Source organism: Moschus berezovskii, chromosome 9 (assembly GCF_049115385.1).
Source record: "Moschus berezovskii isolate FMDL1 chromosome 9, NW_MosBer_1.0, whole genome shotgun sequence".
Classification (NCBI taxonomy): Eukaryota; Metazoa; Chordata; class Mammalia; order Artiodactyla; family Moschidae; genus Moschus; species Moschus berezovskii.
Window position 1 is genome coordinate 49,487,851 of NC_142468.1, and position 263,766 is coordinate 49,751,616.

Genomic DNA, 263,766 nt, shown 5'->3' on the forward strand with positions numbered 1-263,766 from the left:
TCTGTGGAATCATAGGCCCATTTGTATATGCTTATGAAGCATAGCAAATGAGAAAACACAGTGAAAGTCTGGAGTTGTTCAATTTTTTTCCCCTGGAATTGAGCTCCTACTTTGTTGGTTAGCTGGCCAGGGCCTGGATGAGTATCACATGCTATGATCTTCCTGTGATTTAAGAACTGACTCACTGATGAGCTTAATAGTTTGCCATCAGAAACATTCTGAAATGATAATTTTAAAAGTGGTGGTAACTATTCATGGGATTGAAAAATGGTGTGACTGCTTTGGAAAATTGTGTGGAGGTTCCTCAAAAAATTGAAATAGAACTACAACATGATCCAGCAATCCCACATTTGGGTATACATAACTGAAAATAGAATAATTGAAAAAAGAATCCTGAAGAGATACTTGCACATCCATGTTCACTGTGACACTATTCATGATAGTCAAGATGTGGAAGCATCCTAAAAGTTAATCAACAGATGAATGGATAAAGAAAATATATATATATATATCACAACACATATTATGAAATATTCAGCCCTAAAAGAAGAATGAAGTCATGTTGTGTTCCAGAACATAGATAAACCTGGAGGGAGTTATACTAAGCAAAGTAAGTCAACTGCAAAAAGACAAGTAATGCATGATTCCACTAATATGAGGTATTTAAGGTAATCAGATTTATAGAAACAGAAAATACAATGGTGGTTGCCAGGGCCTGCGGGGAGGAGAAAGTGGAGAGTTGAGGTTCCATGTTTATAGTGTTTGTTACACAATGTGAAAAAGTTCTAGAAATCTGTTGTACAATGATGTACATACAGTTGATACTATATTTCACATCTAAAATTGTCAAGAGTAAATTTACATTGTGTTTTTTCTAACCACAATTTTTAAAAAGCAGGTTGTAAATGTATAGTAAAAGCAGTGATGATAACAACAAAGCAGAAGGCCATGTTTGCTAAGAATATATGAGAGTAGGTCAAGGAAAATGGAAAAGCAAAACATCTTCATTTCGACAAGATATTTGACCACCCACATCTCATGATATGAACAAAGTTGATTGGATGTTAAGGGGATTATGCAAAATAACATTCAACTGAAGCACACTCAAGAGCTCCACGTTGTCAAGTTTCTCTCTGAAGTCTTTTAAAATCTGTTCTACACTCAGTATCCTGCCCATGTTCCTGCTCTCCGTACCTCACATCACATTAGAATGGGCTATCAAGAGACTTCGTCTCAAATATTCCAATCTTTCCATGCTCCAACCCATTTCTACAGTGACTACTAGATTAATTTGTCTGTGATCAAGTTTTTCTTCTGATCAAAAACCTTTCACTTCCCTCTCATGGCCTGTAAAATGCCAAATGTTCATTAAACAATAAACTTATTCCTAATGGCCCCTGATCTGGCCCCAATCTACCGTTACAAACTTACTGTCTATTTTTTCCTAAATATAGTTGACACTCAGGCCCAAGTGAACCATCTGGTGATTGCCCAATAGCACTTGAACTGTCCTGACCCTAAGCCTTTGTAGGATCTCTCCCTAAACCTATATTACTTTCTTTACCCTTCACTCCCACGCTGTAATTGAGACTTTTCCAAATATTATTTATATTTCTAGGGGCAGCACAGATGGTATTTTGTCTGAAACCTTATAGTATTTTTGTGACACATAACTTACTATATCACTAGCATTTTGTAGGCACAAATTATATCATATTCATCTTGTGTTCCCCATAGTGAGAAGGACACTACAATGAAGAAGAAATGAATAGGTATTTCCTTTCTGAAGAAATAATGAATTAGTATACTGAAATACTGATTAAATATATGGAAAGCAATTAGGAGAAAGTTCTCTAGGAGAATATTGCAAAGACGTATATTTGGAGGTGACTTTTATTTTTTTGACTGTGTATGTGGCATCTTAGTTCCCTGACCAGGGATCGAACCCATGCTCCCTGCAACGGAAGCATGGAGTCTTAAGCAATGGACCACCAGGGAAGTCCCCAGGGTTGACCTTGTCTAGTCTATATTAAATACCATTGACTTGGATAAAAAGTACAGTGGACACATTTATCTTAATTTGCATGTAACAAGTGCACAACTAATATGATAGAATGAGAATGTTTTTCCAGTCCTGGTAGTTGTCCTGGAAGGTCGAAACTCAGAAGAGGTGTCCTGGGGCACTCTTCAAGTGAGAATTTGTTACTATTTAGTACATAATTTCCAAGGGAACAGAAGAGAGTCAGGAAATAGGAGCCAGAAGTAACCCATCAACCACCACCTGGAATGAATGGGTCATTCCAGGGCTTGAAAGGGGAGATGATCAAGGGTTTGTAGAAGAGCACAGGACATTTAGAACTGAGGACAAGAGCAGTGAGCATCCCAATGGATACAAATTAGCCATGTGAAGAGTCTTGAGAAACTGCAGAGAGCTGGTTACATTCACTCACTCAATAAAGTACTGAGCATCCAATGTGTTATAGGAGTGATAGATGTTGCAAATACAGTTATCAGAAAATGATGCAGATACTGAATATTGTGATAAAGTCTTCAATGTTCATGATAATTTGAAAATGGAATTTAAGGAGCAATTGCCGGCCTACAGAGGGATGAAATGGGAAGGAGAGAGCATGCTACCAAGCAGTCAGAAGGTCTCAGATTTTAACCTGCTTGCAAGCTAACAAATTAGCCTGCCCACTCATGGATTCTGGTAGAAGACACAAAACTGTGTCAGAGATGATGGGCAGTTTATTAAGCATAGTGATAGCAGTAGCTAGAATACCAGCAATTTTGCATCAGCCTCGATTTTTCCCCTAAGCCTAAAATTCCACAGAGCAGAACAAAGAGAACCAGATGTCACCTGCACATACAGTGGTTGTATTACAGAAGAGGAGCCCTGGCCTTTAGGAACCCAAATCTTTTATAATGGTTAGTAGGCATGCCTGCCCTTTGCTCCAGAAGGAGGCACCATTTCTGTCTTCCATGGCTACTTGCTACACAAATATTGTTGAAGAGATAGTCCAGAACAAAGTGCAGCTGGTTCCTCTCTTGCAAGATGTGCAGAAATGCAAGAGAACCATGAAGGATTGTCTCCTAATGTGTGCTTGACTGTGAAGCTGACATCTTCAGTGAATCTGGAGGGTGAGTGGAAGTTTTCTAGTTGGACTGGATTGGGGTGAGCCTTCCAGAGAACGGTATGAATATGACACTGAAGTACCAAACAAAAGAGCAAGGTATATTCAGGATGCTGACCTTTAGCTATAGGTCAGCAATCTGAAATGCAGACCACCTTGGAGAGTGGAGGGAAAAGAGGCAGGACCACGTCTAAAGAGGCCTTTAGCATGCCATGCTAAGGAGCCTGATCTTTTTCCCGGGGGCAATGATTTCCAAAACAAACTGCCCGTTGGATAGGTTACCTGTGGAGCATTCTTTTCTGTGAGCCCCATGCCAGGTGCTACAGCAATTTATCTCCCCCAATCTTTACAGGATTAGGCCAGGTATTGCTGTCTTCATTTTATAGATGAACAGAGGCTCAGAGAGGCTAAGCAGCTTAGTCGACTTCCCATAGCAGATATGTGACAAGAGCATGCTTCTCCTCCTCTAAGTCTACTTGACTCAGAGTCCCTTGTTCTTAGCTCTCTGAGTGTTTTGTGAAAAGTAGAAGGGAAGGAGAAATAAAGCTAGAAGTGGACAGTTAGAACTATAGACAGCTCTAACACGGTACTTTTTTTGAAAGTACTATTTAGTCATTCAGTATTTACATTTATTTTATTTTGGCTGCAGTGAGTCTTCACTGAAGCACTGGTGCTTCTCTTGTTGCAGTGCACAGGCTCCAAAGTGTGCCAGCTTCTCAAGTTGTGGCATGGGCTTAGTTGTTCCGTATGGGATCTTAGCTCCCCAACAGGGATTGAACCCATGTCCCCTGCTTTAGAAGGTGGATTCTTAACCACTGGACCATCAAGGTACTTTTACTAGCCAAGAGTTGTGTCTATATTTCTGAAGCTCTGAAATAATACAATTTACTGGTTCTTGCTGACACAAGAACCTTCTTCTTTCACAGTCTACCTGAGACCACCTTTTTTCTGTTTTACCTGGACCAGTAAACACATACACAGTTGGTACCATTGGGCTACGTGACAGGTGAGAAACATCTTTGTTTTTCAAATAGCATGTAATTTAACTGTGATAAACATAACATTTTACTTTTTGGTTAATTTAATTGCACTTGATGGACAGGCATCAAGGGTTGTCATGGGGAAACCTGATTTATCTGTAGATTGTGAGAAAATGACCTGAAGATACTGATCACAATTGAAGCAACAATGTGTGTAGTTGCACCTGTGCCAGTGCAAATCTGTGTTGTGTTCATGGATGCACACTGACCAGAATAAGGAAGGATTAGTCTCATTATATGTCACTTTGGTCCTACTAGGTTTAGCATATTATGGTCATCTTTGAATTCCACATTTTAAGAATCAATGCCTAGAATACAAGCAGAGAATAACCCAAGAGGATAAATGTTTGGAGGCCAAAATAATATCAGCCATAGAAATAGCTAATCTATTCCACAGAGGTTAAAGAACTTGGTTTGGAGAGGTTAAAAAATAGTACTCAAGGTCTTACAACCAGTTAAGTGGCAATGAAAATTCAAAGTTGGGCTCATTTCATCCATGCTTTATTGTTTCGTGTGTATTTATTTTTAAATTTAGTTGGCTGTGTTGGGTCTTAGTTGCAGCATGTGGGCTCTTTGTTGTGGTGCACAGGCTCCAGAGTGTATGGGCTAAATAGTTGCAGCATGGACTTTGTTGCCCCACAGCATGTGGGATCTTAGTACCTTGACCAGGGATCAAACCCTTATTTCCAACATTGGAAGGCAGATTCTTAACCACTGGACCATCAGGGAAATTCCCTGTATTTGTTTTTTTAACCACACCAAGAGTGGCTTTATTATTGGATTCATATTTGTCTTTGATTATGTTCAAGACAAATGTCTACTATTTACAGTAGACAAGATTTATTTCAAGGATTTTACTTCAATACATCTAAGAAATAACAAGCAAAATACACACACACATGAACAATGGCAGTGGGAGGCCTAAGTATAACTTCCAGCACCTGAAAGTTAATCTTTTCCCTTCTCTCTTGCAATGAGCTTTTCTTCATGTAAGAGTTCTGTGTCCAGCTCTGCTTGATACAACTCCAGGGGAAGAAAGAAAAACAATTAGAAAACAGGAAGTTTGAGGATGCTGAAGGGAAGTGTAGTGAAGAACTGTAAAGTGAGATCAGCAGAAAGAGGTGAAAAAAATGTTTTGACCAAAGAAGTAAAAGTTAGGGAATAAATTCACAACATAACTGTAGGATTTAGAAATTCTCCATCTTCCAGCCAGTCCTGTCACAGGTCTCCTAAACCACTAAAGAGGTGAATGTTCTTACTCATGCTCTGTTTGGTGGATGAGAAAAAGAGAAAAGTGGTGGTGAGAGAGAACGCTGTGGACTGATCCTGGCCCCAGCACCTTCATGCTTCATTAGAGACACACCAGGGGTCTAAAGGGACTTCAGCACTCCATTTCTAGACACACCCATGCTAAGCTTTTATTTAGTACATTCATAAATCTTTTATGACTGTCCTCAAATTGTGCACCATCCCTCAACACCTTTACATAGCACCTAGCAAAGTGCTTTGCACACAGTGGACCAAGGGATCCCCAAGTTTTCCAAGGGAGAAATAAACTGCTTTTCACTTTGTCTTCTGATGAGTGGAGTGGTGCTGATAGTCTTCAGTCAGTGGTTGGTATGTGCGTGGTGGGGCTGAAGTAGAAGTAGGGAAAGGAATGTAATTCACAATTGAAAACCTCTGATTGTGTCCCCCCACCGCCCCCCGCCACCCTCAACTCAGCTGGCCAGTGTTTCAAACCTCAAGCTTTGAGCCTCAACCTCTCTCCCCTCCCTGTTATGGAAATGTTGATGACCCACATAAATAAAGAGAGTAGCAACTTCTAGCCCATAATTTACTGAGTTACATTTTATAAACCAATAATTTTCTTGATCAGCCCTTCAAAGACGTCTGTAAATTAGAAAGGATTTAATGTCGCATTTAAAATGCATTTTGTATCAGTGGGAAATTTTATGCCTGTCACTATACACTGGTTTGCTGTTACTCCTCCTATCTACCATAAATAAGAGCACTAGTTGTATTTAGTCATTTCTGTTTACTGTCTGCTGGGTAGCTGTATCCAAATGGTTCACCAGCTCTATCTAGGAGCTCATAAACCTGTAGATCCTTGACATTAAGCACACATTCTTTCAGCTAACAAACGTGCAGATACATTCCCTAGTTTGCAGATTGTGTGGCTATCATTGGAAAGGGATAGATGATATATGAAGGTGATTAGGGGAGAATAGTTTAATTATACTGATAGACATAGAATCTTTAAAGTAGGTATTAAGATTTTAAAAGATTTCTGAATCCTTGCAAGGTGTTTTTTAGACCTTTTGTCTACAAGAGTTAGAGAAAAAAAGGTAAATGAATGCAAGGACATAGATAACTATACAAACATTATAATTTGTTTGCTTCAGCTAGCATTTTTCAGAAAATGTACATTCTGCAAGTTCAAATTTATCACTAAAATAACTAAGACTGATGACAACAAGTTAGTAGCTGCCTTCTATTTATTTTTTTAAAATAGTCTACCTATAAAGAACCATTTTGTAATGGAGAGCAACTTTCTTTTGTAGCATGTTTAGTGATTACTGAACAAACAGTGAGTAATCTGATATGTTTTTATTTTCCAGAATGAGAATCTATGACTATATATTTTGGGAGTGGTAGATACAACTTATAACGTGTGCTGACGTAAATTGATCCTCCTTAATTATGAATGTTATAGGAATTAGGAGAGACTGTCATCTTCAAGCTTCATGCTTGAAGTTTCCCTTAGGTTTGATGTCAACTAAGCAATCATACTCCCATCATACCAGTCCAATCCCATTTATCACCAAATGGCAGCAGCTAAGGTGGAATGGTACCGTGGATACTTGCTTTCAGTTCAAAGCTCTTCTACTGGTAAAGGAGTGATAATTTCTTCCAAGATTTCACAGTGGCTCCTTCACAACTTTTGAGGATGCAAGAAAGCCTTTTCCAAGTCCCTTAAAGTTGTTCTACTTTATCACCTTAAATGGGGGGAAGAAGAGAAAAGCTGCCCTCTCTTTTTCCATCTCTACTTAAAGAACTGGACTTAGCTCAGAGCAGTCTTGATTAAAACTTCCCTGTGTGTTTTCTAAGACTGCCCCATTTTCTAATAGGGTGGAGAGAAACAGAGGAAGAACAAGGACAAAAGAAGGGCTTCCCTGGCCACCCCATCTAAAAGAGTACTCCATACTCCCCCACTGTCACTCTCTGTTCCCTTACCTACCACGGCATTATCGTATATATTTATTTGTACTCTATTTATTTACTCACTCTTCCACTAGAGGATTTTACCTGACTCAGAGCAAGCTGAAGATTTTCTGGCATAAAGTGGACACAGTATCTATTCAATGAATGAATTAGTGCCTTTGGTAGATATAATCATTTCATCTGTTGATGGCTTAATAGTAGTGTCGGGAGAATGTTAAAGGTCTGAAATAGACTTTTTCCTCTGACTTAAAATCGTATCATGTCAACATAAAATGCTCTTTTTGAGGGATTTCTCTCAGGCAACTAGCTTAATCAGTATTTGGTTTAATTGGGCAAACACATACTCAGGCACTCTGTTAGAGACTGAGAAAATCAAGATGAAATGACACAGTCCCAACCTTCATAAAACTCACATCATAACTCTGGAGACAGACTTATAAACAAATGCTGATAAGGCTCCATGATACATGCTGTATAACAGCAGTGTGTAACAGTGCTAGGAGGACTGGACTGGGGAGGAATGTGTTTAAGTGGTGGAGAGGATAATCCAAGACAGGACATAATTTAAAAGTTATTAGAGTAACACATGGACATAAAGAGTCATGATGAGAATGAGCAGTTCTGTGCACCCGCCACCACATCAGAACCAACATCTCCCTCCTCCATCTGGGCTCAGAAATCTATCATATACTGCGTAGTTCTTGTTCTGGAACTTTCCTATCTAGTTCTCCAGAGTTGGAGTCATGTTTCCCAGATCCCTTATCTTCGTATTCCTTTATTTTGCTAATGTATATTCTGTAGTAGATCTTCAAGAAAGGGTGCTTGGGAGGCATTAAGTTCTTGAATATCTGAAAATGCTTTTGTTTCACTTTCATGCTTGAATGGCAATGTGGTAAGATACAGAATTCTTGAAAATCACCATTCTGCAAAATGTTAAAGGCATTCACTGTCTTCTGGCATTACTTTGTATTGAAGAGTCCTTTAAAATAATTGATTCCTGATTCTTTGACTGTGGCTTGATTTTTCTTTCCAGATGCTCTGAAAGTTGCTCTGAAATTTCATGTAACTTGGTGTGGATATTTTTTTAATTGAAGTACAGTTGATTTACAATATTGTATTAGTTTCAGATATACAACAAAGTGATTCAGTTATATGTATGTATATATAACCCCACCAGGGCTTCACTGGTGGCTCAGTGGTAAAGAATCCGCCTGCCAATGCAGAAGACATGAGTTCCATCCCTAGGTCAGGAAGATCCCCTGGAGAAGGAAATGGCAACACACTTCAGTATTCTTGCCTGGGAAATCCCATGGACAGAAGAGCATGGCAAGCTACAGTCCATGGGGTCACAGACTAGTCAGACATGACTTAGTGACTAAATAGCAATTATATACATCTATAAACACTCTTTTTTCAGATTCTCTTCCATTATAGATTATTACAAGATATTGAATATAGTTAGTTCCCTGTGCTATACAATAAATCCCTGTTTATTTTGTATGTAGTGGTATATATCTGTTAATCCCATAGTCCTAATTTATCCCTCCCTCACTCCTTTCCCCTTTGATAATCATAATTTTTTTTTTCTATGTCCGTAAGTCTGTTTCTATTTTATAAATAAGTTTATTTGTATTATTTTTCAGATTCCACAAATAAGTGATATAATATTTGTCTTTCTCTGGTTTCTCTTAATATGGTTATCTCTAGACCCATTCATGTTAACTGCAAATGACAATATTTCATTCTTTTTTATGGCTGAGTAACAGTCTATTGTTTATACATACCATATCTTCTTTATCCATTCATCTGTCAATGGACATTTAAGTTGCTTTCATGTCTTAGCTATTGTAAGTAGTACTGCTATGAACACTGGGGTGCAAGCATCATTTTGAGTTACAGTTTTTGTCTTTTTCAGATCTATACCCAGAATTGGAATTGCTAGATCATTATTCTATTTTTAGTTTTTTAAAGAAACACCAGAACGTTTTCCGTAGTGGCTACACCAATTTACATTTGGTGTGGGTTATTTTTCATTTGTTATTCCAAAAACTTGTGGGTTTTTTTCTGAGCTACAAATGTCTCAAGGGCAAAAGTAATTTTACTGGCTTTTATCAGCTTGCAAGATGCTCTGATCTTGACTTCAAAACTTTAGAAAGAAATTTGTATTATGAGTAGTTACTTTCAGTTGTTTGCCTGAAACACCTGATTTGGAACTAACTATATAAGTGAAGTTTTATTTCCTAATTTTCATTTTTATTTTCATAATCATTGTAGTCATCAAGAATGAATTCTCTAATCTTGAATCTGACCACTTGATTTCAAATTGTTTTCCTTCATGATATTGGGTAAATTATTTAATCCCCTGAACTATAGTTTCCCTACTTGTGGTACATAGATAATTAGTATCTATATCACAAAGCTGTTATAAATGCTAAATGAGATGGTACATATAAAACAGTTTGACAGAGTGCCTGGCATGCAGCAAATAAGTGCTCAATAAATGTAAACAATATTATACTTGCATACATAATGTGCATCTGAGCTCCATGTTCAGTTAAGCATTTCACACTTTTGTTCATTTGAGATTTTTGTTCTAGATGATTATAATGAGAATTCTTGTCTTACAAGGATCAAAACAATATCTGATGCAAGCTTTCCTGTGAACTATTGGAATCAATGCACAAGTATCCAATTCCATGTCTATAATGACCAAGAAGCTTCAAATCCACATGCTCTAACAACAAGGGTTATTTATTGATTGGTAGAGTATACTTAGATGAATCTCTTCTAGATATCCACGTTGTGTATGACAGTCACCTTAGGCTATAGAAATTTGACTAATTTGACTCTAAAGTAATTTATTAATACTTGCAGCAACTATTAGCAGATAGAAAGGTGCTTCATATAAGGAAGATGCTGAGCAAATTATGGTATGAATAGATCAAGTTTCATTTCTGCATGCTCTTCTGGTAGGCCCATGTTTTATGTGTAATAAAGAACAATAACTGCTGTAAAACTCCACAGTTTAACATAATAAAAGTTTATTTCATGCTATTATTCTATGTACAGTGTAAATCCTGGTTAGTGGATGAAGATCCACATGGTCATTCAGGGACCCAGGATCCGACATCAGATAGGGCTTCACAGTCCTCTACTGAGGATTCTACATCTGGCCAACAGACTGACAGACAGAGTAGAGGACCTTGCAGAAGCTATTTATGGGTCAGTTTTGGAAATAGGGTACATCATTGTAGCCCATTTTTCCAGTGGTCAGAACTCAACCCCTGACCCAAACTTTCTACATGGGGTTGGGGAGATGTAGTCTAGATGGGTTCCCATGAGTAAAAGAAATGGGTTTTAATGAACACATGTCTCTGCCAGAGGCTAGAGAGAAAGAAAGCCAACAGATACTCTGGCAAGCTATCAGAGAGTAAGAAGTCAACAACAGGGCTTCCCTGGTAGTCCAGTGGTTAAGAATCTGCCTGCTGATGCAGGGGACATCGGTTTGATCCCTGGTCCGGGAAGATTCCACATGCCTCGGAGCAACTAAGCCCATGTGCCACAACTATTGAGCCTGTGCTCTAGAACCCAGGAGCCACAACTGCTGAGCCCACATGCCACAACTACTGAACCCAGCGTGCCTGGATCCTCTGCTCTACAACAACAGAAACCACTGCAATGAGAAGCCCGAGCACCACAACTAGAATAGCCCCCGCTCACCACAACTAGAGAAAAGCCTGTGCAGCAACGAATATCAAGCACAGCTAAAAATAAATAAATAAATTAAAAAAATAAACACACATTTGCCAACATCCAAGGCCCCCTCAGTGTCTCACCCCATTGGTAAGGGACAGCACCCAAACCTTCTAAGTTTCTTAGAAGCCCAATTTTTTAAAACTGAAAGGTTCTCTGAAGCATCGTCTTGAATTTTTATGAGATTTTTAACAAAGGACTCTACAGTGAACTTCATCTTTGCATATACCATGTTTTCCTGCAAATGCCTTTGATTTTATTTTCCTCCGGAAACCCCTCTTCTTCATTTTAGTACACATTTTAGTACATGTGTCATCTGGAAAGGCGGGGCATCCTCAAACCTAATAAGTCCTGGGATCTTTCTGTTGAACAGTCCTTTTTTTATACCTAAAGTAGCAAAGGGAAACCAGTGGCGCCTGCAATACTGGGCCTGGAAATCTCTTTAGCTAGAACACTTAGTTCTTTAGATACATTTATTACTTTCCTGTTACTGCAAGCAACAGCTTTGCTAAAGTTTCTGCCATTGCATAATGAGCATCACCTTTCCTTCAGTTTCTAATAATAATTTCCTAACTTTCCTCTAAGACCTTAGTGTCAGCTTTCTCAAAGGCCACCAGGCTTCAAAGGACAGTCTCTTCAGAGCCCTTTAGGTTTTTACTAATGCTCTCCTGAAAGTCCTTCCAGTTTCTTCCCATTGTCTGGCTCCAAATTTCACATTCTACGTTTTTTATTTTGGCAGCAGCCCACTTTGAGGCATCAACATCTGTACTGGTTATCTATTGATGCATAACAAATTATCAACCCCCCCCTTTAGTGTCTGAAAATAACATCAAATGGTTTTTTTATCCTTATATTCAAGTTAATGTATTATTTTTGTGTGGTTGTTGTAACAAATTCCCACAAACACAGTGTCTTAAAACAACAGGTTTATTATCTTGCCACTCTGGAGGTCAGGAGTCTGACATAGGTTTCCCTGGGCTAACATCAGGGTGTCAGATGGGCTGTCTTCCTTTCTGGAAGCTCTAGTGAGAATCTTCCTTTCTTGCACTTTCCAGCTTCTAGAGACCACTGCATTCCTTTTCTCATGCCCATTTCTCCATCTTCAAAGCCAGCAATGGTGGCTGAGTTCTCACATTGCTCTGACCTCTTCTTTCTTCCTCTTCCACATTTAATGAAACTTGTGATGACACAGGGTCCACATGGATAACCCAGGATAAACTCTGCATTTCAAGATCAGATAATTAAAAATCTTAATTCCAACTGCTACCTTTTCTTCCTGTGCCATGTAATATTCCATATTCATAGGTTCTGGGGATTACGACATGGAAATCTTAAAAGAAGAGGTCATTATTCTGCCTACAACAATGGATTAGAAATTCAGGAGCATCTTAACTCTGGGTCACTCACAAGGTTGCAGTGAAGATATCAGCTGGGCTTGGAGGATGCTCTTCCCAGGTGACTCATCAAGTTGATGCCGGCTCTTGGTGAAAGTTCCTTCCCATTAAGGCTCTCTTCTGCTGCTTGGGAGTCCTCCAGTCATGACTACTAGTATCCCACAGAATGATCGATCCAAGAGAGCAAGGCAGAAGCAGCCATGTCTTTTATGGTCTAGCCTCAGAGTCACACACCAACACTTCTACCATATTTACAGTCATAGAGATTAATTGATATGATATGGGAGAGACCACACAGGGCAGGAATTACCTGTGTAGTGGGTGAGTACCCTGTACTAGGAGGCCATATTGGAGACAAGCTTACCATACTAACCTTTGCCCTGCCCTCACCGTACTCATGTGTGTGTGTGTGTATTCTCTGCCCTCTTTCGAAATACTGCTCTTTCACTCATTTGTTTACTAGTCACGTTCCCTGTCCCTCGTTTTGAGCTCACTGAGGTCAGGAGTTTTACTTTATTTAGTTCTAAAACCCTAACATCCAGCACACTGTGGTTGGATTAAATTTAGTTAAGGAAAAAGGGTCTAAAGACCCGAACTTGGAAGCCAACTCCACTCTAACAAGGAAGTCTTACTGAATTTGGAACATACTTTAAATGAATTGGAAGATCAGCCAGAGAGAATCCTGTGATGGAAAATCCCTTGCGTAATAAGATATCTTTACAATAAATGTATGGGATTCCCTGGTGGCTCAGTTGGTAAGGCGTTCATCCACACTGCAGGAGACCCAGATTCGATCCCTGGGTCGGGAAGATTCCCCTGGAGAAGGAAATGGCAACCCAATCCAGTATTCTTGCCTGGAAAATCCCATGGACAGAGAAACCTGGCAGGTTACAGTCCATGGGGTCACAAAGAGTTGGACATGACTCAGCGACTAAGTTGCTTATACATATAATAAATGTAAGGAATTTGAAGGCTGGGGAATAAGTATAATTTTTTGTAAGAGAGGAATTTCTTTTTTGGGGGTCACACTGTGCAGCATGTGGGATCTTAGTTCTCCAACCAGGGATTGAACCCACACCTCCTGCATTGGAAATATGGAGGCTTAACCACTGGGCCGTCAGAGAGGTCCCTTAGGTATAACTTTTGATTGTTCTCTTGCCTCAAAAAAATTGAAAATTGATTAAAACTGAAGCTGTGTTGAAGAGCTGTAGTCATTTAAATTGTCTATTTGCACATGGAAACCCCTCACTCTAAACAGGCTGTTCTTGATCTTTCAACATTTGACAATGTCATGAGAACAGTTGATGATTGTTTATTTAGGCCCTGTTCTTTTTCTCTAAGCATCTCTGTGAACCAGAGAGACTAACAATTCATCCAAAGACAAGACTTATTTGGACCCCTAAAATGCAAGTTTCCTGCCATCCTGTGCTCTCTTGTCTTGAACAGCAACATGAAAGTTTATAGGGACATACACTATGGTTGTTCTCTGAGTTTCGCTGTGAAATGTACTCACTTTACCAAAGTGTGTATTGGTATGTTGACTCTCTAGGGAATTTTGAGTTAGTGACAATTACTACAGCATCCTGTGTTAGTGAAAAAGTTTTCAAATTAGACAGCTTGAATTTCCTAATAGAAACCAAAGAGACTCTGGGATAATATGTGAATTGAAAGGAAAGAATCTGCAAGGTGACCTCTGTAAAGACATATTTGTTAGTTGTGAGTGACAGAGGTTACAGAGCCAGCCAGGACCATTTCTAAAGTGTTAAGCTGACCTTAGGTAACAAGGTCACGAGGTTGGTTGGGGTCAGGATTGGTCGAGGAGAACTCTTGGCCTTTTGTGAAGAGCTTTTAAAAGGCCTTAAGTTTTGGTTCCTCCCTGCTTGGCCATTTTCTAAAAGCCAACACTATTTGGAAACTGACTTACTGGCTGACCTCCCCAGGCTAAGGGCACATGGACCACCAGATGCTGGCATTCAAATCTCTTCCCATTTGGCAGGGTAGCCAAGACCATGGAGGGGACATGGGGAGCCTCCCAACTCTCATGCTATAAGAATCATTTAATATCTTGGCATTATTTCCCTTTGGAAAACCCTTTGGCTTCTCTGAGATTATGAGTTTAAATCAGTGTCTTTGATGATCTTGAGCAAGTCATTCAACCATTTAGGGACTCATTTTTTTTCTCATCAATAAGATAGGAAAGTGAGAATGCATGACACAGTCTTGCTTTTGTTATTCTTACTTTTATTTTGTTAGTCTGAGTAGTTAAAATGCCAGGGCTGTTTTTGTCCCTGATAAATACAGAATTAAAGACAGGCCCCATTTTGTTTTTCATAGTCTCTCTAGGAATGAAAATGGTGGATTACTCTTGTTCTTGCAAACTATTCTTTATGTATAATTGTTTATATTCTAGAAGGTAGAATGAGACATTTTGAGCACCCTTCCCAAGGGCTAACCCTCTGCCTTCATCCTCAAACTACTTAAGGACGTTAAGCTTCTAAGACTATGCACATGAGATATGCTCAAGCATATGGTTGGATTTGGTTTCTCTGGCATCTAACTTGTCCATTGCTTATGCTGTACTTCAGACAAGGACTTCTTATTAAAAGAACTTTGTCCTTCCCCCTTGTGAACATTTTAAAGCACATTTGGACAGACATCTTTTGAAGAGGAATTCAGTGATTTGCTCACATGTAACTTAACTGACACAGGGACATTTCCTCCTTGTTAACCTCTCTCCATCAATCTGAAAAGGAAATCAGCAAGACCTCACCATGAGTCCTCTCTACCTCTGCACTTCGTTTTTTCCTATCTTTTGAAAATCTGCTGGAATCTGGGTCTGACTTTTGAGTATTTTCCAGGCTTCCCATCGCAGGGATCTCAGCTCCCTGAAACCACAATTGCCCTCAGAATCAGGGTACCCCCAGAGGAGGCTACTCCAATAGCTGGAAGTCCAGAGCCTCTCTCTCACTCCACACCCCCCGCACCATGGTGTCTGCCTGTTGAGGACTCGGGCATGCCTAGGGCACTTCTGGCTGCCAGATGCTCATCTAGTTCCTTCCGCCTCCACTTTAGGACAAAATGACCAAGGGAAGAAGAGGAAATGATTGTGTTAATGATCATGACCTCACAAAAATCTAGTGTATATGCTGAAAGGACAGAATGTGGGAAGGCCCAGAACACCTGACAGAGAAATCTGTATTTGTCTCTGATTCAATTCAACAAATATTTATATGAGTAAAAATCAGTAAAATATGAAAAATCGAGGTGCAAAAAACAAACAAGAAGTAAGACGTGGGTGCACAATCTAATGGAAGAGGAAGAAAAATATACACATATAGGACCAAACCCGCGCCTCTTGCCTTGGCAGGTGGGCTTTTTACCACCAGCACCACCAGGGAAGGCCTAGAATTTAAATACAACCATGTAAAGGCAATGGTAAGCCACTCCAGTACTCTCGCCTGGAGAATCCCATGGACAGAGGAGCCTGGTAGGCTGCAGTCCCGTGGGGTTGCTAAGGGTGGGACACGACTGAGCGACTTCACTTTCACTTTCCACTTTCACACATTGGAGAAGGAAATGGCAACCCACTCCAGTGTTCTTGCCTGGAGAATCCCAGGGACAGGGGAGCCTGGTAGGCTTCCGTCTATGGGGTCACACAGAGTCGGACACGACTGAAGTGACTTAGCAGTAGCAGCAGCAGCAGCAAAGACAGACATAATGCTCACAGGGACAGAGAGGAGGAAAGGAGTTGTTCTTTTTTTTTTTAACTTAAAAAATATGTAGGTATTTATTGCAGATCTCCTGATGAGGTGGCAAAGAGGAAATTACACTGTGTCACACACAGCGAAACTTTTAACTTTTTATTTTATATTGGAGTATAGCCAAGTAACAATGTTGTGATAGCTTCAGGTATATAGCAGAGTGACTCAGCCATACATATATATGTGTCCATTCTCCCTCCAAAAAGGGAATTATTTTGATGGGAAGACTTCCTGAAGCCTGCCTGTAGGAGGCAGAATGTTAGCCTGTTTTTGAAGAAAAGGAATGATTTAATGAATGGGTTTTGTTAGGGGGACAGAGGTCAGGGAGGATATTCCAGGAAGAGGGAAAAGAAAACAGCCTGAAGGAAATCTTAGCAGAGGAAGCAAATGGTGAGGAGGCACACAGGTAGGAATGAGTGAGTAGGTTCTTAAAAAATCAAACATTAGTATGAAATTGCATTGAGGAAGAGAAATATGAAATTATAGTAGCTGGATGAACAACAGGAAGAAAAATGACAAGATCATTTTAGAGGCTTAGTTTAAAAATTATTTTTGTTAAGAAAATAATATGGACATGAGAAAAAACACCTTGGATGATACAGAACATCTTGGAAAAATCCTAGTTATTTAGACACTATTAAGATTAGGGTAGAGCTTAGAAAAGGAAAGATAATATTCCCATATGGGATAATTTTTATGTTTAGGATTATTGTAAGGATTATTGTAAGGATAAAGAAGATAATTTAGGTTAAGAGTTTAGTATTATGACAAATCCCTAAATGACAGTTGATACTGTTTTAAATTTATGTTTATTGCTATTATTATAGTTATATGAAACTCAAGTTCAAAAAACCAAGACTTGAAAGTGCTTAGCCCCAAGAAGAGAGGGAAGGAAAGTATCAAAAAACAACTCTAAGGATTTAAAGAGGGAACGTTCCTGGTGATCCAGTGGTTAAGAGTCCACCTTCCAATTCAGGGGACACAGTTCCATTCCTGGTAGGGGAACTAGGGTCCCACATGCCTCCAAGCAACTAAGCCCAGGCACCACAACTACTGAGCCTGCATGCTCTACAGCCTTGCTCTGGAACAAGAGAAGTGTTCAGCTCCCCACCCCCCCCCCCAAAAAAAATGGATTATGGATTTAGAGAATAGAAGTGCCAGTGCATGAGAAGTGAGGACAGGTTCTGGGACATTTAGTGCTCTGTGGCCCTTTCCTCCAGCCTTTTGCTCTAAACACAAATGTGGCCAACTTCTTCACAGTAGAAACCACTGCTGCTTCCATATCGATTTCCTATCCCTGACTCTAGTCCCCCAGCCAATGCCAGCCCCTTCCTCAAGGCTCTGCCCTCCTGCCAGCCAGAAAGTAGGAGTATTTCCTCTGTGCGCTCACAATGTCCTTTGAGTCTGAGCATGTTTGGGTGTCTGTCCCCTCTACTTGACTCCTTCAAGTGCCCTGCAATTAGTGGATGCCCAAGAAGCATTTATTGAAATAAAAGGAAGCATGGTGAGTTTAAAATTTACCATAGTTAATTTTTTTTAGGTGGGTGTTGGTGATGGACAGGGAGGCCTGGCGTGCTGTGGTTCATGGGGTCACAAAGAGTCGGACACGACTAAGTGACGTAACTGAACTGAACTGAACTGGGGATATTCCCCAAACCCTAGATGTACTGGGTGGGGGGAAGTAAATTTACTTTTCTCTAAGTCCTATTCCCTCAGGGTGACAGAAATTTAGGGGCACCCTCCCACTTTCCCTTAGCACTGGGTATAGGACCTGGAGGGCTCACAGCCATCTTGTCCTCACTCTCCCATCTACACAGCTCACAGCTGAGTTATCTGTCATTCCTTGACTCTTCTCGCCTCTGAGGCACTAGGGAGCTCATCCTACCACCCTGGTACCTTGGGGGCCAGCTGCTCAGATACTCACAGAGACATATCTGCTCTGTGCTGGGCTGTCTCTGGGGTCATCCAAAGGACAAGAGGATGACTGTCCTCTGCTCTCAGCCTCCCCAACCCCATCTGGGGTTTTCCTGTTTCCCAACACAACATCCCAGGCCAAGTTAGAAGAGGCCAGTGGGCACAAGTCTCCTTTTTCAGGGAACTACCTGCTATTGATTTTTATCACTGTCTTCCAACCCAGCCTGGACTTTCTCCCTCCTTCCAAAGCAGAAGATCGTCCTCTTGGCTCAAGAGTGGGGAAACTTGCTCTGATACATACATCAGAATTTTTTATGTTATCTGTTGTTTTCTGTGCTCTGAGTGTCCCTCCAAGACCTGAACGTTTTTTCTCCCTAAGCAACTTAAGAAAGTTTGTTTTCAAAGGAATAAATGAAAATTTCTCATGATTAAGATGAGCAACTCCAATGCTTCTTTTCCTGTGACTTCTAAGTTTTTTAATGCCTACATATAACTTCTTTGTTTTATTATTTCTATACCTAGCAAATCTACATCTTGGTATTTACCCCAGAGAAATACTCACACTTGTCTGAAAGAGCTGAATCCAAGGATTTACAAAATATAAAATATTGGTGACAGGTTGAATTTCTGTCGATATGAGGACTAGTTAAATAATTTATGAACAGCTACAATGGAATAACATGCAGCTGTTAAAAGATTTGTTGGAACTTTGTGTGCTGACATGGAAAAATATTCATAACATAGTTTTAAGCAAAATTTTGCTTTGTTTGATATTGTAAAAATAAAACTTTATATATGAAGATATATCGATATCACAGCAAAAGACTAATGGTAATTACCTTTTTGGTCCTAGGAGATTAAGTATATATTTAATTTTCTGATGTGGACTTTTCTATTTTTCCATATTTTTCTATAATAAACACATATTACTTTGAAATAAAAAATTTTAAGTTGATACAGGTAAATACAAATAATAAAGAGTAAATAAAGGATCTCTAAATATTATTTTAATATTTTAATAACGTTAATAGACAAAAAATTATAATTTTAATTCAAAATCAAACAGGAGTGCCTGTTACATCTTGTGAAAAATATATAACACTTGGAGAAGCCTATGTGTATGGTTTTAGAAACTGAAATCTATTATCATTAATTAAATAACAGGCCAAAAATGACTTGAACTTTGAAGTGTCAAAAGTTTTTCCTCTACTGATTGAGGCATTGAATGTCCTCTGGTCTCAGTTCAGTTGCTCAGTTATGTCCAACCCTTTGCAACCCCATGGACTGCAGCATGCCAGGCTTCCCTGTCTGTCACCAACTCCCAGATCTTGCTCAAACTGATGTCCACTGTGATGCCATTCACCCATCTCATCCTCTATCATCCCCTTCTCTTCCTGCCTTCAATCTTTTCCAGCATTAGGGTCTTTTCCAATGAGTCAGCCCTTCATATCAGGTGGCCAAAGTTTTGGAACTTCAGCATCACTCCTGCCAATGAATATTCAGGATTGATTTCCTTTAGGATTGACTGGTTGGATCTCCTTGCAGTCCAAAGGACTCTCAAGAGTCTTCTCCAACACCACAGTTCAAAAGCATCAATTCTTCGGCGCTCAGCTTTCTTTATGGTACAACTCTCACATCCATACATGACTACTGGAAAAACCATAGCTTTGACTATATAGACCTTTGTCGGCAAAGTAACATCTCTGCTTTTTAATATACTGTCTAGGTTTGTCATAGCCTTCCTTTGAAGGAGCAAGCGTCTTTTTATTTCACGGCTGCAGTCATTCTGGTGCCCAAGAAAATAAAGTCTGTCACTCTTTCCACTGTTTCCCCATCTATTTGCCATGAAATAGACATATCTATTCATCCCCTGGTCTAGCTGCCTGATTAAGGGAAGAGTTGGGGGGTGGTAATGGGAAATAGTGGGGTATAGGAATCTTAAATATTTCAACTACAAAGGTATCCTGCCATATGGTAGAGAAAAAAGAGGAAATGCAGATTGGGGAATCAAAAACAGCGTGGTGATAATGGAAGCTGAGAATGAATCCATTTTCTCCATGTGTGTCTAAGGGGAAAAAAGAAATCAATCAAGTCATTTTTTGAATTAAGCACCATGCTAATTACCCCTAAGGGACAGACAGGAAGCTTGCAATTTACTTATAAGAACCTTTCCGTATTGTGGTCTCTTTTCTTACCACTGCCTCCCTTGCTTTTCAGCTCTTAGTCTCTGCCAGGATATTCCCTGAGGCTGGAAGGCCTGTGAAGCTGTCTCCCTCCACATCCCCAGCCCGCCAACTGATCCTTTAAGAAGATCAAATGTCTTCTCTTGAAAGCTTTCCTGCAGCCAGCCGGCAGCACTGCTCTCCTGGAGCTCTCTCCTGGTCCACATTGTTCCAGCAATCAGTGACCTGTAAAATAGTTGAGGGCAGGGCCTAACTCTACCCTTAGCACCTAGCATAGTGTTTGGCACATGGTGGATACTCACTAAGTATGCATGGATTGAATGGGGAAATTACTCATACATTCAAAGCCATGATGCAACAATAATGATATCTGAGCAGTTAGTAATAGCCGACATTTGGTCTCTGCTTCAGATACTGTTCTCAGCACTCTATCTTCACAGTCTTATTTAAGCTACAGCTCTGTGAAAAAAGCATGATTTGTATTTCCATCTACAGATGAAAACGCTGAGAACCAGAGAGATCAAGTTATCTGCTTGGGTTTCTTTGTTAACATGGCAAAAATTAATGTGTTTTTTTTTAACACGGAAATATTCGCTCACTTTACTTTTTGAATTTTTTTTTTTTTTTTTTTTGTATTGGAGTATGGGACAACCGCCCCAGCGGCGCAGATGCGAGCGACGCCGGCCCCGGCGGCGCAGACGCGAGCGACGCCGGGCAACCGACCACACGTGACCCCACGCTCAAGGTCAGGGCGGTGGCCGAGAGGAGCTGTCCCACGTCCAAGAGGCGGTGGCTGCGCGGGCACAGGAGGGCCGAGAGGAGCTACTCCACGTTCAAGGTCAGGAGGGGCGGCCTTGAGGAGATACCCCTGGTCCAAGGTAAGGTACAGCGGCTGCGCTTTGCTGGAGCAGCTGTGAAGAGATATTCCACGACTAAGGTAAGAGAAACTCAAATAAGAAGGTAGGTATTGCGAGGGGGCATCAGAGGGCAGACACACTGAAATCATAATTACAGAAAACTAGTTGATCTGATCACATGGACCACAGCACTCTCAATGAAGCTAAACCATGCCATGTGGGGCCACCCAGGACGGACAGTTCATGGTGGAGAGGTCTGACAGAATGTGGTCCACTGGAGAAGGGAATGGCAAACCACTTCAGTATACTTGCCTTGAGAACCCCATGAACAGTATCAAAGGGCAAAACGATAGGATACTGAATGAGGAATTCCCCAGGTCGGTAGGTGCCCAGTATGCTACTGGAAATCAGTGGAGAAATAACTCCAGAAAGACTGAAGGGATAGAGCCAAAGCAAAACCAATACCCAGGTGTGGATGTGACTGGTGATAGCGGCAAGGTCCGATGCTGTAAAGAGCAATATTGCATAGGAACCTGGAATGTTAGGTCCATGAATCAAGGCAAATTGGAAGTGGTCAAACAGGAGATGGCAAGAGTGAATGTCAACATTCTAGGAATCAGTGAACTAAAGTGGACTGGAATGGGTGAATTTAACTCAGATGACCATTGTATCTACTACTGTGGGCAGGAATCCCTTAGAAGAAATGGAGTAGCCATCATGGTCAACAAAAGAGTCCGAAATGCAGTACTTGGATGCAATCTTAAAAACGACAGAATGATTTCTGTTCATTTCCAAGGCAAACCATTCAATATTACAGTAATCCAAGTCTATGCCCCAACCAGTAATGCTGAAGAAGCCGAAGTTGAACAGTTCTATGAAGACCGGCAAGACCTTTTAGAACCCAAAGAAGATGTCCTTTTCATTATAGGGGACTGGAATGCAAAAGTAGAAAGTCAAGAAACACCTGGAGTAACAGGCAAATTTGGCCTAGGAGTACAAAATGAAGCAGGGCAAAGGCTAATAGAGTTTTGCCAAGAGAACGCACTGGTTATAGCAAACACCCTCTTCCAACAACACAAGAGAAGACTCTACACATGGACATCACCAGATGGTCAACACCGAAATCAGATTGATTATATTCTTTGCAGCCAGAGATGGAGAAGCTCTATATAGTCAGCAAAAACAAGACCAGGAGCTGACTGTGGCTCAGATCATGAACTCCTTATTGCCAAATTCAGACTTAAATTGAAGAAAGTAGGGAAAACCACTAGACCATTCAGATATGACCTAAATCAAATCCCTTATGATTATACAGTGGAAGTAAGAAATAGATTTAAGGGACTAGATCTGATAGAATGCCTGATGAACTCTGGACGGAGGTTCATGACATTGAACAGGAGACAGGGACCAAGACCATCCCCATGGAAAAGAAATGCAAAAAAGCAAAATGGCTGTCTGAGGAGGCCTTACAAATAGCTGTGAAAAGAAGAGAGGCGAAAAGCAAAGGAGAAAAGGAAAGATATAAGCATCTGAATGCAGAGTTTCCAAGAATAGCAAGGAGAGATGAGAAAGCCTTCCTTTGCGATCAATGCAAAGAAATAGAGGAAAACAACAGAATAGGAAAAACAAGAGATCTTTTCAAGAAAATTAGAGATTCCAAGGGAACATTTCATGCAAAGATGGGCTCGATAAAGGACAGAAATGGTATGGACCTAAAAGAAGCAGAACATGTTAAGAAGCGGTAGCAAGAATACACAGAAGAACTGTACAAAAAAAATCTTCACAACCAAGATAATCATGATGGCGTGATCACTCACCTGGAGCCAAATCTTGGAATGTGAAGTCAAGTGGGCCTTAGAAAGCATTACTACGAACAAAGCTAGTGGAGGTGATGGAATTCCAGTTGAGCTATTTCAAATCCTGAAAGATGATGCTGTGAAAGTGCTGCACTCAATATGCCAGCAAATTTGGAAAACTCAGCAGTGGCCACAGGACTGGAAAAGGTCAGTTTTCATTCCAATCCCAAAGAAAGGCGATGCCAAAGAATGCTCAAACTACTGCACAACTGCACTCATCTCATACGCTAGTAAAGTCATGCTCAAAATTCTCCAAGCCAAGCTTCAGCAATACGTGAACCGTGAACTTCCAGATGTTCAAGTTGGTTTTAGAAAAGGCAGAGGCACCAGAGATCAAATTGCCAACATCCACTGGATCACGGAGAAGGCAAGAGAGTTCCAGAAGAACATCTATTTCTGCTTTATTGAGTATGCCAAAGCCTTTGACTGTGTGGATCACAATAAACTGTGGAAAATTCTGAAAGAGATGGGGATCCCAGACCACCTGACCTGCCTCTTGAGAAACCTGTATGCAGGTCAGGAAGCAACAGTTATCACTGGACATGGAACAACAGACTGGTTCCAAATAGGAAAAGGAGTACGTCAAGGCTGTATATTGTCACCCTAATTATATGCAGAGTACATCATGAGAAACACTGGGCTGGAAGAAGCACAAGCTGGAATCAAGATTGCCGGGAGAAATATCAATAACCTCAGATATGCAGATGACACAACCATTATGGCAGAAAGTGAAGAGGAAATCAAAAACTTCTTGATGAAAGTGAAAGAGGAGAGTGAAAAGGTTGGCTTGAAGCTCAACATTCAGAAAACGAAGATCATGGCATCTGGTCCCATCACTTCATGGGAAATAGATGGGGAAACAGTGGAAACAGTGTCAGGCTTTATTTTTTTTTTGGCTCCAAAATCACTGCAGATGGTGATTGCAGCCATGAAATTAAAAGACGCTTAATCCTTGGAAGAAAAGTTATGACCAGCCTAGACAGCATATTAAAAAGCAGGGACATTACTTTGCCAACAAAGGTCCGTCTAGTCAAGGCTATGGTTTTTCCCGTGGTCATGTATGGATGTGAGAGTTGGACTGTGAAGAAAGCTGAGTGCCAAAGAATTGATGCTTTTGAACTGTGGTGTTGGAGAAGACTCTTGAGAGTCCCTTGGACTGCAAGGCGATCCAACCAGTCCATCCTAAAGGAGATCAGTCCTGGGTGTTTATTGGAAGGACTGATGTTAAAGCTGAAATTCCAATAGTTTGGCCACCTCATGTGAAGAGTTGCCTCGTTGGAAAAGACTCTGATGCTGGGAGGGATTGGGGGCAGGAGAAGAAGGGGATGACAGAGAATGAGATGGCTGGATGGCATCACTGACTCGACGGACATGAGTCTGCATGAACTCCAGGAGTTGGTGATGGACAGGGAACCCTGGCATGACTGAACTGAACTGATAGCCAATTAACAATATTGTGATAGTTTCACGTGCATAGCAAAGGAACTCATCCATACATATACATGTATCCATTCTCCTCCAGGTGGCACAATGGTAAAGAATCCACCTGCCAATGCAGGAGACACAAAAAATGAGGGTTTGATTCTGGGGTTGGGAAGATCCCCTGGAGTAGGAAATGGCAACCTGTTCCAGTATTCTGAACTAGAAAATTCCATGGTCAGGGGAACCTGGCGGGCTTCAGTCCATGGGGTTGCAAAGAGTCGGACACAACTGAGTGACATGGCACACATTCTCCCCCAAACCATATCCCCTTCCATTCAGACTGCCATATAACATTAGGCAAAGTTCCTTGTGTTATACAATAGGTTAAGGCAGGCTTCTTAATTCCTCTGGATTTCAGTCTCCTCAGATGTGACTGAGGGCACTCGATGCTGTGATCTACAAGATCACCTTCAGTTTGGAAAATCTGTGACTTAATAGTCAGGAATGTGATTAAAATGCAAGGCATGTAAATGGTGGAATAGTGACAGATGGCTTAGCCTTTCTTTCCTTTTTTAAGGCTGTATGACTTGATGCAGACTTGTACCAGTGAGATTCTGCTAAGGATACACACCCTGCAATAGTCTGAGGCCCCACATCTTCCTGGACACAGGCCAGGCCAGCCCTGGTGGCTCAGAGGAGAGGTGGAGCCCTCTGGGATTACAAAGCGCAGCAGATCACCAGGGCTAGAAAGGGTGTGGGGTGAAGAAAGGGATGGGGAGAGGTAGACTCATCTCTGCCTCCTTTTGTCCCCTTGGTGTGCACGTGTCCAGTTAGTGAGTCTCACCAACTTGCGTCTGTCTCTCCTTCCCATAGTTTCCATCTAGTTTGGGTTTCAAGAACTTCTCTGATGTATTTCAGTGACCTCCCTCAGCATCTCTCTTTCTAGTTCACCTTACAGCAAGATGTCAAATTTATTACATTCATCACAGTTTGGTCCCACAACTTCAGGCCCGTATGCTGCTTTCAGTCCCTTCCCATTTTGGTTTTTAATTGGCGGATAATTGCTTTACAATATTGTTTGGTTTCTGCCATATATCAACATGCATTAGCCTGAAAGTGAAAGAGGAGAGTGAAAAGGTTGGCTTGAAGCTCAACATTCAGCAAACAAAGATCATGGCATCTGGTCCCATCACTTCATGGGAAATAGATGGAAAAACAGTGGAAACAGTGTCAGACTTTATTTCCCTGGACTCCAAAATCACTGTGGATGCTGATTGCAGCCATGAAATTAAAAGACGCTTACTCCTTGGAAGGAAGGTTATGACCAACCTAGATAGTATATTAAAAAGCAGAGACATTACTTTGCCAACCAAGGTCCGTCTAGTCAAGGCTATGGTTTTTCCCGTGGTCATGTATGGATGTGAGAGTTGGACTGTGAAGAAAGCTGAGCGCTGAAGAATTGATGCTTTTGAACTGTGGTGCTGGAGAAGACTCTTGAGAGTCCCTTGTACTGCAAGGAGATCCAACCAGTCCATTCTAAAGGAGATCAATCCTGGGTGTTCATTGGAAGGACTGATGCTAAAGCTGAAACTCCAATACTTTGGCCACCTCATGTGAAGAGTTGACTCACTGGAAAAGACTCTGATGTTGGGAGGGATTGGGGGCGGGAGAAGAAGGGGACGACAGAGAATGAGATGGCTGGATGGCATCACCGACTCGATGGACATGAGTTTGAGTGAACTCCAGGAGTTGGTGATGGACAGGGAGGCCTGGCGTATCGTGATTCATGGGGTCGCAAAGAGTCGGACACAACTGAGCAACTGAACTGAACTGATAAATATGTTTGTTCTCTCTTAAACCTCCCTCCCACTCCTCTAGGCTGTCACAGAGCTCTGAGTTGAGCTCCAGGCATCCTACAGCAAATTTCTACTGGCTATTTTACACATGGTAATGTATATGTTTCCATGCTACTCTCAATTCATCCCACCCTCTCCTTTCTCCCTTTTGTCCACAAGTCTGTTCTCTATGTCTGCATGCCCATTCTTTATCCTTCATGTTCTGGTTCTAAACTCTGCATTTTCATTTCCATTCACTTACAAGAAAACCACCACACCACTATCTGTGTCTGTTGAAACCAGACCCAGTTCAACATCATTTGCTTTTCAAAAGCTTCCCGAATATTCACAAGCTTAAATTCCCATAGCACTTTCCAGTGCCTCTGCTTTAGCAGATCACAGCGAAACTTGTACTTAACATTACTTTTGTAAATTTGCTTCTGATTGGTTGTGAGTTCCAGGAAAGAAGGAATCCCATGTTTCCACATTTCTCACCAGGGCTGGTACCAATCTTTTACCCAGTGGGCACTTGGTAGCTTTGACTGTGTGAAAGAATGTAGAAATGTCTAGGCCATGTTCATCAGAGTTGAACAATAGGAGCCAACACTGTCTGTCTTAAACTAAGGACAAGAACGTATAGGGTCTGTCTTGCTGAAAGCCAGATGTCAGTGCCAAGTAAAAGGAAACTGGCAGTGGTTGCTGCAGAGTTTTCTGCTTTTGGGCTTCTACTCTGATTACTAGTGTTTCTCTGTATCCTACTGTGTATCTCTTCAATTTTGGGGGCAGGAGTTTGCCCCGTGACCTCAGTTCTCTGATGGACTTAAGAAGACATTTATTTTCCATTCGTTCAGGAATTTTCTTTTCTGTGTGGATGGAAGAGACAACTCCTTACACACGTGATAGGAGACTGGAAGTGTCTGTAGGGTCTATTTTGGAATAAGAAAGAATCAGATGGTAGGTTCATTTGCGTCATATTTTAGATTCCACACATAAATTATATGACATAGTATTCGTCTTTCTCTTTCTGACTTTCTTCACTTAGTCTGATAATCTCTAGTTGCATTCATATTGCTGCAAATGGCATTATTTTGTTCTTTTTTATGGCAGAGTATTATCCCACTGAATATATGTACCACACAAAGGAATGCATCTGTGAAACAGAAACAGACTCACAAACATAGAACAAACTTGTGGTTGCCAAGGGGGAGACAGTTGGGGAAGGGGCGGAGTGGAAAGTTAGCAGATGTAAACTATTACATAGAGAGACAATAGAATGGATAAACAATAAGGTCTTAGTATATAACACAGGGAACTATATTCAATACCCTGTGATAAACCATAATGTGAAAGAATTAAAAAAAAGAATGTATATATACGTATATGTGTAACTGAATCACTTTTCTGTATAGCAGAAATTAACACAACATTGTAAATCAACTATACTTCAATTTTTAAAAATTAGAAAGAAAGGAAAGGACGCAGGACATCTCTGGGTGCTTGTGCCGTAGACATTGATCTTTTAGGTCTCCTTCCATTGACATGACTTAGCCTCAACACGGCCCAGGATCCCTCATTTCTCCCTTCCATACATCATGTCCCAAGGAGGAATTAGCACACCTATGGCCAAGGTCACTGGGTCACATAGTAAGGATGTGGCCTCCGGGGCTCAGGCCTGTGGGGTAGGGCCGCCTCTCAAAGGAGGAGGAGTCTGTGAACTGTGCAGAATCACAAGCAGCGTCTACCTCACAGTCAGAAGTCCCTGTTTGGAAAGTCTGGCAGAAAGATAAAGGATAAATTCACCTCTAGAAAAGGCAAATATTGGGTAAGAAAAGAGTTATTATTGACCAACCCCTATAAGTTGGAGAATGAAAACATGTCTTTATTTTAAAAATAAAAATGTTGCTCTCATTCTTAGTAGTATGTTGTATCTTGTAGACTGTAGAGGTAGAGGTTGGAGGGGAAAAGAGCATATACAGCAAAGAAGCTGATCTTAAACCCACTGCTGATTTGAATCATATAATTGAAGAGTCGGTTGCAATGGAAAGAGAAAATTTCTGTAAATTCCAGGGACTGTTCTCTTTTCATGTTGATGGAAACTTAAAGACCCTGGTGCTGGAAAATATTGAAGGCAGGAGGAGAAGGGGACGACAGAGAATGAGATGATTGGATGGCATCACCGACTCAATGGACATGAGTTTGAGTGAGCTCCGGGAGTTGGTGATGAACAGGGAAGCCTGGCAAGCTGCAGTCCATGGGGTCGCAAAGAGTCAGTCACAACTAAGCGACTGAACTGAACTGACAACGTGATTGAAGGTAAGTTGGTCAGTAGGATAAATGGGAATAGGCGGTCAAGTAAGAAGGTGTGTAGGATAGGATGGAGGGGCACATCCTTGGGGACTGGGGCATGGTTCTAGCTATCATGGCAGCTTCTGAAAGCAGACCCACTGCTGGCAGGATTTTGTGGAGTAAAGAAGGGGTCAGGACTAGAGTTGGGGTAGGTGGTTATTATGTGTTCAAGCAGAGGAAGGACATTGCCCTCCCTTTGGGACCATGGCGAAGATAACAGTTTGGCTGCAAAGGCAGACAACATGGACCCAGAATAGTGGGGCAGGGATGATCCCATACCAACAGCCTAACACTTTATTCTATGGTCTCTTCTCTGATGAGCATTGTTCCTGTATTAGTTTCCCAGTATTGCTATAATAAGGTGTCACAAACTATGAGGTTTAAACAACAGAAATTCATTGCCTCCCAGTCTGGAAGCTAAAACTCTGAAACTAGGGAGTTGGCAGGGTTGGTTCCTCCTAAGGGCTCTAAGGAAGAACCTGCCCCACACCTCTCTCCTAGCTTCTGCTGGTTTGCTGACAATCTTTGGTGTTCCTAGCTTGTAGGTTCATCACTCCAATTTCTGCCTTCACCTTCATATGGTGTTTTCCCTGTGACTTCACACAGCCCTCTTCTTATAAGGACACTAATGCAGGAGACATGGGCGCAATCCCTGGTGAAGATCCACTGGAGGAAATGATAACCCACTCCAGTATTCTTGCCTGGGAAATCCCATGGACAAAGAAGCCTGGCATGTTACAGTCCATATGGTCAAAAAAGGGACATGATTTAGTGACTAAACAATGACAACAATAGTAATGGACTGGGGTCCTTCCTACACTAGTATGACACCATCCTAATTTTTTTTTAAATCATTTTTGGTCATGCCATGTGGCATGTGGAACTTCCCTGACCAGGGATCAAACTTGTGCCCCACACATTGTAAGTACAGAGTCTTAACTACTGGACCACCAGGGAAGTCCTGACACCATCCTAATTAATTACATCTGGAACCACACTATTTCCATATAAAATCATACCCTGAGTTACTGGATTACATCCTGAGTCACATATTTGTTTTCAGTTCAGTTGCTCAGTTGTGTCTGACTCTTTGTGACCCCATGAACCAAAGCATGCCAGGCCTCCCTGTCCATTACCAACTCCCGGAGTCCACCCAAACCCATGTCCATTGATTCGGTGATGCCATCCAACCATCTCATCCTCTGTCATCCTCTTCTCCCCCTGCCCTCAATCTTTCCCAGCATTAGGGTCTTTTCCAATGAGTCAGCTCTTCGCATCAGGTGGCCAAAGTACTGGAGTTTCAGCTTCAACATCAGTCCTTCCAATGAACACCCAGGACTGATCTCCTTTAGGATGGACTGGTTGGATCTCCTTGCAGTCCAAAGGACTCTCAAGAGTCTTCTCCAACACCACAGTTCAAAAGCATCTATTCTTCGGTGCTCAGCTTTCTTTATAGTCCAACTCTCACATCCACACATGACCACTGGAAAAACCATAGCCTTGACTAGACAGACCTTTGTTGGCAAAGTAATGACTCTGCTTTTTAATATGCTGTCTAGGTTAGGGGGACACTATTCAACCATTTACAGTTTCCTTCTTATAAATCAGCAGATTGGGGTTCAGAGAAGCCAAATGCATTGCCATGGTCATCAAGCTTATGAGAGTCAGAATTTAAACCAAAGACTGAAATGCTCTCACCTTCTCTGTGAACTAAGAGTTGATGAAGAGAACGTGGAAATTTTTGGTTGAGAGAAAGTTAGCAGTAGTCAGTGTGGGCACTAAACTTATGAAGTAGTAGTAGGGTTATTGCCAAGTGGCCAACCGCTTAGTTGAGCTGGCAACATAAAATTCTCATGGCAGATTTGCACCATTAAATGTCAGTTGATGTATTTTAATAACTCATAATATTTATGCACCTTGAGATGGGAATGGCAGTTTGGGGAGTTGAAAAGTCCTGCTCCAATTTTGGGGGAAAAGCCAGTGAGTGCTATTTTTAGAGCAGAAAGTGAGAAAAGAAAGATTATGACAATAACAATAGCTGGTATCTCCACAGTGCTTTACAGTTTGTACAGGATGCTCCTGTGCAGTACCTAGGGCCATCCTTAACTTACTGATGAGGAAAAGTGAGGCACAGAAAAGCACTTATGTGACCTTCCCAAGATTTCCCAGAATCCCCTTAGATGTCTTGTTCACAGACAACAGCTGAAGCAGTGACAACTACAAGACATCACTAAAAGAGCACAGGATAGAGAAAAGAGAGAAGAGAGAGAAGCCTCGTCCACCAAGACCAGGTTTTGACCACATGGAAGAGACAAAGTGCGAGTGGATTTGCACAGGACAGAACCACAGAATCGAGGGAGAAAAAAATGATAAACAGCATCAGATCCTGGGGGAAGGCTGAGAGAATGAAGATGGAAAAAATGTCACAGGATTTGGAAATGAGCAGTCAGTTCACTGGTGACCCCTTCAAGGTTTCAAGAGAGCAGTGGGAGGAAGCCGGAGTGCAGGGGGTGGGGTTGAGGAAACGGGATGATAAGTGGCTCCATTTTTCATTCAGAAAGTTTGGCAGGGCAAGGGAAGAGAGAACAGGCTCGTAGCTGGAGGGCACAGCAGGACCCAGCAAAGGTTTTTCCAAGGAGGATGCAGGGGGACCGGTGCATGTCTGGAATACATCTGATTTCAAGGCTGGCCTCTGTTTCCAGATGTGCCACACTCCGCGATGACTACAATAATGTCTCCATCTGTCAGCCGAGCCATGGTCCTTCTGCTCCCACAAAGGCGTCCATGTTTATTGACATATGTTATTCATTTTGTTGCACTGTCGTGGACAGTGTGCTGCCTAACTCTTCTCAGAGGAGTCCCTGCACTGCATTTATATCTACATTACCATTCAGCACCATTTATTGCAGAGTGACCAAGACCTGGGGGTTTGAAGTGGGACAGAGCTGGCTGTGAACACTGGCTCCACCAGCCAGGCAGTCTTGGGTCAGTTCATGTCCCTTAACCTCAGTTTCCCCATCTGGAAATCAGGGGTTGCCTCTATCACAGAGTGTGGTCAGTAGCAATAAATGAGCTAATTTGTGGACAGTGCTGAACACATTGCCTGGAACATACTCAACACAGTGCCTGGAATATACACACTCAGTCCATGGCAGCTGTCAGGAGTCTTGGGTGAAGCAATAAAAAAGTAACACTACTACTGAATGGTCTGGGGGCATTTGTTTTTACTTTTTGCACCTCCACACTGTCCAGCAATCATACACAGTCTCCTTTTACCAGGATCTTCTTTAGCTCAGAGACTGGGGGTGCTGAGTCGGCTCCACTCCAAACCAGCACAGACCCCTCCCCCCTCATTCCTCCACTATCAGGTCAGCCTGTGTGTGTGTGGGAAAAGAGATCCGAGTCCTTTTCAAACTGATCTGAGATGAACGGGGGAGGGGAAGGAAAGAGGAGAGAAAGGACACCAAATGAAACTCTTTGATCTAGAAAAAAAAATGCCCCTGCAACACACACACACACACACACACATGCGCGCATTTGGTTTCTCTCTGACCAGTCTGTGTCCACAAGCCTTCCTTTCTGAGGCCTTGGAGACAAAGATAAGAACATTCCTGAGAGTTTCTACTTTTTTACATAATAAAAATTATAAAATCCGAGCGAACCCTCACGACTCCTGCTTCGCCTCTAAAATCATGAATGGATTAGGTACTTGGAAAAATGACAGAATTGTAAGAAATGCTGTACCTTTCAGAAAAGCTCTCTGTTTAGGGGAATAAATGGGGTGAGGGGTGGAGAGATGAAGCGAGGGCAGAGCCGCTGAATAGCTGCAGGCCAGACTGCCCCAGAAACCCAGACAAATATAAACAAATATCCATGCCCACTGTGATTTTCTTTCAAGTTTTCTCAGCTCTTCACAAATACCACTTCTCCTTTGATCAAAGTTTCTTCTGAAGACCTAGGGGGAAAGATGGAACAGGCTTCCTGCTGCTCTCACCCCATTTTATCTCATGGAGACCTACTGATGATGAGGAGAGGGCCACTTGGCCTGGGAGCCCACACGTCTCTGCTCCTGGAATGTGCTCCCTACAGTACTCCGCTGTCAGGGGAAGAGTGATTGCCTCTGCAGAGTGTGAAGATAAACAGATTTCTCTGTCTGTGAAGCTTGTTCCCAGCACCACCTACCCACCCTTGCTCTGGAAGGACCCTTCTGGCCATCCCCCTGCTTTAAAAACACCCCAAATATGACTGCTCTGCACCCAGTCACATGTTCTTGCCATCTCAGGATCCCCTGGGGCAGGTAGCACAACTTGGGCTTTTAGGAGGCAGCAATGCCAAGACAAACTGGTTCAAAAATAGGTGAGCAGGGACTTCACTGGTGGTCCAGTGATTGAGACTTTGGCTTCCAATACAAAGGTTTTGAGTTCAATCCCTGGTCAGGGAACTAAGATCCCACATGCCTGGCAGCCAAAAACCAAAGCACAAAACAGAAGCAGTACAGTAACAAATTTAATAAAGACTTTAAAAACATTCCACATCAAAAAAAAAAAAATCTTAAAATCACTGCCCCCCTCCAAATAGGTGAGCAAACAGAAAAATGGGGAAAGGTATTAACACACAGTGGTTCTCTGATGCTACATCTGCCACCTGAGAATAGCTGCTTGAATTTCTGGGAACATCTATCCATCTTGCCAGTATGTCTGCAGCAACTCCTGTTACTGTTGTCTTTAAGCTGACTGTGGACCCAGGTCTTCATGGCAGCCACCTCCCCCTCCACCAGAGGAGATTCTCTGAAGCCCCAGTGCATCTTATTTGTTTGCTGTCTGATTCAGTATTACAGGGTGGGAGTAGAGCATGGTTACTTCTGGAAGGGATGCAAGTAGTCATGCAATGGAATACTTAAAATAGTTCAGTAAAATGTATGACAGGTGAGTATTTCCACCGGTGAATAATTGTGGGAGGTGGGAGGGTAGGGAGCAGTTTGGTCACCAGAAGCCATGGAAAGGCCTACTCTCAAAATTCTTTTTCCTTTTCAGGGCAAAAGCAACAGACTTTGTTGTCAGGACACTGACAGTTACCTACTGGCATGATTTGCAAGCCTGGATTTAGCTTTTCAAAGAGCAGGCCCCACATAAATCGAAGAAGTAAACACTGTCCCCTAATGGACTCACACATGCAAATCTCACGTCTGGTGGTAGGAATGAACCACAGAAAAACACAGTCCCCGGGCCAGGTAGGAATGTTAAACCGATAACCTCTCAGAATTGACAGTTGGGTCAATAATCCCCCAGCAGCAGGTAACAAAAGGCTGCTTGATGAGTTGCAGACAGAGCTCCCCGCCAGAGGCCCCTAGTGGTCAGAAGTCCATTCTCTGGTGTCTTCCTGCTTTTGTCCCAGAGAAATCTTTCCAGGCTCTGAGTTCCCTTCTGGCGCCAGTTCTTGGGGCATGGAAGGGAGGAAGGGAGGAAAGGCTTCTCCCTCCCATGGCAGCAAGGGAAGAAATTGGATCTGACTCTGTCCCTGGAACTGCATCCCTGAGCTGTGGGTGAAGGGCTGTCCCAAGGAAGACGGAGAAGATTTAGTACCCTCACCTCGGCTCCCAATGGCAGACAGGATCATGGGCTCTGGAGGCCTGGGACCTGTTCTCCTTGGGCGCCTAAGAAAGGAGAAGCTGTCTGTCTGAACTCAGCAGAAGGGGAGAGCACCCACCCCCCAGTCAAAGTTGCAGGCATGAAAGCTCAGTGCTGGCACCCATGGGTGTGTCTCCTTTCTTTCCCACTAGTTCTTCCATATACCCCCACCCCGCCCCAGCATCCATCCTAAATTCTCGGCTTGAATTCACCTTTCTGAGGTACCTATATGATGCTGCTCCCCTCCCGCCTCCCCTTTTCTGCTTTAATCTCAATCCCTTCCTGGACTTGGTCTGATTTGTGATCTGTTTGTATACTTGTTTCCTCTAGACCTGAGGGCCCATGGGGTTGGGAGGATGTCTATCTGGCTGGCCTGGTTGCTATGTATTCAGTGAGAGTGAATGGAGAAATGAACAGATCACACCCAGTACATCTCTCCCAAGTGTCCCTTCCATTGTTCCAAAATGCTTTTCTCCTTTTCAACTAACACTGACAAAGAGTCTTCTAGGTATCTGGTGCCCTAGTGGAGGACACAGGGAATAAATGCTAACAAGTAACAATGCTCATGTGCATGCTCAGTCATATCTGACTTTCTGTGACCCCATGGACTGCAGCCGCCGGGCCCCTCTGCCCATGGGATTTCCTAGGCAAGAATAATGGAGTGGGCATCCACTTCCTTCTCCAGAGGATCTTCCCAACCCAGGGATTGAACCTGAGTCTCTGGCACCTCCTGCATTGGCAGGTGGATTCTTTATTACTGCACCACCTGGGAAGCTCGCCACAGGTTAGTCTCTCTGCTGAGCACTTTTTATTTATTCGTCTAGACCTCACAACTTTGTAAGTGAGCATAATTACTATAAGTCCCATTTGATGGATAAAGAAGTTGAGTTTTTGTGGCTTGCCTGAAATCGCACAGCTAGTAAACGGAAGTAGCAGGGCTAGGATCCTGAGAGGCCATCTGCATAGCCCACACCCAGGTTATTCTGTCAATCGTTCTATAGCAACCAACGGGGACTGCTCCATAAAGGGAGTGTTCAAAAGCTCGAAGGCCTCCAGTGGATGTACTACCAGACTAAGGAAAGAAATGTTAGGTAAAAATGTACGCATTAGCTTGGAAAGGCTGGTTCCCACTTCTGTTTAGTAAGCTGTCATAGTCTGAATGGCATATAGCTTGAGTAGCCCCCTTTAGAAATCCCCTCCCTTCAGACTTTAATAGAAAGGCAAAGTTTATGACAATTCACATTAAGATGTAAAAGGTAAGTGGCTTAATTTTCCTTCCTAACTTCTAGAAAGGAGCTTGTTAACACAGAAGAGCCCCTGAATAACTTCAGCAGGTTTTGGGATGAGGGACAGCAGCCTGGGGCTACCCAGACAAGCATCTGCAGAGTCTGGCTACAGTTACAGGAGAATTAGATGGCGTGGGTGTATGGTGGAGGGCGTGGATCGGTGGTGGAGAGCTGCTGTCCCAACCATGCTGCAATCTGTCACAAAGGGAAGCCAGTCCACAGATGTCCCCTTCCCAGTGGGGCTCCCTTCCAGGGTCTGACGTTTTATACTTTCTGCAAAACATTCACTTTTCTTATTCTGTAGGATCCCCACCAACACTCCTGTGATTGAATAAATATGAAAAAAAGATAGGAGCACCTTTTCTTTTCAGAAAATTGTGCTAACAAACAGATGGCTGGAGGAGGGATCAGGTAATAGCCTTGAAGCGAGGGTGGGAGTGGGCCCTGCAGGCTGGCAGCAGAGAAGGAAAGTCTAGATGGGTAGGTAGGCTATTTTATGGAGGATCTTAACAGTCAGGGAAGTTTAAATGCTCTGTTGAGTCTTTGAAAAACTTTGGAAGTTTTGAACTAAGGAATGTCTATTCATTCTTTTCATTCAATTGAACAAAATTGTAGTCGAGTACCGCCATGATGAATGAGCCAATTCCTGCCCTATGTGATCTCTTAGACTTGTCGAGGAGACAAGTGCATAAGCAGTAACTGCAACCCAGTTGGACAGGTGTGCTAGCAGAGGAATGTCTAGGAGCTGCACAAGCACAGGATGGAGGGCTCACTCTGGGGGAGGGGCTGGGCTGGGTCCTCCAAGGAGGCTTCCTGGAGAAAGAGACACATGAACTAGGTCTTAAGAGATGAAGAGGTGTCTACATGTAGAGACTGAGCTGTAAGTGTAGAAGTAGCTGATGGTGGAGGGCTGGGAAAGGGCAATCAAAGCAAAAGGAAAAGCATTAAAGTCCAGATGTGTGAAATAGCCAAATAACAATAAGGAAAGCCAGTCTGTTGAGGCTATGATATGGGGTATTTTGAGGAGAGAGAGTAGAGAAAGAGACGATGGACAGAAACAGAAAGAGGTTAGAAAGGCTATTGAGAGCCTGACAGTGAAGTACTTTGCATCTGCATTAGTGTTCCGGCCTGGAGAACTCCATGGACTGTATAGTCCATGGGGTCCCAAAGAGTCAGACACGAGACTGAGTGACTTTAACTTTCACTTACACTTTCAGGGTTTGAAGCTAATCCCAGAATTTCTCCCATAGCTTTCAATGGATAACAATGCCCCTTGGCTGGGAGAACATCTAACAGGTTGAAGGAGTACTATGGTCTAATATGCCTAAGGAATCCTTGGGTTAGACAAAGTTAGGGTTGTTTTTTAATTACTTCCTGAAATTTCAGAGTCTAATACATTCTGAGAGCATTTTTTTTTTAGCATGAAGCAGTGTGTATTGTACAGGTTAAAGCATTTGTGCTGCTACTGCTAAGTCACTTCAGTCGTGTCCGACTCTGTGTGACCCCATAGACGGCAGCCCACCAGGCTCCGCCATCCCTGGGATTCTCCAGGCAAGAACACTGGAGTGGGTTGCCATTTCCTTCTCCAAAAGCATTTGTAAGATATGATAAATCTTTACTGAGTAGTTTATTAGCCAAAGTGCTCCAGAGAAATAGAATCAGTAGGTTTTGTGTGTGTATATATGAATAGATAGATAATAGATGGGGACAGACTGAAAGAACTGGGGGTGCCAAGTATGAAACTTGCAGAGCTGGTCAGCAGGCTAGAAATTCCCACAGCCTTGAGGTTGAAGCCTTGAGTCTGGAGGCACTCTGGAGGCAGAATGCTTTTCTCATCAGGGGCGCTCAGTTTTTTTTCTTAAGACGTTAAACTGATGGGTCAGGTCCACCTGTATTATGAAGGATAATTTGCTTTATCCAAAGTCTACTGATTTAAACAATAATATCATCTTCAAAAAGAAAACTTCACAGCTGTATCTAGTTTAGTAAGCTGTCATAATCAGAATACATAACATAGTCATAGTAGATACCATTGTACAGGAGATGGTGATCAAAACCATCCCCAAGAAGAAGAAATGCAAAAAGGCAAAATGGTTGTCTGTCTGAGGAGACCTTACAAATAACTGAGAAAAGAAGAGAAGTGAAAGGCAAAGGAGAAAAAGAAAGATACCCATCTGAATGCAGAGTTCCAAAGAATAGCAAGGAGAGATAAGAAAGCCTTCCTCAGTAATCAATGCAAAGAAATAGAGGAAAACAACAGAATGGGAAAGTCTAGAGATCTCTTCAAGAAAATTAGAGATACCAAGGGAACATTTGATGCAAAGATGGGCACAATAAAGGACAGAAATGGGGTGGATCTAACAGAAGCAGAAGATACTAGGAAGAGGTGGCAAGAATACACAGAAGAATCATACAAAAAAGATCTTCATGACACAGATAACCACGATGGTGTGATCATTCACCTAGAGCCAGACATCCTGGAGTGTGAAGTCAACTGGTCCTAGGAATCATCTCTATGAACAAAGCTAGTGGAGGTGATGTAATTTCATTTGAGCTATTTCAAATCCTAAAAGCTGGTGCTGTGAAAGTGCTGCACTCAATATGCTCCCAAATTTGGAAAACTCAGTCCTGTGGCCAAAGGACTGGAAAAGGTCAGTTTTCATTCCAATCCCAAAGAAAGGCAATGTCAAAGAATGTTCAAACTACCACACAACTGCGCTCATCTCACTAGCAAAGTAATGCTCAAAATTCTCCAAGCAAGGCTTCAACAATATGTGAACTAAGAATTTCCAGATATTCAAGCTAGATTTAGAAAGGTAGAGGAACTAAAGGTCAAACTGCCAACATCTGCTGGATCATAGAAAAAGCAAGTGAGTTCCAGAAAAACATCTACTTCTGCTTCATTGACTACACTAGAGCCTTTGACTATGTGGATCACAACAAACTGGAAAATTCTTAAAAAGATGGGAATACTAGACCACCTTACCTGCTTCCTGAGAAATCCGTACACTGGTCAAGAAGCAACAGTTAGAGCTGAAAAGGGAACTATGGACTGGTTCCATATTGGGAAATGAGTACATCAAGGCTGTATATTGTCACCTTGCTTATTTAACTTCTATGCAGAGTACATCATGCGAAATGCCTGGCTGGGTAAAGCACAAGGTGAAATCAAGATTGCTGGGAGAAATACCCATAACCTCAGATATGCAGATGACACCACCCTTAAGGTGGTGCTAAGAGGAACTAAAGAGCCTCTTGATGAAAGTGAAAGAGGAAAGTGAAAAAGCTGTCTTAAATTCAACATTCAAAACATGAAGATCATGTTATCTGGTCCCATCACTTCATGGCAAATAGATGGAGAAACAATGGAAACAGTGAGAGACTTTATTTTCTTTGGCTCCAAAATCACTTTGGATGGTGACTGCAGCCATGAAATTAAAAGATGCTTGCTCCTTGGAAGAAAAGCTATGACCAACCTAGATAACATATTAAATAGAAACATTACCAACAAAGATCCATATAGTCAAAATCTATGGTTTTTTCCAGTAGTCATGTATGGATGTGAGAGTTGGACCATAAAGCTGAGCGCTGAAGAATTGATGCTTTTGAACTGTGGTGTTGGAGAAGACTCTTGAGAGTCCCTTGGACTGCAAGGAGATCCAAGCAGTCAATCCTAAAGGAAATCAATCCTGGATATTCATTGGCAGGACTGAGGCTTAAGCGCCAATACTTTGGCCACCTGATAGGAAGAACTGACTCATTGGAAAAGACCCTGATGCTGGGAAACATTGAAGACAGGAGAAGGGGACAAAAGAGGATGAGATAGTTGGATGGCATCACCAACCTGATGGATGTGAGTTTGAGCAAGCTCCAGGAGTTGGTGATGGATAGGGAAGCCTGACATGATGTAGTCCATGGGGTCGTAAAGAGTCAGACATGACTGAGTGACTAAACTGAACTGATAGATGTATACATAAAACTGAGGATGCCCTGCTGCTGCTGCTGCTAAGTCTCTTCAGTCGTGTCCGACTCTGTATGACCCCATAGACGGCAGCCGACCAGGCTCTGCCGTCCCTGGGATTCTCCAGGCAAGAACACTGGAGTGGGTTGCCATTTCCTTCTCCAATGTGTGAAAGTGAAAAGTGAAAGTGAAGTCGCTCAGTCGTGTCTGACTAGTAGCGACCCCATGGACTCCAGCCCACAAGGCTCCTCTGTCCATGCGATTTTCTAGGCAACAGTACTGGAGTGGCTTGCCCTACATGGGTGTAATTGAACACAACCTATTGCTGGTAAAATGATGGAGTGTAGAATAAAGAACCTTTAACTTAAAGATGGTGGGATTAAAGGTCAAGTTACCCCGTAACTGGAGAACTTTCCCTCAAACAAGTATGGAGTAGGCCCCAAACAAATCAGATAATAAGTGAGTACAGTCATCCGTTTTGTGTTTCTGATTATCCAGCACCATTGCAGGAGCAGGGGAGTAGAGACTCTGGAGAAGAGCAAGGGGGGCCAGCAGCAAAGTCTGCCTTCAATGGGCACTGAGCTTCTCATCCCAGCCAAAAACATATTTATTCTGTTTACATTTTGGGAATATTTCTGGGGGAAGACAGTACCATGACATTTAGACATTTAAAAAAATACTAGAGACTGGACTGAACTCCTCTTACTGCAGCAAGCTACCAGATCAGAGAGACCATGTGTTCCTGGGCCACCAGCCAGGCAGATGCAGAACTTGCTGACCCAGAGCTCTTGCTCTTGACCATCCTATCTCAGTGAAACCACTTGAGCTTTAAAAGGCACAGTACCCAAGACCCATAGCCTTTAGAGTGGGATTAATGCTAGGACATATCTATCTCAGTTCAGTTCAGTCACTCAGTCATGTCTGACTCTTTGCAACCCCATGAACCGCAGCACGCCAGGCCTCCCTGTCCATCATCAACTCCTGGAGTCCACCTAAGCCCACGTCCATCGAGTCGGTGATGCCATCCAACCATCTCATCCTCTGTCGTCCCCTTCTCCTCCTGCCCTCAATCTTTCCCACCATCAGGGTCTTTTAAAATGAGTCAGCTCTTCACATCAGGTGGCCAAAGTACTGGAGTTTCAGCTTCAACATCAGTCCTTCCAATGAAAACCCAGGACTGATCTCCTTTAGGATGGGACTGGTTGGATCTCCTGCAGTCCAAGGGACTCTAAAGAGTCTTCTCCAACACCACAACTCAAAAGCATCAACTCTTCTGCGCTCAGCTTTCTTCACAGTCCAATTCTCACATCCATACATGACCACTGGAAAAACCATAGCCTGACTAGACGGACCTTTGTTGGCAAACTAATGTCTCTGCTTTTTAATATGCTGTCTAGGTTGGTCATAACTTTCCTTCCAAAAAGTAAGCATCTTTTAATTTCATGGATCCAATCACCATTTGCAGTGATTTTGGAGCCCCCAAAATAAAGTCTGACACTGTTTCCACTGTTTCCCCATCTATTTGCTATGAAGTGATGGGACCAGATGTTAAGACCTTAGTTTTCTGAATGTTGAGCTTTAGGCCAACTTTTTCACTCTCCTCTTTCACTTTCATCAAGAGGTTTTTAGTTCTTCTTCACTTTCTGCCATAAGGGTGGTGTCATCTGCATATCTGAGGTTATTGATATTTCTCCCGGCAATCTTGATTCCAGCTTGTGTTTCTTCCAGCCCAGCGTTCCTCATGATGTACTCTGCATATAAGTTAAACAAGCAGGGTGACAATATACAGCCTTGACGTACTCCTTTTCCTATTTGGAACCAGTCTGTTTTTCCATGTCCAGTTCTAACTGTTGCTTCCTGACTTGCATACAGGTTTCTCAAGAGGCAGGTCAGGTGGTCTGGGATTCCCATCTCTTTGAAAATGTTCCACAGTTTATTGTGATCCACACAGTCAAAGGCTTTGGCATAGTCAATGAAGCAGAAATAGATGCTTTTCTGGAACTCTCTTGCTTTTTCCATGACCCATTGGATGCTGGCAATTTGATCTCTGGTTCCTTGGCCTTTTCTAAAACCAGCTTGAACATCTGGAAGTTCATAGTTCATGTATTACTGAAGCCTGGCTTGGAGAATTTTGAGCATGACTTTACTAGTGTGTGAGATGAGTGCAATTGTGCAGTAGTTTGAGCATTCTCTGGCATTGCCTTTCTTTGGGATTGGAATGAAAACTGACCTTTTCCAGTCCTGTGGCCACTGCTGAGTTTTCCAAATTTGCTGGCATATTGAGTGCAGCACTTTCACAGCATCATCTTTCAGGATTTGAAATAGCTCCACTGGAATTCCATCACCTCCACTAGCTTTGTTCGTAGTGATGCTCTCTAAGGCCCACTTGACTTCACATTCCAAGATGTCTGGTTCCAGGTGAGTGATCACGCCATCGTGATTATCTTGGTCATGAAGATCTTTTTTGTACAGTTCTTCTGTGTATTCTTGCCACCTCTTCTTAATATCTTTTGCTTCTGTTAGGTCCATACCATTTCTGTCCTTTATCGAGCCCATCTTTGAATGAAATGTTCCCTTGGTATCTCTGATTTTCTTGAAGAGACCTCTTGTCTTTCCCATTCTGTTGTTTTCCTCTGTTTCTTTGCATTGATCACTGAGGAAGGCTTTCTTATCTTTCCTTGCTATTCTTTGGAACTCTGCATTCAGATGCTTATATCTTTCCTTTTCTCCTTTACTTTTCGGGTCTCTTCTTTTCACAGCTATTTGTAAGGCCTCCCCAGACAGCTATTTTGCTTTTTTGCATTTCTTTTCCACGGGGATGGTCATGATCCCTGTCTCCTGTACAATGTCACGAACCTCTGTCCATAGTTTATCAGGCACTTTATCAGATCTAGTCCTTTAAATCTATTTCTCACTTCCACTGTGTAATCATAAGGGATTTGTCGCTACTTATTATTTCAATATGTTCTTTACCTTTTGTTCTCGTATTTTTTTCTTGCACTTTTTAATTGCTATTTAACATTTCTCGTGTATTGCTTGTTGTTCTTAGACTGTAAGCTAGGTCTCTGTTCTCAGTGTTATTCTCTATCTTATTCTTCCTATCGTACCCAACATAGGGCTAAGACTAAACAGGGATTTTCTCAGCTTAATATGAGTGAAAGGCTTATTATAAAACCCTCCATGGGCAGGATCTCTGTAGTCATTCAAGGTCACCTCCTCTTCTTTCCACCATTAGTTCTTTTTTTTTTTTTTAAGAAAAAAATTTTAAATTAAGTAAAGTCATTCTTTTTTTTGTCCATGCCATACAGAATGCAGGATCTCAGTTCCCAAACCAGGACTCAAACATGTGCCCCCAGCACTGAAAGTGTGGAGTTCTAACCACTGGACCACCAGAGAAGTCCCTAGTTCTTTCAAATGGCCTAGTTTCATTACCTGATTGTGTAGGCTGAGTAGGATAGGAAGATGAGGAAAAAGCCCAGTTCCTGCCATCAGACAGTGTAAATGTAACAGGTGACACAGATACGGTTATAATGAACCATAACTCAAAACTGAAAGAGTTCCATTAGAGAAGCACAGATAAAGCTTAGTTCAGCATGTCAGAGGAGAGAAGGAGATTGTTTCCAGCTGTTAAGATCAGGGAAGATGGCTTCCGGGATGTTCACTGTCTTATGCCACTCACCCCCATCAAAGAGACATGACCTCAGAAGACTTCAAAGGATACTGCTAACCAAGTAGATAAGTTAGAAACTGGAGAGCCTAGCCTTGTCTGTGTCCTCTGGAGTACTTTCAGATTTACTTCACTATACTCCAAAGTAGATTAAAGACTTGTAGTCATTAGGGAGAGCTCAGAGACAACAGGATGAAGAGACAAGCCCTGATTTTGGTAATTTAGTCAGAGGTAATTTTGGAAAGATAAGTTTTAGAAGAGTGGTGAGATAAGCAGCTACATTGCAAGGATACAAATTAGGAATGAAGAAACGGAGACAGTCAGTCATTCATTCAGCAAATATTTGAGTGCCAGCTACATTCCAGGCACTTCACTAGACCCAGGGATTCAGACATACACAACAGTCATGTCTCTACTTTTTGGAACCAGCAGCCCATGAGTCTTTTTTAAGAAGGCTGTAAAAAAGCTGTATGTCAATTATACCTCTATAATTAAAAACAAAAAAAGAGGAAGATTGGAGGAACAATCAGGAGAACTAGGAGGGTAGCACCACAAAGCAGTGGAGAGAAAATCTGTTTGGTTTGTTGTTTTGGTATTAAGATGAAGATCTGTATATGGTCTCAGACTGAGGGGAGACAGAGATGGAGAGTTTGGAAACGCCAGGGAAGCGGGACAGACAGGAAATTGAAATCCCAGAGGTGCTATGTATAATATGCAGAACTCAGGCCAGCACTGAACCAACAGCATCTTGTAAATGATATCACCGGATCCTTACCATAACCCTAAAAGGCAGCTATTATTGGAGATGAGAAACTGAGGTGCAAGGTCACATATCAAGTAGGTAAACACGGAAATGTGAAGCCAGCTCTTAACTGCGAAAGCCAGACTCTCGAGAATTTCACTGCTTCAAGGGAATGTGGCCAAGACAACATTCAACTGGGCCTAAAACTCACTTCAGTTGGCCTACACATCTATGTTTTACACTCCTCTGGGCCAATGTCTTCTTGAACCTCTTGCAAAGCTTAGAGCAGTACAGCAGGAGGAAGGAGGATCATCTTCCTCAACCTCAGGGTACTCTGAGTTCATCTGCAATAATGTTCTGGTACAGATCCAACCCTGGTACCAAAACTGTCTGCTCCCTCCTTGCCTCAGATCCCACAGTGAATCATCCTTGGGTGCTACTGATGCTTCCTTTGACCACTCCCCTGAACCCATTTCCCCAGCCCATTCCTCCAGGTTCTGGCAGTCACTCTCTCCCCAACCACCCCAATTCAGGCTCTAACTCAAAACAGTGCTTAGTATAAAATATATGCTATAGAAATGATTGATAAATAACTTTGCATTTCTATAGCAATAAACTTACATGGAGTACCAAAACAGCACCAGGGTTGGTCAGATAAACCTAGATTTCAACTCCCCTTTTGGAGCCTACATGCAAGGTGACTCAGAACAAATTACTCCTTCTCTCTGAACCTGTTTCCTTACCTAAAAAAAGAGATGGCAAAACCTTCTTTATACACTGAAGTGAGGACTAAATGAGAGAATTCATATCATGTGTTAAATGTCTTCCTTTACAGTGTGTTTCCAGCAAATGCTGGTTTCTTGTCACTTCAAATGCATTTTAATAGAGCACCACCCCTCAGAACAGCCTGTAGAATTGGCCCCCTACTCATTATTTGACACTCTGGGAAAGGCCCCTAAAAGGAAATAGGACCTAAAACATCTTCCAGTTTGTCAGAAATCTGACTGGATATGCTTCTCAAAATAGAAAAGTCTCTGCTTTTTATATGCTGTCATATAAGGTAGTTGCACACTGGAAGTGTGACTTTTAAGCAAGAGAAAGGAAATGCATTTCGCAAGGATGAAGCATGGTACTGATGATATTTTTTAAAGCTGCTGCAAAATACTCTAACAGAGTCCATTTGTCAGTGGCACCATGAGAGGCTGATCTTAGAGTAGGACTCATTCATTAGACAGGAGAAAGCCAAAACCTCAACAGGAAGGTTCTCCTCCCGTAAGCAACAACAGATGAAACCATGCTAGTGTTCTCAACCACACACCACCTGCTCCACTCTGTAGATGGTATGGGGGAAAAAGCAGGAGGGACTGTTCCAGGATGTAGCAACCCCTTCTGTCCCAGCACAGTGAAAAAAACAAGCCTCCACTGAAGTCCACATGATACTGGACACTGCAGAACCATCATTCTCACACCCCCTGTCCCATTCCACGTCTCCAACCTCAACAGACTTTCAGTCTTTCAAGACATGGGATCTTTAATGTAAATTTAAAACACACACACAAAACACTTGGTAGTAATGAAGAAAAATAATTGCTTCACAAGATTTACTCCCCCTGCCATGAGACTTGACAGTGTATGATGTGATTTCTCTAGCAACCTAATGTAATCAGTTTAGCTCTAACAGAAGAGGATTAATCTCCAAAATATACAAACAGCTTATGTAGCTCAAAAAAAAAAAAAAAAAATCAACCCAATCGAAAAAAATGGGCAGAAGACCTAAATAGATGTTTCTCCAAAGAGGACATACAGATGGCCAAAAAGCAGGTGATGAGATGTTCAACATCCCTAATTATCAGAGAAATGCAAGTCAAAAATACAACAAAGTATCACCTCACACTGGTCAGAATGGCCATCATCAAAAAATCTACAAATAATATATACTGGGAATGGTGTGGAGAACAGGAACCCTTCGACACTGTTGTTGACTGTTGTTGGGAATGTAAATTGGTGCAGCCACTGTGAAGAGCAGTACAGAGGTTCCTTAAAAAATTAAGAATAGAACTACCATATGATCCAGCAATCCCACTCCTGGGTATATACCCAGAGAAAACCATAATTGAAAAATATATATGCATCCCAATGTTCACTGCAACACTATTTACAATAGTCAGGGCATGGAAGCAATCAAAATATTCATCAACAGGTGAATGGATAAAGAAGATGTGATACATATATACGATGGAATACTGTTGTGGTTGTTGTTTAGTCACTAAGTCATGTCCAACTCTTTGTGACCCCATGGAATATATAGCCTGTTAGGCTCCCTCTGTCCATGGGATTTCCCAGACAAGAATACTGAAGTGGGTTGCCATTTCCTTCTCCAGGGGACCTTCCCAACCCAGGGTTTGAACCCATGTTTCCTGTATTAGCAGGCAGATTCTTTACCACTGAGCTATGAAGGAAGCCCACGATGGAATATTACTCAGCCATAAAAAGAATGAAATAATGCCATTTTCAGTAACATGAATGTATCTAGATACCATACTAAGTGAAGTAAGGGAAAGACAAATATCACTTATATATGAAATATAAAAAATTATACAAGTGAACTTATTTACAAAACAGACACAGACTCATTCTTTGAAAACTTATGGTTTCCAAAGGTGGTAAGTGTGGGTGAGAAGAGATAAATCAGGAGTTTGGGATTAACATATACACACTACTATATATAAAATAAATAATCAACAAGGACCTCCTGTATAGTACAGGGAACTCTACTCAATATTCTGTAATAATCTATATGGGGAAAGAATCTGATAAAGAATGGACATATGTATATGTGTAACTGACACTTGAACCTAACACAACATTGTAAATCAACTGTACCCAATATAAAATAAAAAATTTAAAAAAAAATTTAAAGAGAGAATAGAGAAACACCTGTTCTGTTTGCACCACTTCCTTTGCCATAAATGAGGAATCATCATATCTTCTTTAAATGATAGAAGAATCTTGTATGGGGTCTGAAAGTAATTTTTTCCTTTTCAAAATAATGCATCCTAAATGTTCAGTTGAGGCTAGTACCCCAGAGAATAAAATTTTGACAACCTAACACTCAAAAAGTCCAAACCAGTCCACATGATAATTTGATTTAGCCCGTTAATTTTCCAGCCTGCCAACCAAATACATGTTTAGTGCTCACACATGTACAGGAGACAGGAAGAGCTCAAAGCAAAGATCAAATAATACATTTATATATCTTCTACTTTCTAAATCTTAAAGTTATGCACTTCTTAAGAGGGAAAGGGTAGGATAATCTAATTAAACGTTAACTGTTTCACATAATTAATCTTTCTTTTCACTCCACCTCCCATGCCATCTCTTTTCTTCCTTCCTCTTTCTTCTCTTGAGAAAAGTCACAAAGTGGAAGACAGTTGGGGAATTTCCCTCTTCAATTCACTTAACAAATCCAGGACAAATTTAATACTTTAGCCCTGGGTGGACTCTATGCAAGCCTATGAACTGTAGCCCATCAGGCTCCCCTGACCAGGACCCTGGGATTCTCCAGGCAAGAATACTGGAATGGGTTGCTATTTCCTCCTCCAGGGGATCTTCCCCACTTAGGGATTCCAATCTGGCCTCTTACATCTCCTGCATTGGCAAGCAGGTTCTTTACCACTAGCCTCACCTGGGAAGTCCAGACTTCGGCCCTATTTGCCTTTAGTTCAAGTCCTCCTCAGTCTTCACAACACTGATCCTGCTCACAGGAACCCAAGAAGACCCCCTTAACCACTTTTTCAGGACCTCTCCAGCCTAGCCACTGCCAGAGTTGTGAGGTTTCAAAATCCTAACTGTGATCTTCTATGTGACAATGAGGCAACTGCCAGCATCAGTGGCCATTTGTGCTCCTGAATAGCATGCAAATGGCTTATTATAGGTGTAATTCCACTGTACATGCTCTCTGGAGTCTGTAGTTGTGCTTCTGAGCACAGGGAAAGACCACAGCGGGGAAGCTGGCCTTGCCACATTCTCTCTTTACCCCCTTTCGCAAATACTGAGGACAGTCCGCAGGAAGCTGATTTTGATCTCCTGGAAGCAAGCAGAAGAGTGGAAAATCCAGTCACACCATCAGCACCGTGATTAAAAGTCTGCGTAGAGGCAGCTATTAAATAGGCGAGTTTTCAGGCTCCTTGCAATGCTGAGGGGCGATTACCAAATGGTCGGCCACGTCGCTGCCGGAAACACGAGCTCGTGGTGCCCCCTCCCGGCCGAGGAGGGGAAGGCGCGGCGGCCATTTTGTTGGAGGACCAGCCGGTTCAGCCCTTGGGGGGTCCCGGGGCTTGTTCCAGCCCAACCTGGCCGCGATGTAAAGGACAGGATACCCACGTCTGCAAAAGTGACCGGACATGATCAGTGACGGAGCTGAGGAGCGACATGAATCACACCTGTTGAATCCTTACCAAGCACTGAGCACTATGCAAAGCCCAGAACTTCCTCACAGCAAATCTGGGAGGAAGATACTCTTCTCTCCCATGTTCCAGGTAAGAAGAGCGAGGGCAAGAAAGCCTCAAGAGATGGCAGATGAGTGATTGACCTCCCCACTACCTTTCTGATACTTCCCAGCTGTATTGCAGACACGTGGGCATCTCATTCGACACAGAGTAAACCCAGGCTCCAGCGTATCTGGAAAAAATGCTGCTACTGAACTATGCATCTGGCCCTGTTCACCCGCCCTGAGAGTCTGGATGGAAACAGCCGGTTCCCTGGAGAGGGAGGGGGTACTGGGAGCCCTGGCATCTGGAGGAACCAAGTGGTTCCGGAGAAGACAGTACGTAACACTCATCAGCACCCTGTTCTCTCCGTTAGCTTTTTTGTAAATGTCAGACCAGCTTCTTACTTGGAAAATACGGTTCCTCTGTGGAACACAGTAGAAACTCAACAGATCCTTGCTAAATGTATTGTTCCAAAAGGGAATTTGGAGACCATCTGCCCATTCAGTGCTGTTAACTCTCCTCTCCCTCCTAAGCTCTCCTTCATTCCCCCGCATCCAACATGCAGCATCCAATACCCCCAGCCCCCTCCAATTCCATGAAGGTCTCTAAGAAACTGTTTTCAGAGGCAGATAATTTTCAGTAGGTGCTTATTAAAACTATGCCTGGTACTTCACTGGTCGTCCAGTGGTTAAGAATCTGCCTTCCAATGCAGGGAAATTAGGTTCCAGCCCTGGTACAGCAACTAAGCCCCCATGCTGCAACTACTGAGCTTGAGTACCACAACTACAGAGAAGCCCATGTACCACAGTGAGGGTCCCACATACCACACCTAAGACCCAACGCAGTCAAATAAAAAATATTTTAAAAAATTATTCCCGTTGTCCAATCCTGTTGGTCATCTAACAGTTGCACTACTGGTCTTAATTCTGACCTCTTGGGCAATATAGGGCCTGTTCTCTCAAGCTTCCGTGGTTCCTCCTCTTCAAGTTAAATATCCTTGGTTACTCTCATCATTTAACAAGGCCACCCTTCTCTGGTCACACTGCAACTTAGAACTCCACCCAGCCTCTGGGCAGATCAGCTGCTGATGTGCAAGGCTCAATTTTCTTGTTTAGGACCCGGAACAGCCAGGCCATGCACTCCTACCTCTGGACTCATGTTGAGAAAAATCAACTTGTAAAGCCAATTCTCTACTCTTTGCAACTGAACACTTTCCTAATGGATATAAGTACTTGCTTTGTATCCAGCCCTGTGCTGGCTACTGTACTAATGCTATCTCCAGTCACTGGGAAAATTCACTAACCATCTCTGCCTCAGTGTTCTCATCTGTGAAATGAAGGATCTGGACTGGATTATCTCTGTGATCCTACCCTATCTGATGTCAACTCCATTGGCCTCATGACCAGTAGTCCTCAATGCTTACACTGGACTCTTAAAACAGTGCTGGCATTTTTATTCAGTAATTTACAGTCACAATTGTATTTAATTTGCATTTTAATATTTTCCTTCCTGGAAATATTTTTCATAATTGCTCTTTGGGGTCGGGGGAGAGAGGGAGAAAGATGGGGGGTAAAAAGTTTTGCAGATCTGTGCCTGCTGAGTTGGAGAATTCTTAACATTCTAAATCCTCTCTCTCCTTCTCCTGTTTGTCATCTATACCCCAGGCCAGTAGAGGAACAAGCACCCTTAACACCAGCCTCCATCACTTGGTGCAGAGAGCACTGGGAGGTGTGTAATGTGGGCTCTTGTCTACTGGCCACCAAGCCCGAGGGAGACAGACTAATACAGGATTGATTCCTAAGTATTGCTAGAACTCTTCTCTAGGTCTCTGTGGATTCAGCTGTATGGGGCAGGGGTGGTGGTAATGACACCTGTCTAGCCTGCCCTGTGTGGATGCTCTGAGGAGTTGATCATGATTTTGAACCCTGAAGAGGCTGCTTGTGTCAGGGTCATTTTTAAGATTATGACAACTACTCTTTCCACATGATGATAATTTTTATGACCAGGATAATCAGCATTATTTGCTATTCAGAGCTGTTAGATGTGGCACATTGTATTTACCTAAATATCTCCATGTGCTCTGAACGTACATTTATTTGTACAAAGACTGCTTTTATTGGGCTTCCCTGGCGGCTCAGCAGTAAAGAATCCGTCTGCAATGCAGGAGACACAGAAGACTCAGGTTCAATCCTTGGATTGGGAAAATCCTCTGGAGAAGGAAATGGCAACCCACTCCAGTATCCTTGACAGGAAAATCCCACAGACAGAGGAGCCTTGCAGGCTACAGTCCATCAGGTTGCAAAGAGTCGGACACAACTTAGCGATTGAACACACAGACACACACTACATTTATCAGACTGAAGAACAGACAGTTTTGAGCATCTAACCACTCAAGCACAAGAAGTATTTACTCTGTTCCTCAAGGATCTAATCCTGTTCCTACAGGAGAAAAACACATCTTTGAAACTAAGTGGCAGTTAGACACATCACTGTGTTTCTTTATTTTTTTTAATATGGACCATTTTTTAAAGTTTTTATTGAATTTGTTACAATATTACTTCTGTTTTATGTTTTGGCTTTTTTGGCCATGATGCATGTGGGATCTTTAACTCCTCAACCAGGGATCCAACCTACACCCCCCCTGCACTGGAAGGCAAAGTCTTAACCACTGGACCACCAGGGAAGTCCCAGAGACATCACTATTTCTGACTTTTACTTCAAAATCTCTGAAAACCAAGGGAAGGTTTCAGGCTAAGGCTCTTTAATTCTAGCCCAGCTTGTTGCTGCTGCATTGTCGAGTTCCTTGTGGGTAACAGAGGCAGGAATACTCTAGTGGCTGCCACCACATGGGGATAATCATCACAGGACAGAAGAGCCAAAAATATTTTAATTGCCTTGTAACCTCTCCTTAGCTGTGAAACAAGGTGGTCTTTATAGCTACCCCCTGGAGAGACTAAACATGGGGGCCAGGACTGTTTTGAATGGAAAGCTATAAAGTCCAAGCATTTAAAAGGAGTGTTACTCTGTAATCACCGTGGCTATTTATAGAGCTGGCCTCCAGGCTTGCCACCACACAGAGAAGCTTCTCTGCGCCTGCCCCTACCATCTGACCTTGCTGAGGTTGAAGGCAATGTCCTAGACGGACCTGTAGTAGGAAGCCTGGGCCCTGTGATGTTGCAGTCACTCACCAAGGTTGCCCAGGAAGGGGACCAGGACTTGAACCCAGGTTGGAGACTTGTGCTGCACCAAGCCCTGTGAGGAGGAAGGTGAGTCCTACCATCTCTCCCCTCTCTGCACACACAACTTTTGGAAGCTGCAATCTGTTCCCTAGAGGGAAAAAACTTTTAAAGGTTTAAATGAGAAGTTCTCTTCTAATGAAGTTGAGCAGCTCTAGATTTCGAATTTAGGGACTGCCCAGTGGACAGCTAGTTTCCTGTTCACTTACTTGCTGGTTGACAGGCCTCTCCCATTCACACAATTTCTCAAGTCTCTTTCTTAAAGAAGAACAGAAATCCAAGGATTGCCAGACAGTTGGCTCAAATTACAACATGAACAAAAGAGCCAAACAAATAGAGAAACTGGTTCCAGAGGAAACAAAAGTAATTCAGGGAACAGAAGAGAACTTGGGGGGAAAAAATCTGTAAATAATATCCTCAGAAAAATGTGAGAAGAAACCATGCCTTTAAAGCAAGGATAGTATGCTATTTTAAAAGGAATAAAACAAGAAAGAGATCTTGGAAATTAAAATATGATTGTGGAAATCGATATTCAATAGAGATTATAGAAATAAAAAGAACTCTCCCAGAAAGTAAGATGAAGCCAACAACATGAAGTCACAAAAGTAAGACACACGGACATTAAGATGCAAAAACCCCAGAAAGACACTAAAAATGAGGGGAAAAGAGAACGATTTAAGGTCCAAATTGTCTTCTGAGTCTCTGAAAGAACAAACAGAACCCGGAAGGGGAGAAATTATGAAAGAAAGAATGTAAGAAAAATGTTTAAACCTGAATGATGTTACAATGTAAATGTACATTGTAATTAAAATGGTCCACTGAGTGCCTGGTACAGTAAACTAAAAAAATAGATTCAGATCTAGATGTTACATTAAAGTGCACCATACTGAGAATGAAGAAGACGCTGAATGCTTCAGGGGCAAATAAAATAGAACGTCAACAAAAGCACAAAAATCCGAATGACAATATTAAAAAATACAAGAAGACAGTGGAACAAATATCTTAAAATCCTGAGGGCAAAAAATGATCAACTTTTATATACTCAACAAAACTATCATTTGAATACAAGGGTAAAACCAAAGTATTTTCAGACATGCAAGGACTCAAGAAATTTATTTCACACAGTCTCTTTCTAAGGAATTTACTAAGACAGGCTCTCAAAAAAGGAGGTAGTAACTGAGGTAAAAATAGGACCTAGAAGGTACTGGAGCCAATCTAGGAAAGGAGTCAAAGGATCCCAGAGATTTCTAGAGAAAGCATTTCCAACCTGAGCAGGAAGCCAGAAATCTCTGAAAAAAGGCCTCCAGGGAAAATGGAGACTTAATACTTAAGCTAGAAAGAGCTTGGAAATAATTGGGAATATGATAAAGACAACTAATAGAACAGAAAAGAAAGCTACTGAGAAATTCCAGGAAAAACAGAAAGCTGCACATAAAGAAGTTCAATTATGATGCATACACTGTGTGACTCGGCAGTGAACAGTATTTCCCTGGTCATAATAATTGTTGCTTACTGGTTTTCAGTTACTGGACTTAACAGGCAGTTCAAAGAAGACTAAATTATGGTTAACTGTTAGGAAATGACAAAATACAAAACTAAAAGTTAGGTGAACTGAGTTAGGAGAAAGGAAAAGACGAAGCCAAGCTGGAGAAAAAAGCAGGGATGTTGACAGGGAGCCAAGGTGGAAGAAATAAAGATATCGTTGTATTTAAAGTTTTAAGTATGGCTGCCCTAGTCTGTCTGGCTCCTATAACAAAATACCATAGACTGAGTGGCTTATGTACAGCAGAAATTTACTGCTCACGGTTCTGGAGGATCTCAGATCAGGGTGCCATCCTGGTCTGGTGAGAGCCCTCTTCCAGGTTTGGACTTCTCCTTGTACCCTCATGTGGTAGAAGGGCAAGGGAGATCTGTGGGATAGTTCTTAATAAGAGCAAATTCTATATGAGGTCTCCACTCTCATGACCTAATCACATCCCGAAGAACCCACCTATTAACACCATCACCTTTGGTTAGGATTTCAACATGTGAATTTGAGGGGACACAGAATTCAGGCCACAGCGATGGGTCAACAGAGAAACTGAAAATTGGAATATAACTGTTCCTAGGATTTTATAGTGGTAGGAGATAGAAAAAATGAGCTATATCGTTTATTATAGCAGGAAACAGGTAAAGTGTAAAATTGGTAAATCAAGGAATACAAGCAGAAATGTTATTTATACATATGATGGGAAATAACTAAAACTTTGGGGATAAGATTGAGGATAAACATTTCAAACTACATAATTTTCCTTAAATATTTTGAAATAATTTTAAACTTATTTGTAAAAAATAGTACAAATATTTTGCTTATACTTTTAATCTGGCCATTTTATATCACTATGGCACATGATCAAAACCAGCAAGTTAACATTGATACGATGCTATTAACTAAAAGAGAGACCTTATCTGAATTTCACCAGTTTTTCCACTTTTGTCCTTTTTCTGTCCTAGGAACCCATCCAGGATCCCATAATTCATTAGTCATGCACCCTTAGTTTCTGCCGATCTGTGACAGTTCTCAGTCTTGCCTGGTCTTTCATGACTTTGACTCTTTTAAAGGGTTATTTTGTAGTGTTTTGCAGGGGTTTGTGTGATGTTTTCTCATTATATTAGGTTGAAGCTATGCATTTGTCAAGATCATGAGTGATACTGTGCCCTTTTCACTACCTTGAATCAGACATGACTTATCAATTGGTGATGTTGACTCTGATCACCCGGTTAAGGTGGTATATGCAGGGCTTCTCCAAAAGTTACTTACTTTCCTCTCGGTAACCACTCTCTCCAAGGAAATACTTCTAAGAATATGCAAACGTCCATTTCTTTTTAAACTCCAGAATCGATTAGTGTGAGCCTTGCCTGCAACAATTATTACTATGATGTTTACCTAACCAAGTTTTTATTTTTTAAGTCTGCTCACATTAATTCATTGGAATTTTTTGTGAAAAAGAGCTATCCCCTGCTACCACTGTTTTACTTACTCAATTATTTTTATCAGTACAGACTCATGGATATTTTTTCTATAGATTGTAATACAATACTATCAGTTTCTTGCTCAATTTGTTCCACTCTTACTATTGAGAGATCCATGAGGTCGGCTCCTTGGTTCTTCTGATGTTTTGAGAACTTATTTTCTGTAACTGCAAGATGGTCCAGGCTCATTTTTTAATTTTCCCTGCCCCAACCCTGGATTCAACTTTTTTTCTAAGGAACCTTGGTTCTTTTTAGTAGAGAAGGATGGCTCTATCTATATTTATATATATTACAAACCATGATTCATTAGAATTCCTCCAAATTTAACCCATTCACTCCTTGAGCGCCTCTTCTAGCCTTGAGTAATGTGGCTTTCAATATTTACAATATATTTACTTATTTGTTCAATCCTGAATATATACCTACATAGATTCCAGAATTGCTAACTCATACCACTGTGGAAAAAAAACTTAAAAAACCAGAGTACAAAGTCTGTATGTAGATTGTCTTTAACCTTATGGTATCCAACCACAATACTGTTCTACAAAGTTATTTCAGTTATTTCTTTTCTCCCTGACTCTCCTCAGTGGAGTTGTGTTATTTTTACCTCAGTCAGGTTCAGTTTTTACTGTCTGAATGCCACATTGTGTTCCCCTACATCGTGATTGATTTTTAAATGTTTATTTTGGGGTGGTATGTGAAACATTACAATGGTTCTGAGTTAGCGCTCCAAAAAAAGATCCATTCAGGAACTTCCCTGAATGTGGCTAAGACTCTACACTCCCAATGCAGGAGACCAGGTTTGATCCCTGGTCAGGGAACTAGATCCCACATGCCACAACTAACAGTTCACATGCTGCCAACTACAACTTAAGACCCCCATACTACAATTAAGACCTGACACAGCCAAATAAATATATATATCTATATATATATATAGTCAAAAGGTCTATTCAGAGAAGTATGCTGTCTCCTTATTCTCATGACCCCAATCCAGTTCCTCCCTTCTTTCAACCCTTTTCCCACCTACAGCCTGTAGGGAACTGTAATTCCTAAGACTGCCATGCAAAGTGCCATGAACTGACTGGTTTAATGCAATAAAAAGTTATCTTTTCAGTTCTGAAGGCTCTGAGTGCAAAATGGAGATTATGGCAGGGGCAAACTCCCTCTGAATACCTTTTGTTGCTTCCTAGCCTCTGATGGTCTGCTGGTGATCTTTGGTGCTCCTTAGCTCATAGATACATTACCTTATCAATGCTTCAGATGCTTATCGTCTCCACATGCTGCTTTCCCTTTGTTTCTCTCTTCACGTGGGCATCATCTTAGAAGGACACCAGTCACACTGGATTAGGGGCCCACCTTGCTCCAGCATGACCCCATCTTAACTAATTACATCTGGGAGGACCTTATTTCCAAATATGATCACATTCTGAGGTCCTAGGAGTTAGGACTTGGACATATCTTTTCAGGAGTGGGAGTCCAGGGAACCACAACTGAACTTATAACAGTAATCGATCCCCTCAGTTTTTGGTTTCTCCTCAGATTTTGTATGAAAGAACAAATATTTATTTATTTCCCTATATCCCTTCTTTCTCACATGCAGGATAACGTACTAAAAATGCTCTTGGGCATGTTATTTTTTCACTTAACAGTATATTTTGGAAATCATATCAGTTTTATAGCGATCTTCCTCATTCTTTTCTAGAGTGCTTAGTATTTTCATTTTCTAGATGAATCATAGTTGAGTCAATTAATCTTTCAAATGAGCATTTAGATTTGTAATTACCAGCAGTGTTGCAATGAATAACCTTGTTGTGCATATATATTCTCACATTGTTAGAAGTGTATCTGCAGGATGTATTCCTAAAAGTGGTGTTGCTGGATCAAACTCTTTGTGTAGTTTTGTTAGGTTATTGCCTAATTCTCTTTGCAGTTTGGATTTCCACCAATAATGTATGAGAATGCCTGTTTCCCACAGTCCACAGAACAGATCATCATACTTTTTGATATTTTGCCAATATGATGGATGAAAACTGTATCTCTGTGTTGCCTAATTTGCATTTCTGAGTGAGTTTGAACATTTTTTCATATATTTGAAAAATATCTTCACCATTTTTTCTATTGGATTTTTGGATCACTTGTCCCTTTTAAAAGCACCATTTCTGAGATAAATTCATATTCAACAGAATTTACCCTCTAAGTGTACAATTCAATGGTTTTATATATTAAGGGACTTTTGTAACCATTAACATAGTCTAAATTTAGAATGTTTTTATCACCCCCAAAAGAAACCTTGCATCTACTCTTATTCTTCCCCATCCCCAGCCCTAGGCATCCACTAACCAACTTCAGTCTCTATGGATTTACCTATAGTAGACATTTCATATAAATGGAATCATACAATAATGGTCTTTTGTGACTTGCTTCTTTCACTTAGCATAATGTTCTCAAGGTTTATTGGCTATAGAAGATATCAATATCTCATTTTTATTAACTGATACTCCATTGTATGAATATACAACATTTTGTTTATCCATCCATTACATGAACATTTGGGGATTTTTCACTTTTTGGCTTTTGTAAATAGTGTCATTTATTCAAATGTCCATCTTTGCCCCATGATTTGAGATGCCATCTTTAATGTTGAACTTTCCATATGTTTTTGGATCTATTTCTGGGCATTCTATTTTACTGGTCAATGTATCTTTTCATGTAGTACTACTACACTTTAAATTACATAGGATTTAGAGTATACTTTAGTATCTGGTAGGATAAGTCATCTCTAGTAGTTGGGAATTTTCAAGTGTTTTCCTGGCTATTGATGCCTTTGTTTTCTCATGTGAACTTCATTATCAACTTGCCTAAAAAAGCTTGTCAGTATGCATTAGCTTTTTTAATTAACCTAGGAGAAAATGACATCTTTATAATGTTGTATCATCCAATGCAAAAACAGGGAGGTGTCTGTTTAAGAATACTTTTGTGTCTGTCAGGGGTATCAGATTCTATTTTAAAAATCACTTTTCAATTACTGTAGAGGCTGTATTGAGTTTTTAGCAATCTGATAACATCGAAAATAGAGATATGTCATATTCTCTGCAGAAAAAAAGACCAATATCTTAAATGCTAATATGATGTTATAAAAGCCAGTAGCCTGATCGACTAATGTCCTTGATGAAATTTTATCAATGTCAGCTGTAGAGGAAAGCTCTGGGCAGCCAGGAAATGCCAGAAATACAAGGTTATTTTCTTTCTTGGATCTTCCTCTCAGAGCTCTGCAGGGAGCAAGATCTTTCCCACCTAAACCATAAAATTTCTTGGGAAAGATAAACAGCGTCTATCTCTTGAAGAGAGGGAGAGGGAGGCTGGTATAACCAATGGAGTCAATGATCTGAGGCAAAAATTTGCTGAACAGAGTGGAGGAGAGAAAGAAAGTGTGTAGGGACATGCAGGCAGGACAGCAAAGCCCTCATGATAGATCAGGCACTGTATATATACTGCAGCGAAATTATGCATATCCATCTACCCTTTCTATCCTCATGCACAAACATACACACAGAGGACAGAGAATGACAGAAGAATTGATCAAGACACAGAACAAAGGTCTGGGAGGGACAGAACAGAGACCCTGACTCTGCCACCGTGACCACAGGATGATTAGCAAAGCCCCTCTGTGAGTGAAGTGTTATGTTTTAAGTCCGAAGTATCTTGACACATTAATTTCTAATTAACAGTAATGTTTTACTATTTAGAAAATTTTGTCTATCACTGACATGTTATTTGGAGAATACTGCTCACTACAAGTTCCACTTTAAGAAACTTACCTGAACAAATGCAAAACTCCTCCTTCCCTAATCCCTGGCTCCACAGCTCACCTGACTCAGGCCTAGTGAGATTCAAGTGAGCTCATGAGTCCTGGATACAAGGGTCTGAAGTTGTGTGAAGCTGGGGTCAGGAGACCACCCAATGTGGCCGACCTCACTTCTAGATCTAGGTCTGCTCCTAATTTGCTCTGGGAGGAAAGCAAACCCTTGCCCTGTGTGTTTTATCTTTCTGGTCTGTCAAGTGAGCAGAATGACACGTGCCCTGCCTACTTTACTAGCATTGAATCAAAGCAGACAATGAACATAGAAATACATTAAAGAGAAAAAGTGCTGTCTGAATGGAAAGGCCTCCCTAGACTGCTCCAGTGAACTGTTCCAGAACTTTTCAGTGTCCTAATTAGGAAGTGAGGAAACAATTAGATAATTTTCAGATGTGTTTGTCATGGATGAAAAGATATCCACTCACTTAGTGGCTTAGTCACTATTTTAACCACGTCTGTATGTACCTTGCTGCTGCTGCTAAGTCACTTCAGTTGTGTCTGACTCTGTGTGACCCCATAGACGGAAGCCCACTAGGCTCCCCCATCCCTGGGATTCTCCACCTTAGATCATTTTTAAAGGGCTAAGGAATCTGTGTCCCACTGCTAAAAAGACTTCCAAGCCCCATAACCCGGCAGACAGTTCTGGGAATGAGGCCATCCCCGCACTGCTGGCAGGGGACGCCGAGGAGATGCAGAAAGAGGTCAAGTCAAATGGGAAAGGTTATTGTCACTCTGGAAAAGATTCTCTAGACACTCGGAGAAGCAGTGTCTGTTATATTTAACTAGGAACCAGTATAATTAAAGAAAACCACACATTTATGTCTGTCCTTTTTGGAGTGAGCATATTTGTTCTCTGAGTTCATGCCCATGAATAGTAAGCATCTTTTGAGTAACTCAATACTTGGAAGCATTCTGCAGCGCAGGGATTTGTGAAATGTTTCTTACGCAGGAGTTCTGAGCTCGAGCTCATGAAGATGAAATGACTCAAACAGCAACCCTATTAGATAAGGCAATGGCACCCCACTCCAGTACTCTTGCCTGGAAAATCCCATGGACGGAGGAGCCTGGTGGGCTGCAGTTCATGGGGTCGCTAAGAGTCAGACACGACTGAGCGACTTCACTTTCACTTTTCACTTTCATGCGTTGGAGAAGGAAATGGCAACCCACTCCAGTATTCTTGCCTGGAGAATCCCAGGGATGGGGAAGCCTGGTGGGCTGCCGTCTATGGGATCACACAGAGTCAGACACAACTGAAGTGACTTAGCAGCGGATATACACTACTGATTGGGGTTTCTCTTGTGACTCAGCTGGTAAAGAATCTGCCTTCAATGTGGGAAACCTAGGTTCGATCCCTGAGTTGGGAAGATCCCCTGGAGAAGGGAAAGACTACCCACTCCAGTATTCTGGCCTAGAGAATTGCATGAACTGTATAGTCCATGGGGTCGCAAAGAGTCGGACATGACGGAGCGACTTTCACTTTCACACTAAGGATTGTATTGTGTATAATCTTCTCCCGTTCCGTTCCGTTCGTTCCGTTCCGTCGCTCAGTCGTGTCCGACTCTATGCGACCCCGTGGACTGTAGCCTACCAGGCTTCTCCGTCCATGGGATTCTCCAGGCAAGAATACTGGAGTAACGGGTTACCGTTTCCTTCTCAAGGGGATCTTCCCGACCCAGGGATCGAACCCGGGTCTCCCGCATTGGAGGCAGACGCTTTAACCTCTGAGCCACCAGGGAAGCCCACAAAGTATAATAAAAATTAACTCTTCAGAAGTGATGTTTGACAAAGAAACTTACTCTTAGGGAAAAATTATAAATCAGATATTAAACATCTGAGTGGTTAAATTTGTTTGGATGATGCCAATGGCCAGTGTTTTTCTTGGTATAACCTAAAATGTAATAAGCTGATGTTTTAAATACAACGTATATAATATTAGGTGTAGACTTTTCCTCTGCTTTGTTAGCTTATGTTAGCCCAATAAAATCTGACAATGGAATTTTTTAAAAGTAATGTTTGAGTTCCCTGAGTCATGCAGCAAATTTCCACTGGCTATCTATTTTACATATGTTAGCATATATACTTTCATGCTACTCTTGCCCTTCATCTACCCTCTCCTTCCTCTCCCCCGTTCTTGTCCACAAATCTGTTCTCCTCGAGGGGTGGGGTGGGAGAGAGGGTCAAGAGGGAGGTGACATATGTACACCGATGTCTAATTCATGTTGATGACAAAAACCCATATTGTGAAGCAATCATCAATTAAAAATGAATGTAATTTTTTTAAAATGATGTTTGATCATTTGCATCAGCTTTCTTAGTTTGCTACACATGTAATATGATCCCCTCACAGGCTCCCAACTATTTGCTGATAACCTCCAAATCTTTACCCACCTTTAGATCCACAAGTGCCTACCAGCAGCCTCCCCTCTGAGGTCACCACATGGAAAGTCAATGTGGTAGACCAATGGGGGCACCAGCACCCATTCAAGTGTAAGAGTAGGTGTCAGCGCACTGACAGGACCCTCCCTGCCCAACAACAGCACCACCTCACTCCATACACCTGAACCCTTGGCTACTATCTCTCACCTGTATCTGTGAACTGCTCTCCACATTGGCACCGGACCCCAGGCTTGATACCCTTAAAAAGGTATCTTTTTAAATTAAAAAAACTCGCTTTCTAAAGTTCATACCAAAGCATACACCTTTTACGTGTAACTTCTGAATAGCTTCCTCAATGTTCATCAACTTCTTTAGCATCAAACAAAAGTCCTTTCACAATCAAACCCCTACTTTTTCTCCAGCCCAGTATCGTCTCGTTGTTTCATCCGCTAGGAGTAACTAATTATCTCTGGCGAGTCTCTTTGTTTTACTTCACTCTTTTTCACAGGCCACACGCACTGCTGAAAACGAGGGCTGGTTCCAGTTCAAAGCCTTTCACCGACCTGAGCGCTCAGCCAGAAGTTCTGCATCTGCAGCCTATTAGCTCTCCTGATAGCATTTTGTTATTCTCCTTGCAGCAGGAAAAACAAACAGCTGTCCCTCCCACAGTCTCTGCCTTCCTCCCAAGGTCGAAGAGGCTCTCCCCCAGGTGACCCCCTGCGACCCCGTGGAGTTCCTTCCTCTGCGGTGGCCTTGTCCTCCCAGTTGTCTAGTCTGGTCACCACCCTCCCGTTTCTGGCAGTTTCTGAAAAATTACCTCACTCCCCATCCCCCTCTCCCTGTTCTGTCACGCTCTTCCCAGGTCTGAGACCCAGTGCTTCACAATGGATGCCGGTTGCCAGTGATTTCCACGTTTGCTTTCTCCCTCAGCATGAGGACGTTCATTGTGGGCCACTTTCAGCATCACTGTCAGGGGGCCAACTTCAGCTTTAGGGAAGAGGTTGCAGGTGTGATTTGGGACTTTGGCTTCACTCCCCATAATCTGCATTGGATCTCTTCCAAGCCATCCCGAGCAGACAGAATTGATGTGGAGACTGTGTTCACGGTGCAGATTCAGCTCCCCTTTCAACCAGACTGCCATCCTTAAGATCCTAAATGTAAAATTTAGAATTGGCACAGACTGGCGATCTGGAATGCTGCTTAGTTTTTGGCACTGGCCTCTCTTAAAGGAATTTCTTCCAAGACTGGAGTTGCCTGTAGGAAGTAAGTTAATTTAGCACCTCCCTGGGTGAGCCACTCTTAGCTGCTTCTTCATTCCTTTTTGTGATGTTGAAGCATGACCCAGGCCCATTGATTCCAGTGGTGTCCGATACGTAGCACCAGCCCCTTGTGGCTATGTGAAATACGGTTGTTGTTAATTGAGATGTGCTGGAAGCATAAAATACACACTGTATATTGAAGACTTAGTATCAGATGATAAAAAAATTGTTAATTACATGTTGAAATGTTAATATTTTAGATATACTTCATTAAAATATCTTCAGTCACTTACTACTGTCAAATTCACTTATCTCTTTTTACTTTTTAAAATGTGCTACTAGAAAATTTAAAATTATATATCACCTGCATTATATTTCTTAAAAAATGTTTTTTAATTGAAGTATAACTGCTTTTCCATGTTAAGTCTCTGCTGTATAATAATGTGAGCTGTATTATATTTCTATCGGACGATGCTGGACTAGACCTTGGCTCAGTCTTAAATGTCTTAATATGCCTTCCAAAGGCTCGCAGTGTACGCTGTGTGTTCCCTTTTTTCCATCCCTGGCAATGCTTAACATGAGTAATTAGATGTCTTGCTGATATACCTCAAATTTCTATCCACATTGTCCCCAGATGGCAATAGGGAAAGTATGTAAACTGACTCACAGGGGCAACCACAGATATTCAGAGTTCTAGTAGTGACTGAGTTAACAGAGCTTTCTTTTTCCCCTTCTCACACTTCTTTTGAAGAATAGAACACTGAATTCCTCATAGCTTAAAATCACACAACATCAACACTTATTCATAAGCATTACAGCATTACAACACAGAGAAATACTGAAAAAGCAAACGTACTTGGCTACTCAGTCTTCATCACTGAGACTCTGGTCATCCCACTGGAGCTATTTCATGGTCTTCAAGTCTAGAAGTTTATGCTACACTTGGCCTAATGCCCAGTGATATAGTATTAACCACATCATTGATCTGGATCCTGTTTTTAAGTCTAGCATTCATGAAAATCCTGTTTGTTTAAACAGATTATCCTTAGCTCACTGTGCTCATTACCTCTTACGAACTGAAGAGAATATACTTGAGTTTCTGATTTATAAGATATATATATTAAAGAAAAAATAATTCTCACACAGGTATGGGGTTTGCCTTGATAATCATTATTCTTCATAAGAGAACTTAAATAAGAATCTGAACAATGAATTTGGATCAGCCTACAGCTGATCCTCAACAGCCTACACTTATGGCTTTAACCACTGGTTAGCTTCCCAAGGAGAACACTCTGCTCCAGAGTTTTGTGCCTGCTTTTGGCCTTTCAGTCCCTGGGGCATCTGAAGGTTCTCCCATCCCTCTCCTCTCTGGAGACTGAGAACCAGCAAATGATCAACAGCTCTGGGCTGTGATCAGCTTTCTCTGCTTTTGGTTGGGCTTCTCTGGTGGCTTAGATGTTTAAGAATCCACCTGCAATGCGGGAGATCTGCGTTCAATCCCTGGGTTGGGAAGATTCCCTGGAGAAGGAAACAACAACCCACTCCAATATTCTGGCCTGGAGAATTTCATGGACAGAGGAGGCTGGCAGGCTACAGTCCATGGGGCCACAGAGTTGGACATGACAGAGCAACTTTCACTTTCACTTGATTTGCACCCACATGGCACTAGTTGTCAAGAACCCACCTGCAGGAGACTTAAAGAGATGCAGTTTCTATCCCTGAATCAGGAATATCCCCTGGAGGAGGGCATGGCAACCCACTCCAGTATTCTTGCCTGGAGAATTCCATGGACAGAGGAGCCTGGTGGGCTACAGTCCATGGGGTTGCAACATTTGGACACGACTGAGGAGAATTAGCATGAACACACACACTATCCTGAACATAACTTCACTGGAAGGAATACCAATCCTTCAAACAAAAATGTCAGTGATGGTCTGTTTATATAATAAGGAAGCTTCTAAGGATGCATATGTATGTGCTCAGCCTGTGTTTGTTTTTATGTATTATTTGTGTAAAAAGTACTATAAACCTATTACAATACAATATATATAGCTCATTGTGTTAGTTGGGTATGTAGGCTAACTTGTTGGACTTATAAACAAATTGTGAACTTACAAATGTGTTCTCAGAACAGAACTCGTTTGCATGTAGAGAACTACAGTCATGTTTATCAAGTATTTATGTGTTGGGAAGTGACCATATTAAAAATGTAAACAAAGTCCCTCTTCTCAAGCTGCCCAAGTGTGTAGGAGAGAATTATATAAACAAAGCAGAGCAAAACAATGCAATTCATGCTGCTATGTACCAAATGCCAAGGCCACAGCACCCTTGCACTGGTCCAAAAGGAGGAGTGATTTTGCAAGTGGACATTAATAGTTGCAGAGAAACTTTCAGTGATTAGGGACTGGAGGGTGTCCTGGTTTGGGGGGAGAGGAGGGTGCCTGAGTACGGTACGATGGAAGGTGGAACTCATGCATTAAGCCGGGGACAGACTTCATTTCATGCCAATGGGTTTGGGCTCCTTGCTCCTGCCTCTGGGGAGCTTTCAAAGGGTTTCTGGCAGAGTAACCTGATCAGATTTGTCTACTAGAAAGGAAGCACAGGTGTGGGAGGGATGAACTGCATAGGATGGATAGCAGATGAAGAGACTGGGAGAACCCAAACGGGCGGCTGATTTAGTGGTAAGTTTTAATGCTCAAGAAAAATACACAGGAATCTACCTAATCTACTGTGTGTTAGTTGCTCAGTTGTGTCCCACTCTTTGTGACCCCATCGGCTGTAGCCCACCAGGCTCTGTCCATGGGATTCTCCAGGCACAAATACTGGAGTGGGTTGCCATTTCATTCTCCAGGGAATCCTTCGGACCCAGGGATCAAACCCGGGTCTCCTGTACTGCAGGCAGATTCTTAACCACTACACCACCTGGGAAGCCCACAACACAGTTCAATATCCTTTATAAAAGGAATGTGTCTGCCATGTTGGACAGCAAAGCAAGGACTTCCTGTACAGGGAGACATGGTGAGGACTAGCTACTGACTGAGCTGGTAAGCACTGGAAGGGTGGGAGCAGGGAGGAAAGGGGTCTGCACCCCATAGATTAAAACTACAGTCTTGATTTTAACAGAAACAGGGCTAGAACAATACATTCCCAGCGCTGATAGGGTTTGGGGTGTTGGATTCCCTTCTAACTGGGAAACTTCCAGGTATCCAGAGGAAAGATGAAAAGACGCTTAGTTCTGAACTAAAACCCGGAACTCCTTTTATCATAGAAACAATGTTATAAATACATTATACGGCAGGCCTCTTGAATGAATTGTTCTTCAGTTGCTCAGTCAGGTCTGACTCATTGCAACCCCATGTACTGCAGCACAGTAGGCTTCCCTGTCCTTCACTATCTCCCAGAATTTGATCAACCTCACGTCCACTGGGTCACTGATGCCATCCAACCATCTCATCCTCTGTCGCCGCCTTCTCCTCCTGCCCTCAATTTTTCCTAGCATCATGGTCTTTTCCAATGAGTTGACTCTTCGCATCAGGTAGCCAGAGTGTTAGACCTTCAGCATCAATCCTTCCAATGAATATTCAAGGTTGTTTTCCTTTAAGATTGACTGGTTTGATCTCCGTGTTGTCCAAGGGACTCTCAAGAGTCTTCTCCAGCATCACAATCAGAAAGCATCAGTTTTTCGGTGCTCAGCTTTCTTTATAGTCCAACTCTCACATTCATACATGACTACTGGAAAAACAATAGCTTTTACTAGATGGACCTTTGTCAGCAAAATAATGTCTCTGCTTTTTAATACACTGTCTAAGTTGGTCATAACTTTTCTTCCAAGGAACAAGTGTCTTTTAATTTCATGGCTGCAGTAACCGTCCACAGTGATTTTGGAGCCCAAGAAAATAAAGTCTGTCGCTGTTTCCATTTTTTCCCCATCTATTTGCCATAAAATGATGGGACCAGATGCCATGATCTTCATTTTTTGAATGCTGAGTTTTAAGCTAGCTTTTCCACTCTACTCTTTCACCTTTATCAAAAGGCTCTTTAGTTACTCTTTGCTTTCTGGCATTAGGGTGCTGTCATCTGCATATCTGAGGTTATTGATATTTCTCCCAGCAGTCCTGATTCCAGCCTTTGCTTCATCCAGCCCAGCATTTCGCATGGTGTACTCTGCATAAAGTTAAATAAGCAGGGTGACAATATACAGCCTTGACGTACTCCTTTCTCAATTTGGAACTAGTCCATTGTTCCATGTCCAGTTCTAAGTGTTGCTTCTTGACCTGTATACAGGTTTCTCAAGAAGCAGGTAAGGTGGCCTGGTATTCCCATCTTTTTAAGAATTTTCCATAATTTGTTGTGATCCACACAGTTAAAGGCTTTAGCATAGTCAATGAAGCATATGTTTTTCTGGAATTCCCTTGCTTTTTCTATGATCCAGCAATGTTGGTAATTTGATCTGTGGTTCCTCTGCCTTCTAAATTCAGCTTGAACATCTGGAAATTCCTGGTTCACATACTGTTGAAGCCTCGCTTGAAGGATTTTGAGCATAATCTTGCTAGCATGTGAAATAAGCACAATTGTATGGTAGTTTGAACATTCTTTGGCATTGTTCTTCTTTGGAGTTGGAATGAAAACTGACCTCTTCCAGTACTGTGGCCACTGCTGAGTTCTCCAAATTTGCTGGTATATTGAGTGCAGTACTTTAACAGCCTCATCTTTTAGGATTTGAAATAGCTCCTCCCCTGGCTTTGTTCGTAGTAATGCTTCCTAAGGCCCACCTGACTTCACACACCAGGATGTCTGGCTCAAGGTGAGTGATCACACCATGATGGTTATCTGGGTCATTAAGACCTTTTTGGTACAGTTCTGTGTATTCTTGCCACTGCTTCTTAATATCTTCTACTTCTGTTAGGTCCATACCATTTTTGTCCTTTATTGTGCCCATCTTGAATGATTAGCAAGTCTGAAATCTAGTCCATTTGTATACTATTATATTGTCTTCTGGACAGTTTACTAACAACCAGATTTTGGGAACATGACTTGTCTGTAAAGTGGAGATTCTCTGCGGTTGAGTTTATAATCATGCTACATCATCTGCTATAAATTCAAGGTTATATAGAGAATTCTTTGTGTTGCTGCAAAGAACTGTATCAGGAGCTATCATGAAGGATAATGGCTTGGAAACAGTTCTATTTGAAAAATAAGTCACAGTTTTTGTTTTTGCTAGAATAGAACTTTATTTATGGTATCAAGGTTTTTAAAAATGGTTTTATATTTTAAAGTATGCAATAAATTTTGATACATTAATCTTGGTAATATTTTTCCCATATGAGAAGATTTTAGAAAACAATGTCAAGTGGCTTATAATTCAAGAGTTGTTTGACTTGATAATTCTCTGTAAATTCAGATTATAAATAAAAAACAAAAACAAATAAAACCATTTAAATTAGGATGAAATGCATTTGTAATACAATTTTATGTCCATTAAAATTTGATTACAGAGAAAATATAGGCTAAAATTATGTGCTTATAAGTTCTAAAAAAATATGACATCCTTGCTTTAAGAAAATGACCCTATTTACTTCCAGCTGTAGAATGCGTTTTGAGATACTTTGCTGTTTGGGATGAGGGGCTGTGTTGCTTGATACAGGTTCCTTTCAGACCATCACTGCATACCTGGAAAATGAAGCAGATGCTGGTCTGTGGCTGGGTGCTGGTGGGAGTGTCTGGTCTTATTAACATGCTCTTTTATCTGAGTCACAGAATCATCCAAGTGAATGAGTCAGATGAAAAGCAAGCTATATATTTTCTCAAGCTCTGATATCTGCCATATTTGACAGAAGTGATATTTAAACAATCACGTGGTAAAATCCTTTTTTAACAAAAGCAGTTTTCACGTTCAGTTCTACATAATGAGAACATTCCGAAATGCACTGGCCCATCTTAACATTACTTTGCTCATGTGGAGAAAATGAATTCTGATGGTAAGATCCATATACAGATAAAAATATGTATACATATATTTGTATATATTCAATACCAGAGATGATCATTCCTTGTCTGTTAGCAGTCAATTCATGTTTAAATGAAGAGATTTCTCTTTGGGAGTGTGGTTCGTGTTCACACCTGATTTGACAAAATCTGATGGCCGGCACAAAGTACCTTCTGATTGTATGAGACTTTACAGAGCATCTCTCTGGAACTGACAACAATCTTACATGACATTGAGAGCATGCATGCATGGTTATTTTCCTTTGACAGATGAAGAACCAGGAACCCAGAGAAGTGAAGTATGTTGCTTCACTTTAAACATCTGGTAAGTGATAAAAGCGTGGTGTTTCCCCTGAATGCTGGTTAACACAGAAGATAAGACAAAGGGTGCATGGATCTGTGAATTACTTTCTCTAAGCTGGGCTGCTGATGTGATGTTTGGAAAGTGGCTTTGCTTCTGTCACTTATGAGATCCCTACCAGGTGCTGAAAAGTACACATGGTATTCGACCCCAGCAAACTGTAACCAACAGCCGGATACACTTTTTACACCTCTTGGAGTGTGTGTGTGTGTGTATTTAAGAAGATTCATAACACATATATTTACAATTATCCCTAAATCACCAAAATACCATATTGAGAAATAGCTTTAACTTTTTTCAAGAGCATTTTTCTATACAATCATTCCAATACAGGTATAAAATATATAAATACAGCCTTGGCACACTTTACCTTTGCAGGTACACCGAAACACTTTCCCTTTTGCCTTATTCTGCTCATCCTGACTTTTGATTGTTTCAAAATTTCTTTACACATCTCTAAGTTCCTTGAGGATGGGGATGGATTTCTTTGAAGCTGACAACTCTCACCCTTTGGCCTAGACAGAGCTATGCATGTCACAGGCATTCAGTAAACCTTTGTTGAATGCACGCACAGGATTTTTATGTACTTCTATTTAGCTAAAGTAGAAATCTGTCTCTAGCATTTTGCCTAAAGAGTTTTGGATTTATAGCAAAACATTATTTTCATAGTAAACAGCTTTTTAAAAAGCATAAGAAACATGGTAATAAATTTAATACAAATGATGCACTGTAACTATTCTTTGGTAATTTTTAACAAATTATTTGGTTTTTTTTACTAAAGTGAAATACTACAAATATAAAAATGCAACTACAGAAATTAGCTTAATCTGTAAACATAATAAACCCTGTAAACATATAAGTACTACATAATTGTGCAAGTGTAAAGAATGACTAGTAAAGGCAAGTATTATACATTTAACTTAGTTCTTCAAGGCATATTTAGGAATACTGCTTTGTCGAGCTTTAGTTTGAAGAAGGAATTCTTTTAACTAAATGAAAACAGTAGAGTAATGGCTCTATCAATGAGCCATAGGATATACAGGCAAGAGGGAGGCACTGATACCTTTCAACCTTCGCAAATCTGAATTTGCTCCACATGTCCTAGGAACTACCTTGTTTAGTAAAACCGCGTACTAACAAAAGCCAAATACTTTTAAAATGAAGAAGTAAACAGCTTTTCGTAAGTCAATCAGTTGACTGAAAATATAGGTAACACACTTTGCAAGATTTTTCCAAAAACCTACTACTGCATGTGCAGCAGGCAGGTCTAAAAAACAGTAACTAGCTGCAGGCAGCACTGAATATATTGTCGTGTACTCAGTATTGAAGTTTTTTCCCCCCCAATTTCAGTTCTCCTTCTCAAAAAAATCATACTTTTCACACATGACACTTATCACAGGTATTCACAGTTATCATTTCAGTAGTTTAAGAAAGAACTGCCTGGCAAATACTGTAAAAGAGGTAAATTCAAGGACAAAACTCACGATTTCAGGCACATAGGACTTAAATCCTTCGGTGTGAACTCAAAATAGAACAAAACAACTATGTAAATGCAATACATTACTAAAATAAATGAAATAATGGAAAACCTGTCATACTATTTCTTCTAATTTGTTGGCATGATTTTTTCCAATATCTGAGAAGCATCAATGGCCAAGGATTAGTAGTTCCCTGGAAAATTTTAAGTCAAGATTTTGCTTTAAAATAAAGTGGCAGTAAAATAAAATGGTTACTTAAAATCTAATCAACGCCATCAAAACCCTGAGTGTTCTCAATGGCCATCTGAAGTTTATCCCATAATTCTTCAAATGACTCATAGGGTGGCAAGTCCAGGCGATTAAAGCTGAAAGAACAGAGAGAGGCTGGTTATGACGGACAGTGAGTAACAAAGTGACAAAGCAAGTTCCCAGGGCAAACTATTCACAGTGCAGCTATTTGTGACAGAATGTTCCAACAACAGGAAAAGACCTTTTCTTCTCAGGGAGAAGGAAGGTCTAGGATTGGACTCAAGATGTGGACTCTCTTCATGACTTCTTGATGGTGACTTCTCACCTCCACCCTAACCTCCAAATGTCTGGGTTCCTGTCATTTGAACCTTCAAGAGGGAATGTTCTAGCCCTTTGTGGAATGGCTTATCATTCATGTGATGAAGGCAACATATCATCAACAGTTCAGATGTGTTTCTCCAGTGTTCAGCTACCTGGAGTTAAAGCCCAAGCCTGCCTGGTAAAGAAACACCTGTTCCTGAGTTAGTCCCTCCACCCTCTCCCTCCCATCCACCACCTCCTTATCTGCCCCCAACACAGCACAGAGGGAACTAGACCTTCTGTGTCTAGACTGTGAGAGGACCTTCTCTCTCTGAGGACTTGGTTCTCTAGGGTCAAAGAAACTGCTTACCAGGTATGAGCTCTTGGCAGCTTCTCAGATGTGCCCCACTGCTCAACTGTAAATGACTGTGGTCCGTTTGAGCCTACAAGGAAAAGTTACTTTGGTTTCATTCAGCCTTTATAGGAGCTCCTGAACATTTCACAACTCACTTTTGCTAACGCAGAACTTAAAACATACAGATAATTCATCTAGTGTCTTTAAATTTGAAAGAAATAATGATGTCTTGGGCTGATGACTTTACTGTCCAGCCATGAAATGAGGACTCCCATCAGTTCGTCTGTGGTCACGGTATCACTCTGACCTGAGGGGGCATGTCTAATGGGACTTTTGCTGTTCCCCAGCCCTGTATTTTTATATACCACCTCTATCATAGGTACACAGAAAATAGGCATTTTTTTTGAGTCCCACTGAAAACAGCTTTAATTTTTTTCTGATTATTTTTCTCTATTGCTTTATTTTTTTGCAGTAAGATTCTATAATGAAAGATGTAAAGATCACCTGAAATTCCACTGTTAAATCTAAGTAAACATCCTATCATTAATCTTTCTCTGCATATGCATACGTGTAGAATTTTATGTGCATGGGATCATTTATACATGCTACATTTTTCTCTTATTATGAACATTCTTAGAAACTTTTTCTTCCTTTGAGTTTTACTCAATTATTCCTTTTGCAATTCTCAACGTCCTCCAACCTCCCAGGTCATCAATGCTAACAACCTGATGACTCACCTTCCATACTTTTCTCTATGTCTCAGACTCATATCCAAATATGTGTATGAGAGTATAACTGTCAGAAGCAGTACTAAAAATACTATTTTCCATACTACTGTTTTCTCAAAAAGCGCTGCTGTTCACACATCACCCATCACAATTATATCTACAGTTAAAATTTCAGTACTTTTGTGATTGTATTTTCCACAACATGGAATCATATATATTTTCCTGCCTCTTGATTCTCTCACCTAAACACTCCATTTGAAAAACTCCCTATTAAATCAACCAATATAAATGTAACATACTTCTTCTTTCTTGGGGAGCTAAGCCACACTTCATATGGGATCCCAGTTCCACAAACAGGGCTCAAACCCGAGTGGAAGGGATCAAACCCCTGCAGTGGAAGTGTGAACTGCCAGGGAAGTCCCTGTAACATACTTTTTATTGGCTAGATAATACTGTATTGTAATATTAACATTCTGAAGCAACTTCTACTTCTTTTGTAAATCCACTAAGAATTTTAATTTATAGTCTAACACTAAAAACTCTGCACCTGTGTATGAGATAGTGTGTTAGTCGCTTAGTCGTGTCTGACTCTTTGTGACCCCATGAACTGTAGCCCGGAGAAGGCAATGGCAAGCCACTCCAGTTCTCTTGCCTAGAAAATTGCATGGACAGAGGAGCCCCGTGGGCTGCAGTCCATGAGGTCGCTACTAGTCGGACACGACTGAGCGACTTCACTTTCACACATTGGAGAAGGAAATGGCAACCCACTCCAGTGTTCTTGTCTGGAGAATCCTAGGGACGGCGGAGCCTGGTCGGCTGCCGTCTATGGGGTCGCACAGAGTCGGACACGACTGAAGCGACTTAGCAGCAGCAGCAGCAGAACTGTAGCCAGCCAGGTGTAGCCATCCAGGTCCCTCTGTCCATGGAATTTCCCAGACAAGAATACTGGAGTGGATAGCCATTCCCTTCTCCGGAGGATCTTCCTGAACCACAGGTCGAAGCTGGATCTCCTACATCATAGGCAGATTCTTTACCATCTGAGCCACCAGGGAAGCCAGTATGTGAAATATCTCCTCCAAATTCCAAAAAATGCATGCCATCTGTGGGTGACTGTAGGTCTGGGCTGCATATAAGAGGGCAGTGGAGCTAGAGATGGAGGAGGTGCTTGCCCTGCTTTGATTTTCTCTATTAACTGGTTAAAGAGCAGGAGGAAAGAATGGAATGTAAGTCAGGGGAAACCACTGGAAAGACAAATCCAGTCAGGTGGGGAATGAGCATGTTGTTGAGTGGCAGCTCTATAGTCTCATCCTTCTCCTTGGGAGAGAAGAGGCAGCTGCCTGACAGGTTCTGCAAACAGATGTTCAGTTAAGTTTAACAAGGAAACCACGTAGGCAGGCCAAGGAGGGGATAGAAGGGCTCCGATCTTGGCTATACCTGCTCTGAAAGAGTTGTTTTTCTTGATGTCTTTAAAAGCAAGTACATGCCATTCCAATAAACAATATTTAACTTTGTTTATTCCATTCTTTCCCTCAAATGTATTCTACTATGATACACTCTGTATTTTGTTGTACACTTATTAACACCCTGTGGAACTTTATATGCTATCTTAAACCATCACACCATGGCAATGTTTTTCTGTAACAGAATGCAGTGTGGGAATCAAATTTCAAGATTGGAAAGTAACTTGAATCATTTCCTGTGTTCAGTTTTCTCTTTTGCTATCTTACTGAGAGTCCCTTGGACTGCAAGGGAATCAAACCAGTAAATCCTAAAGGAAATCAACCCTGCATACTCATTGGAAGGACTTCTGCTAAAGCTGAAGTACTTTGATGCTAAAGCTCCAGTACTTTGGCCATCTAATGTGAAGAGCTGATTGACTGGAAAAGATCCTGATGCTGGGAAAGATTGAAGGCAAAAAGGAGAAGAGGGCAGCAGAGGATGAGAAGGTTAGATAGCATCACTAACTCAATGGATATGAATCTGAGCAAACTCTGGGAGACAGTGAAGGACAGGCAAGCCTGGCATGCTGCAGTTCATGGGCTTGCAAAGAGTTGGACATGATTCAGCAACTGAACAACAAGCAACAACAACAAAATAGAAGGTGTACATATATTTTGATCTTCTGCAGTGTATCTAACTGTAATCATTTAAAACTATGAATTCTTTTTAATTAATATTTGTATACATGAAAGAAGACTGAAGACTAGTCAGTCATGAAAAAAGACAATTGGTATCAGCTCCATTTTTTAATGATCTATGGAAAATCCATACCATACAGTTCAGCAAATCCATTCATAGGCACACGGGATGTGCCAGTGACAAACTGAAGTAATCGTATTCTTTTTTCTGAGTCCATCATTAAAACAGCCTGCATAAAATAAAAGCAGCATTAGGAACATCGCTGGAAAAAATGTTAAAACTACCCTGAGAAATATGTTACCAGAGTTTAGTTAGAGCCTGAATCATCACTTATGAAATTTGCATGTTTCCTTTACTTCAAGGTGTGTTTATGGTGGCTTACAAAGTTCTTGAGTCTCCATTTCCAAGGCTTCATGGTAACTGTTTAGAATGGGGTTATAGCCTAACAAAGTGACAAAATTTCCTCTTGGATGTGACTATGTGACTTTTTAAAAATTTTATTTACTGGAATTATTATTTAAAAATTGTATTCACTGGCATACCCATTTCTCTATCACATTCCACGGAGCCAAGTAGGAGTCCCAGAGAATACACTGCAGGTTACAAGTTCCCTTGAAGAATCCCTTCTTTAGTAAGGAACCAAGAGCCTATCTCTCTCAGCTAACACTGCCACTTACTACATTTTACTTATCTACAAATAAGTATATATGGAGGTAAATGTATATAGTACAAAATAAAAAATAATTTTTATCGGGCTCTATACTGGGTTGGCCAAAAAGTTCATTCGGTTTAAAGTAAAATTTACAAACATATTTTTCATTTTCACCAAGAACTTAATTGAATAACATATTCCCTAACCGAGCGAACTTTTTGGCCCACCCAATATATTTTTTGTCTTATCTATATGTGATCCACTAGTATAGGTAAATATGATTGAATCTATCAAAAAGTAACGTAAGAAAATGGAAGCCTCCTATTACCTTCCAAAACCACTGGATGACTTGATGATTTATGCTGTAGCCATTTTTGTACTTTGTGTGTTCTCTCCAGTCATTCACATCCACATCTCCCAAGCCACACATCAGAAGCTACGTAAGAGGAAATGTCAAAATGTAGATAAGAAAAATCAGGGATACAAAAGTCCTGTTTTAAGATAAAAGCAATATTTCTTACCTCTAGTTCATTTTCATCAAAAATTTTGATGAGATCCTGTGGTATCAGTTCAAAAAATCCCTAGAAGAAAGAATGTATTTAAAACCCTAGTTAGTGGGGTCAGTGGACAATTCCATACTTCAGTTTCTGGGTGGGACTAGAGAAATCCCATACCCACACAGATTCCTACCACTACATGGTTCATGGGCTCTTTAACTGACATTTCAACGTCAGCAAGAAAGTACACATGTCTGTTCTCCCATTGATTCCTCAAAGTGGCTATTTTCAAACCACCCCACACCTTTCAAGCTTCCTTCTTCTCCGTGTCACACTTTCTTTACAGCAGATAATTTCTATTTGAGAGAAAAAATAAAAGCAGTTCTGCCAGATAGACCCCTGCTTAGCACCAGCATCCATGAGGGTCTTGTCCCCATTGCCACGGAGAGAGGGACCACTTCCTCTCTGTGCTTCACTTGTTTCCCCAAAGATGTCTTCACCAAACCTTTACTAGCTCACGTTTTTTAAGAGTTTTGGGGGGGATGTGGATCATTTTTCAAGTCTTTATTGAATTTGTTACAATACTGCTTCTGTTTTATGTTTTGTGTTTTTGGCCACAAGGTATGTGGGATCTTAGTTCCCCAGCCAAGGATGGAACCTGCACCCCCTGCACTGGAAGGCAAAGTCTTAACCACTAGACCATCAGGGAAGTCCCTATTAACTCACTCTTGATGAATCTAAATTTGTTCAAGCCATATCTACTTTCAAAACAAAATAAGAACACAAACCCCTCTTTCTTCTCTTCACACCCACGTTCTGGACAATGTTACTACACATTACCAAATCCACTTGCTCCCCCTCATCTCTCCCTCAGCCACTGCAATCTGACCTCTTCACCAATGCTTCTCTGAAACTGTCCTGGAGAAAGTCAAAGACAACTTTGTGGCTACATCTAATGAATACTTTCTAGTTCCCTATCTTATCTGACTTCTCTATACTATGATATTGTTGACAATACCTTTGTTCTTGAAACTCTGTCTGCTGTTGACAGTTTTCCTCTTATGTCTCTGCCTTTGCTGATTTTCTCTGATGTCTCTTTTCCTCCTGTCCATTCCTTAAATGTTGGTGTTCCCACATCCCCATGTGTGGCCACCATTCTTACCATTCTTTTGAATTTTCCATCTTGTTTAGTCCACAGCTCCACAGAAAGTAGATAGTCCCCAGATCTCCATCCTTTTAATCACCCTGAGCTATAAACCTCCCTTCCAGAGTATCATTCATGTGCATGCATAGCTCTGTCCCGCTGCCTGATCATTTCCCCTGGGGTGATTCCAGCACTTGCTCGACTAGCCTCTGTTGCTTGTCTTGCCCTCTTCTAGCTTACTATTCGGAGAAGGCAATGGCAAGCCACTTCAGTACTCTTGCCTGGAAAATCCCATGGATGGAGGAGCCTGGTAGGCTGCAGTCCATGGGGTCGCTAGGGGTCGGACAGACTGAGCGACTTCACTTTCTCTTTTCACTTTCACACATTGGAGAAGGAAATGGCAACCCACTCCAGTGTTCTTGCCTGGAGAATCCCAGGGACGGGGGAGCCTGGTGGGCTTCCGTCTATGGGGTCACACAGAGTCGGACACGACTGAAGTGACTTAGCAGCAGCAGCAGCAGCTTACTATTCATTCATACCATTTCCAGAAAGATCTGAGCAAAATATACTTGGTATTTTACTGTTAGCAGCCTTTAATGCCACCTTCCTTCATCACTGGACTTCAGATAAAACACCAAACAAATAGGCCCCTCATCATCTGGTTCCTCCCATCTCTCCAGACTTAGTTTTGCCTCTTGCATCCCTGTTGGCTCAGATGGTAAAGAATGTGCTTGCATCGTAGGTGACCTGGGTTGGAGTTCTTGGTTGGGAAGATCCCCTGGAGAAGGGAATGGCTACCCACTCCAGTATTCTTGCCTAATGAATTCCATGGTCAGAGGAACTTGGCGGGATACAGTCCATGGGGTTACAAAGAGTTGAACACGTAACACTTGCATCCTCTCATCCAGTACAACTGCTTGTATTTTCTCTAACATGTGCCCAGTTTGTCTCATTATTAGACTTTACATGTGTTACTCCCTCTGCTTGGAACTGTGTTTCCTTCTTCTCTGTGGCTGGCCAATCCCTCTACCCCTCCCATGCCCCTGCCCCCACTTCTCCCTGCTCTGGTTTCTACCTCTCTTCTCTGCTCACCTAGTGCTGTGGGCTTCCCTGGTCCATTTCACCCTTAGATTCTCTGCTCCTCGATGACAGGACCTACGTTCTTTTGCCTTGCATAGCACCAGACACATGGTCAGTGCTCAGTATCGAATAAATGAAAAAGTGTGTGATAAATATTCAACAGAAGACTTTTAATTAGTTTAGGAAATGAGTGCCCTGGCAACAGCCTAAATGTTCATCAATTTGGAACTTTAAGTGACTTATGAATTTACATTATGAATAAAATACAGCTACAAAGAAAAGTCACTATATATCTTGATATGCAAAACACCTCAAATATGTATTTGACAAGAGAAGAAAGGGAGTCACAAACCAACAAGTATAGCATGATCCCATTTAGGAAAAGACATAAACGGCATGTTCCAGGGGTTCCCAGGGGCTTCCCTAGTGGCCCAGATGGTAAAGAATCTGCCAGCAAATGCAGGAGACCTGGGTTCAATCCTTGGGTTGGGAAGATACCCTGGAGAACGGAATGGTTACTCACTCCAGTATTCTTGCAAGGAGAATTCCATAGACAGAGAAGCCTGGCAGGTTATATATAGTTCGTGGAGTTGAGAAGAGCTGGACATGATGAATGACTAACACTTTCACTTTTCAGGGATTCCTAACCCCTGGGGCATGAATAAGTGCTGGTCTGGGGAACTGGGCCACACAGCAGGAGGTGGGGGTGGGCGAGCCAGTGAAGCTTCATCTGCTATTCCCCATGACTTGCATTACTGGTGAACTATCCCTCCACCTGATCCCAAGATCCACAGAAAAATTGTGATCCATGAAATTGGTCCCTGGGGCCAAAAAGATTGGGGCCTGCTGATATATTCTACATCCCTTTAGACTCTTGTCCCTTTGTTCACCTATGTTTACTTAAGGTGAGGGGAGGGGACTATAAAAGGTGAGGGGGGATCCATGCTATGGAGGACTGTTTATTGCATTAACTTCTTAAATGATTGCTTTTCAACTCAACATCTATTCATTAATACTCTGTTAGTATGAAAACAAGGGCTTCCCTGGTAGCTCAGCTGGTAAAGAATCCACCTGCAATGCAGGAGACCCCAGTTCAATTTCTGGATCAGGAAGATCCCCTGGAGAAGGGATAGGTTACCCACTCCAGTATTCTTGGGCTTCCCTGGTGGCTCAGCTGGTAAAGAGTCCACCTGCAATGTGGGAGACCTGGATTTGATCACTGGGTTGGGAAGATCTCCTGGAGAAGGGAATGGCTACCCACTCCAGTATTCAGGCATGGAGAATTCCATGGAGTGTATAGTACATGGGGTTGCAAAGAGTCGGACATGACTGAGTGGCTTTCACTTTACTTCAGTATGAAAACATGGGCTTCCTTGGTGGCTCAGACAGTAAAGAATCTGTCTGTAATGCAGGAGACTTGGGTTCGATCCCTGGGTGGGGAAGATCCCCTGGAGAAGGAAATGGCAACCCACTCCAGTATTCTTGCCTGGAGAATTCCACGAACAGAGGAGCCTGGTGGGTTACAGTTCATGGAGTTGCAGAGTTGGACACAATTGAGCGAGTAACACTTTACTTCAGTATGAAAACATAATTTAAAATGGTTTTAAAAAGCAAATCACATACTACTTTTTTCTCTGATACAATAAGGCCCCTTTTTTCTCTGATATGATATGGACTGTGCTTTGAAACTATAGGATAGGAAACAAAAGAAAATGAATACCTCTTTAAAAGCAGCCATTTGCTTCTGGATTCGGTTTACAAATCGCCATTGTATTACAAGACTAAAAGAAATGAAACATTTTATCTTTTTCACAGGGAATAAGAAAAGATGTTAAGGTACACATATTCTCGTTAGAAACAAAATATAAAGACTAGTTAAGCCCAAGGCAAGAACGGAATGAGTGAGTAAAAGTATATAATTGTTATATATTGAGACTCTTACTCTAGAGAAAGAAAAAGAAGATACAAAGAATCTTCACAGAAAGAAGTATAAAATTATTTCCAATAAAGTATTTACTAAAAATAGTAACGTATAACAAAATACTTACTAAATATATTCCTTTTTGTTCTTATTGGTGACAACTATTTCTGATCCACCATTTTTCAACTCATGTTGATGTGTCTGAAATTAAGCATGATACCTTGTGTGTTATTTTAGTGAAAAAATAAAGTATACGTATTACAGCTATACAAGAAGCCTGGTGTTTTAAATTAAATCCACTCAAAAGCTAAGGAAACTTGAAATATTATTTTTACTAAAATATATATGGAATGAGTCAAAAGTCAAAGAAGCAGAAATTTTTTCTGAGAGGCAGCTTTTGTTACAGGAAAATAAATTTTAAAATAGAATGCAGAAATGTGTTGAGTACATGCATTAACGTCTAAATTCATAAAATTTTGCTTAAGTTATTAAACTTAAGTTCTAAAGCTTCACAATTTATGTACCATTTAAATAAATCAAAATTTACAAACCTGTCCAAAAAGTTCTTCATCTATGACAAACCTGAGGTCCAATTCTGTTGGATCATTTTCAAGAATCCATCTTAATGAATTGTAATACTCACTATCCTAGATGGGATAAATTGCACATTTAAAATTTGTGTACAGAAAAAAGATACCTGAATCTGCAAAGAAAGTAGCCGAAGATCTGAATAACTGGACAATAGATGAAAAGGTCAGATGGATCCCTTTTATACACACACACACACACACGTTACAAAAAGAGATGAATAGTAAGTACATGAGTATAAATACAGATATTGGGACTTCCCTGGCAGTCCAGTGGTTAGGATGCCATACCTCCACTGCAGGGGGGTGCGAGTTCCATACCTGGTTGGGGAACTAAGATCCAGCATGTCACAGGGTGTGGCCAAATAAAAGCATTTATCAATAGCACGGTGCTGCTTAAAAGTTTAGAAGTCTATTTCTGTTTGGAAGCCGTGGAGGTACAGATTTTTATTATCCAGTTAAAGGGTCAGTTCTGAGTCCTAACTTCCATGATACTCAGGGGCTCTCAGAACCTGTCCATATGGCCAATGAGACTGTTTGAAATGCTTAAGTAACTCTGAGGAGACTGCTATTTATACTTGGCCCTAAATTGAAGAAAAACCTCAAATTAAATACAGAACCTTAATTTTCTAACTCCAATAACTATTCAGTGTTATTATTTATAAAGAACTATACTGTTCATGGGCTTCCCACGTGGCACTAATGGTAAGGAACCCACCTGCCAATGCAGGAGACAAAAGAGATGCAGGTTCAATCCCTGGGTTGGGAAGATCCCCTGGAGGAGGGCATAGTAGCCTACTCCAGTATTCTTGCCTGGAGAACCCCATGGACAGAGGAGCCTGGAGGGCTAGAGTTCATAGGGTCGCAAAGAGGCAGACACGAAGCAACTAAGCATGCATGCACACAATGTTCATACTGATAATATGTCATAAGAAAGGGTACCATGGAAGAGCTCTTGGAATCCATGTGTTCTACACGTTGTATGATGCTATTCAGCATGGGTTATAAGGGTATAGTCAAGGATGTAATTCTTGGGTTTCTGTTTCTCTGTAATAGCCTAATTTCAAAACTTTGTTTGGACTGCCAGTTTGAAAACACGTCATTCATCACAAATGATCACAATTCAAATACTGACACAAGAGACACATAAAATTATTGTATATAGCATGCTGAATTATTTAGGGAGAAATTTACTCATACCTGAAACTTTCTTTGAAATGCAGCAAAGAAATAAGATGGATTGATGGATAGGGAGCAAATATGTGGATAGATATGTCATGAAGTAAGTATGAATAAAAAGCCAATTGTGGAATCTGGGTGGTAGATATACACATATCCACTGTAAAACTTTTTCAACTCTATTATATGTTAGTAAATTTTTTAAAATAAAATGTTGGGGGAAATGTTCATTTATATTTGGAACATCTGTTGATTTAATCATTAAAAAGTAAGTCTCTAAAATATTCAGTTGCCTGTTAAATTATACTTTATATGATAAGTGAAAAAGACATACCACTGATTCCATATCATGAAGTGTTATTGGCTTGTGCAGCATCATCTTATAAAATGGGCGGATGAAAAAACCTTGCAAAAAATCAAATATATTTAAAATGATTACCAAGTAAAAGAAATCAGATAATTACATACCAAAAAGTTTTAGGCTTAATACTAACCATCTGAGTAAAGTAAATTAGAAAGAGAAAAACAAATATTGTATATTAATACATATAAATCTATACATATAATCTATAAAAATGGTACTGATGAACTTATTTGCAAGGCAGGAATAGAGACGCAGACATAGAGAACAGACTTGCAGACACAGTGGGGGAAGGAGAGGGTGGGATGAATTGAGAGAGTAGCATTAAAACATATACACTACCAGTGGGCAATACTAAGATGGCAGAGGAATAGGACAGGGAAACCACTTTCTCCCCCACAAATTCATCAAAAGGTCATTTGAATGCTGAGCAAATACCACAAAACAACTTCTGGATGCTGGCAGAAGACACCGGGCACCCAGAAAGGCAGCTCATTGTCTTTGAAAGGAGGTAGGACAAAAGATAAAAAGAGAGACAAAAGAGTTAGGGATGCAGACGCATCCCGGGGAGGGAGTCGTAAAAGAGAAGTTTTCAAACACCAGGAAACCCTCTCACCAGCGGGTCTGTGGGGAGTTTTGGAATCTCAGAGGGCAACATAACCGGGAGGAAAAAAATAAATAAATAAAACCCACAGATTACACGCCTAACTGCAACTCCCAGGAGAGAAGTAGCCCAGACGCTGGTGTCCACCACCAGCAAGCGGGGGCTGAACAGGGAGGCGCGGGCTGCATTGCTTAGGGTAAGGACTGCGCCTGAATGCCCTAAGGGCAATCTGAGAACCCTAATGTGAGATAGCAATCCAAACTGTGGGACAGCCAGAGAGTGGAAAAAGAGTAGAGAGAGAGAGAGAACTTTCCTACAAAAAGCTCTAACCTAAGGCACTGCCAGGTCTGCTTACAGAACAGAGGTCTGAGCAAATACCAGAGGAGAGCTAGCCAACAGTGGATTGGCCCATCCTCTGCTGGAGGCAGAGAGGCAGGCAGGCGACAGCCAGAGCCAGAAGGCAAGAGGCAAACTCAGCCCCAGAGATGGCATCCTTTACCAAACTGCAAGCAGGCTCCCAGTTGCTCACCAAGTCTTCCTGGGATCCTGGTGGTTGACATCCGCCAGGAGGGTCACAGCCAGAGATCAGCTCCCCAGAGGAGACACAGGGCACACCTGAGATGGCACTCCCACTGGGCACCCAGGAAACTGAGCGGCTGGGATGGAGAAGGTGATAAGACGCACTGCCCCACCTGGGGAGTGTGCACTTGCCAAGCACCTGGTCACCTGAGCTGCTCAGACCTGGGAAGGGCACAAAACACAGGCCCAACCGAGTCGGTGCCTTTGTGGAGTACCCGGGAACCTGAACCTGAGCAGCTTAGACCTAGAAAGTGCACGCAACCTAGGGCCGCCTTAGACAGTTCCCCTGCAGAGCAACCTGGAGCCTGAGCAATGTAGACCAGGAAAGCACACATGCTGTGAGTGTGGGCAAACCCAGTGTGGCCCAGACACTGCGAGCACTCCCCACACATGCCAGTGATGTTTGTTTGCAGTGTTCCTCCCTCCCCGCAGTACAACTGAACAAGCGAGCCTAAATAAATGACCACTTTCACCCCCTTGTATTAGGGCAGAAGTTACATACTGAAGAGACTTGCAAACAGAGGAAGCCAAAATAAACAAAGAAGAGGGAACCAGTTTGGAAGTGACAGGCGCAACAGATTAAAACCCTGTAGTTAGCACTGGCTACATTGGAAGGTTCCTATGGACACGGGGGGAGAAGGCAATGGAAACCCACTCCAGTACTCTTGACTGGAAAATCCCATGGATACAGGAGCCTGGTAGGCTGCAGTCCATGGGGTCATAAAGAGTTGGACACGACTGAGTGACTTCACTTTCACTTTTCACTTTCATGCATTGAGAAGGAAATGGCAACCCACTCCAGTGTTCTTGTCTGGAGAATCCCAGGGACAGGGGAGCCTGGTGGGCTGCCATCTGTGGGGTCGCACAGAGTTGGACACGACTGAAGTGACTTAGCAGCAGCAGCATAGACCCTGGAAAGAAGTATAAGCTGAAACAAGGAACTATCTGAAACTGAACTGACCCCACACTGCCCTCAACAGCTCCAGAGAAATTCCTAGATATATTTTACTATTATCATTTAAAAATTTTTAAGTTCCTTATTATTTCTTTAATTTTCATTTTTAAAACCTACTATCATCTTGCAAATGAAACACCCTATTTTTAAAGCACATTTCATATGTATATATTTATAACTTTTGCGATTTTTTTTGTTTTTGTTTTTTGTTTTTTTCTTTAATATTGTATTTTTGAGAGTCTAACCTCTACTCTTGATTTTTAATCTTTGCTTTCTGGTATTTGTTATCAATTCTGTGCCTTTAAGAATCCAATCATCAGTACCCATTTTTACTCAGGAGTGTGATTACTGGCTTGATTGCTTGCTCCACTTTTGACAGTCCTTTTTCTCCCCCAGGTCACCTCTATCTCCTCCCTCCCCCTTCTCTTCTCAACTCTGTGAATCTCTGTGGGTGCTCCAGGCTGTGAAGAACACTTAGGGAACTGATTACTGGTTAGATCCGTCTCTCTCCTTTTGACTCCCCCACCTCCTCCTGGTCACCTCTGTCTCCTTCCTCCCTCTTCTCTTCTCTGTGTAACTCCATGAACCTCTCTGAGTGTTCCAGACTGTGGCGAGCACGTAGGGAAGTGATTACTGGCTAGCTTGCTCTCTCCCCTTTTGACTCCCCCTCTTCTCTTCCTGGTCACCTCTATCTCCCTCCTCCCTCTTCTCTTCTCCATGTAACTCTGGGAAACTTTCTGGGTGTCCCCCACTTTGGAGAATCTTTTCACCATTAACCTAGATGTTTTATCAACAGTGCTATACAGATGGAGAAGTCTTGGGGCTACTGTAAGAATAAGACTGAAAGCCAGAGGCAGGAGGCTTAAATCCAAAACTTGAGAACACCAGAAAACTCTTGACTCCAGGGAACATTAATCGACAAGAGCTCATCCAAAAGCCCCCACACCTACACTGAAACCAAGCTCCACCCTAGAGTTAACAAGTTTCAGAGCAAGACATACCAAGCTAATTCTCCAACAACACAAGGACATAACCCTGAGCACAAAAATACAGGCAGCCAAAAGTCACACCAAACCTATAGACACCTCAAAACTTACTATTGGATACTTCATTGAACTCCAGAGAGAAGAGATCCAGCTCCACCCACCAGAACACGGATGCAAGCTTCCCTAACCAGGAAACCTTGACAAGCCACTCATCCAACCCCACCCACAGGGAGGAACCTCCACAATAAAGAGGAACCACAAACTTCCAGCATACAAAAAGGCCACCCCAAACACAGCAACCTAAACAAGGTGAAAAGGCAGAGAAATATTCAGCAGGTAAAGTAACATGATAAAAGCCCACCAAACCAAACAAAAGAGGAGGAAATAGGGAGTCTACCTGAAAAAGAATTCAGAATAATGATAGTAAATAAGATCCAAAATCTTGAAAACAAAATGGAGTTACAGATAAATAGTCTGGAGACAAGGATTGAGAAGATGCAAGAAAAGTTTAACAAGGACCTAGAAGAAATAAAAAAGAGTCAATCAATAAGGAATAATGCAATAACTGAGATCAAAAGCACTCTGGAGGGAAAACCAACAGTAGAATAACTGAGGCAGAAGATAGGCTAAGTGAAGTGGAAGATACAATGGTGGAAATAAATGAAGCAGAGAGGAAAAAAGAAGTAAAAGAAATGAGGACAACCTCAGAGACCTCTGGGACAATGTCAAACACCCCAACATTCGAATCATAGAAGTCTCAGAAGAAAAAGACAAAAAGAAACGCCATTAGACAAAGTTGAGGAGATAATAGTTGAAAACTTCCCTAAAATGGGGAAGAAAATAGCCACCCAAGTCCAAGAAACCCAGAGAGTCCCAAACAGGATAAACCCAAGGCGAAACACTCTAAGACACATATCAATCAAATTAACGAAGATCAAACACAAAGAACAAATATTAAAAGCAGCAAGGGAAAAACAACAAATAACTCACAAGGGGATCCCCAAAAGGATAACAGCTGATCTTCAATAGAAATTCTTCAAGCCAGAAGGGAATGGCAGGACATACTTAAAGTGATGAAAGAGAAAAACCTACAACCCAGATTACTGTACCTTGCAAGGATCTCAGTCACATATAAAGGAGAAATCAAAAGCTTTACAGACAACCAAAAGCTCAGAGAATTCAGCATCACCAAACCAGCTCTTCAACAAATGCTAAAGGATCTTTTCTAAACAGGAAACACAGAAAAGGTTTATAAACTCAAACCCAAAACAACAAAGTAAATGGCAACACGACCATACTTAAATGTAAATGGGCTGAATGCCCCAACCAAAAGACAAAGAAGGGCAGAATGGATACAAAAACAAGACCCCTATATATGCTGTCTACAAGAGACCCACCTCAAACCTAGGGACACATATAGACTGAAAGTGAAGGGCTGGAAAAAGATATTTCATGCAAATGGAGACCAAAATAAAGCAAGAGTAGCATGCCTAGAAAATCGCATGGACAAAGGAGCCTGGTGGGCTGCAGTCCATGGGGTCGCTACTAGTCGGACACGACTGAGTGACTTCACTTTCACACACTGGAGAAGGAAATGGCAACCCACTCCAGTGTTCTTGCCTGGAGAATCCCAGGGACGGTGGAGCCTGGTTGGCTGCCATCTATGGGGTCACACAGAGTTGGACATGACTGAAGCGACTTAACAGCAGCAGCAGCAGCAACAATACTCACATCAGATAAAATAGACTTTGAAATAAAGGCCGTGAAAAGAGACAAAGACACTACATAATGATCAAAGGATCAATCCAAGACGAAGATATAACAATTATAAATATATATGCACCCAACATAGGAGCACCACAATATGTAAGGCACATGCTAACAAGTATGAAAGGGGAAATAAACAGTAATACCATAATAGTGGGAGACTTTAATAACCCACTCACACCTATGGATAGATCAGCTAAACAGAAAATTAGCAAGGAAACACAAAGTTTAAAAGATACAATGGACCAGTTAGACCTAATTGATATCTATAGGACATTTTACCCTAAAACAATGAATTTCACCTGTTTCTCAAGAGTACATATAACCTTCTCCAGGATAGATCACATCCTGGGCCATAAATCTAGCCTTAGTAAATTCAAAAAAATTGAAATCATCTCAAGCATCTTTTCTGACCACAATGTGGTAAGATTAGATGTCAACTACAGGAAAAAAACTATTAAAAATACAAACATATGGAGGCTAAACAACACACTTCTGAATAACCAACAAATCACAGAAGAAATAAAAATATGCATAGAAACAAATGAAAATGAAAACACAACAACCCAAAGCCTATGGGATTCAGTAAAAGCAGTGCTCAGGGGAAGGTTTATAGCAATACAAGCCTACCTCAAGAAACAGGAGAGAAATCAAATAAATAACCTAACTCTACACCTAAAGCAACTAGAAAAAGAAGAAATGAAGCACCCTGGGGTTAGGAGAAGGAAAGAAATCATAAAAATTAGGGCAGAAATAAATGAAAAAGAAACAAAAGAGACATAGCCAAAATCAAAAAAGCTAAAAGCTGGTTCTTTGAGAAGATAAATAAAATAGACAAACCATTAGCCAGACTCATCAAGAAAAAAAGGGAGAAGAATCAAATCAACAAAATTAGAAATGGAATTGGAGAAATCACAACAGACAACACAGAAATACAAAGGATCATAAGAGACTACTATCAGCAACTATATGCCAATAAAATGTACAACTTGGAAGAAATGGACAAATTCTTAGAAAAGTATAACTTTTCAAAACGGAATCAGGAAGAAATAGAAACTCTTAATAGACCCATCATAAGCACGGAAATAAAAACTAATCAGAAATCTTCCAACAAACAAAAGTCCAGGACCAGATGGCTTCACAGCTGAATTCTACCAAAAATTTAGAGAAGATCTAACAGCTATCCTATTCAAACTCTTCCAGAAAATTGCAGAGGAAGGTAAACTTCCAAACTCACTCGATGAGGCCACTATCACCCTAAAACCAAAACCAGACAAAGATGCCACAAAAAAGGAAAACTACAGGCCAATATCACTGATGAACAAAGATGCAAAAATCCTTAACAAAACTCTAGCAATCAGAATCCAACAACATATTAAAAAAGTGGGCTTTATCCCCGGGATACAAGGATTCTTCAATATTCAGAAATCAATCAATGTGATACACCACATTAACAAATTGAAAGATAAAAACCGTATGATTAACTCAATAGATGCAGAGAAAGCCTTTGACAAAATTCAACATCCATTTATGATAAAAACCCTCCAGAAGGCGGGAATAGAAGGGACATTCCTCAATATAATAAAAGCCATATATAATAAACCCACAGCAAACATTATCCTCAATGGTGAAAAATTGAAAGCATTTCCCCTAAAGTCAGGAACAAGACAAGGGTGCCCACTCTCACCACTACTATTCAACATAGTTTTGGAAGTTTTAGCCACAGCAATCAGGGAAGAAAAAGAAATAAAAGGAATCTAGATTGGAAAAGAAGAAGTAAAACTCTCACTGTGTGTAGATGACATGATCCTCTACATAGAAAACCCTAAAGACTCCACCGGAAAATTACTAGAGCTAATCAATGAATATAGTAAAGTGGCAGGATATAAAATTAACACACAGAAATCCCTTGCATTCCTATACACTAACAATGAGAAAACAGAGAAATTAAGGAAACAATTCCATTCGTCATTGCAATGAAAAGAATAAAATACTTAGGAATAAATCTACCTAAAGATACAAAAGAGCTATATATAGAAAACTATAAAACACTGATGAACAAAATCAAAGATGACACAAATTGATGGAGAAATATACCATGTTCATGGATCGGAAGAATCAATATAGTGAAAATGAGTGTACTATCCAAAGCTATCTATAGATTCAGTGCAATCCCTATCAAGCTGCCAACGGAATTTTCCGAGAACTAGAAAAAATAATTCCACAATTTGTATGGAAATACAAAAAACCTCAAATAGCCAAAGCAATCTTGAGAAAGAAGAATGGAACTGGAGGAATCAACCTGCCTGACTTCAGTCTCTACTACAAAGCCACAGTCATCAAGACAGTATGGTACTTGCACAAAGACAGAAACTTAGATCAATGTAACAAAATAGAAAGCCCAGAGATAAATCCACGCACCTATGGAAGTCAAGAAACACCTGGAGTAACAGGCAAATTTGGCCTTGGAGCACGAAATGAAGCAGGGCAAAGGCTAATAGAGTTTTGCCAAGAGAACGCACTGGTCATAGCAGACACCCTCTTCCAACAACACAAGAGAAGACTCTACACATGGACATCACCAGATGGTCAACACCGAAATCAGATTGATTATATTCTTTGCAGCCAAAGATGGAGAAGCTCTATACAGTTAGCAAAAACAAGACCAGGAGCTGACTGTGGCTCAGATCATGAACTCCTTATTGCCAAATTCAAACTTAAATTGAAGAAAGTAGGGAAAACCACTAGACCATTCAGATATGACCTAAATCAAATCCCTTATGATTATACAGTGGAAGTAAGAAATAGATTTAAGGGGCTAGATCAGATAGATAGAGTGCCTGATGAACTCTGGATGGAGGTTCATGACATTGTAAAGGAGACAGGGACCAAGACCATCCCCATGGAAAAGAAATGCAAAAAAGCAAAATGGCTGTCTGAGGAAGCCTTACAAATAGCTGTGAAAAGAAGAGACGCAAAAAGCAAAGGAGAAAAGGAAAGATATAAGCATCTGAATGCAGAGTTCCAAAGAATAGCAAGCAGAGATAAGAAAGCCTTCCTCAGCGATCAATGCAAAGAAATAGAGGAAAACAACAGAATAGGAAAAACAAGAGATCTTTTCAAGAAAATTAGAGATATCAAGGGAACATTTCATGCAAAGATGGGCTCCATAAAGGACAGAAATGGTATGGACCTAACAGAAGCAGAAGATATTAAGAAGAGGTGGCAAGAATACACAGAAGAATTGTACAAAAAAGATCTTCATGATGAAGATAATCATGATGGTGTGATCACTCACCTGGAACCAGACAACTTGGAATGTGAAGTCAAGTGGGCCTTAGAGAGCATCACTACAAACAAAGCTAGTGGAGGTGATGGAATTCCAGTTGAGCTATTTCAAATCCTGAAAGATGATGCTGTGAAAGTGCTGCACTCAATATGCCAGCAAATTTGGAAAACTCAGCAGTGGCCACAGGACTGGAAAAGGTCAGTCTTCATCCCAATCCCAAAGAAAGGCAATGCCAAAGAATGCTCCAACTACTGCACAATTGCACTCATCTCACACGTGAGTAAAGTCATGCTGAAAATTCTCCAAGCCAGGCTTCAGCAATATGTGAACCATGAACTTCCAGATGTTCAAGCAGGTTTTAGAAAAGGCAGAGGCACCAGAGATCAAATTGCCAACATCCGCTGGATCATGGAGAAAGCAAGAGAGTTCCAGGAAAACATCTATTTCTGCTTCATTGACTATGCCAAGGCCTTTGACTGTGTGGACCACAATAAACTGTGGAACATTCTGAAAGAGATGGGAATCCCAGACCACCTGACCTGCCTCTTGAGAAACCTGTATGCAGGTCAGGAAACAACAGTTAGAACTGGACATGGACCAACAGACTGGTTCCAAACAGGAAAAGGAGTACATCAAGGTTGTATATTGTCACCCTGCTTATTTAACTTCTCTGCAGAGTACATCATGAGGAATGCTGGGCTGGAAGAAGCACAAGCTGGAATCAAGATTGCCGGGAGAAATATCAAGAACCTAAGATATGCAGATGACACCAACCTTATGGCAGAAAGTGAAGAGGAACGCAAAGGTCTCTTGATGAAAGTGAAAGAGGAGAGTGAAAAGGTTGGCTTGAAGCTCAACATTCAGAAAACGAAGATCATGGCATCTGGTCCCATCACTTCATGGGAAATAGATGGGGAAACAGTGGAAACAGTATCAGGCTTTATTTTTTGGGGCTCCAAAATCACTGTGGATGCTGATTGCAGCCATGAAATTAAAAGACGCTTACTCCTTGGAAGGAAAGTTATGACCAACCTAGATAGCATATTAAAAAGCAGAGACATTACTTTGCCAACCAAGGTCCATCTAGTCAAGGCAATGGTTTATCCCGTGGTCATGTATGGATGTGAGAATTGGACTGTGAAGAAGGCTGATTGCCAAAGAATTGATGCTTTTGAACTGTGGTGCTTGAGAAGACTCTTGAGAGTCCCTTGGACTGCAAGGAGATCCAACCAGTCCATTCTAAAGGAGATCAATCCTGGGTGTTCACTGGAAGGACTGATGCTAAAGCTGAAACTCCAATACTTTGGCCACCTCATGCGATGAGTTGAGTCACTGGAAAAGACTCTGATGCTGGGAGGGATTGGGGGCGGGAGGAGAAGGGGACGACAGAGAATGAGCTGGCTGGATGGCATCACCGACTTGATGGACATGAGTTTGAGTGTACTCCCGGAGTTGGTGATGGACAGGGAGGCCTGGTGTGCTGTGATTCATGGGGTCGCAAAGAGTCAGACACGACTGAGCAACTGAACTGAACTGAACTGATAGACACCTTATCTTTGACAAAGGAGGCAAGAATATACAATGGGAGAAAAGACAAACTCTTTAACAAGTGGTGCTGGAAAAACCGGTCAACCACTAGTAAAAGAATGAATCTAGAACACTTTCTAACACCATACACAAAAATAAACTCAAAATGGATTAAAGATCTAAATGTAAGACCAGAAACTATAGAACTCCTAGTGGAAAACAGGCAAAACACTCTTACGTAAAAAATAGCAGGATCCTCTATGACTCACCTCCCAGAGTAATGGAAATAAAAGCAAAAATAAACAAATGGGACCTAATTAAAAGCTTTTGCACAATGAAGGAAACTATAAGCAAGATGAAAAGACAGTCTTAAGAATGGGAGAAAATAATAGCAAATGAAGCAACTGACAAAGAATTAATCTCAAAAATATACAAGCAACTCCTGCAGCTCAATTCCAGAAAAATAGGCGATCCAATCAAAAAACGGGCCAAAGAACTAAACAGACATCTCTCCAAAGAAGACATATAGATGGCTAACAAACACATGAAAAGATGCTCAACATCACTCATTATCAGAGAAATGCAAATCAAAACCACAATGGTGTACCCCAATGTTCATCGCAGCACTGTTTACAATAGCCAGAACATGAAAGCAACCTAGATGTCCATTGGCAGACGAATGAATAAGAAAGCTGTGGTACATATACACAATGGAATATTACTCAGCTATTAAAAAGAATGCATTTGAGTCAGTTCTAATGAGGTGGATGAAACTGGAGCCTATTATACAGAGTGAAGTAAGCCAGAAAGAAAAACACCAATACAGTACCAATACAGTATACTAACGCATATATATGGAATTTAGAAAGATGGTAATGATGACCCTATATGCGAGACAGCAAAAGAGACACAGATGCAAAGAACAGACTTTTGGACTCTGTGGGAGAAGGTGAGGGTGGGATGATTTGAAAGAATAGCATTGAAACATGTATATTATCATATGTGAAACAGATTGCCAGTCCAGGTTCAATGTATGAAACAGGGTGCTCAGGGCGGGTGCACTGAGATGACCTTGAGGGATGGGATGGAAAGGGAGGTGGAGGGATGGTCAGGATGGGGAACACATGTACACCCATGGTTGATTCATGTGAATGTATGGCAAAAACCACCATAACACTGTAAAGTAATTAGCCTCCAATTAAAATGAATTTTTAAAAAAAGACATATACACTACCATGTGTAAAATAAGATAGCTAGTGGGAAGATGCTGTATAACACAGGGAGCTCAGTTCAGCTCTGTGGCAACTGAGGGGGGTAGAGTGGGGGGTTGGGTGGAAGGGAGACTCATGAGGGAGGGGATATATACATATATATACACACACACACACGGCTGATTCACATTGATGTATTGTAGAAACCAACACAATATGTAAAAGCAATTATCCTCCAATTAAAAAGAAATACTAACCATCCAACAGTTTGCCATGATACACTGCCATCCCAGCTACCCGACCAATAAACTTGAAGTAAGAGAGGTGATCTTCATTACATAGTCCAGAATTGGGATTTATCTGTAGGGTATAATTATCCCTGTAAAGATAACCACATTTAAATTCTCCTTTCTATATTTCATATAAAAATGTTAATATGACAAGTAATTGGAAATTGTCTCCCTCTTTTTACAGTTGTTCAACTCTATTACAACCATATTAGACCACTGGATTTAATGGTTTTAAAATAGTCATTTTGTTCAACAGGTGGAAACAATCCAAATGTTTTTGAAAGCTAAATGGATAAATAAAGGTGGTATAGACACATAATGGGATATTACACAGGCTTCAAAAGGAAGGAAATTCTACTACATACTGCTACATGGATAAACCTTGAGAACACTATGCTAATGAAGTTAAGTCAGTTATAAAAGGTCAAATACTGTATAATTCTACTTACACAAGGTTAAACAGAAAGTGGAATGGTTAATGCCAGGGAATGGGGGAGATCACGTTTAAAGGATACAGTTTCAGTATTGGATGATGAAAAAGTTCTGGAGGTAGACGGTGGTAATGGTTGCACAACAACGAATGCACTTAACATGATACGAATGGTAAATTTTATGTTATGTATAGTTCACTATAACTTTTAAAAGTTATTTCTGAAACATTAGTTACCCTCTCCCCTTTTCTAACACATTGTGACTTACATTTCCCTCCCATCACATTACTCTGTTATTTTCAAAACAGATTTTTTTTTTTTCTGTACAGTCACTGTAAAGGTACTTACGTAGCAGAATATTCAAACAACCCATAATAAGGGTTAAACATTTCCTTTGAAATCAGAAAGAACCATTCTCTGGCAACTCCTCCATAATCTAGTCCCTTTTCACCATCAAACTCAATCCACAGTCTAGCCTTGAGGAAGTCTGCTCTCTTGACCCCCATAATCCTCCTGTAAGAGTCCTCAAGAACAGTTGCACGGCGAAGTTTCATTTCAAATTTGTTTGGAATGTCATTCTGAAAATCCAGAGAAGAGAGACTGTTTAAATCAGTTCAACACACATTTCTCTCATGAATGTTATAAAATACACTGTATTCTATTCCTGTGCCCAAGATCCTTTTTCAGGGATAATAGGCCTAGGTATATTGTCTTGCATTCCCTCCACAGTATTAAAGAACTCATGCATTTTCTCTAGTCACGTAATAACAAAGACTTCTCATTTTCACATGTGAAGAAGCAGCTACTGTCATATGACAGTAACACTCACATGAAGGCATTTCATGAGCAGTCATTTTCACCTTAAGACCCAAGAAAGACATTCTGTGACCAACAGTCAGTCAAGTCACTGCCTGCTATCAATACTTGTCTGCCTGTCAGCTTAGAGTTCTCCCCTGCCCTCCATATTTCCTCTCTGGAGCCTGTCTACTTCACTCATTAACAGGTGCAAACTTTTACAGACTGTGGCAGCACTGTTCCCAGAATTTTAATGGATTAACTCATTTACTCCTCATAACAACAATATGAAGAACCTACTATTAGTGTCTTCATTTTATGGATGAAGAAACTAAAGATACAAGTTAACAAAGTCTTAGCTTCTGAGCCTCTGTTCTTAATGAATGAGCTACATTGCCTCATTTATCTTTTGTACGTAATTTGCTTATATGACAAATGTAGATAACTATGCTTTTAGGCAGACCTTACTGTAAATTATATAGAAATATATCTGAATATTTTATTTTTGAGTACTCTGTGTGCAATGTTCCAGTGGAAACCAAGAAAAGAAAACATGTCATCAACATTCTGTAGAATCAAGAAAAGGAAAGAGGGTTAGCTCACGAATTTCACTCACAAAATACTTAGGAAAAGTGGAAGGCCCTTAGAAATATAATGATATAAGCAGTTTATATAAGCAATATAAGTATAACATAAGTTTTGTGGAGCAATTAAGCCCATGTACCACAACTACTGAGGCTGAGGGCTGCAACTCAAGTATGGTATACTTCCTCTGCTGCTTACACAGAGACAGTTTCCTGTGGAACCAGGAAACCATAAACAGTTTCCTCTGATGCTTATGCAATTTGAAAAACTGGTAAGACTGGAGAAAAGCAATTTTATAGTTTTAGACAGTGGGCAAACCACTAGTGCAGGTAAGTGACTCAACAAGCACTTACTCAAGGCCCACTGTGGGCCAGGTCCATGCTAGGTAGGTACTGCAAAGGGGCCAGAGATGGGAGGAAAAGGGAATGAAAACATTGCGTAAAATGTGGTCACTTCTTCAGGGAGTTTATAATCTGGTGTGTGTGTGAGAAACAAATGTAAATGTTACTAATTCTGAGATTGTAAAGAGTAGAAAAATTGCTAGCAATAGAAACAGAAGCAAAATTTTGTAGGCAAAAAAACCAAAAAACAAATGAGCTATCAATTACAAGTGAGACAACCAATAAGGCTTCGAGAGAAAGTCCTGTCTGGGATGGGAAGGGAGAGAAGGGCTGAGGAACAGCAAGCAGGAAGGGTCCCAGCCATCTGAGGGCTGGATGGTACAGAAAGGGGAGGGGAAGAAGAGGAGGGATTCGAGTAGGAGTTGCAGAAGCAGCCTGAGGCCGCAGTGAAGACAGTGTGAAGGCTGCCTAGGAAGAGATGCTGAGCAGGAAGTCGCAGGATCAGACTGCTTGCTATGTTCTCAGAGGCTGACACCATCAGATCTAAAAGGTATTTCAATGGAACTTTCGAAGCGGTTCAGTGGGTAAAGCAATGCAGGAGACACAGGACACTGGGGTTCGATCCCTGGGTCGGGAAGATGCCCTGGAGGAGGAAATGGCAACCAACTCCAGTATTCTTGCCTGGAAAATCCCATGGACAGAAAAGCCTGGAAGGCTACAGTCCATGGGGTCTCAAACAGTCTGAAATGACTAAGCAACTAAGCACACATGAGGGGAGACAAAAGACACACCGTCAGTGAAAGACCCCTGAAATAGCCTGAGTGACAGAAAATGAATGGGCCCTCTGAGTGAGCGACAGCAACAGAAGGGAGGCCACAGGAGCAATTTCCACATCTGAGCTGAGTGGTGGATCATGCATGGGTTCTGGAGTCAGGTGACCCCTGTGTTCAAGTCCTGGCTTCAGCTTGCACATCTTTTCTAACACTTAATTACCTCATCTATAAAATAGGGACGATAAAAGTATTTACCCTTAGGGAGCTGTTTCAGGAATAACTGGGACAACACATCGCATGTGCAGACAGTGGCTGGCACACAGTGATCTCAATAATGATTCAGTTCAGTTCAGTTGCTCAGTCGTGTCCGACTCTTTGCAACCCCATGAATCACAGCACGCCAGGCCTCCCTGTCCATCACCAACTCCTGGAGTACACTCAAACTCATGTCCATCAAGTCGGTGATGCCATCCAGCCATCTCATTCTCTGTCGTCCCCTTCTCCTCCCGCCCCCAATCCCTCCCAGCATCAGAGTCTTTTCCAGTGACTCAACTCATCGCATGAGGTGGCCAAAGTATTGGAGTTTCAGCTTCAGCATCAGTCCTTCCAATAAACACACAGGATTGATCTCCTTTAGAATGGACTGGTTGGATCTCCTTGCAGTCCAAGGGACTCTCAAGAGTCTTCTCCAGTACCACAGTTCAAAAGCATCAATTCTTCGGTGATCAGCTTTCTTTGTGGTCCAACTCTCACATCCATACATGACTACTGGAAAAACCATAGCCTTGACTAGATGGACCTTGGTTGGCAAAGTAATGTCTCTGCTTTTTAATATGCTATCTAGGTTGGTCATAACTTTCCTTCCAAGGAGTAAACGTCTTTTAATTTCATGGCTGCAATCAGCATCCACAGTGATTTTGGAGCCCCAAAAAATAAAGCCTGACACTGTTTCCACTGTTTCCCCATCTATTTCCCATGAAATGATGGGACCAGATGCCATGATCTTTGTTTTCTGAATGTTGAGCTTCAAGCCAACCTTTTCACTCTCCTCTTTCATTTTCACCAAGAGGCTTTTGAGTTCCTCTTCACTTTCTGCCATAAGGGTGGTGTTATCTGCATATCTGAGGTTCTTGATATTTCTCCCGGCAATCTTGATTCCAGCTTGTGTTTCTTCCAGCCCAGCATTCCTCATGATGTACTGGGCATATAAGTTAAATAAGCAGGGTGACAATATACAACCTTGACATACTCCTTTTCCTATTTGGAACCAGTCTGTTGTTCCATGTACAGTTCTAACTGTTGCTTCCTGACCTGCATACAGGTTTCTCAAGAGGCAGGTCAGGTGGTCTGGTATTCCCATCTCTTTCAGAATGTTCCACAGTTTATTGTGATCCACACAGTCAAAGGCTTTGGCATAGTCAATGAAGCAGAAATAGATGTTTTCCTGGAACTCTCTTGCTTTCTCCATGATCCAGCGGATGCTGGCAATTTGATCTCTGGTGCCTCTGCCTTTTCTAAAACCTGCTTGAACATCTGGGAGTTCACGGTTCACATATTGCTGAAGCCTGGCTTGGAGAATTTTGAGCATGACTTTACTCGCGTGTGAGATGAGTGCAATTGTGCGGTAGTTTGAGCATTCTTTGGCATTCCCTTTCTTTGGGATTGGAATGAAGACTGACCTTTTCCAGTCCTGTGGCCACTGCTGAGTTTTCCAAATTTTCTGGCATATTGAGTGCAGCACTTTCACAGCATCATCTTTCAGGATTTGAAATAGCTCAACTGGAATTCCATCACCTCCACTAGCTTTGTTCGTAGTGGTGCTTTCTAAGGCCCACTTGACTTCACATTCCAAGATGTCTGGTTCCAGGTGAGTGACCACGCCATCGTGATTATCTTGGTTGTGAAGATCTTTTTTGTACAGTTCTTCTGTGTATTCTTGCCACTTCTTCTTAATATCTTCTGCTTCTGTTAGGTCCATACCATTTCTGTCCTTTATGGAGCCCATCTTTGCATGAAATGTTCCCTTGGTATCTCTAATTTTCTTGGAAACATCTCTTGTTTTTCCTATTTTGTTTAATCCAAACTAATGACATGTTAAGGATGAGGTGGAGGGAAAGGATAAAGGCAGCTTAAGACTTTGGAGCACTGCTTCATACATTTTTATCTCCTTCTTGATGTTCTACTCTTTTGCTGTGACGTGATGTGTCCAGACAGGAGTCTTATTTCTTAAATCCTGCTTGGGACGTTTTGTTAAACTGAGGATTCAGATTCTCAGCCTCTTCCTCAGGCTCTTCTTATGGAACAGCTTCATGTCTCTTATCTTTTCTTTCATAATTTCATATTCTTATATACCTTTTTTGCATTCTGGGTAATTTCTTCTCTTAATCCCCAATCTGGTATGTCATGTGAGTTAGGAGGATGGACTCTGGCACTGCACCACTTGGTTTGTACCTGGCTTTGCTGCTAACAATCATGGAACTTGATCACATTGCCTAGTTTCTCCGAGCCTCAGCTTCCTCAACTCTAAGATGTGATAATAGTAGTCCCTTCATTATAGAGTTATTGCAGAGATTACACAGGGATCATGCATGTAACTTAAGAAAAATGCCTAGTATGTGGTCAGAACTCCATAAAAATTACTACTTTCATTATGGTTTTGTGTTCTGAGACCTGCTGTTTAGAGAATATCAACCATTAGACATTGTAACGTGTTTATAAGTGTTCAGACTGGCAAATGGAGAAGCTAATACTTCTATTCCACCAGTGTCTTGTCATTAAGAGTGAAAATATTTACCATATAAGTAATTCAAAACAGACTTAGAATCCCAAAGAATTTTAAGAAGTAGAAAACAAATTTCCAGAGCAATTTTAAAACAAGGTTATTATTGAAGATGAGTTTAAAACACTGAAGATATTTTTAAGATTTTATTAAGGCATATTTGCACTAAATAAGTACTGTATTTCATTTTTGTCCTGTTTTGGATGAGAAAAATTTGAGGCAGCAGAAACCATCTTGAATCTTCGGAAAACCTGGCTTCTAGCTTGGAAGGCAACGAAGTGTAACCCAACGTAGCCACCTAGTGGCAGTACTCCTAAACTGCAGGGCAAGGGGAGAAGCATGAGCAAATCAGAAAGGCGTTAAAAAACGGTCATCCCTCTCACAGATACAGAGAACAGGGCTTCCTTGGGGGCTCAGTGATAAAGATTCCACCTGCCAATGGAGGAGACATGGAATTGAGCCCTGCTCCTGGAAGATCCCACGTGCCACGGGCAACTGACCCTGCGCACGGCAACTACCGAACCTGTGCTCTAGAGCCCAGGAACCGCAACTACCGAGACCACGTGCCTTAACTACTGAAGCCCCTGTGCCCGAGAGCCCGAGTGCCACCACAAGAGAAGCCACCGTAATGGGAAGCCCGCACACTGCCACGAAGAGAAAGAAGCCCCTGCTCCCACAACTAGAGAAAAGCCCCCACAATGAAGACCCGGCACAGCCAAAAATAAACAAATAAATTATATATATATATAGAGAGAGAGAGAGAACAAACTAGTGGTTATGGGTGGGGGGAGGGGCAATACAGAGGTGGGGGAAAAAGGGGTTATTATGGAATTATATAAAACCATGTGTATGAAACCTTTGAAAACTGTAAAGCATTATGGAACTTAAAGACTTTCAATTTAAAAAAATTAATTACTTAAAAAACAGTCATAACCAATAGAAATGAAATAGATGGGCAGATTTAGTTCCAAACACACCGAATTTGTGGTGATGGAAAAGTGTGAATACATCTGTTAAGCAAAAGGAGATAAACAAGAGGACTGCTCCAATTGCAGCTGTACATTCAAATTAGACAGAGATATATTATACTTGAAGCTGTAAAGAATGAATGACTAACACTGGAAAACAATAGTCCAAGCAGAAGCAGAATCCAGAGAGTCCTCCCTCCTACACAAGCAAAGTCTAGGCCACGGGATAATCTCCTGAGTTACTCTTGTTCAGTTTCTACAAAACCCAAACCCCACAAACACAGGAAGAACTCAAGTTAGAGCTCTTCAAAAGCAAATTTTTAAAACTGTTTTCTCTATTGCAAGGTATATTGAAAAATACAGTCATAAAATAACTAGACTCTAATCATATATTCAGTTCAGTTCAGTTCAGTCGCTCAGTCGTGTCCGACTCTCTGCGACCCCACGAATCACAGCACGCCAGGCCTCCCTGTCCATCACCAACTCCCGGAGTTCATTCAAACTCATGTCCACAGAGTTGGTGATGCCATCCAGCCATCTCATTCTCTGTCGTCCCCTTCTCCTCCCGCCCCCAACCTTTCCCAGCATCAGAGTCTTTTCCAGTGAGTCAGTTCATTGCATGAGAATCATATATTACAGCTACTCAAAAAATAAGCATCCTCTCCCTAAAAGAAGCTATTCAAAATTGTTCATATATAATAAATTCTCTATTACTTTTTCAAATGTACTCCCCATGCTTTCAGTCCATATGACAAACATTCCTAAGAACTCATAATAAGTATCACTAACCTGCTTCTTCAACTTTCTTCGGAAGAACTCATACTTTCTTTTGTAATCCCTGGAGTAGGGCACTGCCTTGAGTTAAAAATTTTGGAAAAATAAAGAAGGTTTAAGTTGTTTTATTCTGGAACAATTTAAAAAACTCCCCTTTGGGTATTTAATGAACATAAGTTAAAGGCATTAAAGAGAATATTTGGAAAGAAAAGTTTAATTCAGAAAAAGAAATATAAAACTTAAAAAATTTTAATTTCTCTGTTTAAGATAAAATTGTATCCAGCAATTCTTATGGCTGTAATTTTCATCATGCAGTATTCTTGAAATGCAATAGGCCAGAAACAGGAAATGTCTTCCAAGTAAAGAAATATTAGAAATGAAAATTTCCATTTCTAAAGAGACTTTCAAAGTGATTTCTCCATTAAAGGAACAATTTGAAAAATGTACTTTTTCCTTGAACTCTGAGGAGTTGCCTTTTTTATCCATTACTTTAAGAGACTAAACATGGAGTCATAAGAGTAATCTAAAAGAACTGTATCTTCAATTTTACTTATTTTTGTGAATTAGAAAACAATTATAATCTGAAAAAGAAGCTATATAAAAGAGGAAAATTATTTTCCTATCATTAATCTGACTCAAGAGTAGTATAAACAACATACTTGGTAGTACTTGTACTTTAAATATGAATGTCTTATATACCAGTATTTACAATGATTTCAACCAAAAAGTTCAAGACACGACCCTGATTTGACAAGGCACCGTCAGCTTTCTCATCAGATACACTCTTGGTTCCTCTCTGATTTGCTGAGGATTCCAGCATTCTTTTTTCAGATTATTTCAAGTACCAGTCTGAGCACAGCAGCCTCACTGAGTTAGCTCACTGAGTTAGCTTCACTAAGTTAACTTTCTGGCTCACTGGCATCCCAAGGTCGTTGTGTAGAGTAAAGGGAACTACTTTAAATGCCCTTTTCAAATAACTGACACTGGGTGTATGGGTGGTGGGGAGAAGAGAGATTTGCAAATGTGCTTTCCTCTCAACACCTTTATTTAGTGCTATACCCTTCATCATCTGTCCTTGAAGAGACAAGAGGACAACCCCATCAGAGGATGCTGATACAAAGAGACTTACTGGTCCAGTTATTGCTACATGCTGCAAACGAGGGTCTTCCCATTGCGTTTTTTTATTATCTGAAGAAAGAGAGAAAAAAATGAGGTTCTTATTCTCATGCTAAAAATTCGATATTACAAAAGATAATGTAATGGGAAAAAAAATCACACTGCACATACTGTGATTTATGTAAAAGATTCTTCCATCAGTGTGAGTTCTTTCTTCCCATCCTGGCTATAATGAAGAACATATTTCAGTTATATTAGGAACAGGTTTTCAGTGTATGGGCAGAAAAACGGTTTTGGTTACATGGTTGATTTAATTTGTATATTCCATTCTTAGTAGACAACTTCAACACTTCAACAATAATATTAATTATAGTTGTGAAAGAACTACTGCATTCCGAAATACAAATGTTTGAGATAGTCAAGTTAGATGGATAACAGTTCTATAAACTTACAGGTAAAGGCCCCAGGTCACTGGAAGAATCAAGTGATGTCTTTCCTCTCAGATGAGCTGGAATTTTCAGTCTTGGATCTTCCTTTTTTGGAAGAGTAAATAAAGAAAACAATATATACACACAAACTTTAAAATCATGAAAATCAATCTGTTACTATGTTTTCTAATATCAATGGATTCACTTTCATTTGTTTACTCAATGAAATAATAGGTTCTCATCTAAAATCTCTCATTCATAGGATACAATATTCAGTTCTAAGGGACCCTGGCAATCCAGTGGTTAAGACTCCATGCTTCCACTGCAGGGGTCATGGGTTCGATTCCTGATTGGGAAATTAGAATTCTACATACCTTGTGACATGGCCAAAAATTTTTTAAATTTAAAAAAATTTCACTTAGATCTTGAGGAGGAGAGGATCTGTATTAACTTACTTGCTCTTTCACAAAAACCATTTAGAGTATTTTGTCCACTCTTTAAGGATTATGTCACTACACAGGGCTCTTCTCTAAATAAAAACTGGTATACGAGTGGACATAAAGCTGGACCACATGTTATTTCTGAGACCTTGAACATGGTTTTTGGTACCTAGACAGGTGTTAAGGTGCTAATTTATTAGATAGTTATTAATTTATTAATTTTAAGAGAGAATTAGGTAAGCTCAAAAAGGTTATTAAAGGCAACTCAAATTATTGAAAGAACAAAATTTAATTTATTTGGATTTATTTATACATTATCATTTCAATACTGTTTTATTAAACAATGTATTATATAATTTTAATTTAGGCATATTGGTAACTTTTAAACAATTTATTAATCAAAATCTCTGCATTTACTGATAATTTTCAGTAGTTTTTCTATTAGTGTTGAACCAACTACTCGACAACTTCAAGCCTTATCTTAAAATAAAAATACTTATTCTACCTAGCTCATAAGGCTTTCTGGATATTATGAGGTATGGATTCAAAAGTACTTTGGAACTAGAGGCCTCATATAAAGGGAAATGATTATGACTAAATATCTTCTTGGGCATTTATGGCTAGGGAGCTGAAAACTGCAAACACAAGAAACACAAGACTTCCCTGGTAGTTAGGACTCCGCACTTCCACTGAAGAGTGGAATGGGTTCAATCTCTGCCTAGGGAACTAAGATCCCACAAGCCATGTGACATGGCCAAAAACAAAACAAAAGCCCACTGCAAACAGGAAATAAATGTATCTTCTTAACAATCCCCCCGATATTAAAAATAGGTATAAATATACTGAATAGAAATAATACTATTAAGAATTCAACATATGTTTAAATAAGGACTAGGAATGGATTGGGTAGCCATTCCCTTCTCCAGGAAATCTTCTGGACCCAGGGATCAAACCCGGGTCTTGACTGCATTACAAGCAGATTCTTTACCATCCAAACCACCAGGGAAGCCCATATTAATGTTTACTTATAAAGATTATCAAGAACTACACGTAAGTGATTGTTACTGCTATTACAAATTTAAACTGTAAACCACTGAAGTTACCCAGGTGGTGGTTTTGGTGTTGTGGTCAATGAAGAAAGGCCTCCCGTTTGGTGCATGCCGGACCTCCCAGCCTTTGGGAAGGAATCCTTGCTCCATTTCTGATGGTTGGGTCACCTGTTGTGCTGCATCATTCACGGGGGCCTGTGGCTGAGGGCCTGCAGAAGTACCCTGGCTTGACGGCAGCTGACTGGTCTCCACTGTGGCCTAGCACATTAATTCAATTATGTAGTAGTGTTTACAGAGAACACACAAATAGCTGTGGTTAAAAAGGTAACTGAATCTGCAAACAGCGCACACACTTATAAACGGGCCTAAAGACTGGAGGCTCATTTCTCCAATAAAGTGCTTTGTCAAAGTTTGTTTTTAAAACAATTTAAAATTTCTCAGCTAATTCTTGAGCAGTAAGATGCGGTTAACAGTCTGTTAACCCTAGTTGCAGGGAAGCCGCATTGACAACTAGAGAAGGTTGTTTTTTGCTCACCCCAAAGACTCACATAGAGTGGGAATTTCCTACACACAAAAATGGGTTCAAATGGTGGTAGACAGAATAAATGGCAAACAGCCACTACAGAAATGGATAACTGAAATGTAATACATTCCTGTGATAAAATATAAGGCAGTTAAAAAAAAACACTAGATCTATATATAAACCAACAGGATAGGATTTTAAAACAATAGTGAGCAAAAAATATTTAGAATTACTTAATATCTTTGTTAAATCTGACACATGGACATAAATAATATTTTCCATTGTTTAGCTCTCTACTAAGTACATAAAATAGTCAGGAAGAATTACCAACAAGCTCACAGTGTTATTTCCCTTTGGGTAGGGGGCCAAGTGCTTGGTTAAAAGATAAAATATTTTCCTCTGTATTTTATTTTGAAAAACAAAAAATCTAGAACCAAATACGGTGAGCTGTTAATGGTGGTAAATTCAGGGTGTTAAGAAAATGGATACTTACTATATTATTCTCTGTACTTTTCAGTTTTAAAAAATTTCTCAAGAGAAATGGTGATATTTTCCTAAATGCTTACAAAGAAATATTATTAATACAAAAGGCAAACTGTTGCCAAGGAAAGAGTGTCATTATGACAAAGTTCTTTGATAGATGCTAATCACCAAGATTATTTTTAGCAAAATATTTAGCAAAATGATCTTAACCATTCAAATTACAAAATCACCCAGTAGACCAGATCATTTACTTTGTCCTCCTAGTCCCAAATGGACTTGTTTTACCTAATAACCAGCAATGACTCATGTATATTAGAGATCTGCAGGAAACGACAGACAGCACCAATATCAGAAAATAATTAGAAGTATCCAGCATCTACTACTAAGTGATGTATTATAATAGCTCCCATAGAAATATGATGGTTTAAATTACCTAAGAAAACACCATAATGAACAGACTGCAGGGTACCTGTACAGTGGGCTTTATCCAGGTAGTAGTTCTGCAATTGTGATCTACATAGTATGATCTTCCTCTTTCATCTTGTTTTTCTTCCCAACCTGGTGGTAATCCAGATGAAGTAGGCAAAAGCTGCAGTGAAGAATAACAATATTAATAAGAAAGAATCCTTCTTATTTATTGTATTTTATCATTACTATTTTAAAAAATATTTATTTTATTTATTTGACTGTGTTGGGTCTTAGCTGTATCACATGGGATCTTGGTTGCTACACGCAGGATCTTTTAGCTGCAGCATGTGGGATCCAATGGCCTAATCAAGGATTGAACCCAGTTCCCCTGCATTGCAAGCATGGAATCTTAGCCACTGGACCACCAGGAAAGCTCCCAGAAAGAATCCTTTTTAAAGGACCATATCTCCTTTTTCACTGATAACTCTCTTTAAAATGAATCGTGTTTTAAACCATATTTTAAAGTGCACAGCATTTCACTTAAAAAAACAGGACAGACAATAGTGATGAGTGTGATAACAACATCAGAGTAGTAACAACCACATACAGCTCTCACACAGATCGTGCCATTTAACCTCCACACAAATCTTAGTGAGATAATCAAGATTACTGGCCCATTTTACTTATGAGATAACTGAAGTTTTAGAAAATGAAAGTAGTTTCTTAAAAGATAACATTGCTATTATGGAGCTGAGATTTGAATACAGGTAGTCAAACTATAGAAATTATCACCCATATGTGCCAAGTCAAAAGTTACCCCTGCTTTCTTTCTGTGAAGGCTGGGGAAGTGCGGATTATTGTAGTTTATTGCTAATGAACAAAAGAGGTCTAGTTTTCCAGGTTTACTGTAAACAGTCCAGGTCTGGCCTTCCTTTTGTCTTTTGAGTTAGATTAGAGTCTTCAACGTTTGACCTGGTTCCCTAATGTGTCTTCCATATTAATATAAAAATTATGACTACTAGTCTGTTCACTAGATACACTGTTCTGTAGACACACAGAGGTACATGTACATTGCTGACAGCTGTAATGAGCTCTGAGTCCATAAAATAATGGAATTCAAAGTTGCCCAGCATTACAAACGTCTAACAGCTAGTGAGCAAATAAATGGGATGTAGTAGACACATCTACAATGATGGAATATCAGGAGCTCCTGAAACATGTAGCAACATGGATAAATCTCAAAAACATCGTAGTAAGTGAAAGAGGCCAGATGCATAAGATGACTGACTGTATGATTCCACTTAAATGAAATTCCTAGAAAAGGCAAAACTAGCAATAGAAAGCAGACGAGTAGTCACCTGGGGCTAAGAGCAGGTATTAGGATTAAGAACACTTTCTGTGGTGATGGAAGTGTTCTCAAACTTGACCGTGGTAGTGTCTGCACAACTGCATAAATTTACTAAAACTCATTTGTGTTCTTAAAAATGGGTGGATGTTATGGTATGTAAATTATACCTTAAAAAAGTTTTGTGAAAGCAAACAAATCTCTAATCAATGTATTAAGAAAGAAAAGGCATGGAAATAGCTTTTCCAGTACATAAAATATAAAACATCTCTAGATTCTGTAGCTCATTTGGTGCATTTAAAATCGTTTCTTGGATGACTGCCTGTCAGTGAATCAGAAATTCACCAGTTTCACTGCATAGAGGACAATGCGAAATGCAGTGGGAGAGACACCTAGGGATCTCAGTTTAAGTGGCTCCAGGTGAGTGGACAGAGGATGACATCTCATGGCATTATGGATGGCATCATCAACTCAACAGACATGAGTTTAAGCAAACTCTGGGAGATGGTGAAGGACCGGGAAGTCTGACATGCTGCAGTCCATGGGGTTGCCAAGAGTTGGACACGACTGAGCAATTGAACAAGAAGGTGAGTGGAGATGGCTAGACATGGGGCGCTAAGTGAGAGGAAGGCTAGGGCAGTCTTCCTGTGACATCCACCTTCGTGCTGAAGGTTGATACCGACTGGGCCAAACGCACAGGTGGGTGCCCCTCCTCCTTCCTCCACACAGTGCCCACGTTCCTCTCTTGGTGCAGGGCCACCTTTTTAGATGGATCAGCCAATTCAAGGCCTTTTGAGCCTGTGAATTCCTTTGCTGGAACCCCCATAAGTGAAAAAAAACCCACTTTTCAAAATTAATATATAGGCTGCCTTTCAAAATCACAAACTGTAGAAAAAAAGTGAGGTGGCTATTCCAAGTGGGGAAGTGGAACATGCACACACCCAGAAAAGGGAGAGAATTCATAGGAACACTATTTGGAAGAAAGAGCCCAGGCAGGAGTGAAGGTGGTGGTGGTGGGGTAGTCCATAGGTGGCTAAGGGATAGGGGAGGCTCAAGGGGCTGGGAGCCTGGACATTTACATTTGGTTTAAAAAAATAAGTGGGGACCATATAAGGAAGAGACAAACTCAAAGCAGTGAAAGTGAAAGTTGCTCAGTAGTATCCAACTCTTTGTGACCCCATGGACTGCAGCCCACCAGGCTCCTCTGTCCATGGGATTCTCCAGGCAAGAATACTGGAGTGGGTAGCTGTTCCCTTCTCCAGGGGATCTTCCCAACCCAGGGTTCGAACCCAGGTGAGAGTTGAGTCAGAAAGACGATGGAGGCTGGGAGACTAAAAGGCCTGAAGCTATGAAGTCTAAGCTCTAGTCAGGGTCATGGCTAGAGATGCTACTGAAGAGGCAGTGATGATGGTTTGGCAGCCTGGAAAACAAGAAGACTGAGAAGGGGGTTTACAAACTCCATCCTGGCTGCTGAGCCTGCCGACACGTGTGCACACCCGCCTGCATGACCAACTGTTGATATAGCTTCATGTCTAGGGCAGAAACAGCTGCAAGACACATAGGCTGGGCACAAAGCAGAGGCCCCTGGATACCACAGTCCTGATCAGTATGCAATACATCCAGTCTGCGGAGCACTTCACCTGCCAAGCGTGAACGCTACCCAGAGCCACCGGCATGTGGGGACTTGGCTTTCTCACTATAGGAGAGACAGTTCTCTGTGTTTTGTTTTTAAAGGGCCTACCTATCCCATTCCCCTCACCCAACCTCATCCCCCAGAGCCCAGATACTATGCTGAAGCAAACGTTCATATTCAGTGTTCCAAAAAGAAGTTGCTGAGTCTTATATTTTTATTGAGGATTGAGGGGAGGGGCTAAAACTTACCACAGGAAGTGTAGGCTGTTCCTCAAAAGTATAGGCTTGTAAGCTGCCTCTTCTGCTGGAATGATTCTTAAATATAGAAAAAGAACAATGATAACTTTAGATCTCTGCTTTGTCTCTTAATGGCAGGTAAGGTAGTGGGGTGGGTGTGATGCGGAAGAAAAATGAACACCCACTCCACCCACATGGAGATTCTCTCAGCTTCTCTCAATATCAAACAGCTTCCAAGTTCCAGCTCACAATTCTCCCCCTGAGTCCTAGACCGTCTCCTGGATACTTTTTCTTGAATGTCTAACAGAGAGCCCTTTATTGTGTTCAAAACTGGACTCAGTTTTTCCCTGTCCACACCCACTCAAATCCATTCCCTCTCAGGTATTCCTCGTCTTCAGTGGGCAGCCAAGGAGGCCAGCAGCTGCCCCCCAGGCAGACAGTAGTCAGTCCCCTGAGTTCTCCCCTCCTGTCCCTTATGGTCATGTCGGTCACCAGATCCTACTCATTCTATTTCTTTGCAAGCTCTCAAATACATTTCCCTTGCACTTTAAAAAAAAATTTCAAGTTTTCATCACTTGTCACTTTGACTATTACTGTGGCAATATCCTAACAGATTTGACTGCTGCAAGTCTTTTTTGCTTAAATCTGCTCTCCATACCACAAGTTGCAGCCAGAGAGCGTTCTGCAGCACAGATATCACCACCATTCTCTCACTTAGAACCCTTCAATGACTTCTTCCGTCACTACAGTAAAATCTAGCGATTCACAATATGAGTGAGCTTCCAGAAGAGCTCCAGTGAGCTTCCAGGGCTGACTCCAGCCCTCTTACCTCACAAGCCACCCTCCGGACATTCAAGATTGTTTCCTAGAAATCCAGTATTTTTTCTTTCCTGTCCTTTTACATGCATGCTGTTGTCACTTTCTGAAATAGTTTTGTTAGTTAATGACATTAATATTTATAATATATGCAGGAATATATATAATTCAGAGGAGCCACTGTAGGATTGCTTATAATAACAAAGAACTGTAAACAATCTGAAGTCCATCAAAGGAAACTGGAGAAAGAGCTTAAAAGTTACTTGCACAAGGGAATGATGTTTGATTATTTTGTTGGTAGTGGTTATAAAAAGAGCACCTCTCTATTGACTGAAATGGTCCAATGTCTATGATACAGTACGTAAAAAATAAGTTACCAAAAAGTGTGTGCAAGATGATCTCAGGCTAAAAAACTGATATACAAATATGCGTGCATGCATCTTTACGCACACAGAAAATGTTTAAGACTATATATGCCAAATCACTTATACCCTGAGAAAAGCATTAACTGAAAAAGATTCATGTACCCCACTGTTCACTGCAGCACCACTGACAATGGTAGGACATGGAAGCAACCTAGATGTCTGACAGATGAATGGATAAAGAAGCTGTAGTACATATATGTAATGAAGTATTACTCAGCCATAAAAGGAATGCATTTGAGTCAGTTCTAATGAGGTAGATGAACCTAGAGCCTACTATACAGAGTGAAGTGAGTCAGAAAGAGAAAAACAAACATTGAATATTAACATGTATATATGGAATCTAGAAAGATGGTACTGATGAACCTATTTGCAAGGCAGCAACAGAGATGCACACACAGAGAACAGACTTGTGGACACGAGGAGCAGTGGGAAGGAGAGGGTGGGACGAATGGAGAGAGCAGAATGTAAACATACACTATCATATATCTAACAGACAGCCAGTGGGATTTTGCTGTATGATTCAGGGAGCTCAAACTGGTGTTCTGTGACAGCTGGGGAGGGAACGAAATGGGAGGTGGGAGGGAAGTTCAAGAGGGAGGGGACATATGTATACCTACGATCGATTCATGTTGATGTATGGCAGAAATCAACACAATATTGTGAAGCACTTATCCTTCAATTAGAAATAAAGAACAAAAAAAAAAGATATGGTGCATGTGTGTGTGTATGTGTATGTACACACACACAATGAAATATTACTCAACCATAAAAAAGAACGAAATAATGCCATTTGCAGCAACATGGACAGAGATTATCAAACTAAGTAAAAGAGAAAAATACCATATGATATCACTTACACATGGAATTTAAAATACAACACAAACTTATCGACAAAACAGAAACAGAGTCATAAACATAGAGAACAGACTTGTGGTCACCAAGGGTGAGGAGAATGGGGGAGGGATGGACCAGGAGTTTGGGATTAGTAGATGCAAACTATTAAATGTTGAATGGATAAACAAGAAGGTCCTACTGTATAGTATAGGAAACTATATTCAATATCCTATGATAAACCATAATGGAAAAGAATATGAAAAAGAATGTGTATATATATATAACTGAATCACTGTGCTATACACCAGAAATTAATACAACATTGTGAATCAACTATATTTCAATAAAATAAATTTAAAAAATTATATATGCCAAACTATTAATGGCAATTGATGGAGCATATGTCAGAGGTAAGATAGAAAACTTAATTTTTATTTTATACACCTCAGTACTGTTTCAATTTTTAACCATGACCGTACAATACTTTAAAAATAATAAATTAACTTTTTTGAATTAATATGCACATAGTAAGAAATTCAAAAGGTATGAAAGATACATGCTCTGCTCACCCTGTTTTTCTCTTCAGAGTTGAGCAAGGTTACCTAGTTTACTTTTCAGGAAATATGATACACATATTTATTCTGTCACGTAAATAATTTTATAAATGGTAACACATCAAACACACTGCTCAGTACCTCAGTTTGCCACTGAGCAATATTTCTTTGTTCCATACAACATATGTATTCAAAGACACTTCATTCTTTTCAGTGACTGCATAGTATGCCATTGTATAGAAGCCACCTATTACTTTGCTGCTACTGCTACTGCTGCTGCTAAGTCACTTTAGTCGTGTCCGACTCTGTGTGACCCCATAGATGGAAGTCCACCAGGCTCCCCTGTCCCTGGGATTCTCCAGGCAAGAACACTGGAGTGGGTTGCCACTTCCTTCTCCAATGTGTGAAAGTGAAAAGTGAAAGTGAAGTTGCTCAGTCGTGTCCGACCCCTAGCGACCCCATGGACTGCAGCCCACCAGGCTCCTCCATCCATGGGATTTTCCAGGCAAGAGTACTGGAGTGGCTTGCCATTGCCTTTTCCGGTACTGTACAGCACAGGGAACTATACTCATTATTCTGTAATAACCTATAATGGAAAAGCATCTAGAAAAGAATATGGATATATATATATGCTGCTGCTGCTGCTAAGTCGCTTCGTAATTAAAAAAATAAAAATAACAGAAGGAAAGAGAATAGGGTGTCACCAGAAAATCAATATAGCTTATCCTTTAAGTCTTTGACTGATCTTTCCCACTCCTCAAACAAAAAAATGAAATGACATAAATGGAAGACAGATGGATGGAAGAGAGGAAGGGATCAGGCAGGCCTATCTGCTCTTGGATATTCACACAGGCATTTACATAGAACTGTCTACACTGAAGCATCATGAAAAAGGTGCTAAAACAGAAGTCAGCAAATTTTTCTGTTAAGGTCCAGATAGTAAGTAGTTTTTGTTGACTATCTCGTCTCTGTTAATTTACTGTGAAAGCAGCCATGGGCAATATTTAAACAGATGGGTGAACTGTATTCTAAAGATATTTTAACCAGCATATAACCAGTATGTAGTCAGCCCTCCATATTTACTAACAGAATGGAAAGTGCAGAATTCCAAAAGGAAATGACCACAATATCCTTGGACGCCTCTTTGTCTTCCATTGAAATGTCTCCCTTGATATAGATGAGAGAGTTAGCCACAAGGGTCCCATCAGGGCAGTGTATGTTGGAATACACTGGTTTCGGGACCCCAGAGATAGCAAGTTTATAGTGGCTGCTGGAGTGAGAAGGTCATCTATCTCCTTGTTTAGTCAAAGTATATCAGCTCTTTTTCACATGTGTGTTGGTGACATATGTGGTATCCCTGAAAAGGAGAAGAGTGACCCCAAGCACCCAGGACTTGGCCTGGCACTCATCAGCACAACTCAAGACAAAATCAAGACTACTTTGTAATCATGCCTAAACACAGCAAAACATGAACACTGTCCAAGCCACAAGATACCAAATATCTCCCTATCCTGGCAGATACAAGTGACTGCTGCTTTTTGCTAATCATAGCTTTAGCCTTGCTACAGATAAGATTTAAGACACCACATCACAGGATTATCCCTGCTTCCTGATAGCATCCAATGTGAGGTCCTGCTTCCTTAAACCCTCCTGAAAATCACCTAACACAAGTTGAAATCCTTTAAGTCTTTCATAACATACTATTACCGAGATGTTCATGGTATTCCCCTTGCTGAAATGAATAATAAACTCAACTTGTTCAATTACAAGTGTGTTCCTGATAGTCTGTGGCTGAGGGCATTGATTTATGTAATGGATATTTAGACTCCAATGACCATTTGGATTTTCCACGACTCTGCTCCATACTGTTAGTGGGGATATTTGAAAACGGCCATACTGTAAAGTACAAAAGTCCCTAACACATTATTATGTTCAGTTTAAGACAATATTTTGTCATCACAAGGAAAAAAAACCGCGAGGTGTTGTATATTAACTAAACTTACAATTTTGCAATATATACATCAAATCATTACGTTGTACACCTTAAACTATCATAATGTATTATGTCAATTATATCTCAACAAAAATGGAGAAAAAAGACAATATTTTATGTAAAGGTTAGATACTGAATGGAATAATATGTGTGTGTGTGTGTGTGTGTGTGTGTGCGCGCGCACGCGTACTCAATTGCTCTGTCATGTCTGATTCTTGCAACTTCATGAACTGTAGCCCACCAGGTTCCTCTGTCCATAGGATTTCCCAGGCAAGAATATTCCCAGGTTGCCATTTCCTTCTCCAGGGGATCTTCCCTGACCCAGGGATCAAACCCACATTTCCTGCATTGGCAGGAGGATTCTTGACCACTGAGCCACCAGGGAAGTCCACATATATTTATATATAAAATATATATATAATATTTATAAAAATACATATATAATATTTATATATAAAAATATAAAATCCTGAAGCTCCACCAAAATCTAAGAAGCATCTTACTGAGTTGGATACTGGCTGGCCAGTGGTTGAATTTCCACCAACAGTGAGTCTGGCATTCAATTCTTCTGCAAGATGAGTCTGGACATCCAAGTTATTTGATGGTGGAGATGAAGGGAAGGCTTGATGGCCGTACATGGTGGCTTCATCTTCTCTTATAATTTCCCAGTTCTAAAATGAACAGAAGCTTAAGCTACACACTTGAATCAATTGCTATAACATATGTCTACCAACAAGAACGAGAAAATGATTTCTACCTCAGAAGATTCTCGGTTGTCAACACTTTCTGTTTCCTCAGATATCTGCCTCCTGGTGGTAAATGCCCGCTGGGCTTGCAGTTGAATGTTACCATTCTCAGCATCTGTTAGGTTGTCCCTGTATTAGAAATGTAAAAGCCATCAACCACGCCCAAAGAGAGTTAAAATGATAGCTAAAAATTCTGTGTTCATTTAGAAAGTATCCATATTAGATCAGAATTTATAGTTTGGGCCCAAAGGCTAGTTCAACATGCTCAGGTTAAGTTGTAGGCACAACAGTACTTTCAGAGTACGTTATGGAGTTAAAAGTTTTTGTGAAAATGTGTAATGTGCACAATATTTTCATTCATCACTGTACCTAGGAAAATATCTCATGTGTATGGGCACTCAAAAATATTTGTTGAATGAATGAACACCTGAGTGCTGCATATGTAATTTTATTATATTATTATTTCACCATGTTATTACAAGAGTAAAATCTGAAGTAGCTCTAGAAAGTTCATAAAACAGAAGCTTTTTAAGAGTTGCATATACATCTTCATGAATTAGAAAGTAACATTTTCCAGAACTGATTTTTTTTTTTTCCAGAACTGTTCTTAAGCCAAGGGTCTACCCTCTAGTTTCCCATGCATGAATGCAGAAGGCAGAAGGAAAGACAGGATAAGGACACTATTATTAAAAACAATAGATTATAGATTAAATGGTATCTGTTTTTTTATCATATACAGTAATGGGCCTGTTCTGAGAAAGGACAGTAGTAAAGGAGTGTCTGAATTTAGGAAAGGCATGGTAAATCAGACTGCATATCCTTTCTGCAGTCATTCATTGGTTATGCTACTCTAGTTAGTCATGTTTAATATAGCCAGACCATAAAATCAAGAATTTTGTATAAGTAGTTAATAACAAGATTACTGTTAATTTATCTAATACCATATAAGCCCAGGATATTCAGAAGACCAATTCTTGCTGTACAGTAGATGGAGAAAACATAGCGATCCTAAGGGAATGCCTCATACATTTTTCCCCCTAAATAAATGATTTTTGCTGGCTGAAAGCAACCTCAACCACAGTGAAAGAAATGTGATTCTGCTCAAGTCAGGCTTGCCACAATACAGAGGTACACAACAAGATGTTTCAGAATTTTATCATGCATTCAGTCTTGTAATCTGTATGCCATTTACAGAGATCAATGCCTCTGTGACACAAAGCAGCTGGATTATCAACTTGCTTTGGAAGCATTTGAGAACAGAAAACATCTACAAAAGTGCCTGGGGATTTCCCTGGTTGTCCAGTGGTTAAGAATTTGCCTTCCAGTTGCAGGGGACACAGGTTCAATCCTTGGTCGGGGAACTAAGATTCCACAAGCCGTGGGCAACTAAGCTGGTGTGTCACAAATAGAGAGGCCACATGCTGCAACTAGAGAAGCCTAAGCGCCACAATTACTGAGCCCACGCGCTCTACAGCCCTCACACTGGAAAAAGAGAAGCCTGTGTGCGCAGCAATGAAGACCCAATGCAGCCAAAATTAAGAAAAAAAAGAGTGATTGAATCGTGTGTGTGTTCAGTTGCCCAGTGTGTCTGACTCCTGTGACCCCATGGACCATAGCCCACTAGGGTCCTCTGTCCATGGTATTTTCCATGGCAAAAATAATGGAGAAGGTTGCCATTTCCTAGTCCAGGGGAACTTCCCGACCCAGGGACTGAACCTACATCTCTTACATCTCCTTCACTGGCAGGCAGATTCTTTACCACTAGTGCCACATGGAAAGCCCCATTTATAAATACCAGTCTGATGATAATAAAAGAAAAATATCACTGAGGAGACATAAATCAGAATACCTGAAAGGCCATTCTGTCCTTGATTTGGATACGTCAGAAATTATATACACATTGACCAGACTGGCAAATAGGTGTTCAACAAAAGAACTTATTATTGAGTCCTTTATATTTTATAAATAATTTCTATTTTAAAAACACTGTGTTGTAGAAATCAACTTCTCATTCTATTTTAGTAACAAACTAAAAAATCTCCAAGATTTTCTAAATCAGTCTAAAAAGAAAAATGATCCTTTTGTGGCTAGATAATAATTTAAAACAGAAATAACTGACAATTCATTAAAATTAAAGAAGCAATCAGAAGGGTGATATTTGTAATTCAAATACTTTTTAATACTATCAAATCATTTTAAGAAAGAAACACCTATGATAGCACTTTTTACGCCCTGTGCCATAAAAAAAATCCTAGTATTCTTGCAGTCTTTGGATTCCCAGACTATTATGAATCCATTTGAGTCATGACTTCAAAATGAAAATCAGTGGTCAAAATGTATTCAGATTACAAACACAGAAGTCACCAGCACGTACTGAAGGGTTGGTCTTTTCCACTGTGTTCTTCTAGATTCATGGTTTACATAGTAGGTCCTTCCAAGGATATCCTGTCTCTCTTCCCATCCTGGAGGTAGAGGAGAAGGTTCCTGCTGCTGCTGCAAATGGCAAGCAGCATCTGGTTGGTCCAAAACTACCCAGCCAGGCTGAAAAACAGAATGGTGACAATTAAGTTTACACTTAATTTTTTTTAACCTTATAAATTAATGCCACTAGCACCACCTGGAAAGCCCATAAATTATGCTAGAGGAAACTTGAAGAGATTGAGCATACTCAGTTTTAGAAACTATGCAGACAGAATGAGCACACTGTCAACTTTTAACACCTAACAGGAATACCTGATGATAATGAAGGCTGTTTTTTTTCTTTCCAAAATGATAACACTTAGATTTTGCTTGAAAAAAAATTTTTTTTGAAAAAAATTTTTTGAAAAAATTTAAAACATGTCTAATAGGAAAAAAAGGACTTGGAAAACTTGAAAACAAACAGCATTGGAAGACACTAAGAAATGGAGAAGCATAGTTCAACCTCACACTATTCTCTAAATTATAAACAGGGATCATGTCTTATTGGGCATTGTCTCTCTCAGAGAGAAAGCACCTTGTTAATGGTGGAAGTAAATAACTCTCTGAAACCTGAAAAAAACTGCAGTATGAAGGTCAAACATGTAGAGGCATGATAGGGAAGGGCAAATGATTTAGAAATGGTGATTGAAAAGACGTTATGATTCTCTGTCTGACTTTTCTCTTTCTCCTCTGGACCATGGAATGGCATTTTGGTCAAGTCATAAAACAGCCAAAGAAAGAAAGTTTTGTTTTGTTTATACACTAGGAAGGCACTGGAAATTTCCTCTGAGACTAGCAAGCTGCAAACATACAAAAAACCTTAGCTAGGGTAGTTAGAGTAAGGAATTATTTTTAAAAAGTAGCAAGGGTTAATGACATGATTTTATACAAGAAACCTCAAAACAGAGAAGGCAGTCAGTAAAGGTTCTGCTAAACACTGATATGGTTAGGAAGCATAAATAAACTAGCAATGAAAACTTAAAAATTCTCCTAAAAGGTACACAAGAGAAGACCTGAGTGAATGAAAAGACAATGTGATCTTGGCGAGGGAGATTTAATCTCACAAAGACATCAATTCTCCCCAAGTTAATTTATAAAGTTGTCAAGATTTAAATAAGACTACATCATGGATTTTTTAAAATAACATGACAAAGCCATTTTCAGTTCAAATAGAAACAAAACAAGCAAAAATAATCAGCACACTTCCAAAAAAGAAAAGTGAAGATAAACTTTATCAGATAAAACATACCATAAACCACAATAAATTAATAGAATTAGGAAGCTAAGAAAGAGAATCCAATTTATAGAATTCAGTATATGATACAGGCATTTCAAATCTGTGGGAAGATAAGCAAATTACTTAGAAAAAAAAAAGGAAAAATTATTTGGACTGCTACCTCATACCTTATAACCAGAATGTTACAGATTGAGCAATATTTAAAATGTTACAAAGTAAAACCAAAATGTATTAGAACAAATCTAGGGATATTAAAAAAGTATATTCTAAGAGTAAAAAAAACATTAAGTATGACATCAAACCCAGATGGCCTAAAAGAGGCTGAGTGATTTGATTATAATCCCCCAAATTTGTACATGGCAAAAACTACTAAATAAAAGTAAGAAAAAACAAAGAGAGACAAAATGGGAAACATATTTGGTACCATAATAATAGGTAAAAAATAATTTCTTTAATACATAGTCTTCCCGCCACCCCCTCCCGCAACCAGACATTGGGGATCAACCACTGGAGGACTGCTGTGCCAGCCAGTTGATGGTTTAGAAGACAGAAGAGAATTCTCCTCTCTTGGAAGGTGGAGTCTGAATAGGAAGGGTCAGGGAGACCTCGGGAAGAAAACGATTGTTTTCTGGCAGAAGACAGAACAGGATAAGGCTGCAGCAGGGTTGATCTTTGGCTAGTTCCAAGGAGAGGGTTATAGACTGAGGTGGAATGGAAGGTGAGAGGAAGACAGACAAAATTATTCCAGGAAACGAGATAAGGATGGGAAGTAAAACAGATTCCTTCTCTTTCTCCTTCTTTATTTTTTTTCTTTCTATCTTTTCTACAGGAACTGACATCTTGCTAATTTTGTTTCTTTCTTTTTATTGCCAGGACCCCCATTCTCTCTCCCTTCCGTCTACTTTTTCTCTCCACTGATGTTTATCTTCCTTCTCTCTCATGCTTCCTTTCCTTTAAATGATTATGATAGAAGATCTATATAGCTAAAGATCAGTCTGTACATATTAAATCACATTTTATTTCTCTGGTCTCAATTTTAAAAGCGTGTGAGTTGAATTTTTATATTTCACTCTTTTGGAAAAAAAAGGACCAATTTTAAAAAATATGGTCACTGATTATTTTTCTGCATATTAATAAAATTTCTTAATAAAAAGGTCCTCACTACTGCTGTAGAGGATTATAAAAATATTCAGAGTTGGAAAATGGTGCCAAAAATATTTCTTTAGAATCTTCTTAAAAGATTTCTCTACTAAAGGTCCTTTTATTGAATTTATGTTACTCAAGTAAACTTCTGGAGGGGAAAAAAACTAATTTAATTAAGGGCCTATTTTTTAAAAACCTGTTTCAATTCAAGGAAGAAGCATAGTTACCCATTTGTTTACCCACTTCTAAATATGAACATTGTTTAGAAATAATGGGTTTTCATTTTCAGTATAGAATGCCTCCCTTTTAAACATGTATCAGCTAATATTCTTCACAAAATAATTTTCTAAGGATCAATGTATTTTACTTAATTACTAACCTCAAAGCTAATATGCAACTGCCCACAAGCTAACAGTCAAAGACGGTCAAAAAGAAAGCATTCAGAGGTACAGAAAACATAGTAGTAGTAATCACATAAAATACATAGAGCTAAACCTAAAGTTACAAGGGGTGCAAAAAAATATTACATAATTATGTACTATAGTCACACTTTACCAAACTTTATCCTGCTAGGGTATACACTGCCTAAGAGTGAGCCTCTTTTGAAAATTACAACTGTTTTCTTTAAATGGTAGGATTTTATATATTCAGTCACAAACCAGATGTCAAAGACAAGACTTCTCTGGTCATTAGCTACACAGAAGATAAATAAGCACAGATTCATGTGTTTGAATTCCTAGGGCCTTTCATAAATAAACTCCTACATGCTTACATCTACTGAAATTATAAGGTGCATTCTGAGGGAATTCAAACTTGAGACATGAGACCACAAAATGAAGCGAAGCAGCTCTACCCACAGAAACTGAACTGTGAATAAGGTACCTGTAATACATGCATGTGGGCAAAACTTGGAGCAGGTTACCAAATAATGAAATGCTGTTAAAATTTTTTTAAGTTACTAAATAAAGAATTTTCTTTCTTTATAGCAGACATCCTTCATTTCAAACAGAATTCCATTATTCAGGTTTCCCTGTGCACTAAAATGCCAGTTAGAGAGAAAATTCTACTCAATAAATTCCTAAATTAAAAAAAAAAAGATTATATGACACATCACAGAAAAACTAAAAAGAAAAAAAAAAAGGTATCAAAAACGGGCATTAGACATGAGAGAGGATATTACGTTTCTTTGGTCACCAGAGTAATAAGGCTAACTATTTAAAGAAAAAAGTTCTTTCTTTCTGTTGTTACAAATTCCTCCACAAAGTAAAATCTCATTAGTGCATATAAAAAAAATTCCCAGGAATCTTTGTCGCAAAAGCACTGCTTGTTATCAGACTTTCTCAAGATGTTTGGGTGTATGATGCAGAGACCAGCCCTGGGGAAGGGTCCCTCATCTTGACAGTCCTTCTGGAGACTTTAGCAGACCCTTAATCAAAAAAGCTTGACTACTGAGAAAGAGGCACACACTCAATCCCTCCAAAGCAAACTGATGCCACGACAGAGCGCTTTCAGTCAATGTAGTTAGAATAAGGTGATAATGTCTGATGATAATGTCTGTTAAGTGGGAACCTCAAGGGGCAAATGTTTTCGTTCCCTTTTCAGATCACAAATTTTTTGTGCTGGAAGAAACCCTAGAGGGTAGCAGTACACCCTGTCACTCTGCAAAGGAAGAACCTGAAGTTCAGAGAGGGTTGAGACTCACATGGTCACTTAGCTCACAAGTGGCAGAGCTTGCAACTAGGACTTCAGGCTCCAAGTCCCTGTCCAATTCTATTCCAAATACATGTTCTCTGACTCTTCTTCACTTACCCCAAATACAGGTGGCTCTGCCCAAATCCCTGACTGGACTTCCTCTTATCCTGTCACCCATGAAGATGGTTAACTTCTATTGGCCCCCAATAAATGTGGTTTTTTATTAGATCACTTGAATTTTTTTTCTCTCTCTCTTAGTCTCCTTTTCTATGAGCCCTCCCACAACCACCCCAACCCATGATAGGAAAAGTAACAGGAATTACATTTCATAAAGGAGTTTGTAATTAGCATCTTCAAATTTTCCGTATATTTAACTTTCAAACAATAAATTGTGTTCTTACTTTAATAGAGGGGGCACATGACATGGTTTTAGAAAACTCTGAAAAACTAGAAAGAGTTAATGACTTAATTACAACAAATGCTTTCATTTATAAACATTGTAATCTCTATTCCTTAAGCTTTAAGAATGCCATCAGTAATGGCCATTCATTTCACAGAAATATCCTTAGAGGAAAGAAATGTTTAACAAATTCTTGGGTAAAATAAACAAATGTCTAGGGAAGTAATTTTTATTGCACACATTTAACTTTATTAAGTAGTTATTCTTTCTTTCAGTTCAGTTCAGTTCAGTTCAGTCACTCAGTCGTGTCCGACTCTCCACGACCCCATGAATCACAGCACGCCAGGCCTCCCTGTCCATCACCAACTCCTGGAGTTCACTCAAACTCATGTCCATCAAGTCGGTGATGCCATCCAGCCATCTCATTCTCTGTCGTCCCCTTCTCTTCCCACCCCCAATCCCTCCTAGCATCAGACTCTTTTCCAGTGAGTCAACTCGTCGCATGAGGTGGCCAAAGTATTGGAGTTTCAGCTTTAGCATCAGTCCTTCCAATGAACATGCAGGATTGATCTCCTTTAGAATGGACTGGTTGGATCTCCTTGCAGTCCACGGGACTCTCAAGAGTCTTCTCCAACACCACAGTTCAAAAGCATCAATTCTTCGGCGATCAGCTTTCTTCACAGTCCAACTCTCACATCCATACATGACCACAGGAAAAACCATAGCCTTGACTAGACGGACCTTGGTTGGAAAAGTAATGTCTCTGCTTTTTAATATACTATCTAGGTTGGTCATAACTTTCCTTCCAAGGAGCAAGCGTCTTTTAATTTCATGGCTGCAATCAGCATCTGCAGTGATTTTGGAGCCCAAAAAAATAAAGTCTGACACTGTTTCCACTGTTTTTCCATCTATTTCCCATGAAGTGATGGGACCAGATGCCATGATCTTTGTTTTCTGAATGTTGAGCTTCAAGCCAACCTTTTCACCCTCCTCTTTCACTTTCATCAAGAGGCAAAGAGGCACGGCCGAGAGGAGCTACCCCACGCCTGAGGCCAGGGCCGGTGGCCAAGAGGAGCTACCCCACGTCCAATAGGCGGTGGCTGCGCGGGCGCAGGAGGGCCAAGAGGAGCTACTCTACGTTCAAGGTCAGGAGGCGGGGCCTTGAGGAGATACCCCTCGTCCAAGGTAAGGTGCAGTGGCTGCGCTTTCTTGGAGCAGCTATGAAGAGATATCCCACGCCCAAGGTAAGAGAAACCCAAATAAGACGGTAGGTATTGCGAGGGGCATCAGAGGGCAGACACACTGAAATCATAATCACAGGAAACTAGTCGATCTGATCACATGGACCACAGCCAAATGTGGTCCACTGGAGAAGGGAATGGCAAACCACTTCAGTATACTTGCCTTGAGAACCGAATTCCCCAGGTCGGTAGGTGCCCAGTATGCTACTGGAGCTCAGTGGAGAAATAACTATAGAGGGAATGAAGGGATGGAGCAAAAGCAAAACCAATTCTTTCTTTAGAGCACAGTAAAATAAGAAATTGGATAGCTTTCTTATTAGTTTAACCAAATATTTATAAAATCTTACCTCTAATTCCTCAGCCTGTTCTGTGTTATCGTCTTCTGAGCCACTGGTTTTAGGTAAGTAAGTCATTTTTAATCTCAGATAACCTTTAACTCTTGATTTGTGACTGTAGAAAGAAAATAATAATTCATACAACTTTAACACTAGGAAGAAAATCATTCATTCAATAAGAGTTCATTGAACATCTACTAGCTTACTAGGAGAGATTCAAGACAAGTTTCAATGCAGAAGAAAAAGGAATAGATGGTGGAGAGAAAGAAACATCCGTAAATAAATAATTGTTATGTGATAAATAAGGAACTATGGAAGTTTAAGTGAAAGATCAGAGAGATCCTGAAAGAGAAGCTGGCATCTGAGTTGGGCTAGAAGACTTGGGAGGATTTTGATCTATGGCAGTGAGGGAAAGGCATAAGAGTAGAGAAGAGGGCAAAAATAAGGAAATATATGGGAAACTGGGGGTGCAGTTAAGGAAATGGAAGTAGCTGAGATTGGCTGAATTACAGGGTATATAAAGGAGGTGGGAATGGTCCAGCTGATGAGGTCTATGTGAAGTAGAACTTTTAGATTTTATTTTGCATAGAATTTGGAGGATAGGGAAAGGCATCCTCACAGATGTGCTTTAGGGATAATAATCTAGCCATGTTGTATAAGATAACAGAAAAGTAGAGAGCAAGGTCAGATAACTATCTGAAATCTAATGTCTCTGACAGCTGTTTGAATCTGTCATATACTAATTTATCTAATCTACTTTCATACTGTATCTCATACCACCTCTTAGAAAAATGAGTTGTCTAAGTTAAGGGTTGCTGTCCAGAGTAGTAATACTTAATTTAAAAATTTTTTTAATTTATTTTTGCCACACCCACAGCATGTGGGATCTTAACCATAGAGTCTTAACAACTGGACTACCAGAGAAGTACCCTCATTCAATTTTTTTTTTTTTAAAAACATGTCTTTCTTAACATTCTAACTTAAGATCTAAGTCTGTCTATTGCCCCACCAATTCTATAATAGCTGAGATTTACTGAGGAAATCCTTGCTTGTCATAGCTTTCTATATTGGTTTTTTGGATAATTTTTATAGATTTCAGTTATGTAATAAGACATAAGGGTCCTAATCTTTCCTTCTGTCTTCAAGAGGTACTCCCCTATGCCTCCCTTAATCTTTTTAGTTGTTCTTCTCTACACAGTTCTCATGGATTTGGAAAGTGTCCTTCTCTGACTAGTCAGTAAGCCCCCAGTGCTTATTTCCAGACCACTAATGTGACTCGTGTCTCCATGGTTAAGGGGGTATGAACACTCTATGACTTCTTATAAAAGATAGATACAGAAAACTTACTCAGGTAATATTTTATAGGAGAGTTTCTCTACAATGATAGGTTTTATTATGTTTTTCCAACTAGATAATAAGCCTGTGGGTTTAAATTTATTGATGTTCAAAAAAAAAATCTAAGAATGTAGTTGGATAAAACTCTCTGCACTTGCAGCAATACCCAGTGCAGACAGAAGATGTAAACTGCTATAGTGTTTTAAAGATAAAGACACCAGAAAGCATTCAACAAATTGAAAAGCAGGTTACTAGGGCAACCAAATAAGAGAAGAACTACTTAGCTATTCCTGGTATACAGATGTCACAGTCAGTTCAAAATTAAAGCAAGAAAAGGGACTCACATTGCATGACTTCTACAGAAATTAAATGTGACTTCTCTTATAGATAGCAAATATGAACACAAAGACCACTGCTCCCTTTATTTAAATTCATATTACAATGAATATTTAAATCTTTTTAATAAAAATTTTACTAAGTTCAATTACATTTTCTAGTTTTAAAGAGAAAACAAATAGTTTTGCACAGATGTCCTTCCTTGGCTTTACTTTGACCTTTTTGTCAGTAAATTCCCATACATGCCTTAACTAAATTTTACTAGATTATGTGGTACAGAAGATCAAAAGGGGTTTTATTTAAAGCTTAAACTTAAAAATTTTTGACAAAAATCAAGTAATTCAGTTTAGGAAAATGGAATTATGAACATGCTATTTGGGTTTTAAATTACAGTCTTTGCTCATGCTATTTTCTCTAAATATTTGAGTTTTCTGAATTTTTTTTTTTTAAAGAAAGTATGCAAAATGTAGTTACATTTCCTTGAAAATGTTTTTGTATTAAGTTGGATTCTTTTTTTTGGCTGTGCCATGCAGCTTAGGGGATCTTAGTTCCCCTACATGGACTCAATCGGGGCTATGACAGTCAAAGTATGGAGTTCTAACCACTGGACCACCAGAGAATTCCCTAGGTATTTTATTTTAGATAAATTGATGTTTGCAATTTTTCAAAACACAGTATGACAAAATTACACAGTATAAGATATAAAATACATATAAAGTAATGACATATTTCATTCTTCTGGTCTGATAAATAATAGGGAGAAAAGTCTTTCCCAAAGGGGTATGATCACTTTTCTATATTTTCAGAATTTTTTTTTTACGTATATAACTGTTTTTGATTTTTTGATGTGGACCATTTTTAAAGCCCTTATTGAATTTGTTATAATATTACTTCTGTTTTATGCTTTGGTTTTTAGGCTATGAGGCATGTGACATCTTAGCTCACTGACCAGGGGTCAAACCTGCACCCCCTACATTGGTAGGCGAAGTCCTAACCACTAGATCACCAGAAATTACTTTTTAATCAGAAACAGCAATAAAGTTTTAAAAAACTAATATTTAAAAGTAGCTTATTTACAAAAGTTTAAACTGATTTTCCAAAGGGGCTACTGTAAAGTATAATGATATTTTTAAAAAACCTTTATAAGCTATTATTTTATATTTACTGACCTTCTTGGATGAAGAACAAAATCCTTAAATGTATATGGTCTCTCCATTCTTGGATTTTCTGTCTAGAATAAAACAGTGGGTTTTCAAGATATATCTATAACAACAAAAATTTATACTTTTCAAGAATATTCATAAACTATTACCTAAGGCATAATTGAAGTTAGAAGTCAGAAAAAAGTAGATTTAGCTTATTAAATGGTTACAATTGGTGATTTGACAGTACTTTCACTTTCCTGCACTGCGAGAATTGCTCCTGGCAGCACAAGTCAGTATAAAACTATCTGAGCAGGTGTTTGTGAAGCCAAAAGAAAGGTAAAAGCAGAAAAACACGAGAGAATGGTTAGTGTGTTTGTGCCCCAAAAGAACATGGAATATGTATTCAATAAAATGTTGGCATGGTTAGACCACAGAGGCAATTCTAGGAGAACAATAAAAGTAAGCAGCTTGGAAAATAAGACTGGATTAAATTCATTATTAAAAGTTTGCAATGTCTAAAGACTGTAGAGAGACAATAAACACCTGAAAAGATTGATCAAGACTTAATATTTCTCTTTCTTACCAAGTTCAACAGCCCTTAGTTTTTATTATTCTTTACTTCTCTGCTGCATTTGACATTGTTAAACTACCCATTACATCTAGAAACTCTTAACTTCTCATGACATCATTTCACTTGGTTTTTTTCTGTATTCTCTTGGTCTGTCTTCTCTTTTTCCTCTGACAAAACCACACTGATGAACTTTCAGCGTTTGGCCTTCAACGCTTTCATCCCTCTTATTTGGACAGCCCGTCCTTCTCAGAGATTCTACAGTTACCTCAGCAGTGATAACTCTCAATCCTTCCAGACCCTTTTCCCTACACAATTTATTTTTATACCTCTTCAGTTGCCTGCTTTAAGTTTCATTTTTCTTGTTTTCTACTTATATGCAATATGGCCAGTTCAGTTCAGTTCAGTCGCTCAGTCGTGTCCGACTCTCCGCGAATTACAGCACGCCAGGCCTCCCTGTCCATCACCAACTCCCGGAGTACACTCAAACTCATGTCCACAGAGTCGGTGATGCCATCCAGCCATCTCATTCTCCGTCGTCCCCTTCTCCTCCAGCCCCCAACCTTTCCCAGCATCAGAGTCTTTTCCAGTGAGTCAACTCGTCGCATGAGGTGGCCAAAGTATTGCAGTTTCAGCTTTAGCATCAGTCCCTCCAATGAACACCCAGGATTGATCTCCTTTAGAATGGACTGGTTGGATCTCCTTGCAGTATAAGGGACTCTCAAGAGTCTTCTCCAACACCACAGTTCAAAAGCATAGATTCTTCGGCGATCAGCCTTCTTCACAGTCCAACTCTCACATCCATAAATGACCACGGGAAAAACCATAGCCTTGACTAGACGGACCTTGGTTGGCAAAGTAATGTCTCTGCTTTTTAATATACTATCAAGGTTGGTCATAACTTTCCTTCCAAGGAGCAAGCGTCTTTTAATTTCATGGCTGCAATCAGCATCCGCAGTGATTTTGGAGCCCAAAAAAATAAAGTCTGACACTGTTTCCACTGTTTTTCCATCTATTTCCCATGAAGTGATGGGACCAGATGCCATGATCTTTGTTTTCTGAATGTTGAGCTTCAAGCCAACCTTTTCACTCTCCTCTTTCACTTTCATCAAGAGGCTTTTGAGTTCCTCTTCACTTTCTGCCATAAGGGTAGTGTCATCTGCATATCTGAGGTTATTGATATTTCTCCCAGCAATCTTGATTCCAGCTTGTGCTTCTTCCAGCCCAGCGTTCCTCATGATGTACTCTGCATATAAGTTAAATAAGCAAGGTGACAATATACAACCTTGACGTACACCTTTTCCTATTTGGAACCAGTCTGTTGTTCCATGTCCAGTTCTAACTGTTGCTTCCTGACCTGCATACAGGTTTCTCAAGAGGCAGGTCAGGTGGTCTGGGATTCCCATCTCTTTCAAAATAAACTTACCATATCTTAAAAAAAAAAAGGCTTTCCTACTACTCTTTTTGCTTGAGATACAACCCTCATCTCCCAAGTTCAACATATATTATCTTTACTTTGCTTTTTTTGTTTTTTTCAACTGGAGCTCTTGGTCCAATAATATCATGTAATGAAATATCTCCTGAATCTGTTTTCTTCTGTTGTTATATGCTTGGTCCAGATTCAGTTTCATGCCCATGTTGTAACTGATCAGTTTCTTTCTGTGAAACTAAGCTTTCCCCAGTCTAGTTTTTCAGTAAAATATTTTCAAACTGAACTTCCTCAAACAACGCTTTCATGATGTCAACCAACTTCAGGGGTTCTCTATTTCTTTCTTTTTTAAAAATTCAGGCTCTTGTCATACCTTCTAAGTTCACTTAGGTCTTTTTTATTTAAATTTTTATTTTATTTATTTTATATTGATATATCCAATTAACAATGTTGTGATACTTCCAGGTGCACAGTAAAGTGACCCAGCCGTACATATAGTATTTCCAAATTCCCCTCCCATTTCTATTTCTTACTCAGTTTCATATAAGGGAATCTTAAAATGGAAAACTGAGATGTTTTCAGAAAATAAGAGGCTCAAGAATTAATAGCAGTATACACTTTACAAATCAAATATTTACATTTACTGTATTGTGTATCTGTTAAGGATTTATCAAAATAAAAAGAATAAACATAAAAAGTAAAATCATGGACATCTATACCAACCGGTAATGGATAAAGAGGAACATCCACTTGACCTAGGAAATCATCTCTTGTCTACAAAAGAAAAAAATAACATTAGTAATATGCTTGATCTTTCTGGAAAACTTTGATAGCTATTGTCATCATTCATAAAAATACATATACATTTTTTTGTGTTTCTTTGTTTAACCCTATGAAATATCTATGAAAAAATCATTGGAAAATAAAAGGTGATACGGTACAACTTCTGGTAATGGCAGAATAGACTAAATTACATTGAGTCTTCTGAAGATAATAACTATATACTCTGAAAATATATTAAACAACTATTTGAAAACAACACAGAATGACCAAAAGCAAGCGGAAACTAGAAAGGGGTCAGTCCTTGAAAGAATGAACTGTACTAGGTAGGATTCCCGTTTATATGACTTTTCACCTGGCAGTACTCCACAATTCATCTGAATGACTGGAACTCAAAGAAAAATCTGAAATCTTACTCATTTGAGGAGTCTGAAAACTTAAAGTCAACAGACTAACTGGAAAGTGAGGGGGACAACTCCCAAAAGGAAGAAGCCATAAGAGTCCCTCCAGACCTATGTATAAACTCTACCCAAATTCCTAAAGGCTGAAAGGACTCAGCACAGATTTCATAGTTGATGTTTTCCTAGGGAAGCTAGCATTTAGAATTCAGTTAACAACCTGCTACAACAGAAATCAACACTTTTTGGGGAAAGACGATCAAACTCAATGTCTTCATCATGTGCCACTTATACAGTCCTATATACAATAAAAGTCACTAAGCATACTAAGAAATATAAAAATAGGACTCAGAAGCAAAAGGTAACTAACAGAAACGGACAACAAGATAAGCCAGATCTTGGAACTGACAGAAAGGAAACTATTACAGAGATGTTCAAGGACATAAAATGGAAAATAAGGTCATAATAAACAAACATATGGGGAATCTATAAAAGAAATGAAAAATATAAAATGAAATGGAAATTATAAAAGTGAGTTAAATGTATAGCTTGAAATACATATATAACTAATAAATAGAATATAGGAATTGAAGATCAGTGGATCAGCTTAACATACGATTGAAAATGACTAGAGAAAAGTTCTGTGAACCTGAAGATACATCAATAGAATTTATATAATATAAAAAAAGAGGATTTGTGGTAAAATACCAAGCAGTATAATATATATGGCAGTGAAGTTCCAGAAAGGAGAAGGGGGGAAGGAAAAGAGAAGAGAAAAAGAGAGAGACAGAGAAAGAAGATAAGGCAGAAAAATATTTTCAGAATAAAGTCGCCAGCTTCCCCAAATATTAACATCTCACATAACCCTAGCACAATGATCAAAGCTAGGCAAACCCTTTTTAGTGGAAATATTAACACTTCTGGTTATTCAATCTTTTACTCTTAAGCTTTTTTAATTGTTAAAAAAACCTATATATATAACAGACTGTAAATATCTGTCACCTATAATCTTAATCAATTTATGAGTGGCACTGGTGGTAAAGAACCAGTCTGGCAATGCAGGAGACAGAAGAAATGCAGATTCGATCCCTGGGCCAGGAAGATCTCTTGGAGGAGGGCATGGCAACCCACTCAGTACTCTTGCCTGGAGAATCCCCCTGGACAGAGGAGATGGGTCAGGCTATAGTCCATAGGGTCGTAAAGAGTCAGATGCAACTGAAGCGACTTAGCACGCATACAAGCTTATGAAAACCATGACCCTTTGATCCTAGTTCCTCCCCTTCCAAACTTAGTTCCCCAGGGGAACTAGGATTAACCGTTAAGTAACTTCTCTGAGACTTTCTTGCATGTATCCATCCACATACTTAATTTTTTTTAAAATTGAGGAATAATTGACAAGCAACATTATATGAGTTTCAGATGTACAACATAATGATTCAATATTTGTATATACTGCAAAATAATCACCATTACAAAATTAGTTAACACTGGTCACCAAGCATAATTACAGACTTTTTTTTCTTATGATGAGAACTTTGAAGATTTACTCTTAGCAACTTTAAAATATGCGATACAGTATTATTAGTTATAGATACCATGCTATACAGTAAGTCATCAAGACTTATTTATAAATTTTAAAATTGTGAGCCTGTATCTTTTGACTCCCTTCACCAATTTACTCCACTCCTCATCCCCTGCCTCTGACAACCATCAATCTGTTCTGCATAAGCTTGGTTTTTGCTTGTTTTGTTTTTAGATTCCACATATAGGTGAAAGCATACATTATTTGTCTTTCTCTGAGTTATTTCACTTTGCATAATGCCCTCGAGGTCCATCCATGGTGTTGCAAATGGCAAGATTTAATTGTTTTTATGGCTAAATAATATTCCATGGTATGTGTATGTGTGTATTTTTGAATATGAGAGTGCATGTATCTTTTCAAGTTAGTATTTTTTTCTTATTTGGATAAATACCCCAAAATGGAATGGCTAGATCATATGGCTGTTCTAGTTTCAATTTTTTCAGAAATCTCCATACTGTTTTTCATAGTGGCTGTACCAATTTACATTCCTACCAACAGTGAATAAGGGTTCCTTATCGCTGCATTGTTGGCAGCACTTGTTACTGTCTTTTTGAAAATAGGCATTATGACGTGTGTGAGATTATATATCTCATTATATTTTTGATTTGCATTTTCCTTATCAGTTATAATGAACATCTTTTCAGGTGTCTGTTGGCCATCTGTATGTCTTTGGAAAAACATCTATTTATATCCTTTGTCCATTTTTAAATTGGATTGTTTGCTTTTTGTTATTGAGTTGCATAAAAAAACCAGGAATAACATTAACTAATCTACAGATCTTACTCAAATTTCACAAACTGTCTTACTAATCTTGGTCCAGGGTTCAATCTAGGATCATACATTACATTTAATTGCCATGTCTCCTTAGTTTCTTAATCTGGAAAGTACCTCAGTCCCTTTGTTTTTCATAATCTTGACATTTTAAAAGTACTGGCTAATTATAGGATATCCCTCAATTTGGGTTTGTGTATTGTTTCTTCATGGCTGAATTTAGGTTATGCATTTTTTGGTAAGAATACTATAAAAATGCTGTTGGTGCACTTCTCAGTGCATCATATCAGCAGGCAAAAACCCTGAATCTTACACATTATGGACAGCTAAAGATGATTAAATATTTTAGGAAAGTTTATTACAAGAAAAAAAAAAAAAAGACCTAATCCAAAAAACAAAAAGAGAGAAGGGAGTCAAATGAATAAGAATTAAGTCAGACTGCAGGAGAAATACTTGAGAAAAACTAATTAATGTTCTTGGAGATAAGAGACAAAAATCTAGCAAATAGGATACAAAGCAATTAAAAAGAAAGAACTCTTGGGAATTAAACATTATCTGAAATTAAATGTTTTTAACATAGAGTTAAAGAAATTTCTCAGAAAGCAGAACTAAAACGCCAAAGACTGAAGAATTCCCCAAGTAAGGAAATTACAGGATAAATTCAAAAAGTCAACTTCTAAGTAGCAGGCATTTCAGAAAGAAAAAAAATACAGGGAAGGAATAATCAAAGAGGCATTTTAAGCAATTTTTCTTAAACTCAAGAAAATGAATTTTGACAGTGGAAGGCCTCACTATTAAGGAAAATGCTTAAAGAAAGACCCACAGCAAGGCACATCACTGTGACATTTCAAAACACCAGAGACAAAGAAATTCCAAGAGCTTTGAGAGATACAAAACAGATCATACTCCAAACTGAAAGACAAGAAATAATGCTCTCAAAATTCTGAGAGAGAAAAAAAAAGTATCCTTCATAGAATTCTATACCCAGCCAAAATATCCTTTCCAATAATGAAAGCAGAATAAAGACACTGGTGTTCTAAGGTATTGAAAGATATATTTTGCCAAAATGAGGGAAGGAAAAATGGCAACATGGCAAGGAAAGATGCAGGAGATTCAAGACAGGAGAGAAGAGAAAAGAATCTCTAACAGGGTTTTGTGAGAATTAAATTATTTAATATACACAAAGTACTTTGCATAATACATAGTATACAGTAAGAAGTCAATAAATGTTAGCCATTATATTTGAAACACTAGATATTATAATGAAACCTCTGCTCCCTTTACCATGGACCTGTCTTTGGACATTTCAAATAGATACATACCATTAAAGGAGCATGATTGGAGAAGAAAGCCTAGCAAATTAGTTTAGTTTAGGGGCATATTCCTATTCTTGAACATGAACTGATGATAATTTTTGAAATGGACAAGTTGCTTTTAATGATACCCTCAAGGCAATGCTGTGGTATATTTCTTTTTTTGTTTTTATGGCAAGCATTTGTTATATCCCATATATCTGATCTTTAAGAAGCTATGAATAACAAAGTAAAACACAACAAAATACAGTTAAATCTCAATCAGGATAACTGAGGGATAAAATATTTTGGTTAACTGAATTATCTAATTAACTTAGGTTTAGGCTTAACCAGGTAAAGAAACAAAACATTTTTGGTGGATTTAGTTTTACTGAATAGCTTTGTCCACAGTAAACTGAATTCAGTGAGCATCTATCTGTTTGATGATTCATGATCTTTTAGGGCTTCAAAAACATTGATGTCGTCACTTATCACTAGAGTCACACACATAGAGAATAGGGTTTCTTAACTTGGGCACTATTGACAATATAAGCCAGATAAACTTTTTGTTGCTGTGGGCTGTTCCATGTGCTGAAGGATGTTTAGCAGAATCCTAGATCTCTACCAATTAGATGCCAGTAGCATGGCAGCCCACTCCAGTGTTCTTGCCTGGAGAATCCCAGGGACAGGGGAGCCTGGTGGGCTGCCGTCTGTGGGATCGCACAGCGTCGGACACGACTGAAGCGACTTAGCAGCAGCAGCAGCAGCAGCAGCAGCACTCCTCCATCAGTTGTGATGACCAAAAATATCTCCTGGGATTGCCAAATGTCCGTTGGGTAGCAAAACTGTCCCTGATTGAGAACCACTGCTATAAAACAGAATGTCTCAACCAATTAGCAAAAGACACCCCACTTTAAAAAACAATGGCTTTACTGAGGTATAACTCACATCCTATACAATTCAACCACTTAAAGTTTGCAATCAATTTTAGAACATTTTCATCACCCCCAAAAGAAAATCCATATCTATCAGCAGTCACTCCCCATTTCCCTCCTCTTTCTTTAGCCCCAGGCAACCACCAATCTACTTTATGTCTCTATGGCTTTACCTATTCTGGACATTTCACATAAATGAAGTCTTATATGAAGTTCTTTATGACTGGCTTCTTTCACTTACAAGAAATGTTTTCAAGATTCATTCATGTTGTAGCAACTATCACACTTATTCCTTTTTTATTGCTAGATGTTACATTATATGGATTATATCATATTGTTTATCTGTTGATTAAATTTGGACTGTTCCCATTTTTTGGCAATTTACAAGAAATGTTTTCAAGATTCATTCATGTTGTAGCAACTATCAGCACTTATTCCTTTTTTATTGCTAAATGTTACATTATATGGATATATCATATTGTTTATCTGTTGATTAAATTTGGATTGTTCCTATTTTTTGGCAATTATAAATCAGACTGCTATGAATATTTTAGTACAAGTTTTAGTACTGACACATGATCTCATTTTTCTTGGGTATATTCTTAGGAGTAGAGTTTCTGAGTAATATGGTAACTCTTTAATCTTCTGAGGGACTGCCAGACTTTCCAAAGTGGTTGCACCTTTTACATTCCCATCAGTACTGCAGGAGGGTTTTAATTTCTCTGTATCCTTGCCAATACTTATTATTATCTATCTTTTTGATACAGCCCTCCTGGTAGGTGTGAAGTGATATCTCATTAAGGTTTGTTTGCATTTCCTTGATGATCAATGATGCTGAGCGCATTTTCATGTGTTTATTGTGCTCCTTAGTTCTTAAAACCTCTTTCTTATTATAAATCTTTCCTAGAGATTCAGTCTCCATTACAAAGGCAGTGCCTGGTCACTGTGGGACAGAAAGAAAACATCTTATACCGTATTCCTTTTTTCATTGATTGCACTGTGTGAATAAGAGCATAGAGTAAAAAATTCCACATCCTGAAACGTTCCCTGTCTCAAGTATTTCTGATATATAAAAATGCATTTTAGAAAGTTCTTGCAACGAATATTCCTTCTTTAAAAGAAGTCATCTAAAATGAGCTTCTTAACATCTACTTGAAATGATCCCAAAGAACCATATTTCTAACACTGGAAGAATGAACACATTTTCCAAACTAAAAATCAATGTGCATGGTCTGAGGCGATGGAGAATACAAAACTGGGAACTATCCTGGAAAGTCTGGGACATATGGTTACTATAAATATAGACAATTAGAGGTTCTTTTTCCATTTACAAAGAAAAAGCAATAGTTTAAAATTCATTCCTATGAAGGCAAGTCAGTCTGTGATGTTCATTAATGTTTCCCTAGCCAACCAATTGTTCCAAACTGAATATTCAAGCATTTCTTCGTAAGAATTATTTCCTATGTTGAACTGCATACAGCTCACTTCATAAAGCAAATTTGCATTTGGTAAAACAGAAGTCATTTAAGAATGCCTGAAAATCTGAGAAAGAATTTAGAACAACGGGTGATTTTAAACAACCATCTAGGGTACAGTTTAGTCAGCAAAAAACACTTTATCCAATATCTAAAGATATAAATTTTAATCACTTAAAGCAATTTTTATAATATTAAAAGATAAAAATCCAAATTGCTATTTTTGCAAAACTTCAATTAGAACTATATACATGGCTCTAAGTTTATTAAGACAAAAATTAACTTTGATAAACCTGCATAGCGGCTGAATGCTCAGCTTTACAAGAACCCAACGTTAAAAAAAAGTCAGAATTTTAAAAACAGGTATGTTAAAGTGTCATAGCTTTGAAGAATACTTGGCTTTAAAAGTGTTTCTACTAAATCTGAGTTACAGATAACTTCCCAGGGTAAATCTACTGTACAGACCAAAATATTAAAGGAAGAATCACTTCCTTATAACCAGAGCCAAGCAACAGGGCCAAAGTTTTCTGCTGTAATATCCAACTTTTCATTTCAATCATACATTTTAATCACTAAAAATGAACTTTACATCTGGTCATTAAATATAACATAGTTTCAATTTTTAGACTTAGCTAGTCTGAAAGTCTCGGAGAAGGCAATGGCAAGCCACTCCAGTACTCTTGCCTAGAAAATCCCATGGATGGAGGAGCCTGGTAGGCTGCAGTCCGTGGGGTCGCTAAGGGTCGGACATGACTGAACGACTTCACTTTCACTTTTCACTTTCACACATTGGAGAAGGAAATGGCAACCCACTCCAGTGTTCTTGCCTGGAGAATCCCAGGGACGGGGAACCCTGGTGGGCTTCTGTCTATGGGGTCATGCAGAGTCGGACACAACTGAAGTGACGCAGCAGCAGCAGTCTGAAAGTCTATTATCAGCAAGTCTATTATCAGCAATTTATAATCAAGATGGTTTTTCAAGTTCATTTTAAAACAACACACACACACAAACACAGAAAAAAATTCCTAGCCTCCATCCATCTAACTCTACACTCTGTCCACCCAGAGAAAACAGCTGTTATTTTTTGTGTTTGGTGTGTCTGAAACCATTCAGAGTGATCTCTGATACACTCTTATGTATCTTGATTTTTTGCTCTTCAATATCTCTAACACCTTGTCCAAGCTTGGTCCACAAAGAGATATTTTACCTATTTGATGGGGAATAGTATATGCCAATGTATGGAATACTGAAATTTATTTAGCTAGTTCAGATATTTAGGTTGTTTCTGTCTTTTGCCCAGGGCTTCCCAAGTGGCACAGTGGTAAAGAATCCACCTGCAAGATTACAGGAGATACCTGTACAGGAGATACCTGCAAGAGATACAAGAGATGTGGGTTTGATCCCTGGGTCAGGAAGATCCCCTGATTGGGAAGATCCCCTGGAACAGGAAATGGCAACCACTCCAGGATTCTTGGCTGGAAAATTCCATAGACAGAGGAGACTGGTGGAGTCCCAAAGAGTTGGACACAACTGAGCATACACACACAAGCAATGCTTCAACAAATGAAGCTGTATTTATAATTTTTCGTATATACCCAAGATAATTTTTATTTTGTGTAATAATAAATACTACACTAAACTAATCTGAACTGATCTGAAATGGAAGCAGATCTCAATGACTGACTGGATGTTACAGAAGGAAGTACTGTCCTGAGTAAGCTGAAAAGCACATGTAAGTTTTCAAAGATCAAGATAAAAGATTTAAGATAGTTTGCATTTAAATGAATATCTTGCTCAATAACTACTGTCTTCACACAGCAGCTTTCAAATTCTCTGTTTGAAAATGTCATGATTCTTCTGCAGAGATCACTAATAGCCTAAAAAAAATTAACAGGGGCAGGGCACTGAAAAAGAAACAAATTCCTATCTATAAAATGCTCAAGCCATGATTGATTATATTATTTAAATTAAGCCAACAGATCAAGAATTATTTCAGAGATCATAAAAGAGAAAAGTAGAATTTAAAACTCTGAACCTGAGACACTAAAAGTGAAATTATCTAAAAACCTCTTTGTATAAGGTAAAATTTAAACTCTCATTCTACTATTTATTTTAAGAGGATAAATGTTTTCTTGATTTGAACACACGAAAAGTCAATATTTTGACATAGAGGATATTAGCACATGTGAATCTCTGAGAAAAATAAGCAGAACTTTTATGAATGGACTCATTTACAGTATTTTTTTAAAAAAACTAGAAACCATATATTTCCTGCTTTCAAAATTTTATAAAACTATTATTTTTAATGAATATCCTTACTCTCAAAATTCATACTACATGAATGTATACCACATCCTAAATATTATAATTAAACAAGGATTATGAAAATTACACTAAATTCAATTTAACTATTTTCTAATACATACAAATCTTAGTAAATAAAACTGCTGTTTCCTTCACTTCTTACAGTTTCTACCTTCCCTCTTACATACTGACTCACTCTATATTATGATCTGCTTATTTTACACATCTTTCTGGAAGTTCAAGATTTATTGATTTAATCGCTTTTAGTATGCTGAGGGGAAAATGGTGTTAGCTAAACAAACAGTATAATCTGATCTATGCTATAAAATCACAGTGCTGTGGAGACTGGATGTCTTTGCTTAAAGCAAACACTCACCACACCAAACTCGTGACTTGCTCTGGCTAGCCAGCCTGTCTGGCAGATTTAACTGTAAGACACAAACTGTACTTGTTCTTTGATAATAGCTTCATACTGCTTGAAAATTTCAGTACTTGCATCCTACAGCCTTTAGCAACTCTCACATTTTAAAAGGGATTTTAACCTAATAGATGGGGGTAGGAAGGGAGTCCGGGTAAGCCACTGTCTAAATCGGTTTCACTTTGAATTTTCCTCCTCTGAATTTCAGTTTCTTTGGAGGACTCTAGAATCATCACAGACTTGTGAAAGCTGAAGATTTACCTTGACCTTTTCCTCTATCTTTACATCCTTTGAAATGTAGTTTGTAATTTACTGTGAGGCTTTTCAAACAAAAACCATTTAAAAAATATAGTATTGTATGGCTCACAGAACTCTACTCAATACTCTGTGGTGACCTAAATGGGAAGAAAATTTAAAAAAAAAAAAAGGAGGATATGTGCATATGTATAGCTGATTCATTTTTCTATGCAGCAGAAATTAATACAACATTGAAGAGCAACTATATAAAAAAATTAATTACAAAATAAAAATTAAATAAACAACATATGGTATAGAAGAGAAGGAATCTAAAGCAGGAGTAAACAGTTATCAGGTTGTACTACATATCAAGCATAAACAGGATTTTATAATAATTTTCAAAATTAAATTTTAATATATCTAACCTACTTTTATAAGCAACTTACATTGTATGTACGTCCCTAAACGAGAGAACTACAGAAGGAGGTTTTGCATTTATTACAACTTCCCCTACTTCAAAAAAGATGAAGGGCTCATCAGTTTTTCCCATTGTTTTGAATTTGCATTTCTAAACAAAGGAAAATAAGAAGACAAAATATATAAAGTTATAATTCAATGAGGAAATACCCACAGCTAGACAACTCATAAAAGGGGTAAGGATCTTCCTTTCTGAGAGAAAAATATTCATTCTTGATTAAAAATAGACACAGATTCATTCTTTTGAGCTTCAATAAATTATGATACTACTTCTTTTCTTTCTAGGAATGTCTGCCAAGCCACCAGGGAAAGAAAAAAAGGCACATTTGAGAAGATGGAAGCTAATATTCTCTAGAGAACTGTACCTGTAGTTTAAATGAGAAACTAGCAAATGAATGTCAATGTTGGGAAAGATATATTGACTATAAATCTAAGAAATTATAGAGCTGTGTAAAATCTCAGATATTTAATTTAAAAATGAGTTAAGTGCTAGAAGATGAACTAACATCATCCTTTTAAAATGGATCAATGAAGCTGTGACAGTTGAGAAAGCAGCCAAGATGGTTCTGCTTCCAACCTAACACTTTCCAAAGCTTCAGGTTGAGTTAGTCCATTCAAGACGTTTTCAAAGCTCAGTGTCAGAGTCACCTGGAGGGCTTTTTAAAGACAGATCACTGCCTCCTCCCTCTTAAGTGATACTCAGACAGCTAATTCACCTAGAGAACCACATCTCTATTCAATTCAATTTCTCGAGAAAACCAGGACAAGTGAACAGTGATTGATAACAGCTGAAAATGAATGAGCTGGGCATTTAAATTTATCTGTTTTTATCCTGCCTACATCCAAATGGACTTGGTAATTTTAAGATAACACACAATGTAAATAGCACTTAGAGATAACACAGAAAAGAAACCCTCTAAAAGCAGCACAAGGAGTCAGGGATCTATATAGCTGCATTTCTTTTCGGCTTAAAACGTACAAATAAAAACATATTTTCGAATGATGGCAATGCTCTTTTCAAAATCTTTGAAGGCTTGCTATCATAGAAACATCATTTCCCAAGGGTGTTCTGAGGAATAAAGGATCTGCTGGATACTAAAAGACTTCAGAGGTGGTCACATGATTGGGGAACATTTGGTTAAACAAAGTTCTAAAGTTTATTTCCTGTAGGACTTTAGGAACTTTACTAGTATACATTGTGACATTCCAAGAATGTGGAATAGCATGTGGCATTATACAAATGTATTAGTCAATGTGATGGGTTTTACAAAGGTATCTTACAAACTGGTGAGAAACATTTAAAAATGTTAAAATATTTAAAAATCAGAATTAAATGTTTAAAAATAAAATATTTAAATGTTAAAAAAACAAAACAAAACATTCAGCGCCATCCCTGTGCTGAGGTTGGCCACAAGCACTCATCTGGATAGGGATTCCAGACGGACTTAGGTCTTCTATTTTTGTTTTTCTAATCTACCTTAACAGTCTTATCTATTAATACAAGACTCCCAATTGAGTTTTCATCCTTGTGTTGAACAAATCCAGTATTTTGCCCTCTCAAACTCCCTTCAACTTCCTGGAAATTTTCTTTCTCCCTCTGCTTATATAAACCCAATCTCCTGAAACACAAATCACAACTACAATGAAGTATCACCTCACACCAGTCAGAATGGCTGCCATCAAGAAAATCTACAAATAAATGCCGGCAAGAGTGTGGTGAAAAGGGAACCCTCTTATACCGCTGGTAGGAATGTAAACTGATATAGTCACCATGGAGAACAGTACGGAGTTTCCTTCACAAACTAAAAATAGAACTATCATATGACCCAGGAATCTCACTACAGGTTATATTCCCTGAGAAAACCAACCATAATTCAAAAAGACACATGTACCCTAATGTTCACTGCAGCACTATTTACAATAGCTAGGTCATGGAAGCAACCTAAACGTCTATCAACAGACGAACGGAGAAAGAAGATGTGGTATATACATAGAAAGGACTATTACTTACTCATAAAAAAAGGAACAAATTTGAGTCTAATTTGAGTCTAATGAGGTGGATGAACCAAGAGCCTGTTTTACAAACTGAAGTAAGTCAGAAAGAGAAAAACAAATATCATTATTAACACATATATGTGGAATCTAGAAAAATGGTACTGATGAACCAATTGGCAGGGAAGCAAGAGAGTAGCAGACATAGAGAACAGACTTGCGGACACAGCAGGGAAAGAAGAGGGTGGATAAATACAGAGAGCAGCACTGAAATATAAATTACCATATGTAAACAGATAACCAGTAAGAATTTGCTGAATGACACAGGGAGGACAAACTGGTACTCTATGACCACCTAGAGGGGTGGGATGTGGCGGGAGATGGGAAGGAGGTTCAAGAGGGAGGGAACATATGTATACCTATGGCTGATTCATGCTGATGTACGGCAGACACCAACACAACACTGTAAAGCAATTATCCTCCAGTTAAAAATAAACTTTAAAAAATTTAAAACAGTAAAAAAAATAAAGAACTATCATTAAAAATATGGTACAGATGAACCTATTTGCAGGGCAGGAACAGAGATGTAGATGTAGAGAAGGGACATGTGGACACAGTAGGGGAAGGGGAGGGTGGGATGAATTGGGAGATTAGGATTGGTGTATATATACTACCATGTGTAAAAGAGATATAACCTGCTGTATAGTATGGGGAGCTCAGCTTGGTGCTCTGTGATGATCTAGATGGATGGGGCTGCGTGGGGAGGGAAGTACAAGAGGGAGGGGATATATGTATATGTACAGCTGATTCACTTCCCTGTACAGAAGAAACTAACACAACACTGTGAAGCAATTATACTCCAATTAAAAAAAATCCTATCTCCTTATGAGGCCCTGTTCAACGCCATTAAAAAATTTTTTTTTATTTTCTATTACAGTTGATTAACAGTGTTGTGCTAGTTTCAGGCATACAGCAGAGTGATTCAGTTATATATATACATGTGTTAGGGGAAGCACACTGATTGAAACCGCCCACCCTGCCAGGCACCATAGTAACTATTTGCATGAGTTGTTTTATCACAGGAGATCCTGATAAGGAATAGGGAACTAATAAGCCACCACCAACCAGAAGAGTTTGGGAAAGGTCGAAAGGAGACACCGGTGTCCATCCACTTCCCAGAATCCCTCTCGCTAGCATCCATCTTAGCTGAGTGATGCGTGTGCCACCAGGAGAGACTCTGAATTAGAATGATTGGCCAAAGACCACCTGAAAACTAATCCTATCACCATAAAACCCAAGATTGCAAGCCATGCAGCAGAGCTGTTCTCCTGGGTTCCCTTACCCTAATGCTCTCCACCCCTGTGCCCTTCCCAATAAAATCTCTTGCTTTGTCAGCATGTGTCTCCTAGGACAATTCTTTTCCAAGTGTTAGACAAGAGCCCAGTTTCGGGCCCTGGAAGGGGTCCCCTTTCCTGCAACACATGTATCTATTCTTTTTCAAATTCTTTTCCCATTTTAGGTTATTACAGATTTTGAGCAGAGTTCCCTGTGCTATACAGTAGGTCCTTGTTTATTATCTATTTTAATTATGATAGTGTGTACATATCAATCCTCCCATTTTTCTTTATGAGATTAAATTGCTCATTTCCTTCTCTGTAATTCTACTCTCTTGTTGTTTAGTCTAAGTCGTGAACGACTCTTTGCCTCCTCTGTTCATGGGATTTTACAGGGAAGAATACTGGAGTATGTTGCCATTTCCTTCTCCAGGGGATCTTCCCAACGCAGGGATCAAACCCACATCTCTTGCACCGGCAGGCAGATAACTAAGCCAGCAGGGAAGCCCAATTCTACTCTACTTTGTATCTTTTAACCTCTATATTAGAGTTCTCTTTGACTCTAACTAGATCATAAATTCTATGAGGTCAACAAATGTTAGTGACTGACTTCTACAGTCAGGCTCCATATACTAAGTGTGGAAAATGTTCTTGATTTCATGGAGGTACAGTCCTACATGTTGACACACATAATTAAAACATGTAAAAATTGTAAAGGAAAAGTACAGAATTCCATGGATGTATATGAGGGAGAGATGAAGGAAAACTTTTATTCTTTGTTATATCACAATGTACCTTGCTTTTATAGGTATGTAATACTTAGAGATAAATTATAAATTATTAGCATTAAAAATTGAAATGGGCCAGACTTACTAGAAAATTATGTCATTTTTATGTCAATTAATTCTTCCTTTGTAAAAAAACCAACTCTTTAGATCCGAAGAAGTACTCTCTGATGTGGAAAGAACTTACCAGGAAGAAAAGAGTAATAGTTCTAGTATTATGAATCTAAATCAGCAATGTGACAGGAAATACAACGATGTCAAAATAAGATAGTATCAGATTTCCTTTGCCTGTTCAGGAAATAGACTCAATTCCTGCTTGCCCATTTCAAGAGGGTCAGTACACTGAACAGTGTTGGAGCAGTAATCAAAAGGGTTAAATGACCCATTTCACTTTCAGCAATCTATCTTCTTCAACCTGGACTTCAATTTAACTATCAGTGTGATAACTTGGTAATGCCTGGCCTCTGGGGTTTATTGATTCCCTGCCCGTGTTTCTCATAGCTTTGACTATGGCCTATGTTCTTGGATCATTTTCTGCTCCAGGGATTGAACTATACTTTCTTCCAGTTGTGAGAGGTTGTCTTTCTCACTAAGACGTGGTGCAAACTTTTCCCTACGCTTGGCCTCAGCCTTCCCAAACTGTTCTGACCTTTTTTCCCCTCTTCCGGCTGGAAGCTATGCTCCCATCCTTGGCCTACAGAATATATCTCTTGGAATCTGCATAGCTCATTGTTAGGTTAACTGCACCAGATTCTGATTTAATCATCTTTAAAGGTAACTGAATCTGAAATTTACAAGTCCCTTAACTTTGTATTGAATACTTTTCTTCAGTGTATTAAACAACAGCTAGTACTTAGTGCAGAGAAGGCAATGGCACCCCACTCCAGTACTCTTGCCTGGAAAATCAATGGACGGAGGAGCCTGGTAGGCTGCAGTCCATGATGTCACTAAAGAGTCAGACACGACCGAGCAACTTCACTTTCACTTTTCACTTTCATGCATTGGAGAAGGAAATGGCAACCCTCTCCAGTGTTCTTGCCTGGAGAATCCCAGGGACAGGGGAACCTGGTGGGCTGCCGTCTATGGGGTCGCACAGAGTTGGACACGACTGAAGCAACTTAGCAGCAGCAGCAGCAGTACTTAGTGAGTCTGGAGAACACGGCTCAGTTTGTAGACTACTTGAATGAAGTGATCCTCCTGCAAACTCCCTTGATTCATGAGCAAACAGCCTTGAAGCCACAATCATTTCAACTCTTCTACAGTTTAAATCATTATATACATATATTTATATGTTATTTGACTGTCGTGCTAAGATAGGTCTATCAAAAGTTGGGAGAATGTCTTCTATTCTTTTGTGTTTCACAACAAAAGACATTTAAAAAGCAAAATCGGCTTTTTGATTTTGATCTGCTGTTTCAACTGCATTTTCCCTAATCATCAGCAAATAGTATTAAAATAATATTAAGCACAAAAGAGGCACAGTGGCCGGCAAATATTTTCAAAGGTTGGTTGTCAGAAAAATGAACACATTTGGACAAAACCTGAAGGGACTGGCCAAAAATAGCTCTCAAGAACAAGAAAAAAATTAATTATCAAGTGATTCCCCCAAAGATTTTTCCTCCTCTTATTTTTTTAGTAAACCTTGGTACAAAAGTATCTATACAGTGGTAGCATGAAATGTTTTCTCTAATAATATTCACTTTTTGAAATAAACAACTCTAAGTTTTCATAATTCAGAAGTAGAAACTGATTATTCTTATAATTTGATTACCTATGTATCTGATCAAGTGTACTTTAGTGGACCTATAAATAGATTTTAAAGTTTCTCCAAGAGCTAAAAGCTCATATAATGTTTACTGAAGAAAATAATGTATCAGTGAAAATGGGGTGGCGGGAAGAAGATGTGGGTTAGTTAATGTTGTTTTAGAAAATAAGAACTCAGTGGATTTCTTTAAAACCAAATTTTTCTTCTTGAACAGCAAGGCAGGTACTAGTAGAGAAAAATAAGGCCATTGGGATGTGGTTTCACTCTGTCACCCATATCAGCTACCAAGCACTGTAGCTTTAGGCGCCTTCCTCAGTACACTGGAGCACTGTCAAAGTTACAGAGGTGACAATGGCTTGTAGCTCGAAATGTAATATTCTAGAGGAACTTTGTCCATTAGAACTTTCTGCAGTAAGGGAAATATTCCGTACCTATGTTAAAAAGCAGAGACATTACTTTGCCAACAAAGGTCCGTCTAGTCAAGGCTATGGTTTTTCCAGTGGTCATGTATGGATGTGAGAGTTGGACTGTGAAGAAAGCTGATCACCGAAGAATTGATGCTTTTGAACTGTGGTGCTGGAGAAGACACTTGAGAGTCCCTTGGACTGCAAGGAGATCCAACCAGTCCATTCTAAAGGAAATCAGTTCTGGGTGTTCATTGGAAGGACTGATGCTAAAGCTGAAACTCTAATACTTTGGCCACCTCATGCAACGAGTTGACTCACTGGAAAAGACTCTGATGCTGGGAAAGGTTGGGGGCGGGAGAAGGGGACGACAGAGGATGAGGTGGCTGGATTACATCACCGACTCGTTGGACATGAGTTTCAGTGAACTCCGGGAGTTGGTGATGGACAGGGAGGCCCGGCGTGCTGTGATTCATGGGGTCACAAAGAGTCGGACACGACTGAGCGACTGAACTGAACTGAACTGATGCTATCTAATGAAGTAGCCACTACTCACATGTAGGCATTGGTGTGTCTAGTGCAAATGAGGTTAAGAATTTTAAGTTTTATTTCATCTAAACTAGTTTAAATCTCACTAGCCATATGGAGTTATGAACAGTGACGTTTTAGAAGAATTTTCAGTAAAGCAGTACTTTCTGGTTTCATGACTGATTTTAGTTCTTTAACTGGGACTCATAAGTATTCTCTGAGTTGACTGTTTCCTCCACTATACTGTATTTGGAATCAGGACTCCTTTCTTTTTATTATTATTAGGTTAGTTCATCATACCTGAGGAAAGGCTTTTTAAGTTAAGCTTTTTAAGAATTCTAAGAAGTCACCCTAAGAAAAGAAGAAGAAACTGCATCCCAGTAGAATGTAGCAGCACCCCAAAGCAACAATGCACGAAAATATAGCAGCAATGATGACAGCATACGTATTCAGGAATGCGTGGAAAAAATCTCTTGGGAAATCTAGCCATATTGAACAGTACTTCATAGCTGCCTTGCATCTTTTGTGGGCAGAAGAGAACTGATAAGTCATTTAAACTTGCGTTGCAACTGCTATTTTGTCTGCACTGTTACCCTGTGCCTGATGAAGCTTGGGAACACTCAGATTATACATTTTGAATAAAGAGAGCTGATTGGTTTCCATCAATACATTATAGCAGTTTTATCACCTGTCTGATAAAATTTATGAATGATAATTCAGATGATATCCAAATTAATTTCAGAAAGTTAACAAAAATCCTAAGAGCCAAATATCATATACTTTTTTTAAGTTAAAGGGAAGAATAGCCATAAGATGGACACTAGATGGACAAAACTGAATAGCTTATATGAATCATATAAAATTCAGTTTTTATGAATTTCCTAAAGAAATTAACCAGATAAATGTGAAATTACAATGGTGAGTTACTTTGCTTTTACCTTATTGAAAACAGCCAACCAAATATTTTAATATCAAGATAAATGGGCTTCAAGGATATGTTTCCTTCTGTAAAAGTAAACTTTTGTTAAAAACATTTAAAAAGTAGAGATAACTGTTAGGATGTTATTTAATTGCTAAAGATAAAAAATAAAATAAAAACCAAATTACAATGTGCCTTTCACTAAATATTTATTTTAATGTCTTCAAATATTATAAGCTCATTTAAATGAAAACAACACTATCAGTAAAAAATTGTGATATCTTAAAGCAACTATTAATAGATAACCTGAATAGGCCTTTATCTATAAAATAAATCAGTAATTAATAACCTAACAAAACAGAAAGCACCAAGCCCAGAGGAATTCACCGATGAATTCTACCAAACATTTAAAAAAGAAATTATACAGTTCCTTCTGAAGATAATTACACCAAACTCTTTCAGAAGACAAAATCAAGGGAATGCTTCCTCACTCGTTCTGTGAAACCAGCATTACCTTGATATCAAAACTAGATGAATACACTATATACAAAAAAAAAGCACAGACCAGTATCTCTGATGAACACAGCAGTAAAAATTCTCAAAAGAGTATCAGCAAATTAACGCCAACGATGTGTAGAAAGAATGATACACCACAACCAAGTGGTATTAGCTCAAGTTTGTTATTTCAATATTCAAAAAGTAGTTAATGTGATCCAACATATCAACAGGTTAAAGAAGAAAAATCACATGATCATATCAATAGATGCAGGAAAAACATTTAACAAAAACCAACACCAATTCATGATATAAACTAGGAACAGAGGGAAACTTTCTCAACTTGGTAAAAAACATCTAAAAAAACCTACACCTCATATCACACTGCTGCTGCTGCTGCTAAGTCACTTCAGTCGTGTCCGACTCTGTGTGACCCCATAGACGGCAGCCCACCAGGCTCCCCCGTCCCTGGGATTCTCCAGGCAAGAACACTGGAGTGGGTTGCCATTTCCTTCTCCAATATCACACTAACTAGTGAGAAACTAGATGCTTTCCCACTAAGATCGGGAACAAGTAAATGATGTCCCCCTCCACCACTCCTTTTCAACACTGAACTGAAGTCCTAGTTTATATAATAAGACAACAAAAGGAAATAAAACATATACAGATTGGAAAAGAAGAAACAAAACTGTCTTTATTTGCAGATGACATGTGCATCTTTGTAGAAAATAAGTGTAAAAAAAATGACCAAAAAACTTCTGAACTAATTAGCAATCATAGCAAGGTCACAGGCTAAAAGGTTAATAAAGAAAAATCAGTTGTTTTCCTATATATCAGCAATGAACAAGTAGAATTTGAAATTAAAAAAAAAAAACAGTACTATTTACAATAGCACTCCTCAAAATGAAATACTTAAGAAATGACTTAACAAAATACATACAAGATCTATATGAGGAAAACTACAAAACTCTGTTGAATGAATTCAAAGAAGAATTAAATAGATGGAGAGATAGTCCATGTTCATGGATAGGAAGACTTAATATTATCAAGATATCATATAAATTCAAGGCAATCCCAATAAAAATATCAGCAAGTTACTTTGTGGCTACTGAAAACTGATTCTAAAACTTACTATATCAGTTCAGGTCAGTTCAGTCACTCAGTCGTGTCCGACTCTTTGCGACCCCATGAATCACAGCACACCAGGCCTCCCTGTCCATCACCAACTCCCGGAGTTCACTCAAACTCATGTCCACAGAGTCGGTGATGCCATCCAGCCATCTCATTCTCGGTCGTCCCCTTCTCCTCCCGCCCCCAATCCCTTTCAGCATCAGATTATTTTCCAGTGAGTCAACTCGTCACATGAGGTGGCCAAAGTATTGGAGTTTCAGCTTTAGCATCAGTCCTTCCAATGAACACCCAGGATTGATCTCCTTTAGAATGGACTGGTTGGATCTCCTTGCAGTCCAAGGGACTCTCAAGAGTCTTCTCCAGCACTACAGTGCAAAAGCATCAATTCTTCGGCGATCAGCTTTCTTCACAGTCCAACTCTCACATCCATACATGACCACGGGAAAAACCATAGCCTTGACTAGACGGACCTTGGTTGGCAAAGTAATGTCTCTGCTTTTTAATATGCTATCTAGGTTGGTCATAACTTTCCTTCCAAGGAGTAAGTGTCTTTTAATTTCATGGCTGCAATCAGCATCTGCAGTGATTTTGGAGCCCAAAAAAATAAAGTCTGACACTGTTTCCACTGTTTTCCCATCTATTTCCCATGAAGTGATGGGACCAGATGCCATGATCTTTGTTTTCTGAATGTTGAGCTTTAAGCCAACCTTTTCACTCTCCTCTTTCACTTTCATCAAGAAGCTTTTGAGTTCCTCTTCACTTTCTGCCATAAGGGTGGTGTCATCTGCATATCTGAGGTTATTGATATTTCTCCCGGCAATCTTGATTCCAGCCTGTGCTTCTTCCAGCCCAGTGTTCCTCATGATGTACTGGGCATATAAGTTGAATAAGCAGGGTGACAATATACAGCCTTGACGCACTCCTTTTCCTATTTGGAACCAGTCTGTTGTTCCATGTACAGTTCTAACGGTTGCTTCCTGACCTGCATACAGGTTTCTCAAGAGGCAGGTCAGGTGGTCTGGTATTCCCATCTCTTTCAGAATGTTCCACAGTTTATTGTGATCCACACAGTCAAAGGCTTTGGCATAGTCAATGAAGCAGAAATAGATGTTTTTCTGGAACTCTCTTGCTTTCTCCATGATCCAGCGGATGTTGGCAATTTGATCGCTGGTGCCTCCGCCTTTTCTAAAACCTGCTTGAACATCTGGAAGTTCATGGGTCACATATTGCTGAAGCCTGGCTTGGAGAATTTTGAGCATGACTTTACTACCGTGTGAGATGAGTGCAATTGTGCGGTAGTTTGAGCATTCTTTGGCATTGCCTTTCTTTGGGATTGGAATGAAGACTGACCTTTTCTAATCCTGTGGCCGCTGCTGAGTTTTCCAAATTTTCTGGCATATTGAGTGCAGCACTTTCACAGCATCATCTTTCAGGATTTGAAATAGCTCAACTGGAATTCCATCACTGCCACTAGCTTTGTTCGTAGTGATGCTCTCTAAGGTCCACTTGACTTCACATTCCAAGATGTCTGGCTCCAGGTGAGTGATCACGCCATCGTGATTATCTGGGTCGTGAAGATCTTTTTTGTACAGTTCTTCTGTGTATTCTTGCCACCTCTTCTTAATATCTTCTGCTTCTGTTAGGTCCATACCATTTCTGTCCTTTATCGAGTCCATCTTTGCATGAAATGTTCCCTTGGTATCTCTAATTTTCTTGAAAAGATCTCTTGTTTTTCCTATTCTGTTGTTTTCCTCTATTTCTTTGCATTGATTGCTGAGGAAGGATTTCTTATCTCTCCTTGCTATTCTTTGGAACTCTGCATTCAGATGCTTATATCTTTCCTTTTCTCCTTTGCTTTTCGCTTCTCTTGTTTTCACAGCTGTTTGTAAGGCCTCCTTTTTGCTTTTTTGCATTTCTTTTCCATGGGGATGGTCTTGGTCCCTGTCTCCTGTACAATGTCACGCTTACTATATAGAGACACAAAAAACCAAAACAGCCAACAAAATATCAAGGGACAAGGACACAGTTGGAGGACTGATACTACCTGACTGTAAAACTACAATATTCCAGTGTGCCAAGAGTGAAAGACAAACAGATCAGTGGAATAGTATAGAGACCCCAGAAACAGACCCACATAAATATGTAGGTTTTTGAAAAGAGCAAAGAGCAATGGAGAAAGGACAGTCTCTTCAACAAATGGTGCTGAAACAATGGGACATTCACATGCAAAAAACATGAATCTAGACACAGAACTTACACCCCTCATAAAAATTAACTCAAAATGGTTCACAGACCTAAATGTAAAATTATACAACTCCTATAAGATAACATAAGAGAAAATTTAGATGGCCTTGGGTTTGATGATGACCTTTTAAATGTAATACCCAAGGCACGATTCATGAAAGAAATATAATAACTGATAAACTGGACTTCAATAAAATTAGAAATTTCTACTCTCTGAAAGACACTGTCAAAAGAATGAAAGCTAAGCCACAGACAGGGAGAAAATGCTTGCAAAGAACACATTTGTAAAGGATTATTATCCAAAATATAAAAAGAATGCTGAAAACTCAGTCACAGGAAAATAACATGACTAAGAAATGGTCCAAAGACCTTAGCAGACACCTCAGTAGAGAAGATACACAGATGGCATATAAGTGTATGCAAAGATACTCCATATCATATGTCATCAGGGAAATGCATATTAAAACAATATTGAATTACTGCATACATGTAAGAATGACCAAAATCAAGAACACTGACAACACCAAATGCTGGTAAGGATATGGAACAATACGAACTCTTACTCATTGATGGTGGGATTAAAAACTAATAGAGCCATTTGAGAAGACATCTGGGTAGTTGCTTAAAAAATTAAACTTACTCTTGCCATATGATCCACCAATCACACTCCTTGGGATATTTCCAGAGAAGCTGAAAAATTACGTCTGCACAAAAACATGCACACAGATATTTATAGCAACCTCATTCACAACTGCCAAAACTTGGCAACAACCAAGATGTTCTTCAGTAGGTAAATAAACTAAGGTATATACAGACAATGGAATACCAGCTGAACCACAAGGGAAGCCCAAGAATACTGGAGGGAGTAGCCTATCCCTTCTCCAGCGAATCTTCCCAACCCAGGAATTGAACTGGGGTCTCCTGCATTACAGGCGGATTCTTTACAAGCTGAACTATCAGGGAAGCCCAGGGTATATACAGACAATGGAATATTATTTAGCACTAAAAAAAAAAACCCAAGCAGTTATCAAACTATGTAAAAGGATGAAGGAAACTTAAATGAGTATTATTAATACTAAGTGAAAGAAGCCCAACTGAAAAGGCTACATACTGTATGATTTCAATTATGTGACATTCTGGGAAAGGCAAAACTATAGGAACAGCAGAAAGATTATGGGTTGCCAGGGACAGGGGATGGAGGGATAAAGATGCAAAACAGAGGATTTTTAGGGCAGTGAAACTACTCTGTATGACACTGTGATTGTGGGTACATGACATTATAAAATTGTCCAAACCTACATAATAGGTTAAACTATGGACTCTGGATGATAGGGATATGTCAAAATAGATTGATTGTAATGAATGTACCGTTTTGGTGGGGAATACTGATAATGGAGGAGGCTACATAGGTCAGGGTAGGGAATATAGGAAATCTCTGTACCTCCACTAATGTTATGAATCTAAAACTTTTAGCTCTAAAAAAATAAAGTCTGTTAAAAAAAACACCTTTTGAGAGGTCTGGAATTGTTTAGTCTACAAATTGAACAGAAGGAATCTATCACCTTAGGGCTAGAAGCTGACTCTGTCAATGACATAAGATGAGTAAGGTTGTCTCTTACGAGTCAGTATTTTCAATGAGGGGGGAAAAATAATAGGACCACTTTCTTTAGTACTACCAGTTACTGCATAAAAAGTGGCTTGTGGTCCACTTGGAGGGCTTTCTAGATTTTAATTCTCTTCTTCTGTTAATTTGCTGAGTTATTTCTTTCTTTTGAATATCAAGTCTTAACATAGTTTTGTCTCCAAGAATATGCACAGTCAAAACCGAGTACAAGTGAAAAGATCTGAGCTTTAATTTTTAATAGGGCTTCGGAAAAACTGTGTTCATTTGAAAAATATATCGTAATATTTGATTTAGAGTCTTAGAAAGAAATGCTTCCCCAGATTTCTAGTCTGTATTTTCACACTACTTTTTAATGTGTTCTTTTCATGTGTTTCCTATTCAGTCAGTTCAGTCATTCAGTCCTACTCTTTGTGACCCCATGGACTGCAGCACACCTGGCTTTCCTGTCCATCATCAACTTCTGGAGCTTGCTCAAACTCATGTCCATCGAGTTGGTGATGCCATCCAAACATCTCATCTCCTGTCATCCCTTCTCCTCTTGTCTCCAATCTTTCCCAGCATCAGGGTCTTTTCAAATGAATCAGTCCTTCACATCAGATGGCCAGAGTATTGGAGTTTCAGCTTCAACATCAGTCCTTCCAACAAATATTCAGGATTGATTTCCTTCAGGATGGACTGGTTGGATCTCCTTGCAGTCCAAGGGACTCTCAGAGTCTTCTCCAACACCACAGTTCAAAAGCATCAATTCTTCAGTGCTCAGCTTTCTTTATAGTCCAACTCTCATATTCATACATGATTACTGGAAAAACCATAGCTTTGACTAGACGAACCTTAGTCGGCAAAGTAATGTCTCTGCTTTTTAATATGCTGTCTAGGTTGATCATAGTTTTTCTTCCAAGGAGCAAGTGTCTTTTAATTTCCTATTACTTAACTGTTAACCTGGATTCTTAGATTTATATATGATTCAGATTGTACATATAAAAACAATTATTATGTTATGCACTGTGTCACCTTATAGTTTAAAGTACACCTTCATATACTCTCACAACAATATTATAAGGCAAACAATAATAGTCACTTTTTACTGAGCACCAACTATTTGCCAAACAGAAAAAAATTTTCCAATCTTCAAAACAACTTAACCAAGTTTCATATCCTTCTCATTCCCTAAACATGAAATTAAAATGCAGAGAAGCTTTAAGAGGAATTAATACAGCTAATTCGTTACTGAGCACATTTTCACACTACCAGGGAATTAGGAAGGTAGGCATCCCAGATGTTTGAACTCTCAAGGCAGCTTTGTGGTAATTAAGGTGGAGGTAAAAGAATCCCAGGGACAATGGAGCCTGTGGGCTGCCGTCTATGGGGTCACGCAGAGTCGGACATGACTGAAGCGACTTAGCAGCAGCAGCAGCCGCAAGGTGTAGTTAGGTGATCAGCTCTAAGTCCTAATTCTAACTTTACTTTTAGGTTCTGGAGACAGCCTCAATCATGCTGGTAACAAACATGTTATCAAAAATTATCTGATTAAAGAAATAGAAAATCCTATGCCTAATAATCGGCTCACTCAGCCCCAAAGTGAATGAACATCATAACATAGATAGACACATGTTAAAGGAGAGAGCTCTGTCAATACTAAAATGGCCAAGATGATTTAGAAAGAGATCCAGTCAAAACAGTTCAGAACTATTGTTAATTTTGTTAAAAATGATGACTGCATGGTACTTTGTATATTTAAACAGTCCTTCTCCATTACAGATCCACTCCAAGCATTTATGGGTAAAATTATAAGATGTATGGGATTTACTAAAAAAAAAAAAAAAAAAACAGAAAAAAAGGAGGGGAGGACATGGAAGCAACCTAAATGTCCATTGACAGAGAAATGGATAAAGAAGACATGGTGCCAATGGAATATTACTATATTACTCAGCCATAAAAAGGAACAAAATAATGCCACTGGCAGTGACATGAATGGACCCAGAGATTGTCATAGTGAGTGAAGTGAGTCAGACAGAGAAAGTCAAATATCGGATGATATCGCTTGTATGTGGAATCTAAAGAAATGGTACAAAGGAACCTATTTACAGCACAGAAGTTGAGTCATAGATGTAGAAGACAATCTTCTGGTTATGGGGCGTTACGAGATTGAGACTGACATATACACACTGCTATATATAAAATAGATAACTAGTAAGAACCTACTGTATAGTACAGAGAACTCTACTCAATACTCTGTAATGACCTATACGGGAATAGAATCTAAAAAAGAGCGTATATATATGTATGTATAACTGACTAACTTAGCAGAAACTAACACAACATTGTAAATCAACTACACTCCAATAAAAATTAATTTAAAAAGAAGGGGGAAAGATGGATTACCTGATTGACAAGATGTTAGTAGCTACTGAAACTGAGAGTTCACCGGGGGCATACATGGGGGATCACTGCATTATTCTTTCTACTTGTGCGTGTTTGAAATTTTCCACAATAAAAAGTTTAAAAATATTTGGGAAAAAAAAGACATATGGTTTACCATGATTTAGGTGGTTTATGATATAGTAGTTATTGAAGAGAAATAAAACTCAAAGAGTGTTGTAGGAGGTAGAAACACACAGAATGCATTATTTGATAAATAAAATTAATCAGAAAGATGAAAGTAATTATAAGTGTTGGGTCACAACTCAGAAGAAAAGAAAAAGAAAAGTTTGAAAGATAAACTGGTTCTCTAGAAATATGCTGAAATAATCCCTGAACCTCACTTTCACTCAACAATGGCAAGAAAAAAGGACTTGATCTGGACTTGAACAGGACTCGATCTGTTCTTCAGAGAGTAAAAGTTATTCATCAGGTAGTAGTCAGCCTAAGTTGAAATTTTCCTTTAGACAACTCTCTTTTTGTCCTTTCTGATGCTATTTTTACTAGAATAACCTTCCCCAAGCAGTTTTATTTATCTTGTAGATTTCCCCTATTGCAGTGTGGAATGATGTCTTCCTGGTTAGAAATGCAGAAAAGGGCTTTAGAATACATAACTGAGCTGAGTTTTGGTCCAAATATGACATTTATTTGACTTATGATCCTGACTAAATAATTTTTAACTTTTCTGATCTTTTTCTTTTATTTGTAATATGGAGATAATCACTAACTCAGAGTTTTTTGAAATGTGGTACATAATACGATATGTTTGACTGATTCAACCTTTCGCAGATATTGGGTCAAAAGTCTAAAAGAACATATCATAAGCATACATATAGTTGATTCATTTTGCCATAAAGCAGAAGCTAACACAACATTATAAAGCAACTATCTGTTGTTGTTTACTTGCTAAGTCATGTCCGACTCAGTAACCCCATGGGCTGTAGCATGCCAGGCTCATCCATCCCACTATCTACTGGAGTTTGCTCAAATTCATTTCTTTAGAGTTGGTGATGCAATTATATCCCAATAAAAATTTTTTTTAATAAAATCTATTTTTTTTTGGTAATTAATTTATTTTTTATTGGAGGCAAATTATTTTACAATATTATATTGGTTGGTTTTGCCATACATTGATATGAATTTGCCCCGGGTTTACATAAGTTCCCCCTCCTGAACCCCTCTCCCACCTCCCCCCTTTAAAAAAATCTATTTTTTAAAGGGGGAAAAAAAAGGAATATATCAGAATTTTGTCCCAGTTAAAACAATCATAGCTGAGGTTTCAGATTTTGGCATGCCAGTGAGCATCCAATGTTCTACTCCACCAGGGGGCTATTCTGGTCTCCTCTCCCTTCTGTCTGTACCAAGATACAGTTTTAACAGCTCTATCCTCTTCCTCTGAGGACAGGTACCCCCATTTACATTTAAATATATTGCCAAGAATATAAGGGGTTGGGAGATGTGTTAAGGAAATCACATATTCTATTATAAAGGATGTTTAAATCTGGTCTTTCTGGGAGCATCTTCACTTCTAGAATATATATACACAATGTATTTCAGACAATAGTTATGCAAATCAGGCACCTTATGGACTGTATATTAGTTAAATTATAATCAGTATCTTAAGAATTTGATAAGTAAATATCACTTTTAAGGCATGATTTACCTTGAATTAACTTAGTTTCAGAACTTGTGAAACAAATCACCTCCATTCCTAGTTTATCGCTCACCACAGCTATGAAACATAACTGGGCAATCATTGCAAGTTTCTTCTCTGGAGAAACTGACCTCTGAGACAAGACCTCCAGATACTGACAGTTAGAAGACTCCTGACAATGAAGCTTACCATCTGAAAAGCCTCACCCAATTACAGAGCCTCCAGATAACTTCACAGTGACTCACTCTCAAATATGAACAGACAGCCAAGGTTCACCAGACACCTGGAGGAAAATTTTCATCTAATAACAAAGAGAAACAAACAACAGCAGCAAAGTGACCCACAGGAACCAGACACAACGTAGGACTCATAACAAAACTCAAAAGAAAAAGCCTTAAGTAAAATATTCTCAGAGAAATAAGAGACTGCACTTCTAAAGCAAGAATAAAAATAAAGAATCATCAGAAAACAAGACAGAACTTTAGGAACTAAAGCAACCAAAATTTTTAAATTAAAGAGAAGGAAACACTTAGGGGAAATCTTCCAGAAAGCAGAATAAGGAGACAAAGAAACAGAAAACAGAAGAGAAAAGTAAATTATAAGATCAATCCAAGATGTACAAACTTGGGCTAATAGGAATTCTTGGGAGAGTGAACACAGAGAAAAAGGCAGAAAGGAAATCTTCAATGAGAAAACACCTGATTTTTAAAACAAGCACTTGTGTCATCTTGATAAAAATTTGAATTAATTAAAAATTATATAGACGATCACATAACTCAGAGTTTAGGTGTTCACCTGCTTGAAGTAGGCATATGAACATTATTATATATTATGTTGTTTTCTGGTTCTTTATTTAAACAGATAATGCTGTCTTCTCGTCTAAAGTACACACTCTTCAAAGCCAGGAATAATATTTGACACTCATAGGCACATATTCTATTTCTGATAAATACTTGTTAAACTCATTTGTTTAGAAGATGACTTGAGTTTCCATTAAGCTCTGAGACTCCTTAAGAGGGTTCAGTCTTTCAGTCTTGGTACAAAAGGTAAAGGTCATTCTTAGCTAAAACAGTTACTTAAAACCCCAGGAAAAATGGTGAGAAATCAGCTGTTACATCAAGTCTGAAATGAAGTCATTTTATTAAACGATGATGAACTTACAGCTATTCAAATGGCCTGTGTTTAAATATTCTTAAAACTTTTGATCCATTCCATCTTCTTTTTTAGAAAACTTGATCTGAGCCTCTACCCAGACACATAGTTCTACGGCACCAGTTAGTGGAATATGTAGGCTATGAATCAGACTCCACTGTGGAAATGAATCCTTGAGTCACGATCATAATATTCCATTGGCATCCACCCCAGGGACAAGGTATTCATTTAAGAGTGCCACTCTTTCAAGCAGAGGATGAAGCATCAAGAAGCTCCCACTCATCATTACAGTCATCCCTCAGATATCCCAGTTTGGTTATCTGTTTGTGTGAGGTTGTCTGGTCACCCTCAGATTCTGGTCACCTACCAGATTCTACAGTCATCTCTACCCCATTACAAAGGGCCCCTTAGCTTCGATCATTAACTTAATGAATACTTAATGAGTGTCTATTTTGAGCTATGCACTGTTCTAGGTACTAAGGATCTAGCAGTCTCTGATTTAGGAAATACTATTCTAGTAAATGAGAGCCCAGAAAAGATTACTCATTTGCTAACCCCTTCTCTAGATTCAATCAATTCTAGAAAATTGACATTTGCCTATCTCCCTACCTTCAACTTTTTTCTTGCAATGCTCCCTTCTTCTCATTGCTTACTTGAAATGTTTAATGTCTTTTATACTCCCTGATGGAGAAGGAAATGGAAACCCACTCCAGTATTCTTGCTTGTGAAATCCCATGGACAGAGGAGCCTGGCAGGCTACAGTCCATGGAGTCGCAAACAGTCAGACATGACTTAGTGACTGACTAAACACACAAACACAGGCTTCCTAAATTTAGGCCATGAAGACCATAAAAACTCAGCTACCAATAAGATTTCTTCACTTGCTCCAATGGAAGATCAGTTCCTAAGATTTTCATGTATCAATTTATGCTTAAAAAGGAATATATACTTTTAAGTAGCATCACAAAATTACACATAAAGGATTTTTTCACTTTCTCCTTATAGATCTATCAAAAGGATAGCTCATAGTACGCACTGATTATAGATGGCATTTCATTTCATTACATAAGCCAATGTAAGATTCAAACATTCTCAGTAGTACCCTAAACTGAGTTCTTGAATGGCTTTTGGTCCAAACAATCTCTTCTCTATTACGTGGTCTCAACCAATAACTAGTATAAATGTCCAAGTGGATTTAAAACGCCCTGCAAATTAGCTTAGCCCTGACCATGGTATACATACAGTTCTTCTTTATGCAAAAGTGGAAGACAGACTCACTGGATATTTCAACTATGAACTGTATTATTGTTCTCATTTTTTTTAATGGTCTTAAGTCTTGCTTCTCAAAGTGTGTTTAAGGAATTTTAGCAGCATTGGTATGACCTGGGAAGCATGTTAGAAATACAGAACCCTCAGGCCCCACTCAGACCTACTATACCATAATCTGCTTTTTAACAAGAATTCTAGGAGATGTACACACACATGAAAATTTGAAAATCAGTAGTCCAAACAATGACTTAATGAACTATTCTCTAATTGCAATCCTTAAAGCATTAGAAGGCAGTTTACCAACAAACATTTGAGAGAAAAGAGAGAGAAAAGGAAGCAGTCCTAGATATATTATTTTAGCTATATCATAAAATGCTATAATCAGCTTTGGTAAGGACAAAAGATAAAAATTAAGAATGTTTCTGTATTTAATGAACAACTGCATTTAAAGACACTGTCCCTTGTACCACCAATATCTTTGATATAAACTTCTTTTTGCTTGGTAATATTTTTTCTATTATAGTAAATCACAAAATGTTTTACAGTGTTACAGTTTTATCCTAGATGTAATACATCTAAATCAAGAGAAAGCATGATCTTCCCCCCACCCCCCAGATATTCCAGAACCTCACTAGAAACATCATGGGATCTCTTGGTCAAGATGTTCTTTATTATGACCCATCCATGAATTGGGTTACAAGGTACATAAACATGCTAGTTTCTTGCCCTTCCAAGTTCTCAGAGCTGCTCTAGTTATATTATACAGGTTGTTTAAGTTTCAGTGAAAGTAAAATTACTTTCCAACAACTGCTGCTATGTTGAGAGCTTTCTCCCAATATCTCACTGAACAAGCACAGATGCGTTCACCTCTTGTTTTGAAAGGCTTTCTTATATCTCTCAGTGTTGGGTCTTTACCTGAGCATAGCCTTCCAGTCTCACATTTGGCCAACAAAGAATACCCAACCACACACTTGAGCAAGATTTCAGGTATTTTGTGGATATGCTGACAAGATCATTGGATGCCCTTCTCAGAACTCATTTGTTCTGCTAACCATCTTCCTGACCTCAACACATTGGCAGGCCACACCCAGGGACTCTGCCAAGACCCTTCTGCCCACAAAGGCTCTGATCCTAGATTCTTCTCATCTCCCCTGTAAGGGGAGAGAGGATCTAGAAGGGCCAGACCTCACAACAGGTAGCTGCAGTGGGCTCCATTTCCTGGGAGAAGCAGGTGACAGCAAAACAGAGGTGCCTCTTCTCCAAGTAGTTTCTAGGAAGTAGCCTTAAACCCTGACTTGTTTTCTACCTAGAAGCTCTATTTTTGTTTTGTCTTATATTTGGTGATAGGGAGGGGCAGGAGAAAATTTGAATAATGCTGTTCACCAAGAGTTATGCCTACTCATAGGCCATCTCACATTTTCACTCCTAATTTTTTCCCTTCATTTCATATTGCAGACTCTCCACTTCAATTTTCTCTGCCTGTGCTCACTTATTCTATTGTTCTAAGGTGAAATAACAGAGAGCTACAGAACTTTTTTTTCCTCCTAGAGAACAGGCTGAAATATTCTTGTAACAGACAATTTGTCTTATGCAATTATATCCGCCTAACACCGTGTCTTCTGTATTGTAGCCATTAAATATAAACCTTGCCTACACTAACTCATGACTATTTTTGTGACACTGAGCAACAATCTATGCCTGTTTTTGCTTCCTTACCTGTTTCATTCTTTTTTTATCCAGGCTTTTACACTATTCTCCTGAGCCTACTCTTGCTAAAGTCATGAAGACCTCCTACATTCAATGGATACATAAATTCCATGGCACTGTATGCTGCCCGCCTTGAATTTTCCACTCTCTTGGCTTTCAGGCCTCTAAGCTCTTTTGGCCTCTCTGCCCCTCTGGTGACTCTTAGTCTCCTTTTTATCTCCTCCTCCACTGTTTCTCCCAAGATAGTAGTCCCCAGAACTCTGATTTATCACTCCTCCCATCTCACCTTCATGCTTTTTCCAGTCCATCCTTACCGAAGTCTGACTAGATGCTTAACTCCCAAGCTACATTTCCAGCTCTCACTCCTCTCCTGAGCCAACTACCCTACTTGACAGCAGTACTACCAGGGCAATTTCTCAGGACAAAAACTTAATGATTCATGGTTTCTTCTTTGCCCTCCCAATCTGGCGCCTTCTCCTGAATTCCCTATCTTAGTTCATGATGTCACTATTCACCTGGCTGGCCAAGTTAAGAAAAGTTTAATTCACATATAATCCATGGTGTCATAAAAAATTATCATCTAAAAACACAAAAGTAAGCATACTACACTCTCAATAACAACTTCTGTTGCCTAGCTATTGTCTATTGGCAGGAGACACTCTGCTTTCTTTCAGCATGAGGTGCTCCATGCAATGGAACTCCCACCCATTTCCAGTGTTATCATCTCCTACCACAACCCTGGACTCTGTGTACTTCAGTCACCCTGAACTACTTACAGTGTGGTTCTTTCACATCTCCAGCCTTGTATGTGTGGTTGCTTCTGCCTACAGCAATGCGTCCCAATAGCAGTTAGGTTTGCCCCTGGGGGGCATTTGGCCATGTCCGGAGACATTTTTTGATTGTGACAGCTGAGGGAGATGATGCCACTGGCATTGAGTAAATGGACACCAGGGATGCTGCTTACATCCTACAAGACACAGGACAGCCCTCCACAACAAAAAAAGTGCTGAGATTGAGAATCCCTGCCCTAAATATCCTCCTTGATTCTCTGCCTGGGGAAGTCCAAATCACCCATTAAGATTCAGCTCAAATGTCACCTCCCCTGTGAAGCCTTTGACTACCAACCCGGTCCTCTCCTTCAGACAAACATTGTTGCATCTTTCTCACTTTTTCATATACAGCTCTATTTCAGCACATCACATTTTAGTCTGAGATTTTACTTGTCTACCAGTATGTCTGTAAGGAGAATGGGAGTTCCCGCAGGAAGACATTGTGCTTTATTATCTTTTATTCCCAGAGCTTGAGTTCGTGCCTGGCAAACAGGAGGCACTCACACATGTGCTAGATGAATGAATTAAAGAAACATCTCCAGAGAAATACAAAATATTTCTGAAGAAAACAATTTAGCTCCCTGAACCACCCTGAAATTAGTATTTTAGTTCTTCAGTTCTAAGAAATGCACATACTTCTTACCAAGTTTCTAAAACTGGTCATTAACATTGTTGCATCACAGTTTTAGAGTCAATATTTATAAACTATATTGATTTTTATAGGAAAGATTAAGTGTTCAAAATAAATTTAACCAAATGTCTCTAAATATTCTGCTAAAGTTAATAAAATGAGGACAGAAAATAATGAAACACTGAAAATAGTGTATATTTAAAACAGTTATTTTGGGAAGAACAACTAAATATATTATTGAAACGTACAATCTTGAGATTAGTTTTAAAGGGTTTAAAATAACTGAGACAGTTTTTTAAAGTTCTACCACACCAGGCTTAAGCAATTTACCTATCCGAGATTAAATAACAAAAAATAAACAAAAACATTTACAATAAAGAGAAAAAGGTAAAGCCAAACTTTCTGATAAAAATATGCATATACATGAAGAATGGAAGACATTAACAAGCTAGGGCAAATGCTAAAGTATTTAAAATAATAGGGCAATGAAGTTTCTGAGCATCCTAACAACACAGGAAATTTTAAAAACATAGATAGGGGAAAGTGAAACAATACAGAGTAAACTAACTATTACACAGATTTTAGAAATCTAATGGTAATCTTGGTACCTGAATAAAAACTATCTCACCTACTTAATCTCTCTCTTGATCAAGCTGATAATACACACAATGTTAAAATGTCAAATGCCTACTTCCAGATTATAAAGCCTTTACAAAAGTAATATTGTCTCTCAAAAAGTACATACAATAAATATATGCCAGTTATTGGTATATTCTTTGAAGGCAAATAAGTGAAATAAACATGATCATGCAGATTACAAAGTCTCTTCTTCATTCTAAATTGTAAACAACACACAGAACCCAGTTGCAGATACATACAAAAGTTCTCACTAGATTTAAATAATTAGCCATTAATGAGCTGTTGATTATAGAGTTAGAAACTGGATACTATTCTGCTAGAGACTGGATGCTAAACACAGAAGAAAAGAATCTGTAGACCTCTTCATGTTTTAGAAACCAGGGTCCCTGACCAAAGCAGTGATTTAATTTCACGGCTGCTGGGTACAGATAGCTGACATTACTAAATGCTACTCTAATATCAACTTGTTAAATGTGAATCCAGACTCAGCATATCAGAATACTAACCCAGACAAACTGGAGTCATGGGAAATATTTTGGGAGCTGTTTATTTATAAGTGAGTTACAATATACCACTATAATTAGATTAATATATAATTATTGATAAACACAGGATTACTTCTAAAACCCCATTATTGTTGTCACTGCTATGTTTAGAAAACACAACATTACTATTTTCCTCTTAAAACAAGCCCTTAATTTACCACTAATCAATTAGATCAATTTAGATCTAGCATGTATTGTTTAATGGTTCTATGTAGTTTACAATTCTTATATAAAAAGTTCTTTAATAACAAACATTAAGAGGAGGAACAACTTAGTTCCAGCAAACGACACACTTCAACTATTTTATAACTGAATAATCTAGAAAAAAATAGAATCTGCAGAAAGCTAGGCATTCGGCTGTTACAAAATATGTTTAAGTTAGCTTACTCAATTTTAAAGAAAAACCAGTGAAAGTATATCTTTTAGCCACACAAAAGGCAGTCAAATTTAATTTAAAAACATTAAAAAGACCATTTTTTCAAAAGTATCAACAACAGCAAACTATAACATGACCACAAAATCAGTTCTTTAAAGACTATTTCTATAAATATTTCTAGGTCAATTATTTGTTTCAGGTTAATTATTTCATTAAATGTAAACTACATTTACAAGGTACATGTAATTCAGTTAGCAAACTACTAATGTGTTTTTTCACAGTATCACTTAATTGCTTTTTTTAGGAGACAGAATAATTGAATGGATTATAATCCACTAACAGTGTTTTAAAAGTTTTGCAAACGGAATTAATAATTCTAAAACATAATCAGAATATGAAATGTGATTTTTATTCATTTTCATTACATTAGTTGCTTATATTAACATCTGGGCATTGGTAATAAGAATTATATTCATCACATTTCAAAAGAGAGAAAACAAACTAGCAAATATTTAAGATTTTATTTGCCCAGAAATTTAAAAAAAAACTTTAATTTTGATAGTGTTATATAAACACAGATAAGCAGATAAGTTTCTTTGCCTCAAACTATTATGTACTGTCATCTAGAATTGGTTTAGTCAAAAATACTTTTTTAAAAATTTCCTAAAATCTGGCAAGATCTTCCAAATACAGAAATTTTAAAAATCTATTCAAGTTACAGTTAAAATACTTTGGAAAGGCCAAATTACACTAAAAAACTGTTTTGGTTACGATTCACTGGAGTTAAATTACTACTATAATAAAGCAAAATTACCCAAATAACAAATTAATACGATAACTAGGAAATGCCTAGCCATTGAAACCAAATTTAAAAATATAAAACTTAGAGTTCAATATTATTGAAAGAATGAGTTACATTTTAGAAGGCACTCTTAACTGGTAGCTAAAGAAAAACAGGGTGGAACAAAATTCCTGTGGTCAAGGGCATATACAAATGCAAATAGCAGTTATTTTTCCTCTGCTTTAAACATTCAGTATACTAGTTTTTATCAATGATCAAATAAATATATGTATTTCAAAGAAATATTTTCTCTATGTTCACTTATAAGAAAAGTTTCACATTTAAGTAGACTTTTTACTGTTTAATACCTTAAGGGGCTTTCTATATTTTACTTTTCTTCATAATGATTAAAGAGGGCTTAAAAGGGCTTTTTTTCAAAATGCTTAATGCTTAAAGAATTTATAATGAGCATTTTTGAAAATAAGAATGAAATACGGAGTTAGACTTTAAAACACCATGCCACTCAAGGGGAAAATATACTAAGGCAAAATATTATAAAATAAATTATTATTTAAAGCCTGTTCTTATGCTACAGAATGTTTTATGGCTTATATCACTTTGGAAAGTTTTTTTTTAATGAATATTTTGTATGCTGATAAAATAACCAGAGTGAAAAACTATTAGGCACGTTTCAGATTCACAAATATTAAGTTCGTGACTACAAAGTACTTGCTAGCTAAGGACCAAGAAAATATACAAAGCACCAAGTTATAATAAATTTTACCAAATATTTCACAGAGCTATCCTAGTATAAATTAACATTTTCCAAAACCAAAGGAAACTTACCTTACAAGAATGCTTTAAAGAATTAGGTAGTTCATTTGTGAAATCTCTGTTGCTGTCTCTTGTTAAATTATTAACTTTACCTTCATTTCCAGATGCAAATTTTATGAGTAATTGAGATGGTCCCCCCTTAGAACAATTGTGCTTAAGGCTAGATAAACAGGAAACATTTGGATAAGTTCCCCCCAATGAAACACTTCTCTGTAAAAGAGCATGGTTTTTGTTTATCTGTAAATTTGGTCTTTCCAACTGTCCATTGATATTTATTTGATAATCTGCATTTTGGGAGGATGGTAAACATGCAGATGTCCTATGCATAAGCTTAATAAACTCTGGATCAGAATTAAGCTCGGTTTCTGACATCTCTGGTTTACAATCACCATTTGTTGCTTCACAATCTAATGCAGTTGCTTTCTGTTGGGTAAAATGCAGTGAAACACAAGAATATCCTTCAGATGGCTTTTCACAGACAGTCTGATTTGGACTATTATTTGCAATAATGATTTTCTTTTGTAATGAGCCCTTCCTGTGAAGAGGTCGTATGTCTCTTACTTCTCCAGGAGTACAGACTGTCTTGGATAACCGAAGTCCATTGACAGCTGTTGAAAGAAATCCCTTAGCACTAGTGCCATCTTCATTGTGGGCAATTTCACTAGGAGAAATAATAAACTGGTGTGAGGTCTGATAGGATCCTTTGCTTGGAAGAGTACCTGTACTTGTTGGAGAAATTGGTGGGGTATTTGAAGGACTCCTAGGAAAAATGACTAAGGATGAACAACGTTTTAGTGGAATTTTCGAGTTCCTGCTCACTGGCAATTTCATAATCTCTAGTCCATGATCCAAGTCATCCTGGACAAAGGGAACTGTACTTGTACTTCTTGAAAAAATTTCACATGGAGTAGTATTCCTGTTTGGCACACTTCTATTGGAAGCGTTGTCAGAAGATAAATTTCCACCAAAAAAGGTATCATCAGTTGGTGGAAAAGTATAACCACTGCTGTCACTGATGATACTGTTGGTATATGAACCTCCACTGGTGATACTTGTGCAGGACCCATAATCACTACCATTGCTGCTGTAAGACCCATTCTCACTGGCTGAAAAGTTACTAAGACTACCACTGCAAATGGCAGGACTGCTTAAGAGGTTACCATCATCCATGGCATTCAGTTCATTACCAACCACAGCACTGCCATCCTTTAAGACACAAGTAAACGAAGCATCATCATCATCAGCTAAGACATTGCCAGACTGAAGACATCCACTGTACCTTGTTGGTTGTAATGATATCTGCAGACAGCTGCTCTTTTTATGAACATTTTCAGGTGAAGGAAAAGATGATCTTTCCCGAGACTTAAGGTTTTCCTTTATTAACGGAGCTACTGCAGTCTGTTTGGGAGTCAGCTTCATTTGAACCACGTTCGCCGTTGAAATCCGTGTTGGTGTCGTGAAGCACATGTGAATGCTGCTATCCAAATCATCTCCGGAGGTTTCTGACAAAGGATAAGTATTGCTTCTTCTGGCTGCAAAGTGCAATCGTAAGCTTTGTGCCATTTGTTCTCATTTCCAAACATGTTAAGGGCTGAGAGTCATAACAAAGATCTCTGTCGGTAGACAGACTAGAAGCAGCTGCACTGCAGCAAAAGAAAAAATCATTTGTGGTGCCTGAAAGAGCTCAGAAGTAGTAGTCTTTATCCTAAGTAAAACCTTAAAGACCAGATAGCATAGAAAGAAAAAGACGGCCCATTCCTGAGACTGACGTTTCCAAAATGTCTTGAATCGCTTGTAGTCAAAATGCCTTCACTTACAAAGCACTTGATTTCCAGCGACCTTTAAGCTGAGCTCAGCTGCAGCACACTGCCTCAAACACTGCCAACCTTGTTTCAATTATACCTTCTCCAATTTGCATGAATGAGTAACACAAGAACAACAATCTTCTAGCATTTCAAGTTGAAACAGTATTTTTTTTACTCCAGCTCTACTAAATGAACATTTAACTCTGTGAATCACGGTGCCTATACTGTCTCCAGCAGAGTTTGACCACTAATATTTTTACCCATAGGGATAGAATTACAGGAAGTTGGTAGGAATGAAACTCCATGTAATTGAGTATCAAGTCAAGGATTGCATTTCCAAATAGTGGCTATACTAGGAATTCAGTCAACTTAGTAAATGTAGAAAGGAATATAGACTGTTAATATTTTTAAAAGGAGAAAGTTCAAATGTTTGTATATATTTGGAAATACCAAAACTTTCGGGGTGAATTAAAAGTTTAGCATTAAACCAAACAGATAAATATTTTAGTTTCCAAAACACTTCGTACTTATAAAAAGTGAAAGCTGAAGGATCAAAATACAAAACTAGCCTAGTAATACTATTGCAAAAATTGAGCATACGTCTGAGAAAAAAACGCTTGTGAGAAGCTGTCACCAAGCATTTTCTCCTGTAATTTTAAGGCCTTTCCAGCCAAGCAGTACAGTCTTTAAATGATTCCATTTATATTTTGACTATTAAAACTCTGCCAAGAAATAGCCTAAGCAAACATTCCATTAAAAATATATGCAGATTAGACAGAAAAACTATACCCCAATATAGTTTGAGCACACAAGATATTTTATTCCACTGTCTATGCAATTCATTCACTTAAGAGAGTGTTGTGGTAAGTAAAGAAGTCTAAAAAGGATTTAACACATCAAATAAACATATCTCAATGCCAACTCTATTCTGAAAAACTCTAAGAGCTCTTTGCTGGCCCCTACTGGTGCACTGAAACAATTCATTTAGTTGTTTGATATCTATGAAGAAGTATAAAGCGTATGGCATATTTCTTTATATAGACAACGTACATACTTGTTTACATTTGTGAGTACTAGCACTGACCTAAAGATGGAATTACTTACTACTGCTGATAAAGCTCCAGCAGGAGAGAACAGTAAACTGTTTGTCCTTTTGGACGTTGTGATTTTGTATATATATATATTTTTTTTCTGCTTTGTATTTATTTAACCTTTACTTTATTTTCAGTTTACTAGGTAATAAAAGTTTAATATTTTAATTTCTCCCCTAAATGTCATAGACCAAGGTTGGTATTCTATTTGAAAGAAACACATTTATTTTTAAATAATACTCTAGGGTATATTTAAACTTCTTACCTGAATTTTACAGCTGGAACTCCAGTAATAAATATATACTGGCTCATTCATAGGAAAGTAAAAAAGTAAAACAGTTCAGTTGTTTACACCACATAGTACTACACCCAAGTTGTACTTTTCTAAGTAAGTTTTTTTTTTCCTAAGTAAAAGCAAATATGTAAAACATATACTTGCACTTTGTTTAAAAAAGAAAACTTAGGATAGATCTGTTCTCAATCATAATTTTCTAAACAGTGTTCTTAATCAATTAAGACAGGACAAACAGAAATATGGAATTTACTAGATTCTATTTCTGACTAGATGAGATACTACTATGTTTTAGAATGTGTACAGTTGTAAACTTAGTAATAAAATTGTTATGCTGTTTTGGTTTGATATAATCTACATTATGATTTTATAGACTTCAGTACATATTCCCTTATAATCCTTTTTTCTTTATAGAAGGAAGAGTCCTAATCTTTTCACTATGCCTTCAAAAACCTTCAGCTTACCTTCTAGAATTAAGTTAGGGTTGACTCGATAAATAGATTATTTCTAATAAGCTAATCAATGAGATCAACCACTCATGCCTATAGTCTAAAAATTCCAGTTAATAAGCAAACCTCTTTTGGGTGTCAATATAAGATAATTAATCAAATAAGCATTTCCTCTTTCTCTTATAGTAAAGCTACAGTAAGCTTCACTATAAATATCAGCTTCATGTCCCCTAACTACATTTCGAGCTTCCAGGATCGCAACTAAGCATATCTTCTGATCCTCCTGAGACCGTGCTGGAACAATGTAAGCACCAAGTAACACCAGAGATGAGGCTGGATGGATGGTGGATGGATCTAGCTACTACTTCTAAAGAAACATCAAAATACTGCAGCTGGACAAGAAGGCAGAATACTTGAAACATTTGCAAAGAGTGCTTCAGCCAAGGAAAAGTAAGAAAAGCACTTCCTTGTACTCTAGGCTGCGTTTCAATTCTAGAAAGGTTAAACAGTTTGCATTACTGGCTCTGGTCTGGGATTGCACAGGATTTGTACCACTAATAAAGCAGTGTACAACCTGGAGAAACTGGGATAAGATGTAGCCTCCTGGCCAAAGAAATGCCAAGAGAGGAGTATCAACCCTAACCTCAAGGGGGGAAGAGCTGGAGGGTGATAGCAGACCTCAGTTGGGAGGAATCTATGCAAATCATATAGCATTTTATATTCTAGAATGAAACAGATCATATTTTAGGATTAGACAGAAGCTCAGGACCCCACATTCTGAGATATTTAGTTTTCGATTATCTACACAGAAAATAAATGTGATTATATACCCCTATGGACAGGCTCAGGATTATACTAATCATTGACTAGAACTCTGAAGGTCAATGTCCCCTGTGACGCTTAATTGCACATGTTGACTTGGCTAAGTTTTGAGTCAAACACCCATCCAAGTGTTGCTATGGAGCTATTTTTTTAGATGTGATTGACATTTAAATCAGTAGTATTAAATACAGCAAAATGCCCTCCATAAGTTATACGTGCGTGCTAAGTCACTTCTCTCGTGTCCAGCTCTTTGCAACCTCATGGACTGTAGTCTGCCAGGCTCCACTGTCCATGGGATTCTCCAGGCAAGAATCCTGGAGTGGCTGGTAGTGGACCTCAATCAGTTAAAGGACTTAAGAAAAAAGACAGATTTCTGGAAGCAGCAATTCTGCCTTAAGACTGTAACAAGAAACCTTGCCTGAGTTTCCAGTTTGCTGCCCTGCCCTACAGATTTCAGATGCCTTACTCCTACTTGAATCTGCAACCTGCCAGTACCACCTTATAGATTTCAGACCCGCCAATGCCTTAAAATAAATCAATCCCCCCCACCTCATTATCGCTCCCTCTCTCATTCTCTGTGTGCATGTATGTGTATCCTATTGGTTTTGTTTCTCTGGATAACCCTGACTAATACAACCACTAAACTTGAGATGCACAGCATGTCCACCTAGAATATGAAATATAGGCGTCTCCTAAGGCTTCAGAGGGTGGATGTGTGCAGACATAGCTCTTGGGTAGTGACACAGATGTGTCACTTTGGGAAGTAGCCGAAGATGGAGAAGCTCTATACAGTCAGCAAAAACAAGACTAGGAGCTGACTGTGGCTCAGATCATGAACTCCTTATTGCAAAATTCAGACTTAAACTGAAGACAATAGGGAAAACCTCTAGACCATTCAGGTATGACCTAGATGAAATTCCTTATGATTATACAGTGGAAGTGGCAACTATATTCAAGGGATTAGATCTGATAGACAGAGTGCCTGAAGAACTATGGACAGAGGTTCATGCCACTGTACAGGAGGCAGTGATCAAGACTATCCCCCAGAAAAACAAAGGCAAAAAGGCAAAATGGTTGTCTGAGGAGAAGACAAATAGCTGAGGAAAGAAGAGAAGTGAAAGGCAAAGGAGAAAAGGAAGATATACCCATCTGAATGCAAAGTTCCAAAGAACAGCAAGGAGAGATAAGAAAACTTTCATCAGTGATCAATGCAAAGAAATAGAGGAAAACAACAGAATGGGAAAGACTAGAGATCTCTTCAAGTAAATTAGAGATATCAAGGGAACTTCATGCAAAGATGGGCACAATGAAGGACAGAAATGGTATAGACCTAACAGAAGCAGAAGATGGCAAGCAGAAAAGGTGGCAAGAACACATGGAAGAACTATACAAAAAGATCTTGATGACCCAGATAACCATGATGGTGTGATCATTCACCTAGAGCCAGACATCCTGGAGTGTGAAGTAAAATGGGCCTTAGGAAGCATCACTACAAACAAAGCTAGTAGAGGTGATGGAATTCCAGTTTAGCTATTTCAAATTCTAAAAGATGATGCAGTTAAAGTGCTGCACTCAATATGCCAGCAAATTTGGAAAACTCAACAGTGGAAAAGGTAAGTTTTCATTTCAATCCCAAAGAAAGGCAATGCTGAAAGAATGTTAAAACTACCACACAATTGCACTCATCTCACACGCTAGCAAAGTAATGCTCAAAATTCTCCAAGCTACGCTTCAACAGTATGTGAACTGAGAACTTCCAGATGTTCAAGCTGAACTTGGAAAAGGTAGAGGAATCAGAGATTGGATCATAGAAAAAGCAAGAGAATTCCAGAAAAACATCTACTTCTGCTTCATTGACTACACTAAAGCCTTTTACTGTGTGGATCACAACAAACTGTGGAAAATTCTTAAAGAGACTAGAATATAAGACCACCTTAACTACCTCCTGAGAAAACTGTATGCAGGTCAAGAAGCAACAGTTAGAACCAGACATAGAACAACGGACTGGTTCCAAATTGGTAAAGGAGTATGTCAAGGCTGTATACTGTCACCCTGCTTATTTAACTTATATGCAGAGTACATCATGAGAAATGCTGGGCTAGATGAAGCACAAGCTGGAATCAAGATTGCAAGGAGAGATATCAATAACATCAGATATATAGATAACACCACTCTTATGGCGGAAAGTGAAAAAGAAGTGAAGAGCCTCCTGACGAAACTGAAAGAGGAGAGTGAAACTCAACATTCAAAAATCTAAAAGCATGGCACTTCATGGCACATAGATGGGGAAACAATGAGGGACTTTATTTTCTTGGGCTCCAAAATCACTGCAGATGCTGACTGCAGCCATGAAATTAAAAGAAGCTTGCTCCTTGAAGAAGAAAAGTTATGACTAACCTAGACAGCACATTAAAAAGCAGAGATATTACTTTGTCAACAAAGGTCCACAAAGTCAAAGCTATGGTTTTTCCAGAAGTCATGTATGGATGTGAGAGTTGGACCACAAAGAAAGCTGAGCACCAAAGAATTGATGCTATTGAATTGTGGTGTTGGAGAAGACTCTTGAGGGTCCCTTGGACTGCAAGGAGATCCAACCAGTCCATCCTAAAGGAGACCAGTCCTGGGTGTTCATTGGAAGGACTGATGCTGAAGCTGAAACTCTAATACTTTGGCCACTTGATGCAAAGAACTGACTCACTGGAAAAGACTCTGATGCTGGGAAAGATTGAAGGCAGGAGAAGAGGACGACAGAGGATAAGATGGTTGGATGGCATCTCCAACTCGATGGACATGAGTTTGAGAAAGCTCCGGGAGTTGGTGATAAACAGGGAAGTCTGGTGTGCTGCAGTCCATGGGGTCACAAAGAGTCGGACACAACTGAACGACTGAATTGAACCGAGTGACACAGAAGCACTAACTTTTGCATTGGTATATGTAGAATTCATTTAAAGGCACATCATTCTCAAACGTCCCATCACCCTCAACAACACCATTACCAAACTATGATAGTTTATAATCCCCAGGTTCTTAAAATTGGCTGAAAAAATATCACTTATATTGCAAACATTTTCCAGAATACTAGAAATTCTTTCTCCTTAAAGTGTATTTGCTTTTTGCCATGTATTTCCAAAGAGAACCTTGCTAGGAAAAGGATGTGTCTCTAACTTAGTTGTGAATGCTACAGGAGAAGGTAAAATGACATTTACAGTGCACAGGTCAATTTACTGCTACACAATCAAGCTTGTTATTCCATCAATGGCTATAGTTTCTATGACATCTCAGGCAATCTGTACACTTCAATTACCTGCTGGGACCAGCAACAAATCAGAGCATTACAATGACATGCACCACTCTTAATTATTTCTTGTTCCCATTTTCTAGTAAAATGAGCTTCTTAAGAAAAACTATATTTCCAATGCATAACAAAGTACTGAACACAATGTATGCCCAAAGTGGCATATTATAATTAACACACAAAATGTGACATCAGACAGCCATAAATGAACAAGACCATGAACTCTAAATCACACATTATATTAATGATGAAAAATTTTCAAGTGCTTTGATAGGTACTGTCTCATTTTATTTTCATAGTGTATTTATCAGATAGGTAGGGCAAATACTGTTATCCCTATTTTTTAAACATGAGATAATATCTTCAGAAGGATTAAATAATTTGTCTAGAGTTATAAGCTAATATACCAAAACACAAGTTGGACTACAAGGAATTCTGACTCTTTGGTATAAGGATCTATAATATGCTGATCAATGCATTATTTTCTTTTTGCTTTTAGAAATATTCCATTGTTAATATCGTAAGCAATGCTTTTTTTCTTTTGACATATCATGACACCCTGTATACACCCTATAGACGGTAAATGCTCAAGGAGTGCTAATGCACTGATCAGAGCATGACAAATATTAGTTTTGGCAATGAAGAGTCACACCGTACTAAGATTACTGGCAAAAAGACTAGATAACTATAAGCAGGGTGGAAAGCATCAGCATGAGCTATCCCTCCTTGTGTACAATATGCAAATAATTCGAATAAAACAGTTCGCCGATGATGTGCCCAAGAATCAGGGAGAAAGTCACTTCGGTATCATGAACAACAGGAAAAATAACACAGTAATACCATGACCAGCAATTCAAGGCCAAAATAGGAATCTAAGAGATACAGTCATACATGTGTATCAGGAAACACAGCAAGAATGTTTATCAATTGGTAATAGCACAAACCTGGAAACAACACTCATATCTATTAAGGAGGATAAATACATAAATTGTGGCATTACAGCATTTGCAGATGAAGGGAAAATTATGCATTTGTGAAATATGTTCTTATGGATTGACCTCACAAATATATCATTAATCCAAAAGCATGTCAGAGAGGAAAGTATTCACAGTACTAATATTTTAGTAAATCCAAAAATATGAAAACGGAAACCACTATGTTTTTTAGGGATACAGAACTGTGGTGTTGGAGAAGACTCTTGAGAGTCCCTTGGACTGCAAGGAGATCCAACCAGTCCATTCTAAAGGAGATCAGTCCTGGGTGTTCATTGGAAGGACTGATGCTAAAGCTGAAACTCCAATACTTTGGCCACCTCATGTGACGAGTTAACTCACTGGAAAAGACTCTGATGCTGGGAGGGATTGGGGGCAGGAGGAGAAGGGGACGACAGAGGATGAGATGGCTGGATGGCATCACCAACTCGATAGACATGAGTTTGAGTGAACTCCGGGAGTTGGTGACGGACAGGGAGGCCTGGCATGCTGCGATTCATGGGGTCGCAGAGTCGGACACGACTGAGCAACTGAACTGAACTGATATACATGATAAAATTTTTTAAATAGCAAAGAAATGATAAACACAACATTCAGGACAGTGGTTACTACTCGTGGGAGAGAAAAAGGAGATGCTATTAGAAGGGTTAAAGGATGCTTTGAAGATTTTGGTAATGTTCAAGTTCTTAAGTTGAATAATAAACATACAGATATTTATCTTATTATTTAAGATAAATATTATAGTATATATATATATTTGTATGTTTATTTCATGATTACAAAACACCAATACTAAATTTCACCTGGTCCTATCTAGAAGGAAAACAGATCTGTACCAACAGAAGGAAAAAATGAAAACATTCTCCATTTTATTTTTAAAAAGGCAAAAATACAAACAGAAAATAAAAAGCTCTGTGACTAACCAAATGATAAGCAAATCATCAGCATCTGTCACTGAGCCTTACAAAATTAGATTGCCAAGTTAGTGATGAAGTCTCCCTTGGCTGCAAAAAAAGTACCTTTGCCTATAATGATACCAATTAATGATTTCATCTGAAATATCTTCAGTTGTGCTGTGCTGAACTTAGTAACTCAGTTGTGTCTGACTCTTTGAGACCCCATGGACTGTAACCTGCCAGATTCCTCTGTCCACGGAATTCTCCTAGCAAGAATACTGGAGTGGGTTGCCATTCCCTTCTCCAATATCTTCTGTTACTAGTACAGTTATCACATCTATAAAACCAAGTGTTATATAGTCCAACACTAAAAATAGACTCTTAAATAAATCTAGTTTCTATGTTAGCTACAAAATGAATAAAACTGTCTTAATTTTTGTCGTGCTTCTGTCTAGTAATTGATAAGATTTGACTCTATAACACTGTTCTTATGCCTCCATATTCAAATCTTACAGGTTTAAAATGTAAATGTAAAATGCTAAAAAGGTTTGAAATACAGTTCCAAGACAAATTAGGAAGAGGGTAGGATTTCAAGACAGTCTTTAGGAAATTAGGAATCACAACTATCCTTTCATAAAAATAAAAACAGGTTATATTTGCTTTTTGTCTCTCTGAAGACTGGCAGTTCTTTAGAGAACTTAATTTCATCAGTTAGAGAGATTTCCTTTGTATTCAATAGAAGAGTGGGGATAAGGGAGAGGAAGGGATGTCATAACTGGATACAGGCAACCTTAAGACCTCCACTGGAGTGCGGAGGGGAAGGTTCCTGAGCCTGGGACTATCAACCAGGGTACCAGCATAAGTGTGCAGGAAGGTCAGGCCAAGAGGCCGACTTTTCTGTATCTCCTACCATGAGAGACCTTGAGGAAGACCATGAAATTTGCTGAGAACTGATAATCAGGAGAGGTGCCAGGGAGAACAGAAGAGTTGAGAGTAGCACCAGGAAAGAGGGGGGAAAAAATTCTATCCACCACTTTGCCCAGTCTTTCCATAATCCACCTCTCTCACTTCAGAGATTCCCGGCCTACTTTTGCTTGTTACTCAAGTATACCCTTGCTTCACAGTTTATGTTTGTACGGTAGGACTTACCAGTCGATTTTCATCAAACACTTCAAATAGAAGCCGGTGGTGCTGAGGATGAACCTAAGTAACGAAAAAACAACCTTGGCTTAAAAACAAATGAACACTGGAACTATATTCAGTATCTTATAATAACCTACAATGAAAAAGAATATATATACACACATACCTGTGTGTTTGTATGTATAATTGAATCATTTTGCTGTACACAGAAACTAACACACTGTAAATCAACTCTACTTTTAATTTTTAAAGAAGTGAACATCAAGCCACAGACACCAATAAATAAATGCTTGTAAACACTGCCACTTCCTAACTCCTGTTACTTACAATGTATTTTAAATTACATGTGAAACTTAATACAAAAGCCAAGACTTATCACATGTCAACCATTTTCTAAGTTTTACCATAACAACAAAGTGGATTTGGTTTCTTATTTCCCATTTTTTTCTAAAATACAATAAAAGACACAATCTCAAAAATTTAAATATTTGCAAGCACTTAAAAATACAGACTGGATTTTAACTTATTATTAATTTTATGTACTCACTTTTTATTTATCAGGTTAGAACTAGTCAAAGTGGATGTTGATTTTATGGTAACAAGTGTTCTGAATCCTTGTAGTACTGACTTGATAAGACCAATATTGCTTCTACTATATAAAATACCTAAGCAGTCAAAAAGTATACACTGAGTTTTCACTTATTGTTTATATCTTACAGCACAAGTAAAAATTAACATATAGTATTAATATTTTATTTTTCAAAGCCAATGCTTTTATTTTTGCTGAAATGTCCCAACATCAAGTTATTAACAATATTTACTAAATATCAAACAAAATCTTTAATAACTTTTTATACCAGAGGTTAAGATGGTATAAACTTTCTTACATGAAAGTTCATATTTTCACTATGATAAATAAATCACATTAAACACTGAAATATATTAAAACTTTGGCTTATATATCAAAAGCATTACTACCCTTCAGAAAAAAGTCCTATACGTGTGACAAGGATATTGAGATACCCAGACCAATATCTGTTCTTCCTTATGTCCTTCTGATAACATAATCCAAATTATACCTGAAGCAATCTGCCTAGGTCACCACAACTCTGGGGAAGAGAGGCATTAACTTTTTTAATTGAAAAGTATAACAAATTCAGAAAAGTATAACATTTACTAATCTTAAACATACCACTTGATGACCTTTCACACATGTTTACCATGTCATCATCATCCAGATAAAAATACAAAACACTCCATTTTTTCATGTATTGTTTTCTGTGTGAACAGTATCCTCTGGACTTGTTCAACATTGAAACTGTCAGTAAGACTCCCCCAAAAAGTTGTCTTGCACCTAGGGGTGACCAAAGAGGCCAGTCTAGCAACAGTCACTGGGTGGGACTTCTGGGAGAGCTCTTTAAATGGGGCTGACTCAGCTGGAAGAGCTGTTGCTTTTGCCCTTTGTACTCCTTTTTCCTGTGTGGAACTCGGTTAAGACAGCTGGCACCCCTGCAGTCATACTGTAACCATGAAGGAACAATGAGGGTGGAAGCCACAATTAAGGGCTAGACATGCCTTGGGGATAGAAAAACAGTGTAAGAGAATAATCCTTTCTAGAAAGATATAGAGGAAATTTGGGGGAGGAGATGACACTTGAGCTAAGACTTGAAAGATGGGAAGAATTTGAGTAAGAAAATACAGAAAATACTCACAGAAAGGAGATCACAGGGGAGAAAGGCATGGGGGCAGAATGAGTGTGCTCTAAGAAAATCAACTAATAAGAACATATTTATGGTAGAAAGTCTTAAGAAAAATTTGGTTATATAGGGAAGAGCCAGGCTGAAGGTACTGATACCCAGAAAACGAATTAAAACTTGATTAGTATGGGAGAAAATTAAGCTTTCAAAGGAAAAAAGTAAAATTTGAAGATCACATGTAAATATTATTTTGTGAGTGATACACAAAATAAACAGGACTAGAGAGAGACCCTGGAGTCCACAGGGACTGTGGCTGTAGTAACTCAGGCATGAAGTGTTGATGAGCTTTGCCTTTGATGGTCCCAGTGAGAACAGGGAAGAAGGCCATGAAAAATATTTTAAGAGAAAAAAACAAAAAGTCTCAATGCCTAACAAAATACCTGGTAGACAATGTAGATGTTTAATGAATACTGCTAAGACAACAGATATCAGATGTGACCTGAACAGGCTTCTGTTGTCCTGGTTCAGACTATAATTAATAGCTTCCTAGCAGGAGGCTCCACCTCAACTGTCTTATCTTCGAAATCTATCTTTCTTATTGTAACTGGAGTGACTTATCTGAAAGACAATTTAGGCCTTCTTTACTGCTGTACTCAAAAGTTACTCCCAGTGGCCTAAAGAAAATTATTCAAATGCCTGGGCACAGAATGATCTTCATGACCTGAGCCCAGTTTGACTTTTGAGCCTTGTGTCCTGTAACTGTCCCCTGCCCATGCAAATACACCAATACCCTATGCTCTAATCCCACAACAAACAGTCTAATTACTGCTTATAGCTGAAACTGCAATATTTTGGCCACCTCACGCGATGAGTTGACTCACTGGAAAAGACTGTGATGCTGGGAAAGGTTGGGGGCAGGAGGAGAAGGGGACGACAGAGAATGAGATGGCTGGATGGCATCACCGACTCTGTGGACATGAGTTTGAGTGAACTCCGGGAGTTGGTGATAGACAGGGAGGCCTGGCGTGCTGTGATTCATGGGGCAGCGGAGAGTTGGACACGACTGAGCGACTGAACTGAACTGAACCGAGCTTTCTGATCTGTAGTTCTGTGCATGCTAAGGTCACTCCATGTGCAATACCTTCTCTGCTCAACAAGTCCAAAATTTACCCCTTGTTCAAGCCTCAGCTCAAATGTCAACTCCACTCTGAAGTCTTACCTCCCCAGTCACTCCCCTTCATTTTCAATTATTACAAAACTGACTACATCCTTCCATTTTTGAAGTTAATAGTATGTAATAGCTCTCTGTTGTTGTTCAGTGAAGTCGTGACTCTTGGTGACGTCATGGACTGTAGCACACTCTGTCCATGGGATTTCCCAGCCAAGAATACTGGAATGGGTTGCCATTTCCTCCTCCAGGAATAGATGCCTACTGAATTATAAAAACACCATAAAACATTTGTTTACTTTGAGGGGGGGGGCGTATATCAAAGGCACATGGTAAATGCAAGAATACAATTTAAAATGTGTGGTGAGAATTCTAATTCAAGAAGGACAGTTTAAACACAAACATTAATTCTCTCCCTCTTGAGATCCTATTTTTGCAATAGCAAAGGAATTTGTAAAAGGCACTAAGTCAATTCCTAGGCAAATTGTTAAGAAGTCTGGGGTCTCTGAGGAGGAGAAAGGGGTATGGGGCTCTCAAGGCAGAGACAAGGGTCTGGAATTCTCAAGGAGGAGGAAAGGACAAATGTTTTTTTTCTACATTCCTTCAGTTCAGTTCAGTTCAGTCGCTCAGTCGTGTCCGACTCTCCGCAACCCCATGAATCACAGCACGCCAGGCCTCCCTGTCCATCACCAACCCCCAGAGTACACTCAAACTCATGTCCACAGAGTCAGTGATGCCATCCAGCCATCTCATTCTCTGTCGTCCCCTTCTCCTCCCGCCCCCAACCTTTCCCAGCATCACAGTCTTTTCCAGTGAGTCAACTCGTCGCATGAGGTAGCCAAAGTATTGCAGTTTCAGCTTTAGCATCAGTCCCTCCAATGAAGGATTATATAACAATAATGTATCCTGCTTGAGGATATGTTTCTCCTTCCTGAAAACCTTCTGACTAAACCTGTTATCTTAAAATATATATATATAGTGGGAATGGGCCTGGTAAGATCTTTGCTTTCTCTGTCCCTTTTTATACTTTAATAAAACTCTGCTAAATCAAAGCGCTTGAGTGATCAAGCCTGGTCCCTGGTCCCGAAGTTAAATCTTCTTCGGAGATCATGAATCCGACATCGTTCACCATAAGCTATCAGCATAAAAGCAACACAACAAAGATCATATGCACATGTGAGGGCCACCAGCAGGTGAGCAATATCAACACTTTTCTGGAAGAGATGAAGTGGGGAGGAAAGCAATGAAGCAGGGCTTGCTTCTGAAGAAACAAAACAAAAGAACAGAAAGTTGAAGCAAAGGGGTCAATGGCCCTACTGAGAGAATATTCATATGCCACCTAAACCTCTGGTAAACACACACAAACACACACACATTATGAAAGAGTTCCTCTTTGATTTCAGATAGAGGTTCAACAATAATGCAACCATCAGTTTTAATATGTAATGCATAAATGATAATTAAAAATATAATTGTTACATGTTTGCACTTTTCATATGTAGAAGCAATAGATGATTTTTCTATTGTGTCACTGTTAAGTGTAACTATATTAGCAGAGATCACAGGTGTATAACCAGAAAAACTGCCCCCAAAGAAAAAAACTACTTAAGAAACAAAAGTAAACACCTTTAAAAACTGAAAGGTGTTTCCTTAGAAATATCTACGGAAGTCTTGAATCTATAAGACAAAAATAGGACACTACATTAAGAGGCATGGAGTGGTGTTGCAACTAAAAATGACTGCTGAATCCAAATATAAGCAATCTAAGGTAAATCTGCAGAAATCTCTCAAATGTAGAACAAAAAGCTAAGCTGAAGGAAAATATGGGAGAAAATAAAAAGAGTATTTTCTGAACAGATTCAGTAAAAAATTAAGCCCTAATGCCCTTAACAGAGGTTGAATAAGCTACAGCTTATGGACCAAATCCTGCCAGGTACCTGCCCTGCTTCTTTTTTTTTTTTTAATAGCCCATAAAACAGTTTTTCTTTTTTTTTTTTTTTAACATTTTTAAATGGCTATCAAAGCATCTACATAGCAGCCTTACTTTTTGCCTCCAACTGTGTGACACCTAAAATATTTACTATATGGCTCTTTATGAAAAAGTTTGCTGATTCCTGTCCTAAGACAATTACTGTATGTTACCTACTGATTTCTCTCCTATATATATATATATATCTAGGAAGGTGCTGGATAAGGTTATCTTTGAAATATGTGAGAAAAATGCCACTTGAATCATTGTCTGTGTTCTGTGGTTTACATGAGGAATTTTGACTGAGAAAGGTAAGAATCAGTCTAGGTGACCCTGCATCCAACTAGCTGGAATCTCCAAACAATCATATAAACAGAGGGAAGGAAATTATTTGAGAAATTATTCACATAAAAGCTTCAGAACTGAAGGGAAACAGTGGTATTTAAACTGAAATGCTTATTAAAGGCCCAATATGATGACACTGCACACACAAGGCATAATACTTTGAAATTTTAAAATACCAGGATAAAGATAAATCGTCAGTTTTTTTCACAGAGAAGAATCACCCCCAAAGGAACAAGAATCAGCCCTTTCAATAGCAATATCATGTTCAATGTTGACAAAACAATGGCTCTAAGTTCCTGAAGAAAAACCATTTCCAACCTAGACTCCTATGAGGGGTCAAGTCTTCTGGGGAAACTTTCAAAAAAGGGTTCTTCAACTTTTAAAAGAGACATGATGGGGGAAATTCTCCCTTTTCTACCTCTGGACATCATCATGGGAGGCTATGTCGTTTGGAATCATGGCAAGCTTCTTGTGACCATGGACAGAAAGCAAACATAAGTTGGCGATCTACTCATCTATCATAGCTGGAGGTCAGTTTGGGACAGGGATGTGTGAACTATTCATCAGAATGGCAATGATGACCAGAATGACACACAGAAACAGTTTAGAGCAGTTCCTTTTGGGAAGCGAGAACAGCAGGGCTGAGGATGAGGCACCAGAGTCTTTTGCTCTTCACTATAAGCCCCTTTCCTTATACTATCTCTTTTTAAGCTATGTGTGAATTTTTTAATGAGATTATTTTTTAAATTTCTATTAAAAATAGGAGTAAAGCTATGGTCACAAAAACCAGTTTACAGGGTCATAGTTAAATGAAAGGTATAAGAAAAGACAAAAATAAAGACTATTGTGATGTTTGTGAAAAAATATGTAAGTCTATAAGTGGACAAAAGAGCAAAGAAAAAAAAATCAGAGGAGTAACCAAATTTTCAAAGAAGGATAAAGGTACTGATAAATGTCAATTTATTCTCTGCTAGTCATAAACAACCTAAAGTAATGTTCCTGGAAATTATGCTGGTGGTTGCAGGAAAAAAACAAAGCAGGTATATTAAAAAAAAAAAAAAAGCTTTATTGAGATATAATACACATACCATGTAAGTGACCCACTGAAAATGTACAATTCAATGGTTTTTAGTATAGAGTATGCCAACTACCCTCACAATTTTGGAACATTTTCATCATCTCAAATAGAAACTCCATGCCTGTCAGCAGTCACTCCTAGTGAAGTGAATGAAAGCTGCTCAGTCATGTCTGACTCTTTGCAACCTCATGGACTGTACACCCCACGGAATTCTCCTGGCAAGAATACTGGAGGGGGTAGCCATTCCCTTCTCCAGGGGATCTTCCCAACCTAGAGATCAAACCCAGGGTCTCCCACACTGCAGACAGATTCTTTACCAGCTGAGCCACCAGGGAAGCCCATGCAGTCACTCCTAATTTCCCCTCAACTTCCTCAATCTCAGTTCAGTCAGTTCAGTTCAGTCGCTCAGTCGTGTCCGACTCTCCGCAACCCCATGAATCACAGCACGCCAGGCCTCCCTGTCCATCACCAACTCCCGGAGTACACTCAAACTCATGTCCACAGAGTCGGTGATGCCATCCAGCCATCTCATTCTCCGTCGTCCCCTTCTCCTCCCGCCCCCAACCTTTCCCAGCATCAGAGTCTTTTCCAGTGAGTCAACTCGACGCATGAGGTGGCCAAAGTATTGCAGTTTCAGCTTTAGCATCAGTCCCTCCAATGAACATCCAGGATTGATCTCCTTTAGAATGGACTGGTTGGATCTCCTTGCAGTATAAGGGACTCTCAAGAGTCTTCTCCAGCACCACAGTTCAAAAGCATCGATTCTTCGGCGATCAGCCTTCTTCACAGTCCAACTCTCACATCCATACATGACCACGGGAAAAACCATTGCCTTGACTAGACGGACCTTGGTTGGCAAAGTAATGTCTCTGCTTTTTAATATACTATCAAGGTTGGTCATAACTTTCCTTCCAAGGAGCAAGCGTCTTTTAATTTCATGGCTGCAATCAGCATCTGCAGTGATTTTGGAGCCCAAAAAAACAAAGTCTGACACTGTTTCCACTGTTTTTCCATCTATTTCCCATGAAGTGATGGGACCAGATGCCATGATCTTTGTTTTCTGAATGTTGAGCTTCAAGCCAACCTTTTCACTCTCCTCTTTCACTTTCATCAAGAGGCTTTTGAGTTCCTCTTCACTTTCTGCCATAAGGGTAGTGTCATCTGCATATCTGAGGTTATTGATATTTCTCCCAGCAATCTTGATTCCAGCTTGTGCTTCTTCCAGCCCAGCGTTCCTCATGATGTACTCTGCATATAAGTTAAATAAGCAAGGTGACAATATACAACCTTGACGTACTCCTTTTCCTATTTGGAACCAGTCTGTTGTTCCATGTCCAGTTCTAACGGTTGCTTTCTGACCTGCATACAGGTTTCTCAAGAGGCAGGTCAGGTGGTCTGGGATTCCCATCTCTTTCAAAATGTTCCACAGTTTATTGTGATCGACACAGTCAAAGGCTTTGGCATAGTCAATGAAGCAGAAATAGATGTTTTTCTGAAACTCTCTTGCTTTCTCCATGATCCAGCGGATGTTGGCAATTTGATCTCTGGTGCCTCTGCCTTTTCTAAAACCTGCTTGAACATCTTGGAGTTCACGGTTTACATACTGCTGAAGCCTGGCTTGGAGAATTTTGAGCATGACTTTACTAGCGTGTGAGATGAGTGCAATTGTCCGGTAGTTTGAGCATTCTTTGGCATTGCCTTTCTTTGGGATTGGAATGAAGACTGACCTCTTCCAGTCCTGTGGCCACTGCTGAGTTTTCCAAATCTGCTGGCATATTGAGTGCAGCACTTTCAAGACTTGAAATAGCTCAACTGGAATTCCATCACCTCCACTAGCTTTGTTAGTAGTGATGCTTTCTAAGGCCCACTTGACTTCACATTCCAAGATGCCTGGCTCTAGGTCAGTGATCACATTATCGTGACTATCTTGGTCGTGAAGATCTTTTTTGTACAGTTCTTCTGTGTATTCCTGCCACCTCTTCTTAATATCCTCTGCTTCTGTTAGGTCCATACCATTTCTGTCCTTTATCGAGCCCATCTTTGCATGAAATGTTCCCTTGGAATCTCTAATTTTCTTGAAGAGGTCTCTTGTTTTTCCTATTCTGTTGTTTTCCTCTATTTCTTTGCATTGATCACTGAGGAAGTCTTTCTTATCTCTCCTTGCTATTGTTTGGAACTCTGCATTCAGATGCTTATATCTTTCCTTTTCTCCTTTGCTTTTCGCCTCTCTTCTTTTCACAGCTATTTGTAAGGCCTCCTCAGACAGCCATTTTGCTCTTTCCTCAATCTCAGACAACCTCTAATACATTTTCTGTCTCAACAGACTTGCCTACTATAGACATTTAACATAAGGAGAATCCTACAATATGTGGTCTTTAAATATTTTTGAGGTTCACCTATGTTGTAGCATGTGTCACTACATGTCATTCATTTTTATAATTGAATAATATTTCATTGTATGTATATATCCCATTCATCTGTCCATTTTGTTTGTCCATTCATTTGTTGATGGACCTACAGGCTGTTTCTATTTTTTTACTATAATGAATAATGATGCTATGAGCATTCATCTACAGGTTTCTGTGTGAACATCTGTGGTAAGTAGATTTTAAAATAAAAACTGTGTAAAAAGTTACATGAACTAGGTAAGTATTTTTATAGGCATAAATGCTTATAGCATTTTATAAATAGAAAGTATCTTCACATTTTTATGTACATGTTTTGTGTCTTTCTTCTTTGTTTCTCTATATAGTTATTTCTTATCAACAAATATAAAAACAAATTATAGATACACAGCCATGGAGGGGGGAATTCAAACAGTAAAAAAAGATACATAGTATCAGTTCAGTTCAGTCGCTCAGTCCTGTCCCACTCTTTGCAAACCCATGAATCACAGCACGCCAGGCCTCCCTGTCCATCACCAACTCCTGGAGTTCACTCAAACTCATGTCCATCGAGTCAGTGATGCCATCCAGCCATCTCATTCTCTGTCGTCCCCGTCTCCTCCTGCCCCCAATCCCTCCCAGAATCAGACTATTTTCCAGTGAGTCAACTCGTTGCATGAGGTGGCCAAAGTATTGGAGTTTCAGCTTTAGCATCAGTCCTTCCAATGAACACCCAGGATTGATCTCCTTTAGAATGGACTGGTTGGATCTCCTTGCAGTATAAGGGACTCTCAAGAGTCTTCTCCAACACCACAGTTCAAAAGCATCAATTCTTCGGCGATCAGCTTTCTTCACAGTCCAACTCTCACATCCATACATGACCACGGGAAAAAACATAGCCTTGACTAGACGGACCTTTGTTGGCAAACTAATGTCTCTGCTTTTTAATATGCTGTCTAGGTTGGTCATAACTTTCCTTCCAAGGAGTAAGCGTCTTTTAATTTCATGGCTGCAATCAGCATCTGCAGTGATTTTGGAGCCCAAAAAAATAAAGTCTGACACTGTTTCCACTGTTTCCCCATCTATTTCCCATGAAGTGATGGGACCAGATGCCATGATCTTTGTTTTCTGAATGTTGAGCTTCAAGCCAACCTTTTCACTCTCCTCTTTCACTTTCATCAAGAGGCCTTTGAGTTCCTCTTCACTTTCTGCCATAAGGGTGGTGTCATCTGCATATCCAGAGAAGGTAATGGCAAGCCACTCCAGTACTCTTGCCTAGAAAATCCCATGGATGGAGGAGCCTGGTAGGCTGCAGTCCGTAGGGTCGCTAAGGGTCGGACACGACTGAGCGACTTCACTTTCACTTTTCACTTTCACACATTGGAGAAGGAAATGGCAACCCACTCCAGTGTTCTTGCCTGGAGAATCCCAGGGACGGGGGGAGCCTGGTGGGCTTCCGTCTATGGGGTCACACAGAGTCGGACACGACTGAAGTGACTTAGCAGCTTAGCAACAGCAGCATCTGCATATCTGAAGTTATTGATATTTCTTCCAGCAATCTTGATTCCAGCTTGTGCTTCTTCCAGCCCAGCGTTCCTCATGATGTACTCTGCATATAAGTTAAATAAGCAAGGTGACAATATACAACCTTGACGTACTCCTTTTCCTATTTAGAACCAGTCTGTTTTTCCATGTCCAGTTCTAACTGTTGCTTCCTGACCTGCATACAGGTTTCTCAAGAGGCAGATCAGGTGGTCTGGGATTCCCATCTCTTTCAGAATGTTCCACAGTTTATTCTGATCCACACAGTCAAAGGCTTTGGCATAGTCAATGAAGCAGAAATAAATGTTTTTCTGGAACTCTCTTGCTTTCTCCATAATCCAGCGGATGTTGGCAATTTGATCTCTGGTGCCTCTGCCTTTTCTAAAACCTGTGAACATCTGGAAAGCAAATTATAAATCTTTCATCTTTGTCCCACCCTCAGAGAAAATACTGTGAACAGTTTCTTAGGTCCTGCCAGAAGTATTTTTTTCAAATACCAACATATGAGAGAGTTGTTCTGTTTTTACACAAATAGGTGAATCATACATACAATGTTCTGCATCTTTGTTCCTTCATTTAGCATATTTTGAAACTAATACCCTATCAATACATAAACATCTGTCTCTTTTTAAATAGCTGATGAGGATTTCATTATATGGCTATACCATACTATGAAAGTGAAAGTTGCTCAGTCATGTCCAACTCTTTGTGACCCCATGGACTATACAGTCCATGGAATTCTTCAGGCCAGAATACTGGAGTGGGTAGCTGTTCCCTTCTCCAGGGGATCGTCCCAACCCAGGGATTGAACCCAGGTCTCCTGTACTGCAGGCAGATTCTTTATCATCTGAGCCACTAAGAAAGCCCGATACTATACTTCAGTTCAGTTCAGTTCAGTCGCTCAGTCGTGTCCGACTCTCCGCGACCCCATGAATCACAGCACGCCAGGCCTCCCTGTCCATCACCAACTCCCGGAGTTCACTCAAACTCATGTCCACAGAGTCGGTGATGCCATCCAGCCATCTCATTCTCCGTCGTCCCCTTCTCCTCCCGCCCCCAACCTTTCCCAGCATCAGAGTCTTGTGCTTTATTAATGAGTCACCCCACCCTTTTTCCTAGCTAACAGAATTCTGATTTTATTGAAATACTGGATGACAATGTGTGTCAGGGATACCAGCAGCTACTCTCTCTACCCCGCCTCCTATGAGCTTACTTTTGATTCCTCTAAGCTTCCCAGTAATTCCACTCTCTTTATCCATGACTGGGTTAGAAATATACACACAACATAATTCTGGCCCAAGAGATATGAAAGTCTCCCAGGGAAACGTCTGAAAAAGGGTTCTTCACTTTTTAAAGGAGACTGACAGGGTCTACCTCTGGACATCATCATCAGAGGCTATGTCGTTTGGCACTGCTGCAGGCTTCTTGTGACCAAGGACAGAAAGCCAAGAGAATCCCAGAGAAGCTGGGCTTCATCTGACCCTGTTCAGCTGCTGAAGTCACTACCTCTCTTCTATGCCTGCTTCTTGTGAAGAGAAATAATAAATGCAATTATCGTTTAAGCCAATTTTAGCTGTTACAGTGAGTCTATTACTAGAAACTGAAAGCATCCTAAATGATACACTACAGAAGGGCCCACTTTAAATACTTGACATTTAGGGACTCCCCTAAATTTAAGTGTTCTTGCCTGGAGAATCCCAGGGACAGGGGAGCCTGGTGGGCTTCCGTCTATGGGGTCACACAGAGTCGGACACGACTGAAGTGACTTAGCAGCAGCAGCAGCAGCAGCTAAATTCTCTAATATCCCCTGATAGTCACTCACTAGCACCCCTGTTTTCCCTTCACAAGGTTCAGCACATTGGTAATACTTTTGAGAAACTAGTTCATAGGGTTCCACAGTAGATAGTAAGCCTTGTTGAGGGTAGGGACTGTGAGTGAGTGAGTATTAAGTTGCTCAGTTGTGTCTGACTCTTTCCAACCTCATGGACTATAGCCCGCCAGGCTCCTCTGCCCATGGGATTTTCCAGGCAAGAATACTGGAGTGGGTTGCCAGGATAAATATATGGATAAAAATACATAGGAAAAAATACCAGACCATTAAACAATTAGTGGTGGCTTTATGGAAAGTAAATTACAGCTGATTTTTATTTCTTTTTATAAAAATATCTAAGGTATACATGTTGCTTCTGTAACATATTACTAATATATGCATGAACATATACACATTATGTACATATAACAAGATGTGTGTGAATACCAAAGATACAAACTGATCATCACGGGTGTACAGGGAATGGAGTGGTCCGTTTAGAGGCTTCTATGCTGTATGCAGAGTACATCATGAGGAACGCTGGGCTGGAAGAAGCACAAACTGGAATCCAGATTGCTGGGAGAAACATCAATAATCTCAGATATGCAGATGACGCTACCCTTTGGCAGAAAGTGAAGAGGAACTCAAAAGCCTCTTGATGAAAGTGAAAGAGGAGAGTGAAAAGGTTGGCTTGAAGCTCAACATTCAGAAAACAAAGATCATGGCATCTGGTCCCATCACTTCATGGGAAATAGATGGAAAAACAGTGGAAACAGTGTCAGACTTTATTTTTTGGGGCTCCAAAATCACTGCGGATGCTGATTGCAGCCATGAAATTAAAAGACGCTTACTCCTTGGAAGGAAAGTTATGACCAACCTAGACAGCATATTAAAAAGCAGAGACATTACTTTGCCAACAAAGGTCCGTCTAGTCAAGGCTATGGTTTTTCCCGTGGTCATGTATGGATGTGAGAGTTGGACTGTGAAGAAGGCTGATCGCCGAAAAATTGATGCTTTTGAACTGTGGTGTTGGAGAAGACTCTTGAGAGTCCCTTGTACTGCAAGGAGATCCAACCAGTCCATTTTAAGGGAGATCGATCCTGGGTGTTCATTGGAGGGACTGATGCTGAAGCTGAAACTGCAATACTTTGGCCACCTCATGCGACGAGTTGACTCACTGGAAAAGACTCTGATGCTGGGAAAGGTTGGGGGCAGGAGAAGAAGGGGACGACCGAGAATGAGATGGCTGGATGGCATCACCGACTCTGTGGACATGGGTTTGAGTGAGCTCCGGGAGTTGGTGATGGACAGGGAGGCCTGGCGTGCTGTGATTCATGGGGTCGCGGAGAGTCGCACACGACTGAGCGACTGAAATGAACTGAACTGATGCTATGCTGATGCACACAGCATATAATGAGTATATGGCTCCCTAATGTGTCAGACTGTTTTCCCTCCTGATAACTCGCCTCTCCTGGTCTCACTTGAGCAACTATAAGTGCAGATTTTACTATACTTTGCAATTGAACATTAACTTCAATTTGGAGTCATGCTGTCTATTAATTTACCAGTAACATTTCTGTAAATGTTAGTAAAGAAGCAGTCTGCCAATGTAGGAGACGTAGGTTCAATCCCTGGGTCAGGAAGATTCCCTGAAGAAGGAAATGGGAGCCCACTCCAATACTCTTGCCAGGAAAATCCCATGGACAGAGGAGCCAGCAGGCTACAGTCAGTCCATGGGGCCACAAAGAGTCGGAACACAACTCAGTGACTAAACAACAAGAGTTCTCCACAAAAAAAAAAAAAACCTTTCTTCGAACTTGATGTTTTCTAAAAGACATAAAATCTCCCTTCAACTTCTGGTCACATTTTCCATTTGGCTGAATGCCAGATAACCAAGATTTTACTATACTATGTCATCTCAATAGTCATTTCTCTGTGAGTAGATTCAATGGAAAACAGTTTGTGCTATGTATAAATAATGAAATGATAAAGAAGAAAACAGAAAGCCATACATAATTATGTCCTTTGTACAGCAAGTGCTAAATCACCATGTGTTTTCAGTTCTATATCTAGCTGTGATGAACTAGCATTGATCCACACAAATTTATCTAGTTATCTTCACAATAAATTTGGAAATTTATGATTAAAATAAATTCATGACCTATGCATGATCCCAGAATAAAGTAATACTGGCTAGAACATTTGGTAACAGTGAAACTGTGGTAGAAGAAACAAGTACAAGGCAATAGAGTCCTAAGCCTGGTGTGCATTTTCAAATGCTCGTCTTTCTTATTTTTGTGGCAATATCTCTAACTCAAGAGTTTAGCACCAACTTTCAAATATCCTTTTTAATAGGAAATCAAGATCATAAAAAATAATAGGAAAATTTTAAATTACAGTTTTAAATTTAAAATTTGTATAATTTTAATTCCTCTAACAGATAACCATACTATCTATTTCTACCCACATTTTGAGATTCCTTTTCTCCTTGATACTGGTCATTTGAGTTTCTTTCTTATTTGGGCTTGCTGTGATGTAGCAATTTTCTTAATCTTTTCAAGGAACTATCTTTAGTTTCATTTGTTTTCTCTATTTTTTGTCCATGTTCTGTTTTATTGATTTCCATTCTTATTTTCTTCCCTCTATTTTTTATTTTTTGCTTAAGGTAGAAACTTAGATAATCAATTTTATATCCTTTTTCTTTGTATAAAAGCATTTGAAGATGTAAATTTCTAAGCACTGAATTATCTCATCCATATCCTAGTATGTGTTAATTGCCAATCAGTTTAAGTGATTTCTAACTTTCCTTATAGTTTCCTTTTTGATCATGGCTTATTTAAAATATGCTGTTTAACTTTCAAATTTCTATGAATTTTTTGAGATAAACTGAAGCCTGCACACTGCAACAAAGAGCCCATGTGCCACAATAAAGACCCAGCACAGCTAAAAACAAAATTTAAAAACAAAAATGCAGGACTTAAAGGGACCTGATTACAAACAGGGTCCTGACTAATGTTCAATTTATACTGAGTTCACTGGTTCTGTGGATCCACCCAAAAGTCACTTTCCTGTTTTTCAAGTGTACCGGAAGTTGGATCTACTCACCACCACTACCACATTGCATCTATGGCTTGTGGGATAAGAACTATCATAGTGAGAAGGCCAAGTGGAAGCCTCTGAAACTGTCCTCCCTCCAGTGAAGATAGTAAATGAAAACAATATTGATTAGATATGACAAGAAAAGCACAAGGAACCAAACATCATCAAAATTAAAAGCGTCTGTGCTTCAAAGGACATTATCAATAAATTCAAAAGATAAGTCACAGAATGGGAGAAAATTTTTGCACATCATGTATATGACAGACTTGTATCTAGAAATAAAAAGAACTAGGACAACTCAATAACAAAACGATAAATAATTATAAAACAGGCAAAAGACCTGACTAGACATTTCTCCAAAGAAAATATACAACTGGCCAATAAGCTCAAGAAAAAATTCACAATATCATGAACCATCAGGGAACTGCAATAAAATATCATTTCGCACCCACTAGGAAGGCTGTGATAAAGTCAGATGATAGTAAGTGTTGTCAAGGATGTGAAATGAGAACTCTCATACTCTATTGGCAGGAATGTAAAAATGGTGAAGCCACTTGGAAAACATTTTGGAAGTTCTTCATTTGACCCAGAAATCCCACTCCTAGGTATATATGTCCCAAATGAAAATAGATGTCCACACAAAAACTTGAATACAGATGTTCATACCACCATTATTCATAACAGTTAAAAAGTGGAAGCAATTCAGATGCCCACCCAATGCATGGATAAAGTGTGGTTATCCATATAATGGAACACTACTTGGCAATAAAAAGAAATTAAGTATTGATACATGCTATAACATGGCTGAACCTTGAAAACATTATACTTAGTGAAAGAAGCCAGATACAAAGGACCACATATTGTATAATACCATTTAAACAAAATGTCCAAAATAGCCAAATCTCTTTAAGAGACTGAAAGTGGACTGGAAGTTGCCTGGGAAAGGGGGCAGATCCTGGGGGGAAATGAGGAGTGACAAGGGGTATGGGGTTTATTTTGCAGGTGATGAAAATGTTTTAAGATTTTGGTGATGGTTGAACAACTCCATGAACATACTAAAAACCACTGAATTGCACACGATTGTTAACTGTATCTTAATAAAGCTGTTTAAAAAATAAAAATATGGCAACCTAGTGGGAATATCACAGGTTTGTACCACCATTAAATACTTAAAAGGATATAGAGTGACTCCTATAATGAGCTCATTTAATTCTCTCGTTGGTCCCTTGCTGCTGCTGTGTCGCTTCAGTCGTGTCTGACTCTGCGACCCCATAGAGGGCAGCCCACCAGGCTCCGCTGTCCTGGGAGTCTCGAGGCAGGAACACTGGAGTGGGCTGCCATTTCCTTCCCCAGTGCATGAAAGTGAAAAGTGAAAGTGAAGTCACTCAGTTGTGTCAGACTCTTAGCGACCCCATGGACTACAGCCTACCAGGCTCCTCCGTCCATGGGATTTTCCAGGCAAAAGTACTGGAATGGGTTGCCATTGACTTCTCTGTGCGTTGGTCCCTTAGAAACCATATAACCTCAATCACCTGCTGGTTCCAGGATACAAGGAGTCCACAGTGCCCTGGCAGCAGGTACAGATCATGGTTGAATGGGATCCTTGAAGGTGTGTCCCCTAGGTGTGTGTGCTCTCTCTGGGGACATGGATCTCTAATGTGGCAAAGCCCAGAGTTCCAGGGATCCTCCAGTGGGTCTTTGGAAATGATGGTAAGTGGGGCTACTACTACTTCTACTCCTTTGTTTCTGGACCGTGTATACTTTCTGTTGTGAATACAGCTCATATTGAGGTCTTTGGCTTAAATATTAAACTGGCATGCCATCTTAACAGAGTATTGTCTCCATGTTGGTGCTTAGTTGTGCTTTCAGTAGGCCATTCCAGTGCCTGCTTCTAGACGGTGTGGTAGATGACGTGATTAATGGATCCCATGGTCATGGGCTCACACTTGCACCTCCTTCTCTGTGAACTGGGTCCCTTGAAAGGATGAAATATTGCATAGATTTCATCCCTATGAACACATATTCCGTAAGCACCCACATAACTGTGCTCGCTGAAGTTCTGCAGATAGGAAAGGCAAACCCATTTCTGTGAGTAATTTGAGAACAAATTACTGCTCTTTCAGAATGGAAGGGACCCAATTTAACAAACTTAACATACAATGGTTATGATCGTGAGGATGAATGGTCTGCAGTTTTAATTTTCTTATAAAGTCTTTGGTCTGGTTTTGGTGTCAGAATAATGCTGGCCTCAGGAATGAATTGGGAAAAGTTCCTCTTTTAGTTTCAGTAAGACATTGCATAGAATAGGAATTATTTATTCCTTAGAATCATGTCAGAATTCAACTAGTTGAACTACCTGGTATCAATGTTTTCTTTATTGGATGGTTTTTAATTTCAAGTGTAATTTCTTTAAGAGTTAACAGAACTTGTCAGGTAATTTATTTCTTATTAAAATTTTAGTAGGGTATGTCTTTAAATGAATTGGCCCATTTCATCTAAGTTATTGAGCTTACAAGCACAGACGTGTTCATAACATCCCTTACTTATCCATTTAAAGTTTGTCGGTTCTATAATGATGCTACTTTCTAGTTTCTTCAGGTGGAACCTTAGATTAATTGTTAAAGACCTTTCTTCTTTTTCAATATAATTTAGTGCTATATATTTCTCTCTAAGCAGTGTTGTAGCTGCATCCTACAAACTTTGATGTTGTTGGGTTTTTGTTTGGTTTCGTTTTACTGAAGAATAGCTGATTTACAGTATTGTATTAGCTTCTAGTGAATAACAAAGTGATTCAGTTATACATACACACATATACATATATATCCTTTTTCATATTCTCTTCTAATAAAATTTATTAGAGGATACTAAATATAGTTCTCCATGCTACACAGTGGGACCTTGTTGTTTATCTGTTTTATAAATATATTGTTTGTGTCTGATAATCTCAAACTCCTAATTTATCCCTTCCCCACCCCCTTTCCCTGTTGGTAACCATAAGTTTGTTTTCTACGTCTTTGAGTCTGCTTCTGTTTCATAAATAAGTTCATTTGTATCATATTTTAGATGCCATACAGAAGTGATATCATATGGTATTTGTCTTTTCTTTCTGACTACTTCACTTAGTATGACAACTTGATAATCCCTAGGTCCATCCATCTATGCAGCTACAAGCAGCATTATTTCATTCTTTTTTATGGCTGAGTATTCACTGTATTCATGAGTATTTCTTGTATATATATACCAGATCTCCTAATCCATTCGATGCTGGTGTTTTGTTTTGTTTTTTTTTGGCTACACTGTGTGGCATGTGAGATCTTAGTTTCCTCACCAGGAATCAAACCTACAACCCCTGCAGGGGAAGCGCAGAGTCTTAACCACTGGACCGCCAGGGAAGTACTGATGCTGTATTTTTATTACATTCTACTAAAATATTTTCTAATTCTCTTTGAGAATTCTTATTTGACTCCTGTATTATTTTGAAGTGTGTTGTTTAACTTCCAAATATTTGGGGATTTTTTCATATTTTTGTGTTACTAATTCCTACTTTAATTCCATTACAGTCAGAGACCATACTTAACATGATTTAAATTATTTTAACATTGTTGAGGTTTGGGGTTTGGCCCGGTTTACTCACTATATATCCTGTGTGCAATTTTAAAGACCATGTGTTCCGCTGTTGTTGGGTAGGTCTATAAATGTCAAGTAAAACTGATTTGATAATGTTGTTCAAGACTTCTGTATCTTTACTGAATTTTTTTGTCTACTTATTCTACCAGAGAAGAAGCAGTATTTAGTTTTAGAAAAAGAGTATTTAGTTTTCCAAGTATACTTATTTTTCCTCAGCTTCGAATACCTTAATACACTGTCATTCTTGAAGGATATTTTTATTAGATACAGAATTCTGAGTTGATCATTCTTTTTTCTTTACAACCTTAATTATGCTGTTTCAACACAGTTTCTGTTGAGCAATCCATAGTTATTTGAATCACTTTTCCCATATACATCATGTGTCACTCTCAGTTTGACGGCCCTCTTGGGAGCCTGGAGTTTGTTCTTATGGGACAGTGAAGTGGGGTGAGGAAGAAGGCAGGAAAGTGAATGAAGGATGTATAATGTATCCACTTGTTGGTAGGCTCTCATCATCTCTTGTCTGGATCAGTGTATTTAATAAATGACTAAGAGAAACGCAAACATTTTATCATCATTAAGGAAAAACATAAAAATCTACAAAATTGGAATAAGACTGTCTCTCCATCAGAATTAAATTAGAATAAGATAATTCAGGATTACAGTCATCCTTTATCTCTTCATTACCTTACACGTGTTTTTCATAATAAACGGTTTCAAGGCCATCTCATCATGAGGATACCTAGATTTAACTCTTAAATTTTTACAAATTCTTGTAAGATACACTTTAGAATATTGTGAGAACTTATCGTTGTAACCTATTGAGAAAAAAATCTTTGCTGTTATAATGAAATAAAATGCATACTTACTCTGAATAATATTTCTTCATTCCATTTTGGATTCAAAGTCTGAAAGACAATAAACACAGTATAACTAACTTTTCAATATTTCATTAAACAAAAATAAAACAACGTATACTTAAAAAGATTTTTAAATACTAAATCTAACCTTTTTAATGGTTTTCGTTTGCACACTTGTAAAAAATCCATTCATTGGGTCATATAATGTCACTCGCACGTAAGGATCACTGTTAAAATTTTAAAAAAGTTAAATGTTATTTATTCCCAAACTCAGGTTACTCAAACTATAAAAATCACAGAATTTTCCTTGTTAACAATTTCAACAATTATTTTCTACACTTAAAAGTAAGGGTTCCTTAGGCAGGGGTAAGTAATTATAGTAATTGTAGTATCTAGCTAAAAAGCTGAAATGCCATGATAGAGAAACAGACAAAGAATTAAAAAGAAAACCTTTTAATCACAATTCAATGATTTCCAACCTCTTAATATTTTTGAAATTTTGTTTAATTTTTTATTACATGCCTCTTCTTCTGGGTTAAGAAGGTTAATTCAATGATTTTCAGAATAGCTTTGTAAGACCTCAAGGTAGTTTCAAGTTATTTCACAGATATCAACTCTTCTTACAAAATAAAGACAAAGTGTTTGAGCTCAAAATAATTGTGTGCCAGGTAACCCTTGTACAAAGATACATGGAGAAGGAAAACCTTGTGAGAGTCAGGTTTGCAAAGCAAAGGACTTGACATTTTACTTTTCCATGGTCAAATTTCTCTCGTGTCCCTTGGGAATCCCAAGCACCCACTATTTTGCACCACCAACTCCCTCCTCCCATTTCCGCATACAACCTTGGTACTACTGCTGCTGCTAGGTCGCTTCAGTCCTGTCTGACTCTTTGCAACTCTATGGACTGTAGCCCGCCAGGCTCCTCTGTCCAAGGGATTTTCCAGGTAAGAATCCTGGAGTGGGTCATTATGTCCTCCTTCAGGGGATCTTCCTAACCCAGGGATTGAACCCATGTCTCTCATGCCTCCTGTATTGGCAGGTGGGTTCTTTACCACTAGCGCCACCTGGGAAGCCCCCATACAACTTTATCTCTTACTTTAATTGACAAAAATCAAAGGCATCACAATACTCCCAACATCCTGGTATTTATCAGAGTCCATCCTACCCCTAAATTCAATGATTCAGGTATTTCACCCAATCGTCCTTGTCCAGTGTCCTCCCACCTTCTCTGGAACCTTGTATCATCTATTTTGACTTAGGTTTTTCTAGTCAAATAAATGTCATTAAGCTCCTCCACTCCCTGACTTTCCTTCATGCTTCCAGCAAAGCAAACTAGACTTTCTTCCTGTCTCAGTCAAAGTTCCCAAGTGAAAAATCTGTGATAATAATGACACAAATAACAACTAACACATATGCAGCAATTACTCTGTGTCAGGCACTGTTATAAGTGGTTTATATATATATTAACTTTTCGAATCCTTATAACAACTTATGAGGCTGGTATGATTATTTCTTAAACAGAGTCAACTTTAAGTTGACTTTAAAAGTCAACTCATCGCAGATGACACAGTTAGGAAGCAGAACAGTGGGGACTGAAACTCAAGCAGCTGGCTCCAGAGACCCTGTTCATAACCACGACAGCCTGCAACCTCCTGTCCTTCATTTCCCCAACTGCCAATGGTCTTCCACCTCTTTCTTTCAGACCCATTCCATGAAAAGTCACCAATTTTGCTAAAACAACTGACACTTTCTAGTCACTTATTTTGCTGGCTCTCTAGATGTTTGATATTACTGCCCATTTTCTCCTTGAAACTCATCTCATTTAGCTTTCATGACACAAGACCCTTCTGGTTCTCCCTTTTGTTTTCTCTACATATTTCCTTAAAAATCTCAGTTTTAACAACTGTATACTCACAAATATAAATATAAAACATAATGCAAATATAAATATATATTCCTGATCTCACAACCCAGCTAGACACTTCCACCTGGATAGTTCACAGACAATATCTGTTCAAGAATTTTGCCCATTTTTAACTGGCCATTTTATCATATTATTACTAAGTTATAAGAAGTCTTTATATGCTGTGAATTAAAGGTGCTTGTCAGATACATGTTTTGAAAACATTTTCTCCAATCGGTGGCTTGCCTTTTCCTTTTCTTAACTGTGTCTTTCAAACAACACAGTGGTTCAGACAGTAAAGAATCTGCCTGCAATGCAGGAGACCCAGGTTTGATCCTGGGTTGGGAAGATCCCTGGGAGAAGGAAATGGCTACCCTCTCCAGTATTTTTGCCTGGAGAATCCCATGGAGAGAGGAGCCTGGCGGGCTACAGTCCATAGGGTCGCAAACAGTTGGACAGGACTAAGCAACTATCACTTTCACTTTCAATTGTATCTTTCAAACAACAGAAGTTTTTTATTCTAATGAAGTCTGTTTCAACATTTTTCTTTCAAAATTTTATGGTGCATATTTTTTGAGTCTTATTCAAGAAATCTTTGTGTAACTCAGTAGAGCAAATATTTTCTCCTATGTCTTCTGCTAGAAGTTTATTAATTTTAGCTTTTATTAATTTTCTGTATTATATGTGACAAGGACAGAGCTTCATTTTGTTCCACACCTATAACCAGTTGTTCTAGTATCATGCATTTAAAAGATTATCCTTTCTCTTGAATTACCTTAATGCTTAAAGCAACTGACCACACACATATGTATGCCTGTGTGTGGGGGGAATGTGTGTACTTCTACACTCTTTATTCTAGTCCACTGAACAATAAAGCTATTCTTATGCCAATGCTGCTTTATCTTGATTGTCTGTATAGAAAATCTTGAAATTATGTTGCATAAATTCTCCACCTATGTGGCTTATGTTCTTTTTCAAAATTGTTTTGGCTATTCTGTGTCCTTTGACTTTTCATAACAACATTGGAATCAGTTCATCTGTTTCTCAAAAAAAATACCAGGATTTTTATTAGGATTGAGCCCAATCTATTCAATTTGGAGAGAAATACAACTCTAACAATAATATATCTTCAATCCATGAATATGAAAATTTTATCCATTGATTTAGATCTTCAATTCCCCTTAGTTAGCAATGTTTTATAGTTTTCAGTGTGCAGTACTTGCAAATCTTTTGTTAAAGTTATTCCTTCAAAGTTTTTAATTTTAAATGAATTATAATTTTAAAAATTCATTTTCTAATTGTTAACTGATTGATCAGTTCAGTTCAGTTCATTCGCTCAGTTGTGTCCAGCTCTTTGCGACCCCAGCATACCAGGCTTCCCTGTCCATCACCAACTCCTGGAGCTTGCTCAAACTCATGTCCATCGAGTTGGTGATGCCATCCAACCATCTCATCCTCTGTCGTTCCCTTAGAGGATATAAGAATATGGTTAATTTTTGTACAATGACTTTGTATCTTGTGGCCTTATATTTTAGTTCTAGCAGATTTTTTTTTTAATTCCTTAAGGTTTTCTATGTACATGAACTGATTGCAAATAAAGTTTTTCCTTTTCAGTCTGTATTATTTTTCTTTTCCTAGTCATATTACATGGCTAAGACATCTAGCACAATGTTGAGCTGAATGTGAAAGCAGACAAACTTTCTTATTCATGAGTTTAAGCAGAAAGCATTCAGACTGTCAACACTTGGCATAATGTTAACTACTATCTTTCTCACAGAAGACCGTAATCAGATCTACAACTTCCATCTATCCCTAGTTTGCTAAGAGTTTCCATCATGAATGGGTGCTCAATGATGTCAGATGCTTTTTCTGTTTTTACTGAAATGATCGCTTTTCTTTTTCTAGTAATATGGTATATTATATTGATTAACTTTCAGATGTTAAACTAATTCTGCATCTTATTACTAGTTTGTTGACAGTTTTTATCATAAAAGGATGTTGAATGTTGACAAATGCACTTTCTACACCTACTGAAATGATCATGCATTTTTTTCTTCTGGACTGTATTAATATGACAGTGGTTGACTTAAACAAATTTCATATTGATAAGAAAAATCCCATGTGCTGAAATTCATTTATCAGACATTCAAAACTCCACTTCAATCTTCATATGGTTACTGTTTGTATGGCATATGCATCCCTTCTCTGTCATCTTAGCTGTGTCTTTGTATTTTAAGTGCATCATTTATAGACAGTGTTTAGTTGGGTCTTCTTTTTCAGCCCATTCTGATAACTTCTACCTCATGTTCACCTTAGTTCATTAATGTTTAATGCAACTGTTATAGTTAGATTTAGGTGTATCAAATTATTACTGGTTTTCTATTCTTTCCTTTCTCCTTTCTCTCTCTCTTTTTGATCATGTGTTCTTTTCCTGGCCTTTAAGTAATTTTTTTCCCAAGAATCTCATTTTTAAATATTGATTGTTTTTTAATCTATAATTCTTTACATTAGTTTTCAGCAGTTCATCTAGGTATTGCAATATACACTCTTACTTTTTATTCCACTTACACGTACTATATTACATTCTACTAAAAAGTTCCTAATGCATACCATCCCTGTCCTTTATACAATAATCATTATATGTATTCCATCTATGCTGCTGCTGCTAAGTCACTTCAGTCGTGTCCGAGTCTGTGTGACCCCATAGACGGAAGCCCACCAGGCTCCCCCGTCCCTGGGATTCTCCAGGCAAGAACACTGGAGTGGGTTGCCATTTCCTTCTCCAATGTGTGAAAGTGAAAAGTGAAAGTGAAGTCTCTCAGTCGTGTCCGACCCATAGCGACCCCACGGACTGCAGCCTACCAGGCTCCTCCATCCATGGGATTTTCTAGGCAAGAGTACTGGAGTGGCTTGCCATTGCCTTCTCCGATTCCATCTATAAGATAATAAAAAAACAATAAGCTGTGATATAACCAGGCATGCTTTTTAAAAAATTATGATGAAAAGAGCAAAAAGTCTTTCAGATGTTTCCAGATGTTTACCATTTCTGATGCTCTATATTCCTTTGTAAAGATCTGAGTTTCCATCTGCTATCTATCCTCTTTACCTGGGAGAACTTCCTTTAGCTTTTATTAGAGTGCAGGGCTGCTAATGACAAAGTTTCAAAGCTTTCTTTTATTTGAAAATGTTGTTATTTTGTCATCATACTAAAGAATATTTTCTCTGAATATAGTAGAGAATTCGAGGTTGACAGTTATTCTATTGTCCCATTTTTTAAATCTGGGCTCTGTACTTTCTGGTGAGAAGTCAGTAGTCAATTGAATTATAGGTCCCTTGTATATAATCTGTCATTCTCTGAGTCCTTTGTCAGTCCTTTATACCTGGCTTTTGACAGCATGACTATTATGTGCCTCAGTATGTTCTTCTCAGTACTTATCCTGCTCCATGTTTTTTGATACTATAAACTTGTGTTATCCATCAAACTTGGAAAAAATATGGCCATTATTTCTTAAAACAGAGTTTTGCCTCATTCTCTCTCCTCTATTTCTAGGACTCCAATTACATGTATGTTAGACTGTGTGGTATTATTTAACAAGTCCCTGAAGCTCTCTCTGTGTTCATTTAAATTTTTTTTAATCTGTTTCTCTCTCACCTCCTGGTGAGAAATAATTTCTATTGATCTACCTCTAAGTTTAATTAATTCTTCCTCTTCATCTACATTCTGCTGTTAACTTTATCTAAGAATGTTAATTTAATATACTATATTTTTCAGTTTTAGAATTTTCATTTTTTATGGTTTCAATTTATTCCTGAGATTTCCAATCTTTTGACTTATGTGAGCGTATTTTTTTTCTCTCCTGAGAATGTGTTTCATTTACCTGTTTTTTTTTATAGATTATATAGCTCTGGATTCTATCTTAGACATTATAAATGTTAAGTTATAGAGACTGTGGATGCTGCATTTTCTCTTTGATAAGAATTTGTGTTTTTATTTAATTCTATCATGTAATTAATTATCTTACTTGGACAAGAACCACAAACTCTGTTTCTTGGGCAGCAACCTTGATCTCTGTTTTGATCTTTTGTCTTTAGTTAAGTTGTCTGGAATCTGCTATCATATGTGTGATTCAGGGTCAGCAAGAAATGACAGTAGACATAGTTTGGGAATCTCCTTTCCAGTTCTTTCCATTCCAGAATCCTCACCACTGTATGTTTTCTTCAGATTAAGTCTTCTGATTTCCTAGGCCATGAATATTATAATTTTTCCATGTTCTGATTCCATGTGACCTCAGACTAATTCATAAATTGGAGACTTAACTCAATGCCGAAGAATTGATGCTTTTGAACTGTGGTGCTGGAGAAGACTCTTGAGAGTCCCTTGTACCGTAAGGAGATCCAACCAGTCCATTCTAAGGGAGAGCGATCCTGGGTGTTCACTGGAAGGACTGATGCTAAAGCTGAAACTGCAATACTTTGGCCACCTCATGCAACGAGTTGACTCACTGGAAAAGACTCTGATGCTGGGAAAGGTTGGGGGCGGAAGGAGAAGGGGACGACAGAGAATGAGATGGCTGGATGGCATCACCGACTCTGTGGACATGAGTTTGAGTGAACTCCGGGAGTTGGTGATGGACAGGGAGGCCTGGCGTGCTGTGATTCATGGGGTCGCGGAGAGCCGGACACAACTGAGCAACTGAACTGAACTGAACTGAACTCAGTGCAACTCCCACCTCCAAACAGGGACTCTTCACTAGACTTTCACTAGACTCTTCCTGCTCTGTTCACTCTCCACTGCCTTTAAGTTGCTGCTTTCGGTAGTATGTTCACAGTTTATGGTTGTTAACTGCTCAAAGATTAGTCTGTTAGAATTTTACTAATTCCCAGAAACAGAACTCACTAACGTACCTTCTAACTGCCTTTCTGAGTTATACCTTTACCTAATTTCACATATTCTGCAATTCAGATATCAAGGAATTTGGTAAACCACCAACTGGAAACAACCAACTTCATATAACAGTTTACTAACAATATCACTCAATTTTTCATCTAACCAAAGTTAGAAAAAATTAATCAATTAATACAAAGTTTTAAAATTATATCCAAACTTATACTTACCTAGCTCCCAAGATATCCTTTTTGGCAAGGCCTATTCCAGCTATAACTTTTACCCTCACAATTCGGGAATTCTCCTAAAATACAAAAATTTATATTTTATTTTCATGTAATTTATAACTTACTTAAGACACATATCTTTAAATATATATATACCAAATAAGATAACAGGATATTAAAATTAATTGGAAGAATCTTTTTTCAGGAATTAAAATGACTAAAAGTATATAGAGAAAAATAAAAACAGTATTGTTATTTGTAATGACTGGATTATCTACAAAGAAAACCCAAAGAAGCTAGAGTCAAATTATTATAATGAGCAAAAATTTATCATTGTTGCCAAGAAAATCCAAAACCAAATTCCTGCAACTTATATGGATTCATCATTTTTGCTAGGTACAAGATAACACAAAATTCAGAGTTCATAATCATTTGTATTAATTATTTAGACAGGTAAAATTATTTTTTAAATGTCATTCGATAAACTATTTTTAAATAAAACTATAATGTATTGATATTTTAATGTATGAAACATTAAAATTCTTGGGTATCATAATAGCATGATGAGGTTTTATATAAGAATATCTTATTTTTAAGAAATAAATATTGAAGTATTTAGGGATAAAGTAAGATAAAGTTTGCAACTCACTCTTAAATGGCTCAGCAAATAAAAAGTTGAACATGAGTGAATGTGTATGTATATGGAAGTAAAGGGAATAACCAACTGCTGCCAATTTGTGGATCTGACTGATGGGTAATCAAGTGTTCATTACACTATTGTTTTGTTGTCCCATAGATCTGAAATTTTTAAAAATAAAAAGGAGGGTAAAAATACTATAAAACAGAATGCACATTTAAAAAATTCACAAATAAGAAAAACTGTTAGACACAGAGAAACAAAATTAAGAAAAAATGTCAAGACCTTTATGAATAAACTGTAAATAAAGAAAATAAGGCAAATATAAATAAATGAAGAAATTCACTATATTCATGGAAGTAAATATTTAATATTATTATATGTTTTCTCCAAAGTAAATTACAAATTCAATACAATTCCAACTCCCCTCCTTAAATTATTTCATAGATCTTACCAAATGATTCTAAAATTCATACAGAGGAGTGAGAATGAGTAAAGAAGTAAACAATAATATTTGATCACTATTTTATACTACATATAAAAACAAACTCCAGATACATCTAATTTTAACAATGCAAAAGAAAACTTTAAAAAATTCTTAAGATGTTTTAGAATATTTCTGACACTGAAGAAAGAATTTTTAAAAATACAAACTCTAATCAAAAGTTATTAGATCTGACACTAAAATTATGTATCCTTTGTGTGAAAAGAGATGCCATGAGCAAAATGAAAAAACAACGGGACACACAGGGTAGAAATATCTAAAATATATACCAAGTACAAATTATGATCATCCAGGATATATTATTGTTGTTGTTCGGTTGGTAAGTCCTGTCTGACTCTTTGCAACCCCATGGACTGTAGCCCACCAGGCTCCTTTGTCCATGGGATTTCCCAGGCAAGACTAGTGGAGTGGATTGCCATTTCCTTCTCCAGGAGATTGACCCAGGGATCAAACCTGCGTCTTCTGCATTGCAGGCAGATTCTTTTCCACTGAGCCACAATGGTAGCCCATCTGGAATATATCAAGAACTCCTAAAATCCACAAAGTGATACTTTAACAACTAATATAAGAAATCATACAGAATGGTCAATAAACATGAAAAGATCCTCAGTTTCACCAGTAATAAGAAAGATCTCTAGTGTATGTGCTACCAATACAAACACAAGCGAGAACTCTAATACACCGTTCATGAGAGTAATTTTGAAGAGATATTTGGCAATATCTACTGAAATCTCTAAATCAATAGCCCAGGAATTTCACTATTAGATATAAGCCCTAGATAAACTATCACTGACATACACAAGGCCAACAATTTCACCTTAGCATTTATAAGATCAACAAATGTGAAACAAATGTTGCCTAACAAAGAGGAACCCAACTGGTTCTATTCTAAAATTACTCCATCAGCCAGATGAATGGATAAAAAAGATGTGATACACACACACACACACACCCCCCACACACAATGGAATACTACTCAGCCACAAAAAAGAATGAAATTTTGCCATTTCCAACAACATGGATAGACTTGCAGGGCATTATGCTAAGTGAAGTAAGTTATATAGAGAAAGACAAATATCGTATGATATACTTATATGTGGAATCGAAAAAATACAACAAACCACTGAATATGACAAAAAAGAAGCAGGCTCAGAGGCAGAGAACAAATTAGTGGTTTCCAGTGGGGAGAAGTTGAGAGGGGCAATATAAGGGTGACAGAGTAGCAAACTACTGGGTATAAGATAGGCTCAAGGACATATTGCACATCACAGGGAATGTTGCCAATATTTTGTAATAACTGTAAATAGAAAGTAACCTTTTAAAACTGTATAAAAATTCTAAAACATAATAAAACTATCCCATCAGCAAGTAGTAGGTCATATTCCTTTTTGAGGAGAAATCTGGGTGGGGGATAATATACATATCATAGGCTATTTATTTCAGTCTTTCTCCACTTATAAATACTTAGAACCACCCTCATTCCTGGAAGTTTCACTGAATAAATATGATAACAGGAATATCCTCTAAGCTACAAAACGCAGATGACAAATTCATATAACACAAAAATCCTTGACTAGAGATACTAGATATTTTATAACTTTTCTCCATCACCAAATATTAAATACACAGTCGATCTTACAAGTAAAAAAAGAAATCCTCAAGTATCAGAAAGGCAACTGAAAATCAGAGAGGAAAACATAAACTGAAATTTCTGTTTTCTGTGGGACCTGATTTCCAAAAATCTGAAGAGATTTACAGAACTACCATTTATTCCTAGAAGGTCACTGAATAATTAGGTCAATTAAAATATTCTATTGGCCCTACAACTGAATTCTCCTATACTAGTTGACTGGGAAGTGGCTACTCTATTAAAGTGGAGAAGGCTGACAGCCGAAGAATCGATGCTTTTGAACTGTGGTGTTGGAGAAGACTCTTGAGAGTCCCTTATACTGCAAGGAGATCCAACCAGTCCATTCTAGAGGAGATCAATCCTGGATGTTCATTGGAGGGACTGATGCTAAAGCTGAAACTGCAATACTTTGGCCACCTCATGCGACGAGTTGACTCACTGGAAAAGACTCTGATGCTGGGAAAGGTTGGGGGCGGGAGGAGAAGGGGACGACGGAGAATGAGATGGCTGGATGGCATCACCGACTCTGTGGACATGAGTTTGAGTGAACTCCGGGAGTTGGTGATGGACAGGGAGGCCTGGCGTGCTGTGATTCATGGGGTCGCGGAGAGTCGGACACGACTGAGCGACTGAACTGAACTGAACTGAACTGAACTCTATTCAGTAATTAAGTATGTACTAATTCCCAAGACTGATTCTAAAAATCAGGTATCTTTTCCGGGATGACTTAATAAATACAAATTATTTCAAGCGGTAAAGTATAATCAAAGGTGCCCTCAGAAAATAATGTTATTTGATAATCTTATCTTTTCTAAGTGCAGACAACTGTTTGTGATTTGTACATGATCTTAATTGAGAGACGAAATTATCATTCCCTTCTAAAAAAAGCTAATCCATATTTGTTACTGTTATTCCATCTCCTGACTTAAAAATCATCCACATTAGCCTCTACTGAAACTATCCCCCAGAAGTCTCCTGAAGAAATGTAGCAAGCATTAAATCAAAACAATTCCAAGGGGTAATAACTTTACAGTCACAGACACATTTAACTTTTAAACTTTATCCTTGCATTTACCACCACAAAAATGAGAGCTACTTACTTCAGATGCTGTGGTTAAATGATGTAAAGCTACATTGATTTACGAGTCATTCAGGAAACTAAATAAGAAATACCATTTATTTTCATATTTCCATTCATATAATTCCATTTTATAAGTTTATGCTAAAAAATTGTCCCCACTGCTCTCTTTGATCACATCCATCACCAGAGATCACACCCACTTTATCTTTGAAAATGAATGAGAAGGCCATATATGTTGCAACTAGAGACCAAACTCTTCAGTAATTTTAGAATCGTGACATTAAAAGTATTATTAACAGAATTCTAGATAGGACACGACTGAAGCGACTTAGCAGCAGCAGCAGCAGCAGATAGTACTCAAATGAGTAAAAAAGAGACAAAAAAAAAAGAAACATCTTTTCCTTAATCAAAACAGAGTCTTTATCCTCAAGCACACCAGGGCTCTTCACTAAAGCTGGACTTTCCCCCTCTTTCACTCATAAGAGAGATTTACTGATTTTTGAAAATGAAAAGGTTGCAAATTGCAGGCAAAGATGTGTGGCTTTTTTTCAAGGACAGGGGAAACAAACTGGTAATGTGTTATCAATGCAGGCAGCTTCAGTAATTAAAAGCAGCTTTCCAAAGGCTGAGATTTTCTCTACAATTCATGAAAACAGTGATTAATTATGCTTTAATCTTCTGTCAACCTCCCCCACCAAATAAATAAAAACCAGGAACAGGAAATCCAGAGCTTTAAGTCTTTCCATCTCTCAAAGGTCTTGGGAGAATTTTTGTTAACCTCTTCATCCTTCTCCCCTCCTTTCGTTGCCCACTCCCACCAGTCTACTTTTTAAAAAAGTATGTCCTGTGTTTACTTATCTCTGAGTTTTTATAGAAGCTGGAGTCTCTCTGCCTGGGAGATTCCTCCCCATCCTCTACCCCTTCATTGTTAAAGTCCTATATCATCTGAGCAGATTCTTTAGAGACCATTAAAAATGGAATTATTAATATTATTTAATGACAGAAAATAATTATAATGTTAATTGGAATAATCAAGTTGCCAAATGGTGACAACTCCATAAAATCATAAATTCAGATGGATAAAGTAAATAAGCAACAATGAAAATAGCTACCATAATAATGAAATACAGGTTTTAAAATTTAAACCATTTGGTATAAATTTAAATTTTTTTTCTTAAAAAAACTCCTGTCCTTTCTTTAAAGACCAAATGATATCTTTTCTAAAACCCTTGATATGAATTTTCCTTCTCTTTCTTAGAGGCTCAATTACTTAGGATCTATCACATACCATCTTTTATCTGAAGCAATTAACTATGTGTCTTTCTTGATTATTAAAATTGTGAAATTTTGAAGACCAAGAAACTCATCTTTGTTTTCTTTGCATCCTCCATAGAACCCAGCAGATTACTTGGCAAACAGTAGGGGATGATGAATTCTTGATTAACAACAAACCTTTCTGAAGTAGCTGAAAGTAGGAATAAGGTACCAAATTAAAAGCAAGGGAAAGTCTGCACAAACAGTGAGCTCCCAGCCCCTTCACTTCTTGGGCCCAGAAGACTGGAAGACTTCTCTGGGATTGGGGGTATACAGTGCATGTGAGAATCCCACCACTATGGGGTCGGTTTCAGTTCAGTTCAGTTCAGTCACTCAGTCGTGTCCGACTCTTTATTGATAGGGTTCAGATAACCCATAATGATAGGTTCAGATAACCCTATTGTGAAATGCTTCAGTGAATAGTAACTGCCCACTCATACAAAGGATGGGACTAAATCAGGAAAGAGGAAGACAAGAGGTGAAAAAAAACAGTGATCCAACACAGAAAAGAGATCAACAGAGTTGTCACAATGCTGATAAACGGATTCCTGCAGACAATAATGATACAACAGGTGTAGAGTGCAAGCCATTCAGATGGAATGCAACATAGCAAGAAGCTGTCTCTAACAAGAATGCAGAAAAGGGAATGGACAGCATTCATTACCTATGTGTGTATGTATAAACACACTGAGTAGTTGTAAAGCTTTCAGGCAGCTTGCAATTTAATTTGTGATGTTGTTTAGTTGCTCAATTATGTTTGACTCTTTTGAGATCTCATGGACAGTAGCCCACCAGGCTCCTCTGTCCATGGAACTTCCCAGGTAAGAATACTGGAATGGGTTGCCATTTCCCCCTCTAAAGGGGATCTTCCCGATCCAGGGATTGAACCCAATGCAGAAGACATCTTCTGCACTGGCAGGTGGATTCTTTACTACTGAATTGCCAGGATTCCCTTAATATGTGACAGTTGTACAGAAAATGAAAGCAAACAAAAGTGTATAGTACTTTAAACATTTTACAAAAGTATAAATATAAATGAAAATATAAATGCTAGATCATCTTTATTGAAAACTAAATGAAATCACGGCTGTCCTAGTAATGCTGGAATATATATGTGACTGCTGTATATTTGCTACATATGATCAAAATTCCTCAGGAGATTTTGGCAATAATGACCACGATAAACTAGAATACCGAGAATTCTTAGATTTAAGAGACAGTACTCCTTGGAAGGAAACTTATGATACACCTAGATAGAATATTAAAAAGCAGAGACATTACTTTGCCAACAAAGGTCCGTCTAGTCAAGGCTATGGTTTTCATGTATGGATGTGAGAGTTGGACTGTGAAGAAAGCTGATTGCCGAAGAATTGATGCTTTTGAACTGTGGTGTTGGAAAAGACTCTTGAGAGTCCCTTGGACTGCAAAGAGATCCAACCAGTCCATTCTAAAGGAGATCAATCCTGGGTGTTCATTGGAAGGACTTATGCTAAAGCTGAAACTCCAATACTTTGGCCACCTCATGCGACGAGTTGACTCACTGGAAAAGACTCTGATGCTGGGAGCGATTGGGGGCAGGAGGAGAAGGGAACAACAGAGAATGAGATAGCTGGATGGCATCACCGACTCAATGGACATGAGTTTGAGTGAACTCAGGGAGTTGGTGATTGACAGGGAGGCCTGGCGTGCTGAGATTCATGGGGTCGCAAAGAGTCAGACACAACTGAGTGACTGAACTGAACTGAACTTACAGATTTTCAGAGTGTATTCCCTGGACTAGTAGTATGAGTTTAGAAACTTCGATTTTCAGAACCTATTGAAATTTTCAGAACCTACTGAAAATAGACTACTGATGGGCCAGTAGTCTGTTTTAACAAACTCTGCAGGTGATTATGAAGGATACTAAAATTTAGAACTGCAGGTAAAGAACATGAAGGTAAGAAAGAGAAGTGCTATAGTTAATGCAGCTGCAAGAGTATTCCTCATTTAAAAACTGTAACTCTTTTATCCAATCATTAACCTCCCCCCAAAAGAATCTCATCATTACCTTACATCTTAACACTATTTTAAAATGTGTTATACCAAGCCTATACTTCTGGGTTTCCAGGTGGCTCTAGTGTTAAAGAACCTGCCTGACAATTCAGGAGATAAAAGAGATGAAGGTTCGATCCCCGGGAAAGAAGATCCCTTGGAGAAGGAAATGGCAACCCACTCCAGTATTTTTGCCTGGAGAATCCCATGGACAGAGGAACCTAGTAGGCCACAGTCCATAGGGTCGCAAAGAGTTGGATATGACTGAAGTGACTTGACACACACATATACCAGTGCTTATTTATACATAAAACATGTCTGGAAGGAAACATATCAAGTTGATATCCTATATTTGTAGAAAATATAATTTCCATAAAAAAGATCTATAGATGAATGTTCATAGTAGGTTTATTCATAAATGCCAAAACCTGGAAACAAATGAAGGGTCCATCAAAAGCAGGCTGCATAAACATCTGGTAAATTCATACAGTGGAATACTATGTGCTATGCTTAGTCCCTCAGTCATCTCCAACTCTTAGTGACTCCATGGACTATAGCCTGCCAGGCTCCTCTATCCATGGGATTTCCCAGGCAAGAATACTGCAGAGGGTTGCCATGCCCTCCTTCACAAGATCTTTCCAACCCAGGAATTGAACCCAGGTCTCCCATATTGTAGGTAGATTCTTTACCATCTGAGCCACCAGGGAATCCCAAGAAAACTGGAGTGGATAGCCTCTCTCTTCTTCAGGGGATCTTCCCAACCCAGGAATCGAACCCAGGTCTCCTACCTAGCAGGCAGATTCTTTACCAGCTGAGCTACCAGGGAAGCCTCAGCAACAAAAACAATGAGCTACTAAAACAAACAACCACATGATTACTTTGAAAAACATAATATTAAACAAAAGAAGCCAGACACCAAAAAGCATATACTGTATGATTTCACTTAAACGAAGTTTCAGGACCAAGGCAAAACTAATTCATGGCAATAAAAAGTTGCCTGAGTGAAGGTGAGAAGTTGAATGGAAGAAGACTCAAGGAAACATTTAGGAGTGATGGAAATGTTCTACATCTTAATTGGGTTGTCAGCTACACTTGGCTATGCATGTTGTTGAAAATCATTGTACATCAAATTGTACATTAAGATCTGTGCATTTCATTATGGATAAATTGTACTCCTCCCTGCCCTCTGGAAAGAAAAGTAAAATAAAGACATTTTCAGACAAAAACAAAAGCAATGAAGTTCATTAGCAGGAAACATTCACTGAAAGAAATTCTAGAGAATTTCTCCAGGCAGAAAAGAAAGTCAACCCAGATGGAAAGTCAGAGGTATGGGAAGAAATGAAGAAATAACAAGAAAAGAAAATATTAAATACATGAGGAAAAAATTATGAGAAAAATAATAGCAATGTTGGTGGTGATGATGATGTGTGTGTAAGGTAACACAGGTATTCAATGAGTTTCCATTCCACTTAGGATTCCACGCATGCATGCGTGCTAAGTCGCTTCAGTGGGGTTGGACTCTTTGCAACCCTATGAACTGTAGCCCGCCAGACTCCTCTGTCCATGGGATTCTCTAGGCAAGAACACTGGAGTGGGTTGTCATTTCCTTCTCCAGGGGATCTTCCTGACCCAGGGATCGAACCCACATCTCTTATGTCTCCTGCACTGGCAGGCAGGTTCTTTACCACTAGTGCCACCTGGGATCCCATACAAAATCCTTAATAAACGGCCTTAAGGCCATGCCTCACTGGGGTCTGCTCTCCACTCCAGATTCAACTCCTGACACCGTCCCTCTTTCTCCAACACTCGAGGTGTCTTTATGGCCATCTCCATTTCATCTTTTGCACACGCACTTCTCTTTACCTAGAAGGCATTTCCCCTTCCCTGCCTGGCTGACTCCTATCCATCCTTACTGTACTTCCTCTGCTTTTCCTCATCTTCTCTCCCCTCCTCCCTAATTCTTTTTTTCCCCTGTTATATACTTCTATCTTACACACTTTTTCCTTCATAACATTTATAAAACATTGATGTGTGATTATATATTTAATGACACACTCTGCCTCTCGGCTATAAATTAAGTAAAGTCTGTTGTCCTTCATTATAACCAAATGGTCTGACTCAAATGCCTTATATATATTAAATGTTCAACAAATATTTGTCAAGCAAATACAGAATTCAAGTACTTCATATGTCTACCGAAAAGCTATAAGAAAAAAAAAAAAGACAGAAGATTCAGAAGAACAGAGGAATAGTTACAAGCTAATTCTGCACATGTTCCACTCATCCTCTTACTGAGCAAGAATCTCTTCTGTTAATTTCATTTGAGCAACTATTCACAGTAGGACAGAGGAAAGACCATGACTTTGGTACAAAAGAGTTCTGGGTTTCAGTCCTACATCTGCTACCTACTGAGATTAAGTCCTTGAGCAAATCACAATTTCAGATTTCCCATCTGTAAAATGAAGACAGCAGTACCTAGTTTCGCAGGACAGCTGTGATAATTACAAAGTATAGAGAACACAGAACCTGGAAATCTGTGTATAGCAAGTATTCAATTAAAGGCAACAGACTGGTTCCAAATAGGAAAAGGAGTACGTCAAGGCTGTATATTGTCACCTTGCTTATTTAACTTATATGCAGAGTTCATCATGAGGAACGCTGGGCTGGAAGAAGCACAAGCTGGAATCAAGATTGCCGGGAGAAATATCAATAACCTCAGATATGCAGATGACACTACCCTGATGGCAGAAAGTGAAGAGGAACTCAAAAGCCTCTTGATGAAGTGAAAGAGGAGAGTGAAAAGGTTGGCTTGAAGCTCAGCATTCAGAAAACAAAGATCATGGCATCTGGTCCCATCACTTCATGGGAAATAGATGGGGAAACAGTGGAAACAGTGTCAGACTTTATTTTGGGGGGCTCCAAAATCACTGCAGATGCTGATTGCAGCCAGGAAATTAAAAGACGCTTACTCCTTGGAAGGAAAGTTATGACCAACCTTGATAGTATATTAAAAAGCAGAGACATTACTTTGCCAACAAAGGTCCGTCTAGTCAAGGCTATGTTTTTTCCCGTGGTCATGTATGGATGTGAGAGTTGGACTGTGAAGAAAGCTGATCGCCGAAGAATTGATGCTTTTGAACTGTGGTGTTGGAGGAGACTCTTGAGAATCCCTTATACTGCAAGGAGATCCAACCAGTCCATTCTAAAGGAGATCCTGGGTGTTCATTGGAAGGACTGATGCTAAAGCTGAAACTGCAATACTTTGGCCACCTCATGCGAAGAGTTGACTCACTGGAAAAGACTCTGATGCTGGGAAAGGTTGGGGGCGGGAGGAGAAGGGGAGACAGAGAACGAGATGGCTGGATGGCATCACTGACTCTGTGGACATGAGTTTGAGTGAACTCCGGGAGTTGGTGATGGACAGGGAGGCCTGGCGTGCTGTGATTCATGGGGTCGCGGAGAGTCGGACACGACTGAGCAACTGAACTGAACTGAACTGACTGATTATATTTCAATTGACTTTTTCACCCTGGAGGAGGATATTTTCATTAAAGCATCTATCTATACTGACATGATTGTTTGTCCACATTAGTCTTTTCATCACTCCAACATGGCTCATTCAAGCAAAGTCAAGTATTTGGGTCAGGCCAGAAGGTTATGCTACAGATATACTTATTTCACAAAAGTGTCATCAAGACATTTCTGTATTTGTTTGTTTCTCTCAGCATTTATCTGAAGATTTCTTAACTTTTCAATTCATTTATCCTCTTAAAACTTTGACAGGATTGGGACAGAATACAGACTAAATGGAAGCTTCAAAAAGGAAGAAGTCAGTAACATTGATTCAGTAGAACAGTGAGTTTAGCAATTTGAATCAGCAATCTTATAGGTCTCCAGGTGTGGTAGAATATAATATTCTTAATACCAGATATAGCTAGGAGGTATGCAAATAGCTGACTTAAATATCCTGCTCTGACAAATGTCAAAAACTTATGCCAGGTGTCCTGTAAGTGACAGGGCCAGAATTACGACCTAGTCAAATTCCAGTTTTTATACCCCTTCTCTCCCTAAGTGATGTATTTAAAGGGTACCTCCAAGATTCTATTCCCATGTGATATATGAATTGTTAATAGTTAGCTTTAAAAAAAAGATTGTAGTCCCTTCTCTTCTCTTCCTGGTGCAGAGGAATCAATAGCAAGCCTCAGGCAGAGTTTGAGGGGAGCAGGAAGGTCATGGAGGTGCATGAACAGCAGGTCCACTGCATGGGAAATTGAGGAGAAGAGGAAGGTGCCATACAGAGAGGTTTCAGTAGCATGCCCACTGGAATGGGACTTGGAGGAGAGAGAGGAAGAAAGCATAGACATACACGGCAGTACTCCCACTGGCACCCACGGACGCAGGGAGCTAAAGGCAGGATGCAGAAGTGGCAGACAGAGGACATACCTGCATGATTGGAAGATCACTTATACCAGAAACATATGTAAACTGGGACTAAGCAAATAAGTAAATAGAATGAGGATAATGAAACTCAGAATTTTCACTATTAGTTTTAGCCACTCAGACATGTCCAACTCTTTGTGACCCCATGAACTGTAGCCCGCCAGGCTCCCCTGTCCATGGAATTCTTCAGGCAAGAATATTGGAGTGGGTAGCCATTCCCTTCTCCAGGGGATCTTCCCAACCTAGGGATCAAATCCAGGTCTCCTGCATTGCAGGCAGATTCTTTACCATCTGAGCCACCAGGGAAGCCCTTTCTAAAAACCATTTCCCTACTAAATGAACCAGTGTTTCTAGGAGAAATGGCTGATCCCAGAAAGTGCTGGACCATGCAAAATATAAGAGAAGCCTAGAACATCTTCTGCCAGGATAGTAATGAAGAGTTCAAAGAATGATGGGGACTTGCCATAAGGACACAGGAACCTCCTTGAAAGAGCTTCCACTGGCCAAACTGAGATAGTTTGAGCCATAAAATATTTAAGGATAGAGATTAATTACAACCCATTGAATAGGTGGGATTCTACAGGTCCATGCTGATACAAATAAATAAATGGATAGCAAATGGCCAAGAAAGAAAAGGTTCTTCTTACACAAAACATCAATTAATAAAAATGGAAATAAAAACAGCAGCAATTGTTTCAGGTGGAAGTCATGGACGGACGTTAAAACAAGTGGATACAGATCTGATGAATGAGGAATGGGATACTACCACAGTCTCTGAATATGCCTCCACAAAATACCAATCCATGATAAAGGGAAAACAGCAACATCACCAAGAAGAAACCTAGCAGACACCAAAATTACCAAGTGATCAAAGTTAGACGATGATGAGATGATGAGACAAGCCAAAATCAAGCACCCCTTGATATACCCTAAGAAAAATATAGTATTAACTCGATAATTCCTGCCCTAAAAGCATGGCTTTGACATCTTCATGAGGAAACAGTAAACAGATCCAAGTTGAGGAACACTGACAGGTTATACAGTCTGTGCTTCTTACAACCGTTAACGGATAAGAAAGACCAAGGAACTGATACAAAGTACATGCAACATATGCTCCTGGATGGGATTCTAGATTGCGAAGGAGAAATTATTAGAACTGTGGTCAAAGACTGAATGGAACCCGTGGATTGGGTGGTAGTGTCATAACAATGTTGACTTCCTAGCTTAGAGGGCAGGATGGCTGTGATGCAGGAAAGCATTCTTCCTTTAGGAAAATAAAGAGTATTTAGTGGTGATGGGGAATCCTATCTGCAGGTTGTCCTCAAATGGTTCCAAAAAAAGACTGATGAAAATGGCAATTAAAAGGTTATGGAACAATTATCGTGAAATAACAACAGATGAAGAATCTGCTTTAGGAGGTTGGAGTTCTTTGTACTGTACTTCCAAATTTTCAGTTGGTTTAACATAATTAAAAAGATAATTATTGAAAATGAACTAAATTTATCTACTTCTTTGTTCTATGGAAACTCACAAAAAATAATTAGAATGAGGCTAGAATTAAAGAACTGCAAAAAAGCAGTGATGGAAAGAACAACACATGAAGTACTGCGTTAGACGCTAAACGGCTACTATGTACGCTGTGCTTCTCCTTCTTTGTGTGCAGTGAATACAAGTTTGGGAACTTGGCTCTCAGGCTCAGTATGATGCCAGGGCAGGAAGGGTCTGCTTCTGCTCAGTGGCAGTGGGTCTAGAAGTGTCAGAACACGCACTTCTTAGAAACCCTGTTGTTTACATACTGTCGTAGATGTCAGCATCAGAGACATCCATTCTTCTGTATGTGCAAACTCTACTCCCAAACTGACAATGGAGACTCAATCCTTTCCTCTTTATTTCCTTCTTTTCTTTTCCTTTTCAGTCAGGGTTCAGCTGCAGGAAATAGAAGGTACTCTAGATATTTTCAGAAGAAAGAAGCTCATACAGGGAACTGGGTGCTTCCTAAAGAGCTGGAGAGGTAGGCTCTAGGCTGTGCCCTCAGAAGACCCCAAAACACCTCAGAACTTGCCTACCCAGGAAGCTGCCAAATCTGAGAAAGGAAGGTTATCAGGAGCCACCATCAGACCTGCTGACTTTATGAACATAATCCATCTAGATGCCAGGAAGGTGCCACCACCACTATTTCTGTAATTTCCTATCAATACCCACAAAACAACTTATCAGGCACCGAAAGACTTTTGTTAGAAAAACTCAATGTCTATAAGACTATGCTTGTCAGCAGAAAAAGCCAAAGAAACAAGAAGTTATGTAGCATCACTTTAGTCGCACCTTCCCCTTTCTCAGAGTAGGGAAAACCTCACTCCTCACTGGGAAAACCGTTTCACCACCTCTTTCCAGAAGGCTAAATGCAAGAGTCTGAGAAACGTGCTGTTTAGCTTTCTAGCCTCTGTGTAACAGATAAGTCCACTGAAATGAAGGGGAAAGGATGCTGAGTGGCCGGCCCCATGTACATCACACTACTTACCACAGCTGGGTGGGGGTTATCTGCTACTATTAATCCCAAGAGAGTGTCAGAGGGACTTCCCTAGTGGTCCAGTGGCTGAGACTCCGAGCTCCCTATGCAGGATGCCCAGGTTCAATCCCTGGTCTGGGAAGTAGATCCTGCAAGCCACAACTAAGACCCAGGGCAGCCAAACAAATAAATAAATATTAAAAAAAAAAAACAGGTTGTCAGAGCAAATTTGGTATAAATTACACTACTTTCTTAGTTTATTCAACTTTAATGACAAAATTCTGTACATGGAGCCAGGACCATCTCTTACTCAGAGACACTTAAATTTGGAAGAAGAGCTAACACACTGACAAATGAGAGAGAGGTATAATGACCTAAATTTTGGTATACTAACATGCTCATACCGGAGAAGGCAATGGCAAGCCACTCCAGTACTCTTGCCTAGAAAATCCCATGGATGGAGGAGCCTGGTAGGCTGCAGTCCATGGGGTCGCTAAGGGTCGGACACGACTGAGCGACTTCACTTTCACTTTTCACTTTCACACATTGGAGAAGGAAATGGCAACCCACTCCAGTGTTCTTGCCAGAAGAATCCCAGGGACGGGGGAGCCTAGTGGGCTTCCGTCTATGGGGTCGCACAGAGTCGGACATGACTAAAGTGACTTAGCAGCAGCAGCAGCAGCAGCAACATACTCATACAGTGTGACTCAGTGGCTCTCCAGTACATACTGGTTAAATTACAGTTCTCTCACCATCTTCTATCCCATCTCCATTCATTTTTCTCTTCGTTTCTGCTTCTAATTTAAAATAATCATCTCTTTTTGCTGCTATAGGAAACCTATCTTACTTATAACCAACAGCAGAGGGCTGCCTATTCCAAAGCTAGTCTGTGAGTTTTAGAAAATGACATAGCTGCAATGTTTTTCTTCAAAAAATAAAAGGAATGAGGGGGTGATTTTCTAAGCCCTCTTTTACTGTTGTGATAGATCAGAAAATAAAAGGCAAATGATAGTGATGAAATGGCAATCTCTACCAGAATACAGTGGAAGTGAGAAATAGATTTAAGGGACTAGATCTGATAGATAGAGTGCCTGATGAACTCTGGACGGAGGTTCGTGACATTGTACAGGAGACAGGGACCAAGACCATCCCCATGGAAAAGAAATGCAAAAGAGTGAAATGGCTGTCTGAGGAGGCCTTACAAATAGCTGTAAAAAGAAAAGAGGCGAAAAGCAAAGGAGAAAAGGAAAGATATAAGCATCTGAATGCAGAGTTCCAAAGAATAGCAAGGAGAGATAAGAAAGCCTTCCTCAGTGATCAATGCAAAGAAATAGAGGAAAACAAGAGAATAGGAAAAACAAGAGACCTCTTCAAGAAAATTAGAGATTCCAAGGGAACATTTCATGCAAAGATGGGCTCAATAAAGGACAGAAATGGTATGGACCTAACAGAAGCAGAAGATATTAAGAAGAGGTGGCAGGAATACACAGAAGAACTGTACAAAAAAGATCTTCACGACCAAGATAGTCACGATAATGTGATCACTGACCTAGAGCCAGGCATCTTGGAATGTGAAGTCAAGTGGGCCTTAGAAAGCATCACTATGAATAAAGCTAGTGGAGGTGATGGAATTCCAGTTGAGCTCTTTCAAGTCTTGAAAGATGATGCTGTGAAAGTGCTGCACTCAATATGCCAGCAGATTTGGAAAACTCAGCAGTGGCCACAGGACTGGAAAAGGTCAGTCTTCATTCCAATCCCAAAGAAAGGCAATGCCAAAGAATGCTCAAACTACCGCACTATTGCACTCATCTCACACGCTAGTAAAGTCATGCTCAAAATTCTCCAAGCCAGGCTTCAGCAGTATGTAAACCGTGAACTCCCAGATGTTCAAGCAGGTTTTAGAAAAGGCAGAGGCACCAGAGATCAAATTGCCAACATCCGCTGGATCATGGAGAAAGCAAGAGAGTTCCAGAAAAACATCTATTTCTGCTTCATTGACTATGCCAAAGCCTTTGACTGTGTGGATCACAATAAACTGTGGAACATTCTGAAAGAGATGGGAATCCCAGACCACCTAACCTGCCTCTTGAGAAACCTGTATGCAGGTCAGGAAGCAACAGTTAGAACCGGACATGGAACAACAGACTGGTTCCAAATAGGAAAAGGTGTACATCAAGGCTGTATATTGTCACCTTGCTTATTTAACTTATATGCAGAGTACATCATGAGGAACGCTGGGCTGGAAGAAGCACAAGCTGGAATCAAGATTGCTGGGAGAAATATCAATAACCTCAGATATGCAGATGACACTACCCTTATGGCAGAAAGTGAAGAGGAACTCAAAAGCCTCTTGATGAAAGTGAAAGAGGAAAAGGTTTCTTGGCTTGAAGCTCAACATTCAGAGGTTGGCTTGAAGCTCAACATTCAGAAAACAAAGATAATGGCATCTGGTCCCATCACTTCATGGGAAATAGATGGAAAAACAGTGGAAACAGTGTCAGACTTTGTTTTTTTGGGCTCCAAAATCACTGCAGATGCTGATTGCAGCCATGAAATTAAAAGACGCTTGCTCCTTGGAAGGAAAGTTATGACCAACCTTGATAGTATATTAAAAAGCAGAGACATTACTTTGCCAACCAAGGTCCGTCTAGTCAAGGCAATGGTTTTTCCCGTGGTCATGTATGGATGTGAGAGTTGGACTGTGAAGAAAGCTGATCGCCGAAGAATCGATGCTTTTGAACTGTGGTGTTGGAGAAGACTCTTGAGAGTCCCTTATACTGCAAGGAGATCCAACCAGTCCATTCTAAAGGAGATCAATCCTGGATGTTCATTGGAGGGACTGATGCTAAAGCTGAAACGGCAATACTTTGGCCACCTCATGCGACGAGTTGACTCACTGGAAAAGACTCTGATGCTAGGAAAGGTTGGGGGCGGGAGGAGAAGGGGACGACGGAGAATGAGATGGCTGGATGGCATCACCGACTCTGTGGACATGAGTTTGAGTGTACTCTGAGAGTTGGTGATGGACAGGGAGGCCTGGCGTGCTGTGATTCATGGGGTCGCGGAGAGTCGGACACGACTAAGCGACTGAACTGAACTGAACCAGAATACAAGCAATTTTTGTCTTCCCCACAGACTATGAGCTTCTCACAAAACAGGCGGACACAGTTTTTTTTTCTGTGTACCTGGTGCCGAGCATACTGCACAATACAGAAAAGACTGCTAAAAAGTGTCTGTTGAATGAATAACCCAAATTACACTGGAAAGTGGAAGATGACACTTTATCATCATGTATCTTATCTTCCTATCTCACTTTTCCTCAGTGAAGAAAAAGGGAACAGAGAGAGCAGGAGGGAAATCTGAGTCATGAGACTGACAACCAGGATGCCCACCGTGCCAACAGAGTGGGCCCCACATCATGAAAGTGCCCAGAAGTACAAATCCTTCAGCCAGTTTAGGAAAACCTCATTTCAAAAGGCAGAATTTCTGGCCCTTTGTACCAGTTGCTGACTGACCACCCACCAACTGGCATAATTTGATTTATCTCAGTTGGGAAGAAGAATGATGTGAGAAGCAAATAACTGAAAACACAGATCTGTACCAAGAGGGGAGAGGGATGGAGGGAGAGAGAAACAGAATGAATGACACCTCTGGCGAGATGATATCTAGGATCAATTGGTTCTGCTGGAAGAAAGTGAGATGAGAAATCTGGACTAGCACAGCCTACCTCTGAGTAGTAACAACAGGGAAAGAAAGTCCAAGGCCACCCTGATTGAGCTGGATGCCAGTCCGAGATCATCTGCCTTGAACAGTTTATTGTAGCAAGCAGGGAGACAGATCTGATAAGAAGAAAGCTATCATAGTTTCAATACTGCATTATTTTCTTCTGATCTCTTCTACAGAACAATAATGGGACATTAGCTAGACTATTATCTTCAACCATAACATACTGACAGTCTTTCCTTAGGGCTGCCAAGAGGCCACCATTTGTCCACCACTTTTTCATTTCTCCTCTGGTAGCAATAACTAAGAAAGTCAGTTCTAATCGCATCACATAATCATTCTCAAAACAGTCTGAGATAACTTGCTTGCATCAAGTTGCCCACTGCTTATAAACCAAAAACTTTCAAGAGAAACATAAAGATACTTTGTAGACACTGAAGATACCAAGTTACCAAGAGAAACCACTATTACAACACTTAGAACAATCTAAGTAATTAATCTAAATTAGGCTGAAAGATTTACAGTTAATTGGGTCTAATCCTGATAACAGGTACATGTGACAGCTTATTCAATCAGCAAGAATGCTCATATTTTTTGTGAGCAAAATTTAACCAGTCACTGTTAGACTAGACATCCTTTTCATTTTCCACCCATTCCCATTTCTGAGACAATCACCAATAACACAGGGAAGTCCCATCTCATTTAAAATGGAACTATTCTTTACAAATAAGCTTGTTTTTCATAAGCACAAGGCATAACCAGCGTAAGTTATTTAGCTGATAAGAGACAGTTTTGCCTTCTCAAATCACATAATTTTAAGATTGAATAGCTGTGGCAAGTCCTTTTAAATATTTATACTTTTTTGGCTTCATCTGTAAAATACCAGTGAAGACCAGGGAAACACAGAATGCACTTTCCACACTTGACACTTGTTGCTAAATAGGAAGGGGGGAAAAATCCATCTCCCTGTTTTCCCATCCCCATCTCGTCTAAGAGGGTTTAAAAGGATAGCAGAAGAAAAAGAAACGAAAAGAAAAAAAACTAATGACACTTCTCTTGAAGCCTTTAGGTCGAAGTCCATGAAGTTAAGCCCAAAGGGCTTCTCTTTGCCAGAACAGGCTAATCAACAGCCGGGATGCTAAGCTCCAGGGAAATGCGCCCCACCCCCTCCCGGAGCTCACGCATTCTCGGCTGGGGGTGGCAGGAAGGGGCAGGCGGGGTGCTGCGCGTGCCCCGCGCACTCGTGCCGAGGGCTGCCTAGCCCCGCTCCTCACCACTTCCTGAAGGAAACTGACAAGGAAGGCGGCGGTTCCAGGGAAGAGAGGGGTGTGGAGCCCACAGGCTCGCGAAGCATATGCGGCTTCCTAAAGCAACGCCCCGCCCACAAGCCCGTGCGAGCCGGGCAGTCTCGGGGGTCCCCACAGCCGAGGGAGGAGGGTGCTGACAGCCGCCCCTCCGGCCGCCGCCCCCTCCTCCAGTCCCGCTGATGGGCAGCGCGATGGGAAGCCCGCCCGGAGTCCCGCGTCCCCCTCACCTCGTCCTCCGGGAGCCCGAACACCTCCACCGCGCAAGTTGCCATTTCCGAAAGGTTCTCGCAAACCGGACGCGCTCGCCCCCACCCAGAGAGTGGGAACAGTAGTGAGGAGGAGGCGGAGGAGAGCGAGGAGGCGGAGGAGTTGGAGGAAGAGGGGGCGGTCCTCCCCAGGCCGCACAGCGCCCCCAGCGGCCGACCGGCGCTAGTGACACGAGGAGGCGGGGCGGGGCGGGCCTGCGGCGCCTCGGCGGCGGCGCGCGTAGACAGGCTCCCGGCCCGGGAGCCGCGCGCGGTGCGGGAGCGTGCGCGCTGGGGCTCGGGTGGGAGGAGAGGGGGCTCGCCTTCCGTCTCCCTGCCAGGAGGTTGAGGCCAGACCTCGCCGCCTCGGGGATCTAGGCATCCCCCAGGCATTTCGCCAAGCGGGCAGTGGGGCCCAGAGGACGCCAGCCCTTCCCCGGGGAAGCAAAGTTGCGGCGCTCCTCGGCAACACGTCTCACTGAGATCCTCCTCACTCGCTCCATAAACTAAGAATCAGACCTGTGTTTTGTCGGTTGAAAAAGCAGCCGGACCTTGGGACCCCTGTGCAAAGCACAGCCTGAGCATGGCGGCAAATGGGAACGCTAGTAGGGATCGCATTAGTCTTGGACTCAGGATCTGAAATTCACTCCCTGTGAATTGTAAACACTGTACCAATTAATATTTCTTGTCATATGGTCTGCCAATAATGTCCAGCCTTCAGGCTTAACCCTGTAAATCTGCTTAGCTAACTAAGCCTTGATCTGCAGCACCTCTGGAAGGTAGCAAAGAACGGAGAAAATAAACTAGGACCTCCTGTACTATGGAATAGTCATGCTTATTTTACAGCCATATCTGATGGGTTTTATACTTCTACAGTCACAGGAAGATCCTCACCAAATAAACCACCCCAAAGGGAATGGGGAAAATGATAAGTGCTCATTGTCTAAGTTAGGATTAATACCTTGTCCTTTTCCTCAGTTCAGTCGTTCAGTCGTGTCCAACTCTTTGCAACCCCATGGACTGCAGCAGGCCAGGCCTCCAGGTCCGTCACCAACTCCCGGAGTTTACTCAAACTCATGTTCATTGAGTTGGTGATGCCATCCAACCATCTCATGCTCTGTCTCCCCCTTCTCCCGCCTTCAATCTTTCCCAGCATCAGGGTCTTTTCAAATGAGTCCTTTTCCTACAGTTGCAGAAATTTGCAAAACTCTGGAATCTCAAAATCTAATTCAAATTTTCCTTAAGGAATTCAGAATAAACAATTTAAAGTGCAGAAAGGAGAATAAGACTGTAGTCCATATTAATAGTTTGTTATATAAGATTTTGTTGGACTTTATGTTTGGCAGGACCCATTTAGTTTGTATTATGTATCAAAATTCCATCAATACATCATTCAGATTTTATCATCAGCATTAGGGAGAAAGAGTGGCCATTAACAGTGCAAAATTCCAAAATGGTCAGGAATTGTTGGCTTAACTAAATTAAAAAAGCTATAATAGTATTAATTTCTGTTTTATAAATTGTCACATACTTGTGTTTTTTAGTATGTTCAGTTCAGTTCAGTTGCTCAATCGTGTCCGACTCTCTGCAACCCCATGAATCACAGCACGCCAGGCCTCCCTGTCCATCACCAACTCCGAGTTTACTCAAACTCATGTCCATTGAGTCAGTGATGCCATCCAGCCATCTCATTCTCTGTCGTCCCCTTCTCCTCCTGCCCCCAATCCCTTCCAGCATCATAGTCTTTTCCAGTGAGTCAACTCTTCGCATGAGGTGGCCAAAGTATCGGAGTTTCAGCTTCAACATCGGTGGGTCCAATGAACAGGACGGATCTCCCTTAGAATGGACTGGTTGGATTTCCTTGCAGTCCAACGGACTCTCAAGAGTCTTCTCTAGCACCACAGTTCAAAAGCATCAATTCTTCAGCGATCAGCTTTCTTCACAGTCCAACTCTTACATACACACATGACCACTGGAAAAACCATAGCCTTGACTAGATGGACCTTTGTTGGCAAAGTAATGTCTCTGCTTTTTAATATGCTGTCTCAGTTCAGTTCAGTTCAGTCGCTCAGTCGTGTCCGACTCTTTGCAACCCCATGAATCACAGCATGCCAGGCCTCCCAGTCCATCACCAACTCCAAGGTTGGTCATAACCTTCCTTCTAAGGAGTAAGCGCCTTTTAATTTCATGGCTGCAATCAGCATCTGCAGTGATTTTGGAGCCCAAAAAAATAAAGTCTGACACTGTTTCCACTGTTTTCCCATCTATTTCCCATGAAGTGATGGGACAGGATGCCATGATCTTTGTTTTCTGAATGTTGAGCTTTAAGCCAACTTTTCACTCTCCTCTTTCACTTTCATCAAGAGGCTTTTTAGTTCCTCTTCACTTTCTGCCATAAGAGCGGTGTCATCTGCATATCTGAGGTTCTTGATATTTCTCCCTGCAATCTTGACTCCAGCTTGTGCTTCTTCCAGCTCAGCGTTCCTCATGATGTACTCTGCATATAAGTTAAATAAGCAGGGAGACAATATACAGACTTGACATACTCCTTTTCCTATTTGGAACCAGTCTGTTGTTCCATATCCTGTTTTAACTGTTGCTTCCTGACGTGCATATAGGTTTCTCAAGAGGCAGGTCAGGTGGTCTGGTATTCCCATTTCTTTCAGAATTTTCCACAGTTTATTGTGATCCACACAGTCAAAGGCTTTGGCATAGTCGATAAAGCAGAAATAGATGCTTTTCTGGAACTCTCTTGCTTTTTCCATGATCCAGAGGATGTTGGCAATTTGATCTCTGGTTCCTCTGCCTTTTCTAAAACCAGCTTGAACATCTGGAAGTTCACGGTTCACGTATTGCTGAAGCCTAGCTTGGAGAATTTTAGTATGTTAGGAGTAAAATAATCTGACAGTAATCACTATGCCCTTTTATTTTGGAAATAACTTTCCCTAATCTCTTATTGATACACATTTTTATATTTTAAGTAGGACATTCATGTCATTTCAGGACTTGGTTTCAAACAGATATAGAAATAGCTTCCATCTTCCTACTAAAATTTAATGAATGGACGAGAAGGATACACACAACCTAAAACTGGTAATAAAATCAACGAGAATTCCCAGTGATTTATAAAATAAATCATCAGCTCATATAGCTAATAGCAGTAGTGAAGATAATCCCCCAAACCACTGATTTGACTCATGATTTCTTATTCTTTCTGTCTGGATCCAAAATCATAATGAAGAATTAAGCAGGCAATTTACTCACATATGGTAAACTAGTTATTATTTCCCAGCCCAAGGTAGGAGAAGCCCTGTATAGCTGGTACCTGGAATGATCATGAAGTTCAAATAGAGACAGTGGTATTAGATGGTGGTCCAATAACCAGTGCTATGGTCAAGAAAGCTGTTTGAAATGAGAAGCCCCTCTTCAGCTGGATATAGAACTCAACTTCATGGTATTCTCATGTAGACTTTTTGCCCACCTAGCCTGCCTTCAATTAAGTTCATGTTGATTTGACTTGAATAACTTTGTGTACAACCCTGTAAGAGGCATGTAGGAAGAATGTGATATTGTGCATAATAATTTGTCCCAAGCCTCACACCCCTGCTAGGGATTGCCCCCAAGTGAAAGGCTAGACAATTCTAGCAACCTCCAGTGGCATTCCAGTACTATTGCTTAGAAAATCCCATGGACGGAGGAGCCTGGTAGGCTGCAGTCCGTGGGGTCGGTAAGGGTCGGACACAACTGAGCGACTTCACTTTCACTTTTCACTTTCACACATTGGAGAAGGAAATGGCAACCCACTCCAGTGTTCTTGCCTGGAGAATCCCAGGGACGGGGGAGCCTGGTGGGCTTCCGTCGATGGGGTCACACAGAGTCGGACACGACTGAAGTGACTTAGCAGCAGCAGCCAGTGGCATTGCCATGCTATTTCTTGTTCATGAACCTATCCTCCCTTCAAATCTCTTTTTACATGAGTCTCCAAACTGATAAAGGAGCAGTAAATGAATAAAAAATCAATAAACCTCGTCTAGACTTCCTAGTAGTTTGTGTACCAACAACTCTATCTGTGCCTATGATGTTAATTGTAAGGCAGAAGTTGCAGTTGATTTTATTTTTTTAATATGAGTCTTTGGGATAAAAAAAATTCTGGTGTTAAATAACTGATCTAACAAGGGTAACAAAATGAAAGGTACTTTAGTGTTGGTTATTAGTTCTATAAGGAATACAACAAAAGTCTTGTTTGAAAGTTCTCCTTTAATTTTCTCATAATATCTGCTGGTTGCCTCTCTTCTAATACTAGATATTTGAGATCTTCGGAGTTCATTTTTTCTTTCTCTTCTTCCACTCTAAACTCCCTTTACCTCATCCCTTGCCATTGTCATTGCCATGACATTTGGCTGTTAGTAACTCTAACTAGTAGGATTTAAAAATAGATGTTATATTGTTCCCTTACATAGAAGTCAAGTTGTTCAGTCGCTAAGTTGTGTCCAACTCTTTTGTGACCCCGCAGACTGTAGTCCTTCAGGCTCCTCTGTCCATGGACTTTCCTAGGCTAGAATATTGGAGTGGGTTGCCATTTCCTTCTCCAGGGGATCTTCTTGACCTAGGATTGAACCAACATCTCCTGCATTGGCAGGTGGATTCTTTATCACTGAGCCACCACGGAAGCCCTTGGAGGCCTAGAAGCTGGGATAAGTATGGCTATTTTACTCCACAAAAGCATCAGAAATCTAGGTACTTTATAGCTAGCGTCTTGGCCATTTGTAAGTGTGGCTTTTATCCTCATAGTTCAGAAAGAGGCAAAAGCTCTAACCATTCCATCTATGTTTTAGGCCACAAGACAGAGGAAGGAATAAAAACTGGAGTTCAGATCTCATGCTTTACTTTTCAGAAAGGCTAACAAAACCTTCTACATAAACTTGGAGAGAAGATCTGAGTCACATGGATGTATCTAAATACAGGGCAGGAAAAGACTTCTCTTTCCCTGCCCTGGGAAGCTTGTTGAGCTTCTCTTGCTAGGGAGGGATGGATTAGGAAGAGAATTAACACTCTCTGCCCTAGCACCCTCCAGCATCCATGGAGAAACCAGCACTTTCATCTGTCTCTGGTATTCAGGCTGTAGAACTTTAGGCTCAAAGATGAAAAGCCCTTCAGGTCCTCCGACCTCTTTTATCTGCCCCTGGCCCTTCCACATCATTCTGTGGCTGCAGAGACATGGGGCCTGTCTCCAGCCTATCCTGTGCATCACTTCTACAGTACTATGGCTGTTCCACTCTGGAATAAGCTGGAGATCCTGGGCACTTCTGTAAAGCTTTCCACTTAAGATGCTACCCAAGACACAGGTCACCTGTACTCTTGGATTCCAGGAATCTAGCCTTGAAGGGAAAATCCAAGCATGGGAAGGGAGTTTTCAGAGACAGGCATTATGTCCAGTATGGTCCAACAAAACTTTCTGCAGTGAAGGAGATCTTTTATATCTACATTGCCAGTGTGGCAACTGCTAGCTTTTATGGCTATTCAGCACTTGAAATGTGGCTGGTGCAACTTTTTAATTACTTAAATAGTCATTTGTGGTTCAGTTCAGTCGCTCAGTCGTGTCCGACTCTCCACGACCCCATGAATCACAGCACGCCAGGCCTCCCTGTCCATCACCAACTCCCGGAGTTCACTCAAACTCATGTCCACAGAGTCGGTGATGCCATCCAGCCATCTCATTCTCTGTCGTCCCCTAGTGACTACTATATTAAACAACACAGGAACTTTGTCTAACATGTCCAAATTTGTAGAAACATTTAAAACTAAATTTTGAGTACATACCAAAGATTATAAAAACAGGTACGGTATAAAAATAAAAGTCAATTGAATACTAATATACTCATCACCCACTGTAAGAAAAAGAACATTACCAGAAACTTTTTTCACCTCTTTCATGTCTTCCTGTTACATTGCCTTTTCTTCATTCACCAAAATATAACTACTATTCTGAATTCTATGTTTACCATTTTCTTGGTTTTTTAAAAATATTTTCATCAGATGTATGTATTACTAAATAATGCACTGTTCACTTTTGCTTCTTTACATGAATGCAATCATAAAGCGACTTGAATTCTTTTACTTACCATTCCATTTGTGAGATGGATTCACATTGATGTATTTGTGGTAGTTAATTTATTTTCACTGCTGTGTAATATTTCATTGGATGACTCTATCTCAAGTATTCTTCTGTTATTGGACACTGGCATGATTTCAGGTTTTCTGGTTTTGTCTTGAATTTATAAAGACCTTTTATTATATGATTTAGCTGTTTCGAATGTTTACAGCATGATGTTTAGATAAATTACAATGGTGTCTCTGAAATTTAATAATGGTTCAAAATTTGTATCACTCGAGATAAATGAAGTACCAGTGATATTACTAATCTTTTCCCAAAGGTACATTACATTCAAAGGCAAAACTGTCAATTTGCAATTATGGTGCTAAATGTCTGATCCCATTATACTTTTTTTTAAAATGAAGTAAATCCTAAAAGATTTTCCCCACCGAAACCCAAATACAGCACAGTGCTTCTTGCTTTAAATTTCTCTTTCATGCCATGTAAAGGAGTTTGGACTTTTCACTTCAATGAGAGGCAATGCATCCCTTCCCCCCACTCCTTTTTTTTTTTAATGATTACTTCCCTATTGCTTTGTCTATTATTAACAATGCTGTCTTGTTTAGAAAGTCTTTTTATGGGACATCTTGTCATGCCAGGAAGTAATGAAAGTAATGTGGGGACATGTCAAAAGGACATAGGCGCCAACTTGAAGAGGTTTCTGCTGGCCAAATATGGACTAACTTGAGCACCAAAATAAATTGATAGCAACAGATTATAATCCAATGACTAAATCCAGTACTGTGAGTCTACACCAATGTAAATTATAACAGATGGTTAAATTCCAAATTTGGCAAGTAAGATTTTTATAGAATTCAATGTATCTTTCCATGAAATACATACTAATTACATAAGGGGAAAAGCTAAAAGACACCAATGTAATTAAGTGATCAAAGTGAACATCAGTATTAGAATGAAACAGAAATCTTACAGTCTGATAGGAAGCAATGAGAAGTAGAGAGCATGGCTTCAATGCTATTCCTGTCCAATCTGAATCTAATCATGAGTAAACATCTTACAAATCCAGCTTAAGGGACATAATATAAAATATTTGCCCTGTAATCTCCAGAAGTGTCAAGGACATAGATGTTAAAGAAATTTGAGGAACTATTCCAGAATGACAGAGATGAAAGCAACTGTGTTAATTGGGGTTCTCCAAAGAAAGAGAACCAGTAGGATATGTGTGTATGTATATATATATATATATATATATATATATTTATATATTTATTATAAGGAATTGGCTCACATGATAACGTAGGTTGGCAAGTCCAAAAATCTGAACTTGGGCCAGTAGCCTGAAGACCCAGGAGGGCTAATGGTGCATATGAAGTCCAAAGACTATTTTCTGGAGGATTTTCTCTTGCTCAGGGGAAGTCAGTATTTCTGTTCCGTTCAAGCCCTCAATTAACTGAATGAGGCCCATCCACGTTATAGAAAGACATCTGTTTTACCCAAAGTTTACCAATTTAAATGTTACTCATCCAAAAACACTCCCTAAGTTAATACATAAAACTAACAGTCACAAAGTCATGACAGGTTGGCAACACATGATTCGGAATTCCATTGCTATGAAAGACGTTATTTGGACATTGGCTGAAACATGAGTATATCTGAGGATTAAATGGTTATAATCTATGAATGTTAATTGCCAGATTATTATGTTTGTACTGTGGTGATCTAGAGGAGAATGATCATGTTCATAAAAAGTACACACTAAGGTATTAGGTAATGGAACAGCAAACTGACAAAGTACTCTCAAATGGTACAAGAAAAAAAAAAGTCTTTATACTTTCAACCTTTCTGTAAACTTGAGATTGCTTCAAATTTTTTAAAAAGAAATGAAACTGTGCTGGTTAAAAGTAAACAAATGTCTCCAGTGAAAGGAACCAGGGCACCTTGGAGAAAGGGCTGATTCTAGGACCAGGGCAGGGAATATACAAGATGAGCTGAGAGCATCGTTTAGTGCCAAAAAGTAAAGAAGTGCTTGAAAAATTCAAACCCACACTTATGGGGTATGTCAAAGATCTCTCAGTGGCCAAAGCTGGAACAATTTGAGCAACAAATAAAGTAGTATTGGATTATAACCCAAAGTATAAGATAAATACACATGAGTCTGTTTTGATATAAATAAATGATTCAGCAAATAAATGGGTGAGAAAACACAAATGTTTGTGTGAAATTCAAAATAATTTATTCAGTTACTCCACCCTCAAGGAAAGGGAGCATGACTTACCACTGCTACAGTGTAGGATGAGCACAGTAACTTTCTCCCAAAGGTTTGAGGAAAGTTACAGTGAAGAAACATGAAAAACACTGCCTCAGCCAGGAGTTCAAGGTCAACATCAACAGTGATAAGTGATGTTGATAGTATGTACCCTAGATATGGGCTCCCCAGGTGACACATTGGTAAAGAATCTGCCTGCCAATGCAGGAGACACAGGAGAGGTGGGTTCGATCCCTGGGTTGGGAAGACCCCCTGCAGTAGGAAATGGCAACCCACTTCAAAATTCTTGCCTGGAAAATTCCATGGACAGAGGAGGCTGGCGGTCTGTAGTCAATGGAGTCGCAAAGAGTCAGATGTGCACGCGCACACACAAACACACACACACACACCCTTGATATAATGGGATGAAGGTAGCACATTACCTCTGTGAGGCCCAAAACTGTAACCCCAGGCTAGTCATGAGAAAAACATCAGACAAATTCCAATACACAGTTTACAAAGTACCTGATAGTTCAGTTCAGTTCAGTTCAGTTCAGTCACTCAGTTGTGTCCGACTCTTTGCAACCCCATGAATCACAGCACGCCAGGCCTCCCTGTCCATCACCAACTCCCGGAGTTCACTCAAACTCATGTCCACAGAGTCGGTGATGCCATCCAGCCATCTCATTCTCTGTTGTCCCCTTCTCCTCCAGCCCCCATCCCTCCTAGCATCAGAGTCTTTTCCAGTGAGTCAACTCGTTGCATGAGGTGGCCAAAGTACTAGAGATTCAGCTTTAGCATCAGTCCTTCCAATGAACACCCAGGGTTGATCTCCATCAGAATGGACTGGTTGGATCTCCTTGCAGTCCAAGGGACTCTCAAGAGTCTTCTCCAACACCACAGTTCAAAAGCATCAATTCTTCGGCGATCAGCGTTCTTCACAGTCCAACTCTCACATCCATACATGACCACTGGAAAACCACAGCCTAGACTAGACGGACCATTGTTGGCAAAGTAATATCTCTGCTTTTTAATATACTACCTAGGTTGGTCATAACTTTCCTTCCAAGGAGTAAGCATCTTTTAATTTCATGGCTGCAGTCAGCATCTGCAGTGATTTTGGAGCCCAAAAAAATAAAGCCTGACACTATTTTCACTGTTTCCCCATCTGTTTCCCATGAAGTGAAGGGACCAGATGCCATGATCTTTGTTTTCTGAATGTTGAGCTTCAAGTGAACATTTTCACTCTCCTCTTTCACTTTCATCAAGAAGCTTTTTAGTTCCTCTTCACTTTCTGCCATAAGGGTGGTGTCATCTGCATATCTGAGGTTCTTGATATTTCTCCCAGCAATCTTGATTCCAGCTTGTGCTTCTTCCAGCCCAGCGTTTCTCATGATGTACTCTGCATATAAGTTAAATTAGCAGGGTGACAATATACAGACTTGATGTATTCCTTTTTGGAACCAGTCTGTTGTTCCATTGCCAGTTCTAACTGTTGCTTCCTGACCTGCATACAGGTTTCTCAAGAGGCAGGTCAGGTGGTCTGGTATTCCCATCTCTTTCAGAATTTTCCACAGTTTATTGTGATCCACACAGTCAAAGGCTTTGGCATAGTCAATGAAGCAGAAGCAGATGTTTTTCTGGAACTCTCTTGCTTTCTCCATGATCCAGCGGATGTTGGCAATTAGATCTCTGGTGCCTCTGCCTTTTCTAAAACCTGCTTGAAAATCTGGAAGTTCACGGGTCACATACTGCTGAAGTCTGGCTTGGAGAATTTTGAGCATGACTTTACTAGCGTGTGAGATGAGTGCAACTGTGCGTTAGTTTGAGCATTCTTTGGCATTGCTTTTCTTTGGGTTTGGAATGAAGACTGACCTTTTCCAGTCCTGTGGCCACTGCTGAGTTTTCCAAATTTTCTGGCATATTGAGTGCAGCACTTTCACAGTATCATCTTTCAGGATTTGAAATAGCTCAACTGGAATTCGATCACCACCACTAGTTTTGTTCGTAGTGATGCTTTCTAAGGCCCACTTGACCTCACATTCCATGATGTCTGGCTCTAGGTGAGTGATCATGCCATCGTGATTATTTTGGTCGTGAAGATCTTTTTTGTACTGTTCTTCTGTGTATTCTTTCCACCTCTTCTTAATATCTTCTGCTTCTGTTAGGTCCATACCATTTCTGTCCTTTATCGAGCCCATCTTTGCATGAAATGTTCCCTTGGAATCTCTAATTTCCTTGAAGAGATCTCTTGTTTTTCCTATTCTGTTGTTTTCCTCTATTTCTTTGCATTGATTGCTGAGGAAGGCTTTCTTATCTCTCCTTGCTATTCTTTGGAACTCTGCATTCAGATGCTTATATCTTTCCTTTTCTCCTTTGCTTTTCGCCTCTCTTCTTTTCACAGCTATTTGTAAGGCCTCCTCAGACAGCCATTTTGCTTTTTTGCATTTATTTTCCATGGGGATGGCCTTGGTCCCTGTCTCCTGTACAATGTCACGAACCTCCATCCATAGTTCAACAGGCACTCTTATCTATCAGATCTAGTCCCTTAAATCTATTTCTCACTTCCACTGTATAATCATAGGGATTCGATTTAGGTCATACCTGAATGGTCTAGTGGTTTTCCCTACTTTCTTCAATTTAAGTCTGTATTTGGCAATAAGGAGTTCATGATCTGAGCCACAGTCAGCTCCTGTTCTTGTTTTTGCTTACTGTATAGAGCTTCTCCATCTTTGGCTGCAAAGAATATAATCAGATTTCAGTGTTGACCATCTGGTGATGTCCATGTGTAGAGTCTTCTCTTGTGTTATTGGAAAAGGGTGTTTGCTATGACCAGTGCATTCTCTTGGCAAAACTCTATTAGCCTTTGCCCTGCTTCATTCCGTGCTCCAAGGCCAAATTTGCCTGTTACTCCATGTGTTTCTTGACTTCCTACTTTTGCATTCCAGTCCCCTATAATGAAAAGGACATCTTTTTAGGGTGTTAGTTCTAAAAGGTCTTGTAGGTCTTCATAGAACCGTTCAACTTCAGCTTCTTCAGTGTTACTAGTTGGGGCATAGGCTTGGATTACTGTAATATTGAATGGTTTGCCTTGGAAACAAACAGAAATCATTCTGTCATTTTTAAGATTGCATCCAAGTACTGCATTTCGGACTCTTTTGTTGACCATGATGGCTACTCCATTTCTTCTAAGGGATTCCTGCCCACAGTAGTAGATATAATGGTCATCTGAGTTAAATTCACCCATTCTAGTCCATTTTAGTTCACTGATTCCTAGAATGTCGACGTTCACTCTTGCCATCTCCTGTTTGACCACTTCCAATTTGCCTTGATTCATGGACCTAACTGGAGAAGGCAATGGCAACCCACTCCAGTGTTCCTGCCTGGAGAATCCCAGGGATGGCGGAACCTGGTCGGCTGCCGTCTATGAGGTCGCACAGAGTCGGACACAACTGAAGCACTTAGCAGCAGCAGCAGGAGCATGGACCTAACATTCCAGGTTCCTATGCAATATTGCTCTTTACAGCATCGGACCTTGCTTCTATCACCAGTCACATCCACAACTGGGTATTGGTTTTGCTTTGGCTCCATCCCTTCATTCTTTCTGGAGTTATTTCTCCACTGATCTCCAGTAGCATACTGGGCACCTACCGACCTGGGGAATTCCTCATTCAGTATCCTATCATTTTGCCTTTTGACACTGTTCATGGGGCTCTCAAGGCAAGTGTACTGAAGTGGTTTGCCATTCCCTTCTCCAGTGGACCACATTCTGTCGTAAGTACTTCTCAAAACAGCCAAGGTCCATCAAAAACAAGGAAAGTCACAGCTGTGAGGAACCTAACGAGACAGGATGACTAAATGTAATAGTGTAATATGGTATCCAAAATAGGATCCTGGAACATAAAAAAAGAACAGTAGGTAAGAACAAAGAAAACCTAAAGAAAGTATGACTTTTAGTTCACAATTACGTTAAAGGGAAAATCCTGTTTCTTCCTTTCTGTGTAAGGAAATCCAATCCCTCCCTATTCCATTTCTCCCCTGTGTATCTCTTTGACATTTACAGAGACCATGTCACTTCTGACACTGCTGTTCACCAAATGTGTAGAGGTTCTCCCTTTTACCAAAAAGCAATTCCTGGACACTGGCTGGGTGTCCTACAATTTAGCTTCATTCTGATACTACCCAGAGATTCCACAGGTTACAAAGGATTGCATGCTCATCATTAAGCTGTGTCTACTCTTTGCAACCCCATGGACAGTAGCCCTTCAGGCTCCTCTGTACATGGCATTTTCCAGGCAAGAATACTAGAAAGGGTTGACATTTCCTTCTCCAGGGGATCTTCCTGACCCAGGGATCGAAGCCACATCTCTCACATCTCTTGCATTGGCAGATGGATTATTTCACTACTGTGCCACCTGGGAAGCCCCTCCACAGGTTAAGTTTCAATCTTTCAAGACTACTCTCCTTCCCTTACCTCAGACACCTGTCACAAGCCCAGGTAATCTCCCATGCTTTTGTTGGACTGTCCATGGATGAGATTCCAATGACCCCCTCCTTGGGCTTGACTAATTTGCTAGAGCAGCTCACAGAACTCAGGGCAACATTATGTTAACCAGTTTATTATTGGAGATGATCAATGAATAGCCAAATGAAGAGAGGTCTGAAAGGGTCCCAAGAACAGGAGCTTCTGTTCCTGTGGAGCTGGGACTCCTCCCAGCACGGATGCATTCACAAACCTAGAAGTTCTTCAAACCCCATGCTTTTGGAATTTTATGGAGGCTTCACCATGGAGGCATTGCTGCTGCTGTTGTTCAGTCGGTAAGTTGTATCTGACTCTTTGTGACCCTATGGACTGCAGCACACCAGGCTCCTCTGTCCTTCATTCTCTCCTGGAGTTTGCTCAAGTTCATGTTCATTGAGTTGGTGATGGTATCATTAACTCCATATTCAGCCATTCTCCCTTCTCCCAGCCCTCATCCAGAAGCCCACACAGAGTTGGATCATTAGAACCAAATGATCTCCCTCTCCCTCTCTTTAGTCACTAAGTTGTGTCTAACTCTTGTGACCCCATGGACTGTAGCCTGCCAGGCTCCTCTGTCCATGGGATTCTCCAGGTAAGAATACTGGAGTGGGTTGCCATTTCCTTCTCCAAAAGATACTCCTATTACCCTATTTCCTATTAGGAAATCACAAGGGTTTCAGAAACTGTGTCAGAAACAGAGATCAGAGATCAATATTAGAACAAGAGATGTTCCTAATGTTCTTATCACTTATGAAATAACATGAGTTTTAGGAGCTCTGTGCTGGGAACTGGTGGCAGAGACGTATTTTCTATTTTCTTTGAATAGATTGTTTATTAATTATAACAAATATACTAATGTAAGATGGCAATAATAGGAGAAACTGACTATAGGATGGATAGAAACTCTCTGTACTGTCTTCACAGTTTTTCTGTAAATCTGAATAGTTCTAAAAACTAAAGTTTAAAGAATAAGTAAATCTTAATGTCCTTCAAAAAGTTTTACAGTTTTCTCCACTATGGTCTTGCATATATTTTGCCACATTTATTCCAACATACTTTATATTTTCCTTGCTTTTGTAAATGTAGTGTCTTTTTATATTATTATTACACACTCTAATAATTTTTTGATGGTGTACAGAAATGAACTTAGTTTTATATATTTACTTTGGTATTCAACAACCTTCTTCAACTTCATTATATCTAAAATAATTATTTTCACTTTCACATAGGCATTTATTAGCATCTTTGAAGGACAGTTTTGCTTATTCTTTTCCATTTCTCTCAACTTGCATTCCTTTTTCTTATCTTACTGTCCTGTCTAACAAATAGACGTGGTGATAACAGGCCTAATTGTCTTATTCCTGGCTTTAAAGAGAATGATACTTGCTTCAGGGTTTTGTGTTTTGTTTTCATTTGGGGTTTATCTTTTTTCCTAGCCTTTATTTGGTTAAGGAGCTCACTTCTATTCCTAGTTCACTAAGATTATTGGTCAGACATGAACATTGGATTTTACTGAACAACATATTCCGTATCTTACTTGTATCTTTTGAGAGCATCTTTTCTGTATGTGAGTCTGTGACTTCCCTGGTGGCTCAGATGGATAAAGAATCTGCCAGTAATGTGGGAGACCTGGGTTCAATCCCTGGGTGGGGAAGATCACCTGCAGGAGAGCATGGCAACTCAGTCTAGCATTCTTGCCTAGAAAATCCCGTGGACAGAGGAGACTGGCAGGCTACAGTCATGGGGTTGCAAAGAGTCAGACACGACTGAGTGACTAACACTTTCTTCTTTCTTTCTGTCTTCTACCATGGTAAATTTTGGTTAAGTTACAGTAATTAGTTACAGTAAATTTTAGGTGTAAAGATATAGTCATTCCAGATTTCTCCAATCTTTTCAGGTTTTAACTCAATCAAATAATTATTTTTGTTTTCTCCCCATTTTCTCATGAGTGGAGTCTAAGTATGAGGAGCTTCCGTGTGGCCGTGGCCACGCAGGAGGGTGTCTGGTTTTGCTCATGCCATCCCTCTGTATTGTAATTCTAGCTGGTGTCTGGTCAGCCATCATTCCTTGCTCTTGTCCCAGCTCTCATGGCTCTTCTGGTTCACTGGCCCTCTTGCAGTCACTTTCCACCCTCTTTTAGGGTTGTGGAAACTTCTGCGTGCTATCCCCTACTACTTTAGAGAGACAAATCTTGGCGGCTGGACTCCAGCATACTTTCAGATCACACGCTATCGTCGTTTCTACTATAGCTATTGTTTGCCGCTAGGCTGTGCTCCCTGCGAGCTGCCTGGGGGACCATCCCACAGGGGTCCTGACAGGAAGTGGGGCACACATTTCTTCTCAGTCTCTACCATTACCTGGAAATTCTATCCTTGCCTCCACAGAGAGCTCAGCAGCGAGGATGCAAGCCAGGGAAAGGGTCCTTTCTCAGAGACACTCTATATCTCGTTTTTATCACCAACTTTCTCTTCAGGTTAGGAAAACCGGCTCTTTTATCATCATTTTTTTTCTACCAATATCGGGCACTAATGGCATTACTTCAGCTATTGGTACTCAAACTCCATGCTTTTGAGACTCCAAAAACCTTTTTTTCTCAGCCTTTTTTTCTACTAAGAGATTCAAAGCTCTATTTTGAAACTTATAAAATGAACATTGACTCGTCTTTTTTCTTTTCATTTCTGTAGTAACAGCCCTCCCCTGGGGGCAGTAAATACTGAAAGCACTGCTCACTGCTGCCTGGATTGGGGGAGAGAGGGGGAGGCAGGATATTCCGGGAATAACAAGTAATTATCAACAATAACATTTCAAAATAATACTGTGCACAGCTTCCACACCCTTAGCTCTTTCCTAAGCTTCACACATTTGCTTCTCACCAGCTAACTCTAGTCAAATATCTTTAAATACTCTTACATTTAATAGATACAAAGCTGAACTCACCATTGCCCTATATTCTCTGTGTCTGGAAATGGCATTACTATCTATCCAGCATCAAAGGCTAGAAACTTCTGAGTATCCTCAAATTCTTACCCCCTACCACTTTTCCTACCACCCATTTGTTAGTTAATAGAACTCTTCTCTCTCCAATCTCATTGTAATATGTTGTCTTATTAGTATTCATGGCTCATGTCAGCGTACCAACCATTCTCTGCCTGTTGGCTCAGACAGGTAGGTAACTCTTCATCCTTCTGGAGCCACCTTTGTCTTCTGAGACAAACATTTGTATGCAGGTAGTTTATTTGGGGTCATGCTCCCAAGGACCAACTGTGCAGGTCCCTATCCAGCTATAGAAACTGGCAAATGCTACAAACCAGGTTAATTTTTTTTCCTAGAAAGCCAGAAAAAATATTGACCAGCATACTTCTGAACCGTAGGGAAAATGAGTGAGGGCCAAAGAAATGTAAAATAGGGAAGCAGGTAAAACCAATGCACTGCTTTTTGAGTTACTGAGCTTGATCACTATTATTGGTTGATTTGGGGCTCAGTCTCACTAAGGCCCCCTGAAGAGCCATAGAGCCATGTAGAATATACTTAAGAATTTCTTTTTTCTTGGCTGTGCTGCCCTACTTACAGGATCTTAGTTCCCAACCAGGGATTAAACCTGGGTTCCCTGCAGTAGAAGCACAAAGTCCTAACCACCAAGGAATTCCCATAACTCAGAATTATCTTCCCAAGAAAGGAGTTTTTATCCACTGGCTTTCATTCCCCGCTGGACAGGGGTTGTCTTGCAGGGTGTCACCTCTCCTACTTTTCCAGATTTGCTTGCATGTAGGATGGCTGAGTTGTGACCCACCTAGACAGCATATTAAAAAGCAGAGACATTACTTTGCCAACCAGGGTCTGTCTAGTCAAGGCTATGGTTTTTCCCGTGGTCATGTATAGATGTGAGAGTTGGACAGTGAAGAAAGCTGATCACCGAAGAATTGATGCTTTTGAACTGTGGTGCTGGAGAAGACTCTTGAGAGTCCCTTGGACTGCAAGGAGATCCAACCAGTCCATTCTAAAGGAGATCAATCCTGGGTGTTCATTGGAAGGACTGATGCTAAAGCTGAAGCTCCAATACTTTGGCCACCTCATGCGACGAGTTGACTCACTGGAAAAGACTCTGATGCTGGGAGGGATTGGGAGTGGGAGGAGACGGGGACGACAGAGAATGAGATGGCTGGATGGCATCACTGACTCGATGGACATGAGTTTGAGTGAACTCTGGGAGTTGGTGATGGACAGGGAGGCCTGGCATGCTGTGATTCATGGGGTCGCAAAGAGTCGGACACGCCTGAGCGACTGAACTGAACTGAGGATGGCTGAGTAGGCCCCAGGTGACATCTTTAAAAGGAGTGGCAGGAAGCCCAGGTGCAGAAAAGGAGATGCCTGCTAAACAACCAAAGGGCATTACTGCCCGATGGTGTCACCACCCAGCTGGTTGCTGCAGCAGGACTGAGGTAAACACTAGTTGAGAAGACATGAGGGAGTGTGCAAAAGAAATCTGCTACAAGGCTTAGTAGGATAAGCTGCAGTGCCCACTGCGATAACCGGGCTCAGGGTTGTAATTAATATTCATCATCTCTCTCCACCCAGTCTAATTTCCCCCACGCTTGACCGGCACTTCAGCAAGTCTGGGTCGTTGCCTGGTGGTGACTCACATTTTTATTCCCTAGGGCTATGAACCATCAGTTGTGTTAACCTTATCAGGCCAAGGTTGCTATAACAGACTGCTTACAGTTATCATCAGACATGCAAGTACTAAGATATGCTGCAGTAAAATCCCTGAGTTCTATACATATTCTTTCTTGGAGAGCCCCAAACCAGCTCTTCATGACAATCAAAGTTGACCCCTCCACCATGCCCTATATGATAACTTCTTTATCTGTCTACTAGCATGACAAGCTCAAAATGACCAAGTGATTGACAGTCATAGCTTCAGGGATAGTGGAACCTATTACTGTCTCCTCAAGGAAGCATCCCCATACCCCATAAAGGGGACTAGGACTTTGATAGAGCAGAGCCTAAATTGTGGGAGCAGGGAGCACAAATTCTGTGATTGAGTCACTTAGATAATGGTGAGAGAGCCCAGCCGATTTCCACCCTTTGGGTCACAGATCTGAGGTTCTAACTCTTAGAGACACAACACTATAGGTCAGCTGCCTTGCTGCCCACTGTAGTAATGTCCACAGGTCTCTGCTCTTCCAGAATCCTACTCTTACACATATAGTTTCATGATAATGTCTATGATTGCCATCCCTGCCCTACAGAGGTTAGCCAATGAACTGAACGTCATCAGGAGCCCCCTTTCCAGGGCATTCCTTATTGCCTTAGTGATGTGTCTTCTGTGTCCTCTTAGGGAATACAGTTGGGTGGTGAGTTCTCTGGTGAGTTTATTAATTATAAATCAATTCTAATATTCCTCCCTCCCTGAGCCTTCAATGAGTCTGCCAAGACTATCTGGAATCCTCTTTTTTATTTTCTGTAATGCTACAGTCATGCTCAAATCCTAAGGAACAATTTCAGTAGCATATTAAGACTGGATCCAAGTAGATCCAGGACTCTAAACTCTGAGCAAGGGGAAAACATGCCCATGTTTATAAATTCTCCTCACCCAGCCTTCACAGTCTACCCTTTGTAGTCAACACCCTCAAGATCTATTCTTGCTTATGCTCTCTTGGTTTCTTTGAAGTACAGTAATGTGTATAGTATTTCCTCCCTCCAGGGATTATATTTCCTTATTTATACTGTGCTGTGACCTAACCCAAAAATGCATGCTTTTTGTTTCTGGAAGAATTGATGGACTAGGATCTTGAATAGGAGACACATCTTGAGAGGCACCTGACTTGCGTAACATCTTTGCAGGGCCTCTGGGTGAGGGGCCTCTAGCAAGGCAAGGGAAGTGCACCTGCCAGTCCAGAGAGTTCAGGGAAATCAAGGTGTATTCATTTCCTAGGGATGCCATAGCAAATTACCACAAACTGGTTGGCTTAAGTAACATAAAATTATTCTCTCACAGTTCTGGAAACCAGAAGTCCAAAATCCAGGTGTTGGCAGGGTTGCCTGCACACTGGGAGGTTCCAGAGGAGAATTGGTTCCTTGCTTCTTCCAGCTTCTGGCAGCTGCTGGCATTCTTTGGTTCAAGCCTCATGTCTCTGCTCTATTTTTATGTTGCCTCCTCTGTGTGTCCCCGTTATCTCCCTCCACCCCTCTCTCTCTTGTTATGGCATGTAGGGCTCACCTGGATAATCCAGAGTAATCTCCTTATTGCAAGATCCTTGACCACATCTGCAAAGACCCTTTTTCCAAATCAGTCAGTCAGTCAGTTCAGTCGCTCAGTCGTGTCTGACTCTTTGTGACCCCATGAATTGCAGCACGGCAGGCCTCCCTGTCCATTATCAACTCCCGGAGTTTACTCAAACTCATGTCCATTGAGTCGGTGATGCCATCCAACCATCTCATCCTCTATCGTCCCTTTCTCCTTCTGCCTTCAATCTGTCCCAGCATCAGGGTCTTTTCAAATGAGTCAGTTCTTCTCAGAAGGTGGCCACAGTATTGAAGCTTCAGCTTCAACATCAGTTCTTCCAATGAACACCCAGGACTGATCTCCTTTAGGATGGACTGGTTGGATCTCCTTGCAGTCCAAGGGACTCTTAAGAGTCTTCTCCAACACCACAGTTCAAAAGCATCTATTCTTCAGCACTCAGCTTTCTTTATACTCTCACATCCATACGTTACTGGGAAAATCATAGCCTTGACTAGACGGACCTTTGTCGGCAAAGTCATGTCTCTGCTTTTTAATATGCTATATAGGTTGGTTATAATTATCCTTCCAAGGAGTAAGCATCTTTTAATTTCATGGCTGCACTCACTATCTGCAGTGATTTTGGAGCCCAAGAAAATAAAGTCTACCACTATTTCCACTGTTTCCCCATCTATTTGCCATGAAGTGACGGGACTTGATGCCATGATATTAGTTTTCTGAATGTTGAGTTTTAAGCCAAGTTTTTTACTCTCCTCTTTCACTTTCATCAAGCTAAGGTAATGCAATTACAAGTTCCAAGGATTAGGACTTGCTATGTTCAGGTAGCCATTATTCGGTTTAATATAACGGGGTTTCAAATTTCTCAGGCTCTTCCAACCAAATGTCCCCTTCTAACATTTACAGAATTGAGTCCAGTATTTTCTCCATTAAGTCCTAACTTTTGCATGACCAATCTGTTGAGACTGTGTTCAGTCTTCTGTGTGGTGCTGCCACCCTTGCCATTAAAGCTTGGACTTCTTTTCATCACAACCTGCCTTAAAGCTGCCATGGGAGATTTATGATTTTTGCCATTCTGTAACACTGCCCACACTGTGTTTCTGCCTGCAGTGCCCTTCTGCCTCACTTTTCTTTGACTGGAAAGTAGTTACTCATTTTTTAAGATCCAGCTCACAAGTTAAAATTCCCCCATGCAAATTTAGTTGCAATCTTTTCAGTGTAATCACAGATCTCAATTTTTATGTTTTTTTTAAACTTCAGTTGACTTTCATTCTTTTAAAAACCTATTCATACCTCTTTTACAGCACCTAACACATTGTCTTATAAATTACCTTATAGTGCTCCCTGAATTAACATAGAAATTCTTTGAATATGGGAATTGTGTATATTATTATATCACTGGACATATTGTAGCCAGTCAACAGTTATGTGCTAAATGAAAGATATTTTCCAACAGTGGAGCAAATTTCATATGTAACCCTCATATTTTTACGTTATACAATTTCTATACTTATGAATTTTATGTTGTTTTCTCTTTACAAATGACTCAACTCCACAAATAAATAAGCCATATCTAAACCATTACCCATACTCTGTAATTCTAAACCTGTGAGCAAATGCTATTGCTTGTTTTCACTCCCAAATTCAAAATAAACTTACAGAGAACATAGGTACATGCGTGCTAAGCTGCTTCAATTGTGTCTGACTCTTTGCAACCCCATGGACTGCAGTTCATCAGGTTCCTCTGTCCATGGGATTTTCTAGGGAAGAAAATTAGAGTGGATTGTCATGCCATTCTCCAGAGGATCTTCCCCACCCAAGGATCGAACCTTCATCTCTTAGGTCTCCTGCATTGGCAGGTGGGTTCTTTACCACTAGTGCCACCTGGAAACCCAAAGAACATTCAGTTCTAGTTATTAAGTATTTTTGAGTAATAAAATGAAAAAGTGAAGATTAGAGAAAAATATTAATAATTACTATAAAATACGGTCTTTCTACAATGACTTGTTTTTACTTAAAAAGAATAGAATTTATAAGTGATATTTGCCTGATTACCAAAAAGACAGAAAGGTAACAACTTGAACTCCAAAATGTTTTATATTGTACCCTGGAAAAATAAAAGACACTGTATCTGTGGATTCTTTTAACTATTTCTACATCTGAATTAGAGAATCTATCCATTAAATTGAATTTGAGTTAAACAGTTAAGAAATTGCTTCTACTTTATTATAACACATACAGTAAAAGTTATTATAAATGAGGATTTCTACACTACAACTTGAGATTACTCAAATGTGAATAAAAATAACATTTGTTGTTGTTCAGTCTTCAGTCATTTCCGACTCTTTGTGACTTCATGGACCGCAGCACACCAGGTTTCCCTGTCCTTCACTGTCTCTCAGAGTTTGCTCAAACTCATGTCTATGAGTCAGTGATGCCATCCAATCATCTCATCCTGTCACCTCCTTCTCCTCCTTCCCTCAATAACATTAACATTACCTCCATATAAACCCAAGAAGACAAGTTGGAAAACAATTAGAAGTTCGACACTTTATTTAAAAAGTGAAGCCTATGCTATAGGTAATGCATGGTGGTGTGCATGTTTATGTGCAAGTGTATGTAGTTTTATCTTCTCTCTCTTCATTCCACATTTCTAAGGCAAAGAAGTTATTTCTGAGTTACACATGGCCTGAAATGTCTAAACCATTGAGAAAATTCTCATTTTCTTACCAAATATAGATTAACATTCCACTTTAGTTATTAAGAGATGGTGAATGGTAACATGAATGGCTTGAGGGGTTTACAAGAAACCACTTATAAATTAAGCAAAATGTCTTATCTACCTGCACAAACTTGTTTTTCTTTCAATAAAGAAGAGATTCAAGTGCAGATAAATAATTCACAAGAAAGTTATTAAATAAATTTGTTGCATCTGAATTCTTCCTCTTGACTCATTTTTGAGGCCAAATATAAAGTCACTTCTTCTAAGGAGATATTTTTGAGGTTAAAACACTATATCTGTCTAGTGAAAGTACAAAAACAACTTGGTATCTCTTACTAGAAATACATATAGAATCACAGAATTTTAGAGCAAGAGGGCATGTTCCTTGTTGTATGTGGCTAGCAGATGTTGAAGGACACAAGTAGTGTTTATTGCAGAATAAATACAGAAATATTGAGTTTAAAAATAATGTTCTTTTGCCACATTGAGCTCTTGGGATCAATTTTATGTATAAAAACATTTTTCCTCTTATTCCTAAAATCACCCACCTAAATTTATGACCAACCTAGATAGCATATTAAAAAGCAGAGATATTACTTTCCCAACAAAGGTCCATCTAGTCAAGGCTATGGTTTTTCCAGTGGTCATGTACGGATGTGAGAGTTGGTCTGTGAAGAAAGTTGAGTGCCGAAGAACTGATGTTTCTGAACTGTGGAATTGGAGAAGACTCTTGAGAGTCCCTTGGATTGCAAGGAGGTCCAACCAGTTCATCCTAATGGAGATGAGTCCTGGGTGTTCATTGGAAGGACTGATGCTAAAGCTGAAACTCCAATACTTTGGCCACCTCATGCGAAGAGTTGACTCACTGGAAAAGACCCTGAGGCTGGGAGGGATTGGGGGCAGGAGGAGAAGGGGACGACAGAGGATGAAATGGCTGGATGGCATCACCGACTTGATGGATGTGAGTTTGAATGAACTCCAGGAGTTGGTGATTGACAGGGAGGCCTGGCATGCTGCGATTCATGGGGTTGCAAAGAGTTGGACACGACTGAGCGACTGAACTGAAGTTAACAATTAAAATTTATTATTAGCTCCCTTATGTTTTTTCTCTTTATAATTCATCTATGGATCACTCCAATATTAATTCTGAATAATTCATTTGATATTTCTCAATTTGTTTTACCCTTGTGTTATTTCTGGATTTTCTCCACTATGAATACATTTTTTTCCCCATAGTTAAATTTTTGTCCTCTGTTGAAGTATTTCCCTTGAACATATTCCTGAAAGGAAGCTTGCCAGAATAAAAGAGATCTGGATGATACAAATGAATGTACTTGGGAAACAGAAAGAGACTCACAGACTTAGAGAACAGACATCATGGCTGCTCCGGGGGAAGGGATAGTTAAGGACTTTGGGAGGGTCATGTACACACTGCTATATTTAAAATGGATAACCAACAAAAAAACCTATTGTATAGCATGTGGAGCTCTGCTCAGATGTTATGTGCCAGCCTGGATGAGAAGGGGGGTTTAGGGGGGAATGGATACACGTATAGTATATGTATAGCTGAGTCTCTTCACTGTTCACCTGAAACTATCACAACATTGTTAATCAGCTATACCCCAATACAAAATGTCTTTGGTTTTAAATAATAATAATAAAATTCAATTTTTTAAAAGAAAGAGATTTGAATGAGTATATGTTTTGCCGAGGACTGCTTTGATGCCTAGTTCTAGGAGGCACCATTTTCATGAGTCCTGCAACAGGACAGCCCTGCTGCTGTTGCACAGCGCCAGTGCCAGAAAGGCTGCTCCATTTATCAGCGCCTATTTCCCCATACCATCTTTAATATTTTATTTGCTTTTGCTACATGATTAGGTATAAAGAAATAGTTACTTTAACTTGTATTATTTACTTACTAAAAATGTGAATATTTTCCTGGCTTGCTCTTTATGTTTCTTTTTGTAACAAGCTGTTAGTTATTATCCTTTAAAATGAATTAACCCATGAAGAATGTTTTGACTAGAACCTGGTGTACAGTAAGTTCTGAATAAATGCTACTTATTCTCATTATTAGTATTATTAAAATATTGTTTCTGTTACTATGATCATCTTTGGACCTAAAGTAGGGGCATTTAGCCCATGGTTATTACCAAATTCCTGCTTTCTCTTCCTTCCCTCCTTCTTTCTTTCCTTCCTTTTTTTCTTTCTCTATTTTTAATAGACTATTTTTTAGAACAGTTTTAGGGTCACAGCAAAACTGAACAGAAGGTAGAAATTCTTATATATTCCTTGTCCTGACACATGCATAGCCTTTCCTATGATCAACATTCCCCATGAAAGCAATGCATTTATTACAATTGACAAATATACACTGATGCATCATTATCAGGCAAAGTCCATAGTTAACATTAGAGCTCACTCTTGGTGTTACACCTTCAATGAATTTGGACAAATGTACAGTGACATATATCTACCATTAGAGTATCATACAAAGTAGGTTTTCTGCCTTAAAAATCCTCTGTGTCCTAATTATTCATCCCTCCCTCATCACAACCTCTACCAAACATTGATCTTTTTACTGTCTCCATGAAGTAAAGTGAAAGTCGCTCAGTCATGTCTGACTCTTTGCAACCTCATGGACTATACAGTCAATGGAATTCTCCAGGCCAGAATACTGGAGTGAGTAGGGTAGCCTTTCTCTTCTCCAGAGGATCTTCTCAACCTGGGGATCGAACCCAGGTCTACTGCATTGCAGGCAGATTCTTTACCAGCTGAGCTACAGGGGAAACACATAGTTCTGCCTTTTCCAGAAGGTCATATACTTGGAATCATACAGTATGCAGTCTTTTCATATTAGCTTCCTTCACTTACTAATATGCAATTAAGTTTCCTCCAAGTCTTTTCATGGCTTGATAACTCATTTCCTTTTAGCACCAATAACATTTCATTGTCTGTATGTGTTAGTTGCTCAGTCATGTCCGGCTCTTTGAGACCTCATGGACTGTAACCCGCCAGGCTTCTCTGTCCATGGGATTCTTCAGGCAAGAATACTGGAGTGGGTTGCCATTCCCTTCTCCAGGGGACATACACCTTAGTTTACCTATCCATTCACTTACTGAAGGACATCTTGGTTGATTCCAAGTTCTGGCAATTGTGAATAATGCTGCTATAAACAACCTCATGCAGGTTTTTTCATGAACATAAGGTTTCAATTCCTTTAGGTAGACACCGAGGAGCACAACTGCTGGATCTAATGGTAGGAGTATATTTTGTTTTGTAAGAAAACGCCGACTGTTTTCCAAATCACTGCACTATATAACTTAGCAGTCCCACCAGCAATGAATGAGGGTTCCTGTTTTCCACATCCTCCTCAGCATCAGCTGTGTCAGTGTTCTGGATTTTGGCCATTCTAATATGTGTAAAAGGTGTGTGTATATATAGTAGGATCACATTTTCATTTTCATTTTCCTGATAGCGATAGTGTGTGAACAGTAGGTGTTTTATGCTACCTCGTGTGTGAGGCACAAGTCTGTGGTGCAAGAGATTATGCAGAATATTTTATTTTTTCCTACTGAGTCACCTTTTCATCCAGGTCTCCCTTAGGTGGACATCTAGGACTTTCTTTCTTCTCCCATGGGCCTCCTACTCCTGCACTTAGGGTCCTGGTCTTTTTCTCCTTCCTGTCTGTGTCCTGGAAGCTGGAGTCAGACCCTGAGTTCTTGTGTGTCCCCTGGAGCAGTGGTGTCTGTTCAGGGTCTTCACATCTTGGGAGAAGGTTTCATTCCTTCAGTTTCTAGGGAGTGAAGCATCTATGTGACAAAGGTTTTCTTTGCAGATGGTGAGCACTTCTCATAGCCAAGTTTTGGTACAAAGCCTTACCAAGGATTTCTTTCCATTTTGATGTGTGAGGGCTTCCCTGGTGGCTCAGTGGTAAAGAACCTGCCTGCAATGCAGGAGACGCAGGTTTGATCCCCTGGAGAAGGAATTGGCACCCACTCCAGCAAGAAGCCTGAAGAATTCCATGGACAGAGGAGCCTGGCAGGCTACAGTCCATGGGGTTACAGAGTTCGACACACAAGTTAGCTTTCAGAAGAGGTATGAAATGGAAATGGTGCTATAAAGAAAAAAAAAAAGGAAAAGTCAAATCCAGCCACCTATGTAAAACTTCGAATTATTTAGTTCTATTTTTACATTTTCTGTACCATTAACCTTTATTCACGCTTATTAAATTTTTTAAAATACATATTTGCTTTATATTTTAAAAGATACGACTTTTCCACTACAGATAGTTTCTGGAATTCTTACCATTTATTTTTTCTGTAAGTGGTTTCCTATTTTCTATAGAGGTTTCCATCAATATTTTAATTATAGTATATTAAATCTATGACTAAATTAGGGAGAATATTATGTTCCACACTATGTTAATCATTTATACCCCAGAAGATGACATGTCATTCTACTCAAACCTACCTTTATTGTAATGCTTTTTAATTAGATCTAGTTGGGACTTAGATTAATTTTATAAATGTCTTAGCACCTTAGCATGGTTAATACATATTGGATTATTTAAGAAGATTGATAACAAACTAAGAAAGAAAATAAAAATAACATACTGGTGGAAAGTTATAAAAGATATTAAAAAAATAAGTCTGAATAATGATGCTAATAATCCTAATTAACTTTACTGGATCAAAAATTCCCTTGTCCTTTGGTAACCCCATTCTGTCAGGTGAGTGATTGGCTCATGGCAATCCTTCCCTCAGTCAGGTGTTTAGTGCCCCACACAACTTGTTCCATTTGGGTGACACCAAATCATTTCTAAGCTAAACTGTTTTGTCATTCAAACCTCCCTAAGTTAGGGTTGCCATATCAAACACAGGACAGTTAAGTTTGCATTTCAGGTAAGCAACTAATACCTTATTCTAGTATAAGTATTCCTAAGTATTGCATCTTCATTGTTTATCTGAAATATAAATTTTAACTGGAGATCTATTTCTATATCTATACCTATATCCATCTACAACTATATGTGCATGTGTGTATTTCTAGTATTTTCCTAAATCTGGCAATCCTACCATTTACCCAAGGTATAACCAACTAGTTTTATTTTCTGGTCTGAGTGACACACTTAGTTCACAATTAATATGCTAGCTAATGGAGATGAAGTTTCTGGGACCAGCAAAGTAATAACAAATACATCTTTTAAAGCATTCAGTGGTCTGCAGTCCACACTTTCTAGAATATAAAAGATCAGACCAGAAGGCTCAAGTCTCCACCTTCAAATCAATTACACACTTTTATTGAACTGATCATGCCAATTCAGCTATCCTAAGAAGCCTAATCCTTAGTTATACCTGCCTAAGAATTCATTCCTCAGTATATCTGCCTAAGAATTCATCCTTCCCTGCTGCTGCTGCTAAGTCACTTCAGTCGTGTCCGACTCTGTGTGACCCCATAGACAGCAGCCCACCAGGCTCCCCCATTCCTGGGATTCTCCAGGCAAGAACACTGGAGTGGGTTGCCATTTCCTTCTCCAATGCATGAAAGCGAAAAGTGAAAGTGAAGTCGCTAGGTCATGTCCGACTCTTCGCAACCCCATGGACTTCAGCCTACCAGGCTCCTCCAGGCCATGGGATTTTCCAGGCAAGAGTACTAGAGTGGGGTGCCATTGCCTTCTCCACACTCCTTCCCTAGTCCCTGCTAATTCTCTCAGAATCTTCCTTACATACACACCTTCCCGCTTTGTCTGAGGTCTCCAATACTGGCTCAAGCTCACTCATGGACATGTGCCTTCTGTGTGCCTGCCCAGCGCATCCTCCAGGCAGGCTGCAGCCTGTCTGTGGTTTCCTGCCTCCCTCCCGCTGCACAGCACTCTGGCACTCCTTCCAGCCACAGTCCTGTTCTTCTAATACCCCACATGATCTTGAAGAACTCCGCTGCTCACTGCAGACACTGACTGGGAGAAGGGGATGAGAAGCCCCTTGACCCTGGGCACTCACAGCTGGCCTTGGCATTCTCCTGTTGAACATAAAGGATTTCACAGAACAAACATCAGACCAGGCCCCTGCTACCAAGGTGGGTCAAGGCAGAAACAAGTCCACTCTGTAATCATGTCCGAACTACAAAACTGACGACCCAAACATGCCCTAACCTGACTCACAGGACTGGCTGCTGCTTGTTTACCAATTAAGGCTTTAGCTTGATGCTAGTCCTCCTTCCTTCCAGATAAGATTCATTAAGATTCCCAGTCATAGAGTTACCCTTGCTTCCCTACAGCCATTTCTAATCCAAAGCAAGCTCTAAGCTCTCCTTAAAAAAAATGAACTAACTTGAGCCCAAATCCTATAGTAAGCCTTTTCAAGCCCCCGTGGTTACTGAGACCTGAGTTGCATGCCATGGGATGTTGTTTCCTCCTGTGCAGGTGCAATAAACCCAACCATTCAACTGCAGGGGTGCTCCGGATGCACTTTGACTGGAGGGCAGTGACAACTCCCAGCAACTCGTGATTCATTATCAATAGTCTTCAAGGCCACTCCCAGGATGGAGCAGAAGTGTCAGGCGTTTTGCCAAACTCTCAGCTGTACTGTGTTCCCTATAGGTGCTCTTATCTCTGGATCCTGCCTCACCAGTCGAAGCTTACAGCAGGGCTCTAGGGAAGGCGTACAGGGTCTGCCCACTTGTCAGAGGTCAGCTTTCTATTCCTCTTACTCAGAACCACCTGGCTATTGAAGGTTAGCCTCATGTGGCTATTGGGATAAAACCCCTCCTCTGGTGGTTTCACTATGATTGGGTGGGACCAATAAGTCTAGAAGAACTAGGCCCTCTGGACCATTAACCATCTAACTGAAGGACTGTGATTTTACAGCTCTGTCCTCACACCTTAGAACAACAACCTTTTTCTTGGCAGAAGCACCCACTTCTTTGTCAGTGATCAAAGAGCAAGAAGAATGCTAGGCTCAGAATATAATCAGCTCAAAGTTGGTACAGGAATATCTATACTATTACTAAAGCTCAAGAGAAAAGAGTCCCCATCTAGAATATGAAGCTGAAATAAGCAGCTTTAAATACCCACCAAAGTCTAGAACTTTCACTACACAGGTATTATAAAGAAACTTTAATGTCCTTCTAAACCTAGCAGCATTTGTTGAATTCTATTTTGTAGAATTACTGTGGGCTACTAATCCCCCCGCCCCAATCTGAGAACATGAATTCTAAAAAATAAAACAAAAAAGAAACAGATTCTCTAATACAGAGAATAAACTAGTGGTTACCAGTTTGGCAAGGGAAGGGTGGAGGGGCAAGTCGGGGGGTAGGGTTATTATGAGATTATATGAAATCATGTGTGTGTAAAAATTGAAAATTTAAAGCACTGAAGAATTTAAAAGATGCCTTCATTCAATAAAAGTGTTACAACTCAGTAAAACTATGTGTGTGTGAGTGTGTGTGTATGTATATTTAAATATTATTGATTTAAAGTAATTGTTTCCTCCCTTCCTCTTTTTGTCAGGAATGTGAAGGGGAATTCATCTCATCAATGAGTTTGCACAGGGCTAGATTGTCAAAGAGCTGATTTCTTCATATTACATAAAGCATACAACTTGTGCATTTAAAAAGCTGTTTAAACTCATAGATAATGCATTGTTTTCTTTGTTAGTTCTTTCTATTATACACACTCGTCCAGAATAAGGAGACAGAGGTTCTATTCACCATTAGGTTCAACTGTCAGAAATGATGATCCTTGCTTATCCCCAGGAAGGGTGTGAACCAAACAGTGGACCCTCCAAGTTAGGCTTTTGGTTTTGTCCATTCAGATGCTACAGTGCATCCTAGCTCAGAAGAGGAAAACAGCATGGTTTTGTACCAGATTATGGGATGGAGAATGGAGTCAATTTTCTGACTTCTCTAAGATCAGTCCTCCAGAAAGAGTTGTTTTGCTTGACGCTTTGTTTCCACAACATTTAAATACCAGTTCTCAAATATAATATTCTAAACACAAAAATCATAAGTTATAAGGGATTTTTGAAGTACTCTTCATAAACATCTGTATCATTCTTTCTGTTTAATAGCACACGTAATTTAGAGTTAATTGTAGAGTTAATACTAAGGAAATAAATTCCACATGATTTTCAGGTTAAAGGTGAGAAAAAAAGGAGAAAGGTCATTTCCTGTATCTTGACGTAACACCACTCCATCTGCAGAAGTAGCTGGAACTCACATGTGTGACTCATATTGGAACAGCAACCTAATATTAAAAAGAGTATCACGTGCTGGCCAACAGTGTAAGGTGACAGGCTGCTTATCTCATTGGGCTGATGTAATCCTGGAATTTCCTGAATTGAAATACAATTTAGAACCAGAGGAAGGGACTCTGGGCTTTTTGGCCTTTAGCTAATTCTGTCCTCCCTCTCCTTTTAAAAGTATTTTTCTGTTTCTATGTTTTCTTATATGCTCGGCGATCATTGCTAACAATTAGGGGAGTGCCTGGGCACTCCTCTAAATGTTTAATTCTTTTAACCTTCACAATCCTCCCACAAGATAATTATCCCATTTTACAGACAAGGCAACTCAGATGCAAAAATCCTAGGTAATTGCTTTAGTTCACACAAGCAAAAATGTGAGACTCTTCTCTTTGAGATCCATATACGAGGGTCTTTGCCTTCAGTGCTCAGGTCACGCCTGAGTCTTCCAGGAAGTCTCACTCTCGAAAAGACCGTGCCTAATGTGAACTGTGACAAAGAGGAGGTTGATACCTCAGTAAATTCAGAACTCTGGTCATCCATTTCTAATCTTGAAACTGATCTTTAACTATATTAGCATTTTATTTTTCTACAAATGTTTCAGATTGCTCTGTCTTCGGTGTTTTACTAGAAAAGAGTTATCATCTAAGATACCCCCTCATCATTTTAGGATTTAAAGAATGGGATTTATTTAATTATTCGGTGTTTTAAGATTATTTTTAGATAAAATCAAATGATCAAGTCTTAAAAACCTTTTATAGTTCATTATTTTGTTCTGGATTTAATAACACTATTTATATAAATAAGAAATCAGAAGAGAACACAGGTAAAGAATATGTTGGTTTGATGATTATCCTCAGTTCAGTTCAGTTCAGTCACTCAGTCGTGTCTGACATCCACATATCCTCCCATTTCTTATACTGTATAGGAGTAGAGGAAATGATAAATGTGTTTTAATCCTGGTTTGCATGTGTGCTAGGACACATGCTTCAGTTGTGTCCAACTCTTCCATGGAATTTTCCAGGCAAGAATACTGGAATTGTTTGCTATTCCCTTCTCTAGGGTATCTCCCCAACACAGGGATTGAATCTGGGTCTCCTGTATTGCAGGTAGATTCTTTATCATCTTTATCATTCCGTATCACCAGGTACGGAAAATTGAGCTCTCTTTCTTACCAAGCTTCAGAGTAACAATAACTGGTCTTATAAACACAGGCAGGAGATGGCAAGATGGACAGCCTCAGGAAAAAAATTTCTATAGGTACTGACCCTTGGGGCTACATGATGATAAAGGCAGTTGCCCGCCTGTTTGCTCTAAAGTAAACAGCCAATAAGCACTGTTCATTCGTAGTACCTGAGTTATATATATGAAAAACATATATATATATATATATATATATACACACACACACACACACATACATACATACACATGTGTGTATACACATACATTCACACCTAAGTGGGCTTTCTTGGTGGCTCAGTGGTAAAGGATCTGCCTCAATGCAGGAGACACAAGAGATGCAGGTTCAATCCCTGGGTCAGGAAGATCCCCTAGAGGAGGAAATGACAACCCACTCCAGGATTCTTGCCTGGAGAATCCCATGGACAGAGGAAGTTTGCAGGCTACAGTTAATGGGTCGCAAAGAGTCGGGACATGACTCTGCAACTGAGCATGCACTCACACCTAAGTATTTGCATGTAAGGCACAGAAGAAGATGAGAAGGGGCAGGAGATTGCTTAGTCTTGGTACATGCCTTCAATAGTTATGTGATATTTTAAAACTATGGACTAATATTACTTTGGTGAAAGTGATATAATACACAGCTAATAGTAAACTGTATCAATGAATAATTTAAGGAGTGCACACCTTAATGGAATGCCACTCATACACTCATGCTGGACTGCTAATGGCACAGAGCTTTGTGGAGATTTCACAGCATCTATCAAATTAAAAAATCTACTTACTACCCAACACAGAAATTTTTCTTTATGAATTAATCTACAGAAATATTCTCCCAAATATATATATATATATATATATATATATATATATATATATCTCAAAGAAACATTACTTGTTACAGAAAAAGAAAAGTCCATAGTAGAGAGCTGGTCAAATAATAATTTAAGACAAAAAATAACCCTGTTCCTTTCTAGAAGGAACTAGATTGCTCTCTCTCAAAGAATAATTCCCATACAGGAACCCTCATACCCCTGGTGGAAATGTAAACTGGTGCAGCCACTATGGAAAATAATAGGGAAATTCATTAAAAATGTAAAAATAGAACTACCATATGATCCAGCAATCCCACTCCTGGGCATATAGCCAGATAAGACAAAAACTCTAGTTTGAAAAGATACACACACCCCAAAGTTCACAGCAGCACTATTTACAATAGCCAAGACATGGAAACAACCTAAATGTCTATCAATGATAAATGGATAAGAACATGCAGTATGTATCTACAGTGGAGTATTACTCAGCCATAGAAAAGAATGGAATAATTGCCTTTTGCAGCAACAAGGATGGACCTACAGATTATCATACTGAGTAAATTAAGTCAGACAGAGAAAGAGAACTATGAGATCACTTTTATGTAGCATTTTTAAAATGATGCAAATGAATCTATTTACAAAACAGAAACAGACTCACAGACACTGAAAACAAATTTCAAGTTACCAAACGAGAAGGAGAGGCATAAATTAGGAGTATGGGATTAACAGATACACCCTGCTATATATAAAATAGATAAACAACAAGGATTTACTATATAGCACAAGGAACCATACTCAATATCTTATAATAACCTATAATGGAAAGAATCTGAAAAAAAATGTATGTATAACTGAATCACTTTGCTGTATACCTGAAACTAACACAATATTGTAAATCAACTATGCTTCAATTTTTAAAAAAGAATAATTCTCATACAGGAGCTAAATCCTTAACGACAGACAAAGAGATCTCCCCAGTAACGTAATTCCATGAAGAGAGTCATGGAATGGAAGTAGAAAATGGTCTTTCAGTAAGTGTATTACTCTTTCTTTCTAAACTAGCCTTGATATCCTTGCAGTAAATGGCTATTATCTACCTCGAAATTCAAATATTTCACTATTTAACAATGTTGTTGAGCTACAGTTTGAGGCAATTGCTTGAAAACTATGGAATATGCACAAAAAATTTTCAAGCATCTGGTAAATATATCATTTTTCTCATTAATTGTCAAGGGTGAAAAGACACTTTAAGGACACATTATCTCTTCATCAACATTAGGTCATGCCCCAGAGAGAAATCAAGACCAGCCACAGATACTAAATGGGGAAAATCTACAGGGTCAGGAGACATGGGTCAAGGCTTAATTATCCAGTTAATTAAACAAAGGGTTATATGGATTATTTAAAGACCCTTTTGAAGAAAAACTGACAGTTCTTTCTAGAATCTTCTTCTCAAAGAGTAACTATTATGGGCAAAATGAAAATCTGAAAAAACAGGCTACTAAATAAAGTCTTAAATTTATCCTATTACCTGATAAATTTACCAAAACAAGTTTTAATTCAATGATTAATGAATTCATGTCTTTCTCTATGCAAATCATCTCCTAGTTTAAGTAAGGATTCTAAGTATCAGGTTATAAAGAAATACTAAATATATCAGAAGAAATAACCACATATGATCAGTAATTCTCTAAGTTCAGAAATTTTGATAAAGTCTTTAGATCTTGACTCCATTTAACATCCATCTTTCCACAGTGCCTTGCAAGACACACCAGTAAAGAAGTGGTTCATCAAATATTTTTAAAGCCATTGACAGCATTCTTGAAAAAATACAGAGTCAAAACAAAACCATACAATCAGCAATAATTACAAAGTATAACAAAGTCTCAGCTTGTCTGTAACATTATACTGAGATAAGAGTTTAGAGATATTAACCTTGGACTTTTTTGCTCCTAAAATTATTTTATAGTTTTCCACTGTTGGATAATGGCATTCACTGTTTGATGAGGGCAGATGTTGCCTGCAAAGAAATAATTCAAGTAATTTAACTGAAGGACTGAATGAATTTTTAAGTTCTCATCTGGTAAAAGTCTGAAAGGACAGTATTTTGGATTTGTATGAGCCAAGCCTCTGACAAAGAAACGGTTTTTGGTTCCAAATTAGGAACTTGACCGGGGACTAGAGTTCAGGCTTTATAAAAAGTAACTATAATGTAGGGAGCAAAACACTCTGACTCCTGGGCATTTCCCCACCTCCAGGGCAGGGCAATCAAAGAAGCTTTTCCAGGGCTGGGAGAGAGGAATCAGAGAAAGAAGAGGAGAGAAAGAAACTAAAGTACCCGAATGGGGTTACTAGAACCCAGCCCCTAGGGGAGCAATCAGACCTGCAAGGATGGGCAAGCTGGCCGAGCCTGGTTCAGTAGTCACAGCAGGAGCCGGTACCCACTTTTCACATGGGACCCTCGGAGGACACCCCTGCAGAGTGCCTCACACCACTGTGGGTGGTCTCAGTAGAGCATAAATGATACCATAATGTGTTTGAGTCTCTGGCTCCCCATCATCTGGACAAGATCCCTGAGTTCCTTGGGCCCAGGGTGACAAGCCAGGTGAATTAAGCGAGGGTAGACACAGGATAACTGGTGGAAGAAAGCAAAAAAAAAAAAAGTGGGATACTATATTTAAAGCTTCTTTCTTGGACTTTGAATCATTCAAAGAACTGAGCCTCTTTTCAGAGAGATAAAGACATGAAGCACCAAATAAAATCAGAAAGCAACTCAGTCCCTAAGTATGGAGACTTGGGATAGCTGGAAATACTAGGCTTTGGAGAAAGAGACAAGATTTTAAAGGGAGGCTTGAAAGAGAACCCGACGCTACTGATAAGAGCTGAGCAGACCTGGGAGGTGCTGCGGAGGCAGAGAGGTGACGAGGGCAGGGGTATACTGATCTGTGCAAAGTCTTGGCTCAGGAAACACCAACAGCCCTTTCTCAGCCACAAGCCAAGGAAGACACGACCCCCAGCAAGGAGAAGCGGGACTGGGGTTGCTTCTAAGAAAAGATAGCCACTTACCTTCATTGATGTGAAAGCGAGAACCACTATGTACAACCATACAGGGGATGCCAGACATTCAGATGAGGACAAAAAGGCACATCCTGCATTCCTGTGCTTGGTACCTTGTTCAAAACCTGTCTGAAGCTTATCCCCCATCAGAGGAGGCTCTGCACACATCATGGCTGAAACTTCCTACAAGGTGGGGTCAGTGAGGGTAAGAAAGGAAGCCACTGGTGAAGGAATATGGGGATTTTACTTAAGACCAAATCCACCCAGGTAAACCTAGAGGGCTTTTGAAGAGAGATAAAACAGGATCTACACAGAAACCTTCTGGAAGTGGGGACATTCAGATGAGAGTAAATGTCTTTGTGAGGACCATGGTTAATTCATTAGAAGATATGATTTGAAATTTTGAATGATACTTGGAAATTTTATATCAGGATTTGTTTTCTTTCCAAAATTGACACTTGTTGCCCAGTGATTCTCCATCCATTAGAATGGCATTCACTGCTTCAGGGAAAGGCCAATTCAGCTAGAACAAAGAAGGCCAGAGAAGGACTGCAAAGGTGTGCGTGCGCATGTGTGCATGTCTCTGTGTGTGTGTGTGTGTAGTCTGTACGTTTAAACTCCAGAGCAGAAAAATTGCCTGAAACACTTCACACACAACAGGTTTGAAGTTTATGGTTATCATGACTCAGATACAAATAAATGTAATCTTTATTTGTCATTAAATCTAGAAAGAGCCACTCATTTCTACAAATGGTGGAAAAACATTTCATTCTGAAGGATGAAATTTCATCCTAAGTTACCCCTCTAAGGTAACTCAGATATCTCCAGTTTAAAATCTCATCTCTTTCGGAAGAATAACTGAATATGGCAGGATATGCCACCCCCAAATATGCCACATAGACATTAGGACTATTTTGAGCTAAAGGCAACTGAGACATATGAGCTAAAGTGAGGATATATTATACAGCAAGGATCTTGAAAGTTTGAAACATGAGAGAAAAAATTTTGTAACTGTGCATAGGGATAGATGTTAAGTGAACTTATAGTGATGATCATTTTGCAGTATATACAAATACTGTAATCATTGCTTTGTACATATGAAACTAAGATGTCAGTTATTTTTCCAGTAGTTATGTACAGATGTGAGAGTTGGACCATAAAGAAAGCTGAGCACAGAAGAATTGACGCTTTCAAATTGTGGTGCTGGAGAAGACTCTTGAGAGTCCCTTGGAATGCAAGGAGATCAAACCAGTCAATCCCAAAGAAATCAACCTTGACTATTTGTTGGAAGGACTAATGCTAAAGCTGAAGCTCCAATATTTTGGCCACTTGAAGCTCCAAGGAACTAGCTCATTGGTGAAGATCCTGATGCTGGGAAAGACTGAAGGCAGGAGGAGAATGGGGTGACAGAGGATGAAACGGTTGGATGGCATCATCAATTCAATGGACATGAGTTTGAGCAAATTCCAGAAGATGGTGAAAGACAGGGAAGCCTGGCATGCTGCAGTCCATGGGGTTGCAAAGAGTCAGATGAGACAGAGTGACTGAACAACAACATACCTCAAAAAAAATTTTTTAATGCTATTTGTCTATGAAATAGTTTCTTTTTAAAAAAGAAAAAGAAAGAAAAAAGAAAAGCTACCTGCTCTCTTCCTATCTGCCGACAAGCAGGACATAATTTACCCAGGTGTCCCTCCTCCCCTCTCTATAAGGAAGGACAAACGCTAATCACAGGAGACTTCAGACCCTGTCAGCCTTGAGGAGACACCAGGGGCATCCACATGCCAACTTCACTCCCGAGCCTCTGTCTCTTATTAGTTTCCCGTGTACTTACCTTCCTACAATTTGCCACCTCTAGAGATTCTAGGTCCTTTTTCTTTTTCTTGTCATTTCTCTAAAAGTTATTGCTCCTTTGCTAAGATATTACATAAACTAAAGTTCTAATCAAACCTGTGAGTTTCCCATCTCTGGGGTCCCCCATGTGTTACATTATGATACACACATTAATAAACTTGTTTTCTCTCGTTAATCTTTTGTTATAAGGGCCCCACTGAGAACTTAGAAGGATAGAAGGAAAATTATGTTTTTTCCTCCCTGCATAATTCAAAATTCAAATTTAGTTCATTCAAACTCCATATCTAGGCTTTTCAAGCCCTCTGCACCAGGACTGTGCTCTGCGGACAGGGGGCAGGTTCATGGGGCAGCACTGTGCTCTGGAGAGGAGTGTCTGACCTACCTGAAGACCTGCCGACTTCTGCCCCTTGCTGGCCCAAGATGCCATGTTGCTCAGTTAAGGTGTCTTATTCTCTGCGGTGTGCACCGCTAGCCACCCACTTCTTGGAGCCCTTGCTCTGTGGTCCTTCCACCACCTGCTTGGAAACCTATGGTACCTGCCTCCCTCCTCGAGGGCTGTGGAATCTAGTCCTGCCCCAGGAATGCCCTCTGAGCTGCTACATCCTGTGTGGAGGCATGTGGCCTCTAGATCTTGTCCAGGACACACATAATCCTAGAAAACTCACAGAAAACCATGACCTCGGGATATTTTTCTGCCTAAACACCCTACCCCAACATTGTTACTCTATTGTTAGTGTGGGGTATTCTGTAAGGTGACATCCTTCTAAGTTTCCAGACAGACAATAGTCTGTGAGCACCCACAGCTCTATGAATTTCAAGTTGTGGTTCTTTATCCCAAACTGTTCCCATTCACAGAGCCTGAGAATCCTGTGTTCCTCGGTCTTTTCTCCAAGCTCCTTCTCTCAAGCCAGGAAGGGTTTTTATTGCCTTTTTGTGTGACAGGAAATTGCCATGACCTCGTGTCCTAAAACCTATGGTTTATATTAAAAACTCTAAACTTAGCCCTCCATGCTCTGAGTCTAGAGATTTAAAGAGAATGCTTTGAAAGATGAAAACGAAACAGTGCAAAACCCTGTTCTACCCCAGTGGCTGGCCTTCATAACTGGTGTGTGGACACTGAGCCCATTCACCCTCTAGTCCTTTCCTGATCTACCCTGCCCATCTCTCTGGTCTGGGCGCCCTGGATACCTGAAGGTCCCATGGAACTGGCTCTGGCTGGGTTCAGCCATTGGGTGACACTAGCAGGGAAATGGGGCCAGGGATGTGAAGGGAGAAGTCTGAGTATTTCTTTCTGCTTCTGCAACACCTCTGGCAGGAGCTGCCTTATTCCACCGTGGAGCCAGGTTCCTACAGTGACCATCACCTCTCTTTGTCCCTCTAGTCCTGCTGATGTTGCTCATCTCTGGGTGACTTCATCACCTAGCCTTGGCTTCTCACTTACTCCATTTCCTGTGAACCCAATTACCTAAGTCAATTTGTTTTCTACTGTAAGATCTTAAAAGGGTTTCTGTTTTCCTGTTTAGAACCTGACTGCACACCTGGCTTTCGAGACTCTTGCTTCTGAAATGGGCTTCAAGATTGAACAATGACTTTGCATTCCAAAAAAAAAAAAAAATCCTAATCCTTCTCAAGGAAATGAAGACTAAATTAGAGGGAAAGCCATAGGCAAATAAGTACAGAAATAAATAACACATTAATATATTTCAAAATATCTCACCACCAAAGCATCCACAGTTATTAAATTCATTGTATTGCTACTAGAATAGACAATTTTTGCTGCTCTTATTTACTCTTGGGGCAAAGTTCTCAGGTGTTTCATTAATTACGTGATCTTTTTAGATCTTACACATTGTCTCTTACCTCTTTCTTAAAGATTGTACTCCATTCAGTATCAAGTCACAAAACCTACTCAGCTTAGTGAAGTGATGGCAAATATGCTCAGCTGTAATAAAATCAATTTTATACACTGGTCAAAATGCAGATGCAGAAAAGAGTTTGAGCATATCAGTGTATAATGACAGGTCCAACAAAAATACTAAAATGTGCAGATCCAAATGGGCAGACCTAGAGATCAGACAGATCTCTATCTATGGGGTCAGACCAGTAACATAAATGGGAAAGGAGATCCTATGTATTACAGAAGGGAGGAGGGTACCTGGAGACTAGGAAGGAATGTGTTACTGAGTGGAGAGGTGGTCTCTGCCCAGCTCCAGTGACTGCGTTTGAGAATGGGGACTCCTTGCTGTGAAATGTTACAATATTTGAAGAGAAGCTAGGAATCAAGATTGTATGTGAAAACCTCATGATTTGTAAAATAATATCAACTAACTAAAAAAAAAATTAACTGTTTTGTAAATTTAACAAAACATCCAAAATCACTGCAGATGCTGATTGCAGCCATGAAATTAAAAGACGCTTGCTCCTTGGAAGCAAAGTTATGACCAACCTTGATAGTATATTAAAAAGCAGAGACATTACTTTGCCAACCAAGGTCTGTCTAGTCAAGGCAATGGTTTTTCCTGTGGTCATGTATGGATGTGAGAGTTGGACTGTGAAGAAAGCTGATCGCCGAAGAATCGATGCTTTTGAACTGTGGTGCTGGAGAAGACTCTTGAGAGCCCCTTGTACTGCAAGGAGATCCAACCAGTCCATTCTGAAGGAGATCAATCCAGATGCTAAAGCTGAAGCTGCAATACTTTGGCCACCTCATGCGACGAGTTGACTCACTGGAAAAGACTCTGATGCTGGGAAAGGTTGGGGGCGGGAGGAGAAGGGGACGACGGAGAATGAGATGGCTGGATGGCATCACCAACTCTGTGGACATGAATTTGAGTGTACTCCGGGAGTTGGTGATGGACAGGGAGGCCTGGCGTGCTGTGATTCATGGGGTCGCGGAGAGTCGGACACGACTGAGCAACTGAACTGAACTGAACTGAACCTTGGTTTAGCTAGAACTCCAATTCACCGGTTTGCAATCTCTGTCCTAGGTAGATATTATACTTTGGAGCAGTACATACTATGTTTTCAAATAATCTACCTCAACTCAATAACATTTGTGGATATTTTAGTTACCTTCATAAAGTGATCTATTATTTTGAGTATTTTCATCAATACTCAGACTCTTGTGACCCCATGGACTGTAGCCTGCCAGGCTCCTCTGACCATGGAATTCTTCAGGCAAGAATACTGGAGTGGGTAGCCATTCCCTTCTCCAGAGGAGCTTCCTGACCCAGGAATCCAACTTGGGTCTCTTGCATTGCAGGCAGATACTTTACTGTCTGAGCCACGAGGAGATACATTCTTTAGTGGAAAGACAAATTAAAAAAAAAAGCCAAAATAATAATAACATGAATACCTTTAATAAACAGAGAAAAAGTAGGAAAAATGAATTTGGGTTTATTTTTTTCTATTTCACTTTCACTACCACCAAATGCACTTGTTGGATGGGTATTCTAGTAGGTAGGAGGTCTGTAGGTGTGGGGGAAAGGGAGTCCTGACTCCATCCAAAGGAAGGAATGTGGAAGAGCAGAGCTTGGTTTATTGATTCAGGCCTCAAAGAACCTTGGTGCTGTTTATCTGCTCAGTTGTGTCTGACTCTTAGCGACCCCATGGACTGTAGCCTTCCAGGCTTCTCTGTTCATGGGGCTTTCCAGACAAGAATACTGGGGTGCGTTGCCATTTCCTTCTCCAGGGGATCTTCTCAACCCAGGGATCAAACCTGAGTTTCCTGCATTGCAGGTGGATTCTTCACTATCTGAGCCACTGGAGAGAACCTGGGGCATCTCTAACACTGGTTGAATTAATTGTAATCTCTTCAACTCTGCATTTAAAGCAATATAACCCCCAGGCTTCCCTTTACCCTCAGATGGTAAAGAATCTTCCTGCTGATTCAGGAGGCCCAGGTTCTATCCCTAGGGATGATCCCCTGGATAAAGGCATGGCAACCCACTCCTGTATTCTTAACTGGAGAATTCCTTGGACAGAGAGGAGCCTGGTGGACTGCAGTCGCAAAGAGTCAGACAAGACTGAGCACACGCTTCAAGCCCTACACTACTTCTCAGGTCTTATCTCTTGGTGTTCCAAGAACACATTATCATGCTTTTCCACCTCTGTATTTATAGATCCAGCATTCTCCACCTCAGTTAGTAGAAAGGCTACTTGAACTTTAAAATTCAAATTCTACCTCACCCAAAAGTCTTCTGCTAATGTTTTTTGACTTTCTTTTGACTTTACATAGAATTTCTCATTTGTATTTTGACATTTATATTCTGCTTTGAAATACAGACTCGAGTTCTTGTCTTACCCCTGTCAGACTACTAGGACATTTAGAACATCAACTATATCTTATTTTTGATCATCTGGAGGGCCTAACATCAAGCTTTGCACAAGTTAGGCACTGGAGAGGGCTGTCCTGTGTTGTTAAGAAGACAAGTTCTCCATCTAGTGGTAGAACTAAAAAGCTACATGCAACTTTTGCCTTCTCTAAATTATTTTTCCAAAAAAAGACTGCTTCATGGATACTACAGCTTGCTTCAACTTTAATCTCTGTTGAGGAATGCACGGTATTACTTCTTAGGAAGACATGGGGCTCTCTTATAGCATTTTTTGATCAAAACCCTTTGCCCAAGAAACTTCTCTGGATGATAAAAGATGCTACAAACATATAGACTCATGTAAATAGGTAAGTTTCCTTTATCAGGCTTAGATAAATGTCAAAATTGCTTTCTCACCCATGACATAAATATCTTGGAATAAATGCAGATGTTCTCTGATTCTTCTAGTTTAGCAAACCCATATTTGTGGAATTTGTGAACTAAAGGATTCCTTACAAGAGTTGCTTCTCACTATTAATACTCATGGGCAAGTCCAGAAAAGCTAAGCTTAACACTGAAATGTAGGTTTTTAACAGAAGTTCTTAGAGTAGGATTTCAGGTGGATCAGGACCTACCCAATGCTCTAGAGATATTACCTGACAGAATTTTGAACTGATGGCTGCTTTCACATTCACCTTCTTCTTATTCTCTTTTCTCCAGGCTTAAAAGGATTTCAGAGGGAGAACAGCCCTCATCAGTGACGGGGTCTGTGCAGGATGATCTCAAGACAACCTGAGGAAATGTTTGGTAACTCATAGAATACTTTAGAGACCCTATTTTAGTATTGGGTATCTTTTTTTTAATTGGCTTTCTAAAAATAAAGAAAAAAAGAAAGTTAAAATGCTTTTGACATGAGGGCTAAAGTAAAATATAATGATAATGCTTTCATAAGATTAATTTTTAAATGTCATCTATGTTATTTTGTGTATAGTCATTCTAGTTCTGTTCCTAAGTACAAGTAGCCAGCATGTGACTAAAATTTTTATGATATGATGACAGACTGAAAAACTTGTCCACAATACTTTGTAGCTCTTCACATCAGTAAGGTGAGAAAAGAAAGTGCTCAGTTCTCTCCCATCTCTTAAATCTGAGTTGACTGTTGGACTTGCTTTGACCAACAGAATGTGGTAGAAGTGACACTCTACAAGTCCTTAGAGACTCACCTTCAGGGAGCCTTGCAGCTCCTGGCTTTTCCTTCTGGGAACATTGCACTAAGACCACCAAGTAAGGAAACTGGGCGAGCCTACTGAAGAGAGAATGCAGGGAGGAGAACCAACAGCCAGTCCTGTTAGTGAGGCCGTCTTGGACCTTCCAGACCAGCTGACCCTCCTGCTGAACACAGTCCTGTGAGTTAGCCCAGGCGAAACCTCCAGCTTTTGAAGAAAGAGCCCTCAAGAACCCAAGCTATCTTTAGTTCATCACTATATTTCTTTTTAAAAAATACTTATTGGAGAATAGTTGCTTTACAATGTTGTGCTAGTTTCTGCTGTACAGTAAGGTGAATTACCTATACTGAACAGCAATAACAAAAATTTCCTTCCCATTTAACTCACCACAGAGCATTGAGTTCCCTGTGCTATACAGTAGGTTCTCATTAGTTACCCATTTTATACATAGTAGTGTAGATATGTTAATCCCTGTCTCCCAATTTATTTCATTCCCCATCCCCCTCCTTGATAGCCCTACATTTGTTCACTAGGTCTGTGTCTTTATTTCTGCTTTGCAAGTAGGATCATCTGTACCATTTTTCTAGATTCCACATATATGCTTTAATACATAGTATTTGTTTTTCTCTTTCTGACTTACTTCATTCTGTATGCCATCTGTAGGTCCATCCATGTCTCTGCAAAGGGTATAATTTCATTCCTTTTTATGGCTGAGTAACATCCTATTGTTGCCTGGAGAATCCCAGGGACGGGGGAGCCTGGTGGGCTTCCGTCTATGGGGTCACACAGAGTCGGACACGACTGAAGTGACTTAGCAGCAGCAGCAACATCCAATTGTATACATGTACCGCACCTTCTTTGTCCATTCCTCTGTTGATGGACATTACATTTGGGTTGCTTCCATGCCCTGGCTATTGTAAACAGTGTGGCAATGAACATCAGGATACATATATCTTTTTGAATTATGCTTTGTTATGTGCCCAGGAGCGGGATTTCTGGGTCATATGGTAATTCTATTTTTATCATCACTATATTTCTGTTGCATTCATCTATTGCTTTGTGCCTAGCTATCCTAAGACTTACTGATTTAAAAGAACTAGTACAGCCACTATGGAGAACAGTATGGAGATTCCTCAAAAAACTGGAAATAGAACTGCCATATGATCCAGCAATCACACTCCTGGGCATACACACCGAGGAAACCAGAATTGAAAGAGACACATGTACTCCAATGTTCATTGCAGCACTGTTTATAATAGCCAGGACATGGAAGCAACCTAGATGTCCATCTGCAGACGAATGGATAAGAAAGCTTTGGTACATATACACAATGGAGTATTATTCAGCCGTTAAAAAGAATACATTTGAATCAGTTCTAATGAGGTGGATGAACTGGAGCCTATTATACAGAGTGAAGTAAGCCAGAAAGAAAAACACCAATACAGTATACTAACG

The 263,766-nt window shown here is 39.6% G+C and overlaps 1 protein-coding gene across 4 annotated transcripts; it reads right to left on the minus strand.

The window, feature by feature from the left end:
- Nucleotides 1-67,440: 67,440 nt before the first annotated feature.
- NEDD4 (NEDD4 E3 ubiquitin protein ligase) lies at nt 67,441-219,914 on the minus strand. Of its 4 annotated transcripts, XM_055435588.2 has the most exons (29): nt 219,762-219,914; nt 200,364-200,437; nt 193,494-193,572; nt 193,355-193,393; nt 173,773-173,826; nt 126,979-127,029; nt 124,283-124,344; nt 121,455-121,557; nt 115,309-115,475; nt 112,946-113,063; nt 112,692-112,859; nt 107,579-107,644; nt 104,414-104,533; nt 102,993-103,196; nt 101,474-101,554; nt 101,193-101,247; nt 101,035-101,093; nt 99,921-99,986; nt 93,239-93,468; nt 92,427-92,548; nt 81,225-81,295; nt 79,676-79,771; nt 79,252-79,325; nt 78,924-78,984; nt 75,004-75,063; nt 74,811-74,918; nt 73,963-74,059; nt 70,979-71,051; nt 67,441-70,424 (listed from the first exon to the last, which is right to left on the minus strand). In XM_055435588.2, the coding sequence occupies exons 1-29, from the start codon at nt 219,804-219,806 to the stop codon at nt 70,322-70,324; spliced, it is 2,706 nt and encodes a 901-aa protein (XP_055291563.1). In that variant the 5' UTR covers nt 219,807-219,914; the 3' UTR covers nt 67,441-70,321. The 4 variants fall into 4 exon arrangements, with proteins under 4 accessions (XP_055291563.1, XP_055291561.1, XP_055291564.1 ...); XM_055435586.2 differs by lacking the exons at nt 173,773-173,826; nt 193,355-193,393; nt 193,494-193,572; nt 200,364-200,437; nt 219,762-219,914 and adding an exon at nt 162,994-165,154; XM_055435589.2 differs by lacking the exons at nt 173,773-173,826; nt 193,355-193,393; nt 193,494-193,572; nt 200,364-200,437; nt 219,762-219,914 and adding an exon at nt 164,261-164,345.
- Nucleotides 219,915-263,766: the final 43,852 nt, after the last annotated feature.

Coding starts and splice junctions, on each gene's coding strand:
- NEDD4 (XM_055435586.2), bottom strand. CDS start 164,544: ATGGCACAAAGCTTACGATTGCACTTTGCAGCCAGAAGAAGCAATACT. Junction 104,534..107,578: donor AACAGCCTACACTTCCTGTG/GTAAGTTTTAGC, acceptor TCTTCACTGCAG/CTTTTGCCTACTTCATCTGG. Junction 74,060..74,810: donor TCATCCAGTGGTTTTGGAAG/GTAATAGGAGGC, acceptor TATTTTATGCAG/GCTGTTTTAATGATGGACTC.